This window comes from Canis lupus, chromosome 2 (assembly GCF_048164855.1).
Source record: "Canis lupus baileyi chromosome 2, mCanLup2.hap1, whole genome shotgun sequence".
NCBI classification, from domain to species: Eukaryota; Metazoa; Chordata; class Mammalia; order Carnivora; family Canidae; genus Canis; species Canis lupus.
Genome location: NC_132839.1, coordinates 88,579,707 through 88,838,593, shown reverse-complemented (window position 1 = coordinate 88,838,593; position 258,887 = coordinate 88,579,707). Strand labels below are relative to the sequence as shown.

Genomic DNA, 258,887 nt, shown 5'->3' with positions numbered 1-258,887 from the left:
TAGAATTTTCTCAATAGTAAACAGATGATCTCCATTTAACATACCCGCTTGTATTAATATTTAAATAGCACTTCCTTTGACCAACATTTTTTGAGATTCAACTACATAAACCCAACAGTAACCATTGCTAATGGTACCTTCTCTGATAGAAATATTCTAGGTCTGTGATGTCCAATATGGCAGCCACAGGTGGCTGTTTAACACTTGATAGGTAGCCAATGTGAGGTAAGATAATTTTTCAGTTTAATTTAATTTTTTAAAGACTTTATTTATTTATTCATGAAGAGACACACAGAGAGAGGCAGAGACACAGGCAGAGGGAGAAGCAGGCTTCCTGTGGGGAACTAGATGAGGGACTCGATCCCAGGACCCCGGGGTCCGCCCTGAGCCAAAGGCAGATGCTCAACCGCTGAGCCACACAGGCGTCCCTGGTTTATTTAATTTTAATTGATTTAGAGTTTAAAAAGCCCAAGGGGCCCAATGGCTACCTCATTGAACACCATAGACCTCCACACTAATGGGTAGAAAAAATGGGAGATCATCATTACCATTAAGTAGCTTTAAATCTATAAGTCGGGGGTGTCTGGCTGGTTCAGTCAGAAGAGCATGGGACTCTTGATCTCAGGGTTGTGGAGTTCAAGCACCATCTTAGGCGTGGAGCCTAACTAAAAATAAAAGATAAATACGTAAATCTATAAATCAGCTAGAAAGCAAAAATAAATGTTTGTGTTAAGTAGGCAAGATTGCTCAGATTTCTCTTGAATTCATGTAAAGAGTTATTATCCACTAACAAAACTATCATTGTCATCATCCATTTTCTTTATAAAAAAAAATAGAAGCAAAATGGAAGTTTTCAATAGCCATATTACCAGCATCATGGCTACAAATTGTCATGTGAACTTAGAATCTGTGCATATTTTCACATTTCTATCTCAGCCTATAGTTGAAACTGTGCGTGTCTGTTTTGATATTTGTGTGCCACGAGTACCAGCACCAATTAGGTACATATCCTCTTTTTACTTCACTACCATCACGAAAGTTATATAAAGCATAGAATTATAAGAAAAAGAATCTCAGGTGGTACCATGAATCCAAGAAGAAACATGGAAGAGATGAAATGTTTTATTATATAGGTGATCTCAGCCATTCTTGCACAGAATTCATGCTATCTTTGAAAAATAAAACTCCTTAGAGATCACGAGAGAGTGGTATCTGAAAGACAGAAAGAACTTTAGAGAGCATATCTCTCAACACTCTACCCTTTGAATCATACCACCCTCCTTTATCATCCTTTCTGTACCGGTACGGATTCATAAAAACGGCACGTCATCCTTTCCACGCTTAGAAAAACCTCAGAGGATGATTCTGGGTGACTGCTTACCCTCAGTGAAATCAGAAACTTCACTTTAATTAAGCTACCCCAGCCCTGACAGCCTCTTGCCAGACAGGTCCATCTACTGCTGATACCCCCTCAGGCATCGCGAACATCCTAGCATTTGAAGTTGTAGGACCTAATAGGTCCTTTCAGAGTTTTCACCGTGTTTGTGATTGTCCCACGTTAGAACATCCGATAGAAACACCTTGAGAAATCCCTCATTGACCGTATTTGTGTACACATCATCCAGGAAAGCTGCGTTGCACCAGCTGTTGCTTTAAGGATGGTAGATGGACCACATTCCAAAGCTTCTATGCTATGAATCTAGTCGTGCAGTATTATGTAAGGCTTGTAGGAGACACCAGAGAAGCGTTCCAAATGCATCGTCCCTCCTATTAGGGATAGGGTACAACTACGTATGTAGGAATATAATAAATAGGGGTGTGATACACGTATATGCCACCTTGTTTATTGTTAATAACTTATTTACGTGCTTGTCTTCTTCTTTCTCTACCACGAGCTCCTAGAGGCTTTTCCAACCGCCTTCTTAAATTACTCCCACCTCCGATCACTCCCCATTAAGTTACTCGAAAATCTAGACTGATCATCTGGACTGAGTCTAGATAACATGGCTTGTTCAAACCTGAAGATAGCTACCTTCTAAAATTTATTTGTTTACATTTTTATGTTGTTAGCCTCCCACACCACAACACCAGCTCTATGACACTCTTATCTACTTTTTATCGCAGACACTGTTGCATCTACCAAAGAGCCATTGCCAAACCTTTTCTCCCTTAAAGACTGAAAAAGCTAATCATTTTCCCAGCCTCCTTTGCAACCGTGGGTGGCCTTCTAGCCAAAAAGAACCAAAAGTTATACTGTGCAATATGATAGATGTTAGCTTTATATGAGTATTTAAGTCTAGATTAATTACAATTAAATAAAACTAAAAATTCAGTCCTTTCAACACAGTAAACAAGCCAAGTGCCCACTAACTATACGTGGCTGGTGGGTACCATTTTGGACCCACTATAGGATACTATGGCGCAAACTATAGGATACTTTCAATATCTCAGAAAGCTCTTCTCATCAACACCAGTCTGAGGGGGAGTCTGCAGAGAGGACTCAAGATAGAAAATTTTCTCTTATAAGAAGATGTCTCTCCCACCACCCCCATCCGCCCTGCTTTGGAGATGATAATGTGGGGACAGGAGATCTGGATCTGAAGCAGGTTATTTTGTGACCACCAGGTAAAAAGCCTAAAGGAAAATTCAAAAAATAACAAGAATGAATGGAAGGACAAAAAACACCATCTGGGTCACTGAGATCATTCTTGAGCTGGCAATCGAGCCTATGGACTCATTTTTACTGGTAATGCATATTCTCTGGTTTAACACCCCGTTGTTATGGTTTTCTAGTTCCTAGAACAGTGGACGTTGCAAGGAAGTCCAAAGTGTTGGTTGATTGACAGAGTTTAAATTTTGGTCATTTTAAGTTCCCAATATCCAACACAGTTCTTCACAGATATTAGCTGGTGAGAAAAAGCCTTGATGAATTAAATATTTTCGATAACTGGGCATGAACTTCCAGCTAAAGTCAACTAACTTGAGACGAATGATAGAAGTTCAGTCTTCTAGAATCAAAGGGCACCATGTAATGTCATGATTAAATTGGCAGCAGGAAAGAAGAGCAATTTTCGGCACTCGAAATGTCTCAGCGACACCTCTATAAACCCTGTTAGTAAACAAACATTCTGTGTGTGTTTTTGCACCATTTAGTGTTAATCTATTAAATGTAACAGCTGTAGTTTGTATTTTTAGTTGTTACGTAGCATGCGCTAGAATGCATGCTCACTCATTACCCAGGACCCAGATAGGAACAGCAGTGATATCTCAAACAACCCCCCAGCCTCTTTAGACAGCATTGGCTCCCGTTCAGACTGACTAGTTGCTAGAATTAGTGATCTTTGACAAGTCACTAAATCTTATCTTTCAAAATGAGTTTGAACTAGAACCATCTCTTAAGCACTATGATTTTATTCTGCCGAACCATGAATTCTCTTTTTGTTTGTCTGCTGCAGCCAGACTATTACTGGAATGTATCCCTGTGACAGTTAAATGCTCTCTTTGGATGACCAAATATCTTTCCGAAACAGTATATTCTTTGCCCACTCCCGTGTAATCACCATTAGTTCTAAATGTAAAGAGGAAAAATGAGGCAAGAATTGTCCTGCGGCGCCACATGGGGAATTACCTCAACGCAGTAGTAGCCTCCAAGTGCACGATCCGGCCGGTTACACAGAGGTTGTGGAGCAGAAGATGGGCTCACCGTTCAAATAAAGATACTCAAATCGGCCAGTTGATCGCATCCATGTAAAGCACTTGGTGAGAAGCAGAGGAAAGAGGTGAGGTTGGCTAAGGCACGTAGGATGGAATGTAGATGAAAGATCACGTCACCTGCACATTGGGCCACCTGGTGTTCCTTTGAACTATCTGAGTCCATCTATCTGTCTCTCTCCCTTCCAACTCAGACACGTCAATCTTCCCCACTGCTGATATGGTTGCAAGGACCAGAGCTGAGGTTTGAGCAAGGTGATCCAATAGACGGAAGGTATCTGGGGCCAACATCTCACTTGCTCTATTAGATGCAGGGGTCATCGTGCCTGACCATGATTATCACCTGCCTGAGAAGCGGCCATGGGTTTTATTTGTGCGTCTGGGACAGAGGACACATAGGGCCAGATTGGGTATCACGAATGGAGAGCCCATTTCCAACCCAATGCATATTGAGTGCCTCATATGCCTTATGCGTATTTAGTGAGCTGTCAATACTTGGTGCGTAGCGGTTCCTCCATCCTTTCCTACCTATGGGTCATTTTCTCACATGCCCCATCATTTTTATCTGTTTAGCACACACGTGTCCTACTTTCTTTCCCAATGTCTACCATGTGTCATAAGCTATTTGCTCCTCTACTTAGTGTCATCTAGTCCCCTTCCTTTTTTCTTATTTTTATAGCAGAATTAAATATTTTAAAATAACACAGAAAACACATTACATGACAGATGAAACAACAGACTTTACGGAAATTTAGAAATTTGATGCACACCAGAGATGTAGCTAGCTTCCCCAAATAGCAGTATTGCCTGAGTATGTCCCAAAGACAAGGTAAATAACCTGTCTTGTTATATCAGCTGTGTTCTTGTAAGTTTTAGTCCTATGTACCAACAATAGCAACCACAATCTATCGACCAACTAGTAACTATTAGCTATAGACATAGTACCAGACATGTCAATCAAAAATTTCCAGGGCACCTGGGTGGCTCAGTTAGTTAAGCTCAGGTCATGATCTCAGGGTTCTGGGATCGGTCAAACCCCTCATCGTGCTCCCTGCTCAGCAGGGTATCTGCTTCTCCCTCTCCCTCTGTGCTCTCTTGCTCTCTCTCAAATAAATAAATAAAATCTTAAAAAAAAAAACCTCTATCAATATGTTTTAAAAGCCCAGTAGCTTCCTTCTTCCTTAGTGTCAATTAACATACCAAAATCCATTTGTTGAGCTGTATGGAATGGGAAGGTATATTTGAAATTATACATTTCTCAACAAAGTAATCACTTCTTTGAATCAACCTCTGAATCAGTATATTGATAACATACTGAATCTTGGTATTTGAATTTTTGTGACATTTTTTAACACCCTCCTAATATTCGAGAACCTTGAATAATGCTAATTCATAAACTTAGGTTATGTAAACTTAGTTACATTTTTGACTTTTAATTTAGATAGGTTAAGTATTTCTCACACGATATTACAAGTATTTTGGGTCACGCGATTGTTTTAGTTTATATGCCGATAAATCAAAATGCATGTATATTTTTATATAACTTCATAGAATGCTGAAATAGGAAATGCAAAAATCTGGAGGAGAAAGCATTGATTTTTAAAGTCAGGAGATCTGGATTAATAAATTGACTCTACCTTTAGTTGGGTTCCCTTAGGCAAAGCTACTTAACCTCTTGGGGCCTGGATTTTCTCATTTGTTGTGAGGTTTAATTTAAGATTCATTTACTCTAGAGAGAGAGAGAGCATGACTGGACACCTAACTGCCTGCACCACCCAGGTGCTCCTGTTGTGGGGTTCAATTTAAATTAAATTTAAAATTTAATTTCATTTAATATGACAACACTGAAAGTTCCTGGCACACGACTTGCACACAACCAAGGTTATGACAATGAAACCTAGAGGTTATGTGAAGGTACCTAAGGTCATAACTCTGGTCATACTCTTAGTTCATGGGAAAGCCAGAACAGAAAAGCTGGGAAAACTGCAGGTAGAGCTGGTTTCTCTTATAAACCTGTAATCAGACTTTCTTATAATCTGGTCATGAGTTATAACTTAAATTATGTCACCTACTAAATATCTCTGTTTCCCTACCTGAAGAATCATGGGACTAATAATTACTCCCTATATTCTAGTGATATTGGAAAGGCAAAGAAGTAATGCATGGACGAAATCACTGAGGAAAACATTCTATGTAACCATAACATATCATTATAAACAGTAGAAATTGCAAAAGCATCTCATCTTTAATAACACTGCATTGCAATTGTAAGTACGGCTCCTTTCATCTCTAAATTCCAAGAAAATTAGTGCTGTGGACATCCTGGGGCAATGATTCTCCTAGGAAGGCAAGATGGGGAATTGAAGCAATCATACACACAATTCAGGAAAAAGCAAGCCCATATTCTCCACTCAGACAGACTTCTACAGTTCTCTTTGTCCAGGTAATTACCTCAACTGACCTCATCTTTTTGCACGTGAATACCCACCACCATACAGATATTTGTGCATTCTAAGTTCTGTTCAACATAACTGAAATTCTTCTGAATGTCTGTTCCATGATGGGAAAGCCTTTGTCTTATTTCTTACTATGTCCCTAGCACCTGGACAGTGCCTAACATGCCATAGGCTCTCCATAAATATTTGTTGAATGAATAAATGAATGAAAAAGTAAATAAAAGAATGGATAGCATTTCTCCATTCATTAATCTGTCTCTTCATGATGACCAAATAACCCCAAGGTAGTTGCTGTACAGTAACTTAAGGAAAATTTTATTTATGAACTCTACTCTTACCTCTGTTGAATATGTATTGAAATTTCTCATACTTGAACTTACCTCTTTAAACTATTTGAATATTAGGGATGTCTGGGTAGTTCAGTTAGTTGAGTGTCCAACTCTTGATTTTGGCACAGATCATGATCTCCGCATCATGAAATCAAGCCCCGTGTCAGGCTCCACTCTTAGCATGGAGTCTGCTTAGGATTCTCTGTCTCCCTTTCTCTCTGCCCCTCCCTACACTCATGCTCTCTCTCTCTCTTTCTCTCTCCCTAAAATAAATATTTTTTTAAAAAACCTATTTCAATATATGATGCTATCACTGCTAGATTATAAATGATAAAATTCCAGCAGCCTGACTGCATCTGTCCCTGTCAAGAAAACTTACCCATCTATTGGAAGCCTGTTTGGTTGTAAAAACTCTGTATATTAAATTCTAAATCCACTTAATTAGCTTCTCTAATCTTCATTATATAAAACCCAGTCCCTTCTGATGGCGATATATAATAAAAACAAACTTTCTGGCAGCTAATATTGCAATATATAGTCTTAAGGGAAAAGAGAGATTCCGTCTAGGGCACTGTCCAGTGCTGTGATTTACCTTTACTTGATCCCTTTGGGGGTTGTTACTCAATCAACTAAGAGTATTTTCTGATTTTTGTCTTCTTTTGTTTGTGTATTTGTACCCCTAACCTTCTCCCTGCAAAACTCCGAGAGGAGGAAGTCAAGAGTGAGGTGTTTGTAGGTCGTTGCCCATTACACCATGAAAGTTCTATTTTAGTCAAAATTATTTCAGGTAAAAGTGACAGAAACACAACTCCAACTAGTTGAAACACAAAAAGGAGCATATTGGGTCATACAAATAGGAAGTTGTTTCAGGCATAGGTGGATCTAGGTGCTGAAGGAGTGTTCCCAGATCTCTCTCCCTTTCCATCTCTTTGCACTTTGTTGGCTTTGTTATTTGGCAAAAAGTATTTATTCACTCTACAGTTGGAAAGCCACCAACAGCTCCACCTTTACGTCATTCTCACATTGTAAAATCCCAGTAAAAAATAAAAATAACAATCCCCTTTCCCGGCATTCCCAGTGAGGGATATGGTCGGCCTGTTGTGGGTCACAGGAGAAGAAAAAAGAGGGGGCAAGAAGTCCTCTGTAACTAACCTGGCCTGAGTTAGAAATACACTTCCCCAACTAACGCTAATGTAATGTGCGTCAATTACACTTCAATAAGGAAAGAAAGAAAGCACAGAGAGAAAGACAGGAGGGAAGGAAGGAAGGAAGGAAGGAAGGAAGGAAGGAAGGAAGGAAGGAAGGGAGGGAGGGAGGGAGGGAGGGAGGGAGGGAGGGAGGGAGGGAGGAAGGGAGGAAGGAAAGGGGAGGAAGGGGGAGGAAAGGAGGGAGGAAAGAAGAAAGAAAATCAAGCTTTAGAACAACTTATTTAAAAGAAAGAAAGAAAATACATGTACTGGAACAAGTGTAGGATAAAGTGAGCTTCCCAAATACATATTTGATGGCAGAAAAAGAAAACTTCCCACTGTGCTATCTTTACCACTAATAGTATATTACATAGAGAAAATGATAGGAAGGACGATTCACTAACTGTGAGTCATACGTATCTCTGGATGGGAGGCTTGCAAGCAACTTTTAACATCTTCTTTATAGTTCTTTTTATATTGTTTGTTATTTTCCATTTTTATAGTGTCCATGAGTTACTAATATGAATTTAAAATTAAATATTGTTTTAGGAATGTATTCATTTTATCAAATAAATGAATGAATGTAATTCCTGAATCTGCTGTGTGTAAAGCACTTTTCTGAATGCTAAGGACAAATTAAATGAATAAAATAGGCTTGGTCACTACCATCATGGTATTTGTTGTCAGATGAGGACAAACACGTACTCGTTTAATTACTGTTGTGGAGCTCATTAAATTCCTTTGGCAAAGGGATAATTACTATTTAAAAGGTACCAGTCATTGTTACTCACTGCTTATCACCAAATCCCTCTTTCATAACAGAGAGATCAAAGATTTAAATGTATAAATATAATCATAGAATATGTTTAAAAATAATATTTATATGCATGTATATCATCATCTAGATGATATGTGTGTCCACATATATGCCACTGCAAGACCCAAAGCTCAAAATGATACATTTTGTCCCATAAAAATTTAAATTCTGCCCAAATACCATAAAAAAATAAAAAGCCAAGTTTCTAAAAAAAGAAAACAACAACAAAAAACTTTGCAATATATATGGTACAGGAATAATTAAAATATTTTTTGAAACTTAGAAATCAGAGAAAATGTTCAACTATTCAAGAAAAACAGGTGAGCTATATGAACAGCTAGCTCCCAGAAAGAGAAAAATAAAAATGATATGAAAGTCTGACATGAGCACATGATTAGCCTCACTAAATCATTAAAGAAATGCAAGCCAATGAACCAACCTACCAACAAAAATCAAGATGATAACTTTTACCCTTCAGATTAAAAAAAAAAAATCAGAGTTAGTTATTATTTGGTGACTTCTAAGTGTTGAGAAGCCAACATTCACGTAAGTGATTATGTGCCATATAAATTGATACCACAGTTTTTGTTTTGCTTTCTTCCCCGGCTTTATTTATTGAGATGTACCTGACACACAACATTATATACATTAAGGTGTCAGCCTATTAATTGAATACATTCATGAATTGTGTAATGACTGTCATCATAGTGTTAACTACCACTTCCAGCCCATCACATAATTTCCTTTTTTGATGTGTGTGGTGAGAACATTTAAGATTCACTTTCTTAGCAACATTCAAGTGTAGGATACAGTATTATTAGCTATAATCACCGTGTGGTAAATTAGTGATACAACATTTTTATAAGACAATTTGGGATCATCTCTCAGAAAGGTTAACAGCAAATATCCTTTGACCTAGCAATTCCATTCCCTGGACTTCTTCCCTCAGATTCAGGACCCACATGTTGTGCACCTTTATAACACGACAGCACACATGGAGCATTGCTGCATTTTTTGGGGGGTAATGACAAAAGACTGGAAAGAACCTATATGTCTATTAAGTTGAAAAAAAAAGGGAGTCTGCTCAATAAGTTACGGTAAACTACAAATAGAGGTCATTCATTTCAAATTATTACTTGAGGAAAGAGAATGAGAGGAGCCCTATGTGGTGATCTGGGATGATCTCCTCGTTAAGGGAAAAGAGAGATATAGTAGATCCCCACCTCTATAAATAAATGTGTGTGTGCGTTTGTACTGTGCGTACTGAGTATTTCTGGAAGGATATAAAGAAACTGTAAATAATGAAATCTTACCTCTGGGAGAGGGATCAGCAGTGAAGAAACTTACATTTCACACTGTAGTGCTTTTTTATTATTTGATTTTTACAAGTTTTATACACGCATTTAGTTTTTATTAAAAAGACTGATTTTAAAAATAGACTGAGAGCAAGCATTGTAAATACATTTTTCAATTTTTTGGCAGCAGTAGACAACACATCATCATATTTGTTCCAAGAAGAATATCTTGAAGGAAGACTCTTTAATGATACATGTGTAAAAACTATAAAGCAAGAAGGTATCCATTTGCCAGGGAGTCCCCTCTCTCCCCCTTTTTAATGGGTTGAACAAAACTGTTCTTTTTAATATTCCCCCCAATGTAGATCAGGCCTTTGAGGACAAGGTGAGTACATTTGCATGAGAACAAAGGAGATTCCTGGGAACAAAGGAGATTCCTGGGAGTTTAGGGTTGGAGACCAAGGACTAGAACCCTTCTGAGGCCCAAGGCTTTTTGTCTCTGATGGACTTCGTGGTCTTCAGAGGGTTCTACTGCAAGAAGCATTTTAGCTAAACTCAGGGAGAGCTGCCTGTGGAAGTTTCCTGCAGCCTGCAAGAAAATAGAACATTTGGGAAAATGAAAAAAGACCAGTTTTGACAGGGACTCCAACAGAGGGAAGCCTGCCACCCAGAGAGACGAGTGAGGTAGGCGAAGGTCAGATCTTGCAGGGGTTGTGGCTTTGGTAGTTAAGGATGTTGTTCACCTTAAATAACATGTGGAAGCACTGAAGGGTTTACAGGAGAAGGAAGACACATAGAAGTTGCAGTTTCATATACTTCTTTTGGCTCCTCCATAGAGGTTGGAAAGGGAATGGAGAGCATGCAGGAAGATTCTGGGGAACAACTAGGTGTCTATAGCCAGAGATGAGATCATTCTGGCAGCTTGAACGAGGAGGATGGGGATGGAGATGAAGAGAAGTAGGTATATATGAATGGTACAATATATTAAAAACTACAAGACTCATTTTTTGTAGTCATTTAGATGGAAGGCATGAGGGAGAGGGCAATGGCAAGGATGACTCCCAGGGTTCTGGTTTGCCCAACTGCACAGGGATGACATTCATGGAGACAGGAAGCCCTAGAGGAAGACCCGTTTGCATGGGAGGATTGGGAGCATTCACTGGACATGCGGAGATTGAAGTCCATCTTATTTTATTTTTATTTGTTTAGGATGTATGCATTTGTCTGAGAGAGAGCACGCATGCAGTGGGAGGGCCAAGGGAGCAGGAGAGAGAAACTCCAAGCAGACTCTGCTCTGAGCATGGAGCCCACACGGGCTGGCTCTCAATACCTCGACATCATGGCCTGAGCTGAAACCAAGAGTCAGAGCTGAACTGACTGCCACCCAGGCCCTCCTGAAGTCCATTTTAAACATTCAGGTGGCAGTGTTGAGTAGGCATCAGTATAGCCCGGAGTTTTCAGCAAGGGCTGGAGATTAATTTTCTTAAAAGCCAGCACATAAACATTTTATTTGAAGCATAAGTGAGGTTAAGATTTCCTAAGTTGAAAAATTAAAGTGAGAAAGGAAAAGGGATTGGTGATCTTCTATCCTAAAGAAAATCAACTTCTAAATGGTGGGAGAAGGGGTGCCCGGGTGGCTCAGTCCATTAAGTGTCCGCCTTCTGCCTTCAGCTCGGGTCATGATCCCAAGGTCCTGGGTTTGAGCCCTGCATCGAGCTCCCTGCTTGGTGGGGAGTCTGCTTCTTCCTCTCCCTCCGTGTTCTCTCTTGCTCTCTCTCAAATAAATATATAAGCTTAAAAAAAATAAATGATGGGAGAAGAGAAGGAATAAGGGGAGGAATTGCCAGCAGAGAAAGAATGACAAATAGAATAAACCCATTCCCAAACAAATAATATAATAATAAATGATTGCTGATTAGCCCCTATAATCATTTAATGTCTCTTTGTTTTACAAAGTTAATGAGACCACTTAGCAACAAGTGGGATTTGTTATTTATCAAGAACCCTATCTACTTTAAATGAACCCTTCTTAGATTACCTTCTGGAACACAAAGGATGCTGAACACCAATTTAAACACCAAAGGAACTCAGAGCACTAACACTAAAAGCACAAAATCACCTGTCCCACATACCACACCTGCTGCACTCTGTCCTCCCCCACTCCCCACCAGCAGTGAGTTAACAGAGTCCTTTTCCCATTTATGGTACAGCTTTTTATGAGTGTGTCTCTGAGTTTTACTAATAAGTATGGAAATTCCAGCTGACTTCTCTGCAGCTATTGCAGGAATCAAGGAAAATTATTCTTTTCTTTTTCTTTGTGTCTCCGCTCAGTTTTTAGAAGACAGAGCTAAAAATTCCATGCCAGATGGCACCCAGGGAGGCTCATCTAAGGATACTGTTGTCACCAAGTCATAATGACGAAGACCTGATCGTTCAATCATTGAAGTGGGGCCTTTTGCCCACTTATGTCTTTTAAAGACAAGTACCTAGTCTAGTCCTCTATAGTCTCCAGCAAAATGTTTCCCTTTGGCAAAAATAGGTAAAAATATGGGACTGACTTCCAGAGGGAGTTTTTCTTTATCATCTGCGAGCTAGAGTAAGGGTCGGCCAACTTTTTCTGTAAAGAACCAAGTGGGAAATAGTTCAGCCTTTGCCAGCTATGGAGTCTCTTACAACTACCACGGTGAAAAGTAGTGATAGATGATACATAAATCAATGAGTGTCACTGTGTTCCAAGAAAACTTTACTTACAGACACAGAAATTGGAATTTCAGATAATTTTCATGTGTCACGAGGTGTTATTCTTCTTTTGATTTCTTTTTCCTATTTAAAAATGCAAAAATCATCTTGGCTTGTGGACTTCATAAGAATAGATGGTAGACCGACTTCTGCTCTAGACGGCCATCATAGCAGGTCTTGAAGTGTCACTCCCCTCCTTCCCTCTCCCCAATAATTAATCCATAAAATTCAATTCCAGTTGTTGAAAATGAAAATGTTAACCCTGGGGACAAAAAAAGTCTGGCAAATATTGGAGTCCAGTTCTTCCAACATTCTTATTTAAGGAAATCTCAGTAGTCTGCACCATCCAGGGATGGCCATTTGCTTGGGGTTGATAAGACATAATGGTGACAGCTCAGATAAGGTTCCCAGCTACAAATTCTCACCACTCATGCTGAGGTTGAATCAGAACTATTGTCAGTAAGGACGCTGTCTGTCAATCCATGTGTTGCAAAAACTAGCACAGAGCTGATTGTCGCAGCAGATGTTTGAAATGTAATTATAAGCACTTAGAGCCATTTTGAGACAGAGTCTAACCCAAGAAGTTCTTTTGGTATCAGCCTGCAGAATCAATATGAATTCTTGAAATGCATTTTGAATGCCTCTTGGGCCCTTAGCCTGAAGTGACCTTGGGCCAATAACATCAAGTAGGCCAGAACGTGGTACAACTCTTTTTACAGTCTATTATTAGCTGTTTTTGCCCCCAGGCCACCTGGCCTGAATTTAAGCAATGAGGTCATGCAAATTTCTTCTATGTGTTTTATACCCAAGATGATCTGATGACCCCCTGTCAAAAAAATCAATATTATTTCTCTACAGAATGCATCCTTTATATAAAACTAACTCATGGTGGTGACTTGGGATCAAGTCTTTATTTCACATTCCCCCTCTTTACCTAATATGAGACAGAGACCAAATGGGACCTTCTAGAAAGACAATTCTGTATTAGGATCAGCCGAAAGACATAAACATTCAGAGGCCCTCAGGCATTGATGGCAAGGGGAAGATAAAAATCTGTAATCGCCAAGCATTCCAAGGAGAATTCTCAAAATCAAACCTCAAATGAGTCGCCAGATTCCTGAAGCTAAAGAGAATTCCTTGGCTGACAAACACACTAACGCAGCTCCTTCCCAGGAACCTTCTTCCTTAGTCACCACTGACTCTCTCCCTTGCTCAGTCTCCTTTGGACACAGAAATTCCACTTAAGGAATTTTTTTCGGGGTTTTGTTTTTAAGTAATCTCTACACCCAACGTAGGCCTTGAACTCACATCGCAGAGATCAAGAGTCGCATACTCTATCCACTGAGGCAGCCAGGAGTTTAAGGCATAAGGACTGGTAGCACCTGAAGCTGATAAAGCTAATGGGAAATGGTGGATTTTTACCCACTCCAAAGAGCTTTGGAGACACCCAGGTTGGTCTGTGCTCTTCCCTTGCCTACAATTTAGTTTCCAGCCTCTGTGGAACTACACACCATGACTGAGGAAGTAAAGCTCTCCTGCACAAATATCAGCAGGAGTGCACCTGCCTTCATATGGAGTGAGTAACCTCCACTTGCTCAATCTACCAGAAACACAATCCTGGTAAGTATATAAAAGTGGGACAAGGATGAGAGCCAGCTCCTTCTGGCTCATTTCTTCACTGGTAAATGGTTTTCATTCAACTCAATGTTTCGCAGATAGGAATATGTTCCAAACCATAGTCTTCATATTTGCAAGATGGTTGAAAGCTTTTTCCCTGCAAACAGCGACCGCCACCATTGTAGCTAAGAGGACCCACTTGGACAACCCTTTTGTTCCTCTCTAGCAATAGAGCCACTCATTTCACCGGTAAGATATTCAGGATGTTCAACAGGTACTTCCACATTCTTCTTACCATTCTTAGTCCTCTGGAAAAAAGGAATGGGCCAAACCAGCCAAATTCCCTGAAGAACTCACATTTGCCTGGGATCAGAGTCATGCCTTTAGCTCTGATCCTTATTTGCTTCTCCCACTTTGGCCTTTATGAAATAATTACAGGCAGGCCAGTGAGGATCCACTACACCTCTTGGACCTTAGGAGATCTAATTTGATTCAATCCAATAAACTTAAATGCTACCAATGTCTGATTAAACACACTCCTACTTCTCGCCAGCAGGCCAACTCTGTTTTCCCCCAGACATCTCAGCACAGGGCTTACGTGGTTTTCCAATTGGATACCTCGTTTTCTGGAAAAGACAGAACTGAAAATCTGACCCTGAGTCCACGTAGAAGGGACTTGACTCTGTCCCCCTAACCACGGGACTGCTGCGGAGCAGCCTTGGGCTCATGTTGCACCATTAAGGAAAACATCAGCCTCACTCTGAATAGAGATCCGATCTACCGGAAGGCCTTAAATGGAGGCTCTTTCCAGAGCCCCAGGAAGCAGACAAGCGTGAAGTACGCTGCTTTCCCAAGACTCACCAAGCAGACACAGTATCACAGAGTGGTCGGCTTCTACCCAAGCTGCCCAAACAAGACCCTGCAGGGTTTCTCTGCTTACACCCTGGCATCTTTGTCTACGTTTGGTCAAATTGCTTCTTCTTGCCTGTCAATCTTTGAACCAATGTTCCTCTTATCACTTGATATCTGAAAATGATTTCGCTCCTCTTTGTTCTCAGTCCTTACCTGCCCTAGCCTACAAACAAAAAGAGAACAAAGCTCCTTCATTCAGTTTCTTCCATTTTTTCCAAATGTCCCTACGTGCTCAAGCCATCCCTCACCTGACCAGCAGGATTGACCTCAACACATCCGAGGGAGTCTTTCCCCTTCGTGGTTTATGTTGGCGACTGAACTACTCCACTACATCAACCTCAGCCTCTCAGCATGTTCTAACTGGAACTTAATTCCCAGCATAAATAATGCTTCTCTTAAAATCTCCAGGATTCACGACTCTACCTCCTCAGGAACAGGTGTAAGAAAAAAACCCAAACACATCAGCACTTTTATTTCTGATAACCATCTTCTCCTTCACTACTTTTCAACTAACCTTGCAGTCTTTGTTGAATTTTAAGCCATGACTATGGCCTCCTGCCAGATCTACCGCATGGTGGACTCCAACTATTATTATTAATCCCTGCACCCCCCAAAGTGCCTCTGCCCCCCTGCCAAGAATATTACTTTTTATGTGGCAGCAAGCCTGCACCTGCCTTGCCCACACTAATTTTTTTCCCTACATGTTTGGGAATCTTATCTGAGACTTCCAATTGTTTAAATTCACCAGGCTACCTGTTGGTCATGTGTCCATCTGGAGGTTTAAATGGTCACTTCAAAATGAGGCAGCTATAAGCTATTCAGAACTCCTGGGGAGGGGATCATCAATTGCTTCTTTATGTGTGCTATAAAGGCCATTATTTCCACCATGGGAATTACACAATTTGGAAAAAGAAAGCTCTCCTACCCTATGCAGAAGTAATAAATGATACCATTTCTGCCATAGAAACAACTAATAACCCTAAACTCGCTGGCTAGTGTTGTTCAGGAGATCACATAGCTCTCAACTTCTTCCCAGCTAGTTAGGGAGGTATCTGCTCCATAGCCAATACTTCTTATTGCACTTGGATAAAGATCACAGACAAGAATAGTCGACCACTAAACTCAAGGAAAAAACTACTTGGGTCTCTTAAAGTTGACCCAAATGGCCTATCAGGCATGTTTTTCTGGATGAGAAATAGAAAAACAGGACCTGGATTTGAGGTATATAGCAAGGATTCTAATCCTTCCGCTTGCAATCTTATGCCATACAGGTAAGTGATACATCCTGTCCACAGTCTTAAATGCTACTATGCAGTCATTGCCTCAAAATATGATTTAACAATGTGTATGATCCATCCGACCCCAAAACAACTGCACTTCCAACTAACTTCTCACACAGAGGCTGATTTTGAGCTGATAGCTGTAAACACCAAGATCAAATCTGGACTGACAAAGGGGTAGATCTAGACATTCCCTATTGCCTTGTTTCCCTTGTAGTTATTTAAGGACAACCTTGTGGTTGTCTTCAGTAAGAGGCAAGGGAGGTGTGACAAGATCAAACACACCTATTGCCTGAACCTCCTAAAAAGGCCAGACACAGACCCCTCCCCTTTTGCCGTTAGCCAGTTTCTAACTCTCAGTCTCATGAGTGATTAGCTAACATTAAAAATGTGTGTCCCCTGAAACTAGAGAGACACAGACATAACATCTCCTATTGAGCAGACTGAGACTTCTGATTGCAAAACCATTTCAACAGTAAATCACTCCATCTGTAACTTAGCTACTTCTCCCTTTAAAAGTGTATGGTGAAATCATCCGACTGAGGAACTCATCTTCAGATCTAGATGCCCTCTTTATTGCAATAGGATGAATAAAATCATTCTCTTTAGTTGTTCACTTTTTGTCTTTGACAGAGCTCAGGCAGGTGGGAAGGAGCATTTCATCTTTCTTTGGGAATAGTGTTACTGCATCTGATCTCCAAAGAGTCTGATCATGCATTAGTATATTTCCACATAGTCAGGAGAAAATGACTTTTGCTCCATTGAGTCAGATCTGGGGCTAGGTAATGACTAGAAACCCATCAAGGAGAACTTTCTGCAAGAAGCCCCCAGTAGAAGATAGATAAATTACATAGTGTAAAATTGATTATTTTGTAGCAGGTTACTTCTGCTATTTCTATCTCTGTTAGTGTCTTCTCACTCTTAATTACCCAGTAAATTCTTTTTTAATTTTTCAATCTGGGGCTAGCTGCACTATGGAGAGTCCATAGTGTTTCATCTTGGAAGAAAATTCCAAAGTGGAAGAAGCACCTTCTTCCTCTTCTTCTTTTTCTTCTTCTTTTTAAGTAATCTCTGCACCCAACATGAGGTTCAAACCCACAATCCTGAGATCAAGAGTCAGGCACTCTACTGACTGATCCAGCCAGGTGCCCCGGGAGTAACACTTTTTTTAAGTAGCAGAAGAATTTAATGAGAAATCTCCAAGGACAAGTCCAAAGTCTTTGAGATCTGCCTCTCTCCCCATCAGATATTCTATCTGAGTTGCCAATTTGTGATGAGTTGAGCTTGGATTTCATGACAAGCAGTTTCCTTACACAAGAAAAGAACAGAGTTGGTGATCCCTTATACAGAAGATGCATTAATATGAAAGCCAAGACTGAGGCATCCAATCAACAGGAGAATGGTGGTGGTTTGGAAGCATGCTCTGACTAACAGGGAGATGGAGGGGTTGTACAAGATAAACACAGAACAGATGGCCAGATAATTGAGACGCTATGGTCTATTAATGGGAGAAGATTGTTAAGGCTAAAAGCTGGATCAGTCAGGTAAGGCAGCTGCGAGGGCCTGCTGTGGAAGATGTTCACATTAACCAGGATCTAACTGCACTGGAGCCTTGAGGGTAAGGTTCAGGAAGAGTCTCACCTCCAGAGTTAGTTCTCCCATGATTTAAGAGACCAAATCCTCCAGGTGAATTGGACTAAGTAAAACACTACCAACCTGAAGAACACTTGGGTTTTTCTCTTTACATCGAGGGTAGGTGGGGAATATTTGCAGGATGCGTGAACACTAGCCACATTTCTACTATCGCTTAAGGAAGAGGCACTGGAAATGTAAGTTTTCACATTTTTCCCACTGTTACAACTGCAAAATGATTTAGGACCTCCCAGATGTCTCTGTAATTCATCATCTGCTGATCCTGTGCTGAGGTCATCAAGCACTATAGCCAAGAAAGAATTCTTAAGACATTTGCAGTGCAACTTTAGTAGGTTCATTCGAGTAGCATGGGGACAAGACCTGAGGGCAGAAAGAGCCACACTTCTAAGGTACGAAGCTGGTGGTTATTGGTTATATGCTTAGTGCTTGAGGGGGAGGGAACTTGCAGGGAGTAGGAGATCATAAATGTCTTCTTCAAATTTCCACTCAGAAAACAACTTTCTCAAGATTTCTCTGATGCTTGTCATTCAATTCGATATTAACTATCAGTGAGATATAGAGGCAGTCATAAGATCCTTTAAGGATGGAGCAACCAGCACGTATTTGATCCTTATCAGAACACTGCAGGCTATAGGTCAGCTTTCTGGGCTAAATGTGAACATTTTTCTGCTTCTATATCTCAAGAATACCAGAAATATGGTGTAAAACTATTGGATTAAAGCTAGGAAGGAGAAGCACTAAACTCTATGCCTTACACTGCTACTCTTGGGTAGGTTTAATAGTGTTAATGTCCATGACCGCCAAGAAATGCTGCATAACACAGAGGAATTATTTTTTTTAATATTATTTAAATTCAATTTGCCAGCATATAACACCCAGTGCTCATCACATCATGTGCCCTCCTCAGTGTCCATCACCCAGTTACCCATCTCCCCACCTATCTCCCCTTCTGCAACCCTTTGTTTGTTTCCCAGAGTCAGGCGTCTCTCATGGTTTGTCTTCCTCTCTAATTTTTCCCCACTCAGTTTCTCCCCTTCCCTTATGGTCTCCTTCACTGTTACTTGTATTCCACATATGAGTTAAACCATATGATGATTGTCCATATCTGCTGGCTTATCGCACTCAGCATAATACCCTCCAGTTCCATCCATATCAATGCAAATGGTAGGTATCCGTCCTTTCTGATGGCTGGGTAATATTCCATTGTGTATATAAACCACATCTGCTATATCCATTCACCTGTCAAAGGGCATCGAGGCTCCTTCCACAGTTTGGCTATTGTGAACATTGCTGTATGAACATTGGGGTGCAGGTGTCCTATGGTTTCACTGCATCTGTATCTTTGGGGTTAATAACCAGTAGTGCCATTGCTGGGTCATAGGACAGCTCTATGTTTAACTTCTAGAGGAACCTCCATACTCTTTTCCAGAGTGGCTGCACCAGCTTGCAGCCACCAACAGTGTAAGAGGGTTCCCACCAACAGTGTGAGAGGGTTCCCCTTTCTCCACATCCTTGACAACATTTGTTGTTTCCTGTCTTGTTAATTTTAGCCATTCTTACTGATGTGAAATGGTATCTCATTGTGGTTTTGATTTGTACTTCCCTGATGCCAAGTGATGTGGAGCATTTTTTCATGTGCTTGTTGGCCATGTGTAGGTCTAACACAGAGGAATTAAAAAAAAAAAAAATTGTGGGTCCTTAGTAACTAGGGGCCAGCATTAAGTGGCAAGAATTAAATGAAAGGCCAAACTTTTATTACAGTTGATGATGTGTCTGCATTAAGCATCTGAACTTTGAACAGTTGCATGTGTAGACATTGGAAGTTCTCTGGAATTGCTAAGAGACCTCTGACTAAGGATATTGAAAGTTAAGTAGGACCATGCCTCAGGAAACACAAGACAGATTAGTTGAACTCCAAAATTAAGAGAAAGAAAGGTATCTAATGAATCATTTTCAGTCTCTACTGAAAAGTGACCACAAACCTGGTAGAGCAATTAAACACTATATGGATTACATTATGTTAAAAACATACACGTATAGACAGATTATCTATTCATCCACCGTCTAGCTCATTCTCCTATCTATGGCTGATTTGAAGACAACTCTACTGGCTTGAAGATTAAGGTCGAGAATTCAAACTTCCAACCCTTACCCACAGTTTGGACACTGAGGGATTAAAATGCCTGTTCTCCTGCTCCACAGTTTAGCTAACCATTTCCTTTAACATGCCTAGTCCATTGTCTCCCATTGTCCTCCATTGTCTTCACTGATATGACTTCCAAAAGACCCATTGATTCTTCCATGGAAAATGTCGACATTCCTGTTTGCATCCTAAGAGTTTTTTGAATGTCTTGCCACAAAAATCCTTGCCTGCTGTTTTTGACAATCCTGGACTATGGTCTCTTAATCCTATGTCAAACCCCCTTGCACTGAAACACTGAATGAAATCTCTGATTCTCAATTAATTCTGAATCCGTTCCCCCATGGAGACATAACCAAAGGTATGTTCTTCGCTAATATATAAGCAACATATTTAGCTTTGTCTTACCCACTAGTTGTGTTTGGGGTTATTTGAGGATCTTTTCTAGTTGCTTTGCATAGAGCAAAACTACACTTCTAGCTCTCAAGCGCAACTATAAATGGTTAATTGTGCTGGCTTCCTTAAAAGATAGAATATAACTTCTCCCTGCACACTTATAAGACAGCTTCCAACAGTGACAGCTGTATCATCATTGAGGTCTTGGGAAATACATAATGGTCTCAGGAACTTAGGGATAGGATCTTTTGAGAATATATGGCAGATGCTATATTTTTTTATTTTGGTTGGCACATCAAGATCGGGATTGCTTTCTTTCTTCCCTCATGTTCATTTATTACATAGACTCTTATTTGCGACCCCCTGGAGCTGCACTGATGGAGTAATTGAGATCACCTGCTACCACACGATATGAACCACTAGAATGGTTTCTGAACTCTTCCTAATGGATTTTTGAACAGCATGTCCTCTTAAAGTGACCCTTTTTTGACAGAAAATGTAGTATACATTATCATGCTAGAAGCAGAGACTTAGTGTAAATATCTGAATTTGAGCAGAGTTACAGGTCTGCAGATATTAAGGAGTGTATGGTTTTTATGCCCTGATAACCTATTGGTCTGTGTTGAAAACCACTTTTAGTGTTTGTGGTTGAAATGATGTCTGCAATTTGTTTCAAATGGTTTGGGGGTGGGGACTCAGGGAAGTAGAGTTTATAGATGAAATAAAATTAGCCTCAAAGGTGATAATTTTGAAGCCAAGTGATGGATGTGTAGAATTTTAGTATGCTGTTCACTCTGTATACTTTGTCTATATTTGAATTTTTCCTAATATAAAATGGGAAAAAAAAAAAAACCCACATGCAGTTTGAAACAGTTGTAACAGTTAGGAACTGTCTTAGTTCTTCCAAAAGGTCAAATCCAGTATTGTCAAGTGATACCACTTAAGGAATTTATGGTGATTAGAGAACAATGCTTAAGCTCTAGGGAGGGGAGAAAAAAAGTAAAAAAGAACAGTATGGGGGCCACGGAGTCTTTTGTTCAATTTCAGTTTCTGAATAAAAGAGTACACCTGAATGACTCCTAGCTTTTTTCTCATCACCCCCTGTTAAGTGAGGGGCCAGATTTGAGTCATTGTTATGGCATGAGTTGGAAACCCTCAAGTTATTAAGTTGAAAGAATGGTTTATACTAGAGCAGAGGTTTGCAAATTTTTGCCATAATGACACAGATACTAAACATTCTTTGCTTTGCGGGCCATATGGTTTCTTTCACAGGGTTCCATTCTGCCCTTGTAGTGCAGAAGCAGCCAGAACCAATATGTACACAAACACACATGAGTGTTCCAATAAAGCTTTATTCACAAAAACAGGCAACAGGCTGAATTGGGCCTGAGGGAGTTAACTTGCCAAGCTCTGGGCTGGAATATGAGTTTTGGAATCATGCAGATTTGAGTTTGTGTCCTTATTTTCTATGTAACTGTGTGACTGGGGGCAAATCACTTAACCTCTTTGAGGTCTAATTTCCTCAGTTATAAAATGGAGAATTACGGTCTCTGCATCTGATGACTGTTGAGAAGAATAAGATGAAGCTCTTAGCTAAGTATTTAAGGTGCTTTAAGGGCTAAGGAAATATTAACTATTACTAATTAATGTTCTTTTGGTATATAGTTTTTTGCTTACCTATCTATGTACATTTAGCCATTTTCTTCATTGGAATGCAGTCAAAGGTTTTGTCATTTAAGGAACTAAGATCCAAGTGTACAATGTCTAAGAATTATCTGGATTTCCTAGTTTTCTCATCAGCATTGTCATATCTCGTTGAGGTTCTCATTGGCTGGTAACACTTTTTTCTTCACCCAGACCCCACATTTCCCCCCTAAAAACAGAGATGCAAAAGTCAGATAGAGATCAGAATATCAGCTTTCTTGTCGATAAAACTGAAGAATGTGGTTTAATCTGTGGCCACCGGGGCTTTCTGATATCCTCTTACATTAGATCCTTGCATCTACTTGGTCGTAGGCAGTGTTGGGCAATCATCCGGCTCCCCTTCGTGGGAACCGAAACTGCCTGGATAAGCTTTCTGCTCAGCATAGAAGGCAACCCGAATGCACATATCCTTCAAACAGGCTAGTTCCAAAAGAGAAAAGGAATATAGAACTAGAGAAATGGAGGATTTCCACTAACACATAATACTAAGTCAACTATGTGTCCCAAGTTGGGCAAGGTGCTTTATTTCAATTAGCCTGTAATGAGATCTTTGCAATAGCCCTTGTAGGCAGTCTTAGGAGTAAACAGGACAGACAGAATGAGGGAGAGAATTCCCTATGATTTCCCAGGAAGAAAAGGGTAGAGCCAGGATCCCAATCTATATCCAGGTCCCTGCCCTACGATGCTCAGGACTTCTTTCTAGCGAATCTGAACCTTCTAAAAAGAAGAAAGACAAGCAACAGACCCAAAGCAAAATAAGAACGCAAATGAGTTTAGGTTAAACTTTGTGCTTATAAGCCTTTATTGGTGTATAACCATCACTATGTGGTTTGCTAAGCATTTGAGATGAATACGCTTAATAAATCCACTCTTAGATTTGGCTGCAAACTATGTCTGCTCCTTAAAACAAAACAGAAACACTCCAATATTCCTATTGAAAAAACAGAGCACCATAGAGCTATCTTCAATTTCTGGCTTCTACTCCTTTCTTCATACCAAACAGTGGTGCTGAGATTCCATCTACAAATTCCTTCAGCTTCTGAAGATGTAATTTGCTTGGTCTTGCAGACTTAAATTCACTGAAAGTGGCCATGTGCCCTTTTTACTATCCTCTCAACTATCTTGGGCTATAATTCCTTTTTAAAAATTGGACCTTTTCAACCCGAAAGAGACCAAATAGAAATATTTTAGTATTCTATCACCTGTTAGCATTATAGAAATATTTTAGTGTTCTATCACCTGTTAGCATTATATTCTTTACAGGGTAGGCCTATCCTTTCATTTTTTTCTAGCTCCAAACAGTTGAAAAATCCTTTTCTATCATCTTTAATGTCTTTTGATACCCTAATTTACTTAGCTTTTTGCCTTTCCGACTATTTTTAAAGGTTCTTCTTACTCTTTTATATTCACCTGCTGGTCTTAAAACATTCTATCATAAGACTAATGCAATGGTAATTCCACACAGGGCCATATACTGTACCTTTGACTCATTTTCAATATGTGTTTTTTGTATCGAAGGGCGATTTGAGTCAAATTGTTAGATTCCATAAAAAAGGAGTGAGGTTTTCTGACATTTTGATAAAATACTGTTCCCTTAAATAGCCATACATTTAGACGTTCTATCAAAACAACCAACAAGATTGCTGTGCATGATTTGCTCTTATGCTTTTAATTCAGTCGCTTTTCCAATTGCTACAAATTCTTTCAATGTTAAATCTGTTATTTTGCTAGATAATGTTCATTTTAGCAGAAGGTAGTTATCAAAATTTTGGTGCATTTTAGGGAATTTGGTTTGGATTGCCCTTCAAATACAAAATTGATGCTACTGACCCGCCATTAGTAGGACACGAAATTTGAGTTATTTCCCCTGTGTTGGTGATGGATTGTGCTGCCTGAGCCACTGGCACTCCCTTTCACATTATCCATTGTGACTAATCGCATGCATTTGCAAGATGATTAGCCAAGGTTAGGGGTACAGTCTGTGATTATGGAACAGATTTTTTTCTTTATGTGAAAAATTACTAGCTTATAATAGCATTAAATTATAGTTTTGCTTCATATCCTAACCAATGGTAGGTTGTTAATAGCAATTCATATTCTTATGGCTATTTATGTGTTGTTTGCTATATAGCTCCTGAGTAGGGCCTGGTCCCATTCTTGTTTTCCTCCCATTGAACATTTTCAACTTTTAAATGTACCAGCTCCACCTCTAAAGAGCCAGGAGTTCATTCATTTGTTCGACAAACTGAGTGCTTACTCTGTATCTGTAGTAAGCTCTGCTCTTGTGCTGGGGATATAAGAATGAATAACTTAGTCCTTTTTCTTTTTTTTTAAAGATTTTATTTATTTAAAGACACAGAGAGAGAGAGAGACAGAGAGACAGAGACACAGAGACACAGGCAGAGGGAGAAGCAGGCCACATGCAGGGAGCCTGGCATGGGACTCCATCCTGGGTTTCCAGGATCACATCCTGGGCCAAAGGCAGCGCTAAACCACTGAGCCACCCTGACTGCCCAGTCCTTTTTCTTCCTGGAGCTTTTCTTTTAGTAAGGGGAGGAGGAAATACCTGAGTACACCAGTAAAGGTATAGGTCAGATGCCAGGAAAGAATAAGTAAGGAAGGAAGATAGGAAGTATTAGGGAGAGAAATCATTGATAATATATAGGGTAATCAGAGAAAGTATCACTGATGAGGAGACTTTTGAGCAGAGACTAAAAGGAGTGAAGGAGCAAACCCCATGGCTACTGGAGAAGAGTCTTCCAAGCAGGTGAATCAGTAAGTGCAAATATTTTGAAAAAGAAACAAAAGCCAGGGGGCCGATGTGAAGCTGTCATAGGATTTTTACTGATGCTCCAAGTGGGATTGCAAACTGTTGAATGATTTTAAGTAGAGGAGTGCCTTGACTTTTAAAAGAGTCATTTGACTGCTATATTAGAATTGATTTGAAGAGGTGTGTTAGTAAGCTATTGCTCTGTTAACAAATTGCCTCAAAATTTAGTGAGCTAAACACACACATTTGTTTTCAGATAGTTTCTATGGATCAAGAATTCAGGCATGATTGGGGCGTCTGCTTTAGGGCTTCACAATGTTGCTCTCAAGGTGTGGGCTGGGTTATCAGTAACCTCAAGTTCCACTGGGGCAGGATCTGCTTCCAAGCTCACTGAGTGGTTGTTAGTGGAGTTGATTTACTCATGGGCTATTGGAACGACAGCCTTGGATCCTTGTTGGCTGATGACCAGAGGCTGTCCTCTGTGCCACTCCAGGTAGTCTTCTTCATCAGAGCTACCAAGCATGAAGAACAGAGAGCAGGATCTCAGCAAGATGAGAGTCAGAGTCTTTTGTATCTTAATCACAGAAGTAATATCCCATCATTTTTACCATGTTTGGTTCATTAAGAGCAAGTCATTACATCCAGCCCACATTCAAGGGGAGGAGGGTTAGAGGAGGACACGGTTACCAGGAGGTGGGATCACTGAGAGCAATGTCAGAAGCAGCCTGTCACAGAAGGCAAGGACAGACACAGATCAGTTAGGATGTTTCTGGGATATTGTTAAGGGCTCTTGATACTTCTATGGCTATTTATGGTGTGGAGTGCTAAGCAGTTCCAAAAAGCCTTGTTTCTTATGCAGATTCCGGATGTATACATTTCGATGTTTATTTTAATTCCAGTATAGTTAACACAGAGTGTAGTTATACTAGTTTCAGCTATACAATATAGTCATTCAACACTTACGCACAAAACCCAGTGCTCATCACAAGTGCACTCCTTAATGGATGTATTTTGAAGTTCAAACTAATAATATTTACTGAGGATTAGATAGAGGGTGTGGGAGAAAGACTAGAGTCAAGGATGACTCTGAGGTTTTTGATCAGTGCCACGGGAGACATGGAACTGCCATTTCCTGAATTAGAAACAACTCTGGGAGGAAACGAATTTGTCAAGGGGAGAAAGAAATCAGGAGTAACGTCTTGGGCATGTTTACTTTGAGATGCCCTTTTGACATCCAAGTGGAGGTGTTGATTTGGCGGTGGGATATACGAGTCTGGGGCTCGGGGTAAAGGTTGGAGCGGTAAATAAAAATTTGAAAGTCATCATTATTTACGTTGTATTTAAAACCGTGATACTAGGTATGATTGCTAAGTGAGAGGGTACATCAGAAGTTCCAGAGACTGTGCTAAACTGGGAAAGAACACCTTGGTGAGAGATAGTCATGGATGAAGAAAGGTTCTATCTCTGTACTCATCTTTTTGCCCCTAAGAAAGCAACAACTTTTTTCATTATGCAATTCAGTCTATTTTTCTATGGGTCTAAACTTTCAGGACAGGACTTTGGCTCTATCTTTTCCTTTTTTTTTTTTTTTTTCCTAGTCAATTACACACCCTAAGCAAAAGTCTGGATTTCTCAAAGGGAAAAGCGAGCCTGAGTATACACTGAGTATACTTCGGATGAGCCCTGAGGAATGTACAGAGTTGTTGAATCACTATATTGTACACCTGAAACTAATATAACACTGCCTGTTAGTCATACTGGAAATAGAGAGACAGATAATTTTTCAAAAAGCAAGACTGCACTAACACAACATTGAAGTTTTGAAATGTAGACACTTTAAAAGAACTTCAGAGATAATTCTTTTTTTTTAAGACAGGACTCAAGGTCATTTAACATGAGTTCAGTTCTTGGAATACTTCTTTCTGGCTCTTTTATCTTCGACCAATTCCGTTCACTACTTTTACTTCAAAAGTCATTTACATACTAACAAGCTCTAAAATCTATATTTTTAAACCACAGACTCTCTTTCCCAAGTTCTTGGTCCATATGTTCAGCTGTCCCCTGGGTGTCTAGGCCTAGAGTCTTATGGAGACTGAAGATGAATTCATGCTAACTCCCAGGATCTATCCTGTCACTTGTTCAGTTCATGACATCAGCCCTCCAGTGCCTGATGTCAAAAATCCAGGAGGGGCTCCAGGATTTCCTTCTCTCTCACGCTCTAATAATCATGAAAACTAATGATATGGAGAAGACTTAAAAATATTATATCTAGGGGATCCCTGGGTGGCTTAGCGGTTTAACGTCTGCTTTTCGCCTAGGGCGTGATCCTGGAGACCTCGGATCGAGTCCCATGTCGGGCTCCTTGCATGGAGTCTGCTTCTTCCTCTGCCTGTGTCTGTGCCTCTCTCTCTGTGTGTGTCTCTCATGAATGAATAAATAAATAAAATCTTTAAAAAAATGATATCTAATTATCACAATAACCCATTGGGTAGGTGTGGTTATACGGATCTTTTTTTTTTTTTTAAGATTTTATTTATTTATTCATGAGAGATACAGAGAGAGAGAGAGAGAAGCAGAGACACAGGCAGAGGGAGAAGCAGGTCCATACAGGGAGCCTGATGTGGGACTTGATCCCGGGTCTCTAGGATCAGGTCCTGGGCTGGAGGCAGCACTAAACCGCTGAGCCACCCAGGGATCCCCTATACATATCTTTAAAAAAAAAAATTACTTATTTGATAGAGAGAAAGAGAGCGAGAGAACTTGAGCACGAGTAATGGGAAGAGCACAAGGAGAGGGACAAGCAGACTCCACGCTGTGCAGAGCCTGATGTGGGGCTTGATCCCATGACCCTGAGATCATGATCTGAGATGAAATCAAGAGTCAGAGGCTTAACTGACTGAGCCAGGCACCCCTGGTTATATGTATCCTATAAATAATATGGGTAAATTAACTTATGAGATCAGAAAGAAAATTAATGGCAGAACAGAGTCTACCCAGCTCTTCCAGGCTACAAATCTGGTGTTCTTTGTCCTTTTATTTATTTTTTATTATTTTTAAAAGATTTTATTTATTTATTCATGAGAGAGAGAGAGAGGCAGAGACACAAGCAGGCTCCATGCAGGGAGCCTGACCTGGGACTTGATCCCGGGTCTCCAGGATCATGACCTGGCCCAAAAGGGGGCACTAAACCACTAAGCCACCTGGGCTCCCCTCTTTGTCCTTTTAAATGTTGTTTCTTACCTAGTTTTTTATTTTATTTTATTTTATTTTATTTTATTTTATTTTATTTTATTTTATTTTATTATTTTATTATTTTTTAATTTTATTTTATGATAGAGAGAGAGAGAGAGAGAGAGGCAGAGACATAGGCAGAGGGAGAAGCAGGCTCCATGCACCAGGAGCCCGACGTGGGATTTGATCCCAGGTCTCCAGGATCGCGCCCTGGGCCTAAGGCAGGCGCCAAACCGCTGCACCACCCAGGGATCCCCTTACCTAGTTTTTTAAATTGTAAATTCAGAAGCAGCTCTACATTTGAATCTCTTTCTTTCTTTCTTTCTTTCTTCCTTTTTTTTTTTTTTTTTAAGGAGCATATGCTGCTGTTTTAATAATGAACTCCATTTTGTATACAAAAGTCAGTATTGCACGTACTGTAATTCTTTTTTATAATGTAAGTTTTTTTTTTTTTTTTTAATCTCTCCTTTCTGAACTTTCACCATGTACTTAATCCAGAACTTGATTATCTCTTGCCTGGACTTTAAAAACCTTGCCCTAGCTGGCCTCCATCCTCATAGCCACACTCTACCAGGGCCATCCTTCTGAAAAGCAAAACCAGTTGCATTACTGCCCTTCGTAAATACTTTATTGACTCTCACATCATGTAAAATCGAGTCTCAAGCCTTAGCATTTTCAGACTCAGTGTCCTTTGCAGACTCCAATACAATTCCAGGTTTAGGGAAGCCTGGGTGGCTCAGTGGTTGGGCATCTGCCTTCAGCTCAGGTTGAGACCCTGGGGTCCTGGGATCGAGTCCTAATTGGGGTCCCCGCAGGGAGCCTGTTTCTCCCTCCGTCTGTGTCTCCGCCTCTCTCTCTGGGTCTCTCATGAATAAATAAATAAAATCTTAAAAAAAATTCCAGGTTCAGAAATATCCAAGTACCCTCTGCTCTGGAAATTGCAAACTTCTTTTTCTTCACTTGTGTTTGACTTTCTTCTTAGAGTGCCAAGTCTTCTCTTTTCTAACTATACAACTGTTACCCATAATTTAAGATCTAGTTCAAGTGTTACCTCCTCTGTGTGCCTTTTATAAATTTAGGTAAAGCTAGTCTCTCCATCTCCTGGGCTCTCGGGGCTAATTTCTGCTTACATCCCTGCCTCTAACCATAGACATCGAGATTTCTAAATACAGAGACTGTCTTATTTATCTTTATATTCCCAGTGCTACCACATTGAGGCATTCTGCAAATATCTGTGTTTACAGATGATAACACCATCCATATATCTGATTCAGATTTTTAAAAATGTACAGATGAGCTGTTGCTGTATGAAAGGAGACTACGTCCTCACTGTATTCCATAGATTCCAGTAAGGATGGTATTAGTCATTCTTGCTTATATACACCTAAGGTATATTTTGAAACTTTTTGTAAGGTAGAAATCCCTTCTGTTCTTTCAGCGTGAAAGAATTGGATAGATAAGAATAACACTATTAAGTTACAAATACTATACCAGTGACAATTTAAAATTGGTTAAATGTCATGCCGTCAGCACTGACTAGAACAAGTAGCTGAGAAATTCATTTGTTAGATCCTAGATCTGTAGAAACTATTCAGTGTTTAGGGAAGGCTAATAAACTGGAGGTCTCGAGGCCATTCTTTTCTGTTGTTCTTTTTTTTCCCCTTGCCTTTGACATACTGCCAACATGTCACCTGTTACTTTTTTGCTCAAATCCGTCAATAGGCTAGCCCACATAAAACCGACACGATCGTCTACTGAGTGTTTCAAGTCATCTCCTGTCACCAGCTTATTTTTAGGAATGGGAACAACTGAGATACTTTTTGAAGGTGCTATAAGCTTGTTCAGGTTAATTTATCCAGTAGTGATTTAAAAATTGAGAGACTGGGGCGGCCCGGGTGGGTCAGCGGTTTAGTGCCGCCTTCAGCCCAGGGTGTGATCCTGGAGACCCAGGATCGAGTCCCACATCAGGTTCCCTGCATGGAGCCTGCTTCTCCCTCTGCCTGTGTCTCTGCCTCTCTCTCTCTCTCTTTGTCTCTCATGAATAAATAAATAAAATCTTTAAAAAAAAAATGAGAGACTTCCCCCTGTCCCGAAAGTGATTACACTGATGATGTGTTTTACAATTTGTTGATGGCAAAGAAATTGTCCTTAAAGAGTTTTGACGTAGACTACTTTAAATATGGCCCTGAAATAGTGATTGTGCAAATGTTGTACTAATTAAGCAAGCTGGGAGTAGTAAGAAAATGCATGGTTTGTATGTTAATTTTGGGACCAAATAAAAAGGGGCAGTCAATTCTGTATTGCACAGTTTATTTGACACCTTTTATTCCCTCCCCAGTATCCATTCACCTCTTCTCAATAGACTCTGACTTCTATTTGGGATATCATGTGGTTTTAGGGAAGATAATAACTATACCCATCGGCTTGAAAGATAGAACATATGACCTAGACCAAGCTATTGGAACAATGCACTCCTCCAACTACCGTGATTGGTTTAGGAGTTGGCATGTGAGCACAGCTGGCATAATCCAGGAGAGGGAACCCTGGGAAAAGCAAGACCTTTTTTTTTGCCTCACACAGGATGATCCATAGATGTGAAGTCTAGAACTCCTGAAGCCACTTTGTTTCATTAGCAAAACCTGCTAATGGATAAGAAGGGGACACAGAAAGGGGTGGAAAAATGACTGAGACATGGACTGATTACATTTTAGCCAAGCCTTGCCTAAAGCCTGCCCTATGTCTTGGTCTGTCATTTAGAGCAGCCAGTAAAGTTTCTTATTACTTTAGTCACTTTGTGTTAAGTTTTCTCTTACTCAAAATCAAGAACATTCTGATATATGCATTTTCACATGTGGCAGAATGGATAAAATTCTTTGATTACGAGGTATGTGTTTTGGTACTTATTTTTGAATACAGATATGTTTGATCCATAGTATTGCAAAATAATTAACAAAGCCACATTAGGAAGTCTTAACTCCATAGACTATCTCGTTGGATTTGCTCATCATACTCTTGCGCGGGGTCAATTCTGGCTTCTTTGTTAGGAAGAATCACCCTTGACAAATTCAAGAGTAGGGGATTTCAGAGTTGACCTAGTTAAATCACTTATGAAATATGAGAACGTGGTGGCCTTAACAGGAGTATCAGGAGGTCAACTGAGCTGGGAAAAAGAAAGCCAAGCGGTGAGGTATCAGCTTGATTCGAGCAACAAGCCAAAAATGAAAGAGTTAAGTTTTTAACCATTTACTGAGAGAGTCTAAGAGGCTAAAATCAGAGAAAGTGCCAACTCCCCTTGTTCCATCGTCCCCCATGGAACGTGGCACTGGTCCAGGGTCTGTTAGATCACTGTGGTGTGGGGTTGTCTCACTGTTGACAGAATCCTGAGCAAAAGACTGGTATTTTTGCAGACCCCAGGTGGCTGGAAAGGACTATTGAATACTGAGAAGGGGGAAAAATGTCTTCAAGGTTTGCTCTGTTACTGATAAGAAGGCCTTGGCAGAGGCGCCTGAAGAGGCCCTCAGCCCAAGGCCTCCGATAAAGAAACCTAGGAGCCTGAGCTAGGAATGCAGATAGACGTAAGAGCACGGCCAGCCAGGGGAGCCTGGGACCTGGACTACAAGTCCCTTTGGAGACTGCAATGCACTGACTGTGCAGCAGTCTGGTATGGGAGGGCGGCTTTCCCTTGTGAGACCTGCCAGATGGGGCCTTTGTAATTGGCTATGATCAGGCCTGAAAATCACACTTTGTTTTTAACCAGGAGCTGGACCCCTTGAAGAGAAAACCAGATTAAGATCCTGAGAGTTTTCATAAATACTACATGATGTTGTGTATGAGTATCTGGAATATCATGAACCAAAATTATGTTACCCACAGTTTGAATACTTTTGTACTTGTAGATTTTGCTTTTCCTTGTTGGAAACCTTTAGACTCAAAAACTTTTTTTTTTTTTTAGACTCAAAAACTTTTAAGTGGGTTATGATTTACATGGCAAAATAAAATTCATCAGGCACTGCTCAGGAGGAAATCAGCTGCTCTACATAATCAACAAAACTTGGCGTCACATATTCTAAAATTTAGAATTTTTTTATTTTTTTTTTTTTAAGGAGAAGGGACAGAGGGAAAGGGAGAGAAAAATTTAGCAGACTCCATGTCCAGCGTGGAGCCCAATGCAGGTCTCACTCTCATGACCCTGAGGTCATGACCTGAGTCAAAATCAAGAGTCAGATGCTTAACTGACTGAGCCACTCAGGGGCCCCTAAAATTTAGACATCTTAGAGAATAAAGATATCCCTAATTGTTTGCTTTCTGGAAAATCATGCAATTCCTAGATCATCAGTGTGTTTTGTTTTTTTAAAAAAGATTAATTTACTTATTTTAGAGAAAGAGAGAGCAGGAGTACAGAGAAGGACAGAGGGAAAGGAAGAGAAATCCCCAAACAGACTCTCCATTGAGTGTGGAGGTCAAAGTGGGGCTTGATCCAAGGACCCCCAGATCATGACCTGAGTCAAAATCAAGAGTCAGACCCTCAACTGACTGAGCCACTCGGGCACCCCTAGATCATCAATGTTTTATTTCAGTGGGTAAATACTGTAACCTCTTGTATGATTCTAAATTTTTTTTAAGATTTTATTTATTTATTCATGAGAGAAGCAGAGACACAGGCAGAGGGAGCCTGTGGGGAGCCTGATGCAGGACTCGATCCCAGGACCCCAGGCCCACGACCTGAGCCAAAAGCAGACACTCACCACTGAGCCCCAAGTGTCCCTGATTCTAAATGTTTTAACTTATAAGTATTATAAACTCTTCTAAATATATAACATCAATGCTCTTTTCAAATGTCCTTTTGCAGTTTACGAACTCAAGACAGTAAGTTCTACGTTCCCTATTCCTTGCCGAGCGCCATGTTATCTCAACTTTCTTGAGGGTCCTGAGGCCTCCTTCTGTACCGACTGTAAGGCAAAGCTTAAAGCGGGTGGGAGTTCTTGGGTATACTGCACATAAGACAAAAACAAAAGCAAAAAACCCAACCAAATAAACAAAAAAGCTTCTGGCTTTGACGTGTTAAAAAAAAAAACTGGGATATTCTCTGCAAGAAAAAGAAACTGGAATGTGAGGTAAGCAAAGAACACAGAAGAGTGTACACATGGTAAGATCCTGAGTGTCTCTGTATGACACTAAAAAAGCAAGGGAAATAAACTTTTTGAAACAACTGTCTGTTTTTCTCACAGAATTTTCTTTTTAAGATTTTATTTATTTGACAGAGAAAGAGCATGAGCAGAGGGAGCGGCAGGCAGGTGCAAAGGGAAGAGCAGACTCCTTGTGGAGCAGGGAGCTCCATGTGGGGCTGGATCCCAGGACCCAGGGATCCTGATCTGAACCGAAGGCAGATAGTTAACCGACTGAGCCACCCAGGTGCTTCTTCTTCCAGAATTTTAAACTAAAAATGATAAATATAACTTTTCATGGCTAACAGCAAACCATGGACCAATTGATTGATAAATGTGAGGGTCATAAAATGATTCCAGAAAAAAAAAATGATGCTTTAAAATCTCATCTAGGTTAAGGTGGTAAGTATTATGTGTACTTTATCACAATAAAAGAAAACAAAGAGAAGAAATCTTGTGTAACCACAAAAGCCCAGATTTTATTTTATTTTTTATTTATTTATTTTTTTAAGCCCAGATTTTAGAATGAAGAGAGTAAAAGATGAGTGAAATGGAGAGCTGGATCAAACAAACTTCCTTTTTGCTCAAGAGACTCATTTTGGAATCTGATATTTCCCCCAGCAGTTACTTCAAATTGAGAGATTTTAGAAATAAATATGTTTTGTATTTCAAACTCTGGTTTTAAAAACTCTGGTTAAAAAAATCGGTTCTACCGTGGCAAGTACAGTTATTACAAAACGTAATGTGTATTTTGGGTATTGTATATTTGGTTTCATGCAACATTTCAAAATGTTGCCCTAAAATTAATATTGTGTATTAATTCAAGCATGGCCCAGGTCATCTGGAAACGAATGTGTAAAGAAGTTTCCCTTGACCTTTCTCGGGTAGGTGTGTGATTGCTCCGGCTGCCATAACAAAATACCAGAGCTGGGGACTTAAGCAACAGACTTGATTTCCTCACAATCTGGAAGCTAGATGTGCAAGATCAAGATGTGAGCAGGATGGGTTTCTCCCAGAGTCTCTCTCCTTGGCTTTCAGATGATCATGTTCTCTTTACGTCCTCACGTGGCCTTCATTCTGTGCACAGAGTGTGTATGTCCAAATCTCCTCTTCATATGAGGACAGACTCAGAGTGGATTAGGGCCCACCCCATGACTGTATTTAACCTTAATTACATCTTCAAAGGCCCTCTCTCCAAATACAGTCAAAATCTGATGTACTGGGCGTTAGGGCTTCAACATATCAATTTTGGTGGGACACAGTTCAGCCCCATGGTATGTCAAAATTGTGTAATATCTCACATAATTTCCAGTTTTTCAAAGTTTAATTGTATTTTATGTATTTATTTATTTAAATGTATTTTATTTTAATAATACTCTGGTTAATATTTTATGACATTCTTTTTAATATTTAATTTTTTTATTATTTTTATTTATTTATGATAGTCACACAGAGAGTGAGAGAGAGAGAGAGAGAGAGAGGCAGAGACACAGGCAGAGGGAGAAGCAGGCTCCATGCACCGGGAGCCCGACGTGGGATTCGATCCCGGGTCTCCAGGATCCCACCCTGGGCCAAAGGCAGGCGCTAAACTGCTGCGCCACCCAGGGATCCCTATTTTATGACATTCATAATTGTCAAATATGATTTGGTATATAACATAATAAATATTTGTATATATCCAGCAGCCTCTGAGTCCTATATCTGCTTTATTTGTAATTAAAGTAAGAATATGTATGTATGTGTATCTATGTCTATAAATATGATATATATTTATTTCGTATTCACACATATATAATTATTACATTTTGATCCTGAGTCAAACACATTTACATGAATTGTGCACTGTTTAATCATGTGCAGTTTGAAAATGCAAGGTGTATCCTTACTCTTCCACCAGGAAAAGTTATATGAATTATTTAGAGTTGCTTAATGAATTACCCCATATCTTAAGGCTAGAGATGGCAAACATATGTTATCTCCCAGTTTCTGAGAGTTAGGAATCTGGGAGCAGCTTAGCCAGGTGGTTCTGGCTCACGGTCTCTTCCAAAATTGAGTCAAAGTGTCAGCCTGATTGGGAGGCATCTGTGTATTTGACAGAGGCTGGAGGATCCATTTCTTATTTTTTTTAAGGTTTATTTATTTATTTTAGAGAGAGAGAGAAAAAGCATGTACAGGGGTGGGGGAGGGGAAGAGGGTGCAGAGGGAATCTGAGAGGGAGAATCCCAAGTGGACTCCTCCCTGAGCTCGGGGTCTGACACAGGGCTTGACTCTACGAGGCTAAGATCATGACCTCAGCTGAAGTCAAGAGTTGGGATGCCCAGCCGACTGAGCCACCCAGGAGCCCCTGGGGGATCCACTTCTGAGACAGCTCCCTCCAGGAGCTCTTGGAGCTCTGGGCTGGACACCTCCTCTTCACTGGCTGGTGGCAGGGGGCCCGAGTTCCTGGCCATATCAGGCCCTCCGTAGTGCTGCTCGAGCATCACCTCAACAGGTCAGTTAACAGCCCCCAGAGTGAGTCATCCAAGACAGAGCAGGCAAAAAGCCACAAGCCTTGATGACTAATCTTTGGAGCAAGAGTGAGTCACGAAGTCCAGCCTCACTCAAGGGGAAGGAAATTGAGCTTCAGGTTTTAAAGGAAGGAGAATCAAAGACTTTGCAGATGTATTTTTAAAACCACCACATATGGGGCCCCTGTCTGGCTCAGTCCGTGGAATGAGTGACTCTTGATCTTGGGGCCCTGAGTGAGAGCCCCACGTTGGGTGCATAGAGATTACTTAAAGAAATAATACATATTAAAAAAAAAAAACCTACCACATATACAAATGTGGGTAAAGATAATACAAATGTGGAGGGTTACTTGGATTTATATTACTGCAGACCTTGTATAATAATCCAGAGCATGAGTAACATGTGAAGGGGAGCCGCCCAAAAGAGCACTGTTAAATCACTAATAGTGACAACATCAATTAACTAGGATGGTTACTCTCAACCTTTAGATTTAAAATTCTAAGACTGGAAAAGTTTAAAATTAGTATTAATACATGGAAGAGGATCAGAGCCATGTGTTAACAGTTTTTTATTAAGAAAATATCTGTGAATATTTGAAATTTCACGTGTTATAATGTGTAGTAGTGGCTTGTTATATTCATAGCCCTTTAACTTTAATTTGAAGTGTGCATTTAAGCAATAGATGCAGAGTTGTGATTTCAGGTAAAATCTTACGAGTCATTCTCGGCAATGAAATAGCTAAGGGAATTTAGGTTCATTGTATTAACTCTGAAAAAGTAGTATTAAAAAACTATGATAATAAAATGACTATGTACTGGGTTTGATTAAAAAAAAATAGTCCCTCTAAATATATCAGCTCCCCTAGAACCTATAAATGTGACTTTATATGGCATAGCTTTGTAGATATGATTATGTTAAGAATCTTGAAGCAGGGAGAGAATTCTGGGTTATCCAGTGGACCCTAAATACAGTCATGTGTATCTTGGAAGAGGGAGGCAGAGGGAGATTTTACAACACACAGAGATTAAGGCTGTGTGAAGACGGAGCAGACAGGGAATCAACTGGCCTTGCCAGAAGTGATATGGCCATAAACCAAAGCATCCAACAGCTGCCAGAAAATGGAAGGAACAAGAAATGGATTTTCCCTTACAGCCTCTGGAGAAAGCGTGGCCCTGCGGGCACTGGTTTTGGCTCAATGAAACTCATTTCTGACTTTTCGCCCCCAGAACTGTGAAAGAATAAATTTCTGTTGTAGGCCACTGGTTGTTGCTAATTTATTATAGCAGCCATAGGAAACTAACAGTGACTTTGCAACAAAATGGGTTGTAGAGTTTGAAGGACTTTCAACTAATGTGGTTAACATGGGACTTGTAATTCAAAGGACCATATAGGGCTCAGGCCATATGAAACCATTATAAGATGGGACTCACTGCGTCCAGGTTACATTCCTACTGTCTCCCTCTGGGGACAGTCCCTACCTGTCCACCTGGTGGGCAGGTTGCTGTTACTGTTAAAAATGCATCCTCCCCCCCCCCCCAAAAAGCTTTGCCATTCCAAGTTCACTTTCAGTGTGGGTGTGGGTTGGCCAATACTGGACTCCATATCAACACATCTCTGCTGCCATGGTCTATAGAGAGGAATTCCAGAGATAGACTCACCTGGCACTGGCTAGCTGGGCCCTCTGTACCCCCAGAACTCCCAGAACTGCATGGTGCAGCAGAGCATGTCTGTGGATACAGAAATCTCATTGAAAGTCTGTTCTGTATGAGAGAGCCATGGAAAATGAGGCAAATTGTGCTACAGCCGCCTCCAAAGCAAGGTGCAAATAAAAAATGATCTGTAAGATCTCCAAAGTTATAAGGGAATTGTCTTGCCCCTAATATTTATGTAGCCCTGAAGCAAAAGCACAAATTCAAGCCTATTTACCATAGGTCTAAATATTTAAAGGTTATAAATCAGGGTAACAAATTATTATGTAAAGCATGTTCTAATTGCCTACCTTCACAGATATAGCTGTACAATAAACTCAAAAATATGTGGAAAACTATGGAGTGGTAGCAAAATAGTGAAGACAACTCAATTTAATTATTAATTATATATGTCTGGGTCTTGTGTTGACAGAATACTGATGTTTGGATGACTGATAAAATAAAAATGCATAAATTGTTATGTATTTATTCCATTTTTTTGTTTTTCTTGCTTCCATTTCAGCAATATCAATAATTATGTTATTATAATCATTATTTTTCCCTTGGGTTATATTCTATTAATAGCGCTTATATAAATGATTAAACAATTCCATTGTATTCAAAACGAATACATTTCAATACATTTTCATACAAATAAACAAAAAATGTCAAAAAATTAAGATAATTTTCATAAGTTTTCAAAAAATTATTTTTATTCTAGATGATTCAAGGCTAAAACACAAATACAAATGACAATAAACAACATTTTAACTCAAAATTGTTAAGTTGAAGTGCATTCATTTTTGAAAATATAATGGTCATATTAAATACATGCAAAATATACAAAAAATAAAACCATTCCCATCCTTGTATTCATTGTCCACCAAATTGTTCATGCAAAGATTGTCAAGCTTCATACATGAGACTATGTCTCAAATTACACAATGCAGATGTGAGGGCAATCTTAATTACTATTACAAAATGTCCATCAATTGCCATGTGCAATGTTGCAAATATTATGTTAATTAATTCCTAAGTACCTCCTGAAGCACAGTTTGGAACACTGATAGGGAATAATACTTTCTTATGCAAGTATGTATGGCATTTATGATGACAGGAAGGAGCTGATAGATTAATTTGTTGGCTCTCTTACAGGATATCCTTCCTGCGCTCGGAAGCATTGTCTGGCTACGATATCATTAGCTTCACAATCACAAATTTTCAACGTTATCCCTACCATCAAGGACACAAAGGAAGAGACTTGGAAAAGCATCTCTCTGGGCCCTGAAGAGTGTTATTCACAAGAGATACTGTTTAGCGTCTGGTCCAAAAAGACCCAGGAGCCCAAGTGCTCTTTAATGCCATTGGAGGAGGTTGGAGTATTTTGTGATTTACTGTGACCTTCTAAACCATGGGTCCAGGGGCAAGGGCCATTACTGCCTAGGCCTAAGGGCAGCTCTGGAAGAGAATTCATTATGCTTTCTTTCACCTTTGTGTAGCACACAGCCTAGAAGAAAGAATGCCTTGTAGTTACCCCAAATTTCAAAGACCTGCATGTTGACATAGCACAAATAACCTCGGAACTACTACATAAACTAGAAAATCACTGTGGATTTCATAACCACCTTTACCTGGCTTGCATGTGTAGTCTGCTGCTTTCTACATACATGGTCTCTCCTACTGCCTTTCAGCAGGTCTGATTTCCTCAAGTTACATTGAAAATGATGGTGAGAAATGATCATCCTTGGAAAGACATATCTATAGTTAAAGAATCTACTGTGGGGAAAAAAAAAGATTATACAGTGAAATATGTGGATTTGTACATTTCTAGAGGAGAAACTGGCTGGGTTTTCAGTCTATTCATAAAGAGCAGAAATACTCTTTATTTTATTCATAAAATATTCATAAAGAGCAAAAAGATTTAAAAATTTCAAAATACAAGATTTTAGAAGGTAAATATCTCAAATAATGCAGAGATTCTTGATGGTTTAGTACCCTGGATAAATTCAAATGTATTTTAAAATAACTCTCTAGAGGTTTAATTATTTTGGATGAGAAGATTAACTTTCTCCCCTGATGATCATTATGGTCTCATCTCCCCTCCCTTAGCGACACAGGACTCCTTCTCTCTCCCAAACTACAAGACAAATCTTGAAGATATACTCAGGTATAAATAAACATTTACAATCTGATGTGGTAAAGGAACCAGGAAATGGGCCTGGGTGAGAAGAACAATCCTTTTCTGCAATACAGTTCTTGTAATGGGACAAGCCAATTGTAAATGTTTAAAAAATTTACTCTTAGCTTTATTGAAATGTAATTTGCATATCATGCAATTCATCCATTTAATGTGCAAGACTAAATGGGTTTTAGTACAATCAGAGTTATGCAACCATCATCACAATCAATTTTAGAACATTTTCATCCTCCCCAGAAGAAGTCCCTTACATAATTGCAACACTCCTCATTCCCTCTCAATCCACCTCAGCCCTAGGCAACCACTAATCTACATTTCATCTGTAGATTTCCTCTTCTGGATTTTTTGTATACGTGGAATCATATAATGTGTCCTGTCAGACTAGCTTCTTTACGTACAGATGGCTAATAAACATGTGAAAAGATGCTAAACATCATTCATTATCAGGGAAATACAAATCAAAACTGCAATGAGATATCCCCTCACATCTGTCAGAATGGCTAAAACTAACAACACAGGAAACTACAGGGATTGGGAAGGGTGTGGTGGGAATGCAAAATGGTGCAGCCCCCTTGGAAAACAGTATGGAGATTCCTCAAAAAGTTAAAAATAGAACTACCTATGATCCAGCAACTGCACTGCTGAGCATTTACCCAAGGGATCAAAAATACTGATTCGAAAGGATGCATGCACCCCGATGTTTATAGCAGCATTAGCAACAATAGCCAAATTATGGAAAGAGCCCAAATGTCCATCAACTAATGAATAGATAAAGAAGATGTGGCATATACACACACACACACACACACACACACACACACACACACAACGGAATATCACTTAGCCATAAAAAAAAAAAAACAGGAAAGAAAAGAGTGAAATCTTGAGACTAGCTTTTTTCACCTAACATGTGTTTTTAAGAATCCCACTATGTTGTAGCATATACTGGTGCTCTATTCCTTTTTGTTGCTGAATACTATTTCATGGTATAGATACAGTAATTTTATTTATCTATTCATCAGTTGGTATAAATGTGGGTTGTTTCCTTTTTTTTTTTTGTTCTTATGAATAATACTGCTATGAACATTCGTGTACAGTTTTTGTGTGGATGTACTTAGGAGTGGAATTGGTGGGTCACATGGTGTGACTTGGTTTAAATTTTGAAGAACACTAAGCTGCATCATTTTATATTCCCACCAGCAGCATATGAGTTCCAGTTTCTTCACATCTTCTTATTTATTTTTTAAATTAAAAAACATTTATTTAAATTTGCCAACATATAGTATAACACCCAGTGCTCATGCCATCAGTGTCTTCACATCCTCTCAAAATCCTTATTGTCTTTCTTTTTTATTATAGTCATCTCAGTGGGTATGAGATAGTCTCTCATTGTGGTTTTGATTTGCATTTCCTTAATGGCTAATGAGGTTGATCTTGGCACATGCTTATGATCACTTGGGTTTCTTATTTGGAAAAAAACCCTGTACAGATTCTTTTTATCATTTTATTTATTTTTTATTTTTTAAGATATTATTTATTTGAGATAGAGAGAGATCGAGCATGCACAAGCAGGGGGAATGGCAGGCAGAGGGAGAGGGAGAGGGAGAAACAAACTCCCAGCTGAGGAGGGAGCCTGATGCAGAATTCCATCCCAGGACCCTGGGATCATGACCCGAGTTGAAGGTAATTGCTTAACCAACTGAGCCACCCAGGTGTCCTCCTTTGCTTATTTTAAATTTAGGTTACTTATCTTTTTGTTATTGAGTTATATGAGTTCTCAACCGGATATAAGTCTTCTTTCAAGATATATGATTTGTAAATATTTTCTCTCATTTTGTGAGTTGACTTTCACTTTCCTGATGGTAATGTTCATATCACAAAATTTTAAAATTCTAATAATGTCTATCTGGTTAATGTTTAGACCATTAACCATTAATCTAATGTCTAGATGGTTAATTTTGTATCAACTTGACTGGGCCATGGAGAAAGTGCCCAGATATATGGTCACACGTTATCCTAGAGGTATCTGTGAGGGTGTTTTTGCATGATATTAACGTTTAAATCAGTAGAGTGAATAAAGCTGATTGCTCTCCCTAATGTAGGTAGCCCTCTTCCTGCATGACTACTAGAGTAAGATTGTAGTCTTTTCCTGCCTTTGACCTTGAACTGAAACATCAACTCTTCTTGGGTTTCAAGGCTGTGGAATTTTGGACTGGAACCTACACCATGGGCTCTCCTGGGTCTTCAGTTGCTGAAGGCAGATTTTGAGACTTCTTAGTTTTCATAACTACATGAGCCAATTCCTTTCTCTCTCTCTCTTTCTCTCTCTCAACTGACTTTGTTGGTACTGTCTCTCTAGACAAGATTGACTAATATAATCTAATTTTAAAAAATTTTTTTCATGCTTATGATTTGATGTCGTATGTAAGAAGGCTTTGCTTAACCCAAGATCATGAAGGTGTATGCCTACACTATCCTCTAAGGCTTTTATAGTTTTAACACTTACATATAGGATTATGATCCATTTTGTGTTAATTTTTGTATGTAGTGCGAGGAGTAGTTCCAACTTCATCCTTTTACATATGGGTATCCATTTGTCCTAGCACCATATGCTCATAAAATATTCACTACCCATTGAATTGTCCTATAATCCTTGTCAAAAATCAATTGACCATAGATTTGAGTGTTTATTTCTGGACTACCTAGTCTATTCCAAGAAACTATATATCTATTGTTACAGTATTGCATTGTCTTAACATTTTTTTAAAATTTTTATTTATTTATGATAGTCACAGAGAGAGAGAGAGAGAGAGAGAGAGAGGCAGAGACACAGGCAGAGGGAGAAGCAGGCTCCATGCACCGGGAGCCCGACGTGGGATTCGATCCCGGGTCTCCAGGATCATGCCCTGGGCCAAAGGCAGGCGCTAAACTGCTGCGCCATCCAGGGATCCCTATTGCATTGTCTTGATCACTATAGCTGTGTACTAAGTTTGAAACTGGGAAGTGTCAGTGTGAACATTCATTCTTTCGCTGTAAGTATGGTATTAGCTACAGGTTTGTTTGTTTATTTGTTTGTTTTTATCATCAGTACCTTTTATTGAGTTGAAGAAGTTCCCCTCTATTCCTACTTTGTTAATGGTTTCTACTATGAAAAATTATTGATTTTTATCACATTATTTTTCTATGCATGTGAAGATAATTTTATAGCATTTGTCATTTATTCTATTGGCATGATATATTACATTAATTGTTTTTAGATGCTATAACCAACTTTGCATTTTGCAGAAAATCTTGTTTTAAAGTTCTGAGTTTGTGCTCTTTTGATATAATTATAGTAAAATACATCAGTAAGGCCAGATAGCTTGTTCTAATGGGGTAGAACTGATTCTATGATGCCTAGATTGTTGAGATTCTCCAAACTGAAGTTATGATACATCATGATTACCCAGATGTGAATAGAGATTCTCTTTCCTGCTTTTGCTGTCATTCTCATTTTTTTCACCCTTGGTGTCCATGAGTCTTCAACCCAAATGAAAACATTAGAATTAGAAGCGTCGGGACGCCTGGCTGGCTCACTCAGTAGAACATACAGTCTTCTTCTTCTTCTTCTTCTTCTTCTTCTTCTTCTTCTTCTTCTTCTTCTTCTTCTTCTCTTTTTTTTAAAGATTTTATTTATTTATTCATGAGACACAGAGAGAAAGACAGAGGTATAGGCAGAGGGAGAAGCCAGGTCTCTGTGGGGAGCCTGATGTGGGACTTGATCACAGGACCCTGGGATCGTGACTTGAGCCAAAGGCAGATGTTCAATCACTAAGACACCCATTTGCCCCAGAGCATGCAACTCTTGATCTCAGGCTTGTGGGTTTGAGTCCCACATTGGGTGTAGACATAACTTAAAAATAAAACTTAAAAAAAAAAAAGAGAGAAACTTAAAAGTAAAAGATGGAAATAATGTGAAAGTTAGCTACTGTATTAGTTTGCTAGGGCTGCCATAACAATGTGCCACTAACTGAATGGCTTAAGCAACAGAAATTTATTTTCTCACAGATCTGGAGGCTGGAAGCTTGAGATCATGGTGGTGGTGTATTTTTCTGTGGTTGTTCTTCTCCAGGGCTTTGAGGGAGAATCTATTCCATGTCTATCCTCCAGCTTTTGGTGGTTTTTAGGTAATCTCTGCTGTTCTTAGCTTATAGATGCACCACGCTGATTTCTGCCTGATTTTCACATAGAGTTCTCCTTACGTGTGTGGTATTGGTCTCCAAATTTCTCCTTTTTTCAAAAGGACATCAGGTAGATTAGGAACCATCCTAAATGATTTCATTTAACTCATTGACCTCTTAAAGACCTTATCTTCAAATAAGATCACATTCTAAAGTAAGCACTTCAACATAGAAATTTTGGGGGACACAACTGAATCTATAAGAACTACCTTTTGAGAAGTGAGTATAATTGTTTTCTAAAGCCTTCTTGTAAAGCCTTCAAAAAGATCTTAAAATAATAAACTTGAAAATGACATCTCTAAATTTTCAGTATTTAATTCCTATTCATGGAATCAAGTTGAGTATGGCTAATTCTTACTTATTTGAATTTTCTTGTTTGGTGCAGGAAACAGCCTGGATTAGAACTAACTGCTATATAATGCAAAACCCATTATTTCCTGCCGTGGCTGGGAAAGATATTTCTATGAAGGAAAAGACTATAATTACAGAATTCTAGGATGTCAGATGTAGTAGCAGTGGTTTAATTAAGTAAGCTTTTTTTGGCATGAGGAGAAAAAAAAGAAAAAAGAAAGTGGAAAGGTAGAAGAGAAAGAGAAAGAATATGAGCAGCAGATAGAGGAGGGGAAAAAGAGGAAGAGACAGTAACTCTGATAGATTAATTCTTTCCTGGTGATATGACTGTCAGAGACAAATGATAGAGAATTACCATAGATTTTAAAGTCAGATTCGAGCAAAACTCTAATAAGTCTGTGTTCTGCATGGATAAGGCTTTTAAGATGATATGTGTTTTTTTCCCCATTTTTTCAGTTTTAGAATGCTGTCAGAAAAAGACTCAAATCCTTTGTTTCTATTTCCAAGATTTACATATTCAACTAAACTGACATTTGCTTAAAAGTGCTATCTTTTTTCCCCGATAAACAAATGATATTTGAACTTTCCAAGTAGAAATCCACATTTAGCAATAAAAACATAAGCTAAGTAAATGCCAAATAATTATTAGACACTTTGGAAATTTAAAAACTAGGGCAGTAACTTAACATTTTAATTATAAACAATTACATAACTGAGGGCATTTTATTGTTCTAATTGTGTGTATGTAAACTAATTATATGAACTAATCTGCTAAATAAGATTAATTGTGATTTATGGAACATTAATTTAAATGATTGTCCAAAGCATGACATTCTTCAGAGTCAATTTCTTTATATAACTCTTTTAAGAATGAAAATGATGTTAGACTGTGTAAATTTACTTAATTTTAGAATTTTAGTTACCAGCTGTTTGAGATGACTTTGGAATAATATATTCCCAAGCTTTGCTTTTAATAGATACATTTAGAGTTGTCTTTTTCCTTGTCATTTTTGGGCAATTGGCACTACCTGTTTAAAATAGAAATTATACATTTATTTAAAAGAAAATCTCTATTGAAAATGACATTTTCAGAGGCTCACAAAGATCAGAGTGCTAAACTCAGCCCTTAGGACTAGCACATTTTGGGAATCTATAAATGACTAATTTGCAAAACAATGGGTAAAGTGAAGATATGTACAATACATACATTTAAAAAAATTACACACAAAGTAAGGTTGTTTCTGACATATCCCTTATACCTCGCAGAGTTTTAGAAAAATAAAATTTGATGCTTCAAGGCAATAACTCAGGGTAATAATAGGGTTATGAACCTTATTATAATTTTTTAAGCTTACAATTTGACTCAAATTTTCAGTGCAATATATCTTGTAGACCATGAAATTAATTTATCTTTCTTTCTTTCTTTTTTTCTTCTTGTAGGCATGGAAGAGAAATTAGTGCTTCTTACTGGAGGGTGAAGGGTGGAGAAAGACACACAATGTTAAATACATATTAGCTAATTATTTTCATCTTTACAAAAACACAATGATATAAATAGAACAAGGATGCATTTCTGGTTATAGGTGCTGAAGGATGCCCAAACCTCTTGTAAGTTATTAGTGTGTATATAGCTTGCTTATGATGTTACCTTTTATAGAACTAAAATTAGCTACTCTAACATTGAGATCTGAAATTAAGATTTTTGGGGGAGGGGTGTTTTCCACAGTTTTCTGCATTTGTTTTATCTAAGAGATTTACTCTGGCATCAGGAACCCAGTTTCCCGAGGTTAAATTTTCATCTGAAGATTTAGGGACTGGCATGAACTGACTTACCTTCCCTCAAAGTTCATTACCACCCTACGTGACAATATTTGGAGATAGAATCTTTAAAGAGATAATGAAGATTAAATGAGGTCATAAAAGTGGGGCCCTAATCCAAAATGACTGCTTACCCTATAGGACAATAAAGTGACACTGGGTATATGTGTGCACATAGCTATGAGAGGACATGGTGAGAAGATGGTCATCTGTAAGCCAAGGACAGGTCTCAGAAGAAACCAAATCTGCTGACACTTTGCTCTTGGACCTCCAGCCTCCTCCAGATTTGTGAGAAATAAATTTCTGTTGTTAAGCCACCTGATCTGTGGTATTTGTTGTGGCAGCCAGAGCAAAGGAATACGAGGACACTTGTAGAAAGTGACTTCAATGTTGTGATTAGAAACATAGACTCTAGATAATTTATGGCTTGGGTTAAAATTCTTACTTCATTCATTCCTCACTCATTGTGTAAACGTGGGCAGGTTAATTAACCTGTCTGTACTTCTCCTTCACGTTTTGGAAGGTGAACGTAATGGTAGTATTTATCTCCTGTTAAGTTGCTTAGGGATATGAATAGATTATTATATGTAAAGGAGTTAGAATAGTACTTGGCACATAATATGCTCTGTACAAGTGTTAGCTATTTAATTTCTCCTTCTTTTCCTTCTCTTCTCTTTCTTCTTCCTTTTTTTTTTTTAAGAAAAAGAAACGTAGGCAAAATGCTCAATTAAAAATGGGAATTATTGTAAAAACACAGATCTCATAAATTTTAATAAATTTTGATCAGTGCAGTACAGAGAGACTAAGGAAAATTGCCATTTACCAAAGGCCTTGCTCAATCTATAAATTAACCCAGCATTCCATCAGAATTTAAAAATGGGCATTTAAAAGCCCAAACCAAGCCTAAATCTTGTTAAGAAGACAACAGAATTCAGACACTCAAAAAGTAACATTCAAAAGATCCACTATACAATTAATTCTTAGACATTCCAATAAATAAGAAATTGGGATTCATAGAGTAGAAAATCAGTCAATAACAACAAAAATACATATGACCAAATGATGGAACTAGTGGAGGAGAACATGAAAAGAATAATATGATTATGTTCAAGCATTTGAAGGAAAATGTGGGGGATGCCCAGGTGGCTCAGCGGTTGAGCGTCTGCCTTTGACTCAGGGCATGACCCCAGGGTCCTGAGATTGAGTCCCACATTGGGCTTCCTACAGGGAGCCTGCTTCTCCCTCTCCCTGTGTCTCTGCCTCTCTCCTTCTGTGTCTCTCGTGAATAAGTAAATAAAATCTTTTTTTTTTTTAAAGGAAAATGTGTTTTTGAACTCGGCCACAGTAACTTCTTGCAAGATACATCCACGAAGGCAAAAGAAACAAAAGCAAAAATGAACTATTGGGACTTTATCAAGATAAGAAGCTTTTGCACAGCAAAGGATACAGTCAACAAAACTCAAAGACAACCTACAGAATGGGAGAAGATATTTGCAAATGACATATCAGATAAAGGGCTAGTTTCCAAGATCTATAAAGAACTTATTAAACTCAACACCAAAGAAACAAACGATACAATCATGAAATGGGCAAAAGACATGAACAGAAATCTCACAGAGGAAGACATAGACATGGCCAACATGCACATGAGAAAATGCTCTGCATCACTTGCCATCAGGGAAATACAAATTAAAACCACAATGAGATACCACCTCACACCAGTGAGAATGGGGAAAATTAACAAGGCAGGAAACCACAAATGTTGGAGAGGATGCGGAGAAAAGGGAACCCTCTTACACTGCTGGTGGGAATGTGAACTGGTGCAGCCACTCTGGAAACTGTGTGGAGGTTCCTCAAAGAGTTAAAAATAGACCTGCCCTACGACCCAGCAATTGCCCTACTGGGGATTTACCCCAAAGATACAGATGCAATGAAACGCCGGGACACCTGCACCCCGATGTTTCTAGCAGCAATGGCCACAATATCCAAACTGTGGAAGGAGCCTTGGTGTCCATCGAAAGATGAATGGATAAAGAAGATGTGGTTTATGTATACAATGGAATATTACTCAGCTATTAGAAATGACAAATACCCACCATTTGCTTCAACGTGGATGGAACCGGAGGGTATTATGCTGAGTGAAGTAAGTCAATCGGAGAAGGACAAACAGTGTATGTTCTCATTCATTTGGGGAATGTAAATAATAGTGAAAGGGAATAGAAGGGAAGGGAGAAGAAATGTGTGGGAAATATCAGAAAGGGAGACAGAACATGAAGACTCCTAACCCTGGGAAACGAACTAGGGGTGGTGGAAGGGGAGAAGGGTGGGGGGTGGGGGTGACTGGGTGACGGGCACTGAGGGGGGCACTTGATGGGATGAGCACTGGGTGCTATTCTGTATGTTGGTAAATTGAACACCAATAAAAAATAAATTTATTAAAAAAATAAAAATAAAAAATAAAGCACTGCTCAAACTATTCTCAATATTTTAGAAAGAAATTAAACAAAAAAGAAATTAAACATTTAATTCTCATAAAAAAAGAAAAATGTGAACAGAAATTAAAGATTTAAAAATGGAAATTTTAGAGATGAAAAGTCAGATCTCTGAAATAAAAATTTCACTGTATGAGATTAACGGGAATAAATTCAGAAAGACCAGAGAACTTATGATTTAGTGATGGAATGTATAATAAAATGATACACAGAGAGAAAAAGGAAACTGAAAAAGGAAACCAACAGGGTCTCCGTGACCAGTGGGAAAATACCAAGCAATCTAACCTACTAATTGATATCTTCAGTGGGACGGAGGCTGCGTGTGATAGAAAATATGCTTGGAAAAACAATAAAGGAAAGCTCCAAAGATGATAAATAGTATTAGCATGAAAAACTCAGTGAACCCCCCCAAAAGATAAAAGCACTCCATCACCTCACTTATCCCAAGGCACTTCATAATCAAAATGCCAAAAACAAATGAGAAATAGAAAATCTGGGGCTCCTGGGGTGACTCAGTTGGTTAGGCATTTGTCTTCAACTCAGGTCATGATCTCAAGCCCAAGGTCAGGCTCCCTGCTCAGTGAGGAGTCTGTTTCTCCCTCTCCGCCTTTCTCTGTCTCTCCTGCTGCCATCCCCACTTGTCTTCTCTCTTTCTCAAATAAACAAAATATTAAACAAAAAAAAAAGAAATGGAAAATCTTAGAAGCAATCTGAGTAAAAGAGATAGTGTCCACACAGTGGATCAAATAGAAGACTGATCAGACTTTTCATTAGAAGCCACCCTAGGCAGAGACTAATGGATTGCTATCTTTAAAGTGTAGACAAGAGATTTTCAACCTAGAAATCTGTATCCAGTGAATGTATCCTTCAAAAATGAGAGGAAAATAAAAACTTCTTTTTGATAAAAACTGAAACACTCATTATAGATAGATGCGTACTGCAAGAAATATTAAATGACATTATTTGGTGGAACATAAATGGTATCTGATGGAAATTCGAATTGGCACAAAAAAACAGAAAACACTGAAAGTGGTAAATATGTGGGGAAAGAATACTTATCTCTCATTTTTAAATTTCTTGAAAATATAATTAACTTTTTAAAGCAAAACCATAGCAATATACTGTGGAGTATATCTAGAGTTATGTATGACTTGTATGGCAACAATAGCAGAAAATAAAGTAGTGAAATACTTTTTGTTGTACATGAAATAATAAAATACTATTTGAAGTTCAGTTGTAATAAAGATGCTTATTTTAAACCTCACCGAACCACAAAAAATCAAAGAGCTCTCACTAATAAGCCTACAGTGAAGATAGGTGAAATACTAAAATACTCTTAACCCCAAATAAAGGCAAGATAAAAGGACAAAATGAGTAAAGAAGAGAAGAATAATAGTAAAAATAGCAAAGAAGTAAATATGTCTAGTTATATCAACACCTACATTAAATATAATTATACAGTTAGAAGGCAGGGATTGTCAGACTGGGTGCAAAAGCATTACCCAATACACGATGATGGCTGTAAGAAATCCAACATATATAAGGATGTAGATACATTTGAAGGAAAAGGACGAAAAAAGAATTGGCACATAGCGCGATGAGAAAGCAGGAATAGCTATGTTAATATCACATAGAATAAGCTTCGGAACTAGGATGTCAACCAGGGATAAAGAGTGACACTTTATCATGATAAGAAAGGGATCCCTCCAACAAAAAGACATAAAAATCATCAATAAGTATATAACACCAACAGAGTTTTAAAGTACATGCAGCAAAAACTGTCAGAACTGAAAAGAAAAACAGAAAAATCCACGATCCCCGCTGGAGGTTTCAGCTGTCTTCTCCCACTAGCTGAGACAGCAAGTAGACAAAATCGGTAAGGCTACAGGAGACCCACGACTATTAATCACTGTTACCCAAATTTACCCGATGGACATTTGTGGAAGACTTCAGCCAACAGAATCCAAAGACAAATCACTTGAAATGCTCACAGAGCATTCACTAAAAGGGGTCTCAGCTGTCTGGAGGCACAACTGACACAGAACACTGGTAAGTTCTGGGTGCACAGTGTGAGGATTTGACATGGGTACCTATTGTGAAGTGACCACCACAGTAAGGTTAGTTACCACATCTATCACCGCACAATTACCTTGTGTGTGTGTGTGTGTGTGTGTGTGTGTGTGGTGAGAAATTTGACATTTACTCTCTTAGCAACTTTCAAGTATACAACACAATATTGTTACAGTCAGCACACTATACATTTGACCCCGGAATGTTTTCCTCTTATAACCGAAAGTTATTTGACCACCTTCACCCATTTCCTTCACCCCACCCACGGCCCCTGGCCATCACCAGCCTACTCTGTTTCTAGGAGTCCAGCTTTTTTAAGATTCCACATATGAGCGAGATCACATCGAGAAGGTGATTTCATTTCACTTGGGTATGTATCCAGATGTGGGATTGCTGGATCATAGGGTAGTTTTATTTGTAACTTTTTAGGAAGCTCTACCTTGTTTTCCAGAGTGTAATACCAATTTACATTCCCAAAATAGTGCGCACGTGTTCCCTTCTCTTCGCATCCTTGCCAGCACTTGTTATCTCTCATCGTTCTCGTAATAGCCATTCTAGTAGGTGTGAGGTGACATCTTACTGTGGTTTTAATTTGCATTTCCCCGATGATCAGTGAGGTTAAACATCTTTTCATATACCTGTTGGCCTTTTGTATATCTTCTTTGGAAAAATGTCTATTTAGATCCTTTGCCCTTTTTTAATCAAATTATTATTATATTTTGCCATTGAGTTGTGGGAGTTCAGATACACGATTTGCAAATATTTTCTCCCATTCCATAGGTTGCCTTCCCATTTGTTGATCACTTCTTTTGCTGTACAGAAGCTTTTTAGTTTAATGTAGTGCTACTGGTTTGTTTTTGCTTTTGTTGCCTATGCTGTCAATACATTTTAATGAATTAGCATCATATATTGTAATAAATTGCAAATATATATTTAGCTTTTGTTCCTGGTTCCTGGCACATAACTTCTAAAACCCTTGGAATCTCAGGAGTGATGGGTGTCTGTCATATGTTAACAGGATGACTGGTGGATGGGGGCTCCTAGATAGCTTCAGGATGGGGGCTGGGCACCAAAAGGACCAAAAGGGCACCTGGCTGGCTCACTTTCTAGAGCATGCGACTCTTGATCTCAGGGTTGCGAGTTCAAGCCCCACGTTGGGTGTAGAAACTATTTTAGAAAAATAAAAAATAAAATAAATAGGGCAAAAGGACCAAGACATGATTAGAAGGTGTAGAACGTTCAGTTCCACACTCCCACTTTTGAAGAGAGCAAAGGGGCTAGAGATTGAGTTAATCACCAATAGCTAATGATTAAATTAATCACATCTGCATAATGAAACCTCCACAAAATTCTCTAAATATTGGAGTTTGGAAAGTTTCTGGTTGGGGAACACATTGAAGAGCTGGAAGTGGTGTGCAGCTGGAGAGGGCATGGAAGCTCCATGTCTCTTCCCTCATATCTTGGCTTGCTCTCTTCATCTCTTCTGTTTGGCTGTTCTAGAATTGTATCCATTGCAATAAACTATTAATAATAAATAAAATATTTCTCTGAGTTCTCTGAGCCATAATAGGAAATTATTGAACCTGAGGAAAGGTCATGGGAACCTCTGATTTATAGTTGATCTGTAATAAGCATAGGAAGCTGAAAATTTAGGATAGGTAAGTGAAGTAGAGTGGTCTTGTGGGATTAGCCCTTTACTTGGGTCTGTGCTAATTCTGAGTAGTTAGTGTCAGAATTGAATTGAATTGTAGGATATCCTGTTGGTGTCAGGAGAGTTAGAGAATTAGTAAGTATGGGAAAAAAATCACACACGTTTGGTGTGAGAAATGTGAGTAAAAATAGTTCATACATAATATCTTCTCTGACTACAACAAAATTCAATTAAAGGCCAATAATAGAAGAGATCTAGAAAATCCTCAAGTATATGGAAGTTCAACTCATAGGCCAAAGAATAAATCACACACAAAAAAAATTAGAAAGGAATGGAAAAGAAAAAAGCATATCAAAATTTGTGGGATGTAATTAACATAGTACAATGACATGCGTAGTTACTAGGAAAAGTAGAAAACTTAAAAATCAATAATTTAAGCCTCCACTCTAATAACCTAGAAAAAGAACAAATTAAGCCAAAACTAAGTAAACTCATACATAAAATAGGTAAAAAAAAAATAATTAAAAAAAATAAAAACTGAATAAAACCAAGCTTAGTTCTTTAGGGAAAAAAAACTGGTAAAATTGATAAATCTCTGGATAAATCAAGGAAGACCTTTGGATAAATCAAGAAAAGAAAAGAGATATCACAAAGACAGCAATATAAAAATATAGACATTGAAACAAAAATAAAGGAAGGAATATTATAAATAATCTTGGGCCAATAAATTGAACAAGCAATGAAAATGGATAAATTCCTTAAATACGTGCTACCAAGACTGATTTAATAAGAAACAGCAGGATGGCATCATATCTATTAAATAAACTAAATTTGTTTCCACAAATAATATCTTTCCACAAAATAATCTCCAGAGACAGATTGCTTCACACAATGCCATCCAATGTTTAAGAGATTCCAATCTTATAGAAAACCTTTTAGGAAGGAAGAGGATTTTTATGAAATCAGCATTACCATATACCAAAACCACATGAAGTGATTAAAAGAGAGTGAGTATTGGCCACTACATGCCAATATTCATCATGAGCAAAGACCAGAAAATTCTCAATAAGATATTACCAAATTAAATCTAGCAATATATAAGGGTATAATAGAGTGTGAGCCAGGAATGTATGGTTGATTTAATATCAACATTTGAAAATCACTTTCATCATATTAACAAAATAAGGGAGAAAAATTGTGCAATGTTACTAGATGTAGAAAAAATTGACAAAATTCATCTTAAAGGAAAAATATCTCAGCAGATTTGGAATAGAAATGAAGTTCTTTAACCTGATGGAAGAGATTGACGAAAAATCCTACTGACATTGTTGATGGTGAAAGGACACACATTCACATACTCTTAAGATTTGAGATATAATAAGAATCCTCACTCTTAATATTTCAATTCAACATTGTACTATAAGAATTAGTCGTGAAATAAGACAAGAAAAATAAGTAAAATGTATATAAATCAGAAAAGAACTATATTATTCATGTCATGATCATAAAGCAAGAAGGTTGTATGTACAAAGTCCTAAGGATCTACCAAAACCTTCTAAAATTAATAAGTGAATTTAGCAAATTCTCAAGATACAAATTTATTTATAAATGTCAGTTGTACCTTTATATCAATATAGAACAACTGGAAATTGAGATACAAAAATCATTTGTAAAGGCATCTAAAATCAAATGACTTGGGGATAGATTTAATAAAGGGGTTTAGTAAATTGAGAGGATATAAGGTCAAGAGACAAAAAATGAATTATATTTTCAGATACTAGCAATGAACAATTGGAATATAAATTTTAAAAGTACTAGTTTCAATAGGATTCCAAAACATGAAATTTAGTCATAAATTTGTTGAACTATCTGCCAGACTTGTGCAGTAGTTCCCATTGTTGAGGAAAAATAATGAAGACCTAAGTAAATTGAGAGAGATACTATATTCATAAGTTGGAAGAATGAATTCTGTTAAGACAACAATTTTCCCTAATTTGACCTCATTTCAGTGCAATTCCAGATTTCTTTGCAGAAATGGGCAAGTTGTTAGTAAAATATATATGGAAAAGAAAAGGAGTTGAAATAGCCAAAACAAAAAACCTTGAAAAAAGAACAGTGTTGCAAGACTAATATTATCTACTGTGAAGATTTACTATAATGCTACGGTAATCAAGATGGGCTGTTGATATTAAGATGCAAAACTAGATTAATGGAATAGAGAGTTCAGAAATATGTCCACACACTTATATGATCAAATAATTTTCAATTAGGTGCCAGGGAATCAAGGGGAAAGAACAGTCTTCTCAATAAATGGTGCTAGAATAACTGATAGGTATAATTGAAGAAATAAAACCCAACTTTCATCATACACCATACACAAAAATTTATTTGAAATGAAATGTAGAATAGAAAGCTATAAAGCTAAAATCATAGTAAAAAACCTCCCGACTCTTGGGATAGACAGAATATTTAGTTAAATCATAAAAATCATGAAATACAGAAGAGAAAAATGGGATAAATTTGACTTCATTAACATTTAAGCCTTTTGCTTTTTGAGAGACACTATTAAGAAAATAAAAAGGTAGACCATGAACTAGGAGAAAATATTTCCAATGCATATGTTTGATATACATAGGATGTATATCCAGAATATATAAATATATAAATTTATAAAGAACTCTAATTCAGTAATAAGAAGATGAACAATAAAAGATGTCCAACAAAGAGTGGGCAAAGATTTGAATGAAAGCTTCGCAAAAGAAGATAGGCCAAGGTCAGCAAGTCCATGAAAAAAATCTTCAACATCATTAGTCCTCAGGGAAATGCTAATTAAAACCACAATGAGAGACAGGTCACTTTGCATCCACCAAAATGGCTAAAATTTAATATGCCAACAATAGCAAGTATAAGCAGGGTTGTGTAACAGTTGTGACCCTCACATGCATGCTAGAGAGGATACGCTCTAAAATGATGCTCTCTGGGAGACTGTCAGGCTCTTCAGAGTTGGGTATATATTTACTGTAGGGCCAGCAATCGTACTCCTGACACATGTAGCTGAGCGTTCTAAGCTTTGAATGGGGGCTTGTTCTTTCTGGCACCTAGCCCTCCACCCCAACGCTATCTAGAGGCCCGCAGGAGTTGTCTTGTTAGCACAAATCACTTCTATCCTTCCTTTTGCTCATGAAGGGTTTCAGGAGCGGGGGATAAAGACCAAGTGCATAGTTCTGCAATATTTTAAAGATGATATATTTCATTAAAAATACAGAAATACTAAAAAAAAAAAAAAAAGGTTTAGCAAGATTTATTTTAATCCATCAAACATGGCTACTATAATGCCATGTGACCGGTCAGTAAAAAACGGTCACAGAAGACGCCTATTTTCTAGAACGGGGTAAGGGGCCAATGGCAGCATTGTAGCCGGTGGAAGTGCTATAGAATTATTGTTCCAAAATCTTAAGTTCTTTTTCAGACGAGATCGGGCGCGTTCAGGGTGGTATGGCCGTAGACTTAAGTTCTTTTTCAAACCTATGAATCCCTTTCGATGGTCTCTTATTCTTTGCCCATGTTTGTGATTCTGCAAGCATATGAAAGATTCGTACTTTGTTTACTGTCTTAAAATTCAATCATATGAATCCTTTAGGAATCTAACTGCGATGTTTTCTCCTGGTTCTTGTTTGTGGCTTGTTGTGGAGTTTTCAAAAGTTTATGGATATGGGCCTTTATCTAGTATCATGCTGATTAGTGGCTCCCTTAACCCAAATAAGACCTAACTTGGGGGGTTTGCCAATTTCCGTGACATAGGTACATCCATCACAGCCGATTTCAAACTACCAGTGTGGTGTTGCTGAACATGGAGCTGGGAAGAGATGTGGCTCTTGCAAGTTGGCACAACTACTTCCTTTATCTGTAAGAATTTGAACTAGATCATGAAGAAGAGTCTGTTCCTTAGAGCAGATCTGCCTTGATTTTTGTTAGGTACCCGGAATTGTTCCCAATTTCAGACCACTTTAAATTAACTTCTTAGCTTTTTTGAAGCATGCAGGTAGTTTTGAATTGGAGCCCCAAATCCATTTGAGGACTGATTCTATTAACAGATTCTCAGAAGCAATCTCCTCTTCGTCTTTTCCTTCACTGAAGGCCAAAAATAGTTTCCCAGTTATATCCCTTTCCAGAGCTGATATTTTTCTATTCAGCCTCTCATTTAGGGCACAACCCTGTGGGCTATTGGCTTACTCAGCATTTCCTTTCCAATTCTCTATTTTGTGAAGGCCCAAGACTCTCCCGCAGCCACTAAAACCCAAGGCCCTCACTCTTTGGAGCCCATGTCCTTGGACAGCTGCCAGCATTAACCGTACTTACTAGTCCAGATTCATCCGGGGCTCCTTCACTTCTGAATACTTTTTTATCCTCTTGTGAGCTTAGCTATGCATTTAAAATGATCTTTCAAAAAATGTCTTATCTAGTATTTTAAAGTGTTTTGCAATGGGAGGTTTTTCAGGATATGTAGCTTGCAAAGTTCCTGGAAGTTGAGTTCCCATTTTAAATACCCGAAACTCTTTTTCTGGTTATCTATTTCTGTATAACAGACATTCCGAATTTAGTTGTTTGTAAAAACGATCAGTTTATTACGCTCCTGACCTCGGGGGTCAGGAGTTTGGACAGGGCTCAGCTGAGTGAGTCTTCTACTCTGCATGGTGCCAACTGGGTTCACCTAGTGGTTTTCAGCAGGAGGCTAGTCTGGTCTGGAGGGTTCAAGGCCACATATCTGGTGCTCTCTTGGGGATAGCTGGATGTCTTCGTTCAGTTGACTTATTTTCTCTTTCCATGTAGTTTCAGGATCTATTTTCAGGATCTTTCCAGCAAAGTCATCAGATTTTTGACATGGTAACTTAGGGCTCTGAGAACCACTGCTCCAAGAGGCCAGGAAGTAGAAACTGTCAATCTCTTGATCTGAGAATTAGCCCATTGTCACTTGTGTCATATTCTATTGGTTGAACAGCCCTTTAGCCCATCCAGGTTCAAGAGGAGAACCTGGATGTCTATGGTAGGGATGTCAAAGAATCAGGGGCCTGATTTAATCAATCACATTTCTGGATTAAATCTTTAGGCCTTTTTGATTTATTTTACCATTTCTACTTATTTATGTTGCTGCAGAAACAGAAATTTGATTAAACTGGCATGTTTAGGGCTCTCAGGGAATTGATGTACTCAATCACCAATTTCCATTGTCATATCACAGCATTCTTGCTTCCTTTACTTGGATAATATATTCAGTTTGTTAAATGGTTCACCTAATTTACATGGAAATGATAGGCCATAAAGGTTTTTCTAAACAATTGACATTATACTACCCACATAAAGCCAATTAAAATAAATTATTGTTTTTAGCACATAAAGTTTGAAAATATTTTTCAATTTTGTTGGTTTCGATAGGTATGAAAGGAGAACTTTTTGTGACAAATGTCTGCAATTGATATTTAATTTTCACTAAGTTGAAAAATTTTGAACATTAGTTAAGGAACATACTAATAAATATTTTAGAAAGATATGTTATGCTGTAATAAAAGATATATTAAGTTAAGATATGTCAGGAATTTTAACTTATCTTTATTTTCATATTATTAGAACAATATTTGGATATGGTGTTCTTCACCTAAAGAACAATTTATATTAAAATTCAAGAAAAGTAACCTAGCAACTTTGATTTCACTCATAATCATTCAGATGCAATAGACTAACACAGGGACTATTAGTTGTCTACAAAAGTCTGTCCTTCTCTTCATCCATGGTGGAATGGCATGAATTTAGATTAATCTTTACAATGACATAAAGTTCCTATTTTGACTATTTATTCTTTTTTCATTCATCCAGCAGTAGACATTCAGATTGTTTCCATACTTCGGCTATTGTGAATAATGTGACGATGAACACAGGAGTACAGGTATCTACATCTATATCATCTTTGTATACAATGGAATATTATCAGTCTTTAAGAACAAGGAAATTCTTTCATTTGCATCAACATGGGTGAACCTGGAGGACTTTATACTAAGAGAATAAACCAAACATAGAGATGTAAATACTGCACGATCCCACTTATATGTGGCATCTAAAATGAGAGTTGAATGGTGGTGACCAGGGGTCAGGTGGAGGGGGAGATGAGGAGCTGTTGGCCAAAGACTGTAAGATCAAAGGTTATTGTATACTTGAAATTTGCTAAAAGGTAGATCTTATTCATACTCACTAGAAAAAGAAAGAAAGAAGGAAGGAAGGAAGGAAGAAAGAAAAGAAGGAAGGAAGGAAGGAAAGAAGGAAGGAAGAAGGAAAGAGGGAGGGAGGAAGGAAGGAAGAAAAAAGATAGGAAAGAAGGAAAAAGGAAAATAGTAACAGTGAAGTGATGGATTTATTAATCATATTGATTGTGGTGTTTGTTTTACAATGTATGTGTATATCAACACATTAAGCTGTATACCTTAATTATATACAATTTCTATTTATCAATTTTACCTTAACAAAGCTGATTAAAAAAAAATTCCATACTAGTCCATGGGGGGGAATACATGATTTTTAGCCCTGTTCAGTGATATGGCCCAGGAGCAAGGTCATTCTGTGATGCACACTCAGTGCTCAGGAGCACAGGACCTCTTGGAGAAATGGTTGATTTTACATCTGCGCTGGAAGATTCAATGTGCGACTGAGCATTTAGTTGTGCCAGAAAGCTCGGGAGCTTCCGAAGATTAATGGTGTTGTGTCAAAAGACCACAGGAACCCATTTAAACTGTACTTGAGACAATCTGAACACCACAAAGAGGATAATGACTCTGGTCAACTGACACACTTTAAGGCTGAAAAACTGTTAGTCCATAATTTTGTACAAAAGAGAAAAACTAACTTGAGGTGTTGACTCTTACTCTTCGGTCATGTTGGTGTAGGTGACTAATTTATCGTATTGTTAAAGAGTATAGAAACAAAAAAAATGTAGATACTTGAGGCAAATGTGTTTTCTGATTCAAGGGAAAGTGAGCAGAATGATATCATACGTTGTGACCTTAGATCACAGAGAGGGAGACGGAGAGAGAGAATCTTAAGTGGGATCCATGCCTAGTGTGCAGCCCAGCTGACCTGGGGCTCCATCTCACAACCCTGAGATCATGACCTGGGCTGAAATCAAGAGTCAGTTGCTTAACCTGGTGCCCAGAACCCTGATTCTTAAAAGGCTACTTACACACAATAGGTGACTTAGTGCACGCTACTCACAGGCTCTGGTTGTATGCAGATTAGCTTCCCATGACCTCATCCCTTGCTCCTTGTCCTACTCCAGGCCTTCCACCAAGGGACACACTTGGGGGATAATAGAATAATGATGTGAAAGTCGCCCCCTCCACAACCAACAGAAATTCTTGCCACGGGTTCTAAAGGTTAAAAACAAAATCTTGATTATCAAACAAATCCTTGATGTTATACATCTCAGCACAAAACTGAGAGAGCCTAAATGTTTTACCAGAGAGATACCGTGTATGTTATTAATGCCACATTCAAGGAGCTTTTCTAAGACCTTGCAAAGTCCATCTTTCCTTCCCCTGCTGAACATCCAAGTGTTTCATCTTCTCTGATTGATGAGAGGTCCTATGCCTCCCTACTGGCCACAAGGCGGTCTTGCAGGGGGAGTGGCTTACGTGTATCAGTGAAAGCCATTTATTTTTACACATTGACCTACTGGCATGTGATGGTCTCCAGCCACAGGGTGGTGAGACCTTTTCTTCTCCCTTGAAACAATGGGATTCTTATAAACAGCCATATCTTGGTTTTTTTTTTTTTTAAATTTTTTATTTATTTATGATAGTCACAGAGAGAGAGAGAGAGAGAGGCAGAGACATAGGCAGAAGGAGAAGCAGGCTCCATGCACTGGGAGCCCGATGTGGGATTCGATCCCGGGTCTCCAGGATCGCGCCCTGGGCCAAAGGCAGGCGCCAAACCGCTGCGCCACCCAGGGATCCCTAAACAGCCATATCTTGTATTAAAATTCTGAGTCTGTGGGTTTTTTATATAGTTCTTGTCCCCAACAATAATTGATATCCTCTTTTTTCCACCTCCATCTATTTCTATCATGTCCCCCCTGCTTGTAGGTTTTGCCTCTCAAATTCTCCCCTCTGTAACCCCTTTATCTGTGGCTCAAGTGACTTCTCCTTCTTTCCAGACTCCATCCTACCCTTGGGTAATATAAATCACCATCAAGTCCTTTCCATCTTCTAACATCATTTTAGCCCTTTGCCCATTCCTAGGTTAATTTGAAACAAAATTCTCTGCTCAAGTGCTTTTTGGACCACCCAGTTTCAACCTATGAAAGCTGCAGGCTAATGTAAGAACTGGTTACAGTGAAAATTTCTTAAGAATGTTTTTCCCCCTTGCTAAGGAAATAGACTTCGTATAGGCATTGGTCTTTGTAGACCTGAGGATATAAAATAGAAGCTCTATTTCTAGTTCACCCTTATTTTGAAGATGAGGCTCTTTGGAGTCTCAGTTTTGGGAGAGAGTATTTCCTATTGTTTTTCTTACTTTGGCAGACACTTAACTGGCTGAGCTACCCAGGAGCCCCTCCTCTATCTACCCATTTTAGATTCACTGGGGCTCTATAAGTTAGACTAGCAAAGGCAGATTAAGAAGAGAAAAATGAACAAAAGTTTATTAGTATGTGCATTGCACATATACACGGAAGCATTTAGAGTTGAGTAACTTATTTATTTATTTTTTTATGTTTTATTTTTTTATTTTTTTTTAATTTTTTTTTAGAGTTGAGTAATTTAAAGAGTGGTTAGAATTTGAGGTCTATGTACCTTACTAATAGCAGCAAGGGAGGAGGAGAAAGAGCACTTGTGGAAAAGCAAATGACTTTTTGGAAAGAGAAATGGGCCTTTGGGAGAATAGGTGGGAGATGGGATCATTTGTGCCATGTCTGTCTGGGTGTAGGTACCAACTTCTCTCTCCAAGAAAGGAAGGTTAGAGTTACTTTGGGGAGGGGTTTATCCAGTTGAGGTCCTTCGGGAAGCTCTGCTCTTAAACATGCAAGGGATTTAAGGAACTCAAATGCTATTAACACAAAATAATTCCTATGTCAAAATGTCACATTTTGGGGTGGCAAATCCTGATCCCTTTCACTATCAGTTGTTGAGAGAGGTGTCTTCAAGTTTCTTTTTTTTTTTTTTTTGTCTTCAAGTTTCTTACTGTGATGATGTACTTGTCAAGTTGTAAGGCAGTTGTAAATCTTTTACAAAAATATTTTATAAATCCTTATTTCTTCCATCTACAATAGTAATACACAATAGTTTAAAAAAAACCTTCAAATGATACAGAAAAAAAGTTGAGAGGGAATATCCTCTGTATTTCCACATAATCATTAACAGTCTGGTGTATACTTTTTCTATAATGTTTTTTAGGTGTGTGCATGTTTGTGTGTGTGTGTGTGTGTGTGTGTGTGTCTTTTCTTGGAAAGTATTATCATTTTTTTTTAGTCAGGAGACTGCACTAGGAAGATGTTTTAATAGGGATGACTGTCATACCCATTTCATGGAGAAAGGTAATTTTTATCTATCTATCTATCTATCTATCTATCTATCTATCTATCTATCATCTATCATCTATTTATTTATTTATTATGTGCAAGTGTTTTATTGGTAGGAACAAAGAATGTGGAACATGGATGAGAGAGAAGTGAAAAATGGAAGAAATACATCTGTCAACTTTATATTCAGTCAGCTACCACAGAGAATGAGCAGAATGAGAAAGGCAATTTTAAAACAAACAAAAAAAGCAGAATTCAGATGTTAGCTGGATTTTCCCAGTTCCTCGAGGATTAGATGAATCCAACTTAAACTTACCCTCAAATCCATGTACAAAATTCCAATATCTTATTCTAGATTTCTTTGAATTTCCAGATGACCTATATTCCCAAAGCCCCTTCTTTCTCCAAATTGGTACTCTCTTTGTTTTGTTCATAATCCAAGGTAAAACCCAGCTTCTTCCATTACAACAGCAACCACCAGCACCACAACAATAATCTACTCACCCCTGGATGCTAAACCAAACTGAGCCACCCAGGTGCCCCATCATCTTAAACATTTTTAAGTGCACCTTTCAGTATGGTAAGTATATTTACATTATTGCACAACAGAGCTCTGGAACTTTTTCAACTTGCAAAATTGAAACTATGCCTATTAAACATTAATCCTTCCTCTCACCTCCCTAGGTCCTCAGGAGCTACTTTTCTACTTTCTATTTCAACTTAATTACTTTAGATACTTCATATGAGTGGAATCATATAGTATTTACCCTTTTGTGGCTGGTCTATTTCACTTAATATAATGTTCTTGAGGTTCATCCATGTTGTAGCATGTGCAGGAAACTCCTTCCTTGAGGTTGAATAATATTTCATTGTACAGATGGACCACATTTGGTTTCTCCACTCATCATGGGTGGATACTTGCATTTCTTCCGTCTCTTGGCTATTATGAGCAGTGCTGCAATGAGCATGGATATGCGAATATCTCTTTGATTTCCTGCTTTTGATTCTTTTGGATACATACCCAAAAGGGGATTGCTGGATCATATGGTAGATCTATTTTTGTATCTTGAGGAATACCTGTACTGTTTCCATAGCAGCTGCACCATTTTACATTCACACCCACATTGCACAAGGCTTCCAATTTCTCTGTACCTCAAACAACACTTGTTTTCTGTTCTTTTGATTAATGGGTTTGTGGCAATCTCTCATTGTGGTTTTGATTTGCCCACAAGAGACTTTTGTACGAATTGGAAAGTAAAAGTAAAGTAACATGCACAATGTTTTTAGATTCTGAAGGCCAGAGCAGGTAGGGTTGTCAAGAAGATACAGATGCCCAATTACTTTTGAATTTCAGATAAGCAAAAATATATGTTTTTGAAGATTTATTTATTAGGGGGGTGGGCAGAAGGAGACAGAGAGGGAGAGAATCTCCAGCAGTCTCCGTGCTGAGCACAGAGCCTGATGCCAGGTTTGATCTCAGGATCCTGAGATCATGACGTGAGTTGAAACCAAGAGCCAGGCACTTAACCAACTGAGCCACCCAGGTTCCCCTAAAAAAAAATAATTTTTAGTATAAAAAGTCCCAGTATTGCATGAAACATATTTACATTAAGAAGTATTTATATTCAAAAAAAAGAATTAAAAAAATAAAAAATAAAGAAGTATTTATATGCAAAAAAGAAGTATGTATATGCAGTATTAGGCACACATTTATACCTAAAAATTATTTGTTACTGAAATTTAAATTTAATGAGGCACTCCGTATTTTTATTTGCTAAATCTGAGAGCAGTAAGTGCAGGGCACCCAGTGCTGTTGTGGCTCGTGCACATCTCTGAAGGTATATGGGTTCACCCTTTGGTATACAAAAGCAGCCAGATCTGGGGCACCTGGGTGGCACAGTCCCTCCCCTTCTGCTCTTCCCGCCTCCCAAGCTCTCTCTTTCTCTCTCAAATAAATAAATCTTTAAAAGAAAGTGGCCAGATGTGCAGGAAATCCAGCAACTCTTGCTGTATCTCCTCCTTCCCTTACACCGGTTCTTTGGTCGGGTGTGTGTTTAGCTAACGGGTCCATCAATGGATGAATGGGTAAAGACAATGTGCCATACACACACAGTGGACTAGTGTGAGGACTCTAAGGAAGGGATGTAAGGAGCAGCTTCTTCTGCAGGATACCCCCATCATTGATGTTGGAGGCTTGGAGATAGAGAGAGACCAATGTGGGATCCAGAACATTCTTGGGGATTCTCCTGAGCCTCCAAGTTTCCTATTTGTCCTTATTCCCTACTTCATGTTCATCTCTTCTAGAGTCCTGGCCCTCTGATTTTGGGCTACAGCAGCAGACACAGAAGCAGCAGCCTCACCTCAATGGTCAATCGACCCACAATTGTCTAAGATCCAGAGACTATAGTTAAGATCCAGAATCTCTATAGTTAAGATAGAGGTCTATAGTTAAGATCTCTGAATCTCATACACTATATTTCTATATCTACTATACTAAAAATCATGTCTATATCTAGTTATTTCTCCCTTCCTTCAGTAATTCTGCTTCTTTGAACAAACCTTGAATGATTCAGGCTGGAATGTGTTCTTACACATTTTTACATCAGGATGCTGGCTCTCACAGATGTTAAAAACCCTATCCAGGGTTATATAAATAGCAAGTGGCAGAAAGAAGCAATATTTGGACTTGGTCTATCTACCTCCAAAAGCCCTCCTCAGACTAATCTGTCTTGGGAAATACAATGAGGGAACCACACATATGTGGAATATTAATTGATTGATGAGTGTCACATTCCAAACAAGCAAGGTAATTAATCTAATTCAGCACTAGTGATTAGGTCTCGTTAATACTATATTTAGTAAGTGAGCATCTAATTTCTTTTAAGAGACATAGATAAATTGGAGGAATTTTGAGGAGATCAACCAACCAGAGAGAGATTTAGAAAGAGGAAATGTTAATGAAATAATGCAAGCAATGAAGTATACAGCAAAGAAGAAGAGTCCTGGTTAGAGCATGGGGATAGAGGACAATTCACAGAACTGGCCAGAGAAAAAGTTAATCCCAGAGCACTAACGAAGGATTTTTAAGAGGAGCAGGTCCCTTACACGTGGTCTGCTCTTCCAGAGAGCTGTAAAAGTGGATACAGTTCACAAACTACCGGTTACGCACTCCAGTGCCTTAAGTTATTTCAAATAAGTGAAAATGCCCAACCCAAAGGCCTGGCCTCCACCACTTACTCCTTATTTCATCAATTCTAAGACACATTTCTTCTTTTTTTCTTTTAAAATGATTTATTTATTCATTTCACACACACACACACACACACACACACACACACACAGAAAGAGTGGGAGGGGAGGAGCAGGTGGAGACGGAGAAGCAGGTTCCCTGCCCAGCAGGGATGGATGACGCAGGGCTGGATATCAGGACCCTGAGGTTATGACCTGAGCTGAAGGCAGCCCCCCTAACTGACTCAGACACCCAGACACCCTAAGATGCATTTTTTATGTTTCCTTTAAAAAAATAGAATGTAGGGGTACCTGGCTGGCTCAGTTGGTAGAGCACATCACTTTTGATAGTGAAGTCCAGAGTTCAAGCCCCAAGCTGGGTATACAGCTTACTCAAAAACAAAACAAAACAAAACAAAAAAACAAAACAGAGACAACTCATTTTTTTATAGCAGTTTTAAGTTCACAGAAAAATTGAGGGGAGGGTACAGATTTCCCAAATACTCCCTGCCCCCAACATGCATAGTTTTCCCCATAATCAGCATCCCGCCCAGCCTGCTACATTTGTTACAATTGATGGACCCATGATGACACATTCTTATCACCGATAGTCCATAATTTATATTTTAGGGTCTAATCCTGGTGTTATATATTTTTTTAAAAAAGATTTTATTTATTTATTCATGAGAGACACACAGAGAGAGAGGCAGAGACACAGGCAGAGGGAGAAGCAGGCTCCATGCAGGGAGCCCGATGTGGGACTCGATCCCGGGACTCCAGGATCACACCCTGGGCTGAAGGCAGGTGCTAAACTGCTGAGCCACCCGGGCTGCCCTGGTGTTATACATTTTATAGAATAATTTCACTGCCCTAAAAATCCTCTGTGCTTCACCTATTTATCTCTGTCTCCCCTGAACCGTGGGAACCACTGAAACACAAAAGATGAATTTAATTTTCAGCTTTTTCTTTTCTATTTTTTTTTTCTAAGTAGGCTTCATGTCTAACATGGGGCCTAAACCCATGACCCCGAGACCAAGAGTCACATGCTCTACCAATTGAACTAGCCGGGCGCCCCTGTTTTTCGTGTTTTGATATCTCTGAAACTAAGATGGATCTTTTTCTATAAAATAATGGTGCATCTTATAACTGACGGTGTTTTATAATAGGTAAAATATAGCAGTTTTATGACTGTGAGCAAATTAATTTATCTCTCTGTGCCTCAGTTTCCTAATCTCTCGAGTAGGGTAATTATTATGGTGATTTCAACAAGATTTTACTTATTTATTTGGGAGCAAGGGAGAGAGCAAGAGGGAGAGATGAGTGGGGTGAGGGCCGGAGGGAGAAGCAGGCTCCCCACGGAGCAGGGAGCCCACGTAGGGCTGGATGCAGGGACCCTGGGATCATGACCCGAGCCGAAGGCAGATGCTGAACCGACTGAGCCACCCAGGGTCCCCTACAGTAGGGTAATTATAGCACCTTTCATATAAGGCTGTTGTAAGGAGTAAATGAGAAAACCACATGACCTGAGAGCAGAGTTACAGTTCTCTGTCGCCACAAAAATGCTGCGTAACAGCCCACACCGAAATTTCGTGGCTTGTGATAACCCCTTATTATTCCTGCTTGGTGGTCCTGCCGTCCTGAGCTGGATTCCAGGGGCCTCTCCCGTGTGTCTGTGGCTCGCTGTGGGTCACCTAGGAAGCCCTGCTCCTCTTGGCTGGGCTTTCTCACGCCTCTGGAGTCCTGACCAGGAGAACCCTGTCTGGCATGTTCTCTTCTTCCTTGGCAGGCTAACCTGAGCTTGCTTGCCGGTGGTGGGAGAGCTCCAGGAGCAAGCAGTGGAGGACTGGGCTCCCAGCCGGCCCATTGTTTTGCCTGTCAGATTCCAGTGGCCAAAGTATGTCACAGGGCCAGCCCAGGGTCAGAGGAGGGAGACTCCACGTCGTGATGGGAAGAGCTGTAAGGGCACATTACGAAGAGCAGAGATGTGGGATTGGGTTGGAAAATTGGGCTTTTTTAAAATGATCAATCTAGCATAGTCAGTGCCTGGCACATAGCGAGTGCTCAATAAATCCTACCCGTCATTCTCATCATCCTCACCGAAGGCCCTCAGCAATCATAGGTTAAGATGAGCTGGTTTAGTCTAACTCGGTCGAAAGAACTGAGCGGTTTACCGTGTAAGTGTTGGATGCAGTCCCTGCTGCTATGGGCCCGCCCAACAGTCTCAGAAGCATGAGGTCTTGGAACATGAAACATGGAAAAACATTTAAGTCCAACTACTCTCACTGTCTTACTTTACTGGGGAGAAAAATGAGCTCAAGGGAAGTAAAGTTACTTGCTCAAGATTGCACAGCAGAAGGGCTTGGATACCTCTATTCCCAGGCTCATGCTCTTCCACCGTAAAATGCTGCTTCCCTTCCAAGTATGACTTTGAGAGAAAAGAAAAAGAGTCTTATTTCTTTTCAAATCTATGGCACAATAAAATTTGAGATGAATACAAAACATTATAAAATAAGCACTTAAGCATATAGTCATAAATATAGGTTTGTCCTTTGTACCACTTTAAACGCGAGCTTTTAGCCAGTTGGAACTTGTGAGTTCTTTTTAATGACATCTAAATGTTGTAAAACATAAAAATAGTCTCTAATTTTAATGACAGCCACCTATTTCCAATTTTAAGTATATATACAATAAATAGATGTTTTTATTGGGCTTCAATAAAAATAAGAAGCGTATGAAATTCAGATACATTTTTAAAGGAGCAGGCAAAGAGAAGTTCTTGTTGGTTTAGAGTTAAAGACAATGAAAATGAGCCATTTAGTATTTAGATACTTAGTAACCCTGATTTACTATTCCAAAGAAGAAAGTCTGTAAGCCAACGTAGAATTAATTGGGCATCAAAGGCACTCTGAAAATGCGTTTTATTTAAAAATAAATGGGTTTAAAATTCACAAATCAAAGGTAATATTACAATGCTCAGCAAAATGCATTGATTGTTTGGTTTCCTAATGAGAATAACATACACTAGACTTGTATTTGTATCACTGTGCAAATGCTGTTTGCTCACGTATATTCAAGTGTAAGTATATTAGAGTTAAGGGAGACAGGAGTGGATTTGGATTCAGGAGGCTTTGATGTGAATTTGGCACTTATATTGCATTGGGAAGCCTCATAAATACCTTCAATAGAGCAGAGCTATGTTTTAAAGATTTCTGTGAAGGAGCTGTGTGGAGACGGGCAAACAGAAGTTCCTTGTCTTGCCCCAAAATGTTTGGGTTTTTTTTCCTTGAGTTTTAAAAAAAGTTTCTTTAAGAAATTGTAAAATGCACATAACACAAATTTACCATTGGAACTTTTTTTAAAGTTTTATTTATTTAAGGAATCTCTACACCCCACATGGGGATCGAACGCATGACCCCAAGATCAGGAATCACCCATTCCTCCGACTGAGCCAACCAGGTACCCCACCCTTTGGAGCTACTTTTAAGTGCACCGTTCAATGACATTAAGTACCTTCACATTGTTGTGCAACCATCACCACCAACCATCTGTGGAACACTTTTCTTCTTGCAGAATGGAAACTCGGTATCCACTAAACAATAACTCCCCTTTCCCTCTCCCAGCCCTAGCAACCACCATCCTACTTCCTTTCTCTAGAAATCTGACCACTCCAGGCATCTCATATAAATGGAACCATACAGTATTTGACTGGCTTATTTCACTTAGTAGAGTGTCCCCAGGGTTTATCCATGCTGTAGCATGTGTCAGAATTTCCTTCCTTCTCAATGTTAATTCCATTGTGTACACACCACATTTTGTATTTATTTATTTATTTATTTATTCATTCATTCATTCATTCATTCATTCATGCATTCTGAGTGATCTTGCATATCGTCTTTATCTATTCATCAGTTGATGGACTCTTGAGCTGTTTCCATAGTTTGGCTACTGTAGATAGTGCTGCTATAGACATCAGGGTGCATGTATCCCTTTGAATAAGTATTTTTGTATTCTTCAGGTAAATACCTAGCAGTGTAATTGCTGGATTATAGGCATGCTTTGTTTATTCGTTCATGGACACTTGGGTTGTTTCTACCTTTTTTTGGCCATTGAACATGAGTACACTACACAAATTTTTTTATCTGTGGCATACAAATGGTTTAAATATTTATTTATTTGAAGGAGAGAGAGAGGAGAGAGAGAGAGAGAGAGAGAGAGATCAAGTGGAGGGAGAGGCAGAGGGAGAGGGAGAGAAAGAATCCACAAGCAGACTCCCTGCTGAGTGTGGAGCCCTCCAGGAGGCTCAATCCCAGGATGCTGAGATCATGACCCTAGCCAAAACCAAGAGTTGGCTGCTTAACCAACTGAGCTACTCAGGCATCCTCTGTGGCATACTAAAGCTTTGTAGGCTGACACTACTCTTATTTAACACACCCGTTTTTCAATTCTTTGTGACAAAACTTCTAATTCATTTTAGTGAGTCTAAAATGGGGTTTAGACATCTCTTAAAATAGACTCCTTGTATTGAGGGGCAGCATCATAGTTTATAGGCTATAAACCTGGGTATAAAAATATACACTTTTAAAGGAGGTAAAAGCTATGTGTGAATTCTGTCCTGAACTATCATCCTTGATGAAGAAAACTTTATGTAGTTTCTCATCATTGTTGGTAGTAACAGATTAACACATTCATTCAATATCTGCCCTTTCCTGATAAAAGGTTCCTTTTGGCTTGGTGTGCCCACTCGGGCATGTCTCTGATCCTCTCAGGATATTGAGTCACTTCTGAGATCAGACGAGATCGGGCGCGTTCAGGGTGGTATGGCCGTAGACTTGAGTCACTTCTATATTCTTTTTTATACTCTCTAGGGCTGAAGAAATCTCAGTGGGTGCACCAGGTTCTCTCTGCCTGGACATACCCTGCCCCTGTTTCGGAGGCTGCCTCCCCACACTGGTGCCACGGCTGGTTGTCAGGGTGAAGTCTTTGGAGGACTGGCCACCAACTGGGCTTCACTGGCTGAGGTCCCTCTGTCCTGGGATCCCCTCTGAACCTACCTGTGCTTTCTGTCATTCCTTCCCTGTCTACCTCCCTACTATTGCATGCCCCACCTTCTTATACCTTAGTCCTAGAAACACTATTCTCTTCTCTTAGAAGAAAACCCTCATCTAGCTACTCAGCTTGTATTTTGATTCCTCAACTACCTATTTCCCAATCCAGAGTTAGATGCACAATTTGTGACTTAAGTCCTTTGAGGTTTGACTTTCCATACATAAAACCACATTTTTGTGGATTTTTTTTTTTGAGAAAGAGAGAGATATAGAGCAGAAAGAGAAAAAAAAACCCAATATTATAAATTAAAAACTTATTTTCAGATTGTATAGACTATGAAGTTCAGGAACAAATTTTGGAACTCCAAAGCCAGGATAACTCTTTGTTCTCTCGATTTCACATAATCGTTCCCCTCAAATGATGCAGATGGCAGAGAGGCAATGTTAAAGGGAACAAGGAACGGACCCTTGATACTCACTCAGGAAAGGAAAACCCTCAAAGAGCCACAGAGGGAGAGGGAGGGAGATGGTGAACAAGTGTGTAGCTTGGAAGATTTGATCTGGGTGAGTAATTCAATACTCAGGTACAGCATTTTTTTCCTAAAATAAAGAAATAAAGAAGAAGAATGCCTAGGATTAGAATCTTAAAAATCCTACTGAAGGATCCTTATGTTTTATTCATGGAAGACAGTTCCAGTCCAAGGTTATTAAGGAATAACCCAAGAAGAAAGGTAGATGCTTCTGATTTTTTAAAATATGCTTATTGCTTCACTCTATTTCCATCTGTATTCACCCAGAGGATAAACCAAGAGAGAGGAGGGGCTGGAGAAGAAGACTTGAGACCTTTCTTTGGGACTAACTGGTGATCATTTCGTGTTAACCTAGTAAAGCTGCTGCTCCTCGTGGGTGACTTAAAATCAGATACCAAAGCCTGGATCCTGGGTCCCAGCTCCTGACCCTGTATTTGGGGTGTAACTCATCTTCCTCCTTCTTCTAGCTTCTTGGTCCTCTGAATCCCTGATTGGCAGATGGTTCTTAAGGTTGAAATTATTTTCTGGCCATTAGCTCAGCAACTAACATATTCATGATATTTTTAGCTAGTATTACTTTTTTTGTCCATTCTATAAGGCAATTTCCAGTAATGAACTTAGAAGATTTACACACATAAACCTATGTATTCATACTCATGCAAATGTCTATTTTATAATTTTTACGTGCAATTTGTTCTTGTTAAAAGGATTTCACAGCACCTCTGAAAAAGGAGTAGAGTCAGATGGTTGTATTAAAATTGTGGTAGGAAAGAGGAGAAAAAGAGGCAGTAAGGAGTTTGGATAAAATTCCTTCAATCTAAGGTTGGGGCACCTGGGCGCTCTGTTGGTTAAGTGCTCAGCTCTTGCTTTTGGCTCACGTCATGATCTCATGGTCATGACATCAAGTTCCGTGTTGGGCTCTGCACTCACTGCAGAGTCTGCTTGGATTCTTTCTCCTTCTCCCTCTGCCCTTCTCCTCTGCTCGAGTGCTCTCTCTCTCTCTCTGTCTCTCGATCTCTCAAATCAATAAATAAAATATTTTAAAAAGAATCTAAAGTCATCAGCTACTTAGTGGTAGAAGCTTGGCCTGTCTGTCCACACTTGTGCCCAAGGCTCATGTCTTCTGATATTTTTTTTTTTTAAATTTTTATTTATTTATGATAGTCTCACAGAGAGAGAGAGAGAGAGGCAGAGACACAGGCAGAGGGAGAAGCAGGCTCCATGCACTGGGAGCCCGATGTGGGATTCGATCCCGGGTCTCCAGGATCGCGCCCTGGGCCAAAGGCAGGCGCCAAACCGCTGCGCCACCCAGGGATCCCCCATGTCTTCTGATATTAATTCTGTAATTTCCCAAGACTTGAGCAAATTACTTGATCAAAATTTCTTAGTTGGTGAAATACAGATAGAACAGTAACTAATACATAGTGTGATTGTGAGAAAGAGCAAGAAAACCTACTTCAAGTGCTAAAACGGTGCATGGTTTCATGATGAGTAGGAAGGTAAGGGTTTGGACCTTACTGTCAGATGTTCTCAAATTCTGGAAATACCACTTACTTTCTGGGAAGACAACCTCTCATAGGAATTTGTGAGGATTAAATGCGTTACTTTGTGTAAAATATTTAGAAAAATGGCTGACCCATAGCAGATGTTCAATAAAATGTCAGCTACTCATATTCAAACTGCTAGCATCGCAATCTATCCTCAAGATGCTTTTGGATTATTTTTTAACACCAGTAATCTCTATTACACCATCTACGCACCATGCATCAGGTTCCATTATCAAAACCTGCCCTGTGCAGTGAAAAGATAGAATTAGAGAATAAAAAAAATAATTAGAGGAAGTCTCAGTATCCTTATATGTTCATTTTTCTTTATTGAGTTCATTACCAGCAATTAAAAGCATTTTAATCACAAGTCTCTCAGTCTCAAACTTGTCCTTTTGCATTTGGTAAATGTCTGTTATTTCTGATAGATATTTGCATCATTTCATTATTTTTCCCGATTTAATGTATTAATATTCTTCATGAAATTGGTTCATTTCACAGAGTGTTCCCCAGAGTTTTATTAGTTGATGATTTCTTTGTTTTTGATAGTTGCTTTTTCATCCTTGGTGAAAGTTTCCTACACTCTTAATAGGAGTCTAAATTGATCTTCTAACCTTCCTAGATGCCTAGAAATGAGCTTTTTGTAGAAGGACAGCGATTATAGAATCTTTCTCAATTTTGCCAGTCAGACACCTTGAAGAAATCAATGAGTAGGCAAATTATTAACTAATTGAGCATTTAGAGTGTTCTTACTTTTGAAAAATCAATTAGGCCTTTGCCCTTAGTTTTGCAGCATTACTTCATTATTAATTGTTTTAAGCAGCAGTTCATCAGCAATGGACCCAGATCAGCTGACAGTTGTTTTTTGTTTATATTCTGTGCTTAATTGATTAATACAATGAGCTGAAAACCTTTAACATCATTGATCATGTCACGGAATGCTGAGTAATTGGCTGGCAAAATGCGATTTTTTAAAATTAATGATTCAATGGTTCAAAGGTTCAATTCAGCAGCAGATTGCAGTCAGCAAAAAGAGAGGATTTTCAGTATTTCTTCAACGTGGGTGATCTGAATGATAGTCTCATCTCATTTTTGGAGCCTTTTTCTGTCTTCATTAGAGATAATTTCTTGTTCTATATAAAGCACAGGAGGGTCACATTTACTATCTTAATGACACAATTTTATTACAACTGGGTAAACATGGCTTTCAATTCAAATTTTGAAGAGATTGCCAATCTTGTCAGAGGTACAAAAAAAAAAAAAAAAGATAAACTCACAGGATACAATTTCATGCTTTATAAGATCCTCAAGCAGGGACAGTGGTGGGAAGTGTCTGGAATGGTGGGTCAGGGGCTCAGCTCAGTAATATATTCTTCTACAAAGACTTTCCTGAAGCTCTGCAAGCCCTGGGTCTTTTTTCTTTCTACCATGGCTGTCTAGACATAGCTTTGTTATCAAAGCTACAGTTATCACAGTATTGGGCTGTACATGCATGGTTCCCTCACCAACGAGACTACAAACTCTCAGAGGTCATGGATATACCTAAATGCTTTTGTATCTTTGGTGTTATGCCTGTTTTTGGAACAAAACTGCCAATAGATTGATTAGCCAAAAGAAAGGAGAAACACACACACACACACGCACACACACCCCAATCTCTATTCAGCAGGGGAAATCTATTTGGTTATATATATTTCCTTATCATTTTTATGAAAATAAAATCTATCTTTCCTTGACATAGAAACAAAGTCCCTGGATTTCTAAGCCATCCATCATTGGGCAAATTTCTCCATATTGTTTTCTGTTGGCAAGACCTCAGGGCTTAGGCAGGGTCTTAAGTCAACTCCTGAAAACCATTTTAATCCCTGCCCTTTTTTGTGTATTCACACACTTCTTTAGCTGAAATTCTCCAAAGTGTATTTGGTAAGAAAAAGTACAGCAAGATATTACCAACAAAAAGTTGACCTATGGGCAAATAAATTACGCGAAACCTGACAGTGTCATCCCTCATGGGGATGCACAAAGTATGTCAGGATATTAAAGGTTCTGAGAAGCCCAGTCACAACTTTGGGGATCCCAAGTTTTTTGACTTGGAAACTCTATTTTTTTTTTGTGGAGCATTCACTAACATGTCTGGGAACTAATGATGTGTAGCACATGCTTTGAGAAATGCGACTCCAAACAATAAACCAGGTCAGAGAATGTGACTTTGATTGTGCTGTGTATATGGAGAAAACGCAGTGAGGGGGGGTCAGGATCTCCCAGACTGCTCACAGGTGTTGTACCGGTGACTATGGCAACTTCCCTTGTTTCATTTCCATACATTTATGGCTTTCTGTGCTAGTAAGTGTTGTTCACTGCAGAAAACTTAGAAAGCAGAAGAAAAAAGGGAAAAAAGTCTTCATGGCTGTTTTGTTTAAAGGGTTCCAACCTCAAATAAATTTAGAAAGCTTCGGATCAAACAAAGTTAAATAGAATTCAGATGGATCAGAGCTAAAAATAATAAAAATAAAATTAATATGCATTTGGGAAACAATTGCTCCGGCAAAGCAACACACATAGATAATGGCTTCTGTCTGAAGCTTCATTTCCCAAACTGAAGAACAATAATATGCATATTAACCCAGGTGAATGTCTAAACAGATTGTTGGCAGCCCGTGATTAGATAACGGAACTCATGCATCCTGAGTGCAATTTGTGTAGTTAAAAGGAAGCACCGTCACAAAGGGACACATTTAAGTTCAACCGTAACAAATTTTTACTGTCTTGGTATATTTTTCTCCAGCATTTTCTTTTTAATCTGTACATGTTTTTATATTTAAAAATGGGTTCCTTGTAGAAAACACGTAGTTGAGATAATGTACAAATTATTCCTCATTTCTTTTCTCACTTTCTTAATTCTAAGTAACTTTGAAGTTTAAACATCATTTCATTTTCTTTCCAAAATGTTCAAGTCTGAGTTTTCACTTAATTGTCCAGTATGTAGGAGGCTAGAAGAGTGGGTGTCGCTTATTTCTTGGAAACAAAACTGAAGAATTTATAAAGAAAATAAAACTATGTAATCTTATGTTCTCGGTTCAAGGTTAAGGAAAAAACGGTGATTTACATGCTATTCCATTTGTAGGTACTGCAGCTGCTGATGAAATACAAGGTAATTCCTTAGAAAAACCAATTATGCAAATTATGAAAATATTTCATATTTAAAGGAGAGAAACTTGATTTCAAAAAACATTTAGAACTAAATCTGAATATAAAATTTTGGAATGGAAATAAAAGTGCATTTGATCATTTAAATTCAAAAGCAAGTAAATAGTAAAATTAAGAGGATTCATGGAAAAGTGATGGTAAATATTTTATGAAGATAACACTGTTGTTTATTATAAGCATATAGGAGTAGGGTATGAGTTTTTAAAAAAAAGACATCAATAGTTAGTGAAGGTCAGAAAAAGTAAGTTTTTTTGTTTTTTGTTATTTAAAGATTTTATTTATTTATTTGAGAGAGGGAGAGAAAGCACAAGCCAGGGGAAGGGGCAGAGGGAGGGGCACCAGCTGACTCCACGCTGAGCAAGGAGCCCGCATGGGGCTCAATCCCTGAGGTCAGATCTCCTCCGAAATCAGGAGTCCGATGCTCAACTGACTGAGATACTCAGGTGCCTCCCCAAAAAGTAAGTTTTTGAAATCTGATCCTGAAATAGGAACTATCATTTTTCTAAGCACCCATTATACACTAGACATTAACTAGTTTATATGAATTATTTCACTGAAGTCGGCCATCAACACAAAAAGTAGTATATATATTTTTTCATTTTGCTTCAAACTTGAAACACAAGTTAAAAAATGCACAGCACAGTAAAGAATTGGGATACAACACAGCTAGTGATTGGCTCTTGGCCATTTTGCCATAAAATGATCATTTCATTAGCACAGCACATCGTATTTATTCCTCTGCCATCAAAGAGCAGATCAGGAGGCTACATTTAATTCTCTTCATGGAGGAATTTTCCTTGCCACTACTGTCATTCAAGAGCTTAATTTTTCATTTCTTAAGTAAGATATACTTCATCACTTAGAGTTCTTTTCTTTTTGTCATCAGTAAAGAGCTGCATAAATTAAGGCTTTTTAATCATGTGAAATTATAATAATTAAAATTGTAATAATTCTTTCCACCTTTTACTTACTGCAGTCTGGGTAAATGAGGTCGAAAAGCATTTTGTGTATAAAATTGCCATCAATGATGCTACTTTCCTGGGACATAAATCCACATTGGAGGATGGAATGAACCAGGAGCAATAACTTCCTGCTGCAACGGTAGTGGGCAGATGGGGAAGAGTAAGTATATTTTATTTTTTTTCTTTCTGATCCCTAATAAAGAAATAAAAAGTATGAAAACAAACGAACCCAAGTATACAGAGGAAGAACTCCTTCTGCAATCATGTTTAATGTATTATGCCCTAATATTACTGTCATTTGGGGCAATTGTTTTTTCATAGAACAGGAACCAAAAACTATGTATATAAACAAACCCATGAAACTAATTACACAAAAGAACTAGAATATAATTATAGATGCCCTTCTCTTTAATACTCACCTTTTATTTGCATGTTTCTGCAGGTGATGTTTAAAAACACAAAAGGCATTCAATTTAGAATTATGGTTTTCACAGAAATTGCAGCATAATTCTATCTCACATTTATTCAAATTTTTATAAAACATATGACCGTTTTCAAAACCTCTGGGTATCATAACGTATTTAAAAATACCAGCAAAATTACTAGACTGAAAAAGAGCACTAACTAGGCATTTTCCCCATAGAAAACCATTTCACACACCTCCTCAGAATTGTATATTAAAGCCAAGAATTTAATATTGCAAATACATAAAAGAATGACTTATCATTTCTTTGGGAGTCATAACTTTGGATTTTAGACTTCTGTCCATTTAATATTTCAAACATGGCACCAATTTGTGTAATTTTGGGGTGAGTATTGAATATATTAGCTTTGATGATAAACTGGCTCACCTTCATTTCTTTGAAACCAACACAGACGTGTGCCTACTTTAATATGTGTTGGGCTTTCTGCATACAAATGAAGCATTACCAAACAATTCCAACTGTGTTTTTAAAAAAATCAGCACAGTTCAATGTTTCCCTAATTTTCTGAGTATGGGGAACATAAATAATCATTTTAATTCTCTGGTAGACACTGAATTACATAGTAAATTATATCAAGCCTGGGAAAGTTCTATTTTTTTTTAAATTCACATATTCTCTTTACATGAAGAATCTGAGATATGAATTAACTCAAAATGGCATTTAAGGTTTTGAGTAAAATTAACTGTAGCACTTAAAATAATTCTTACTATTTTAAGCAAAAAGCTCCTGGGGCCATTTGAACAACAACAACAACAAAAGGATTATATTGAAGAAGAGGAAGGCAGAGAGAAAAAGAAAGATAATTAATGGGATATACTGACGTTGAATAACTGAATGAAAATATACACATCTGCCAGAGCCCAAAGCAGTTAGAATAATATTAATCAAATCTTACTGACTCTTAATTGGAATAATGAGAAAACATTCTTAGCCTGCTTGATCATGTTGGCATTTTAATTAAACTTTCTTGGATCCCAGAGAAAACAGTAGTTTTTTTTTTTTTTTTCCTGGAACTCTTTTTGTTTAACTGTTACCAAAAATACCCTTGAAGGCAGTAACCAAGTAGTATAATTGGGCTCTTTATGTTTAATAACAAGGTAGGACATGTTGACGTAGGTCCAAAACTTTGGCTTCTTAAAAAGTTGTCTATACATCTGCAGATACAAGAAACCCTTAACGATGAAGTGTGGATTTAATTAGAATAAACTTCTCACATTATCAGAGATAATGTTATGGTTATCCTTCTATAGCATGTACCTAATAGAACAGTTCTGGTCTAGTGGAATAAAGATTTTCAATAAATAAATAGCTGGCAATTTAATATCTACTTATATAGCATGCCTGGTGCCACAGGCACCACTCCAAGTACGGTAGAAATATTAACTCACTTCATCTTCATAACCCCCTTATAATAGAGGAATCATTTTTGCTCCCATTTTAAGGATGAGGATATGGAAACACAGAAACTGTTTGTCTGGACTACATGGGTAACTAGCAGTAGAGCCACGATTTCAACTAGGTCATCTGATTTCCCAGCCTGAGTGCTTGACCCTGACACCGCGCTTCCAACACTTGTCTAAACCCTTCACATGCTCAGCATCCTGATCTGGTGCTATTCCCATATCATCTCGTTTCCCCTTGAATGATTCCGCACAGTAGGAGTCATCATCCGCCTTTTACAGATGAGGAAAATGAGGCACAGGGAAATGAAATAACTTGACCAAGTTTAAACTGCTGGAAGGAAGGATATAAATTCATTTCTGACTCTAAAGTGTATGCTTTTTCTAACCTTTTCCTGATATAGTGAAGTGGTATTTAAAGATTCAGGCTTTTAATTTACTATCTTAAATTTTTAATTTTTTAATAAAATTAAGGTGCTGTATCAGATGAATTGAAATTTATCTGATCATGGAAGGTCATTCACTCCTGCACCAAACATTGACTGAACATCCATTACAGATATATCTGAGTCTTATGGGGCCAGAACTTAGATAATTTTGGAGATCTTCTTTAGGATAGGGCATACACATTCATACATGTAAAATTAGAAATGTAATTAACTACTCATTATGAATGAGGAAAAAAAACAATTATGACACCATCATGCCACGATAGTCTTCAGGCTGACCTTCAGATTATCATGCTGGGTGAATTCACAAGGGGAGCAAAAGGAGGGTTTGTTCACTGGAAAGATAGCAAGGGCTTAATTGTAGATGAAGGTGATTGCAAACCACATAACCGTATCCCACTAAACGTAAACTAAAAGGGTCCAAAGTCAGCTCTCCCTTAACTGGATTTTTTTTTTTTAAATGCCCATCGCCATTTTGACATCACCTTAACACAAGTGCACATGCAAATGGAGAAGTCAAATTGGACAAAGGTGCTGGCCTCTTTTTTTGCAAGTTTCACAAAAATACATGACCATGAGACTATATGGCTAGGGCCTTTTCTAGGGCACTGAAAAGATGGGTGCAAGTGAGGAGTCCTAAAGTAAGCTTCTTTAGTTTCCCAGTAGCTCCAGCACCTTCCTGCATCCACTCTATGGTAGGCAATGTTCTGCCTCTGAAGAAATGATGAATTTGCCAACATAAAACAGTAATAGGCCAGAAGCACGAATATTGGGCACAGTAGGTGTAGGGATATAAATAGCAAGAGAGAGAAAACTGTTCCTGATTCTTGATCAGGTGATACGATTTTGGAAAATTGGAGAAAATTCATAATGACAGGAGAAAAAAAAAACAAATTTTCAACCTTCTTTTGACACTTTCTAGAATTAAGGATGCTGGACAGGGGAGAATGGAAGTCATTGTCATGGCTCCGATTTCTTGGTCCTAGAAAAAAAGCCCCATGTTAAGTTAGAGATAGAAGAGGAAGAAATGGGAACTGGAATTCTGTACATAATGATGGAAACATTCTCTCCATTGTGGCTGGGAAGCCTTTGGAGGTTCACTTGTTCTGTGAGTAATTTTCTTCGTATGTAATGATTTGTTTGCTTACCTTGTGGAGTATAGAAAGCCATAAAGTGGGAAAAAAAAAAAAAAAAAAAAAGCTTCCTTCTCTGCAGCCCCATGTCCTTCCTCCTCAGCATGTATTTGCTTTGGCCAATAGTTACCCACAGGAAACCAGAAGACCATGAAGAGTGAAGAGCTATCTTACCCCATAGTAGTCTAGAGACATCACAGAGAGAAAGACCTATCCTGGCAAAGCAAACACCAGATTGTTCCACAAAGTCCCAACCAAGTGATTCTTGGCAGGAGGGAGGCAGGTCTCAGGGTTACAGGCATATGGGAGTGCTTATCTCTTCTCTCCTTACACGTACTGAGCCCCGGGCATAAGTAAAAGCTGAGACCCAAATACCATTGTCTAGTTATTTGAAAGGTATAAATCAAATAACAAATCATTAAATAACATATGTAGTGTTTTCTACCTTGGAGAAATGCGACTTCATGAAGACAAAATGGAAAAATATGTGTAAAGCTATGAATTTCAGATGACTGCAAGTTGGCAAAATGTATACGGATGACTGATTTTATTACTTTTGCACATGGCTGGAGGTTCTGTTGATGAAGCAGAGATTTATGAACAAATAATATAGACATATTTATTTTATAAAATTTATTTTTCTTGTCTGCATTTCGGCAAAATCACTAATTATACTTTTGTAATCAGAATTATACATAATTTGTGTTCTCTTGACAGCAGTGATCTAAAGTAACCCTCTTACTGAGTCAGCGAGGTGTAAGACCCCAACTTCAACCATTTAAGAAGTCCGCTACTTTTCTGTTGGGGTCTGTATGTACACAAATAAACCTTTATCTCCTATTAACCTCTCATTAGTTTAATTTGCTGGTCTCACTCTCAAAACCTAAGAGGGTAGAGGGAAAGATTTTCCTCCCTTACGGAGGTAATGCATTGCATCTTATCAGCCCTGAGCACCAGTTTCTGGATGACACAGGCACTCATTGTTTCAGGAGAGAAATGCAGTGGAATGTGGATTTGGATATTTTTTTCTTATATATAATATATTTTTAAAAAAATCCTGAACTCATTTTTTTTCAAAAAAGGTGGCATGACTTACTTTAATAAAATATACATATTTGAGGTGTAAAATTAATTTTTGACAAATGTATACACTTGTATAAACACCTCCACGTTCAAGATAATGAACGTCCCATTCTAGCAGAATGTCTTCTTTGTCCCTTTCCAGTCAATCCTTAACACAAACCAGAGGACATCACTATCCAATTTCTCTTGTCGTGGATTCATTTTGCCTGTTGTAGGGCTTCACATAAATGAAATTGTGTGGTGCATACTATTTTGTGCCTGACTTTTTTAGCTCAATGTAACGTTTTTGAGATTAGTCCAGTTTATTTTGTGTAGTTTACAGTTGTTTTTATTGCTAATTCACATATTTATGTTTCAAAATATTTATTGTAATATATATACTTAGTTAACCTTTCTCTCGTTGATGAACATTTGGTTGTTTCTAGTCGTGGGCTATTGTGAACAAGGCTACTTACAAGCATCCTTACACGATTCTTTGTATGGACATATGTTTTCATTTCCCTTTGGTAATCCTATCAAGGAGAAGAATTATTGGGTGTATTTAATTTTACAGAAACTTCCAGTTTCCCAAAGGGATTGCATTGTTTGGTATGAGAGTTCCAATTGCTCCTCATCTTCATCCACACAATTTCAATCTTTCAAAAATGTGGTCACTCTCCTGGATACTAAAAGGCATATTATTTTGGTTTTAATGTTCATTTCCTTAATGATAAATGGCATCAAGCACCTTGCATGTGCTTATTGGCTGTTTGTATATCTTCTTTTGTGAAGTATTTGTTCACATCTTTTGCCCATATAAAAACTATTGAGTAATCTGTCTTTTGTTATTCATCTGTAGGAATTCTTTATATATTCTGGATACAAGTCCTTTATCTGAGGTGTGTCATGTGCATATTCTATCCCACTCTGACTTCTTTCATTTTTTAAAGACACCTTATAATAGAATTGTTTTATTTTGATGACACCTGTTTTCTTTTAGACGTTGTTGTGAGGGTGAATTCATGTGAGAGGACCCCCTTGAAAGCACTGGACCCAGAGTAGAGATCCCCTTTGCTCCCGTCTAAGCTTGCACTGGCTCCTTTATTTATTGACAATTCTCAAAGGAGACTCATGCTGTTGGAACTTCTCTTCATTTTCACTGAGATCTCCTTTTCACACTAAAAAAGGGCCATATATTATTCAACTGGCACAGAATATACTGTGATGTTTCCTCATGGATATCCTGTATATGGGGGAGCCCTTGTACCTGGAGTATTGTTCCTTTACAAAGCCCTGCAGTATGTTTTGGGCACTCAGACCTGGGACCTTGCAATAAATAGTTTCTTAGCATCCTCTGGAGTTATCTCCATAAATCTTAGTGTTTTTTTGTTGTTGTTGTTGTTTTTGTTTTTTTTTGTTTTTTATTGGTGTTGAATTTACCAACATACAGAATAACCCCCAGTGCCCGTCACCCAATCACTCCCACCCCCCGCCCTCCTCCCCTTCTACCACCCCTAGTTCATTTCCCAGAGTTAGCAGTCTTTACGTTCTGTCTCCCTTTCTGATATTTCCCACACATTTCTTCTCCCTTCCCTTATATTCCCTTTCACATTATTTATATTCCCCACATTCTCCGACTGACTTACTTCACTCAGCATAATACCCTCCAGTTCCATCCACATTGAAGCAAATGGTGGGTATTTGTCATTTCTAATAGCTGAGTAATATTCCATTGTATACATAAACCACATCTTCTTTATCCATTCATCTTTCAATGGACACCGAGGCTCCTTCCATAGTTTGGCTATTGTGGCCATTGCTGCTATAAACATCGGAGTGCAGGTGTCCCGGCATTTCATTGCATCTGTATCTTTGGGGTAAATCCCCAGCAGTGCAATTGCTGGGTCATAGGGCAGGTCTATTTTTAATTCTTTGAGGAACCTCCACACAGTTTTCCAGAGTGGCTGCACCAGTTCACATTCCCACCAACAGTGTAAGAGGGTTCCCTTTTCTCTGCATCCTCTCCAACATTTGTTGTTTCCTGCCTTGTTAATTTGCCCCATTCTCACTGGTGTGAGGTGGGATCTCATTGTGGTTTTGATTTGTATTTCCCTGATGGCAAGTGATGCGGAGCATTTTCTCATATGCATGTTGGCCATGTCCATGTCTTCCTCTGTGAGATTTCTGTTCATGTCTTTTGCCCATTTCATGATTGGATTGTTTGTTTCTTTGGTGTTGAGTTTAATAAGTTCTTTATAGATCTTGGAAACTAGCCCTTTATCTGATATGTCATTTGCAAATATATTCTCCCATTCTGTAGGTTGTCTTTGAGTTTTGTTGACTGTATCCTTTGCTGTGCAAAAGCTTCTTATCTTGATGAAGTCCCAATAGTTCATTTTTGCTTTTGTTTCTTTTGCCTTCGTGGATGTATCTTGCAAGAAGTTACTGTGGCCGATTTCAAAAAGGGTGTTGCCTGTGTTCTTCTCTAGGATTTTGATGGAATCTTGTCTCACATTTAGATCTTTCATCCATTTTGAGTTTATCTTTGTGTCTGGTGAAAGAGAGTGGTCTAGTTTCATTCTTCTGCATCTTAAGCATAAGTCGAAGAGACAAGCCACAAAGTAATTGGAGGGAAATTCTGCACTGTCCCTTTTAGCACCTTTAAATCTGAGCACATGAGCCAAATCCTCTAGTTAAAAATGTTTCATGCAAACTGTCTCCTGGAGATACTGGCATAAACTTCTTTAGTCCAGGCCAATATATGTGAGATCCAAAGCTGGGGTTGCTTTTATATCCAAGGTCAGTACGTATGAGTTGTGGATATAAAAAGATAAGGATTAAAACAATGAAAACAACAAAATCCATAAGCCGTCCTTCCATTTGCATCCATATGCTAATCTTATTAGCTTTTTTCCTTATTTCTGGACGTGCCATCCTTATCCCACCTCAAGCCATTGAATGTTTTTTCCTCTTGTTTGAAAAACTCCATCTTCTCTTTACTTGGCTATTCCTAACAATTGCTCTTGATATTTATTTTAATTCATCTAGAATTGACATCAGTGCTGAAATAGTAAAGTTACAGGAACACCTCAGAGATATTTTGGGCTCTGTTCAAGACCACTGCAATGAGGAGCACCTGGGTGGCTCAGCAGTTGAGTCTGTCTTTGGCTCAGGGCATGGTCCTGGGGTCCTTGAATCGAGTCCTGCATCAGGCTCCCTGTGAGGAGCCTGCTTCTCCCTCTGCCTGTGTCTCTTGTCTTTCATGAGTAAATAAAAAATAAACAAAAAAATCTTAAAAAAAAACCCCACTGCAATGAGGTGAATATCACAATAATGTGAGTCATATGAATTTTTTGGTTCCCAATACATATAAAAGTTGTATTTACACCAAACCGTAGTCTATTGAGTGTGTAATAAATAGCATTATGTCTAAAAAACAATGTATATACTTTAATTAAAAAATACTCTATAGCTAAAAAATGCTTATAATCATCTGAGCTTTCAGCAGGTCACAATCTTTTTGCTGGTGGAGGGTCTTGCCTCGACGGTGATGGATGCTAACCAATCAGGAAGGTAGTTGCTGAAGGCTGGGGAGGCTATGGCAATTTCTTAAAATAAGTCAACAATAAACTTTGTGGCATCAATCGACTCTTCCTTTCTCTCGAACACTTAGAGGCCATTGTTGGGTCTTAACTAGCCTGATTTTGACCTTGTTGCATCTTGGGGATAGAAAGGCCACGGGGAAGGGAGGGAGAGAGAGGAGTGGCCAGTCAGTGCAGCGGCCACAACACACACAGTCATCCCCAAGCTCCCCGTGTTGCGTGGCACCAAAAATAATAAGGATAAAATCGTTGGAAATGTTGGGAGAATGACCAAAATGGGACAGAACGACACGAGGTGAGCAAAGACTGTTGGAAAAACGATGCTGGTAGACTTGCTGGACACAGCTCAATCGCAAGCCTTCACCTTGTAAAAAGATGCAATTTCTGCGAAGCGCAATAAAACGAGGCCTGCCTGCCGGTAGCCACGGTCGGAGGGAGCCCATCCTCCTGAAGCACCTGCCAAAGCACCTGCCTGGCGATAGTGGGCCAGCGCCTTGCACTCCCTCCACCTCCTCACGAGGGCATTTCATCATCTCCCATCTTCCCAAGAAGGGTGAATGCTGTACTCTAAGGTGTTTTCAGAGAGAGAGAGAGAGAGAGAGAGAGAGAGATCACATTCACATGCCTTTTATTACAGTATATGGTTGTAAGCGTTCTCTGTTATCAGTAGTTATTGCTCATCTCTTGCTGTGACTAATTCATAAATCAACCCTTATCACAGGTCTGTATGTTCAGGAAGAAGCAGCGTATACAGATCCAGGACTCTGGGTGGTTTCCAGGGTCCCTGGGTGTCTTGGAACGTCCGCCCTGCAGACCAGGGGGGATGACTGTAATGTAGTTTATGAAAACTGGCATTTCCTTGGACTTCATCACACGGCCCCATAATTGCATTTTTACCTGTCTTGCAGTCCTGAGAAATCACTTGAGCCCAGATACCATGTTAATTAATAAACGTATCTAGCACCCTGTCGTGATTGAATAGAGGCCCAGAATTAAGCTTCCATCGTGACGTTGGCAGTCCTGCCTAGAGGGCAGCAGGAAAGTGTTGCTCCACAGCATTTGGTTTCGCACTTCTGACTGTAGTGCTCCCCCCCCCCCCCCAGAGAAAACTATAACCAGGACTAGACTGAGGCCCTAAAAGCTTTCTTTTCCTCCCATTTCCAGGAAACCTGAGCGTCTTTGTACTTCTCCCATTCCTTAAACATTTAGGGCAATGTTATTTGTGGGAAGTGGGGGGTAGTTTGCAGTTGAACAAGATGTCTGAGCTGGTTCATACTGTAATTTGCTATTGAGAAAAGGGGAAGGGACAATCGATATTAATAGTGTCGCTGGCACGGCTGGCCACTGTCTAGGATCTCTATGTGACTTTAGTTTCAATCGTGACAATGCCAATAGGACACTGGTTTTGACCAGCAGGAAAGGGGTAGCCATAGTGATAATATGAGTAGTGATTAATAGCTTGCACTCTGTGGTCAGAAGATCCAGTGTCACATCTTTGCCCCGCACGTGAGATGTAGCAGCACAGACAACTGCTTACTCTCAGGCAACCCTCAACCTGAATTTTCTCATCTATAAAATGGGGCTTCTAATAGTATGTACATCACAGGGTTGTGGTTGTGGTGTACGTGTGTGATTTGAAAGGGTAAAGAACACTAAGGATAGTGCCTGACACATAGTAAACGGTCAATAAACATTAGCTACCATTATTATCATGGGTATTGAGGCTAAGACCTTGGGGCAAGACCTTGGGGCACGAAAGCTCCAGAATTTGGGAGAGAGGAATGCCAGCAAGTGGAAAGACGGGTTGGCAAGGTGAAACTCTCAAGTGATTTTGTGTCCCCCAAACTCTATCAGCATGTGTTTGTGTTCTGGATGAAGTTGAAGAGAGCAGGAGGGAAATAGGTGGTCTGAAGTTTGGGGAAGGGCGGAGGATGGCAAAGGATGTCATTTATTACACTCCGTCCTATTATATATCTCATTCTTTGATCTCTAACCCCTTCCTTAGGTTTAGGCTTTATTAGGAAAAGATTCTGAGACTAACAAGCAGGAAGGGCTGCTGACACCCGTCTTCCTGTGGCACCTTCCCTACAACTTCTAATAGGTGTTGCCTCCGCATGCGCTTCCCCCCAACCACTACCCCTTACTCGGAGGCTATTATGCTGAGAATCACAATGGGTTAGAGTGGGGCCAGGTAAGCCCTGCTGACACACCTGCAGGTTTTGCCAGAGTGTAGGTGATCTTCTTGCATTTCAGCCCAGATCCCAAGTGGGGATGTACTTGCCCTAGGTCCCCAGCTTGCAGCTGTCAGAGCAGGAGCACAGCAGCGTGGACACTGCAACACCGAGAAGAATTCTAAGACTTTGTCAGGAGGCTAAGGGGAAAAAAGTCTCACATCGCAAACCAGAAGAGGCGAGGGTAAAACTCGCCTGGCAAAACGAATGACATGTTGTTGCTCATCTAAACATCTTAGATATTTGGGAGAAATGAGCATGTGCTTGCAGGCTCCCACATGCATAAAAGGAATTCCATTCTTCATTAGTGATGTTTTCTAGCTTTTATCTCCCATTTCACCCCAGATTCTTTAATTCTCATAGCTCTGCTTTCCAGCAACCAATTAATATTTTCTCTGATAAATGTTCCTTTTTGAGAGTAATCTATCTTTGATGTTAAGCTCAACATTCTCCTTTTAACTTCTAAGAGAATAGAAGACTAGAAGAGTAAAGAGCTGAAAGAAAAATACAATGTGTTACCTCCCTGGATTCTGAAAGATCAGCTCCAGCTAGTTGGATTTAAAAGCTTCTAATTTTTTCTATTTTATTCATGATGGTACCTCATAAAGTTAGAATTTTAATGTCTGTCCATATAGGGTAAAACAGAAGGGACAAAATATGGAATCCGATTCATGCATGGTTTTGCCTAGAAATGATGAATGTTTAGCTATGCTCAGGGTCCTCCAAGAAAATTTAAATAGCAAATACAGAAAGAGACGTGAGAGGACACTGCATAAAGTTTTGTGTTATGCTGATTAAAATTAGAGCAGGTTGCAGGGGAAACAGTGGGATATAGTAAATCTAGAATTTAGAATAACTTACGATTTTTGTGAGTTTTTAGAGATAGAGCCCCGTATTACCGTATTTCAGCTTCTAATTCAGAAACGAATTATTAAGATAATTTCTAAATTACATGTGATATTTTCTGTTCTTTCTATTTTGCAAATGCATGCGTTATTTCGTTTGGTTTTCTGTACAAAGCATATACTGGTAGCTATCATACGAGGCTGTATATTGATGCTAGTAAGATGCATAACTTAGTTCTGTTCTCATTATGAGAATTTTAGTGGGTTTCATCATTACAGATAATAATGACTATACCTAATCTTCTATATTATAGATTACAGAAGAGGGTGGCATTCATTATTTCATTTAATGATATGCTACAAGGGTTATATCATAACTACTTTGTAAAAACCTATTCTCTTACTTGCTTTTCATTAATATGCTTCTGGAGCTAATTTGTCAGCTTATACACACAGTCTGAACTCCAAAAACTGTGGAAATAGACATGTTTGCCCGGCTGCACGATAATCGAGCTATATCCTGATGATCCTGGTATACATGTGTTTAGTTTTCCCAGGACACTTTTTTTTTTTTTTTTTTCCCAGGACACTTTTGATCATTTGCATCAGAGACTTCTGACACTTCCTTACAGGTGTCCCCCAAAGATTCCAGGATAAAGTTCCTACAATGTTGACTTGAATTCAAGGTGAGTTTCCTATATGATCTGGGAGCTGTGAGGCTATTCACACACTTTCAAAATTTGTGCAGGAGCAGGCGTTTATATACTTCAGAGCTAAACAGGAAAAAAAAAATAAGCCTTTGTAGTCTTCTCTTTCAGTCCTTTGACTTTTCATTCTGTGGGCCCAAATTAAATTCTGTTTTTACATCTTTAATGATACAAGCATTCAGGGCCCAATGAAAAATAAAGGCCTTATTACTTCATAATATGTTTAGAATAGCGCATGATTATGTTTAGTTGATTAGTTGGCTATAGTAATCGCAGAACCATAGAGTGACTGAAATTAGAAATGAAAATGACCCATTGGGTATCATTATCCTTCCTGCTGTCAATGCAAGATTGTTTCCCAACATGCTGTGTGTGTGTGTGTGTGTGTGTGTGTCTTGGTGGAAGGGGCGTGAGGCTGAATTCTCTCTGCTACACAAGTGCACAATGTGATACCCTTCTGTAGCAACATTTTGAAGGAACTAAACATTAAAGCAAATCAGAGAGCCCTCTTAGGAAGTCCAGTGAAAGAATGCACAATGACCACAACAGTAGCGGCAGCCATACATATTTGTAGGTCACCAACTACATGCCAGTCGCTATAGCAGAGCCATCTCCGACATAAACACCAGCCATTCCAATCAGATACTATCACCCCCATTTATACATGAGGAAATGGCATCAATAAGGGTAAATGATTTAATCAAGGACAGATGATTCATAAAAGATCCTACAACTATCAGTAGTGGAGTCCAGATTCAAACTCCAGTCTCCCTGCCTCCAAGGCCCGGGCTTTCCCTGCACAGTACAAGTGAGGGGAAGGGTGACGCCTTTGGCAGCAGTAGCTTCTGGGTAGGCCCACAACCTCATGCAGAAAGAGAGTCATGTCTGGTGACTCCAGCTCGCCACAAAGAATAACAATTATATAGCCATCCATGAATGAGAATGGCTCTGGGGGAGCTCAGGAATATACATAAAAAGCTTCAGAGCACAATTGGAAAAAAAAAAAAAAAAGCCCTGGGAATAACACACAAAAGGGGTGGAAGAGCAGTTTCACTCTGCCTGCATCATCTCATCCCCCAGAGTGGCAAGAGACATTCCCTGGGGAGAGAGATTTCCCCTCGGAAGCCTCGGTGGCTCTGTCGGTTAAGCATTTGCCTGTGGCTCAGGTCATGATCCCAGAGTCCTGGGATTGAGCCCACATTGGGCTTCTTGCTCGGAGTGGGGGGGGGGAGGTCCTGCTTCTCCCTCTCCCTCTGCTGTTGCTCCCCCTGCTTGTTCTCTCTCTCTCTTTCTCTCTGTCCAATAAAATAAAAACTTTTAAAGAGAGAGAGAAAAAGATTTCTCCTTACTGGAGTGAACTCCCAGTTTCCCTAGCCTTTGGGGCAGGATAGAAGACTCGCTCGGTGTCATCCTCCTCAGAGAATGTGTAGCTGAGCCATCTAGAGACAGGAAGAAGGAAGAAGGTCGGAGGTATCAGTAGTACCTGTCCCAGGGTGGGCGTGATCGCAGTTCCCAGTAGCCTGCTCTGCACAGGACCTCAGCAGCCTTTGATGCTGAACACTCAATAGCCTGCGTGGACGCTGTGACCCCTCTGCAGATGTCATCCCTGAGGACTCCATCACAGACCCCAAGGGACTGCCCCACAGAAGACTCCAGCAGCTTTTGCCACTGAAGAAACCCGTGGCCATCAAAGCCACCATGGGCCCCCTGCAGATTTCACTCCTGAGACCTCCACAAGCTTTTGCATTTGCAGACTCCAGGTACCTGAGTCCCTCTCCATCCCCAAGCCTGCCGGAATGCCCAGAGACACTCTGAGTTCTGAGCTCTGTCATTCCCTCTGCTGCAGGCTGCCAGCCTCCGTGTCTGTGGCTACGTGCATTCAGGATGCCAGTCCAGGCTCCCACATCTAACCCCCGATGCCAAATGTCTGCCTGTGGCTAATCCTTGCAGCCACACAAATACACACCAACAGCTCTAGCCCCCAAAGCTTGCTTGTGCACCAGAAGATGGGCCCAGCTTCTCATATGGGCTTGCACTGCCTCACACTTAGAGGTAGCCACTACGGCCAGATACTTGGTGCTGCTGGCCCTGACTCCTGTCACTGGTCCTCACTATGTGCTTGCACTTGAAGCAGCTGCTGAGTGCATGCTGACAGTCCAGGACCCACCAGCTGCTCACGAGCCCAGATTTGGCCCCGATTTCTGTCAATGGCCTGCACTGCCAATACAACCATTTCTGTTTGCAGATGACAATTGTATATATATATAGACAATCCTGAAGACTCTATCAATACACTCTTAAAACTAATAGATGAATTGAGCAAAGCTGCAAGATATAAAGTAGACATGCAAAAATCAGTTGTGTTTCTACACACTGACAGAGTATGTGAAAAGACAGTAGGAAAACAATCTCAGGGGCACCTGGATGGCTCAGCAGTTGACCTATGCTTTTGGCTCAGGGAGTGATCCTGGAGTGCCTGGGTCAAGTCCCACATCAGGTTCCCTGCATGGAGCCTGCTTCTCCCTCTGCCTGTCTCTGCCTCTCTCTCTCTGTCTCTCATGAATAAATAAATACAATCTTAAAAAAAAAAAAAAGAGAAAATCCCATTTGCAATAAAAAAAGGATAAACTACTTGGAAATAAATTGAACCAATGCAATAAGAAAAAAAGAGTAAGATACCTAGAAATAAATTGAACCAATGAAAGATCTGTACAGTGAAAATGATAAAACATTGATGAAAGTAATTGAAGAAGATGTAACTGAATGGGGCGATATCTTGTGTTCATGGACTGGAAGAATTAATATTGTTAAAATGTCCATTTTATCCAAAGTGATCCATAGATTCAGTGCAATCTCTATGAAAATTTCCTTAACATTTTTCACAGAAAAAAAAAAAATCCTGACATTTGTATGGAGCCACAAAAGATCCTGAATAGCTAAAGCAATTCTGAGAAAGAGGAATAAAGCTGGAGATATCATACTTTTTGATTTCAAGTTATATTATTAAGCTATCGTAACCTAAAACAATATGGTATTCACATAAAAGCAGACAAGGGAACGGAAGAGAGAACCCAGAAATAAACCCATGCATATTCAATGAACTAATTTTTGGCAAAGCCACCAATATATGTTGAGGGAAGTGTAGTCTTTTCAATTTATGGTGTTGGGAGAACCAAATATCCACATGCAAAAGAATGAAATTGGACCCTTATGCCACATGAAAAAGTCATCTCAAAATGGATTAAAGACTTAAATGCAAGGCCTGGAGCTGTACGACTACTGGAAGAAAGCATAAAGGAAAAGCTCCTACACACTGGTCTTGGCGATGACTTTTTGCAATTGATACCAAAAGCATAGGCAACCAAAGCAAAAAATAAGTGGGACTACATGAAGCTGAAAAATTTCTGCACAGCAAGGGAAATAATAACGTGAAAAGGCTATCTGTGGAATGGGGAAAAATGTTTGTAAACAATATGATAAAAAGATAAATATCCAGTATATGTAAGGAACTCCTACATACAACTCAATAGTAAAAATCCCACTTGATGTAAAAATGAGCAAGTGACCCAAATAGACACCTTTCCGGAGAAGACATACAAATGGCCAACTGGTATATGAAAAGATGATCAACATCACTAATCACCAGGGAATGCAAATCAGAAGCACACTGAGATATCCTCTCGTACTTATTAGGATGGCTGCTATTCAAAAAGCCAGACGAGAACGAGTGTTAGTGAGGATGTGGAGAAAAGGGAACCCTTGTGTACTGTTAGTGGAAATATAAATTGGCGCAGCCTCTACGGAAAATAGTATAGAGGTTCCTTAAAAAATTAAAAATAGAACCACCATATGATCTCATTTTTGGGTATATGGCCAAAGGAAACAAAATCATGGAGAGAGATCTGCACCCTCATGTTCATTTCAGAATTATTCACAGTAGACAAGACATGGAAATAAGCTAAGTATCTATCAACAGATGAATGGGTAAAGGGGATGCGGTGTACAATATAAATGGAATATATATTCATATATGTATGGATATATAATGATTTTTACTTATATATATCATATATGTTATATATACTAATATTTACATATATATATATGTATTTCAGTCTTAAAAAGAAAGAAACTTTACCATCAACATAGATAAACTCGAAGATATTATGGTAAGGGAAATAAGCCATAAAGACAAATATTGATTTGACTTACATATGGAATAAAAAAAAAAAATTCAAACTCATAGTAACAGAAAGTAGAATGGTGGTTACCAGAGGCTGGGGTTGAGAAAATGGGGAATTGTTGGTCAAAGGGTACAAACTTCTAGTCATAAGATAAATATAAAAAAAAAAAAAAAAAAAGAAAAAAGAAAAAAAGAAAGATAAATATATTCCGGAGACCCAACGTACAACATGAGGACTGAAAACTTAATAATAATGCATTGTATACTTACAATTTGCTGAGAGTAGATCTCAAGTATTCACACCATGCGCACACGCAGAATGGTAATTGTGGGTGGTGAGGAGTATGTCAATTTGTGGTCATTATTTTATGATGTGTACACAAACCAAAACATCACATTTTATACTTTAAATATTTATACATTTTGTCAGAAATAAATAAATAAATAAATAAATAAATAAATAAATAAATAATGAAGTTCACCTGGGAAAGATTCATTCCCCTGAGCACCCTTGAGTTGGGCTCCTCTGAGTCCTCTTTTTCGTTTAGGCCCTGACCTTGGGAATCTGTCCTTGGCCTCCTTAGTCCATTTTTAGCGAGAATTCTCCTGGATCAGTTTAGTAAAAATCTTTCACAGCTCATCAGCTTGACAGCTCATCAAATTCCTTATCCCCACCGTGAATATCTTATCATCCTGGCTTGCCTTCAGCAAGAATCCTACCTAGTTGGTCTAGCAAGAGTCCTCGCCTTGGTGTTTTGTCTTGGTAATTATCCATCCACTGACTTCCATTCTGCTCCTTGGCTATAAATCTCCGCTCGTCCTCATTGTATTTGGATTTGAGTCCAGTTTCTCTCCCCTCCTGCAGAGCCCCAATGACAGTACTTTCTCTTCAACAGTCCACCTTGCTGTCTTCAACAAGTGTCTGAATAATTTTTTCTTTTTTGTTTTTCCAAAGATGTTTTATTAACTTATTCACAAGACACTGAGAGAGAGGGAGAGAGTACGCACAGAGGGAGAGGGAGAAACAGATTCCCTGTTGAGCAGCGAGCCCAGTGGGGGCTCGATCCCAGGACCCCAAAATTATGACCTGAGCCAAAGGCAGACACTTAACCGACTGAGCCACCCAGGTGCCCTAAATAATCTTTTTTTCTTTAAAATTAAAAATAGAACCACCAGAGTGCATTGGGGACTGGAAACCAAATTGCACCAAAATGGGCTAACGCTGTGGTTTTATGAGGAAATCCTTGGCATAGTCAGTGTTGAGGAGAGGGTCTAAATAAACATGAGAGATGGGTGGAGTGGAGATATGAAGCCATCAAGGAAGTGGGAAACTGAGATAGAGAGCCCCATATATGCAGATTGGTAGCCCCTTGTACATGGTGGCAAGCAGTGCAACTCTGGTTCTGCTCCTAGATTTACCTGGATACAGCTCACACAAGGATGGGGAGCACCGTCTGCAGGGAGCATTGCCCAGGCTCGGGAGCAGCCACTGCTCTTGTCTTCCCGAGTTCACAGGGGAGTAGAATTCTGAGACTGTCACAAAAACTCAGATGGATTCTAAAGCACAGTTGGATGCCTAGGTAAAAGACAATTTATTTTCTTTAAGGCAATCTGATTTTGACTTCAAGCACCTACCCCTCTGACCTCATAAAAAAAAAAAATCTCCCCCAAACCTGCTTCAGAGCAGTAGAGAAAGAGAACTTCATATAGACCTAGGGGGAGCACTCCTGCCCTTGACCCCGTGCTTAGGAGAGACTGGCTATGGCTCTTCACTGCTGCGTCTGTGCTCAGAAGACAAGGAGTGGCAGGCTAAGGAGATTCCCCCAATCTGAACCCCATCTTCTGCTTTCCTAGAAGCATTCCAGACACAGCATTGTTGGCTCTTGTTTCCAGGGCTTGGTAGGCCTCTCATCCAGGTCAATCCTGGCTGGACTGGGTGGCGATTGTGTGTTATAGAAATAAATGGAGACCAACCAAATGAGAAAAGCAGAGACTACTTATTCCAAACTTGCATCAGCAAGAGAGTCAGCCACTATCGCTTGTGTCCGGCAGAGACTCAAAGACACAGAAGAGTGGGAAAGCTTTATAGAGGAGAAAATGGTAGGCTCCAGGTGTTCCCTGATTGGAGGCTGTTGGCCTGGGAAAGCTGAAAACATCCTATGTGATTGGTTAGGGGTGCATTACTGGGCTTTTTCTGGTTGGACCTAAGTTGGAAGTGGGGACAAAAATTAGGGAAATTGTCAGTTGTTAATTATGTCCTGGTCACTTGGGTTCAATTGTTACGAAGGATTTTGTTTAGCTTCCTGGATAACCACCGAAGGTAGCAACCTGATTTTCTCTTAAGTCTGACTCAGAGCAGGCTGGCTGGGTGGATTGTTTATTGTTGATAAGGGGATTGGTCTTCTGGGCAGGCTGTGGGTCAAAGTTCTATTTTTATATCTGGCCTGGCCAGTGTCTGTATGACTCAGTCTCTGAGTGGTTAGGTTGCAGAGGAAGGCAGGAGGTGGCTGTTTCTGGGGAAGTGGATGGAGCTTAAATGTGTGAGCTGTGGTGTCTACACACATTTAGCTTGAGGCCCTTCGGGTATGAGATTAAGCTGGAGGTGGAAAGAAAATGGAATCAAGGCACAGCCGGGAACTGGTGGCGAGGATCACCAATCCGTACAGCTTTACATCCTGGGACGGAATTCTAGGAAGTCTTAGACATCTAAATTTGCATCTTGCTTTCTGGTTGTTATGAAGGAATACTTCTTTTTCAAGGTGAAAGAGCAGAAACTACCTATTTTATTTAAGAGTTTGTTACCCTTTCTTACAACTTCTAATATTTGGCCATATTGTGTAGGGCCCTCTATTGTTTTTAGATCTATTTATTTATTTGAGAAAGAGAGAGAGAGAGAGGGAGAGAGAGAGGCAAAGGAAGAGGGAGAGAGAGAATCTCAAGCATACTCCCCATTGAGGGCGGAGCCTGAAATGGGTTTGATATCATGACCCTGAGGTCACAACCTGAGCTGAAATCAAGAGTTGGACACTTAATCGACTCAACCTAGACATCCATGGGACTTCCATTTTTTTCTCTTGTCCTGTAACCTGCCAATGTAGTGATCAGAACTATGAATGAGTCACATGGTCTCAGGGGAAAAAAATCAAGATCATGGGGTAGCCTTTCCACTTATTCCTATCTGATCTCTCTCATCATGCCTTAGCACCGTTGTCTGAATCAAAATGGTGCCTTCAAATCAGGGCAAGCTCCATAGTTTATGGGATTCACTGCAAAATGAAAATGTAGTCTCTTACATTTGAAAAAGTTGAAAAGGTTGAAAAAAAGGTGTTAAATGTGCTAAAATCTGATTCTTTTCTCCCATAGTCTTTCTCTTGAAACTTCATAGTGTTTATTTTCCAATTCATATCATTCTAAGGAAAGAAAGAGTAAACATTTAAATTATTAGCATAGATTTTGCTGTTCATCTTTATATTGTGCAGTATCAGTTTTATTTTTTATTATTTTTTTGAAGTGATACCTACACCCAGTATGGGGCTTGACCTCATAATCCTGAGATCAAGAGTCACGTGTTCTACTGTCTGAGCCAGCCAGGTGCCTTAAATATTATACAATATCGGTCTTAAAGGCAATTGTAAGAGCATTTATCTCATGGGTAGAATCACCAAAATTACACAATCTGTTTTATAGCTTGTGCATGTAGGTTAGTGAAGGGAGTTGGACAACGAGAGGAAGAACATAGTTGATCCCATGAGGTAATTTGAGCTGAGACTTCAGTTTAATAAGAGTCCAATGAGACATTTGCTTACATTTCTTGAATTAACTATGGAAGATTTTGCAGAAGGCAGTAAATCCTTTAGGAATAGGTAGTTCTAAAATTAGGAAATTTGGGCCATCTGCTAGTACCCAGGTGATAGTAGGATACTAAGAGAATTCAGAAGAAACATAAAGTGAAAAAGGAGGATAAGCATCTCTTCCTTATATTTCTTTCCAGATTATTGCCACAGCATTTGTGCTAGACACCACAGTTCATCCTTGTTCACTTTTTAAATCTTCCTTTGATGGGCACCTGGGTGGCTCAGTAGGTTAGGTGCCTGCCTTTGGCTCAGGTCATGATCCCGGGGTCGTAGGATCGAATCCCATGTCAAGCTCCTGGCTCAGTGGGGAGCCTGCTTCTCCCTCCCACCTTGCTCATTCTCTCTTTCTCACAATCTCTCTCTGTTTCAAATAAATAAATCTTTTAGAAAAGGTGCCCTTGAGTCACTCTATTTTTTATTATTGAGGTATAATTTATATATCATAAAATTACTCAATACGAGTGTACAATTCAGTGATTTTTAATAAATTCACAGAGTTGTGCAACCATCACCATAATCTGGCTTTTGAACATTTCCATCAACCCCAATAATTCCCTTGTGTCTTCTTGCAGCCACTCACTGTCCCAACCCTAGTCCCAGGCAACCATTAATGTGTTTTCTGTCTCTGAATTTGCTTTTCAGGTAATTCCATTTACCTCCTACAATATATGCGGTCATTTGTGTCTACTTCCTTCAAGAAGCATAATGTCTTTGAGGCTCATCCATGTTGTAGTCTGTAAAAATAACCCATTTCTTTTTATGACTGACTAGCCTTCCATTGTATGGATGTACCACCTTTTGTTCATCTGTTTATCAGTTGATGGATACTTGCATTGTTTCCAGCTTTGGACAATTATGAATATTGCCACGGTGGTCATTCTCATCTTAGGGTGGACATAAGTTTTTATTTCTCTCAAGTAAATACCTACGAATGCTGGGTAGTATGGCAGGTTTATATTTAGCTTTTTAAGAAACTACCATATTGATTTCCAAAGTTTTCAAACTGTTCTCTCACCAGCAAAATGTAAGAGATCCAGTTTTTTCCATATCCTGGCTAATGTTTGGTATAGTGCTTTGGTCTACAGCCATTTCTAGCTGCAGCATAGTAGTATCTCATTTTGTTTCAATTTGCCTTTTCCCTAATGATTACTGATGTTGAACATCTTTTTATGTCCTTATCACACACGTGTATATTTATCTTTGTATTCACTCAAATTTTTTGTCCTTATTTATTACTTATTTATTTACTTATGTATTTATTTATTTTAAAGACTTTATTGGGGCACCTGGGTGGCTCAGTCATTTGGGCCTTCAGCTCAGGTCATGATCTGGGGGTCCTGGGGTTGAGCCTGCCTCAGGGTCTCTGTTCAGTGGGGAGTCTACTTCTCCCTCTCTTAAATCCTTAAAAATAGATATTATTTATGCATTTCAGGGAGAGAGAAAAAGTCTGTGAGGGACGCCTGGGTGTCTGCCTTTGGCTCAGGGTGTGATCTCGGGTCCGGGGATCAAGTCCCACATTGGGCTCCTTGTGAGGAGCATGATTCTCCCTCTGCCTGTGTCTCTGCCAATCTCTCTCTCTCTGTTTCTCTCATGAATAAATAAATAAAATCTTAAAAAAAAAAAAGTGTGTAAGCAGGGTGGGGCAAAGGAAGAGGGAGAAAGAGTCTCCAGCAGACTCCACACTGGGTGTAGAGCCTGATATGAACAAGATCACAACCTAAACCAAAACCAAGATTTTGGTGGCTCAATGCACTGAGCCACCCAGGCACCCCTCCTTTGTTCATTTTTAAAATTGGGTTTGACTTCTTACTGAATTTAAAAATTCTTTTTATATCCTGGATACAAGCTCATTTTTTTTCTTTTTTAAAGATTTTTTTTAAAATCCATTTATGAGACACACAGAAAGAGAGAGAGAGAGAGGCAGAGACACAGGCAGAGAGAGAAGCAGGGTCCATGCAGGGAGCCCAATGTAGGACTCAATCCCAGGACTCGATCCCAGGTCTCCAGGATCACACTCTGGGCCGAAGGCAGGCGCTGAGCCGCTGAGCCACCCAGAGATCCCCCTGGATACAAGCTCTTTATCAGACTTTAGTTACAAATATTTTATCCCAGTTTGTGTTACCTTTTCAATATTGAACTGTATGTTGTGAAGAGTGAAAGATTTTAATTTTGATGAAATTTAAAAAAATATCCACTTTGTCAAATTTTTATTTTATAGATTTTGCTTTTGGTGCAATATCTAAGAAATATTCGTCTAATCCAAGGTCACAAAGATCACCTTCTCTGTTTCCTTCTACAAGTTTTGTCATCTCACATCTGACATTTTGGTTGTGTTCTATCTTGAGTTACCTTTTATACACGGTGCGAAGTGTGAATCAAAGCCTATATTCTTGGCATATGAATATCCAATTGTCTTCACAATTTCCTTTCTCTATTGTTTTGCCTTGGAGTCTTTGCCAAAACCAATTGACCATAATTGTGAGGGTTTAACTCTTTATTTGTTACATTTAATCTTCTTTCTGTTACATCAAAAACTCTGTGTGTTTTCCTGCATTATACACAGTTTCAGGATAGCAATACGAATATGACCAATACCAACATGATTTTCTGTCCATTTTTGAAAGTGATGTTCTGAAAAGCTGACTGGAAGCTCTGGACAAGAGTGGAGCATCTCAGGTGTGCTCTTCTCTTTGGTGTGACGTTGCTGGACTGTCACTGAGGAACCTCTCTAATGCCATATCTACGGGTCCTCCTTCTTGGGTTTCTGTTTCTCTGTGAAGGGATTCTCCAGTAGTCAGCCAGTGAGAAGTTCTGGAAACCAAAAAGAGAAAAGGACTGTACCTTGACTGCATTTCCCTGTGGTCTCCCTTTTCTGTATTGCACATCCTCTTTAATTGAGTCTTGGGTCCCTGGGTCTTATGTCCCTCTCAGGATCTCTCCATAGACTAAGTAGCCATTCCTTAGCTGCAGAAGGAGAAGGATAATTTCCCTGCGGTTTAATAGGTCAAATTGGAGATGTGCTGGAGCCAGCTTGAACCAGTTTTCAGTAGATGACTGTGCTTTCTTACCCTAAGTCTGTGTCCAGCATTGTTCTATTCGTTAGTCATGGTATTTATGTGGAGGTATTTACACCATGGAAATTGGCAAAACAGCTTTTTGTGGGGTGGTTAGGGAGGTGGGGACCATCATACTATTGGCTCCTGCCATATTAGACAGATCTTCAATAAACTCTCCAGTTTTTAACCCCCTTGACAACCTCACTTTTAGATTTTGGGATTCCGGGGACCACATCAACTTGCTTCTGGGCTGCCTCTCCTGTGTTTCTCTGTTATGCTAAGTCTGTTACTACTTGATCATCTGACTTCTATCTTTTCAAAATGTGTTGCTCTTTTCCCATTTTCTTTAGTTTTGTGAGTTTATCCCTAAATTGTTATTTTAATAGAATATTTAAAAGAAGCATGGATTGAGTGCAAAGTAAACACATACTCATGGCACCATATTTAATTGTAAGTCTCCTTTTGGTTTAAAATGTTCTCTTTGATTCACTGAACACATGCAAATATATATAGATGACTTGCCTCATCTCTTTGCTCCCTTGGATCTACCCTGTAGACATTAAAAATGGGCTTAAAAGCAGTCATTTTGTGTTTTAGTGAAGGACACTGAAGAAAGATGTAATGAAATGGGCTTCTTATGTTTAAAAGAACAAAATATAACATACTGACAGGATATACTCCAAGATGAGAAATCCTAACTACCTCTGTGAGTGGGATTTTTCTTATTTTTCTTTTTGCTTCTCTATTCTTTCTAATATATCTACAATTCTTCTCCTTCTTCTTCTTCTTCTTCTTCTTCTTCTTCTTCTTCTTCTTCTTCTTTTTAGAAATAGAGAAAAGGAGGGGCGCCTACCTGGCTCGGTTGGTGGAGTGTGTGACTCTTGATCTCAGAGTTGTGCGGTCAAGCTCCACATTGGGTGCAGAGATTACTTAAAAATAAAATCTCAAAAAAAAAAAAAAAAAGAAAGAAAGAAGAGAAAAGTAAAGCTATTTAAAGTTGACTAAAACACATACACACACCTGATTCGGCACCATAGCACAAATACACAGGCGAAAGAAACCTAAAACTGTTAACTTAGAATTATTTGGGGATTTACTGAGTTCAGAAAAGCAGATGTGACATTAGAACCTAACTTGATTCTACTATCTAATTCTAAGTCATATTATGTATTTCTATCCTGTCCCTTCATTTCTCAAACATATGTACTCTGGGGTTTCTAAAAGCGGAAGGTTGTTAGATGAATGGGGGCAGCAGGTTGTAAACTGTTGTCCCTTTCAGGTTCGCATATCTCTGAGTAAATTGAGGTAAACATTGTTGTTCTGCTTCAGCAAGTGAGCTACTCCAAAAAAGGTTAAGCACATGTGCACAGGAACACAAAAGCTTTCAACTTACCATTGTAAACACCTAGGGTGGCAATACCATTTCCCCTTTTGCTGTAAAAGTGTGGGAGTTTGGAACTCAGGACCTTGTTTCTTATCCTGAAGTAAAATTAGGAAGAAAAACAAAATGAAAAGGACTTTGTAGTTCCTGGTAATTCCAGTTTCTTAGCTCTTGTCCCTCCCATGGACGCCCAGTGTTTTCACTAAAGTAGTTTTCTAGGCATTCCCTGCTGCTCTGGTTCTGTGAATAGCCAGCCTGACAGCTTTCTCCTGACTTGCTAGTATTAACAGCATTTAGTTAGAGTACATTTGAATTGACCAGAGAACGGATGGCCAGAGTCCATTTGAGTAACAGCTTCCAAAATGCTGCCGAAGATATAAAACCCAGGCAGAGGAACAGGTAGGATTTGTGGACATCAAAGAATATGGATCTATGTGTCAGCTGTCCCTAGAGGATCCCTAGAGGATCTCCTCCTGAGATCTCCCCAGGAGACTAGTTGTTGACGTCCTTTCTTGACTTCACTCCTGAGGCCAAATGCCACCACTGGCTAGAAGGGAAGGGTGTTTGGAGGGGTCAGACAGTCTGCCGAGGACTCCACAAGCTAAGAGCTTGACTTAAGGTCAGATGGTTGGTTAAAAGTAGTATATCTCTTGTTTAAATGAGAGGTGGTTGGGGCTGGTTACTTTTGTCTCAGTAGATCTCTAAGGAGAGAAAAATTAATTCGCAGAACCTAAGCAAGGGAACTAAGCTCCATGTGCTATGATTAGGGTCTAAGGCGTGGGTGGTCCAGCAAGAGAAAAGGTAAGCGGAGAGGCTACATGATTGAATGGAGGACCTCCCGGCTCCGAGTGGACACTCCAAACTTACTAGAATCACAGCTCACATGGGGTGAGTGGAACGACAACGCACACTTGTGTTGTGATTACTAACATAAAAGGCATCAATATGGGGCACCTGGCTCAGGGCCTGACTCAGGTCCTCATCTCAGGGTTGTGAGATTGAGCTCCAAGTTGGGCTCTTCACTCAGCACCGAGTCAGCAGCACCCAGGCAGCTTAAGACTTTCACTCTTCCTCTGCCCCTCTTCCCTTAAATAAATAAATAAATAAATAAATAAATAAATAAATAAATAAATCTTAAAAAAAAAAAAGCAGCATCAATATAAAGACTGTGTTATAGCAATGAGCAGCTGTCCTCTGCGGTTTGATATCTAAGGGCTCCCTTTAAAGGCTCCCAATCTTAATCTTTTCTTTTTTCCTCTGAGCTTTTAATATTTTCTCAAAAGTCAATCTTAATCGAACCTCTTAATCAGGCTAGCTTCTCTTCTTTGAAATTACTTCCCTTTGACAATATCTTAATAGTAACTAAGGCATCCATGCAGAAAATTAGAAATGCATTGCCCGCCCACCTCTCATCATCTTCATCCCCCACACAGCAAGTGGGCCCTGTTGGCTGGAGCCCAGGGCTTTTCAGAGAAGCGGGGAGATGCCTTTGGAAAGAAGAACTCTCCGAGCAGTCACTACACCTTACATCTTACAATCTACCTCTTCTTCCTCCTCCTCCTCTTCCTTCCTTTTCTTCTTCATCACAAATATGTATGAAGAAGCTACTAGATAAGAGATCCTATATTAGGTTTTAGGAAGAGATACAGAAATCAGAGCAAGATACTGTTTCTGTTCCAAAGAAATACTCAGTCTGGTTCAGGAGCTGCTAAGACAGAGTAATTACAGATTCAGGATTTGGAGTCGGAAAAACTGAGTTCCAATCCTGCTTCTTAATGTTTTGGCTATAGGTCCTTGGGCAAATCTTACTGTATCTTCAGAGTTGTGAGATGTGGTTAACAATACCTTTCTCATACAGTTGTCCTGTGAAGACTAAATGACACAAAACAGTGTATGATACATATTAAGCACTTCAAAATATTGACTGTTTTTAGGGGAGCGAAGGTAAAGATACAAACCATTTAAATAGTTGAGCATAAAATGAACATGATATTAATGAAATATGATGAAAATAAAAGCCCACAAGAATCACTTAAGAAAAACGTAAAGACACACAATAGCATAAATCCTATGACATTGGTAACTTTTTTTGGAATTTAGTAACGCTTAGAGTTCAAAAAATTCAAAACTAAATTTAGTATCCTAAAAGCTTTTCCAATGAAAGTCAATAATAATAATAATGATGATGATGCTTCATTTCTCTATTGTTAACACCAAAACTCACCATCATCTTTAATGTTGCCCTATTTGAGGTGAATGGACAGATTAAATGTCCAAGATAATGTGGATGCTGGAAAAGACATTAGAATCTGGCAAAAAGTGTAACAGGTCAGACTGACACCCATGAAGTGAGCAAGAAGCAGTCAGGAGATGTCTTTCTTGTAAAACTTGGTGTTGAAATTATATATGTGATATGCAATGCACAGAATACAGGGGAATCAGAATATCCTGTTCATAATGGAAAACAGTGGCCTAGAATAAGAATATGTCATGTTTTCAGCCTTAAGCCAAGAGCCAATGAGTTCTGATTCTAATCAGCAGTTTCTCTTTATTCCTCACTTAACTTAAAAACATTAGCTCTGAATACCAGGTACTCTTGGAAGGAAGGGAACATGCCACATATTTCGTCATCTTTCCATGGAATCCAACAAGGTGTTGAGCAACTTAGAATCCTAGAAGCAATCTTAGAGAACACTTAGTCCAAGAAAATCCAGGTTAGTCCAAAAAAAAAATAGGAAAAAAAATCCCAGAAGAATGTAAGATGCAACATTCTTTGGTTTGACCCATAGAGAGTCTGCTAATAGATAATTTGATAGATTATCGCAGTGCATAAAAATAAATTTTGACAATTGGCCCAGGCATATTTTCCAGCATATTTAAAAGTAAAAATGGAATCTCTTTTATCTGTATCCTGCAGCTCAATTCACAGGGACTCAGGGAAATGATGAAATTAAGTTTTTTGTTCAGCCCACCTGGGAATGGGATCTCAGATCTGAAATAATCTCATCAAGTCAATAGTCATAATATTTGCTAATATCTATATAGTACCTTATAGTTTGCTCATTTCTTAAAAAAATCCATTTATTTTGTGTCTGTTGTGTTCTGCATTTAGCTACTAGTGTTAAAATAAATAATAAATGTCATATGTTGAGAAGTTCCTCTGTCATACTTTTTTTCTGAATTTACTCTTTATATGCATTGTATCCTTAAAACAACCTGCCCATATCCTTAAAACAACCAACCAGCTAATATTACCTGCATATTACAGGAGTGAAATTGAGACATAGAGATGAAAGATCTCATTCAATGACCCACCACTCTTAAGTAACAGCTGATAGAACCAGGTGTGTGTTTGTCAGGCTTTAAGACTCCCATGCTCCATGGTATCTGACTTCCAGGGGCTCCTGGTACAAAGGGAACATCAATACAAAAGCAGTTGTGGTATATTATAATAGAACCTAGCATACAGTAATGTGAAAATATTTCTGATATTTATTCTCCAAATGTGCCATGTGCTTTGTTTACCATACTGCAAATTCTCAAGACTTTGTAATCTGCTCTGGTAGTTTCTCCCCAACACTAATATTCTCTCTCTCAGTCTGTTTTTATTTTTAAGAGTTTATATTTTTAAGTAATCTCTTTACCCAATGTGGGTCTCAAACCCACAATCCTGAGGTCAAGAGTTGCATGCTCTATCAACTGAGCCAGCCAGGCACCCCTCTTTTTCTATTTTTGGTGAAGGAACTGGAGTTTAGAGTAGGTTTAACAGACTTAATAAAAATAATCAGAATGATAAGTGATTAAGCTAGGATTCAAACACAGGGTTGTCAGGTGTCAAAAACTATATACCTTCCACTGGCCCATGAAGTGCTCAGAGTCTGTTGGGTGCTATGAGATATTAGGAAGCGTTTAACTACCTCTGCCTGGGAGAGCTATTACTGATAAGGTAACACTTGGACTGTGGTTTGCATGATTAGAAGTCCACTAAGTGAACAAGATGCTGGAGGGCATCTCAGATTGTAGAGCCAGTATGGGCAAAACACGCCTGGGAGAGAAGAGCAGAATGGTGTGGGGGAGAGAAAGTCATTCGCCATGGTTGTTGAGATGCAGTGGCATGTCAGATGAGCTCTGATTTCCCACAATGTTATTAATAAAGCACCAGCATTGTTCAGAGAAGGAAGAAAATAATGTTGACCCCAGGGAAATTAGGTAAGATCTCACAGGAATGACATTTAAATCTTGAAGGATGAATGAGGAGAGGATTGGGCAGATGAAGACAGAGAAGGAAAAGCATTCTAAATGGCAGGAATAGCATTAGAGAAGGAATAAATAAATACCCAGTCTGTGGATAGGAATCGTGAGTAATCATTCACTTTGAGGAGACTCAGGGAAATAAGATTGGAAAAGAAATGCTTTACTAAATCTGGGAAAACCTTGACTTCCAGGAGAAGGAATTTTATTTTACTTGTAGGAAACTTTGATGAAAAGATATAATCAAAACTGTGCTTTAAGGGGGTCCTGGGGGGCTCAATTGGTTGAGCTTCTGGACTCTTGGTTTTGGCTCAGGTCATGATCTCAAGGTCCTGGGATCAAGCCCCACATGGCTCTCCACACTCAGTGGGGAGTCTGCTTGGAGGTTCTCTCCCTCTGTCCCACCTACCTCTCTCTACCTCCCCACCCTCAAATAAATAAAATCTTAAAAAAAAAACAAAAAAACAAAAAAGGGGCTTTAAGACATTGCCAGTTAATACAGAATTAGTTTCTAAGATTTTATTTATTTATTTATTTATTAAATTTTTTAAAGAAGATTTTATTTATCCATTTGAGAGATTAGAGAGAGAGAGAGAAAGAGAGAGAGAGCATGAGCTGGGAGGTGGGGAGAGGGAGATGCGGGGCTCTATCCCAGGACCTTGAGATCATGTCCTGAGCCAAAATCGAGTCCAGAAGTTCAACCAACTGAGCCATCCAGGAGCCCCAATTTATAAGACTTTAATAAAAACTATAGTCAGATTAATTTTGGTAAGAACCCTAAGATAAATAACCAAACTGACATTTATATCATGTTTTTCATTTTACAACAGGTTTCAGCTAAGAATTCATTAGATTGTTCAACATTCAAGGCAAGCAGATGAGGTATCTTGAAGAAAGAGATTTTCAAAGATGTTCCCAAGTGCACCCTGTTCTTACAGGATGCCTTCAGATCTTTGGATTGCAGGCTCAATATTTCCTGAGTATCCTCACAGTAGGGCCTGGAATTTTACATTTCTTTGTTTTCTTCTTTAGACCATCTTGTTCTTCTTCCCACAATGAAACAGATGTCTGTTTCAGCATGAGTGATAATAGCTAACATTAATGATTATTATATATCAGGCACAGTCCTAAATGTTCCCAATGAATAACATATATTAATGGTAACGATTATCCAAAGTGGGTACCATTACATTTCACAGATAAAGGAATTGAGGCATAGTTTGCTTCGAGTTCTTGCAGCTGTAAGTGACAGAGCTTGGATCTGAACTCATGACGTAGGGCATGAACATGTGACCTTGTAACTGCCACACTCCACCATTTTCTTGAGACCAAAAGCTGTTTTGGAGTTTGGTTTAATATAAATGCAAAATAAGCAGCCTTTTCAAGACAACAGAATTATTTTTTGGCCTGACCAGATATCTGTAATAACACTTTGTAAAAGCAACCACAGTATAAATCTATATGTGATCCATTTGAAAGCAGCAATTCAAATTTACAGGTGTTAAAATGACCTTTGTAGCATTCCGATCCCCTTATGAACATCTCTAGTTGACCTAGAGTTGAGCCAGTGGAGAAAGCAGGTTGAAGTCAATGAGATCAACTTGCATTGGTTTTACAGGCTGTAAGCCAGTGTCTTAAATTCCTCATTTATAAAATAAGACAAACAGAAATACTCTCTCGGAACCAATATTCCCTTTTTCTTGGTTCTTTGCTTTCTCTTTACATGGTTGTATCAATAGGTACACCCACCCACTGATGTGATATTTGCCAGAGGCATCAGATCTAGCCTGTTGAAACATTTTCCTATGTACTTATTATGCACATCATCAACAGGTCACAAATCAGGAGGTCTTAGGGTCTGATGTCGTCCACCAACAGAAAATTAAATTTTGCTGATGGAATACATTTGAGCCACGCCTGAGTGATGATCTATCTAATATGATTTTAAAAAGATAAAGGGAGACGAATGACCAAGATGATATATGCAAGTGGATTTGAAAAAAAAAAAAATGTGTCAGATCTCGGAAATCTGGGAAAAGCAGCAGTCTGGGTTTTTGTGTGTGTTCGTGTGTTTTCCTGTTTGTTTTGTATTAGAAAAACTTTATCCCTTTCCATCCAATCCTTTTTCCCTTACTTGCCTACTTTACTCAAGAAAACAACCAGAGTGCAAGTTCAGGTCCATTGAAGATATCAAAATAGTTAAGACAGGTCAGTTTGTACTCAAGAAGCTTAAAATCCACCCTTGGAGAGAGACTCCAAGCCCCCGCTATACAAAGGAAGAAGTCTCTGGGAGGTAGAGCTTTTTAAATGAAGGTGTTACCCGTCCAGGAAGTCAGAAGTCAGAGCTCCAAACAAAGATGATTTCTGCAACAGCTGGTGTCCCATAAAAAAAAAGGGAGGATGGCCTTCTGGGGCTTTTGTCTCCAGTGACTACCAAACTGTAAATCAGAACAGTTCCCACACTCCACAGGGCTTTTCTTTCATCTATCAACATGAATACACAATCCTACCCCAGGGGCTAAACCTCCTCCTTTTTAGGCATCATTTGTCTAGAACAGCCTAAATTTTGCCTAAATGGAAAATGATGATATTTGAGGAATTCAGTTTCATGGAATAAGTGGTCGGGGCTTCTAGGCTTGTCTTTTTGCCCAAGGGTGAAGAGCTAAAATCACACATTGGAGATTAGCTTCGAGTGTCATGATTTGGGTTAAGGCCAATAGGTCTTATTGTCAGATAAATCCCCATGCCGCTCTTCCCCAGCTTTGAATTGAGCAAATTGCTAAACCTTGATAACCGTCCATTTCTAAGACTTTAAGAAGAGTAAGACTTCTTGGCCTTGAAGATTGTAGAGAGGAACTACGTTGACTTGGCAATGTGGTTAAGATAATGCCTGGTCTACACCTGTTGATTCTCTTCACCAGTCTCCCCAAATACCTACTTTCACCATGAAAAATGGGAAACATTTTAAGACATAGTGAAGCAGTTATTGTGATCTGAGCATGGGGAACACAGTCCCATATGTGTGGCCAATAGTCATGGAAAGAATAACATGTCTATGTGTCTGCTTTTTGGACATTTCTTTTTCTCAGACATCTGAAGTTTATCTGTGAACTATTTACATTTATGGTAGGGGTTTGTGAAGAGAGAAAGGAGAGGAGAGGTAAAGAGTCGATCCTCCGCTTGGAAAACCCACCGCATTCTCCTACCCAGACTGGACCTTGTAGTACAGGTTTCTAGAATCAGGCTGTGTTCTGGAATGTGAAACCCAGGCTGAAGTAGAAAGCTCAAATGTTAGAGCTGATTGTTCTGACTTAGGGAAGCATGTCGTTTTTCCTCCCTGTTAAAGGCAAGTTACCTCGCTATCTTCAAAAAGTATTATTCTCATCTACATAAATTAACCCAACTAAGTTCTTTGACCTTTTTTTTTTTTTTTTTGAATGATTTAAATTGCAGGAAGATTTTTTAAAAAAGCATTTTGTGGACTTTTTTTTTTTTTTTTTTTTTTAAGTGTAGTGTTGATCCAACAAAATGGAGCCAACTGCCAGAATTCTGGTTGTATGTTCACCCTGGAAAGAAACATTTGTCCAAAATACACCAAGCTCTTGAAATAACCCTCCTGGTTCAACGCTTTCTAGTCAGGGTGCTACCAGTTCATTTCGAGTGTGCTCCATGGTCATGAGTTTCTTTTATTCTCGTGTGTAAAACCCAGTGCCAAGCACTTGTCGACACGTATTTCTAGGTGTGTCCCTCCAATTGCAATTTTTTACTTTTATACATAGGAGAGCGGGGGAAAGAGTAGAGAGGGTTATTAACAAAACAAAACATAGATCGAAGAGATGTTGGCTGGGAGTGGAATTTTCATGATCATTTTGGTTATTGTTAGATACATGCCTGTTGAAAAGTGGAACTACCAAGTAAAGATAAGTGCTTGTAAAAAGCTAAAAAAAAAAAAAATCAAAGCAATTTTGGGAAAAGCTCTTCTAGGACATGGGCTCTGTAGTAGAAATGTGTTCTGCCTTTTATAAGAATAATCACTGGACCTTCAAATGGAATGAAAATGCTGGAAAGACACAGCACTTGGAATGGAAAAGCCTGGACTTGAGTTCTGGCTTTGCTGACTTATCACAGTGCTTTTCCAGGCAATGCTCTGGCTCTCTTCTTCATTTATAAATGATTGCTCCTTACCAAATGACCTTTAATATTATTTCTAGCTCCAAAGACTCTATGACCTTACCCAAGGATTCCTCTCCAAATTCCATGAATAGAGCCTTTTCAGTTTTATGTTTTATGATGCTGAATGAAGGTCTTGCTTCCACTTGACCGCTGTGGAAAAAGAGGAGAGAGATTTGGAAGGGGACTGTGTGCAGTTAACTGCTCTACCATGTGGCACAAAGAACAGCTGTACTCCAAGCATGCCTGTTTCCTAAAAAAATAAGATGTCTGAAGTGGACAAAAAAAGACCAAAGAGTAGAAGGGCAAGAGCCTCTGGAATGTTAGCTTTATTTAGCCCCAAATGATTGGCAGCCAGTTGTGACATTATTACTCAATGCGTCTATGTTGTCATTCAAAACAGTTGTTGCAAGTGCTCAGGAGAGAACAGTAGGCCTGTGTAGCTCTGTTTTTTCCCGTTTTCTGGTGGGGGCGGAGTGGAATGCACACACAGCTTGCTTTGAAGAGTGCTGGTGGTTAGAATCAGGGTCTGTCCTTGGTCAGTAGAATTCATCTACTCCTCATGTGGTCTCGTTTTAAGGAAAATGCTTTCCCCCTTCTGATATATAATGTATACTTACTGGGAACATACCATAACCTCGACGGCAAGACATAACCCCATTTTTGGCAATGTAGGAAATGTATCTTGTAAGAAATACATCAATAAGAAGCCAAAGGGGGACGGGAGGTAAGAAACACAGATGTAGGCATATGGAAATAGGCACTGGAGAAGTCAAGGAACCTTGCAACGTCTACAGATTCTTTCTACTTACCACACTTCCTCAGGGGCTCCGCTCACCATTTCAGAGGAATGAAAGCACTGTTGACATCCAAAAGCTAAAGTAAGGTCCTGAGAGAAGGCAATCTTTTTCTATTTCTTAGGGAAGAAAAGAATCACAGTGCACACCAGGATAATGATTTTGGAAGCTCAGTTAATTGTGAAGGTGAGGCTGATCCAGCTTGTGGTTAGATACAAAGGAAATATTGTTCACTTCCCATAAGTGATTTCCCATATGTAAAGTGGGGCTGATCCTAGCAGGTGACTTCAGAGATGTGGAAACATTTAACCACATATGAATAAATCTTGCAAACACTTGAAAAAAAAATGCAAAGTATAACCTTTAAAGCAAAATCGTGGCTGTCACATTTTGAGACTGAAAGCTCTAAAAACGGAGCTTTTTATACCAAACCACAAAGGCCAGGGACCTGTGGTTTTATTGGATTTCTCATCCCAAGAAAATATTTACACTTGGAGGAAATGATGCGTTTTTAACTATAAAAGCCAAACATAGCATATTTATGAAGAATATTGCAAATAAAAATGTTTTTTTTTCCTTAGGCTGGCAAGGTTGACAGCTCTGTTTAAGGAACAGAAAAGTTAGTAAAATACAGATTCTAGTTGTCTTTTTTTAAAAGATTTTATTCATTTATTTGAGAGAGAGAGAGAGAGTGAGCAAGCATAAGGCAGGGGGTGGTGGGTGGGGGAAGAGGGAAAGGGAGAGAGAAGAGTCTCTTCACTGAGCAGGGACCCCCATGGCCTTGGGGCTCGATCCCTGGGCCCCAGGATCACGACCTGACCCGAAGGCAGATGCTTAACGGATTGAGCCCCAGATTCTAGTTCTTTTAAACGGGTGGAGCTTTTATTCTTAGTAGGATGTATATGAGTGATGGCCATGAAGGAGAAAGACCTTTGGTGAGTGTCCTGCTTTCACTGCCAAAAAATCCCAGGCACTAGAGTTTTTGGAAACTTAGATAAATGTGTTGAGAAGAAGAGAAAAGAAGAGCATAAGAGAGAATGAGGGAAAAAAAAATTAACATAGATATAGTTCAATAGACCAGAGGCAAAAGGAAATAAATTAACATTGTAGGGAAATAAAGGCATTAGGGGGAAATTTAACAATGTTTGCTATTCAGTCATTGAGAATCCTTTTTTTTTTTTTTTTTAAGTTACTTATTTAGGGGTCGATCGGTTTGGGAAAAACCCAACCCAAACTAAATATTTGGCTCATGTATTAGCCATTATACCATAAAATAAAAGTCCTTATTTTTAACTGAAGCCTCCAGGCTCCTAAATAACAGAAATAAAACAAAATCTGGGTAAAGTGATCTAGAAATGGATGGAACAAGACACGCTGGTATTTTGTCCTAACAAAAGTAATATCCACATGCACTAAAGTGAAAGGGGCCAAGTCTCATCCATCCTTAATACTCTGTATTTCTTTGCTCATTTTTATAGTTTCTGATTGCCTCTTTAAAAAAATATGAGGCCAACCTCATGACAAAATTACATAAAGAACTTCTTACACTGTCAGGATTTTTATCAGCTTATGCTGACAAGACATATCTATGTTGGTCTCTGGCCCCTGTTCCTGACACAGAGCTCCTAAAGTCCTTGTAACTTCCAAGGTTACAGGAGCATCTTTTCTTTTAGCCAGGGGACCTTTGGTAGGTCCCCGAGTGGGGCTGGTCACAAGAAAGACCAAGCCATAGCGGGGTGGGGGGTGGGGGGGTGGGGTTGGAACTTTCAGCTTCATCCCCCCATTCTCCAGAGAGGGTGAAGGGGCTAGAACTGTAGTTAATAACTGATCATACCTCCATGAGGAAGCCTCCATAAAAATCCTAATTGTGGGAGGTTCAAAGAGCTTCCGGGTTGGTGAACACATCCAAGCTGGGAGATGGAGCATCTCAACTCCATGGGGACAGAAGGTCCCGCGCTCGGGACTCTACTAGACTTTTTGGCCTGGGTATCTCTGCATGTGGCCGTGCATCTGTGTCCTTTATCACATCCTTTATTATACAGCAAACTGATAAACACACGTGAGCGTCTCCCTGAGTTCTGGGAGCTGTTCTTACAAATTATCTAACAAGGAGTGGGGGGTGGGAACCCTGACTTCTAGCTGGTTGGTCAGAAGTACAGGTGACAACGTGGGACTTTTAACTGTCCTCTGAACTACTATTGAGCATGTAACTTGTGGTATCTGATGCAAAGTCTAAGTGGATAGTGTCAAAACTGAGCTGAGTTGTAGGACCGCCTGCTGGTGTTGAACTGGTCAGTGTGGGGGGAAAAAAAAAAACCCACACGTCTGGCATCAGAAGTATTGTGAGTGCAAGGGGCACCTGGCTGGCTCAATCAGAAGAGCATGTGATTCTTGATCTCAGAGCCATGAGTTAAAGCTCCAGGCTGTAGGTAGAGCTTACTTAAAAAAAAAAAAAAAAAAAAAGTATGGTGAGTATAAGAATATGGATAACTATATTTTTCCTGGACAGTTAAGATTTATAATCATAGTTTGTTGGATGACACTGGGTCTCAGTTGAAATAACAAATGGCAAAAAGCCACAAGTCCAGCAAAAGAGGGGGCACCTCACACTGCACACTGGAAAGAATTAGCAGGATGCATTTTTCCACCCACATGTGACTTCTGTTCTGACTCCATTCCTTTGTTGGATTTTCCTAAATAAGAGCAGGTACTTGTAAAAGTGGGAGAACCCGTGTCAGAGGAGCGGTGTCTCCTGAGAGCAGCCATTCACAAGTGTGAGCCTGGGCAAAGCACTGCTCCCTTACCCCCCATAACTGTCTGCTTTAACACTTTCTCTGTCTCCCACCTGTGCCCCTTCCACTGCCGAGTCACACTGACTTAGGGAATTGACTGCTTTTAGACGTTCTAGTCGGCGGCCAAGAATCCCGGCCCAAACTTACAACAGGACTGTTTTTGAAGGAGCGGATCCGGTCTGGGCCTGGTCCTCTTCCCAGGGCTTCCCCTGTAACGTCTCATTTGATCTGCAACAGCAAGCCCGTGAACTAAGAAGGACGATCCCTCCCTTGCAGGAGAGCTGTTGTTCAGAGAGGTCAAGAAATGCATTCAGAGGGGTGCCTGGCTGGCTCACTCAGTGGAGTGTGCAAGTCTTCATCCCAAGGTTGTGGATAAGAGTCCCACATTGGGTGTAGAGACTGCTTAAAAAGAAAAAAAGAGAAATAATAAAACAAGGAAATGCCCCCAAGCTTACATCTAAGGAACAGCCATGCTGTGCGTCTCATGGGGCCCGTTGGTTGACCCCCAAGCCAGAGGCCTCTTACAGTTGCTAGTCTAGAAAACAGATATCACCTGTAGTTTAAAAATACTCCATATTCTAATTTCCTTTCTAATAAAAATGGTGAAGGCTAAGCCCATCGATGTCTTCCTTTCTGTTAGAGTACCTGTAAGACGGAGGGGGAGTGATCACTTGTGCGTGGGTTGAAAATGGGGGAAAATGATGAGCTAAGAGAGCACTTCCCCAGTTTTCAAACTTTGGGTACTGCCTTTAAAATTTTTTCTGTAGCCTTGTAATACCTGTATTACTACTTACTTTATCTTGACTTATTTATTTTTTTAAACCAGAAAAGGATTTATAAATGTATTTATATCATGGTGGCATATGGAAAACTACTGTCATGTGTTATAAATAAGAGGTACCAAGAAATATGCATAATGACAATATAGCAATTTTACTGTTTTAGCTTCCTCTGTTCTTGGATTTCCCCCTCAGTTTCTAACCACCCCCCCCCCTCCCTTCTTCAGTCTTCTTCCCTTGTCTCCCTTGAGGCCAGAGGACAGGGGTGTCCTGCTTGAGTTCTGTGAAGAGTGTCCTCAGGACAAAAACCTTTAAAAATAGATCACACTCTGGTTCACTTCCCTTCTTTCACGGTTTAAATCTTCCCCAGTATCTTCCCCACTTTTGTATTATCTTCAGGTGTCTTTGGTGTTATATTTAGAGTTTACAATTGAAATTGGTAACAGGATAATTCAGATACGAGCTACTCTGCCGTTATCAGAAGCTGGAACTTCTGTTTTCTATCGCAGTTGTAATTAGATTTTTGTGGGTTTTTGTTGTGTGTGTGTGTATAATGTCTGTCTTTTCAAAGAAACTCTAAGCACATGAACTGAATGTGATAAAAAGAGGTTTTTCAGGAAAAATTCTCATCTGTCACAAGCTTCTTCATGCTGACTTTAGCTGCCTTGGCATATTTTAATGACCTCCCTTTGACTTCAGGAATAATATCAACGTGTTGCTCATGTTTTATACATTTTGATTGTTATATAGGGAGATTGCAACGCAAGAGATCATTAGGATACAACCACATAAAATGCACCCATGAAATGGGAATAATCTTTTCTAATTGTTGAAAATGAACGGAGTATATTTTAGCTCTAAATGTTATGAAACAAAACAGACGTTGAGGGCTGATGTGGTGCCGTGCGGTATTGTTCGATGCAGGGATTCCCAAACAAAGGGAAGGTGTACAATACATTCTTGGACAGTACAGTACAGTCTTGCCTGGGTGGGACGGGGAGGAGGAGCTCCTGGCTTGGGCAGAGGCTGAGAGATGCCCCATACCATGAGTAGCCCAGATTGGGCTGGTGGACTTTTTATGCCAGCTGCCTTAAGATAGAGAAGCTTCATAGAGAGCTTTTCTGGTGGAGGGCTCTGAGGAGCATCCTTATTGTCTGCTACATGAGCCTAAATCCTAAGAAATATTGTCTGTTGTTGGGATGGGAGTGGCAATAATACACTTAGGGAAACTATTGGTAACTCCCTACTTAGTCTTTGAGTCTTCCCTTAGTACCTTGGGGTAAAGATGGGATGCCATTAAAACAAAGTTGTGGAGCTTTAATTAGTAGATTGGAAGGTGATTCAAACCCTGACACTGTGTTGATTGGATTGGTTTGCCACTTTCTTCCTAGGGTTTAGTACACTGCCTTACTCATGGCAAATACTCGTCATTCATTTGGCAAATAGCTTGATGAATTTAGGGAAAAAATATACCAAATGAGCCTCTCATTCCTAACTTGCCTGAGTAAGGTAACCTCTACTCCTGAAAAGTTATAAACTGTTCAAAAAGTCAGACAACTAAATACACTTTATTTTTTTTTTAAATACACTTTAAAATAAAATGCCATGAGTGTACGATAAGGGGTGGACCAGGTCCACTGGGAGCATGGTGCAGGCAACTAGCTTGTTCTGGGGAGTATGTCCTTCGAAAAGTAACCTTAAGTTGGTCGATGGAAGAGAAGTGAGAGGAGCCCAGATAAAGGGAGAAAGATGTTCTAGGTAGAGGAAGCAGCGTTTGTTAAGAATTAGTGTTGAGAAAGAGATGGAACATGGTAGATTGGTTTGCTTTTTTTTCTTTTTTTTAATATGTATATTTTTTATTGGAGTTCGATTGGCCAACATATAGCATAACACCCAGTGCTCATCCCGTCTAGTGCCCCCCTCAGTGCCCGTCACCCAGTCACCCCCACCCCCCACCCACCTCCCTTTCTACCACCCCTTGTTTGTTTCCCAGAGTCAGGAGTCTCTCATGTTCTGTCTCCCTCTCTAATTTTTCCCACTCGTTTTGTTCTCCTTTCTCCTATGATCCCTCTCACTATTTTTATATTCCCCAAATGAATGAGACCATATGTTTGTCCTTCTCCAATTGACTTATTTCACTCAGCATAATCCCCTCCAGTTCCATCCACATCGAAGCAAATGGTGAGTATTCGTCGTTTCTAATGGCTGAGGAATATCCCACTGTATACATAGACCACATCTTCTTTATCCATCATCTGTCGATGGACACCGAGGCTCCTTCCACAGTTTGACTATTGTGGACATCGCTGCCATAAACATCGGGGTGCAGGTGTCCCGGCGTTTCATTGCATCTGTATCTTTCATTTGCATCTGTATCCAGTGCAATTGCTGGGTCGTAGGGCGGATCTATTTTTAACTCTTTGAGGAACCTCCACACAGTTTTCCAGAGTGGCTGCACCAGTTCACATTCCCACCAACAGTGCAAGAGGGTTCCCTTTTCTCCGCAATTGAGGGCCCATTTCTGGGTTCTGTATTCTGTTCCATTGATCTATGTGTCTGTTTTTGTGCCAGTAAAAGGCAGAAAAAACTTAGAAAAGCTTATGAGAAGAGCACTGGTGTGGATGCAAATGGAAGGGAGGCAGGAACCAGATCATTGCAGGCTTCATACAGGTCAAGAAGTTTGAACTTCAGGGGCAGGCAACAATCTGAACAATTTGCATTTTAGAAAGATGGCTCAGAAAAAAAAATAAAGAATGATGGCTCAGACTGTAGTAAAATCTGTCAAGTGAGTACAGAATTGGACATTGGGAGTTAGTATATTTGAAACTTCATAGGCTTGAGGGGATTTCTATGGATGCTGTATAGAGAAGAGGCCACAAGGACGAAAGGTGAATAGACATGTGTAAGACACGTCAAGGAGTGGAATCAATGATATTTGGAGGTGGGCTGCACATGGCAGGAAGTAGGAGGAGGACAAGAGAAGGGTTCAGAATGGTGTCCAGGCTATGCAGCGGTCTTTGAGGAAGGACCCAAGAGACAAAAGTCTGGGTAGGAGCTCCTAGATCATCACATGGTATACAGAAGGCAGTGCTTGCTCTTCCAATACAAGTCATGGAAAACAATTTTTTGATGCCTGAAATTGTTCCTTTCACTCTGGTTTTACATTTTATTTGGCTTGATTCCACCCTTTTACGCTTCCTTTTCAGATTGTGGGCATCCAATGCTGTATTCACTGTGGGAAGAAAATGCTTTTGAAGTTCTAAACTCAATCCCTGAAGCAAGATTAACAATCAAAGATACTTTCAAATGTGCAAATGCTCACGGGACTTAGGTGAATTAGCTATAGTCTAGTCTGGAGTCAGAGGGCACACCTGTGCATGTCCACAAACCGTTCAGAAGGAAAACCGGTTCGTGGTCTGTAGCAAGACATTTGAACCTGAATGGTCTGTTTCTGACATTGAACACAAGGGTCAGGACTGAGAAGTACCTTCCCTCAGTTCTGCTCCTAGGCCATGAGAGACAACAAATACCCACCATTTGCTTCAACGTGGATGGAACTGGAGGGTGTTATGCTGAGTGAAGTAAGTTAATCGAAGGACAAACATTACATGGTCTCATTCATTTGGGGAATATCAGAAAAGGAGACAGAACATGAGCGACACCTAACTCTGGGAAACAAAAAGGGGTGGTGGAAGGAGAGGTGGGCGGGGTGACGGGGTGACTGGGTGACGGGCCCTGAGGCAGGCACTAGACAGGATGAGCACGGGGTGTTATGCTATGTGTTGGCCAATCGAACTCCAGTAAAAAAATATACAAAAAAAATTTTGCTCCTAGGCACCTCACTTGCTGTACCCCAATTCCAAGCTCAGTTTATCACTTCTCCAAATGATCCATAGGTTTATAAATGGAGTTTAGATGGCATTGGTGGAGGAGTCTTTTAGGAGGATGATCCGAGTGGCTAAATCCAAATTTGTGTAACAATAATTCTGGTGAGTCTGAAACGTCCGTGAGGGAGACAGAATCATGGGCAGCTGCACCGTGAATAATGTTCTGAAGTGTGCGGCTCCTGGAATCTGGTGTTGTAGCTGTGGGTATTTGCTGGAAGCCTTTTTATTATTATTATTATTATTATTTTTTTTTTACAGTTCAAAAGCAGCATTTATTTTGGTTTTCACTTCTCTGAGGCCCCAGGACCTTTTAAAAGTCCTCGCTGTTGGTCCTGTGCTCCGTGTCCATTGATCCTGCTCCAGCCCCTGCAGTAGCTGAGGCGCAGGTGGTGATGTGCGGGCACCTGCGGCGGGAGGCGGTCAGGGCCTGCAGGCAGCAGCCCTGGGACCAAGCACCCCGGCCCAGGCTCCGGGAACGTGGGGCGCGGCCAGGGGGGCTCCGGGTGCTTGTCCTTGACCCCCCGCTCGATGTCCAGGTAGGGCATTCCCGGCTGCACCACGACTGCCTTCACCAACTGCTTTATCGAGCTTTTCTAAGGAGTGAAAAGCATCTGACGGTGGGACTTAGGTGGAAAAGAAATCAAGGTAGCAAGACCCTGGCCCACTGGTCGTGTGGCTTGGGCGACCCAGGAGACCCCAACTCCTGACTGTCATCTCTCCTCCACCTGTCGACGCCTCTCCACCAGGAGCAGGTGCGGCCCAGTCTTGGGTGGCTTTAAACAGCATCGCTACCACCTGTGTAAAAGCCACCCTGACGTGCTTTTTGAGAAACAGTAATGGGAAGTGACGTGCGACCGAGCTGAGGTAGGCGCTTGTCCCCACTAAGTTAAGGACTTTTTTTTCAGCCTAAAGCAGGCCTGAACCCATTGCTTTTAGATAAAAATGTACGTGATGCTGTATTATATAGAAAAAGTTTAAAATCCTGTAATTTAGCACAGCAAAAAGTGTCAAAAAGTATCTTTTTGAGCTCTGACTTTTTACAGTAGCGTAGGAGAAAAGGTGACCCATTGTTTACAGACGGCGTCCTGTGGTTGGGCCATTTTTAGGGGAAAAGTTCATTAAGTCCTGCTTAATGTCCACGCGCCTTCCAAGAAAAATGTGGTGAATTCTGTTTCGGGTTGACTCTCCTCCTCCTCCTAAAATTGGCAAAGCTGTTTTTTGTGTTTTCTCTTCTGATGCAGTGTTTTGTGTGTGTGTGTGTGTGTGTGTGTGTGTGTGTTTAACACCGATTGAAACATTTCATCTGTGGTTCCTGCCTCGTTTCTTTCTGGGGGTTTGTCAATCAGAGTTCGCTAACACTGGCTCCTGAGAACTAAAGGTCTTTCGATTTCTATTATCTTTTTAATCCCAGGGCATTTATTTCCTTTGTCATATACACTTGGTGTCCTTTACCAAGTGGTGAATTCAACTTAAAAAAAAGAAAAAAAAAACCCACAAATAAATAAAAATAAAATAAAAAATAAAAAAACCTCAAGGGTTCTCTCTGCTTCTTCTGCCTTTTATTATTAGAGCTTCTAAGCTCAAAGGTTGAACTTTGAGTGGTATTGGGTGTTTTTTTGTGATTACCTGTATGACATCATTAGTACCAGCCTGTCAACACTACAGTGGGACAGAGCATCTTTCTGTTTGTTTTGGAAATGACTCAACAGTAATCCTTAATTATAAAACAGTATGACTTTTTGAAATATTGATTGATGCACTGCTGTTGTTTTATATTGCATTCATGCTAAATCTTACAGAGTGTATGGCCTTCAATAAATAAATGCAAATAATGTAATTGAATCCCACTTCAGCGTGCCATTAATTATCTCACATATATCTTCATTTCCAGGCTGGTGATGTGAGCCAACATTCATGACACCTAGAAAAAATATCCAGTAAAGTTCCTTTATTTGAAGGGGATTTATGATGTGTACTCACACATATGAATCATGTGTGTGTACACACATCTACTCTCCATATATCTATGTCTGTGCTCACTCATAGACGTCTACATCAAACCACATGCGTGGATAAATATAAACACATGCACATATATATTACACATATATACACATGTGCATATATATGCACGTATATGCAGAGATAGACATAGGCTCACACACACACTGCAAATAGATATGTGTACTGTGCATGAATCTTTTGGTTGCAAGTCATAGGAAACCCAACCCAAACAGGCCTAAACCATAAAGGCAATTTATTGGTTCTCAAAGGTACGATTCCTTCCATCTTTCTTCCATATCCCAAAGGTAGTCCTCTTTATGTTTTTGAAATGGCTGCCCAAGACTGCCATATTTAAATGTAGCAGGAAGGTAGTGTCTATGGAAGAGTGAAAAAGCTTCTTTCTCAGAACCCCTAAAAAGTACATTTTCTCATGTCTTACTTGTTTGATTGGATTTCAAGCCCACCTTTAATCCAATCCTTTAGCCAGCGAGAGTTGTGAAGATGCCTAAAATCAATCCCTAGAGCTGGTGGATTAGTGCGTGGGGTGCAGTGTCTGCTCTTCCAGAAACCTGTGGGCTACATAGGGGAAAGCAGATAGTCAAAGGAAAATCAGATTCTGTTACCAACAGGAGCCTGAGAGTTGATTGAGTCCTGGGTGGTCCAGATTAACAAATGCCCCTACGCCCGGTCTCCCACACTCGTGTGTTCACACATCACGGTGGTCAGGAATCTCACAATCCAAGATTCCTTTTATAGTGGATTTACTTTCTGGACTTCATGTTTTGACAGATTCTATCTACTAAGGAAACTGAGAGCATTGTTATAACAGATTCATTTTTGCATTTTCATGCATGAGAAACTGGTATTATCACAATGAGTTCATATAATTCCAGGCTAAAGTAATAAAATTGAGCTTTTAGAAAGACTGGGAGACCTGATAGGAAGTAAATGTACAATTGCAATTAGAATAATTGAAATATTAAAAACAGCTTGATGACTCTCAGGAATCAAGGGCTCTGTTTGGGAAGCACTTTTGTAAAATGTGCCTCTTCAGGTCAAGTTTTGACTAGATCTTTCTTGACAAATGCAGAAAATCAAGATGAATAATCCATTGCACAAACAACCTGGGGTGGATTTGCCCTTTGGTACCTCACAACAGCTCCACCCCCTTCACTTTCCCTGTCACTGCCTTTTCCCTCCAGTGATGTGATGATACTACCAAAGACTCTCCCTGCTAGAAGAAAAAAATACCTTCACATAATTAGACTTTTTCCTTGGACCTTTTTAAAAATTTTTTTTAACATAGTCACTATTCAGAAAGTGTGATTATCAGCAACTCTCTAATATCAGTGGTTTAGCAAAATAAATATTTATTTTTCATTCATATGAACAGTCCAGAGAAGTTTGCTCATGGAGTCTGTATGGGCTCTGCTCCATGCTGTGATATGGGGAACCAGGCTCCTTCCATCTCAGGAGCCCCTACAGCTTCAGAGTTTTCTAGTGGAGCCTGTGTATCTGATCAGAGAACGAAGAGAAAATGATGACATCTGGATGAAACCCAGATGATTGTGTGGGCAGGTCTCAGCAACCTGGCCTAGAAGTGGTGCTCATTATTTCTGCCCACATTCCATGGGTCAAAGACATAGTCCTCTGGCCTCATCTAACTGTAAGGGATCTGACATGGCCTGATTGTGGTCTGAGTGTGTTCCCAGATGGAAAAAGATTTGGCTAATGCAGAGGAGTCTTTGTTGTAGACAGAAAGATGCTGATTTAGAACCTTACTTTTCTCCTGACACAGGTACACAGGAACATTTTGAAAGCCAGGGTTTTTGGATTTCAGCATTTTAAAGCAAGAGGATCATAACAAATGAGCTGAATCTTTATTGAAGAACAGCTTGTTTCGCAATTAACAAAAAAAGAAGAGTTTCTACAAGATGTATTTTTACCCCAGAGATCACTGCATACAGCCTCTTGGTACTCCTAGGACTTCTGGTGACAGCATACATTATGGTAGCCATTACGTGAGTAACCATAATGCAAGTAACCAATTTCCATCCAGTTGGAAGGTAGACAGAGGTCGGTGGCTCTCATGAACAGCAGGTTCGGAGTTCTATCCTGAAGCTCTTCCCTGGGAAGTTAGCAGGATCTCAAAGGAATTACTGTGTGGTTTTGAGGAGGGAATTGGACCAAGGTCTCAGATTTATGCCCATAGAGAGGGATTTCTGTGTCTCAAGAGCAAAGAGTAAGTGGATTTGAAGGACCCACGGCAGCTTTGGATAGTGGACATCTTGGCACTAACGAAGATGGGCCAAAACTGAGAGATGGAAGAAAGGAGACCCTAAACATCTTTAAAATAAAATTTGATCTTTACATGATCTAAGTTTTCTTGAATGGCCCTAGAATGGAGTGGAGGGGACCCACATTATATGACAAATTAAATTATTAGCCAGTTTGCTAGACAGGGCTATAAAATCAGAATTCTTTTTGTATAAAGAAAATAAATAATTCTTACTCAAGGTTGTGTGTGGCTGCATATTTACAGGTCTTGCATCCATTAGGACTTCAGTGCAGAGAATGTTAGTAGGGTGAGCTCTCTGTAAGGGCAGAAGAATACAGAGGGATTGTGGGTAGCAAAGCAAGGTACTAGAAGAGAGAAAGGAAGAGAGTTCTAAGAAAATCATGGTTCTTAAAGTGTGGTCCATGGACCCCTGGGATCCTTGAGACTCTTTTGGAAGTGCAGAAGGTCAAAACTACTTTCATAAATAGAAAGACATGATTTTCCCATTTTATTATTGTCTCTATGAATGTACAGTGAAGTTCTATGGAGACAACGAAGAATAAGAAGCAGATATGAACATCCAGCTGTTTTCTCTTAAACCAGGCATAAAGGGATTTGCAAAAATGTAAAACAGTCTTCCCACTAAACATTTTTTATTTTGGATTATACGATTTTTTTTTCATAAAATATGTTATTTATGTTCCCTGCTTTCTATTGCTATGTTAAATCAAGTCATCAGTAATTTTTTTTAAAGTCTCAGTTTTAATTTCCAAAACTGTAAATATTGACAAACATAATCCAGATTTTAAAAAGTTCCTCAGGGGCCTCAATTATTTTTAAGAATGTAAAGAGGTCCTGACATCAAGTTGCTTCAGAATGCTATCGTAGAGAATCATATCAGGGGTGAGAAAAATTAAATTCTTCCATTTGTGGTCAAGTAAACTCAGAGGCTGTGGAGTGCTGAGAAAGTAGATTGTTCCTTCTGGAGAAAAATCCTTAGAAGATCAGTAGCAATTAGCCAGAGGTTGCAGGGGTGGAGGGTCATTGTTGGGATAACTAAATGTTCAGAACACTTCATACGTCAACGTGTAAACCTAAAATAATTGCAATACTGCCATCTAGTGTTTCATAATGAAAATATTTTAATATTTATTTATTTTTCATTCAATTTATGATGATGGCTTCAGAACCGAATGACTATAGAGACTCATCTGAATAGTATGCCCTGTAATTTTTTGTGTGGGTTTATTTCACCAAACATGTACCTTTAAATATTTGAAGTGTCTTCTCTCATTTCTTTCTATATTTGACCTCTTCTTCTTTCTTCTTAGGGTTAGGATAATGGACAGGGTAGGATTCCCATCTAGTTATACCCCTTTCCAATCTTGTGTTCCTGTCATTACACAGGGTAGGAGGATTTAAACACTATCGTAGGGGGGACTGAATTAGTAACTTTCCCCCTTGTGATTTTGCCTAACTCCTCTCTCCACTGGCATTAAAAAAAAATCTTAATTTTGCCTTATTTTTTAAGGTTTTTACTTTCATTTTAGTTAGTATTCAGTGTTATATTAGTTTCAGGATCCATTTTAGTTGCATAGAAAAGCTGCAAAGGTAGTACAGAGCATTCCCACGTACCCCCCACCCAGTTTCCCCTATGGCCAACATTCTGCATTACTGTGGTACCTATACTGAGTGCCTGACGCAACGGAGGAAGAGTCCCACATCAAGGCTCACGGCTGTGAGGTTTCAGAAATAGAAGCTTGGAAAGCAGGGAAAGTGGGCTGGGGCACAAAACAGGTTATATATAAAAGGTTAGGACTTGGATTGTCATCAGACTTCTCAGTAGCCACATCAGAAGCCAGAAGGTCATGAACCAAAGCCTTCAGAATTCGGAGTGAAATTACTTCCATCAGAGAATCCCATAGTAGTCAAGCTACATATCAAGTGTGACATTAGAATAAAGACAATTCCAGAAACACAGAGATTCCACAGAGTTACTTCTCACGTCCCCTTTATCAGAAAGTCATTCAAGGATCTGCTTCTCTAAAAGGAAGAGACAAAGAGGAAGAAAGCACAAAGGAGAGGTGACGGAGGTCGCAGATTATGTAACTCTGTGCTGGCCTGAAAAACAGTGCAGGATGAGCAAGGGAAACAGAAGCGTGTGCACATCGGAGATGTAGAGCTCTATCAGAGTGTTTGGGGATGAATTAGGGATAGGTATATAGAAAATTCAATGTAAAAACCAGACAGTTGATTAATCCCAGAGAAAATAGAAGGTTGCATGTAAGCATGGTCTATTCTTAAACGGCTCAACTTTGAGCCATACATAGTGGTAGTAATGTAAATACCGAGTATTTATTTAAACAAAAAAAGGGAACCTCATCATGTTGAGGGAGGAGGAGAGACAACAGGAGGGAAGGGAAGAGAGGGAGCAAGAGAAAGGAGACGAGAGAGTGAGTTATATCTTCTACCTCTATATCCAGAATTTGATAGCTATCATCTAAAATTAAAAAAAAATTAAGAAGCAGTAACCTGAGGTTATTATTTAAATAACATGGGAGAAAACTTTAGAAGAAATAGTTGCAAATGGTTACCTCTGAGGAGTGGGGATTAGGAATTGGGAGGAACCGGTTAAGGGAAAATTCTAGAAGGATTATGTGACTTTTAAAAAACAAGGTCCATGTATTTTATTAAAATGGATAATATTAGATGAATGGGTGCCCGGCCCAAGCACCCAGGCCGGTCCAGCTCTGTTAAGAATCAGGGAGTGCCCGGAGAAGAAAGTGGAAATGCTTGCCTTTACAAAAGTGTCTTGGATTTATATTAAGGCCATGGCCAGTCAAGTGTGATCATTTAATCTGGCTCCCTTCTTGTTTGCGTACGTATTTGTATTCCAGACTTTGGTCAGGATGAGTCCAATGACTGTTTACTGGGCTCCTCTGAATAAAGGACACACAAGTCCCCATTTGGCAGAGTGTTCCAGCTGGCCACCTTCTGACAGCATGGCTTTCCCGGCAGGATTTGGATGGGGGGCATCCACTGCAGCTTATCAAGTGGAAGGTAGGAGAAGCTCCTTCCCTTTCTCGAGGGCTGGGAGGAAAATGACTTCTGGTGGGCTCTGTATGCCTAGGGGAGAGGGTGAGGGCCAGGAGGCAAAAGGAAAAGAAGGAAGGGGATCAACGAGTCCATAAACTGTACAAGTGAAACTGTCACTTTACACAGAAGAGGCTCAGCTTCCCTCGTCCCTTTCTTATCCAAGGGTGGTGGTGGTGAGGGCTTGGCGACCAAACCGCCCCTCTAGTTTCCGTCAGTTCAAGTTTATCTGAGACATCGGCTTACATCAGACTAGCTGCTTTTGTCCTTGGTTTCTTGAACACATTTGCCTCAATTCCCCCAACAACAAAAAAATATAATTTCCCTATTGAATGGAAATATATTGGGTAAATCTCTTCAAGGAATCCAAGAGACTTGATTGGAGGATGTTCATCCACTGAGAGAGGTGTCCTGTTCTATTTCTGGTGGCCACAAATCAGAGCCCCATCTCATGTGCCACCCTATCTCCTGGGCCGCTGAGAGGTACGGGGAAGAACCGCAAGATGACGGAGAGCGCCCTGGAGTCAGAAGTCTGGGTTTGGTCTCGATCCTACTATACGTGAGCATGAGCGTGAGAATCCATCATCCTCCCCACGTCTCAGCTTCTTCATCTGTAAAATAGGAAAATTTGGCTTTCCCAAAACATATATGTTTCCCACCTAATGAATTAAGGGTTGTTAATGCCTATAATGGGAACAATATTTGGTTAAATTTTTGATTAACCTTATTTGGTTAAATAAACGTGGGAAGCCCTGGCTGTAAACAAAACTAAGAGAGCTTCTTGCAGTAGTTTCCTAGAGCTGCTGTAGCAACTCACATATAGTGAGAGGTTTATTTTCTCATTGTTCCTGGGGCCAGAACAAGCCACTTGACTCCCTAGACTTGGTGCGCATCTCAACTTTTTACTAGTTCGGTGCGACTTTGGGCAAGTTACTCAACTACTCAACCTCTCTGTGCTTTCTTATCTGTAAGATGGGGATAATCATGGGACCTACATTATAGTGGCTGTGGGGTTTAAATAAGATGATGTGTATCAAATGCTTGGTGCTTAGTAAGTGCTCAATGCATGGCATTTGTACTGAGGGGGCCATAAAAGGATTTCTGAGGATGACTCTATGGAATTCAGCTGTTAACTTGGCATAAATCTACAATTAGTTATAGAAGACAATATTGTGGGTTTCAGGTACCAGTTCCCAGTCCCATTCACTCAGCACCCTGGGATACCCTTACTGGTCCAATCTGACCTCCTTTCTTCATGGGTTGCCCTTCCTCCTCCTCCTTCTCCTCCTCCTCCTCCTCCTCCTTCCCTTCTTCTCCTTTTCTTCTTCTTCTTCTTCTTCTTCTTCTTCTTCTTCTTCTTCTTCTTCTTCGATTTTATTTATTTATTCATGAGAGGCACAGAGACACAGGCAGAGGGAGAAGCAGGCTCCATGCAGGGAGCCCGATGCAGGGCCCTGGGACCATGCCCTGAGCCAAAGTGTCTGCCTCACTCAACCACTGAGACACCCAGGTGCCCGGCCACACTTGTTCTATCAGATTGTTTCACGCTCTTCTGCACCAGGCTTGCTGCAGCCTTATTTTAAGATTTTTATTTGTGACCTCTAACCTGCTCTTGCGCTGTTAACTCTCTCTCAGCAGCTTGGAAGTGAGGAGACTTGATCTGACATGTCTCCTCTCTTTGTCAAGTCACAGAAATTTTTTATGTCCACTGTTCTCCACCCAGGAGCTCTTACCTACTCTTTTGTGCTGGGTTTGAATGCTAGGTCAAGCACTTACTAACTAAATGACCTTGGACAAATAGCTTAAGCCTCAGTTTCCTTATTTGTAAAATCAGGAAAATGATGGTGCCCACTCTGTAGGTTTGTTCTGGAGATTACAGAGGTTAGTATGCGTAACCAGAGCAGCAGAGTGCCCGGCACAGTAACAGCAACAATAATACTAGTGTGGCTGGCTATATATCCAGGCTATAGTCTCTCCTACTGTGTTACTGACGGGAGAGTGACATTGTCTTCTCCACATAGTGGGAATGATCATCTCTTCTTTGTTCTGCATGTTCGAATATATTCCCTCTTTGCTCGTCTGGACTGGTTCTACCAGCAGCTGGTGGGAGACTTACCATTTAGCTACCCCTCCACTGTTGTGCAGATCACATACGCAGGCTGTCAGTGGCTTTGTCAAATCAGTGTGGCCAGGGATTTAAAAGCTGAGGTCACCCTGTCACTTTTTGATTTTGAAAATCTCTGAACTTTTAGTTTGCCCTGGCTCTGAAAGTCTACAGAACCATCAGAAGTCACATACACTCAGCAGCACTGAGGACTGAACATGGATTGTATTTGCGAACACACTCCCCTCACCCCCCAAAAAAATGAACCCAAAACCCAAATCTAACAGTTTGGTGATTTATTATAAAGCATCTTCATGTATATCTTTCCACTGGTTTCCAAAACACAGTTGTCTGTGTAGGTTTCTTTGTTTTCATGTATCCTCTAGAGAACCTTGATAGATAACTAGCAAAATCTCCACCTCCCCACTGCCCTGCATACCCAAGCTTTACTCCTACACAGAAATGGAGATATTTTGGCTCTGTGACTTGGAGTAGAAGGCACTGTCAATTCCCTGCAGGTGAATGATGGCAAGGGCTGATGGAAAGGGGCAGGACAGGATTTTTATGATCATTGGGCCTCCTAATATATTGATTGCTTGGTTGCATATTTCACCAGACCCATGGTTCTTCCTTTTTCCTGTCCTGGTTCATATCCCTTCTACTTCCATTCTGGCTACTTCCCTGTTCATGGTTTTTAAGAAGAGTTTAATGAAATGTTTATTATGTAAGAGTTGGCTGTGCGGTGCTTTGAGCCTTTTGGAGGAAAGCTCAGTATAAATCTAATAAATAATAAACAAGTGATATAAGCAGGAGGAAAATTATGTGTTTTAGGTGAGTTGTAAAGAACGTTGTAAAACCTGTAAAATGTATTTGTTAGATGAAGAGGCAGGGGAAAAAATGTAGATAACCATCGTCTTACAGAGGTGAGTCTTACACAATATTTTAAATGACAAATGCGGTTCTCACGAGTTTTAACCCTTTGTGAAGCCACGTTTGCCTGTTTTTGGCTGGAGGGGATGTGAAACCGAAAACAGCAGGTAGCTCAGTAGCATTTTGTTTACTTCCTTGGTAGGCCACGGAGGAGCTATGAAAATGACATTTAGGACCCAATTCTACAGCTCTTATGAGCTTATAACTCCCAGTGATTTCAGGGAAGGCTCTTAAGGGGTGAACATGCTCTGTAAAATCCCACAAATCCTAAGAAAAGTCTAAACTACTCCATTAACACTTCCTGGTGGGATCTGAGTTTGTGGTTCTTAGGGAGGCAAAGACCTCAGTTTTATGAGTGCCATTATCAAACTTTGATGCCACACTAGATACCAATATAATGTTTGGATTTTTTTTTTTTTTTTAATGTTTGGATTTTGACTTTGGCTTTGTGTTGGCAGAAATTGAGGCTGGGCTCCAACTCTGGCCTTCTGTTTGCCTCTGTATGCCAAAGATGGAATCCTATAGTTAAGGAACTTGGAGTTATTTTTGCATTTAAAAAGTCGGACAGTAAACAAGGCTGCAGATTAGTTGGTTTTAGATCCCATTCGTGGTGATTTCTAGTCAGATTATTTCTTCTCTAGTCCCTTTTAAAAACTCATAATCTACACAAACCTGAGCTGGAGGCACATTTCATCTGCCTGCTTTAGATGTCAGCACAGGCCATATATTTCTTTAGGTCACTTCCTGTTTGTGTTCTCCATTCCAGCAACTTGGCCTGTGTATCTTGGTTCCTGTTTTCTGCTAAATCCCTTAGATTCAACATTCCATTTTGGGATGACTACCTATGGAAGTCTTCTTGAACAGGACTCAGCAGATAGATCTACTCATAGTCTGGACCACCTGGGGAAGAAGAAGAGGAAAATAGACTAAAGCATCAATCATTGTTCATTTTGTGGTGTGCAAGGAGAAAGGAAGAAGAGAAGGAAGCATGTATCCATGGAATTTTTGTAGCTTAAAGGTTGATATGACAAAAAACACCTTTATTTCTTTCCCCCAGGTTCAAATTTGTGGTCCAGAAAAATCTCAGTGATTGCCCCCTTTAAGTTTTTATTTAAATTTCAGTTAGCTAACATACAAGGCAATAGTAGTCTCAGGTGTACAAGATAGTGATTCAATCCATCCACACAGCAGGTACACTCCTTAATCCCAACACCTATTTAATCCATCTCCCTTTTTTGACTCTGTCATGGAATTATATAGGCATCATTTAGAGTATGGGCTTAGGCAGGCATGATACTCAAATATTCATCAACTCATTTTCACTACCCAAGCAGATACCAACAGTAAACAATGGATGTAGGCTAGACTGGCACTTGCATTGACTAGTGAGACAGAGTGTCAGCCATAAACAACTGGTATGGGACCATTAAGACCATGAAGAGCGGATCTCAGCTCTAAACAACTGATATTGACCAGGCTGGGACCCATGGGAACCAATCGGAGTGGGTGCCAGCTGCAAACAAGCATTGGGACCACATTGACATGTACTGATTGGATATAGCCTTGGGCTTATGAGTGGGACACATCTGGAATATATCCGACTCCAGACTACTGGAGAACTAAATCAGTTAACTTCCCTAAGACTCAGATTTCTCCTCCTTCTCCTCCTCCTCCTCCAACTCCTCCTCCTCCTCCTTCTTCTTCTTCCTTAAGATTTATTTATTTATTTAAGAGAGAGAGAGAGAGAGAGGGAGCACGTGAGCAAGTGTGCACATGCATGCACAAGTAGGGAAAGGGGCAGAGGGAGAGGCTCTTTAAGTAGACTCCCTGCTGAGCACTGAGCCTGATGGAGGGCTCTATCTCATGAAATCATGAGATCGCGACCTGAGCTGAATCAAAGCTGAAACCTGAGCTGAAATCATGAAATCATGACCTGAGCTGAAACCAAGAGTTGGACACTTAACTGACTGAGCCACTCAGGCACCACACCCCTGTAGAATTTCTAATGCTTATCTCTTTTTATTGGAATTTCTTTGGGTGAATACGGGAGAAATTTTTCTTATATGTTATGCTTCTTTGGATCTGGTTGATGCCTCAACTTTTTCTTCCACATTACTAATTTGGACTTTAGCTTCATTCATTCTGTTTTTCAACTCCAATATTGAATATTTAATTGTGGCAATCATATTTTTAGGTTTTCAAATTTATTCTTTGATTGCTTCATTTTCAGGAAGCCGTGTTTTGTTTTCTGGATGTAATCATGCCTCAAATCTTTTTAAGAATGCTAGCTTAAAAAATTAAGTTCTCTTTCTTTCTCTTTCTATCTTTCTTTATTATTTTGAGATATTGGGGTTATTTGCTTATTTGGGACCTTATCTTTCATGCTGTTTGTTTTTGTCCAAAGTCTGGTGATCCTTGAGAGCCTGTTCATATTTATGAATGAAAGAGTATGTCGATATCAGTATCTGAGTTAAGTTGTTTTTTAAAATTAAAGAGTTCTATTTAACTGAAACAGGGTCACCTTTATAAGAAGCAGGGTTCTATATAAGTTAGTGGGACCTATTGGCAATCTTTTCATAAAAGACTATATCTGAGGGGAAAGAGCCAAGATTTGGAGCTCAAGAGCTGCCAGATTTCAAGGATTTTAAGGAAGAATATTTTTGTTTGGTTTTTTATTAAGTCTAATTTTTCAATTTTATTGAAATCTAATTGACATACAGTATAAGTTTAAGGTGTACAGCGTAATGATTTGACTTACACATACTGAGAAAGGATCACTACAATAAGGCCGGTTAGCACCCATTATCTCATATAGATACCCACCATTCCCCTAAAAAAAAAGGTCTTTTTCTTATGATGAGAAATTTTAGGATCTATTCTCCTAGTAACTTGCAAATGCACCATACAGCAGAGTTAGCTATAGTCGTCACGTCATCCACTGTGTCTCAGTACTTAATTATCTCATACCTGGTAGCTTGTGCCTGTTGAACACCTTCCTCCAACCCCCAATGCCCCATCCTTTGCTTCTGATAGGCACAAATCTAAACTCCTTTCCTGTGGGTTTTGTTTGTTTAAGATTCCACATAAGTGAGATCATCTAGTGTTTGTCTTTCTCTAATTGTTTCTTGTTATTTTTATGTCTCCTGTCCCTATTCCTCTTCAAGTTCATATTAGGTTGAGTTTGTTCAACTTCTCTTGGCCATTTCAGTACCATTGATAAGGAGGTTTCCTACCACATCTCTCACTTTTATTAGACATTTCTTAGGATTTCAACATGGGCTAAGGGGGTACCAACTGTTCTGTTTATGGGGGAAAGGAACCAATGAAGCCAGCAGTATGACAGATAATACTTTAATTAATTGTCTGAGGCCTGGTCTTCTCTCTGCATTGGTTAAACCAGAGATTCCCCAGAGGATGACCTCTTAATCCTTACCAGTCATCAAACTTTAAGTTTGTCTTGTAATTCTTTGCTTTAGTTTCTCAGACAATTCTATTTTCTTTCTATTATCTGGAAATACTTTAATAAATGTGGTACTCTATTGGGACAGGTTTTTTTTTTTTTTCTTTTGTTTTCAGTTCAGCTGTGGATTTTCTTTTTATTTACTCTCATTTCAATGGGGTTGTAAGGGATAGAAATTAAATAGGTATACCCCATCCCCCATCTTGAACTTGAAATCTATTAACATGAGTTAATATACAGTAGCACCTCATAAACCATGAAGCATTGTTCCAAGTTAACAAGTGAATTTCCCTCTTCTTCTCCTTACCATTATCATTTTCCTCATTATCACTAACACAACCAACCTTTGAACCAATGTCTAGTCTTGTGCTTTTTAGATAGAAGATGAAATAACATGGAATTGATGGAATTTTAGACAATGTAACAGGAGAAAGTGAAATATTCAAGTAATGTGAGAAAAGTGGTTGACGAGGAATGCTATGACCTACACGTGCCCCATGTCCAGGTATCTGTTTCTGAGGTCAGCTGCTCTAAGCCATTTGCACTTTTCATCATTTATTATCTCCCTTTATTCTCAACACACAGACTCTTCATGTACCAAATTTTCTAGTATTTCCATTGGCTTCATGGACAGTGCTGAAAGTTACCCACCACCATCACTACTGGCCTGTGTGGATTATTTATGGATAAGTGTCTGCCTACTTGTGTATTATTTTGTATCAGCAGGATTCTGGATATAGATGCCTATCATATATGCTTAGAAAAAAATTTGATCGTATTATGAAAGTAATACAGATAATTGTAGAACACTTAAAATGTATAAATAAGCAAGAAATTTAAAAAATCATTCAGAGAGCTATTTTCAAATTTTGAGTATACATTTCCAGTCTTTTGCATATATCCACAGACTTTCGTGCACATACACCCTTTTATATTTTTCGCCTTAATAAGAATGTTCTATAAATGGTTTTGGCTTTTTTATGACACTTAACAACTCTCTTAGTAAGCTATAACATGTCTGCATCTTCTATCTTAATCCTGTGCTTTTTCTCTCTTATCTGTCTTTCTCATGGATGTTGCATGGAAAGCTAAATGTGAGTCAATATATTTAACCTGGAAAAATAAGAAAAAAATTGCTGTGCCTCAATCATTTTTTTGGAGTATGGGTTCTATATATTAGCCTACATATTTGTACATGAGTTTTGTTTTGTTACCACCAAATTCATCAGTTAAGATGGGACATTTGTTTCTTTGGATGAGTATGTGCCAGCATTGTACTGGAAAATAAAAATCATTACTTGTGCTCTTCCTTCCTAGGCCTGCCCATCTGGTAGGGTTGCTTTCCAGGTAAGTTCACTGGTACACAAGGTCAAGTGGTTCTTTAAAAATTATTAGGCCATCACACAGTGCCCAAGTCAGCACTCTGGGACTCATGCTAGACTCTTCCTCTTCCTCTCTCTTTCATTTAACCAATTATTATTATTTTTTTTTTTATATCTCCTCTTAGCCCCTTGGTTACACTTTTTTCTCCATTACTATCTTTCCTTTAGTTCTGAGACTCACTGGCTCTTGTCTTCTTGAAATATTCTTCCCTCCTTTATACTCCTCCAATCTCTCCAGGATGTTGCTTATAGTGTGGTCTGTTAAAATTCTGACCACATCGTTCCATTTCTTGAGAGATAGCAAGAACTCTGAAATCAAACAGGCCAGGTTTGAATCCTGACTCTACCACTTATCAGTTCTATGATCTTGGGAGATCCCTGAGCTTTGCCATCTCGGTTTCCTCATTTGTAAAATGGGAACAACAGTAATAGTTGTTGCAAACATTAAATGTGTTTATTAACATCAAATGCTTAGAGCAGTCCTGGGCAAACTGTGTTCAGTAAATTTTAACATTGATTAGAAACATTTTTATTGTCTTCCTACCTTCTCTAGAATAATTTCTGAACTCTTGGCATGGCATGAAAAAGCTCTTTGTAATTTCACCTCTGACTACATCCCGAGCTTCACCTCTTGCTTCTTCATTTGTATCTTGTTCTTTGACCAAGATAAAGCACATGTCATTCTTTAAATGTGCCATGACCTTCATGTCCTGCTGCACACACTGTTCCCTCTGCTTGGGTGCACACCTAACTGCTGGCATGAGCAGAGGCCAACAGGGGACAAAGATCCAGGCCTCCCAACTTCCAAGCTGGAGCTTTTGCTACTCCAACATACTGCTTTGTTCATCTTCATCCTTTATACCCCTCTTCTGAGTATGTTACCACGAACTTGGTAGAGGAGTAGAGGCGGGGGAGTGAAGTGAGGCAAAGGGAACACCTAAAAGAGGTTTTTAGTGTACGTGAAAAATCGATTCTTATAGTAACTGTTTGAAACAACCTGCCTTTGTACCTGGGAGGCATTTGGGCATAACTCCATGCTTCTAAAGATGACTACAATCCTGAGAGGTGTTGATAGGGATACTGTAGCTGTGTGTTGGTGTTTTGGATGGCATAGGTAGTCAACATTGGTAGTAGCTGGGGCCCTATTGTTTTCCTTCTGTTCTGCTACCTGGGCCTCTGCCTTGAAGTGCCCTAAACCAGCTGAGCACATCTATATTGGCTTTGGATCTTTCTCAAGGTGCCTGTTCTTCCTTTCATTAGTGTGGATAATCAGAGTTTGATTGTAAAGTATGCCCGGGCCAAATACAAGGGCTTTTAAAATTGTCTGCTGTTTTAGATTATCCAGGCCACTGATCCCCCTTCCTTAGCATGGATAATTGAGAGTGGACTGGGCTGAAGAATGTTAAGCAGAACCAATTGACAAAATAAATGAGATTTTAAAAATCCTTTACATTTTAATAATAGAAAAAAAAAAACAAGCTAGGTTTTCTTTTCTTTTTTTTTTCTTTCTTAACCTAAAAGGGCCTATTTTATATTTTGAAACTGTAAATTTATTTACTTTTACATTGATTCAAAATAGGAAAAATATTTTCTGTGATGTACCCATATAAAACCTATTTAAAATGTATACTAATTATAATAGGCACTTAATGGAGCTAGAGGAAAATTGAAAATATAGACAAGAGGTTGGACAGTTTCAGAGTCAATGTCAAATCTTCTTATAACTGTGTTTATGTTTCAACTAGGTAGCAAGTAGAGGGTGGTAGTCACTTCAAATATTGAAAATCTCTCTCTTGATAGTGGAGGCTATAATTCTTTGCCCCTAATGAGCAATAATCATGTAGAGAAGGGCATTTTTTGGATGTATGTATAAGATTAACAGGGTTCTGATCCCTGTCTGAATGTCTGTGCTCATTCACTTCTCATTTTCATCTTTTCCCATGTGCCTCTGAATGCAGAGAGAAAGGTATTTACGTGTCACTTGACTGGGAATTTAGAGGACATTTTCTCCAAGGAACAATGCTGTAAATAGGGGTAGGTGTCACTGAATACCCTTCAGGTGTGTAATGAGATAAATAGATTTTGGGGGTTGCTTGGGAATTTGGAATGTAATATAAGAGGCAATGGTGAGTTTCTGGGCAAGTGACTCATAAACAAGGTTTTTGAAACATTACCCATTCTTATGTTGGGAATTGCCAAGCTAAGGTTTAAAGTCTCCCGCAACACCCATGAATAATCATTTAAATACAGGCTTTGAGACTTGGGGGGAAAAGTGCATTATTTACTCTAAAGACAATAATCTTCCTTTGGAGTCATTGTAGTCTATCATACAGATGCATACTTGGGGATCTTTGAAAGAGCAACATTTTCTCTTGATGATCCATTACTTCATATGTCCTAGAAATTATTATTCGGGTCTAGATTGCAGGCACAGGTTAGAGATGCACATCAACCACTCTGTAACAGAGTGTGGGATACTAAGGCTCTTTCACACAGTGAAACATGACAAGGGGCTTTGGCCATTGCCTACTTTGCGTGAAGAACAAGATACGGAAATGAGGGTGATGGAGAATCTAATGTATCCTTTGGTTCCTCGCAATGCTGAGAACTTGGCAAATATTGGTACACAATAAATTCTCATTGTTCGATTGATTTGCTGAAGGGAGAACCAAGGGCTTCTCAGTAGAGATATTGCACAGCTGAGGCCAAACATTTGCCAGGGTCACCCCAGTATACTCCCTGCGACTCAAATAAAGACAAGGTGCAGCCATACTAAAACTGTGATGAAGTTGGCTTGATTTTGGATAATGTCTTTGGAGAGAAATTGTGCCAGAAGAGTCAGAAAAGATCTGTTTCCATGATGTGCTGGAAGACCTGGCTCCTTCACATGAGTTAATAATTAAATTAAATTTAATGAATATTTATTTGAATTGCTGCTATGTAGTCCATCCCAGTTAGACATTTATTCACTGTGGCATTGGAGCCTGGAAATGTAAAAAGCAAATAAAATGATCATTCAAATCCAACATTCTAGTGAGAGAGAGAAGCATATGCAGAACTGTGACATCATGTGACAACCTAATAGTAGATCAAACAAGATGCTAGTGGAACATTGGTGGGAAGGGTGGGGACACAAGAATAAAATGGGATGGACTTGATGGGTATCTAAGTTTTAATGAGAAATTTGTTTCATTTTGCTTTGCTTTGTTTTGTTTTCAGGGATAGACACTAGGAAGGGCATATCAGCAGGGGAAACATTTTGAGCCAAGGCTCGGAAGTATGAATATTTATGTAGTTTTTGTGGAACAGTATAGTCACACCTAGTAAAGTAGGTAAATGGTTTAGGATTCTCATATTTTAAATCTATTAGAATTACCTAGCATTCTTGTTAAAATGTAGATTTGGGGGCTTCACGTGAGGCTATATAATACCACTATTTATAGATAGGGCCCAGGAAGTTACTTTTTTTTTTAATAAGCGTTCTCTATGATGGCTCATGCTTTGAGGAAGCCTGCCACAGTCTGTTTTCTGATGATAGGGTGAATGGCAGGACCTGAAGTTAGAAAGGTAGGACAGGTCCATGTCATGATATATATAAGGTACCAGGCTAAGGAGTTGGTGTTAGGATCATATGCAATAGGTTCTTGGTAGCCATAAAATATTCTTAAGCAGTAGGAATAATGTGATTAGGTTTGTATGTTAGAAGGGGTTTTGACTGCAGTGTGGAGGATGAACTGGGGGGCGGGAAGGAGACATGGGAGCTAGGGAGCAGTTTTTAGGCTCTTACGGGAGATGAGGCAGGTGATGATGAAGGCCTACATTCGGGTGGAGGGGTCAATGCAGGAGAAAGCATAAAGAGACATCACTGAGGGAGAATTGAAAGGATGTGTTCATGAATATAATGCAGGGAAGGAGGGAAATAGAAGGATGACTAAGGTGACCCTTGTCATTATAGTTTAAGTGACCAGCTGGCTGATGGCACTATGAATAGGAACACAGTACACTGGAGAAAGAGCAGATTTGGAGTTGGTGGTGGTAAAAGTGGGATAGGTTCAACGTGGGCTTGAGATTCTCCTAGGTTATTTACTTATTTATTTGACGGGGAGAGAATGAGAGAGAGAGAGAGAGTGCACAAGCTGGGGAAGGGAGGCAGAGGGAGAGGGAGAAGCAGATTCCCTGCTAAGCAAGGAGCCCAACTCAGGACTCAAACCCAAGACCCTGAGCCCTAGGCAGACGCTTAACTGACTGAGCCACCCAGGTGCCCCCTGCCCTCCTTAGGGTATTTAAATGGGTGACTGGAAATTCCTATCTCCTTTTCAGGTTAGATTTGCTGGTAGTTACCAGCATCTAGTCGATAGTTGAAGTCACGATGGGTGAGAGTGCTTGAAATAAGGTCATAGAGGGAGGTGAAAAGAGGAACAAGGGGTTGCAAAGTCTAGACTGAGCACTGTGGAAGAACTCAGGAGACTCAGAGGGACCGCCACATGAAACTGACATCCTTTCAGGACGTCACACTGACTAGAGAGAATTCTAGAAACCTTCTAATCCAATGGTTTCAAAATATAATTTTTTTTAAAGCAGCAGAACTAGGAAAATCTAACTCAGAATTCTGACAAGAGAGATACCGATGGAGCGTCTCTGGTTGAAGGAAAGGTCGGCAGACTTTGCCTGTCCATCCAGCATTTCTTTCTTTAGTGCTTCTTCCCCAAGTAGCAACTCTGGATTCCATGCTGGGGAACATGGTTTTTCAAACATCTTATAGAAGAGAAGATGTTTTTCAAACATCTTATAGAGAGATGGCTTGATATGATCAATGTTGCACAACTCATTAGTGACAGAGGGCAAGCATGATGGGATAAGGTCCATGAGAAACAGGGCAGCAAAAGACAATGTGGGATTCATGGCCAAAATGAGTGGTGCAGACGATATGGGTGTCCAGGCAGGGGGTTGACATTCTGCCTTGTGATATTCAGGGAAGGAGTTGCAGAGGTAGTAGATTTTTTGGAGGCTCAGAAAACATTTAGGGGTTTAGTTTCTTGCCCATTTAAAAGTCAGAGCTTAAAGTTTGTGCTGGGCTGGAGAAAGAAAGTGAGTCTTTCCAACTTCTAGAAAATTGAGGCAATTGTTATGTATGTGACATCATCATTATTGCTCAGACCCTATTCCAATTCCATAGAAGTGGAAATTTAACGAGGGGACAAGCTGAAGAGTCAGAGTGAAGGACAACAGTAGCTTTCCTTTCCATGCAGAAGGGACTTTGGGAGAGGCAGCTTATTTGGGGGGGCAATGTCTCGGTAACTTGTCTTGAGGGTGTATTTGCAAGGCAAACATGCTCTCCTTACTAGAAGGCATATTTCTTTCAGAAGGCTATTTTGGGGCGTTCACCAGTGGGATACCCCTTTACACTGACAGTTGACATACTGTGGAAACGTAGCTGCCACAGTCTTTAACATGAAAGGTCCAGAAAACTCTGTACTCAAGGGAGTTGTTTTGAGACATCAGCAGAAATCTGCCGAGACTGAAGACTGACCCAGGGATTCCTGGGGGACCTTGAGGAAAGTCAATTAGTTTATGAGTCAAAGAAACCTCAAATTATTCTAAAAGGCGTTTGTGCCATCAGAAAATTCCATTCTTGAATTAGCAAGCTGCTACGAGTTCCAAGTGGTGTTCTTTCTTAAAAAGAAGCTTATGAGGTATAAATCTTTTGAAGTACATTTTTTGTACCAATTGTTTCATTTAGAAAAAAGCCCATTAGTTTGTTATTAAATGGTCTATTTAATAGTGTCAATAAATTCTAAAATTGGAGACTGGGTATTGTTATTTTGGATGTTTTAATGGTCCCAATTGTTTAAGTTATTTGGCTTAGAGTCATTTGCTTGACCTTTGCTTGTTTTAAGGGCTTGGAAAAACTCCCTCAACTCCTCAGGGTTGATGTAGTGGTTCTTCATATATGTGCTACAAATATGAAAAATATTTATAAGTTAACTAACAGTGTTTGAATGATTGAGTCAGGTCTACACAACCAAAGTAAAATAGGTAACCATGCAAATGCTAAAGTAATCAAAAAGTTTAAATAAAAATTCAATTTCTTACCAAAAACGGCTTAACTTAATACATTATTATTTTGAGTTTAATTGTAATACTTATCTAGAAAAAGGGCTGGAAGGTTATACTAAAAATTATACTAAAATATTAATATATAGAAGTAGCATGATATAGTTGTTACTGGCACCAATACCTCTTCACTTTACTGGCTGAGGAAGAGTACCCGTTCATATTTGACTTTCACAAGCAATGTGGGCTTGTTTTTGCTATTGAACCTCTTTAAGAGTCACTTCCCTTGGGGCGCCTGGGTGGCTCAGTGGTTGAGCATCAGGTCATGATCCTGGGGTCCTGGGATTGAGTCCCACATCGGGCTCCCTGCATGGAGCCTGCTTCTCCCTCTGCCCGTGTCTCTGCCTCTCTCTGTGTGTCTCTCATGAATAAATATATAAAATCTTTTTTTTTTTTAAAGATTTACTTCCCTTAAGTGGGTAATATCTATCTTTTGGAGGTTATTGGGAATAGTGCATGAAATAATTTAGGCCACTCCTTAGCACATGGTCTGGCTTTTTTTTTTCAAGATTTATTTATTTTTGAGGGGAAAGGGGCAGAGCGCGAGGGAGAGAGAAACCCAAGCAGACTCTGGGTTGAGTGTAGAGTCTGATGGAGGCTTGATTTCACAACCCTGAGATCATGATCTGATCTGAAACCAAGAGTATAGTACTTAACCGACTGAGCTACCCAGACCCCTCAAAGGCCTGGCATTTTTAAAAGAATGCAAAAGATGTTAATCCTTATCATTATGTCAACTACCATCAACACCACCATCATCACTGACACCACCATCATGGCCATCAGATGGCATGTTAGACTGGGTCGTCCAGGAAGCAGTAGCCAGGATGGCGTTGAGTGCGCAAGAAGTTTATTCTTCATGACAGAAACAAGTGAGAGCAAGAGAGGCTGGGATGCAGGTCTGATGAGTGAAGGAGAGAGGGAAGGAAGAAGGAAGCTTGAGTGAAGCATTTAGACTGCAGGTCAGCTCAAGGGAAAGCTCAGCCAAGTCTTCAGGGAAGTCAAAAGTTGACTGTTGGGAAGTCCCACGTCTTCCAGGTACAGACTTGTCACAGTAGGGTCACCACATTCAGCATTGCCTGGGGTCAGTCGGGGAAGTGTGGCCGCAGCGTGTACTCCAGCACCTGTGGTGGATTTCAGGGCTCAGAGCTGGGGCCCTGCAGTCATCTATGCTCCCCGAGGTTGGGGGTTTGCAAATGTGTTGGCAATGACCGTCGTAGTTGTGAGTCATTTAAAAAATCTTTTTTTTTTTTTTCTGGTATTTTTTTCATCTTTGAAAGCATTTATTGCTCACTTCTGAACACACATATTGCAAGGAGGGGGCAGGTCCAGCCTGGGAGCCTGCTCCCTGGTGCAGCATTTCTGAGCTCCCAGTGGAGGCGAGGGGAAGACCAGCCCATCCTTCTATGTTGAGTAGCAGGAGGATCCCTGAGTAAAGGCCTTTCTTTAAGTGGGATGTGTCGAGGTCTCAGCAGCAGTCCTAAGGCCTAGTTGGGTGGGGTGTGGGGCTCCAGCTGCCCTTCAGGTCAGAGCATTGGCCGTGACCTCGGGAAAGCTGCCCCGGCTCCCCAGATCTTGCAGGCTGAGGCTCTGCAGCTGGGACTGGGCCCCCTTTCAGGCCAGAGGCAGCTCCAATTTGGTTTTAAAAAGCAATCCGTGACCTGGGCAGTTTGCAGCATCTCTGAAAGCTCGCTTCTCGCAGCGGCCCCGACTTGGGTTGGACACACATGTGTCACTCTTTCGGTTTCCACACTGATCACACTTTGTGCATTTGGGCTTCAGCCAGGGATCTTGTGGGAGTGCCTCAGCTGCTGCTGCTTTTTCTTGGCTAGAACGTCTGTGTCACCCTCCTCCTCCATGGCCGGCTTGCTGCAGGCACCCGCCCCCCCTTCTCCTTGCTCCCTCCCCTGGGCCCTGGCTTCTCTCCCTCCTTCTGCTTGGATATGTCCTCCTGACACCGCAGCTCTAGCTCCTGGTTCGTGGCCACAATATCCTCCAGGGGCTTCACTCTGGCGGCTCTTCTGGAAGCTGCTAATTCACCTGCAGCTGGAAGAGGTGGGCCTGGACATGGGACCAGGGGCAGGGTGCTGCCCCGCACGGCCAGGCGCTCCTTGGCCAGCTCCCGGGGCAGGGCTGCGGCCCTCAGACAGGGTGAGGCTGTGCAGGTTGCCCTCGGCCCTCCTGACCTGTACCGACGGGGGATGTTCCAAACACGGCACCTGACGTGCTCCCGGGATGCCGAGCCGGGGAAGGGCCCCTCTGCACCTTGGTGCACCCGTGCACCGTCAGCGGGCAGCCAGCCCCCGGCGTCCGGGCGTGCTGCACGGTCTGGCCAGACTCTGGAATGACCCAGACGGGCCCGCAGCATCGTCCTCCGTCCTCCGCAGCAGGTGCCCCCGCCCCCGCAGGAAGGCACCCTACTGACCTGGGCCGCCGGTCATCCGGGGCAGCCCGCCCTGGGGTCGCGGGCGTCACCGCAGTCCTGACCCCTCCCCGTGAGGTTCCCCCCGCACGGTGGGCATCGCGGACGAAGCCCTGGGCTTGCAGCAGGCGGTGGAGCAGAGCTGGGCCCCTGCAGCCTCCGCGCCAGCTCGGGGGGGGGGGGGGGGAACACCCCATGGGCTGCACCCAGTGGCGAGCACCCCCGCCGCCACCCCAAGGTGCGGCTCCAGAACCCGAAGCCCTGCAGCTTGGGCATCGCCTGCACACGGAGCCCTTGGCGAACCTGCCCCAGCGGAACCCCAGAGGGGCATCCCGGCCCCAGGGGCTACGGGGCTTGGGAGGGTGCAGCTCGTGCACCGAGCTCGGCGATCACCCGGAGCACAGCTCCGCCCTCCCCCCCCCGAGGGAGCACCTGGGGGTCGGGCACGTAGACCCTGAGGTCCCCCGGGATAGTGCCCGAGACCGAGGGCGCACCTGCGGGTCGGCACGTCAGTGACCCTGAGGTCCCCCCGGGATAGTCCCTGAAGCCCCCGGAGCACCCGCGCCCGCCCCGCCCCCACCGAGGGCGCACCTGGGGGTCGGGCACGTACCCTGAGGTCCCCGGGATAGTGGGATAGTCCCCAAAGCGGCCGGAGCACCTGCGCCCTGCCTCCCCCCGACCCCCGAGGATGCACCTGGGGGTCAGCAGGTCAGGGATCCTGAGGTCCCCGGGATAGTCCCCGAAGCGGCCGGAGCACCTGCGCCCGAGTCTCCCCCACCCTAAGGGCGCACTTGGGTGTCGGCACGTCAGGGACCCCGAGGTCCCCCAGGATAGTCCCCGAAGCCGCCGGAGCACCTGCACCCGCCCCGCCCTCCATCCCGAGGGTGCACCTGGGAGTCGGGCAGGTCAGGGACCCCGAGGTCCCCCGGAGATGGTCCCCAAACCAGCCGAAGCACCTGCGCCCAGGTCGCTCCTCCCGGACCAGCGCGCGCCCCGGGGGCTCCGTGCGGGGGATGCAGGCAGGTGCCTCCACCCCACGGTTCACCAGTGGCAGGTGACACGCCTGCCTGCTTCTAACTCAAGAAGGTGTGAAATAAGGACTTCAGAGCTTGGGTAACCGAGCAGTTTAGAGACCTGCCCCAGCCTCCCGGTGGCTCCCGGCCTCTTCCCTTCGCTGCTGCGGTATTTTGTCTGGGGCCTTGCCGTGAAAAGTTCTGCTGTGGAGCTCCAACTTCAGTTTCTATTTAGAGACCTGATTTGATTAAAGACTGAGAGTTTTTAAGTGTTCGTAACAGGATTCAATTAAAATAGGTCATTCTAGGGGCTCTGAAAATGGGAACTGGCCTTGGGCAAATTAGAACAAAAGTTATAAAATTCAATGGGATGCATCACAACATTTAACATCTTTAAGGAGGACGTTTTGCCTAATAGATTCAATTTAGAAATATTTAGTGTAGGTCATCAGCTTAAGCACCTAAAAAATGTGTTTATTTTTTCTTTTTTAATTTTTTCCCCCCTCTCCCTTTAGTTATAGCTAGGATCAGGACACCTGGACTCTAATCTACAAAATAAACAATTTGTGGTGGGACCTTGAAGAAAGTCAATTAGTTTCTGTGACTTTACCAGTAGGTTAAAAAGGAGATTGTAATATTGGTGAATAATGTGCTTAGAGATGTTTGCATAAAAGATGCTTTGTCATTGTAAAGTATTATTGAATATTTATGGTCTACCAGACTGAGCCAAATGGCCCAGAGGAAAAAACAGTCAGATTTATGTAAACCTTGTTCAGTGTCCCAGATACTTCAGGGTGGGTGCTCTATATATGAATGAATAAATAAATGGAATAAACATTATTCTACATTTTGAAGGTACATCAATATTATCTGGGGTGTTAGCCAATGTGCCTGACCTATGACATTGAAAGGAAGTGTCTGCCTCCAGGTAACTATGTTGATCTCATAAATATTTTTAAAGCCAGAGGCATCGCTGGCAAGTCATGTTTTCTTAGAGTTTTGTACCTGCAAATAAAGGTAAATTATATCTTTACCTAAAACCTACAAGAAATGATTGTCTCTCACCCACAGGGTCGCTCTGAGAATTCTCAGACGGAAATTGCGCATCTTATACATACTTCTTTGTTCCCCTTTTCTTTTAAAGAGTGTTTTACTCACGGTCCGTATAGTAGTTTTCTTCCACTTTATGTGAGAAATCTGAGCCTCAAAAAAATCATAATAAAAACAGTAGCCACGGCCCAAGGACTTAATGGATCTTACCAAGCCACACGATGCAGATGTATTGGGACATAAATAGGTGATAAGAGAGAAGCAGCACAGAAGCATTGTGTTTGGAGCGGGTCACTGCTTAATCCGGATGGGTTCAGCACGAAGATTCATGAAACGTGACAGTGGGCCAGGAGGAGCTTGCTGTGACATTTCAGATGCCCTTCCTCTTCCAATTAACCATTTCAAGTGTATAACAAAACCTAGATCCCATACAGATTGCGTGAGACCCGGCGATACCAAGTGCAGCCCTGTCTGGGAGGGGATGGATGACTCTGCTCTCCTCAGGCAATGGACTATGACTCAGTAATACCTCCAGTTGGGCTTTTAATTTCTGTGATACATTGGTCCTGAAGAGCATCTGTCTAAAAGAGAAAAACTGTAGCAGAGCTGCTTTATGACATATCCTGTCATCAGATGTATTTGGGTATATTGAATGGGTCTAAATATACCTTAGCAAGTCTAATGAGATGTTTGAAACCATGAAAACCACATGTAAAAAAAGCTTGGTATCACAGGAACAATAGGAATAATAAAAATCACAATAATAGCTGCCTTTTAAAATATTTTATTTATTATTTTAAAGAGAGAGAGAGTGTGTGCAAAAGGTGACGGGTGTGTGTGTGTGGGGTGGGGGGGGGGATGTGCGGAGGAGCAGAGGGAGAGAATCCCAAGCAGGCTCCATGCTGAGTGAAGAGTCAGACAGGGAGGGGGATGATGTGTGGGTTTGGGGCTTGATCTCATGACCCTGAGATCATGACCTGAGTGGAAACCAAGAGTTGGATGCTTAACCAACTGAGCCCCCCAGGTGCCCCAATAGCTGCCTTTTTAAACAACCACTATTTACCACCATGCCAGACATTTTACAGACTTCCCATATAATTATCCCCTCTTTACAGATGAGGACACAGACTCTAAGAAGTAAAGCTATCCAGAGTGAATTAGTGTGTGGGAGTTCTGAATTTTTTTTTTAATTATAGAAATTAATTTTAAACTCTAAAAAAAAAATCTTTTAATCTAAAAAAGAAACCCACAACCCAAATTCCTGCCGAGGCAAGTTGTCAGGAATTCTGACCCTATTAGTTGGTGGGCTCAGGAATGTTTAGGGTACTAATATCTGGACACGACCCACCACTCTTCAGCTTAGCCTCTCCAAGTCTGCTCACCCCTAGCCCTTCTCACTTGTCTGGGAAATGGGAACCAGGATTGAAACCCAGAGTCATGCCTCAGTATCTGTAGCATTATGTGACCCATAAATATTTGTTGGTATGATAAAAGCCTCAGCTGACTCTGAAGCCAGTGATTTTCATTAGTCAAGGAAAAGATGCCATTAGCCCATTTTCACGAATACCAGATTTATAGAGGTGTTCTAGAAAACATACATTAAAATGGAATTATTTAAAATAAGACATTTGTATTTAACTGGCAATCGGAATCAATTTACCTGGTGCAATTCATAGAGTAGATTTAGGAAGCACCCCCTCCTTTTCTGTTTAGTTCTGTTGGACAATGAAAATCTGATTGGTGATTGATAGGAAAATAATGAAAAGCAAATTGGTGTTCATAAAATTTCTGAGTGGATCTGCTACTGGAAGCAGGCCAGACCAACCCATAGGGGTTGAGGTTTTTAGGGGTATTTTTATGTCTGCCATGATGTCACTAGGGAGTTATAGATTAATAGCATAATAGCATGGCGCTCTTTATGATTTTCACGTAGCAGAGGGAGGAAAGAGTTAAAGGATTTAAGTGTTGCAAAGGGTATTTCTTCTAGGCAGGAGAGGTTTGAATGTAGGGCACCTTTTGCATTTTAAGCGCGGATGTCTGATCCCTTGTCCCACAGTTATGTAATAAAATAACTTTATTATTATTTTTAAAGGGAAACAGAAAAAAAAGGCCACTGGGAAAAATACCTGCCCCTGGGAGACAGCTTTTACAGTGCATGTTGTTCAGGAGCCACTTCTTCCTGCCCCAAAGTTCTGGAACAGAATGCCCTTCTCAAGGTGCTGAGAGTCCAGAGCGACGACTGAGTCCAGGCATCAGAGGAACCGTGCGGACAGGATGCACTGCACAGCCAGCAGGCTTGGGGGGCGTCCCTGGCCCCAAAAAGCCAATGCAGCCAGGCAGTCAGCCAGTCCAGAGTAGGGAATCTGGAGGAGCCCAGCAAGACAAGGTGGGCCCCTAAGAAGACTGGATACTCCGAGGTCTCTTCTGAGGAGAGACAGTGTAGGCTGGAGCACTGGGTTCAAAAACCATTTATTAACAACAAGTATACGCTGCCTCCCAGAGCATCATTCCCAAGTGCATCAACTCCCCTAATACATCCTATAAGTTTTCTCAACAACACCATCTAGTAGGAAGACCCAGGGGGTATTATGACTTCTGCAGACGAGGCAGCGGAGACACAGAGAGTTTGGGTGAATTGCCTGAGGTCACAGAGGTAGCGAGGCGTAGACATAAATTGATATGCTTATAGGAAATGTGAACAAGAGCGCAGTCTGTTCAGTGATGCTGGGCTTACAGTCTCACTTTTATCTGTTACCTATGCTCTCCTCCAAATCCTCAAACTCAAGGAAACCGCAGGCTCCTCCAGTTTAAGAGGGGAGGGTGATATCGGTGGTGTAGAGTATGGCATGAGGTTCAAGACATGGTCCAATACTTTGGAATCTGAAGGAGTTGGAGAAAACAGCCCAAGTGGGAAGGTCACCCTGACCTCCTCCTTCCCCCGCCCCCGGAAAGAGGTCCTAAAGCACCCATGTGAGAGGTGCCTTCACTATACCTGGACTAAAGGAGCATCCTTATCTCTGAAGACAGAAGGACACCGAGCAGAATCGGAGAAAAACAGGCCTTGCCAAGTGTCCCCCAATATCTTCCCCTTACCTTATGCGGCCTATCATATTCCTCCACAACAGTCCACTCTTCACCAAACTGGCATAAAAACACTCAGGCTTAACCATTTCTTCAGGTCTTTCATTTCCTCACGAAGGCCCCCAGGGCATATAAGGCTGAAATAAATCTGCATGCTTTTGGCAATATTTATCTGTCTTGGTCAGTTTAATTTTTAGCCCCAGCCGGGGACCCTACGAGAGTCCAGGAAAACTTTTTTCCTTCTCTACACATGTAGAGGGCTCGGCAAAGTGCCTGTCCCATCGCAAGGCCAAATAAATGATAGCTATTCTTATTATCATGATGCTTTTTTTTCAGTATACTCTTCCATCCTTCCAAATGGGGCTCAGATTAGCATAGTGGCAATCAGAAGCTGAAGCCAGTTTAGATTAGTGCGATGCTCTGATGGATGAAGAGAAGAGTAGAGATTTTTCTCCAAAGACAGAGAAAAGTGGCTTTCACTAGATAGTGTGTTTCGACGCACGGATGGCTGAATGCAAAGAGACCTAATTGAAAGATATGAGAATAATCACAGCAGAATAGCAGAGGCAGAAGCAGTTAAGACAAAAAGCCGCACATGTTAAACAGGACGAAAGTCCATGAAAAAGGGAGTCTGGGAAGCCTGTGTGGCGAAACGCCTTAGGATCGTCAGAAAACGACGACACGACAGGTGCAGAGTTGAAGCCCAAGGGTCGAGGCCCCCAACCGGGACTGAACTACTTCCTCTCGCTATTTATTTCTGGGAAAATTTATCACATCCCTGGATTCCTAAATGAGTGGAGAAGCTATATCCACATTCTCGCTATTCATTTCACGGTGCCGCCCACAAATAGGACACTCAGGCCACGCTCTGAAAGGTTGCCTGTTTTCCTTCCCGCCGCTGTGCCTTCACAGGTGGTGGGGGTGGCTCTTCTCTCGCTCTTGGAAGGCAGCACAGTGGGCTCGGGGGGCTCAGGGCCCCTTGTGTGCGGGGTATTTTCCTTTGCCTGTGCAGAGCTACCCTCCACCGCCTCGCCTCTGGGCCCCGGGGAGTCACCCCGCATTGCTGCCGTTGTCCTTTGACTCGCTTTGGATTTGATCAAGGGCAGGTGTTGGCAGGAGATGGGAGGGTCCGGTGGGAGGAGAGAGAAGCCGGGCTATTCAGTCTCCTGGTGCCTGCCCTGCTGGGTGGCCCTGAGCCACAGGCCTCGTCGGCCAGGCCACCCTTGGCAGGTGGCTTCTCTTGACAGGCCCCGGGAACTGATCCTGTACCTGCCCCTCCGGGGGTGCTGATGCCTTCCTGCTGTTGCAAGCCCAGGGGTGCCGCAGCATCCCTCATTGGGTCTCTCCAAACCCGGCTCACCCCACTGCAAAGAGCCCTTTATGAAGCCCGCCTCAACTTCCCAGTTTGAGTGCAATCTGTTTCCTGCCGGGACCCCGGCTCATACCCACGGCCACTCCCCGTCACAGAGCACAGTCCCACTTGGGTGTTTAGAATAATGAGACCAAGAAATAGCTAAACCCCAAATATGATTGAGGGCTCAGTGCTGTTGTCTCTGGATGTCTCAGTGCTGTTGGAGGAGACGGTTGGCCAATCGTCTTTCTTTCCTTGCTTCTCTTATTTCTGCGTATTTACTGAGGCCTCTGACCTGGCCGAGCCTGGTTGACCCCGTTTGAGGCGAGATAATAAAAAAGAACATTCTTAAGGTGGTTTCAGGACACCTGACTCTGGCAGGTATATAGGACGGAGACTTCTTCTGCTGCACATGCCTCCGAGTACCCCGGATGCCCCCGAAGCTGTGTGCTCCTGCTCACCCCTTGCTCTCTCCAGCGCTTCACCTCCCTCCATCTGTCCAGGGGAAGTCGCTTGTAAAGCATTTAGCTGCATCAAAGAGGTTCGTTTTCAGGTTTCTGCCTTTTCTTAACATAGTTTTAATAACACATTTTTCCCCCTTAAAAATCATTCTGCTTTCATCTTCTGTTTATTAGATTTACTTAGAATTTCAAAAAAAAAATTTAAAAAAATCCAAGTGGGTAGATGGACATTCTTTTCTTCTTAATCTTCCTCTCCCCTCTCCCTTTATTTTCTCTTCCATTCTTTTCTTCTTTTTTTGCGTTCAATTGTCAGAGAATGTAGCCTGCGTGAGTTCTTTCTTTTTAATAAATTTATTTTTTATTGGTGTTCAATTTGCCAACATAAAGAATAATACCCAGTGCTCATCCCATCAAGTGCCCCCCTCATCCCATCAAGTGCCCGTCACCCAGTCACCCCCACCCCCCTGCCCACCTCCCTTCCACCACCCCTTGCTCGTTTCCCAGAGTCAGGAGTCTCTCATGTTCTGTCTCCCTTTCTGACATTTCCCACTCATGTTTTCTCCTTTCCCCTTTATTCCCTTTCACTATTTTTTTATATTCCCCAAACGAATGAGACCATATAATGTTTGTTCTATAAAGAACTTATTAAACTCAACAGCAAAGAAACAAACAATCCAATCATGAAATGGGCCTGCGTGAGTTCTAATATCCGTGAATACTTCAAGGTGGTTGAAAATAATTTTCTGTAGTTGAGTAACAATCTCTGTCTCTCGTGTGCCTGTGTGTATCATACCTCCATGTGTACCTATATGTAGAAAGTCATACAGGGACATCCGTCCATAGGAGCATAAGCTTATAAACTATGTTCATCAAATTCTCTCTTTCTCTGCCATTTTCCAAGAGAGTCTCTCCTGCGTTAGTGGAGTTTTCAGTATACCCCTGCATTTATCTCTAATATCTCTAATATTATATTTCAAGACTCTATTGTCAGATGCACAGAAGTTCATAATTGCTATAGGGTTTTGGTGGGCTGTCACTTTTATTAATGTGAGAATATTGCCCTGTCCCATGTAATGCTTTTTCCTTATATTCATTTTATATATTATTTCCTAAAGTTTCATTTACTTAACTCATCTCTACACCCCATGCGGGGCTCAAACCCAAGACCCTGAGATCAAGAGTTGCATGATTTTCCGAGGAACCAACCAGATAACCTTCATCTTTATATAATATCAATATTGCTGAGTCCATGTTATTTTTACCAGGATTTACATGGCAGATATATTTTCCTCTTCACCTTTACTGTATTCAAACAGGACTATTTAGTGGGTTTCTGATTACCAAGATTTCAGCTTTTATTTTTTTTGCCATATTATTGTTTTATATTTTCTAACCTGATAATTTCCTTTTGCTTTCCCCCTCCTCTTTTCCAACCCCCCCCCCCACTGCCATTTTATTTTTCTTTACTCTTTTTCCCACTGAGCGTGGTGTTCATTTCTTGGTTTTGTGTGTGGCTGCCCTGCGCGTGGCAGGTCCTCATTGTTGGCCCTGCCACTAAATATCAGAGCAGCCTCGTTTCTGGGATGATGGAAAGCACTTGCACCTTCTCACATACCACTCCTAACCTCGAAACAGTGTCGACTTTGGTCTGTAATTTCCTTTCTCTTGTGGTCATCTTTATTTTTCTGACTTAATTTTTAATTTTATCTTAGTAACATGTACATGGTTTAAAAACTCAAATAGTACTGCAAGGATTATAACACCCAACAACAGAGAAAGACCTTTTATGTCACTTCTCTCAACTTATTATAGTTCCCTTAAACCAACATATGTGTCTTTTCACCATCTTTTTCTAGTATCTACTTCTATATTTCTAAGCAGCATGCATATATGGTCATTATTTGGTACCTAGTTGAAAATACAGCATATTGATTTCCCATTTTGTAAGATGAGATTTTTTTTTTTTTTTTTTTTTTTTTTTTTTTTTTTTTTTAGCCTGCTCTAGCACCATACTCATGAAGCAAACTCTTTCGTCACCATTTTTTCCACTTGGTTATTTAACAAATTTTGTTTAAAATCTTTGCTGTTTTTACAACACTGTTTTATGTAAAAATTGTGCACGATTGAGCCATCTAATGTCCTATGATTGAGTTTTTCTTGTACAGTTTTTGTTTTGCTTGGGAGTTAATAATTGTCTCTTGGTGGTGGCTTCCATTCTAGGATCCTTTCACTAATTCATCCCCGTGCTGTCGGCAGAAATGTAAATTGTTTCTTGATATGTTTAAACACATAGGATGCTTTGTCAGTTTCTCTCTTTCTTTTTTTTTTTTATTCTCGGAGATATCTTTTCTGGAACCTTCTATCCTCCTGTGACACGATATTGAAATGCGTTTCCAACAGTATAGTGGCTTTCCCTGTTATTTTGGAGGCTCTGTCCTCTCTGAATTAGCTTTGGACACAGAAGCTGTTAGTAGATCAGGGAATCTTGGCTTACCATAACCTCAAAGTTCCACGTAGAATAGTTATGTCTAATACATTTGAATGTTAATTGCAAAAATAAACATTTTTGTCTGAAAGTACGCCAGGTCGTAACTTATAAATGGCAATTGCTTGAATTTCTAGCCACATTTAATTTCTTAAATCATTTACAAGCATTAAAATAACTTCTGCATATTTCTGTGAAGCGACGAGATAGCAAACATCAATATTTATATTTTATACTAAACACACCTCACAGAAACTATTTTACTCAGCACATACTACAGGCAACCCCCCACTTCCCTAAAGTTCATGTTATGCCGCTTATCTGCAGTAGTATGCTAATGGCTTTATTCATAAAAGCCAAGTGGCATAATGCAAACCTTAGGAAAGCAGGGGGTACCTTCGCTTTATGCCATTTCAGGTAATGAAAGGTTTCCTAGGAACGCTCTCCTCTGAGAGAGCCGAAAAATCTTATTTCCAAACAGTCTTCGTGGTACTGGAGAGACACAGACAAGAGTGAAACCTGGTCCCTGCCTGGACGGAGCTCCAAGTGTGAAGGAGGCAAAGATATTTTTAAAGATGACTCAACACTATATGTTAATTGTACTGAGTGTGCATCCAGAAGGGCGCGCTTCTGATGGGGAGTCGGGGAATATTTCCAAAAAGAGGTGTTGTGGTAGTGCTTTTTTGGGGGGTTGTTGAAGGAAGAGTACACACACACATACACACACGCTCACATACTTATTTACTTCTTATTTGACGTGATTTCCTTTATGCAGAGGACTGAGGTCTACATAGATCTATGTCCTCTCCAACGGCATTGTCACAGCAAAAATGACAGTGACACGGCTCCAAGTGTATTGATGACTCCCAATTCCAGCAGCTGAGGGCCCCACAGACCAAGTCATGCAAGCCTGGACACCAGATCTTCATCACAGGCAAGTTTGCAAACATCTTTGGTTAGAGTCATTCCTATGTATGCTCTACCGTATCAAGAGCAGGCCACAGAGGGAAGGGAAAAGAGCAAATGGTCACTTTTTGTGTGATTGTTGTTAGTGTTTGTTGTGTTGAGTCTAGAAGAGAAGAAAAGGACACTTGTTGAGCGCACACCTTCTACCATGTACCTTGCTCGCACCTTTGCTTTGGCTCAGTCGATTTTTACTAGAACCCCACAGAGCAGGTCTCATCCTCCCACTTCATATGTACAGAGAAGTGAAGTGAGGGGCAGAGACGGGATTTGAACTTACCTGTTCCTGGATCGAGAGCTTGTGCTATTTCCATAATACTTTTCAGTCTTGGAATCTTTGATTTTAGGCTGGTACGTAATATCGATATTTTACATTTTTTTAAAAGATTTTATTTATTTATTCTTGACAGACAGAAAGAGAGGCAGAGACACAGGCAAGGGAGAAGCAGGCTCCATGCAGGGAGCTCGATGTGGGACTCGATCCCCGGAACTTGGGGACCACGCCCTGGGCTGAAGGCAGGTGCCAAACTGCTGAACCACCCAGGCGTCCCTGTATTTTACATTTTTGTGGGAATCCCTCCCCAGGTCCTAACATGGTAAGGACTTCAGAGACTATTTTATTTTCTTTCAAATTATTAAAAAATAAAATCTAGAAACCTATCATTTCCTACCAAAAATATTGCAATCACCTGCCAGCGGGGTCCTTGGGTCCCTAGTACCTTCCTCCTGCAAATCAGCCTGAGCATTGCCACTGAAATATGCATTTGCTTTTCCCCTTATCAGGTCCACTGTGACAACTCTTACTCATTTTTCGACGCCTGCCTTAAAATGTTTCTCTTGGGCAAGTCTATCTAACTCCCAATGACAAAAGTAACTCAATGCTTTCTTCTTGATTCCCCCATAGTGTTTTCAAATGATCTTAATTCAGCTCTTCTCTGGTGCAGCCTAAGAATTTATTTGTCTGACAGCAACTGGGTTGTGAGTTTTACATGTTTTGGATATTTTATAAATGGAAATATATCATGTATTTTTTTTCCTGCAATTTGCTTTCTGCGTCTCAATATTATATTTGGGAGAGTATGCATGTTGATCTGAATAGACGTAGTTCATTTATTCTTACTCCTGTATAGTCTTCACTATATGACTCTTCTCTAGGTTATTTATTCATTTATTGATTAATTGTTCTGCCAAAGGAAATTTGGCCTGTTTCCTATGGGGTTTTTGTTGTTGTTTGTTGTAGTCATGGATATATATGCCTCCTGGTTTGCATTTGTAGAAACAGGATATATGGTGCTATGTGAATTATTGGGTTTTGGTTTATGCGCTTCTTCAACTTTACAAAATATTTCCGTATTGCTCTCTTACTAGCAGTGGATAAACATTGCTGCCATGCGACAATCTCTCTAATGCTGGATATCGCCCAATTTTTAAATTTGTACCAACTGTGTGGGTGTAGAATGGTATCTCATTGTGGTTTTCATTTGCATTTTCCAGATTTTTAATGATCTCTTACATTTTTTTGAATGTTTACTAGCCATGTGTTTCTCCTTCTGTGAAGGAACTGTTTACATCTTTCGTCCATTTTTCTATAGTCTTGTTGGTCTTTTTAATTGAAATACTCTAATAAAAGTGGATTTTTCTAGGTTTTGCAGTTCTATTAGGTTTTGCTTCTTGTATTTTGGATCTCTATCATTAGGTGCATAAACATTTAGGATTGTTAAGTCTTCTTGATAAATTGACCCCTTTAATTTTATGAAATGACTTTTCATATCCCCAGTAATATTCTTGCTCTGAAATCTACATGGGTATTCATATAGCCACTCTAGGTTTTTTTTTTTGTTGTTTGTTTGTTTTGTTTTGTTTTGTTTTTTGTTTTTTTTTTTTTTTTTTTTTTTTTTGCCACTCTAGTTTTGTTGGATTAAAATTAGCATGGTTTATGTCTGTTTTTTCTTCCTGACACTTTTAACCTTCTTTTGTCTTTACATGTAAAGTGGATTTCTTATAGGCAGTATATAGTTGAGTCTGATGTTTTTATTTAATCTGATAATCTCTGTCTTTCAGTTGTTTAGACTCATTCACATTTAATGGTATTGATATGGTTGGGTTTAAATCTAGCATCTTGCTATTTATTTTCTATTTTTTCTGTCTTTTATTTTCATTTCCCTCTTTTTCTTTCTCAGATAACTTATTTTTAATGACTACTATATATTCTTTGCTGACTTACTAATTGTAATTCTTTGTTTTATTATTTTAGTGTTTCCTGTAGGTTTTATAGTATATATTTTTAACTTGCTACAGTCTCCCTTCAAGTGGTATTATAATGCTTATCATGCATAGCTAAAGACTCTTACAATATACTTCTATTTCTCCTTTCCTTGCCTTTGTGTGCTGTTGCCATACATTTTATGCCTACATATGTTATAAACTTTATGCTACATACTGTATTTCTTTAGCCAATAAATTATCTATGGAGATTTGAATAATGAAAACAAATTCTTATGTATTTACCCATGTAATGACCATTTCTGGTGTTCTTTCCATTGTGTAGATCCATACTTCCATCTGGTATCCATTGCTGTCTACCTGAATGACTTTCTTTAATGTATTGAGGATTTGCGGGTGATGAATTCTTTGAGCTTTTGTATGTCTGGACAAGTATTTAGCCTTCATTTTTGCAATATATTTTTACTAGTATAAAATTTTAGTTACACAGATTTTTGTCCCTTTCATTTTTTTTCAAAGATGTTACTCCATTGTCTTCTTGCTTGCATTGTTTTTGACAACAAATCCACAGTATTCTTATCTTTGTTCCTGTAGACATTATATATCTTTTTCCTCTGGCAGCTTTTAAGATATTTCTTATGACTGGTTTTGAGCAATTTAATTATGCTTTGGCATAGTTTTTTTCATTTGTCTTGTGCTTGAGGCTCATTGATCTGGGATTCCTACGTTTATTGTTTTCATTAAATTAAAAAATAATTTCAGTCATCATTTCTTCAGAAAATGTGTTTGTCCCCTCCTTTGTTCACTCCTTTGGAGATTCTGATTATACGTATATTAAGCTAATTGAAGTCGTCTAAGAGGTCACTGATCCTTTGTTTACATTTTGAGTCTTTTTTTTCCCCTCATGTTGCATTTTAGGAGTTTCTATTGCTATGTCTTCAAGTACACCAATTGTTTCTTCTACAATGTTTCATCTGCTGTTAATCCCATCTGGTGTATTTTTGGTCTCAGGCATTGTAGTTTTTATCTCTTGAAGTTCAATTTAGATTTAAAAAAAAATTTTTTCCATGTCTCTATATACACTTGCAACTGTGTTTATGAGTGAGATTAGCTTCTAATTTTTTCTTTCATGTAGTGTTATTTTCTGGTTTTGGAACTAGGATATTTTAGCTACATAAATTGAGAAATTCTAAAAAAATTTTTTTTTGGAATAATCTACACAACAGTGGACTTTTTTTGTGTGTATTTGTTTGCTTTTAAATGTTTGTTAGAACTCAGTATTATAACCAACTGGCATGGCATTTTCTTTGTGGAACATTTTAACTACTGATTTAATTTTGAAATTGTTAAAAGATCTTTCAGATTTTTGAGTTTTCCTTGAACCAATTTTGTTAAGGCTAATTTCCTAAAATGTGTCATTTTTAAATAATTTTTCAAACATATTTTAATAAGGTTTTAAGAATAATATACCATTTCATCACTATAATCTCTGCAGTTTCTATAGCTCTATTCCCCTTTGCATTACTAATACTTATTTTTATCTTCTCTCATTTAAAAAATTATTTTGCAGGAGTTTTTCTATTTAATTAGACTTTTCTAAAAGCCACTTTTTTTGCCTCTGTTAATCCTCTCTATCCTGCTTTGTTTTCTGTTTTATTGTTTCTGATATTACCTTATTTTTTCTATTTATTTGTCTCCGTTCTCCTGATTTGCTCCTTCTCCTCCTTCTTTTCTTCCTCCTCTTTCTCTCTCTGCTTTACACTTTTAAATGAGATACTTAGCACATTAACTCTGAGGCTTGGTTCTTTTCTCATACATGAATTGAGGCTTTCTCTCTAAATACCACTTAAACCCCATACCATAATGTTTTCATATTTATCTTTCTGTTACAAAGTTTTTAATATTTTCTGATGACCATCATTATGCCTTCTTTGAATCTTAAGTTATTCAGATGTACCTACCTTTTTAGATTTCTAAACATTTGGAAGTTTCTTTTTTTTTTTAGATTTTATTTATTTGATAGAGAGAGAGCACAAGTGGAGGTGGAGCAGAGGGAGAGAGAGAAGCAGACTCCTTGCTGATTTCTCACTTTTGTGCCTATATGTTGTTTTGGTCCAGTATTTTAGTTATTCTTTTTAATCCTCATAAAATATACATTTTGTTATCCTTTTATATGTTAAGACCTTGTTTAGGTTATCCATATATTTATTAATGTATTTATCATCCTCTTTCTTCTAATGTTTCATTTAATATTATTTCTTAAATTAATGTTCATGCTAATTAAAGCTTATATAATAAAATAATTTAAAGAATCAAAATGAAACTGTTTTAGAGACCATTAATCTCTGGTACCCTTCCATGTTCCTCTCTCTAGAGGAAACTCCTTTAACTCTTTAGTTAATCCTTTTGGCACTGACTACTATATTTTAAACAAGTTTATGCTACTAGTTCTTGGTTTTAGTCCTGTTGTAGGCATAATCCATTGACTTCTCACTGTGAAAAGTGAGGATTTACCATTTTGTCCACTTTCTTTCCTTCTACCTTCCCACTTTCACTGACCCCATGGACAATTCCAATACCATAAAAATTGGGGAGTTACTGCTAACTTGGTATAGAGTTGCAGTTTTGCAAGATGAAAAGAGTTCTGGAGATGATATGGTGATGGTCCCACAACAGCATGAGTGTACTTAATGTCACTGAACTGTACACTTGGAAGTAGTTAAGATGGTTAGTCTTATGTGTGTTTTACCACAATTAAAAAAATACTATTGTCAGAGCACATACTGCAATGTTTATAGATTGAATGAAGGAGCATGGGTAGTTACAGATGAAACAAGATTTGCACCATGTTGAAAACTGGTAAAGCAGAGCCAAGGGTACACAGGGCTTTGCTGTATTATTCTGTCTACTTTTGTGCATGTTGACAATTCCATAATAAATTTTTAAAAATTTGAGAGAGAGAGAATGGAGGGAGGGCAAAGATGGGGGGAGAGAGAGAATCTCCCACAGACTCCACACAGTGTAGAGCCCAGGATGAGTGGGGCTTCATCTCATGACCCTGAGATTCATGGCCTGAGCCAAAATCAAGAGTTGCCTGCTTAACCAACTGAGCCACCCAAGTGCCCCCCATGACAATTTTCACAATTAAAAATATCATACTAGAAACTCTATCAGTTTAATCTTCTTGAAGAACTATTTCCTATAGCCTGTGATGTACTTACATTGGCTGGTTAGTCCCTAGGTTTGCTGCACAGCTGTATCCTTGGAGGTCTCCTTTTGCCATTGCCTGGAGATTCCCTTTCTTGATTTTTTTTTTTCCTGCTGAATTCCTGTTTTCCTGGATCCTAGATTTTATCTTTCATGGTTTACATGATTGTTGTAGTGAAACTTATCCTCCTATAATATCCAATGAAAAGAAATTTTTTTCTCAGTATCCAATGAGATCTCATATGTCTGATAATATCTTTTTTTTTTTTAATTCTCACAATTAATGGTTGGAAGGCTGGATTGTTGTTGCAAATATTGAGGAGTCATTTCCCCCTTCCACCCAACTTTGTGTCAAGTTGGTTGCTTTGTTGTCTCTTTCTCAGGTAGAGTTTGTTGCTTGTTTATTCTTGCACAGAGTGTGGAGTCCTTGCATTGCAACCCTGATATAAGCATGTTCAGGTAGGCTTCCCATCTTTGGTAAGCTTTAGACTTTATCTCCCTTCTGCTTTGTCCCACAGGCCATTAAAATGGCAGCTCACATCATCTGGGTTTGGCAGATGGTCTCAGGAAAAAACCCTGCATCACTACTCATTTGTGCCTCTGAATTACCTCTCTCACTTTGTTTTTGAGTTACCTATCATCCTACTAGATCAATGACACATTTAAAAATGTAGTTCCTATATCTCATCCAGCAGTTGTAGTTGTTTGAAGGATAGCTTAGGGGTATGTAGTCCATGTGGGAATAGTAGTCTAGCTCCTCATAAAGGTCGATCATGGGGCACCTGGGTGGCTCAGTGGTTGAGCATTTGCCTTTTGCTCAGGGTGTGATTCAGGGGTCCTAGAATCAAGTCCCACATCAGGCTTCCCGCAGGGAGCCTGCTTCTCTCTCTGTCTATGTCTTTGCCTCTGTGTGTCTCTCATGAATAAATAAATAAAATCTTTAAAAAATAAAAAAAAATAAAGGACAATCATACTTTTAGAATATGGACCTAATAGCATCTAGAGAAAATCTCTAATGAACAAGTAACTTATTGATAGCACTAATTCACCAAATTTACACTAAAGTACACTAAAGTACTAAAAGTACTAATGTGTCACTGTATTTTATATCAAAATATCAATTATGATGGCTAATTTTAATTCAAATTTTACTTTCTTGGGGAAACAATGTTGAATAGATAAGTTCTGTTGAGCTAGTATACATGTAGAATGAGTTGTTCTACAGAAGTATGTTTTCCTGCTAGCTGACATTTACCTTTTAAACTTGTCATAACTTGTTTTAGGCACTTTTAATGGAATGTTTTCCAAAAGGTATAATAAATGATGTTATGCACATCATAGGCTTCATAAACTGAGTAGCATGGGCATCAGTTGACTCTTCCTTCATCACTCTAAAAGTAACGTAGTTCATTGGAAGGACTTGGACTTCAACATCACACAGATCTGGAAACACATCTTGGCTTTGCTGCTAACGGACAGTGTGCTCTTACACAAGTCACCTATCAGTGGTTGGGGAAGCCAGCTTATACAGGTTCACCAGTACATATTGTTAAGCTTTCAGTAATTTTGTGACCTGATTCTTTTTTTTTTTTTTAAGATTTTTATTTATTTATTTAGAGAGAGCATGTGTGAGTGGGGTGAGGAGCTGAGGGAGAGTAAAAGACCATCTCAAGCAAACTCTGCTCTGAGCAAGGAGCCAATGCGGGTCTCGATCTCACAACCCTAAGATTGTGAATGGAATCAAAATCAAGGGTAAGACACTTAACGGACTGAGCCACCCAGGTGCCCCTTGTGAGCTGATTCTTCAACATATCCATTATTAAAAATTAAATTATAGAAACTTAGTATATCATTTATATTAAAATCAAAGGTAATAAATGCTCAAAATAATTACTTCCTTATAATTTTATTAAACTTTATTATTCCCTATCTCCTTATAAATAATCCAAGGTCACTGAGGTTATTCTTCTATCTGTATACTATGTAATGGTGTGCTACTGTTCATCTTTTCCCCACTCAGCCTTTAGTGCTATTCTATAGGTTGCTTGAAATTGTAGAAAATGGCAAGTGATACAAGTCAGTATTTTATTGTTATTTTGTTGATTGTCAAGACCTAAGAAAGTGATAGAGAAAATGTTAATAATGCAGAATAAAATTAAAAGTGTAGGGGATCCCTGGGTGGCTCAGTGGTTCAGCGCCTGCCTTTGGCCCAGGGCATGATCCTGGAGTCCCGGGATCGAGTCCCACATCGGGCTCCCTGCATAGAGCCTGCTTCTCCCTCCTCCTGTGTCTCTGCCTCTCTCTCTCTCTATGTCTATCATGAATAAATAAATAAAATCTTTTTAAAAAAAGTGTGTCATGTCTATAGGATTACATTGTGAGTAGAACAAACATTTGAGGAAATATTCTTCTAGTTCAGTGAAGATGTAGTTCATGTCATTGGTGAACAAGTGAAATTCTAGTACACTATTATTGTTTTCCTTTTATATTGCCTGTTATTTTAAGCAAAAATATTGGCTAACATTCACATGAGTACTACGCTCATTTGTCAGGTTGCAACCATAGGTTGGCTACCAATATAAAGATTTGGTAAAAATGTAAAAGAGTTCTGAGAATGAGTTGGCCATATGGAATTTATAGTAAAGAGTATTGCATATTATTTTGAAATTGTGTGTTACACATCTTTTATGTCAATAAAATTTCTAATAAACATATGTATACATATTTTTATTTTTTTAAATTTTTTTTTAGTAACCCCTATTCTATGCCCGAAGTGGGGATTTAACTCATGACCCCAAGATCATGACTTGCATGTTCTACCAACCGAGCCAGCCTGGTGCCCCTACATTTTTAAACGTATAGCCAGTTAATATTTTCTAGAACACCATTGCTTAACCCTTCTGATATTAAGCTTCTTCATATATTTAATCGATTATCTGATACTATAAGCACCATACTTGACTAAAATTGTATTTTAATATTTATGCCTCTTTCTTTCTAAGATTGAATGTCAGTATTCTTTTTTCCCCAAACTTCCAAATCCTATATATAGACATAAACTGAGAGCCATTGGAATGTATATAATCTTTTGCCTCTAAATTATGACTCCAGAGTATGATAATTTTTAATAGGTCTGATTTCTTTGTATACATACTTAGTATCCAACTTGATTTCAACTGCCATTTTTGCTTTTGTCAGAGCTCTTCCTTTTACCAGTCTCTCCTGTCTCCCCACGGTCCCCTCCCATAATTTACAGCCTATACTGACCTTTTTTTTTGGTCTGAAAACGAATACCTAATTCTGCTTGAATTGTCCACAAAATATGAGTAACTAGTTGCTAAATGAGGACCTAAAAGACTTTACTGTAATTGTTTTAGTTTACTCTATCTGTGGCTTTCTTTCTTACATAAAAATCATTATGAAATATTTTAGGCATATCAAAAGGGTTGTGAATAATATAATAAACATCTCTCCATATGCCCTTAACCCAGTTTAAAGAATGAGATATAAAAGGTACAAACTCCTCTCTGGTTCCATTAGCCCTTTTTCTCCCTAAATGTAACCACTAGCCTGAACTGATCATTTCCAGGCATGCTGTATGCTTATCTCATATGTATATATTCAGAATACATATGGATTGTTTTACATATTCAAAAATATACAAAACATGATGAACATATTGTGTATATTCTTTAAAAAATAAGTAGATTTTATATTTTAGAGTAATTTTAAGCTTGCAGAAAAATTGAACAGAAAGTACTGAGAGTTTCCATATACCTTATTCCCCCAGTTTCCTCTACTGGTAATGTCTTGCTTTACTGCGAGACAATTATTACAACTGATGAATGGATATCAATATATTATTAAATAAAGTTCATACTTTATAGGCTTTGATAAATGTACCTACCATTACAGTATCATGTAGAATAATTTTATTGCCTTAAAAACCTAAATTCCACCCATTTATCTCTCTATGCATTCTTTTGAATCCCAATTTTTTTGGTTGTATAGCTTTTTTGTTTTGAGGCTGAGTCCATTTGGAGCCCTATAACAAAACATCATAAACTGGATGCCTTATAAATGACAAATATTTATTTCTCACAATTCTGGAGGCTCTAAGTCTGAGGTGAGAGTGCTGGCATGGCTCGGTGAGGGCTCTCTTCTGCATCACAGACGTTTGTGTGTTCACATGGCACGAAGGAGTGGGGAATTCTGTGGGGTCTCTTTTATAAGGGGCTACCTGATTCTTGAGGCCTCCACCCTCCTGACTTCAGCACCTCCCAAAGACCCCACCTTCTCAAACCAGGCCATTGGCATTAGGATTTCAACATAACTTTTGGGGGGGATACAAACATTCAGACTGTAGCAGAGGGTTATTGATGCTCCAGTTCTTTTCCTTTAACTGCTCATTAGTGTTTCTTCTGTACAATTATACCTCAAATTAATTATCTGTTCTACTGTTGGTAGAACATAGGTTGTTTCCAGGAGTCTGTTATTACAGACATCTCTGCCTCAATGATCTCATATAATCTCTTTGTGAAAATGCATGAGCATTTCTCCAGGATATGTACCTAGAAGTGAAATGAGGGAGTCATGAGATTTTTAAAATTACTCCGTTATACCATAAGATGGATTCTAACTACGTTTTAAACGAGATTTCTGTGTGTACAAATATTCCACATGTAATGTAATTTCTACTTTCTGTTCTTCTAACGTGCAACAGTCTCTTTCCTGTGGGCTTATTTGGATCCTAGCTTCTCTTTTTTCTATTTTATTCCCACTCCCACCTCCCAGCAATTCACCTTGAAGACCCAATTTTTCCTTTAGGTGTCCGTCTGAAAGCCATTTCTCAAAGAGATCTGAGACTCTAGCCCACATCTGGATAAATGCCCCTCCTTGGTTTTCTGGCAAGGCTTGTACTTCGGCTGTTTTGCAATTGCCTATAGCTAAGTTCTCCAAGGACAGGAAGCGCAGCAGAGCACACTGCTATCTTCTGTGCTCAGCGTAGAGCCTGACACGTAACAGTTGTGGAATTAATGGAGGCATGAATGAATGAAGGTAGGACACTAATATCATGTCAACAATGGCAGAAACTCGTGCCTTCCCCACAATAATTGACTGGACCATTGCAGGCTCCACTGTTGGCTAACAGGAGACTAGAGTTCAAGTGTAGAGGGCCAGGGACAAGGTCCTGAGACTCTGACAGGCACCCCAAGGGCAAGGCTTGTCAGTCATGGCCAGGAGGAGATATTTTCAACTCAGACATTCATAAGCTGGGGCCTGCCTCTGTTTACCAGCTGGGAAATCTTCAGAAAATGAACCATGAAAGCCTGCTATGCGGCAGCACTATGCAATAATTTTTCATTTGCCACCAGTCAGCTTCAGGGATCAAGGACAGCTAAACACATAACTCGCTCATGCATGTTATTTTAAAGGCATATTTTAAAGTTATAAATATGGTACATTGAGTTAATGAGGTATGTTCTTTTGGCGACAAATATTTACATTCCACATATGCCTCTTGATGTCAAGAGTGTAACTGTTTCATTTTCTTCTTTTTCTCAGGAGGCTGGGATGCAGATGGAAAAGGCCCTAGTGTCTGGGACACATTCACCCATCAGGGAGGAGAGAGAGTTTTCAAGAACCAGACTGGCGATGTAGCTTGTGGCAGCTACACTCTGTGGGAGGAAGATTTGAAATGTATCAAACAGCTTGGATTGACTCATTACCGCTTCTCTCTTTCCTGGTCACGTCTGTTACCTGATGGGACGACAGGTTTCATCAACCAGAAAGGCAAGTGTTTCTTAAAAATAGAAGGTTGCAGCTTTAATTCAAGGTTATTGCTGCAGTCTGGCATAATTAATCCAGTATGCTATTCTGCAGTGGAGCTTTGAAATGCACGTTTTTAGGGTGATTATAGGATGAATTTTTTGAAATGGGTTTGCATGATCTCTCTTAGTAATATTCTGTTTTCCCTTAACTGGAGATATTTGTTGGGAAGGGACAAATAGGTGGGTAGGAAAGGGGGTGGGAATAATAAGTGTTTCATTTGTGGAAGATATTCTTGAGTATTAACCTAAAGGTAAATCTCCAAAACTTATGTATTGAGCTATTTTCAGTTGCAGTATGCTGCAAAGAGTTATGAAAGGCCCTGGAGAACTGGAGAAGATTTCGAGTGTTTCAACTGGAGCTGAGTTAGTGGAGCAAATTAAGTAGCACACAGAGATGAGCACCAAAGCATCTGGAGTCCGCTTAATTTGGGATTAAGGGCCAGCTACATCACTTACTATCTGTGGAAGCATCCCTTATGCATTTTTTCTGCCTCAGTTTCCCCACAAGTAGAAAGGAATACTCTAATAGTTCCTAGTTCAGAGAGTTGCTGGAAAATTAAATGAAATAATCTTTGTAAACCGCTTTATACAGTAGCTGGTATATCATAAAAGCTTTCAAAAAGTGTTAGCTATTATTCTTATTAAGCTTTGCCATTAAAAGGACTACTGCCCTCTTTGTGTTATTTATGAGGCATTTTATATACATTTTCTCTAATCCCCATAATCAGTGAGAAAGGTATAATCAATCACATTTTACAGTGGTGCATATCCAAATCCAGATATTTTGTAAATAGTATATTTGGAATTTAAGCCTAACACCTGGCTAGTTCCTTCCACACAACAGGGTTGGCAAACTATGACCTGAGAGCCAAATTTGGCCTGCTTCCTAATTTTGTAAATAAAGCTCTATTGCAGCAGAGCTGTGCCCATTCATTACATATAGTCTGTGGTTGCTTTCCCACCACAATGGTAGAACTGAGTAGTTGGGGCAGAGATCATAGGGCTTGCAGAGCCTACAATATTTACTACCTGGTACTTTACAAGAAGTTTTGTGACCCCCATACTACAACTTAAGGGCTTCTTAATAAAGAACCTTTATTGCTTCTTTGTTCTGGAAAATATTTCACACTACTCCTACGGTTGGGACTAGGTGAGGCAAGTGATACGTCTAAGGTGCAAAATTTAAAGAAATGTTGGCTCTCAGGGTCTCAGAAGTGCAAGATGGGCACTTGCAGCCTCCTGAGTGAAGGCGCCTGCTTGCCCCACCCTACTTTCAGCTGTGGTGCCTTCAATGATCCTCGGGGGTTCTATTTGAATAAGTTGTCGGATTTCCTTCATAGTAAGAACAATCTGTGATAACAACTACTAGGTGGGCTTGTGTACTTGCTAGGCTCATTTTATGTAAGTTGAGGTGACCTGAACATTGGGAACTGCAGCTGCAACCTATGTCTCTCCCAAGATAGGGACAACACAAGGGTAGCAGGTCCATTGCTCGATTCCAAAGACAGTAGCTCCCTTGACTAACTGCTCTTGGCTGAATGTCTACTTTCTTGACATCACTGGCCAGGGTTTTTTGTATTGTTTTGTTTTGTTTTTTATTTTGTTTTGTTTTCTTTTGTTTTGTTTTTTCCTGACTTTGAACAGAATTTAATTTGTTGTAAAGTTTAAAAGTGAACTAATAATTTTCTGCTTTGCTCATTCGTCATCTGTAACCTTCTCTTTTCTCAGGCACCATCACATCCCCAAGGACTAAAACCTAAGAGTAATCTTAGTTGCTGGGTCTACTTATTTTCACTCATTTTCTGTCCTTTAATCCCTTGGACAAAATGCTGCCCCAGCAACTTGCCTAAAGCTTTGTCTCAGTTGTGTTGGCTTGCATCATCTCCTGCTAAAAACAAAGCAAGATTAAAAAATAATAATAGTATTTATTTATTTGAGGAGGGGAGGGGATGAAGGAGAGGAAGAGGGAAAATAATCCCAAGCTGACTTCCTGCCGAGCACAGATCCCAAAGCAGTACTTGATCTCATGACCTCGAGATCATGACTTGAGCCAAAATCAACAGCCTGTCACTCAACTGACTGAGCCACCCAAGCACTCCTATAACATTTTTTTAGTCATCTTAAGCCTCAACTGCTGAACCACCCAGGTTTCCTAACTTATTTATTTTATAATTGGAAGATTTACCTCCTTATTCTCTTTATCTATTTTGCTCATCCTCACTCCTCCATCCTCTCTAGCAACTATCAGCTATAGATATCTATATCTTTGTATCTCTATATCTATATCTATATCTATATCTATATCTATATCTATGGAACTGTTTCCATTTTGTCTTGTTTGCTCATTTGTTTCCTAGATTCTGCATGTAAGTGAAGTCATACAGAAATTGCCTCTGACTTATTTCACTTAGCATATTACCCTCTAGGTCCATCTATGTTATTGCAAATAGCTAGATTCCATTCTTTCTTATGGCTGATCAATATTCCATTATGTATACACAGACACGTGTACACACACATACATACACACATAAACCACATCTTTATCCATTCGTCCATCAATGGACATTTAGGTTGCTTTCATATCTTGGCTATTACAAATAATGCTGCAATGAACACAGAGGTTCATATGTCTTTTCAAATTAGTGTTTTTGTTTTCTTCAGGTAAATATCTAGAAGCAGAATTTTTGGATCATATGACAGTTCTATTTTAATTTTTTTGAAGAACCTGCATACTGTTTTCTATAGTGGCTACACCAATTTACATTACTACTAACACTGCATGAGGGTTCCCGTTTCTCCACATCCTCACTAACACTTGTTATTTCTTGATAATAGCCATTCTGACAGGTGTGAGGTGATACCTCATTGTGGTTTTGATTTGCATCTCCCTGATGGTTAGTGACATTGAGCATTTTTTCATGTGCCTGTTGGCCATCTGTATGTCTTTTTTGGAAAAATGTCTATACAGGTTCCCTGCCTATTTTTAAATCAGATTGCGTTTTGATATTGAGTTTTATGGGTTCTTTAAATATTTTGGATGTTAAACCCTTCTGAAACTTTTTTTTTTTTAATCTCAAGTGATTTCATTTGGTAAGAATATTTACATACTTTACTGCAGGAATATTAAGGGACAGTGACCCAGACCCACTGGGAGTGTTAATATATGTTATTTGCTCTGTATTTCCTTTCTAAAAATCCAGAAATTCTGACCACATTTGTCCCCAAGATTTTCAGATAGGGGATTACCATACCACTATGTCAATATATGAAACTATTTAAAATGAACTTGAGATATACAGAAGTTCATGGAGCACTCTGTAGATCAGTAATCCAGGAGCAGGGCAGCGGAAAAGATGAGGGTGGTGGTGGTGAGACTGGAGATAATGGGACCACTTGAATGATGTAGGGAGATCACTTATCTACATCTCATGTGGGGATCATGTGCCCCAGCGCTGAGCTCTTCATGTTTGGCCCCAGCTTTTGTAAAGTCATAACTCATTAATATTACAGACTTTTCCATGAACAAGAGGGCATGGGAGGTGCTTCCAGTAGGCAAGATTTCAATATGGGGTTGTTCACTCTTGTGCAGTGATCTGTTGAAGCAACTGGAACTGTTTTAACTTAGAAAGGCCATCATTTGTTTTTTCTGTTTAAGCATTTTCTCAAAGAGCATGTAAAGAATTGGGAAACCCATGTCACTATCCTTTACAAGGCACCTCCATTTTTTTGTATTCAACTCCCTATTTTAAAGTGTGATTAGAGGACATTTGGAAACTTGTAAAATCTTATGTTCCCAAACTGGAAGAATATTTTATGAAGTGGAATTGTTCCACAGCCTTTCTCTTTCAAATGTCAAGTTTTCAAGATTTAACAAGAAGAGATTGAGCTGGCAACTGAAATCACATATTTCTGCAATTCTCAACTGTTCAAGTGAATTTTCATATCTGCCACAAATGCAAGTTTCAGATGATTAGTAGGGACCCAAGTATTGGAAATAAAAAAAAAGAATGTTTATGCAGAATTTCTTATTCACTTTAGTATTTAAAATATGAGCACAGTTAGCAGGAATGGTAAAGTAAATAACCAAAGAAACATTTACTAATCTCCTACTCCATATTGAACAGTGTTGTTAGGCTGAATAATGGCTCCCCAAAGATGTTCATCCTAATTCTTAGAAACTGTAAATATGTTTTCTGACATGGTAAAAGGGACGTTAGAGCTGTCATTATATTAAAAATCTTGAGATGGGGAGATTATCCTGGATTATCTGGGTGGTCCCAGAGTAATAACATGAACCCTTACAAGAGGGAGGCAAGGGGATCGGAACCAGAGAGAAGATATAGGAACTGAAGGAGGTCAGAGAGAAGAGGTACACTGTTGGCTTTGAAGGTAAAGAAAGGGGCCATGAGCCAAGGAATGCACGCAGCCTCTGGAAGCTGGAAGAGGCAAAGAAATGGGTTCTCCGGGGCAGCCCCGGTGGCGCAGCAGTTTAGTGCCGCCTGCAGCCCAGGGTGTGATCCTGGAGACCCTGGATCGAGTCCCACGTCAGGCTCTCTGCATAGAGCCTGCTTCTACCTCTGCCTGTGTCTCTGACTCTCATTCTCTCTCTGTGTCTCTATGAATAAATAAATAAATAATTTAAAAAAAAAAAAGAAATGGGTTCTCCTTGAGAGCCTCCAGAAGGAATTTAGCCCTCCTGACATGTTGATTTTGGTTCATCGAGAATCATTTTGGATATCCAATGCCTAGAACTATAAGATGATGAATTTGTGTTGGTTTAAGCCACTAAGTTTGTGGTACTTTGTTATAGCAGCAATTGGAGACTAATGCAGGCAGTGTGCTAAGAGAATGTAGGGCAATTAAAGAAATTAACTGGTGGAATGAGTCTAGAGGAGAGTGACCTCGTTATCATGTGTGATAGATGGTAGGCACTTGACCAAAATTAATTCTACATTAAGACATTTTTAGTTTGACTAGCAAGATTCCTGTTTAGTAATTTTCTGTACTGAGACATCATCTGTGCAAGTCCTAGCCATGCCCTCTTCTAAGGGAATTTCCCTATTTCTTTGTTCTACATAAACCTGCTTCACTCCCGGCCATAGCTGACTGAACAAGGGAAAGACCTCTTTCCTTGTAGACGTATTATTGGGTAACCTAATGGAAAAGGAGAATCTTGCTCAATTGTCTTCACCTCTCAGGGATGTTTGGAATCAAGGAGTTGAGAATCTGAGTTGGTTGGTGTTGGAACCAGGACTATAAGGTAGCTTTGCAAATGGGATGCCATTTTGAGATCATAGCGAATTGGATGCTAAGGAAATGGGTTCTGGGAGAAGGAAAGGAATCAAGTAGATGTGTTGAATGAAATTGAATGAGTGAGACAAGCTTTCTGGAGAGGCAAACACTTTCTCGGCCTCCAGTTTCAATTCCCTTGAGTTTCAGTTGTAATTTTCCATCATTGGGTATCTGATAGCTCTCTATCATTTTGAATAATGCCCATGTATCCCACACTGACTAGCCACCTGCCCCTCATGCTACCTTTATAGTTGAGTTAATCAAAGTGGGTTACTTGTCTCTATATCTAAAAGACCTTTAACTCAAATTTGCTTTATAAGTCTAAAGATGAAACAAGATGGAATAGGCTTGATTAAATCAGAAAAAAAAAAAAAAAAGGTAGTATGTATGAAAGAAGGCTGTGGGAGTCTTAATGGTTAATCAGTTATGCCCTAAATATCCAGAAGCAAAACAGGGTCCAAATATCCTGTCAAAGTTTCAAGATCCCTAGATTGGTAACAAATGATCATTTAAAAATATATATTTGTTCAGAGAATTAGTTACTACTGAATTGTGCTGATAAAGCTAGAGAAGTCTTTCATGGTTTGTTCTCATTTTTTACTCAAAATGGTCATGAGGTGTCACTACTAATATGCCCTTTTTGCTGAGAAGGAAACTTAGGTGTAGACAGACCAAGTGATTTATCCACAAGTCCACGATTCTTTGGTGGAACTGTTTGACTCTGGAGCTCTGCTCTTAAAAATCTTACTTCACCGCTTCATGGGAAACTTGCGTTACAGCACCAAACCAGAAGTGCTCTGTACAAACCAGAAGCACTCAGTTCTGGGATGTTAAATATTAATTATGCAATGCTCTGTTGCTCTGCCAGGCTGATGAGTGAGAAAAAAATCTTATTTAAAAAATTTTAAATCTTCAATTCAACTAAAGATTATCATGTGTTTGAATTACATTGATTGCTATCATTAATGATTGTGCCATATCTAATGATGCTTACAAGAGACAAATCATTGATTCCTCCAAAAATGAAAAAAAAGGGGGGGGAGGGGATCCGATATTATGAATCAGCTCCAAAATAGGTGATTGTGAAGACCTGTAAAATAGAGTCACCATGTTTCTGGTTCTGAAACATTCATGGGACGTGGAATGTCATGGTAGGACAGGGTCAGTCTTTGTAGTGAGATGGGCTGAGTTAAGGGGCTTAAATGCTGGTAGTGCCATATGACAACCATATGACAACGTTATCACTTAAGTCTGGTATTCACTCTCTTTGAATATTGGTTTTCTTAGATGCTTAGTGAGGATTAGAATGCCGACTTTTAGGGTTTAGGGCTAAGATTAAACAAAATGTGTGACATTTGGTATGTATAGTATGAATACAATAAATAAAAGCTGATATTATTTTTATATTCAGAGCCAATGGAAGGAATTGGTTATGAAAATCTTAACACAGGGCAGCCCAGGTGGCTCAGTGGTTTAGCACCTCCTGCAGCCCAGGGCCTGATCCTGGAGACCCGGGATCGGGTCCCGCGCTGGGCACCCTGTGTGGAGCCTGCTTCTGCCTCTGCCTGTGTCTCTGCCTCTCTCTCTCTCTCTCTCTCTCTCTCTCTCTCTGTGTCTCATGAATAAATAAATAAAATCTTAAAAAAAAAAAAAAAGAAAATCTTAACACATACCAATTCCCAACTGATTCCATCATACCATCTTTGGGTATTGCATTTTACAGGTGAGGATATATGGGCTTACAGAGGCCCAGGGATGGGATTGTGGGATGTTCTTTTATTGCAAGAGATAAGAAAAACTATACATTTTGGTGAATATATTAGTATTCTATTGCTGCTGCAACAAATTTACCACAAGCTTAGCTGCTTAAAAATAGCATAAATTTTATAACTGAAAATAATATAACATTGTATATTAATTATATTTTAATAAAACCCCACAAATGTATTACCTTAGAGTCATCAAGGCCAGAAGTCTGACATGGGTTTCTGTAGGCTAAAATTAAGGTGCCTCCATGGTCGCATTTTTATCCACAGGATCTAGAAGACAGTCTTTCTTGGCTCATTCAGATTGCTGGAAGAACTCAGTTTCTTGTGCTTGTAGGACTGAAGTCCTATTTCCTTGATCGGTATGAACTGAGGGCAATTTTAAGTTTCTAGAAGCCACCTGCATTCCTTGGCAAGTGGCTTCCTTCTTCTGTCTTTAAAGTTGGCAATAGTGGGTTGAGTCCTTCTTATGCTACTACCCTCTCCTACTCCTTCTTCTATTATTGTATCTTTCTGATCCTCTCTGCTCTAATCATTCATTTCTAGGGTGTAGTAGTTTGGGCCCATCTGAATCATCTAGAAATCTTCCCATCTTAAGATCCTTAACCCTAATCACATATGCAAATCCTTTTTGCTATGTAAAGTAACATATTCACATGTTTCATGGATTAGGGCATGACATCTTTTTGGAGCTAGGGTATTCCATCAAGTGAGTAATGGCATACAAATGGGTCTTCCAAGTATGGAGTTATTATGCATGATTCACATTATGTTCTGGTTTGCAAAACAAGTGAACTGTTGTTAAAAATATCCACCCTTACAGACAGATAGGTAGACAACACATGGCCTTGCATAATTTGGTGTCTGTTTACCCCTCACCACTCTTATTCTTTCTCTGCTCAGCTATACATTCTCATTATACTGAACTTACAGTTCCCAGACAGAACTACACTTGGCTAAATTACAATATAAATGCAAACAATAGCCAGTCCATATATGATAATAAAACTCTGAGCCACAAAAAAAATCTGGGAAACCCAACCACAACCTCTGCAGAGATTGGTCCAGAATAGTCAGAACTTGGTCAATGTCTGCAAACTTTTCTGTTTCTATTGTTATTGTTGTTGTTGTTGTTGTTGGTGGTGGTGGTGGTGGTGGTGGTGGTGGTTCATTCTCTTGCTCCCTGCTTCCAACTTAGGACCAACCAAAGAAAACCAAATAAGTGGCCCAAAGCAATTGCTTAGGATGCCCCATTTCTAGTTAGCCTACCTCCCACCTCCCTGTGCCAACAACTTTCGATCAGAAGGTAACTGAACCTTCTCCTTCCCCTCCTTTTTGTCACTCTAAAGCTTTCCCTCTTCCTTGACAGTCTTTGAGTATCTGTCAAATGCAAGCGGTGATGGCTGACTCCCTTGCTACAGCAAACTGAATAAATAGGCTGCTCACAATCGGGTGGTATTTATTTCCACACCCTCTTTATTCTTTCACATATTTGTTTCTCTTTGTTCTCTTTTTGGATCACTTGTTCTTCCTTGCCGTATGCGAGTAATTTATATTCATCATTTGAGTGTCAGCTTAGATGTCACTAATGACAACAATAACAATAATTATTAAAATGATAGCTAACCTGTACTGAGCCCTTACCTTATGCCAAGAGCTATTCTAACCATTTTCAATTTATCAACTCTTTAAACCCTTGCAATACATTATTGAAGTAGGTTTCTATTATTGTCAAAAATTTTACAGACAGAGAAAGATAACTCAGAGAGATAGAGTAACTTGCCTAAGGTCACTGAAATAGGTGAAGGAATTGGGATAGAATTGTGGTAGCCTGTTGCCCTATTTTACTTTTGAAATCATGATGGTGTATTGCTTTCAAAATAAGTTTTCAAATGTCTTCAGTTTGGAATGGGTACTCCTTATCATATGCTTGAAAGGTATTTAATTTGTCTTTACCAATAACACTGTATTATAATTGTTTACAAATTTATCTATAATCCCTACTAAAATTGAAGCTACCTTAGACCCAGAACAGTATTATCTTACATACGTTTGTATGTCCAGCATATAGTAGCCTATCTATACATGTGTATTTAAGGGATGAACAAATTAATGATTGAATGAATAAATTTAAAAATCTGAATTATTTTTTTAATTGGAGGATACTAAGTTAAAAACAGAAAAAGGGACCCTGCTTCTAGACAAACTTTGAAAGCAACACAATTCTACATATGAATGTACAGTTATTATCCAGGAAACAATCTCAAAACAGGACAACTTCCTCTCCTGAGCTTAAGTTTCTTCCATAATCTTAAACATAAAATCACAGGAAGCACTAATACTGGTTTCTCCCCAGAAGGTGTCTTCCAATTAGGAGCCATTATTAGGTTGGACTCTACATCTTCTTGGCATTGGGTTCTGAGGCAGAGTATTTCTAACTTAATAACATTCTTCTGAACTCTACCACAATCCTAAAAATCTCCCCGCCCCACCACCATACTTACAGTGCTAGAAAATTAGCTGAGAGCCAGGGGTGGCTAGGTATTCTCTTTGACTATGTCAGCATTTTAGAGCAAAGTCCCCAACCATGTTCCATAACATGCCAAGCCTCTGGCCAACTGCCCTTTTAATCCACATTCTGGGAGCTCTTATTCACGCTCAGTGGGTCTGCTTTTTAGACTTGAAAGACTGATATATCTGGAGAAGCACTGAAGCAGTCATCTGGTTCAATTCCTTTACTTTATATTTAATACCACTGAGAACCATTCATTCATTCAACAAATATTTATTGAGTATCTACTGAATTTCTGGTTTTGATCCTGGATTTGGGGGATCCAGAAGTGAATTAGATAAGGCCCCAGCTATTATGAGGCTTATATTCTTAATGAGGTTAAGACACAAATCAAGCTAAGAAACAATTTCATTCAGTGTGGCCATAACACAGAGTTGTGTGGTAGCAATTTGCCCAAATGTATCCCTTTTAGAACATATGTCTTCTACATCTTCCATCACACCCCTGACTTTCTGATCAGCCATTCTTCCTTGGCAGCCTTAATGTTTCCTCTCAAACTTTAACTGATTATATGTAGGAAGTAACAAACCTTATTTTGGATTAAAATTGTTAAGGAAATTATTCCTGATCCTCTCTGCTCTTTACTTATTGTTGATGTTCTAAAAATAAGTTTTCTTCTCATGCTTCATTTTTGTTTTTCTCGTAGGAATTGACTATTACAACAAGATCATTGATGATTTGTTAGCTAATGGAGTCATGCCCATAGTGACCCTCTACCACTTTGACTTGCCTCAGGCCTTAGAAAACAAAGGAGGTTGGTTGTCAGAGGCAATCGTTGAATCCTTTGACAAATATGCCCGGTTTTGCTTCAGTACTTTTGGAGATCGAGTCAAGCAGTGGATCACCATAAATGAGCCTAATATTTTTGCCCTGCTGGCATATGATCTTGGTATATTTCCTCCTGGCATACCTCACATCGGAACCGGAGGTTATCAGGCAGCTCATAATTTGATTAAAGCTCACGCCAGATCCTGGCACAGCTATAATTCCTTATTCCGAAGAGAGCAGAAGGGCATGGTGTCCCTAGCAATTTTTGCTCCCTGGGTGGAACCAGCAGATCCCAACTCAGTGTCTGACCAGGAAGCTGCTAAAAGAGCCATAGCTTTCTCCTTGGATTTCTTTGCTAAACCCATATTTACTGATGGTGATTATCCGGAAGTTGTCAAGTCCCAGATTGCCTTCATGAGTAAAAAGCAAGGCTATCCATCATCAAGGCTTCCAGAATTTACAGAAGAAGAGAAGAGAATGATTAAAGGCACTGCTGATTTCTTTGCTCTGAATTATTATACAACTCGCTTAGTCAAGTACCAGGAGAATAAGAAAGGAGAACTGGGTTTTCTCCAGGATGTGGAGATTGAAATTTTTCCAGATCCATCTTGGATAAGTTTGGGTTGGATCTACGTGGTACCATGGGGAATACGTAAACTACTGAAATACATTAAGGTAAAACACAGTGTTTCTGTTCATGTATGCCGAAGTATGGGAAGACAGACATATGTGTGAACTTGGAAAAAGAACGGTTTTAGGCAGTAGGTTATACTTTTGTTGGCTTGGGAAGAGAGATTAGGATTTAAGTTGGTGAGGAGTTAACTAGCTGATAAGAGGCTTCAATACCATGGTTAAAGTTGAGATTCTCTGTTAAAGTCAGTTGTGGTCATAGGAATAGCTTGGGCATATTTTTCAGGCTGATGTCACAATTATAATTATTAAAAAAAGCATATTAAGGGTTGAAATTGTTGGATCCTTTTTGGGCCTCTGTTATGCTGGATGGAGTCCAGGTGGCTAAAATTAAAATTTTAAGTTAATGATTTTTAGGACCCTTGCTGTGGGGGGATAGAGAGTGTAGCTGTTGGTGGGACCAAAGGGTTAAAGAGTAGTGACAATCAGCAGATGCTGATGGAAGAAAGATATTTCTATCTTCTCATTATGATAAGAGTCATTTGACTGTCTTCATGGACATTTGCACAGTTTTGATTTTCCATTGTTAGTCATAAAAGGTCAGTGCGTGGAAAATTAAGTTAATAGGGTCAGTGCAATTTGATGAAAACTAGTTTTGAGTTGTAGCTTAGAGAAGATAGAGGGTAATGCACCTGATTTTATGAGTCTTTTTTTTTTTTTCTTTTTACATCTGTTTGGAATAAAACTTCTGCTCTCTTGTTTCAGGACACATATAATAACCCTGTAATTTACATCACTGAGAATGGGTTTTCCCAGGGTGACCCTGCATCTCTTGATGACACTCAGCGCTGGGAGTATTTCAGACAGACATTTCAGGAACTATTCAAAGGTACCATTTGAAATGATGAAAGATCAATTGTGCAAACTTAATATAATTTTCCCATGTGCCTATTTGCATTCAGCAAAGACCAATGATTTTGAAAGCTGAAATTCATGTAAATCAGTGTAAAGCCATGTAATTAAGAGAGAAGAGAAAAAGTATTTAGGAAAGAGGAAGGTGAGGATTTGGGCCTAGCTTCAACCTCCCCAAATTTAATCAAGTAAAAGCGACCGTCTTCAGTATTTTGTGACTCCTGGGTGAAGGTGACATGAACAGAAGGGGTAGTGGCTGCTGAAAGAGAACATTAGTTATTATAAAAAGATTAGCACTGACCAACTACATCATGCCTATTTGCATATTTTTTTATATCCTAACTACCAAGAAATGAATTGACAGAATTTTTAAAGGACCAAACATTAAAATGGCTTTGGTTGAGTTTCGGCCTCAAATGAGTCTTCCATCACTATGTGTTTCCTTTAAGCTGTAACCAAACAGCCCCATTTAAGAACAGGTTTTTGTCACATAGAATCTGTGAATTTTATTTCAAGACAATATTATTATTCTAGCAACTGTTCTTTCTCCATGGAATTCTCTTCATATTTGAAAACAAATGTGAAGGAATAATCTCCAACTGGTAACACACATTTCTACACCAGTTAATTTCCCCATTTCAGCATCTACTTGGAACACTCTTGCGTCGTAAATTTAATTTCTCCTCCCTATAAAGGAATCATATCAGAGACACAAAATCCAATGTAAAATGAGTCTTTCAATTTCCTTTTTTACTATGATAGGCACACTTCTCTCTATCATTCTATTTGAAAGGTCCTAGAATTATTCTCTCCAAAATTAGTAATATACTGAAATCAGCTAGAAAGAATTCTAGAAAGTGACACAAAATGGTCTCTTTCCAAAACCTAAAATATATTGTCCTCAGCCCCTCACTCAGGCGTGGAGTTTATTGGCAGAGGGCAATTGGATTCCTACGATTTGATCCAAGTGAAATAATTCTTTTGTATTACATGCAAAACAAATTATTTCTCTAGGTAAGAATTCACTTTCTGATTAAAACAACAACAACAACAACAGGAAATGTCTAGTTTTCTGAGATTCCACTCCTCTTTCTCCCTGTAAATGTAAACCCTATTTAGAGTTAATCCATTCCTCCCAGAGGAAAGTAAGCTGGTTACCAACAGGCAGATTTATGGATGGTATGAGGACCACAAATGACTTGTCCGAAATTGTTCTGTGTATTTTTGGGAAAAGGGAGAAAAATAGAAATTGGCTTTCTTCATTTCCAGCTTGGTGCTCCGTTTACTGCTAACATATAGGGGCATTTCATTGCTCTTTGAAATAGTTTCAAGTACTTTAATATAGTCCCTTAGATCTTTAACGCTAAAAACGTGGTAGTAGACCCACAAACTAAGACAACTTAAAGATAGAAAAGTAATTGAAAGTGAGAGTGGAAAATGTGAGAAGATTTGGGTTTCTGAAGGGCAGAGAAGGAGAATAGGATTAGAAACAAAATTCTGTTTTTCTACTTATTGAATTTCAATTGTGTCTTTAAACAGATGGAAAAAATACCGTGCACTTAAGACATTAATTGTTCACAGTATGCATGTTCTCTTCTGACTTTTAACATTAGGTGATCTATATTTATTGTAATTAATACATAGTATTATATTTACTTTGCTTTTTAAAAAGATGTAGCCTTTCAAATGTGCAGAAATCTACTTCTTGACAAGAGAAAAATACGTGTTCTCTCTTCTAGAGTGGGTATAGTGATAGCTATTTCTTACATATTGTTGTAGACACCGATTATTTAATCTGTTGTGAAACTCTTTTCTGGTAATTACTCCCTTTTCTCTATGAAATATCCACCTCAGGCTTACCACAGCGACAGTCGCGTCAGTAGAATAACATCCCCCTCCTCCTAACACAGAATTGATTGATTTAAATGTAGGCACATGATATGACCTAGGCCAATCCCTGTTCTTCCCTGAGATTTAGAATTTGGGCCAGTTGCTTTGTCTCTTAGTCTAGGTTGGGCAGGGGAATGTAGCTTTGTGAGCTGTTGGTAGCTATGTCCTGCCATGGAAGCTAAGGAGTAGTATGAAGGGTTGCTGCATCGAGGAAGTGGAGGCAAGAAATAGGAAGAGCTTCAGGTGACACTTGAGCCTATAATTCCAGTTTTTTCCTCAGACCCAGATGCATGCATGCTCTTGAGAGACATTACTTTTGCTCATAATTGAGTGCTCTTTCTGCTTCACCTGAATCTGATTGGTTTTCTTTCACTTGGAGTGTGAACACTCCAAAGAGTGTTAACTGATGGTGACATAACACTTCATTTTCTAAACAGTGAGGTGAGGCCATTGCTCTTATTATACAGATGAGAAAACTGAGTTTCAAAGAGGCTAGCTAAGTCATTTGTCCAAGATCACAAAGTTAATAAGAAATACTTCCTGGAACCAAGCAGAATATATGCGTCTTTACTGCTACTACCACTATTTTGGTGTTTGATGAGGTCTGTGAGTTCAGGGCTTTTGGACTCAGAGTGGTTGCTTGTTGTACCACACAGAACCTTTTGCTCACCTTTGGTACTCTGAACTTGCATAGATTCTTGAAATCTGCAGGAGCCAACAAGTCCTATGACCTTTTGGACAAAGCTCAGACTGCCCTCTCCTCCCCCAATCCTGCCTCTCGTCAGGGGAGTGGAGCTTAATTTACTAATCAATGTCCTGAGACTCCTTTGAGGTAGTGCTGAAGATGTAGATCGGCAAGAACTTTACTAGTAAGAAGCACCCTGTGAGTGATTAAAAATAATAACAGGCCAAGGAAGACATTCATGGGAAGTGCTGCAGGTGAGAGCCCGCCTGAACCCAGGGAGTCAGATAGATGATGGCTTTGTGATCCCCACAAACAAAACCCTCTCTCCAACATCACACGTATGGACAGGCACATAATGACACTATAGTTGGATCAATGACATCTGCCTGGAGGTCTTACTGATCTCTACAGAGAAAAACCCACGGCAATTAATTGAGCAGTAAAAAGTAAGCTAATGTTTTTATTTCCTTTTGGGAAAGGGGGAAAAAAAAGAAAAATGTCATTTCAAGAAAAAAAAAAGAAAGAAATCAACTAATGCCTTTTTAATCATTGTGTTATTTAAATAGATTGTGTTTTAATTAATATAGATACAGATTAAAGAAAAGCAACACAGTAGAGATACAGAAAACTTGCAAGAACATATAACCAGGCTTATATTTCAGCTCTGCAAGTGATTCGATGAGGGACCTTTGGCAAATCGTTCAACCTCCCAAACTCTCAGTTTGTTCATCTATAAAGATGGATTAACGCTTTTCCTGACAAGGTTGTTGGAAAGATTCCATTTAATGAGCTCATGTGTAATCACCCCCAACCAGCAACTGCCTGGCACACAGTAGGCTCTCAACCAATGCTATTAATTATTATCATTACAAAATGTGTACTCTTAAGAATACATTGATCACCCCAAGTTATTTAACTTTTTATTTTAAAAATGTTATGCTAAGACTTTTTTTTTTTAATTTTCCACCAAGTATTTAAGTTATAGCACAATATTCCCTTATACCTGCAGGCTTCTCCATCATTCTTTTTGGGGAACCCCTTAATGAATGTTGCACCGTAGGCCATCTGGCTCTCTACAGTTGACTTCTGTGGAGTAGAAAGCAGCAACGGCCTCCGTCCATTCATTATTTCCATCAGGAGTGTTGCCAGATTAGGTGAAAAATTAAATCATTGGCAGCAGAAATAACCACCCAGCACCTGGGGGGCTGCAATAGCCCTGCCACATGAATTTTTGCATAGGTTCAGAAAGCAGTGATCTTCAGAGTTAAGCTTTTCTCACATCGTAGGAATCTCTATTATATTCATAGAATTTGACCAGTCCTTCGTCAGGAAAGTTGAAGTTCACACGTACACACACACACAAGTGGATGCCTCAGGAATTAGAATGTTGCTGAGGAAGGGTGTGGAGCAGGGGCGGTTACTCCCGAGGGGTAGCACTCCAGCCGTGACCCCAATTCTCCTTAAAGGCGATTTGAGCCTATGTTCCACCCGTTCCTCACCTGCCTGAGGATGTGCCCAGCACAGGCCTGCGTTTTACTTTCCTCAGCCTGGAATGCCATGGTCTCTGCCTCCTTCCTGGCCCACATCCCGTTGTTTGGAGTACAGGAGCTTGCGGGAAGCCAGACAAGACCTGGGTTTGAGACCTGGTTCTGGCTGCTCACAAGCTCAATAATTTTGGGATGATTCTTAAACAAACAACACTTCCGCCATCTAATCTTTAAAATAGGGATAATGAGAACATCTGTCTTCTAAAGAGTGGTGAAAAATGAACAAGGCGATGCCAATAAAGCCTAAACACAAAGTCTAGAACATTACAAAGGATTCTGTAAATGGTGGCTAAGTTTGGAGCAGGGCCATGGACCCTCTGAGTGCTGGAGCTATGCCTGATTCATGATTATATCTTCAGCCCTGACTCCCATTAATGCTGTGTAGTAGGTGTTCTACACATTTGTTGAATTTGGACGCGTCTATCGGAGAAGAGTTGGCCAATGGGTAATGAGATATAAATGATTAAATAATTGGGAACTGTATTTTCTTTCCCTAAAGAAATATACCCCATAGAGAGGGGGAAAAAAAAAAAAAAAAGCAGACTTCTGGAAAGTTTCTGAGCCAGCCCAACTTTCCCATCAGATCCATGCCTGAGTTAGCACAGCAGTAGATGATTGCAGAGAAGGTTTGTTAATGACCAGCTTTAGGCTTTTAATGACAAAACCCCTCAGCAAGATGTCATCGAAGTTATTGAAGACTTCACTGAGAGTGGTGAAGCTGATGCATTGTAACAAGAAGGTTATAAATCTTGCAGCTCGGGTATACCAGCAAGACAAGATGCTGAGCACAGAATCGTCCTGCTGTTGTCTGTCAGCATCCGCCCTCCTTTCCCTCTTCTCCTTCCCACGGAGAGCCAGTAAAGGAGAAATACATCCATTTCCCGAAGTAGCAGAGGCCTGGCAGCCACCTGCCTGGGCCAATTTCAGATCACAGAGGCCCATTTAACTGGACAAAATGTGTTAAAGCACCTGTGTTTTTCTCAATGGGCATTTAAAAAATCCTAAGAATTAAGGAAAGATCTCAAAGGTTAATCCATTGACCTTTTAGAAAAACTAACCGATTAAAAATCCATTGCAAGCGCTGAATAGAGACCCAGGTACCTGCATCTAGAGTTCCACTCCCTACCTATCGAGTTATTGCTTCTCAAGGCCAATCTCTGTCTGCTTAGCCCCAATGAAGCAGCTCATCTCATAGCTCTTGGTCTTGGATGCATGTGGGGTAGGACCTCAGATCCACGTGGCACTCTTGCTCTTGGCTGGACTGCATGAGGGCGACTCGAGGTCAGAATAGAGAGGAAAGAACAAGGTTTGAAGGCCGTGCATAAGAATTGTTCGCGTGCGATAGTGTACAGGCCTGTGGAATTTGAAAAGTCGCAAAGAAAACACTTTTCAATACGTTTGTGTTCCACCAACCTCCACACGCAGACCACACACAAACTCAGACAGCCAGAGGTTACCGGGATTACAGGGTTCACCTTAGACAGACGCCAGATGACCTTCTCCTATTTTGTTTCTTCCCTACTTACCTTTACCTTCTATTCTCCATATAAAGCCTGACGGGGTCAAATGTCTTGGGCTTGAAGAGTGAAGACAGACACCAAGGCCCATTCTAGTGACATGCCTTCAGGTGAGCGCCCATGGGGACCCTGAATGTCATCCTGTTCACCAGTTAAGTGGGACCAATGCTAATCACTGGTCTGCCTAACCCAAAGTCAGTGGTGAAATAAAATGAGATGATTTATGTCCCTATGTGCCCTGAATACGTTAAAATATTAGACGTTATATTTCTATTGATGTATTAACTTTACACTTGTAAGGACATCTGTCACTCTGGCCCAAATCCATCATCTGGACCTCAGCATTCTCCATTGCAAAGAGAAGGGACTGATATTCATTATCCAGTTGCTTTCAACATCTGCCAATCCCAGATTCTGCGGTTTGACTTTCCTGCACATTTCTAAACTGCTGTGATGGTGTGATTGGTTTAGGGGTTTTAGAGAACAGGTACTATGACCAAATGACTGGTGTAGAGCCTGGTGACGCTCAGAATCCCACACACCGTACATGCACACACACACACAGGCTGTGGTTGTTAAGCTGCTTGGCCAGGCTTACCCGGGTGAGGCACATGTTGATATAATTAGGGACGTACACCGTTTAGCAGACACACCGTCCTGGAAACAGAGAACCTGGGGCATCCGCTTCATGGGAATAGCCTTCCTGGAGCAGCTCAATCACCCACCCGAGAATCTGCCTGTGTGCCCTGTGACCAAAATCCACTCTTTACCTTCTCCCTCAGTAGCGTTCCAACACTTCTGCTGTCCCCTGCAGAGGGACATTTCTCTGTGCTTCTTTTTAATTCAGTTTCACCTGCTCTGAGGGGATAATTTCTTAAGGTTCCCCACTACCTGAGGCCCTCAGTGAATTTTAAGACTACTATAAAGTTTTTTAAGAAAGTATTCAGACTTTTTTTTTAGATATTTTATTTATTTATTCACGAGAGACACAGAGAGAGAGGCAGAGACACAGGCAGAGGGAGAATCAGGCTCCTTGCAGGGAGCCCCATGTGGGACTCGATCCCAGGACCCCGGGATCACGACCTGAGCCGAAGGCAGACGCTCAACCACTGAGCCACCCAGATACCCCCCAAAATATTCAGATTATCTCAAACTTAACCTCTCCATTTTTTTATGACAATCTGTCCAGTAATTTTTTGTGTGATGTTACAGCAAATAGAAACTCAGTTTTATTCATATAACTATAAAAGCGACCTGTAAAATAATTGAAGCATAATTTATCTGGAGAAAATCTACTTTTCCAAAATGAAGAGTAGACTCAGTGGAATCTTGAAAAAGGTGAAAAAAGAGGAAGGATTTGACAATGAGTTTTATTTTTTAAATTATTTTTTAAAGATATTATTTATTTATTCATGAGAGAGAGACAGAGACAGAGACAGAGACACAGAGACACAGGCAGAGGGAGAAGCAGGCTCCATGCAGGGAGCCTGATGTGGGACTCTATCCCAGGACTCCAGGATCAGGCCCTGGGCCTAAGGTGGCGCTAAACCTCTGAGCCACCCAGGGATTCCCCGACAATGACTTTTAAAGGAGATATATTTGACATACAATGTTTTGTAAGTTTGAAGTGTACAACATGTTAATTTGATATATTTATATATTGCAATAGGATTACCACCCTAATGTTAGCTATTACGTTGCATAATTATTTCTTTTTTTGTGGTGGGAACAACTGAGATTTAGTTTCTTAGCAACTTCAAAGTTTATAATACAGCATTGTTGGCTATAATCACTATGATGTGCATTAGCTCTCCAGAACTTATTTATTTTTACTTCCCATTTTGTGCCTTTAAAGAACATAGCCCCATTTCCCTCAGCCCCCAGCCACCAGTGACCACCATTCTATTTTGTCTTTATGAGTTTGGCCTTTTTTGATTCCACATATAAGTGATATTATACAGTAGTTATCTTTCCCTGTCTGATTTATATCATGTAGCATAATGCCCTTAGGTTCCATCTTTGTTGTTGAAGATGAGTATTTGCCTTTTTCTTGCAGAATAGTATTTCATATATATATATATATGTGTGTGTGTATATATATATATACACACACACACACATATACATGCACACACATACACCTACCCCACATACCATTTATCCATTCATCTGGTGGTAAACCCTTAGACTGTGTCCATATCTGAGGTCATTGTGAATAATGCTGCAATAAACATAGGAGTGCATATCTCTTGGCTATCATCAAGAAGGTAAGAGATAAGAGTTGGCGAGGATGTAGAGATAAAGGAAAGCACTGCTGGAAGGAATGTAAATTGGCTCAGCCATTATGGAAAACAGTAGGGAGGTTCCCCCAAAAATCACAAATAGAACTAACATACGATCAAGCAGTTCCTCTTCTGGGTAAATATCCAAAGGAAATAACAACATGGGTTTGAAGAGATAATGATTCTTTTTTTTTTAACCTGTTTCAGGAGAGAGGGATGGTGAAATATTCAGGTGATGAGAGAGCTGTTGGAATTGAGAGAAGATGAATGTCTCAGGTTTTTCCTTGGGCCAAGGTGGAGTGGTCCTCAAGCGTCTGCTTACATCAGCCCTTATTCCCTGATCTCCAAAGTAACCTGATTACTACTCGGCCTCCTAGTTAGCCTGAGAATTACAAGCCACTGCTTTGGAACAAGGCTAGTAAGGTTTATCTCAGTGTGATTGGCAGGGGTGTCAATGAAGTTATTAATGGTGTAAATAAAGATCCTACCGGACACCCGAGGGGGGCTCATGGAAAGGATAGGGAGAAGTCGATGGCCAGGTGTCAGCCATTGCTACCCAGGAAACTTAACATGAGTTTCCCAGTGCTTGGAAAGGAATATTCCCCATTATAAATTAATACATTGACATTTATGTTTTGCAAATCAAGGTCTTGTGAGTTCATCAGTGGGGATTAGCTCTGGGTGCACTAAAGATATGAGTGTTTGGATTTGCAGTGTTGGTAATTAGGCTGTAAGTGCTAATCTCACAGTTTTATAGCTTTCCTCTCTGTGGTCTTATCTTCTATTTATAACTCTGACATTACTTATGCTGGTCAGTCGCTCTGTAGTGACATAAATATCGCGTCTGTCAGCTCTCCCAGATTCGTAATTGGGTGAGTAACTGGTTAACCACATCCTACAGTATTTTTTCAATAGCAAGCCTGCCACCGTGTAGAAAAAAAATCAGCAATATTATGAATACGGACATTAAAAATTGGCGCCAAAACTGATTTATGGGCTCCTTGTGCAATTGCGGGGCCTTGTTGCAAGTAAGCACATGTTGAATAAGACAATTGAATAGATGGGAGTTGACAGATACTTTGAGTCTTGAAGGCCCATTATATAATCCTTGGAAGTAAGGGAGAAAACCATCTTCAGAAGAGATGGAGATTATTAAAACATACAAGAGCTCATAGGCAGGATCACTGTGTATAAAGATTTTATTTACTGTTTTTTAATGACATAATTCTGACCAGAATTAAATTTTGGAGTTTTAAGCTATATACTTAAAATTTAGTAGCTGGTCAGTAAATGGGTAATGGTTGATTAGGAAACTGAGTGTAAATAATAGAAGGAAAACTGAATCACTCCTGGGGATTTTAATAAAATAATTAGATTTATACACTATTTTGCTTTAAAAAAAAAGAAATGGTGGATTGTTTTTGCTATTATGAGATAATTTTCATGCTTTGGTATTTATGCATAGGTACTAATTATACCCTTTGGATACTAAATTTGGTTTTGCTCTGACAACAATTGAAATACATGCCAAAGGTTTTTAAACTCTTTGTATAAATACACTTAACTCCTCCGTGCCTCAATTTCTTCATTAGAAAAAGGAAAAGGTTGAACTAGCTATTCTTTGAGATCCTTCCAGTTTAAGAATTTTGTGACCCTCTAAATATCCTTTCGACTCAGATATGTTAAGGATCATATTTTATTAGAACTCTTGATAATTTGTTAGGCTATAAAACTAAATCTAAGGAATTATAATTAATATCCTTTTTTTTTTTTTTTACTTTCTTCACTCTTCTTATTTAGCTACTTAATGTGAAATGTGAACACCTTTCTTAGCTGAACATAAAATAAGATAAAATAAGACCTTGCTCTTCAATGAAGTGTTTCTATTGATATTGATTCAGTTTCCAGGTAACAGTTTCTTGACCTTCAATCTGGGTGTTTCCTCTTCTATTCACTCATACCGAAAATGAACCTTACTTTTCCTCCCCCGAGAAAGTTATCCCTTGGAGATCAGAGTCAGAAGGGTCACCTCAGATTCAAGTTCAACAAAGTTATTGCAGAAGAACATAACATATCAGGGAGGAAACAGATGAACAAATCAGTCCAGAGTGTTAGTATAAAATCCCCAGCTGAACAAGTCCAGGGCAGTTACAATCACGAGCAGTGGAATCACCTTTCACGACATGATCATAGCCAACCCTACCTAATCTATCAAGTTTTAAGACAGTTAAGTATGATTTCCAAGCTTCACCATACATGCATAATTTAATTCAGTTAGGCAGTGCAGTGATTTTCACTTTCCTTAAATTTGAGTTGAGCGTGAATTTTTTTTTTTTTTTTTTTTTGGAGTGTGAAACTTTTGTGTTTGGGTGAGCTCCTGAATTAGAACGAAGACTCGGGTTGCAACCATTTTCAAAATTACCTTCCCACCATAATTCTGCAGACAGACTTTGTAGCTGGGAAGTCTCCTCTTCTATTTGGAACTTTTGAGCACAGAGTTTACTTCAATCAGGGTCTTTTTTTTTTTTTTTTTTTTCTTTCCCCCAAGTTACTGTTTAGGTAGGATTTTTCTTCAACACAATGAAAATATCAGCCTGGTGCTGGAGATGAAAGTAGTTTCTTTCAGAATAGAAAGAAATTCTTAAGGCTTATCTGGAAATGCTCTGTGCAGAGGAGGGGGAGGGAGACCTGTCTCCCTGAATAGGGTCATCTCAGCAACAGCAAAGTCTCCTGTGTGTGAATGAGATTAGCTAATGAAACAGTATCATGGCCTGAGATTATTTTGTACCATTCTAAAGTTCAGCCACATTTCCCCCCTTGTTTGTGAAATTCCATTATAGGAATCACTGCCTGCTTTAGAGATAAGTGAAACCATTATGGGTGGAGGAAGAAAAGGCATTTGAACCTTGAAGAATTTTAATTGGCGCTGGTGAGTGAAGGTGAACAAGAAACCATAAATGTTTCAAGTGAAAACATTAATGAGCTTGGGACTAAACGTAGATGATGAGAGGCAGGATGCATCACATCTGTGATGAAATAACTTTTTTCTCCCCTAACAAGTGGAATTCACTTCTTTAGTAGATTTAAACTGCCTAAATTCTTCAATAATCTTAAATGGCCACATTGTTTCATGAGTAATAATCTAGTCAAATACGTTTTATAGTTAAAAATAAGCCAAATATCACAAAAAATTATTTTACTGGATAAAATGGGGGTACATGAGTGTACATTAAGTGTATATACCTTTATTGGTGCATCATTTTGTTCTGTGGCTGAGACCACGCTGGCTTAGCCTCTTAAAATATTTTTCTTCCAAAGATGTTCAGCCTATGTTGTTGATCCCTTGAATGAACAGTTGGCCTTTCATTTAGAAAGAAACTTCAAAAATATTTCATGGCCAAAGCTTGCTGCCCTCGTGAATATATGATAATAATCTCAAGAGTGACTCGGAAATATTCTTCAGCACTCCTAAAAGAACAAACAGCATGACCCATTGTAAGGTTTGTACAGACAGGCAGCATATTTTATGAATACTTCTACACAACAAGGATTTGCTTATTTGACACAGTGAAAGAGCATATTCTTTAAAGACAGATAGTTCTGCATTCAAAACCTGGTTCTGACACCCTTTCATGCTGTGTGACCTTGGACGAGTTATTCTGACGCTATGAATATCAGTTTGTCATTTGTGAAATTTTATTTTTGGTGAGGATTAATGACATACTTCATATCCCAGAAAAATGCCTAGCACATAAATCCCCCAAATGATAACTATTGCAGTGAATTCTTTGTTAACCAGGATTTTAGAAAAACTGTGACTTCCTGCACAGTCATCAAGTGCTGATAATTTATGCTTCTCTTGATGACCCTGAAATGCATTCTGAATAATTAGAGAAAGATTAAATTATAATCAGTTTAGTTTCAGTGTTAAGTGTATTTTAATTTATTCTCATTCTTTAAAAATTTGTAATCCTTCTGCATGTGGTAACAATTAACAAAAAATATTTGATTAGCTGGAGCACTCCACTTCCTGACTGTCAGACTAATAAAGAGTTTATTGTATATTGTTGGAGTTCAAACTCTGCCCTGCAGATAAACTGGGCATTTGCCGGATGGATTCGCTTCACACTGGTCTGATCTCCATTCTTAGACCTACTGTGTTGACCTCTTGCCTGTTGGAAATTCTAGAATTAATCCGTAAATATCCTTAAACAATATACAAGGGACTGTTTGCATTTCTTTTTTCCTTTTTCTTTTTTTTTTTTTTTATCACAAGGTCATGATGCTGGTCATCCCATCTGATTTTGTGCAGATGAGTAACTAAATCTCACCCTGAGCGTTGTCTGTTCTTTTCTGACAGATATCTAGAGATGGACATCACAACTGACATTAGTAATCAATCTATCTTGGTGTTTCATCAACCTTTACTCTTCTCCAATCATGTTTTAGACTTATTTTCATTGGGCTTTTTAGGCCGTATAACCTTCCTGATGAAAACTTCACTATGCATTTTATCATTTCTGTGGTCCTTTGAACTTCCCACATTTTCTCCCAATAATCCCCTCCTCCACCTTGCCCCACAGAAGGTCATATGCTGCTTTAAAGGATGGCCTAGCAACTGACTTGAGTTAAACATAGTGTCTCCAAAAAATTATCACTTTTACTGTCGTTTTTTGATATCTTAAAAAAGTTCATTTTCAGGCAAGTAGATTGATTTTAGATTGATCAACCATAGGACATGGTATTCATTGGTTTGCCTCTGTCTGGGCCCATTCTGCCTGCCTTTAAATTCCTGCCTTGCCCCCAAATCCCTCCTCTAACAGGATAGTCTCTTTGATAATGTCCTTCATATCCCGGACAACTTCCTCAGTACTCACTCCATAATAATAGCAACAGTGTCGGTAGAAGGGGACTAACTGGTTTCTTTAAAAGGAGAGGCAGCCCAAGGGAAAAACAGCCGGCGAAGGTTTCATTTTGCTTTCCAAGACCAGGCAAGTCTTGGCCCTGGTGTGAAGGCAGGATTGGCTAGGATGCTCCTGTCAAAATGGTGGGAGTCCTTGGTAACACCAGGGAGGGGTCTATATAAGGACAGGAAGCCTGGGTGTGTAGCCAGAAAGCAACCATTAGCATTCTACTGCAGTCCTGTGATTTATCCGAGACTCAGCTCACTAGGTGGCTGTCGCTCAGTTGATAAGGTAGTTTCATGTTATTGCTACCATGTGTAATTTCCCCACAAAGTGGCTTTTTCTCATTAGATAGACATATTAAAAGCCAGCGACTCAATGGCATCACCGTCACTGCTTCTTCAGCTACACAAACTTATATCTATTTAGCTACCACAAACGTGTGTCATGATTGACAAGCCATATTTGCATTAGAGGGCTATTTTGGGTCTTTTGGGAACCATGACTTTGAACTTTGGTATATCAGAATGGTCAGTTGCAATGTTTTATTTCATAGGCTTCTTGAACAAAAGTGTGACATTTCCCTAAGTATGGTATAAGACCATTTGGCAGAACAAGTGAATACAATATATGTTAATACAAATCTCATGCTAAAACTTAAGAACATTCATAAAACTGAAGTTTAAATGTCTTTACTAGCTTTCCATACTGATACATCATTAGTCACAGAAATGTCATATTAAATATTTGTGTTGGTCAGTAGTTGAAGGGTGTTTATATGATGTATCTTATGTTTCTGACTTTCGAAATTCCTAATGCCGTATTCTCTTATAAATATGCGTAACTGCATTTACCTGAAGTCCTTTATTACTTTCCTTTGATTTAAGGGAGATTTGTTTCTTGAAAAAACGATCTTCTTTTCGTGTTTCTATTTTTTAAAATATTTTTCGGTTGACACAAACAGTGTTAACTCTGGTAGTGAGAATAATGGTAAGAAGGACTGTTAAGAAATGCCAGTTGAAACTTGTTGAGAAGTATTAATTTTTGTCAATTATTGAAGATTGGCCATTTTATTATATTCAGGCTCTAGATAAAAAAGAAATACCAGCCAGTAAAGCTGAAGAAGGAGAGGAAAGGGGGGAATGCAAACATTCTGACCATAGATTGTTGACCTAAAGCTTGGAAACTAGCTCGTAGTGTCCTGGCATCCAGGTCAAAGGGGACGCACCATTAGTCACATCTGTCATTTCAAGTTTTGTGCTCTGCGGAGCCTTAGGTTCCATGGAGATATCTTTGGGGACTGTTAGTTTGCATATAGGGAGGGTGAGAAAGTGGGGCTCCAGGGCACCTCAGCTTTTATTGGTTGTATGTATTAGGAATCCATCAAAATTTTCATTTGAAAGGAAGGCTCTCATGCTAAAAAAAGAAAAATTGGAAAGCCGGTGAATAACAGGGATCTCATTATCAGAGGGGAAGCAACATAGTAGCTCCTTTGGGGAAATGAAGCTTAACTGCCTTTCTCTTTCACTTAAAAAAAAGTTATTTCAAACATACAGGAAAATACAGGTACCCATATAACTGTGACCCAGATTTAACAAATGTTCATATTTTTCCACATGCATTTTACATTCAAAGGATAAATATAATAAATAAAATTGACCCTGGTGAAACTCCTTTGTGCCCTTCCTCTCCAAATCTCCTTTGTTCCGTCACTGAGCTTAGATAAACTCGATCCTGAAGTTGATGTGTGTCCGCTTGTGCGCTAGATCCACATCTTACTACAAATGTGTGTATCCATACCCCATTTGTGTATTGTTTTGTGCATTATCCATTTGCATAATGATGTTACACTATACAAATCCATTTTCAACTATATATTTAAGGTTTGCCCACATTGATACTTGTAGCTTTAATTCATTCTTTTTAGTGGATCTATGCTATACTGATACGTGAACAAACCACATTTATTTATTCATTCTCCTGTTGACAGACATTTGGAGTCCAGACGATGAACATTTTTTTCACTTTTACACATAGTGTAGTACCGAATATCCTTGAGTAGCTCATTTCGAAAGGCGCTTCTTACATGGCTGTTTATGAAGCAGGCCATCAGCTAGCCCACTTGGTGTCTTTAATCCATTTAGAATGAGGCTCTCTTTCCTTCCAACACTTTCCATTTTCTGGGAAATGATCGTAAAGACTAAGCAAATCCCTTTATTTCAAGGGTGTCTTCCATACTTGTGCAAAGTAAAACTTGCATGATCATAGCAGTCACCTGCACGTAGGCGATGCAAAGTAAGACAACACACAGGATATAAAGAGTTTGGGTGAATGAGTGTGCTTGACAGGTTAGCAGCTGAATCTAAATAAGATTGGTGCTTAGTGTTTACACGAGATCTTTCCAGCTAAAGGCATGGTCTGGGAAAAACTGTATCTTCTTGAGAGAGAATTTGCTGCAAATGAAGAACACAGGGAAGCTATTTAAGGCTTCTTTTCTTTTCCAGGTCACAGAGGACGAGTGGCAGGGTCAAGTGATATTGTATAGAGGTGTCACTTCTCCGTTTTCCCCTTTCCAGAACCCTGCCCTCAAACCCCTCCCAGGTAGACACACAGACAGCACAGGCTCCTACCAGGCTTCACCTGGTACCTCCACAATATGCTACTAGAGAAGGCAAGCTGTCCAGGGAAGGCATGCATGTTTTTCCTCTGGGAAAGGAAGTTTGACTTGTCTTGGGCTGAGGTGCATGCTGTGAGCTCCCACTGAGGCTGGCTCTACACGCCAATACGTTGAAATGCATTTGTGGGATGTTTCTTTGGTACTCACCAGGTGGCTTTGCTAGATAGGAAAAGAACCCTGCAAGAAACAGTGCAATGTCCCCTCTGTGGTTCATGGGAGTTTTGTAGGGGACAAACTCTGCCCTGCTTTTGAAATATTAAAAACATATTATTTGCTTTGCAAAGTCCTTGCAGGTAGATGTTGCATGAGACAGTCTAGCAGGAGACTCTCTGAGGTGCCTAACGTTCTCATCTTCTTGACCCTGTCCCAGGCAACAGTTTAATCAATGATTTGGGTAAAGAGTTGAGGGAATGCGTTTCCAATTTGCAGATGACAAAAAGCTCATTAGGAGAAAGAGCAAAAAAAACAAGCTTGCTGCTACTTTTATGGTGGTTTGTTCATTTTCATCAAACAGGTCTTAGCTTAAATTTCACCTCCTCATAGAGGATCTCCCTGAGGATCTGCCTAATGTATGACCTTCATTTCCAATCAGTTTTTACCTGTTTTCTTTATCCAAAATTGTATTTCTTAGTTGTTTAATGGTTTCCTGACACATCTCCATAGACTCTAAGCTTGATGAGAGAAGGGACCATGCTTCCCTGATCATTTCTGGCACCCCAGGACATAGCATAGCTCCCGGTACATAATAGGAACTTAATAAATTTTTGTTGATTAAGTGAAAGTCATGGGAATCATTGAAGAATATTAGGCATGGAAGTGACATGATAGGATTCTTAGTTCAGAAATGGAATTTGGAAGAAGTCAAGACCAGAAACTTGGTATACATTATTGAATATGCTTTATAGAAGGAAACATATATGTTGTAGTTGTTCGAAAACTTGCCTTGCATGCATTCACGGTGTCAAATTTCCTGATTATAAGATATAAGAGCGTCACTCTTAACTTTGCCTTGAATATTATCTTCCATCCTTGACACCATTGAGTATTAACATTAATATTAACAATCTAAATCCTACCCAGAAGATAATGTCTAGGATGATCTCACAACAAGGTGAGAGAGAGGGCTTTTAGTTTTTGTTAAAATTGTTAAATAACTATCAGGTATAAGACTAAAAAGATTCATTCTGTGTTGTTAGGGAGGGCAAAACTCAGGCCAGTGGGGGCCCATTACATGAAAGCAAGTTTCAGTTTAGCATGAGACAGAGCTTTCTAACAATTAGTGGGGCTGAATAAGGGAATGGATGTCCTCAGGAGATCATTAGATACTTGTCAATAGATGGCATGGAAGCAGATGCCAGATGCCCATCTGTCAAAGACGCTGTTGAGAGGATGTCTGCCCCATGTGGGAGGGTCATTCCACAAGTGTGTGCAATCGCCTAATATTTATTGAGAACCCACAGTGCACTTGTTCCGTGGAGGATACAGAAATATATAAGGCACAGCTGCTGTCTGGACATGATCACCTTCCAATCCTAAATTCTATGAATTCCAGGAAGTTTTAACCAAGGCCCTAATGTAATTCTCACGTCCTCCACATTCAAGCAGACTGAAATTATGAAGTCCCCAAACATGGCCAACCTACTATTAACATGTAGTCTTAGGCCCAGCAGTATGGACATGGTGCAGAATACAACTTCATAGCCACGTCCGACTTTTGTCCCCCAAGTCAAACTCTGGCTTTGTTTTTATGACATAAAAGATTCTAGAATATGAAAGTGAGTTTCTTTTCTTTGGTTCACTTCTGGGTTTGAAAGTTAATATGAGTTCTGACCTCAGGATGTCATGCACTGGCTTTATTTAATCAAACTTTGTTGAGATTAATATTTTTGCATTAGAATTGGATCTCTGTGGGGCACCTGGGGGGCTCAGCGGTTGAGCATCTGCCTTTGGCTCAGGTGGTGATCCCAAGGTCCTGGGATCGAGTCCCATATCGGGCTCCCTGCAGGGAACACGCTTCTCCCTCTGCCTGTGTCTCTGCACCCCCCCCCCGTGTGTCTCTCATTAATAAATAAATAAAATCTTTAAATAAAATTGTGTCTCTGTGACTCCAACTGATGACAAAAACATGAATTATAAAGTAGAGACTTTATGGAAATATAAGTAAGCACACTTAATACTTTAAAGTCAAATCTGCCCCAATCGATCACAAAGTGTTTGACTTGGAAACCTCCTTCCACACATAGAGAACATTAATAAATAAATGTCTGGATGGAGCCATTTTGGGGTTAGATTTAGATATCATATTAATGACCTAACATTTTGGTCTGAATTCTTATGGCTTCTGTCAATGACATGAAATTGGCTGTCACATGGATATGCCCTCTCTCTTTTTCACACACTTCAGTAACAGGAGCGTTGGAACCTCATTAATGTAGGTAATATCTGCTGTAGTCACTGATCCACATGCTATCACAGTGATCTGAGGGATTAGTATGCTTCCTTAGGCTACTTAACAGAACATTGGGAACCTGAGCATATTTACAGGCCCAGATATTTAATATTAGATTGCATACTATATTAGTAAATATACAGGACCCTTGAATAGTCCTTTAAAAATATTCCTTTGATGTATAGTCTGGGGACTTAGTTATTTCCTCCGTTGGCTGAAGTCTCTTTGTATGTGCTTACTTTTCATTTGTTGGCCTTAAAATTAATCCAGATTACAGTTATGTTCTCCAAAAGTTGCTCAGATTACTGTATTCTGAGTAAAGGGTATAGTACAGAAGGTGCTCTTGAGGGAGACAAGCCATTCCTCCCTAAGCCTAAGCCTAAGCCGTTGCTTTGAAGTTACCAAGAATCATATGCCAGCAGGGCCTAGAGTGTCCATTTGGTTTTGTATGCAAGCATTTTTAAAAGATCTTAGCTGGAAAAGCAAAAAAATAAATAAATAAATAAAATTAGGGAAATGAAAATATTAAAATGGAAGTTTGCATATTCTCACCAGGTAGAAAACATTGCTCCTGCATCACTCTTTTTTTCTTTTTCTTTTAAGATTTTATTTATTATTTGAGAGACAGAGAGAGAGAGAGCAAGAGAAAGAGACAGAACAGGAGTGATGGGAGGGGCAAAGGTAGAGGAAGAAACAGACTCCCCACTGAGTGGCGAGCCAGCTGGGGCTCCATCCCAGGACCCTGAGATCAGGACCCAAGCTGAAGATAAATGCTTCACCAACTGAGCCACCCAAGCACCCTTATATCACTCCTTTTTAATACTCTATTTTTTGCTCTCCTTTGAGCAAAGATTTGGAGCACTGTGTCTTAATCTTGCCTGCAACACTGGGAAGACTTAACAAATACTGACACCTGGATTCCACCTCCAGTGAAAAAAAAATTTTTTTCATTAATATCCCTCGTTTCATATAGTGATTCTAATTTATTTTTTCCTACTTTATTGAGATGTAATTGACAAATAACATTGTATAATTATATAATTGTATAATTGTAAAGTGTATGATTGTATAATTGTAAATTGTAAAGTGTATAATTGTAAAGGTGATGATTAGATGTATGTATATATTATGAAATGATCACCACAACAGGGTTAATTAAGACCTCCATCAACTCATGTAATTACTTTTTTTTTTTCAGTGAGAACATTTAAGTTCTACTCCTAGGAACTTTCAAGTATGTGATACAGTATGGTTTACTGTGATCGCCAAGCTATACATTAGATGCCTAGAACTTATTCATCTTGTAACTACAAGCTTGTGCCCTCTGACCAACATCTTCCCATTCCCCTCACTCTGCATGGCCTAACAATCACCATTCTATTGTTTCAATGAATTTGACTTTCTTTTAGATTCTACATATAAGTGAGATCATACAGTACTTGTTTTCCCCTGTCTGACTTATCTCACTTAGCATAATGCCCTCAAATCCATCCATGCTGGTGCAGTTGGCAGGGTTTCATTTCTTCTCAGAGCTGAATGATACTTCGTTGTCTACGCACACCACACCTTCTTTATCCATTCATCTATAGATAGACACTTAGTTCGTTTCCATGCGTCTGCTGTTGTGAATAATGCTGCAATGGACAAGAAAATACAGAACAGAGATTCTAATTTAAGTGTCTGGGCTGTGCCCTGGGCATTAGGGATTTTACAATTTCCCCAAGATTCTAATGTACAGATAATGCTGAGAACCACTGATATGTATATCTTGAAATATTCTATAGGAATATAAGAATTGGGAAAATTAGATATATGTGCTTACACTGGCAGCTTATCTAAAATCATGATAAATCTTTGTAGAATGCTTATCTTAATTTTAATTTAATTTAGTTTATTTATTTTATTAAAGAATATCTTTTAGGCCCAGCTTCTGTTTATGTTCTTAGGATACAGTTCTAGATGGAATATTACTAGGTGAGCATTATGTTCTTAACGTGTTTAGTTTTATATTTTAAATTTGATTTCTAGAAATTAACTATTTTTTCCTTAATTCTTGTTAGGATATACATTTAGTCACATCTTCACTAAGACTGAGTGTTATCGTTAAAACACACACATACATGCAACACACACTTTGCTAATTTGACATGAGATCTATCTATCATCTATCTATTCACATGTGCGCTTTTCTTTTCATTTATATTAAATTAATTTCAGAGAAGACCAAATATTTTATTACCAGTTATTTGAATTTCTTCAGTGAGGTGTCTCTTCATGTTATTTGAACATTCTGTAGTAGATTTCATGTTTAGCGTGTGTTTTAAGAAAATAATGGCCATTATAATAAATGAATGTCATTTTCCCTAGCAATCCCCCCAGAACCAATACTGAAAAGTCTTCAATTTTCTTTATATCTTTAATATCTAACCCATTCATTATAATCTTAGATGTAGTTTTACAGATTTTTAAAAGCTAAAATGAAATTTTGAGGTGTCATTAGGTAAATGACATCATATGGAGCCGTCTAAAGGATGATGAAGTGAGGAGAGACAGGGGCTAGGATGCTCTGATTCCATGAAGCATGGTTTAAAAGCTAGAGTTTAGAGCTTTTTCCTTTCCTCTTCATGCTAATAGAACACTTTGTTATCCTTTCACCATAACTTTATTTGCCTTCAATGTCGGTGAATCAAGTGGCATATCCATAGCTGCCTACTGCTGCAGGGATACATACGTTATGGAAAACCATTATAAATTTAGTCATGATGATGAAGAAAAATATGGTGCTTGTTACATTCTAATTAAACCCAAAGTTGTTTTTGTGAGTCCTTAAATCTAAGGCCAAATTTTGCTTTAATCTCACAGACATATCCCAAATCAGAGGCAGATAGAACTATATTGCATTATCTTTCTCTGGCTATACATGATTTATGTCCTGTCTGGGTGAAAATATTTCAGATGTTTTTGCTATTCACATGATTTTGCTATGTGATAAATTGAAGGTGTGATATTACAAACCAGGATTTGGAACAAGAAAGACCATGAAACTTACAGTTTCTATTCACACGCAGGATACTTTTTAGTTGTCACTGATTTTTTTCATCAATAATCAAGATGTCTTTGTATAAAAGATGTAAAAATGCTTCAGTTTTCTGGAATATGACAATTTTCCAAACCTCCTTTTTATTTCCCTTGCTTATTTTATGAATATGGCCTTTAGATGTGTCTTTTCCATTTCCTCATTTACCCTTCTAAGTTCACTGCTATTTTTTTTTTCTACCCTTAATGCCCTTTCTATTTCAAAATGGGAAAGTATAAGGCTTGAGGCTCAATTCAGCCTGGCTTGGAATAGCTTTGTGTAAATAAGAGAATTGTGTTTTATGCTATTCAATCTTAAGGAGTAAAAATGACTTTCACTTTAGTGAAAAGGAGCATCACCATGTTTTAAAATTATAGGCTTTTAGGGCTGAGAGGAACCCTGGAAATCATTGAGTCCATCCTTCTTGTTTTATGGATTAGAAGTGATCCTGCAATCATTCTGTCATAGGCAAACTGCTCCTTGTCCTCATGGGCAGACTTCATATATTCCGCCCACCTTACGTCCTCAGAGGAAGTTGAACCAGAGGTAGACTAAAATATAGCAGTTAGGAGTAGAAGTTTGAGGTTAGACTGATATGAGTTCAAACCAATTCTCTTTCAGCTACTAGATCCTGAGCAAGTCATTTTACTTGGTTGAGCTTTAGTTTTCCTCCAGTAAATTGGGCTAATTGTATCAACCACAAGTCATTATGAGGACTGAGTCGTGTCATGTTTGTTGAATATTTAGTTCAGTGCCTGGTACAAAGTGAGTATAAGAAATGGAACTTGCTTTTATTAATATCTTTCTTCTCATCCATCTCCTTGTCTAGATTGTGAGTTCAGTGAGCCTGAACTCCTGTTCATCCTCTGTATGCCCTACGCCTTGGCATGGTATCTCATTCCATGACAACTCCATACTTACAATGCCTAGAGCCCAAAATCTTGGAGTTATTTTGTCTTTTCTCTTTCTTTTGTCACCCCTCTCTCTTTTATCTACAAATACCTAAGTGCAAAGTGCCATGATACTTTCCTGGACTAATGATGGAGGCTCTTAACTGGTTCCCCATTTCTCTTAGAGCAGCCAAAGTTATCCTCTTAAAACACAAGTCAGATTGTATAAATATCCTGCTTAGAGCTCTTTGATGGCTTTCCATTTCATACAGCATAATAGTGAAAACCTTTCTTTTACAAACTCTTGGATCTTTTCTGCTATTATTCTCTCTGCCTCATTCCACCCCAGCCATACTTGCCTTCTTGCTGTTCATCAACACTCCAGGAACATGATTGTCTAGAGTGAAGATTTTTAAAGAAAGGTCATTGATAGCCCATCACATATTTTAGACTGTTTACTTGTTTTCATATAGGAATAGAAGTGACTAAAAACAAAATAACATATTCAATTAGATAGATATGTAACAAAGGTGTTAAACTGGAGGAAAATGACTCTTTAGGAATCTCGGCTGGAAAACCAATCAAGACACTCATGAGGTAGATACAAGGGTGCTTGTACTGAATTCACAGGACTTTGGTCCTAGTTAGCCCTCTTCTTCTTTAAATTTTATTATTTTTAGCTAACATGCATTTCACTTCTATTTTATTATCTGTGGTTTCTCTCTAGTCTGATGCACAGTTTGTCCTAATTTTCTGGGTGTTTATCTTGCTATGATTTTACTTAGCTGATCCCAGATGAACCATAGATTACCTATTACCAGAATCTCCACTCTCCATCATCCTTACATAGTTTCCTCTTGGGCAGCTCTGCCTGAATGTGGCTTGAGCTCAGTACAACTGGCCCAGAGTAAAGCGTGCAAATATATCAAAACATGTCTAAAATAATTCTTGTGATTGAACATTACATTTACTGTTGGGTCACCCATCAGCCAGGACAAAAAAGTAAAGTATAACTTTCCTTACCCAATAAAAGGATACATGCCAGTTCTTCAAGAAGCAAAGCAGTATAATCTTCTGAGACCAAAATTAACACAAGACTGTCTGTGACATTATCAGAAACTTACTCTGTGTCATGTAAAACTGAGAACTCATGTTGAGGTGACAACTTATTAAAATTAGTGTTTCACTTTATCTATATTGAAATTTGATATGAAGTCTTAGGATCATTTTAATAAGGAAATGGAAAACTCATCAGGGCAATTATAATTTGTTTACAAATTAGAGCATTTTATCTTCAAAATGCAATAAAAAAAATTCTACACTTTTTGGTGGAGAGGGACATAGACTGGAATTGGCTATATTTTCAAATTTAATTTGCTTAATAACAATCGTGAGTGCAAAAGAAGGCTTTTTGTGGATATGGTGATAACTTTGATGCTCTTTAGGGACCATTGTGGTGCAGTGGAAAGAAACTAAGATTTGAACCAAGAATCCTGAGTCCTATTTTTGTCAAAAACATGTGACCATAAAGGAGTCGCTTGACTTCTTTGAGACTTTGTCATCACATAAAATGAGGACTCACTACAGCTCTTAAATTCTGTATGGGTTTTGACTTTTGACTACTTTGGATGAAGTAGCCCTTAAATTGCAACATAGAAAAGTCTCTCCCAAGCTTCTAATTAAAGGGGAGGCTAATCTTCTGCAACGAAGTTGACTTTGCTGACCACCCTGCATTGTGGTTGCAGTTTGAAGGCATAAGCAAAAGGGATGATGCCTAGAGAGTCCATCAGGACAGCTGGGCAAGTTCCCTCAGAGGACGTTACCCTGGACAGTGATGGCTCTGCTCTTCAGCTGTGCTTGTTCAGGAAATGAAGTGTTGTCACCATTCCCAGAGTAGATCAGTTTCTCATGTAATAGACACATATCTAGCAACAAAAGACACTGATATGTAAACCCAAATGCCAATTTATTAATTTATGACTTGAAATACAATTGTCAATGACATAAGATATTTGTAGCAATTAATCAACACATTCTCTTTCTGGAAGAAAGCTGTTAAGTGAAACAAAAAAAAGCTTAAAAGCTGGGTATGGGATCAAGGCACCTCAAGGACTAAGAGCATCTTGCAGCCTGATGCACCCAGCTCTAATAATGGCATTCCTCCAAGGGAGGCCACAAAAACTCCTAGTTGTCTAGGGCATCTAGTTCCGGGATGTGGTGAGCACACATTCTGTCCAGAATTCTGTCCAATTCTTATGTTTTCATGGCTGAACTTCTTTATCTTGTCCTTAGGTGTAACTACACCTTCATTTGGGCTCTGGTCAGCTTTGTTCTGTACTGGGGGAGATGGTGTTGCTTAAGAGTGTCTCTGCAGTTGTCTGCTATCACCCATTTTTATATGGGAAGGCTCTTCTAACTCACTGAGCACTGGGCCTGCCTTTTCTTCCCTTGTGTTCCACCCACATCATACAGCTTGATTCTCCCTCCTGTGTGTTTTGGCAGTAACAAAAGGAATTCTCTCCGGGATCTGCATTCCCAGGGTGTGAGCTATCTCCAGGCCTAAATGCTAGGGGAGGGAAGAGGAGGATTAGAAGGATGGAGGTGGAGCAAAGTGTGAGAGGAGTGGCTACTCTCAAAGCCAAATCCTTTGTCTTTGCTTTGTCCTTGCTGGGCTCCAGCCACAGGGAATAAATGTTTGGTATTTAGCAACGCTCACATTAGTCTGGGACTCTTTTTGTGCAGACCATGAATATTTCCCCCCCTCAGGGAAAACAGGATTCTCAAGAGTAAAATGAATTATCTACTTGGCTAATTAGCTAGGATATAACAAAATTCTCGGGAGGATCATCCCATCTGAGAATTTCTATAATGTATGCTTATTTTTGCAGAATCTATCTCTTTTCATTCTGTAGCCTGCCTGTCCTACAGCTCATTCCTCCCAAAGAAGGCAAAGTTGTCAAGTAGGCAAAAACCTCTTTAAAAAACCTCCTTCTCTTTCTTGTACCTCTCTGCTTTTCTCCTCTTTTCTCTGCCTCGTAACTTCTGATACTCCAGGGTGACCTAAGGCATTCAGTCCCCTCAGGTTGTCCCAGTTCTTGCATATGCCTCCTCTACTAACTCTCACTTCAGGGGGTTTTCATCTCACCCTGGTTGGGTGCCACCGCCCAGCACCCTCCCATGTTAACATCCTCTGCATATTCTTCTTCTCTTTGTCTTGTAGACAAAGAGATGCCACACTTGACCTTCAGTAGATAAACCAGTATCCCGATAAAGTATTCAAAACCTAAAATGGTTTTATAACTTACTCTTTGCTAGTGGGCATGTGGTAGCATTTCTAACATTGTCCCATCTTTCCTTCCCGAAATTCATTTGGTTCCCATTTCAGCCACCTAATTTCAGCAAGAATGGGTCCATGCTTAGCTTCAGAGAGGAGGTCTAATTAGTTCAAGTCAATCGGAGACACTCTGAAGCACAGAAAAGGGTATAACCTAATTAGAGATAAAGAGATGCAAGAAGACATTTGTTGGTATTGCCACAAAGATTGTTTTCCTCCCTCCCATTGGTGCTATGAAAGAAGACACTTGGGTCTTCCTCCCATTGTATAGGAAAGGGAAGTCTGAGACTCTGGCCCTGTGTTACATTCACGGGGGGTGGGGGGGTTGGGGGGGCGGGGAGAGCCTTGAGCTTCAGGGTCTCTGAGGGAATCCTGAGACTGATGCAGATATCAGAAGACAGAACAGACGGAGGGAACCTGGATCCTTGGATGAGATCATTTGAGCTGCCGGGTCAAACCTTACCTTAAGCCAATTGTCTCTCAACTTTTCATTACCTAGGTCTATAAATTCCCTTTATTGTTTAGGTCTGGATCTTCATTAGTCACAAAAGAAAGAATCTTAGAAAATGCTTTGTTGTAATTTTAAAAGGTTTAGTGGAATATAGTAATCCCATAACACAAAGATTCATTTTTATTGATGGAATTGCATGCATTGTAACAGACTTTATAGGATCCCTCTGCTCATAATATGTAGGTTATATAAAGGTTAGCTCTGACCACAAGGAAAAAATACCATAAAGCATATGTTCATCAGCCCCTATATACAAGTATACACCAAAATTACTAATTTTTGTCTTTGAGAAGACCCTACCTCATATGAGAGTCTTACCTCTTGATCCATATTTATGTAATACCCATATTATCCACAGCTGTAACTGAACCCAAGTCCATCTGTCTGAAACACAGCAAAGCCCTCACTGAGACATCAGATGCATAGCAAGGAAACTGTTTATTTGAGAGGCAGCCAAATGAGAAGATAGGAGGGCAAGCCTTAAATCTGCATCCCCCCCTGAAGTGGGGGAGAAAAAGGTTTTTATAACTATAGGAATTGAGATTACATTCATCTTGAAAAAGGCTAGGGAAATTTAAGATTATTCTTCATGGAAGTTGGAGAGCATGTGCATTGGGCAGGTATGTATGTAACATTCATCCCATGTTCACTTTAGGGTGGAGACAACATCACAAGGAGGCAAAATTCAGCCCCTGAAGTCAGGAGGTTATTTTAGGACAAGCAGAAGGGGCTATGGGCATGTTCCTAGACCTGGTACAAACTGAATGGGGTCTTCAGAGTGCAGAGCCTTGCTTGTTTCTAGGCTGGAACCACATCAGTTGAACTTGAGTCCAGGTTTTGTTAGTGGGGCCTGCAAAGGCGCTATAGCTGATGAGGGGGAAACGGTTCTCTGAAGAAGCAACTTTAAAGTTTCTGCAAAAAAATAAAAAAAAAATAAAAAAATAAAGTTTCTGCAAGTTTCAACCTCATGAACCCTATGGGGCACAGTTTCACAACAGATGATTAGCAATAGTGTGGAGTAGTGGATACCTAGATTTTAGAAGAATAAAATTCTCTCATTTGATGTGTTACCTAATCCCTTCTAAAAAGCTGTCCCCACATTTGTGTAAAAGGAACCATACCAACTTTCACAAAATTGTTTGGCAATTAATTAAATGAAACCATGTGCAAAAAGTGTGCCCTGGCATGGGAGTGTGGCCTGTGCCTGATGCTCCGAGCTCACTCTCAAAGCAATGTTTCCCAATATATACGTACATCAAATCATTACATTGTATATCTCAAAGTTACACAACATTATATTGTCAATTATAGGTCAGTAAAGCTGGGGAAAAGTGGCATTTCCTTCTACCCAAAACAGCACCAGAATCTAGTTGAGTGATGAAGGTTGTGGAATTAGAGTTGGATTGCCTAGCTTCAAACCCTGGTCACTCTGCTTCTGGGATTTTTTTTTTTTTTAAGATTTTATTTATTTATTCATGAGAGACACACAGAGGCAGAGACACAGGCAGAGGGAGAAGCAGGCTTCATGCAGGGATCCTGTTGTGGGATTTGATCCCAGGACCCCAGGATCATGACCTGAGCCAAAGGCAGATGCTCAACCACTGAGCCACCCAGGTATCCTCCTGCTTCTGGGATTAATGGACAAGGACAAGATAATTACACCATTTCTTCCTCAGTTTCTTCATCTATAAAATGAGGATAATAATAGCACTTTCTGGGGATCCCTGGGTGGCACTCTGGGGGGGTACAGTATGGCTGGAAAGGCATAGATGAGGGAAAAGGAGTCCTTGAGAAAGAGAAGAAACCTGTGTGGACAGATCGCATAGGGCAGGGCAGGCCTTCAATGATATTGGCTTCTACCTGGACTACGGTGGAAGGATTTGTGCAGATGTGCGTTCTCAGCGAACCGCTGGATACTCCAGTTGGAAGAGATTTAGGTTGTGTCTTAGTCCATCAGGACTGTCACACCACAGACTGGGTGACTTCAACAGCAGAATTTTTTTTTTTTCTTACATTTCTGGAGGCCAACATCCAAGATCAAAGTGCTTAGCAGGGTTAATATCTTGTGAGGCATTTTGCCTTGGTGTCCGGATAGCTGCCTTCTTGCTGTGTGCTCACATAGCCTTTCCCCTGGGTGCATGGGGGAGAGAAAATGAGAGAGAGGTCTCTGGTGTCTCTTCCTCCTCTTAGAGGAGGGGAACCAGTCTTCTTGGATTAGGGCCTCACCCTTACCAGCTCATGTGACCTTAATTACCTCCGTGAAGACTCTATTTCTGAATATAGTCACAGGTGACAGCTTCGACGTAAGAATTTGGTGGCGAGGGGGGTGGGGGGCAAAATCTAGTCCATAACTACCATTGGACGGTTAATTTTATGCATTAACTTGGTAGGCTGTGGTGGCCAGAAATTTGATCAAATACCAATCTAGATGTCACCGTGAAGATATCTTTTACTTGTGATTAACGTAAGCAGACTTTGAGTAAAGCAGATTACCTTCTATAACGTGCGTGGCGTTAATCCAATAAATTGGAAGCATTAAAAGAAAAAGATTGAGGTCCTTCAAAAGGGAATAAATCTGCCTCCAGACGGACTTTGGACTTGAGCTGCAATGTTAACTCTTTCTTGGGCTCCTGGCCCTCTAGGCCTTGTATTTCCTAGTTCCCACAGTTATGCAAGGTGATTTATTGATTCTGTCTCTCTCCAGCCTCCTGCATTGGTTCTGTATCTCTGCTTCAGGTGTACCCTGACGAATATAGGTAGCAGGGTGGGATTAGGGGCATAAATCAGACAGCTGTTGTAGTGGTTCATCTAGAGGTCAAGTGAGATGTTTAGAACATTATGCTTTTAAGAGTTAAATTGCAGTGTGCATATGATATTATAATTTGGGTTATTTGCATCTTCTCTATAAGATATTACATAATATTCATACTATAATCTACAAAAGAACTTGGATCCCAACATGAAAGAAACAAAACTGCCCTTTTTTACCAAATGCGGCATATATGGGCTTATAGATATTTTGTTTTGAACTTTGTCCTTTTTTGGGAAGTTTTAAAGGTATAAAAAATTTAGTAGACTGTGCTTACAGCTGAGAATTACACACTGAGCTCATAGTAGGTATTTGATTCATATTACATAATACATAAATGGTGGGAGAAAACACTGGCTAGAAGGAGACTTTGGGGGACTCTCGGCATAATAAGGACTGGTATGTTGTTTCTCCCAGGTAGTGGGGGATCTAGTTTATTTTGACGTTGTGAGTTCCCCCAACATATGTCATTCAATCTCTTTCTAGTTCCTGTATTCATGGTAAATTTATTCTTCGAGTAATTGTGCTGCAAAAACTTTAGAGCTGGGACGCCTGGGTGGCTCAGTGGTTGAGTCAAGGTGTGATCCTGGAGTCCCGGGATCGAGTCCCACATCAGGCTCCCTGCCTGGAGCCTGCTTCTCCCTCTGTCTGTGTCTCTGCCTCTGTCTCTCTCTCTCTCTCTCTCTCTCTGTGTATCTTTCATTAATAAATAAAATATTAAAAAAAAACCCTTAGAGCTTAATTTTTTTTTAGGAAGGAGCTCCATTATTCCTTGTAGTAAGAATTTGCACTAGCAGCCTCTCCTAAGACTGGATTTCTCACTTTAAAAAATGTGGGTGAAATAGAGACAGGATGCAGACTGGCGGTTGCCAGGGACTGAGAGGAGGGAAGAGTGAAGAACCACTGAATCACAGATAGGCGGTTTCCAATGATGAAAATGTTTTGAAACTAGATAGAGGTACTGGTTACACAACATTGTAAATGAACTAAATGTGTGTTCGCTTCAAAGTGGTTAAGTCTACGTGATGTCAGGTTCACCTCAACAGAAAGAAGTGGGGATGAAAAGAGCATCCACCTCATCGGGTTATATGGAGACTTCTGGCCGTTAAGTGCTTAGCACCATGGCTGATACTTAGCACAGGGCAACCAGTCAAAGCCATTCTCGTCTTCTTCCTCTTCCTCTTCCCCTTCCCCTTCTTCTTCCTCTTCCTCTTCTTCTTCTCTTTGCTCTTCATCATCATTGTTGTTAGCACTGTCATAGCCATTCTAGAACCAATTCCTCCTCAGATAAAAATGCTAACCTGTATTGCTGTCACCCAAAGGGGAATACTGGGAGGTGAGGCTAGGAGATTAGGTTGGGATTAGTTTACGCCAACTGAAGAGATCCAGAATGCATTTAGCAGGCAGCAGAGAAGCCCTGGAGATGCTTGAGCTGGACAGTGAAGTGAGTCATCCTGTGCTTTGAATCAATTAGCCTTGGAACCGTGTGGAGGGGATGAGGCTGAAAGAGGGGGACATAGTTAGCAAGTTTCTCTCAACAGGGTCCTTAGATTGCACTTTCTTATTTCCTCCTCAATCACCTTGGATTTGGCTGGCTACATAGCAAACACTTAATAAATACTTGTAGATTAGTTATTTTACACTTGTTTAATGCCTTCCTTTGAAGTACTTCCAGTTGAGATTACTTCTACAAATCACATAATGCAAGATAAAATGCCCTATATATCTGTCAGTTTTCTCTAAGACTGTTTTCTAAGTATTATATGTGCTCGGTTCATGGACTGGGTGTTCAGTTGCTGGAAAAATAGAAATCACCCCATTAGTCATACCTCTGCAAATTTCACATTTTATATTCCAAGTTTTGTGGCGGGTGATATTTAAAGCCTATTTTTTGCTGGCTATTGTATCACTACAACTGTATATTGCTCGTGGACATTTTGTGATCTCAGATCTAAGGAAAATGATGATGTTCCATTTGTTATCACTTTGAGGGAAGCACAGAAAGACCTTACAGTGAGAAACACAGCTTAATTAGCACGTTGGTGATTTATATTACCCAGTGTGAAATCTCCACTGGCACCAAAGGAAGGATCAAAACAAAAGGCATCTTTTGGATTTAATTTTTTTTTTCTGTCTTACTCAGAATTCGCAACCTTATTTCCATGTCTCTAATCTGCAAAACCCACAATGTAATTTCATTGTCTGTCTCAAAGTTATCACATTTCACAATATCAGGGAAAGATACACAGCTGCTTATTGATTAATCTCTGTGGACAAATGTCTCCTGCACTGTCTTGTGTACAGGTGTATACCTTGATTGATGTAATTCAAAGGCTCTTCAGCATCACAGGGTTTTGGAACCTGAAGGGACTGTGGAAATTTTTAAGTTATACCTTTGTTATATATCGATTGAGAGAATCCTAATACAAATCAGAAAACTTTAAAAAAAAGTCAGAAAACGTTTACACTGATTTATATTTGATTTGGCATATTACTTGCATATGTTATAATAACAATATTGGTATATCTATGAATTTACTTAAGTAAATTCTTCAATTTGTAGACCATAAGTATCAGACATATATCTTTCAGATATATAAAAAAAATGTGACAGAAACTGGTTTTGGTTACAAAAACAAAAAAAAAAAAACAAAACAACAACAGAAATAAGGAAATTTATTTGCTTAAGTGATGAATTCAAGGATAGTTCTTTAAATTAATTGGACTTAGTGGTTTAAAGAGATCTATTTCTTCTCCATATCTTGCTTCTACTTTCCTGTGGATTTTCTTCAACTCTCAGACTCTCTTTGTGATGGTTGCTGGAACATTTGGGCTTCCATCTTCTAGGATCAAGATCAGAGGGAAGAGACTAACTTCTTATTACTTCTCCAGGCAATGCTTAACTTAGCTCTGATTAGACAACTTGAATCAGGAGTTGATTCCTTGAACCCATCACTGTGACTTTAGGAAAATGCTGATTGACAGAAATAGTATTTGTGTCAACACCTGGATTCTTGGAATCTGGAAAGTCCCAACCAAACTATGTATTCTGGGTGTGGGCAATATGATTTCTCCATAAAAGTTGGAGTGTTCTTACCAGTGTTTGGTGGGATGTTAATAGGTGGGCAAAACTGACAGATGACCATGAAATTTCACAAGTGGGCTCCAGGGTACATTGCAGCAATAAAAGGAGGGGAGGTAGGTGTAATATTATGAGGAACCCCTCTCCAGAGGACTGTAAATCCACATATTAGGAACACTTTCGACATCCCCGCTCCTCCAGGAGGGTATAATCTCTAAAAATGACTTATTCATTGAATCATGGTTAAAAAGGCAGAGGCAGCCTAGAACCATTCTAATGTTTTTACCATAGATGATAATTCTCAGGTTAATCATATCTATGATTTAAAAAATAGTCTATTTTCGAAAGTATTATTTTTGCCTTTTCAAAAACCTGGAAAACCCCCAAGTGCAAGTGAATATGACTTTATGAGAGACCTATTAAAATTTTCCATTGAATTGTTTTGAATTTAATTCTGTAAAAGGTGAATATATATAAGCTCTATTTAATCATTCTCTCTTGATAACATTTTTAAATTTTAAATGTAGAATATTTTCACTGAGGTGTTTTCACAACTTAAACTATATGTAGAAAAGCGTATTGTAAGTTCCTCAGTGAGATATCCCTAAATGATAATATTATCACATAAAAAGCAACAGTTTTAGGGTAAGGGGCTTTTCAAGATTTCTCAAAGTCCTTTAGTCTGCCTTTGTTTAGCAATTGGTTGTCACTCTTTCTTCTGTGTAGCAGGTCACCAAAGAGTTACCTCTAATGGGTGCTCATGGGAGGGCGGTCTTCATCCTTGCCCTGCATAGTATACTGGTCCAGGAGACCTGACTCAGTCCTGACCTCTTCCTGCCAGCTTCAGCCCACACCATGGGTGGATCACTCACTCTGTGGCCTCTTCCTGCAGGGTCCCCTCATTCACTAAGTGACTTTTTTGGAAGTGCTTACGTCCATCTCTCTTCTGGCACTGGTCCACCCAGAGGAGCTTTCTCTATCTTTGCTTTGGTAAACCGTGTGAGTGCAGGCTGCCCCAAACCACTGCCTATCATACTCCTGCCATTCTTCTCTTGCCCTTGATCCCACGTTTGCAACACTGGGCACTCTGAGGATCCTACTGCTCAGCACTTCTGGCAAGAAATGATCATGTCCCTGACTTAGCAGAGGTAGGGAGGACATTTGGGTCCCCTTCATATTACAGAAAGAGGTGATGGAGAGGTTTCAGAAGAGAGGATGCTTGCTGCTCTACACACTCATAAAGTGACCTCTCCCCTCCTGGTTCTGCTTTTATCTACTGGGTTGGGTGGAGGTGTTGGTAGTGGCTGCCGTGGTGGGTGATCAACTGAGGTCTCAAATGAAACAAGCTCTGTGGGGCAGTGGCTGCTACCAGCTAGTGGCAATTTTCTAAAGTACCCTTTGCTTTCTCCCTAGTGCTTCACCCTTTCCACATCAGAAAGGTCAGACTATGCCACTTTTTTGCTCAGAACACTCTAACGGCTTTCCGTCTTTCTCTGAATGTGCTCCAAAGTCCCTACTGTGGCCCACAAGACCCTGCCTGATGTGGTCCCCACATCCCACTCACTCCTGCTCCTCTACTCTTCTTCTACTCATTCAAATCCAGCCTGGCCTTCATGTTGTTTCCGGTTTTCCGGTTCAAGTTGTTTCACTACTTGCTGCTTCCCCTGCCTGAAATGCTTAGATTATAGATTCTCAAGACTTGCTCCCTTTCTCTTGTAAATCTTGTCTCAAATGTCACTTCAACAGTGAGGCCTGCCTTGACCATTCTACATAAAATAGCATCTTCTGACAATCTTGACTCTCACCCTGATTCCTGATTTCCTTTTCTTTATATCATCCACCAATACCTGATATATACATGTCTGTACTTGTTTATTGACACACCCCCCCCCCCCCCGAGACTTTCTCTGCTTGGTTCATTGTTATACTCCAGCAGCCAAGGCCATGCCTGATACTTGGTAGCTTTCCGTAAATATTTGTTGACTTAATAAGTGCATGTGTGATGAATTAATTAGGATGCATATGGTAAAATCAAGGCAAAACAAAGAAACTCACTTTGATGTTTCAGATGACTGATTTCAACTAAGTGCAAATTTCAAATCTCCAGCTGAAAAGCCAACCCTTCTCTTAATTTTGACACAATACTTTTGACTGTTTTCATTTTCATGGAGAACAACCAGGTACCTGCACAAACCCTGAGAAGCCCCACAGGCATTTGGCACCGTGTTAGTTCATTTCTTCTTTGCCAGAGGGAAACCTTTTTGCATTCCACATTTCCATTCCCACACCCTCATGTGATGGAAGCTGTAAGACCAGACTAGGTTACTGGTAAGGCCTCTTTTTGCTCTAAAATGTGCACCTTATGCATTTCTTTTTCTTCCATCCCACTTTGTATGCACGTTAGAGCAGACGCTGTTCCTTTTTGCCTCATCTGTATTGTTCATCTGCTCATAACTTGTAGATGAGGCTATTGTGGTACATGATTTGGAAGACTGGTCTTGACTATGTCTTTCAAATATGAGCTAATGGTGACTGCAGAGGCTGCTAATTCAGGAATATGATTCAGGTAGTATGGATGATGCAGTTATTGTTCAGGTTAAGGCTCTACTTGAGGCTATCAGTTTTCATCTGTAGAGCTCTGTGGAGTTTAGAGCTCTGAAAGCCATTAAAGATGGTTTCTCTCCCATTAGCCAAATACATTTCCTAAGGTGATTTCACAATTAGTCTCCAAAGCACTGTTGACAGGGAACAACAGGACAGGGCTTTTTCTATAAACATTTCTCACCAGAATTTTTCAGACTCTCATTCTTGGCATAGGATTTTAGTCCCATTTTTGCCTAAAATCAATACAGTTAAATTTGTCTGGTAAGATTATTTGTGTGTGTATTTTTTTTCTCCATTTAATTCATGTAGGGTGGAAGAAAAAGGATTTTGTGGTTAGATTGACAGAATGTTTGTGTTAAGTACATTTCCAGTGAAGAATAGAACAAAAACAAAAGCCCCTACTTGGAAGAAAGTTTGTTTAGAACTGGAATTAACCTGTCTTGAACATGATAAATGCCATACTTTTCAAAGGTTTGTTATAGAATTGATTTCTTTGCATATGATTCTGGTGGTTTAATATGATTGGCATAGCAAAAAAATTGCTATTTGATGTGGGAAAAGTTATTTTTAATGCACAGGACTGTAGGTGTAAATTTTATTTGTGTTAATAATACTGAATAAACTGCATTTATGTGTTGAGTTTATTTCTGGCTACTGTACTTCTACGTAATTTGATTGTCCAGTGTTCAGACACAGATTTAAATCTTTATGCAGCTGGGAATTAGCAAGTCACATTGTATTTGCTTCTGCTTGTGAAATCAGGAAAATGACCATGCTAAGGAAAGGAAGCTATTTCATGATTTTCTTTTAAGTACAAAGTTATTTCCATTGAAGCCTGATAATGAAGAATAACTTTTCACCTAAGTCTGTCTGAATGACAGGTCTGCAGGTTCTGACTTTTCTACTCATCTGTTACCTATGCTTAACAAAAAATATGACACATTTTTTTCTTATTTTTCCTTTAAACAAATTTGTATATTGTTTTTATGGTTTTAAAATCAACTGTAAAAAGATTAAATAGAATTATTGGCTTTTACCACATTATGAGGTAATTTTTTCCAATATTTACCTTGAAAACTATAATTTTTAATAAAGGTACTCAAACTCTTAAAATGGCTGCTGGGTTAATGTTGTTTCAATAATGCCACACACATTATCTTCATGTATACTAAGACGAACTTAACATTTAGCAGACAATAAGATTATTTGATGAAGTTTGTTTAGCTTCAATGACAATTACAGTTAATTTAGGCAGAGATTTAATTTAGTTTTTAGAGTCTGTTCTAGTTCTTAGGCTAACTGTTGGCCAGCTCCAGGGGAGTTACGACCATGAAAACTTTAGTATTCATCTGCTTTAGCTTTGTGTTGAAGTCCTCATAACATAAACAACTATGATTCATGAATAGAGTAAGTTTTTGCCTTACTTTATTTTATTACTATTTTGCCCTATGGGCTTGACTGTATATATGTTTAATTTGACACCAAATCATGAGTAGAGATTAAATTCATTGGAAATTTTTAATCTTGAAGAATTAAGTATTCATAGGTAGTAACACACCAGTATTCATTCCAGCGGGTTGTTATCAGAAATGGCAATTTACTCAAGGACATTGATAATAAACAAATATCTATTTAATGTTTCGATGGTACCAGGAGGCATGTAGGTGCATGGAACCTGTCTTCAAGGAGCATGAAATAAAATTGTTGAGATAATTAGTGCTTAGGTATATGAAAAGTCACTTAGTGACACCGGAATGCAAACTGATAATAAATTATATCTTAATTGTCAAATAAGGAGTATAGCAGACATCACAGATACCCTGAATAAATATATTTACTCAAACTTGAGTAATCAAAGTTGAGTAAATTTATACTGGTTTCTCTCACCTTTTTATATTACATTCTTTGGAATAAGGTGGTCGTTCCACATAAATAAGCAAGGTCAGTAAGCAATACCAGATAATGTTTATGGACTAATTCCTATGTGCTGGGCACAGGTGTATGACTTCAGCTTAGCCCCCCAAATCCCATGAAGTAGGCCCTGTAATCCTCCTTTCGCATATGAGAAAACTGAGGCCGGAACAACTTGCTGATGTCCACATAGCTGGTAGGTACCAGAGCTTAGATGCTGTGGCTGTACCATTATGCCATTGTGCCCTCTAGGACCCCTGGTTCTGAGGTGCACCAGAGAGAGGAATCTGGCCACAGAGAGCTAGCTTCTCACTGCAAATTTACTTTTACAGGACTCCAATTAGTACACAGAAAGAGCTCATTTACTAAACGGGCTCTGAGTAATTGGCTAATGGGCTTTTGGTGAGTAGTGTCCTCTGGAGGGCTGTTTCCACAGCCTGATGCATTGGGCAGTCAAGCCTGAGGTTGTTTATCCCGCTCCAGGACAGCTCAGCCCAGCACACTAACGCTGTTAGAAAATGGTTCCCTATTGAAAACTCAAACTGGATCAACAGCAGAGCCTGGCTTTAGTTTTCCAAAGGCAACACTAGCTGCCCAGCAAGGAGGTCCTGGATATCCTCGCCTGTAAACTCAGGGAATTGGGGTTGAGGGGAAAATGGTTCTCATCTTTCATATATGGGTTAAAACAGTGAGGACCTGGATCCGGATTTTTTTCCCTAGAACCCAGGCTCTGAAAGAAACCTGATGTGTGGTGAAGAATGCAAAGGGGTAGAGTCATTGACCTACGGCTATGTGGCTCTGCTTGCCAAGGCATTGGATCCACCCCATAGGGGAAATGGTGACAGGTATATCCCAACTGATGCAGCTTACTGCTGGCACCTCTTTGTGTCCCATTTGTTTCAGAAGTAAAATGGAAACAACAATACCCACTGGGCGTGGTTGTGGTGAGGAGTCACTAGATTGATAAATATAAAGTTCTTGGAAGAAAACCTTGGTGTTCAACACACATTAGCTATCATGATTATTATTATGCTAATATTATTACACATGTCAGATTACATAGTGGAAAGAAAATGGGATTTAGAAAGGGTTAAAGTTCTAGTTCTTCCCTCTACTACTTGTGTGAACTTGAACAAGTCACTTGTCCTCTCTGCTCAGGGCTCCCAACTGAGATGATTATTGCCCTCATAGGGTTGTTTAAAGGAATAATAAAAATCATATCTGTCCATTTAGTTTGTAAACTGTAAAGTCCCTTGTTCATTGTCATTATTAATGCCCCCAACCCGATCCTTCTGTTGAAGCCTCTCTCTTATTAACGCAATGGACACAACTATAAATGTGGGAGTCATATTACTCTTCTTCCCAATTAGTTGGCTGTAAGATTTTATTCTTAATATCTCTAGCATCTGGTTCCTCCTTATCCCATGGCAACTGTCCTAACTACAAGGCTGTAGCAGCCTCCTAACTGGCCTCTCTGACTCCAGTCTCTGGTCTGTTGGAAGAATGATTGTTCTAAAATGCAAACTCAGTCTTCTTATTCCCCTTCTGAAAACCCCCCAGTGGTTTCTCATTGCCTTCAGCATCAAATTCCAATTTATTAGCCTATGGGAAGGAAGGTCTCCCATGACATGGCTTTTCACACACTTCCTCAGGGTTACTCTTGCCCTTTTGCCTTTATCAATGCTTGTGTCATATTAAATTAGATATAGTTCTCAGAACATGTCCTTTTCTTTTTTCTTGTGCTTTCTGGCCCTTTCTTCCTCATTATCGTCTACCTGCCCTTTAAGATTATTCTAGCATTATCTACACTAAATAAGGTCTGATGTCTCTTTTCGCCAATACCCTTGCTGAGTCAGGAGTTTTTCTTGTGTGCCCCATGACACGTTGTGTTTGTTCTGATTGCATTGTTTCATAACTACTCCTTTATGTATCTTTTTTCTTTGTAAGGCAGAGGAACCCTTCGGGACTTTGTTCTCATCCTGCTTGTTTCTGTACTTTTGGTGGCTTGAAAAAATTGTTGGTTGAATGAAAGAATAAATATGACATTCAACACAAAATTGTAAAAATATCCAATAAAAATAAGATGATGTAGTTGTCCTTCCAGAATCATTTCCAAGTTGCTAATCCACTCCACTCTACCAGAGGTTTATAAAGGAGACCATATTTGAGATGTATTATCATATGCATGACCTTGGACAAACAGCCTCCATGAGTCTCATTTTTTTTCGGCTTTAAGATGAGAATAAGAGTAACTACCTTGTTTTTGCAAAGGGCAAAAGAAATATGCATATAAAACTCTTATATGCATGTAAATATTGCTTGGTATCCAGTAAACACCCAGTAAATGTGAATTACTACTGTCTTGTTAGCTTCAAAATAGGAGTAAATTCACCCTATCTTTCATTCAAGAAAGCTGTTCTTCTTGAGTTGTGTGGGAGAGGTGGTCTGTAGCTTTTCTAGACCACAGTGAGGTAGCTTATAAAAGAAAGGATTCATTACAATTCAAATAAAGTCAATATTTATCAAGAAAAATAATGGAGTTCAAAGAATATAGAGTTCTACCATAAGCTGAAGGAAAAACAAGAATCAGTTGATTCCATTTTCTCTTTGAATGATGGTTTCCTCCGCCTGTAGTTCATAGTAAAACAAAAACTTTTCAATTCTCTACTCTCCCTTTCTGCTGACACCTCTTAGGAATATTTTTGTCTTTTTAATACTCAAGCCAGAAAAGATTAACTGATATATGACAGACAGTGAGGTCAAATAAAAAGAGACACTGGTTGGACCTGCACCTGTCAGTGACATGCTCAGTGTCAGGATACCCATCCGGAATTCCTTTGACCCTTCAGGTGCTGTGCCACCTACATGGCTGTGATCAACAGTCTTTCAAAGCACAGGTAAAACAGAGGAAGAAAAAAATGACTGTTCTCTACCACCTGAGCAGGGGTGTCAGGAAGATGATTTAGGAAGAGGGAAAAATAGGATGTTGGAAAGAGCATGGACTTTGGTGGCAGGCTGCTGGGTCTTCCTCCTTTCTCTGTCCCCTGTCCTCTCGTTCACCTTGAACACACTTCACTTTCTGTGAACTTTATTTTATTTATCCATATAATGGACATAACAGCATCAGTCTTGAAGGGTTGTTGTGAACAACATGTTTTTTAGCAATATATCATAGCTGTCTCTTTTTCTGTGTGCCTGGGCAGTATCAGGTACCATCTTTGGTAATCCTCTGCTGTTCTCCTTGAATCTAAAAAAGGCTTGAAAGATAATGCCCTGGCTACACACTGTGATTCATTGTCGAGAGCCTGGAGATAAAAACAGTTTAGGGACACTGTTGATTATAGTAAGTAAATGTTTCTCTGCCTTCCTCCCTCCCTTCCTCTCTCCCTCTCTTTTTCTGCTCCTCCCTTCTTCCCATTTCCTCTCTCTCTCTCTCTTTTTGCCTCCTTGCTCCTCTATTCCCCCGTTCCTCCCTCTCTTCCTTCTGTGCTTCTCTTTTGTTCCTTCAGTGTACTTGTGAAATAATCTGTGGTCAAAAAAATGCTCATCTTCTTGCATATTACCGATGGCATCATCAGTACCTCTAGGAAGCAGCAGTGACTTTTTTTCAGATATTTCTAGGTCTACATGTAATTTCAGAGTCAAAGTCTTTATTTCATCTACCATTATTGGTCCTACATTCTTGAAAGCTGAGTATGATATAATCCTTCTATGATACAATCCAAAATCTCTTTTGATGCAAGACTATGGGTGCAAGGGGAATAAAAGAGGATCTTAGCAGTAAGACTCAGCCACTCCATCACACTGCATAATGATTAGGCTAAGCTATCTTATGTAAAATCCACTTCTAAATCCTAAAATATACCATTGTGTACGGTTTGGGGGTAGAGTAATGTAAGAAGTCCAAATTTCTTCTTATTCTTCTTCTTTTTTTTTTTTTTTTTAGAAGTCCAAATTTCAAGTAGACTCTTAGTTTGGAGAGAAGCTTAGAAGGATTCTAGTACCAAGAGACCTGTAAAGGTCATCGATCCTAAACCCATCACTGGATGATGTGAATGATCTCAGGAACAATGTCTTGTTAATGCACAAGCTGATTAGAGGTAAGGATAGAAACAGCACTCGTGGCCCCAAACTGTATCACGCTGCTTGTAGCCTTGGGACAGGCTATTAGAATTGACATATGGGCAGAGTTCCCACACTCCGGCTTATGCCTTCTCTTACTTAACTAGCTAGTGAATTATTACCTTTCAAGTTTTGATTCAAATGCCCATTTCCCTGGAAAGCTGTACCTGAACTTCCCATGAGAGTTAAGTCACCCCATTTCGGTTCCTCTAGTGTCTTTTTGTATTTCCAAGCCAGTTCTTTTTGAGTCCGTCTTCCCAATGAGACCATAAACTCCTGAGGGCAGAAACTATGTGCTATTTTTCTCTGAATCACCACATCTAGCTTAGAGTCTGGCACATCATTGCTGCTCAGCGAACATTTGTTGAGTGAATAATGAAAAGACTGCACTTCTCAAATGTTTGGACCGGATGTACAGTCATGGAGCTCACTGGTAAAGGGAAACTGTTCATGCCCCTCCCACCCCTGCCATTGCTGATGGATGAAGCCCAGCCTAAACTCATGTCAAATGCTCTCCTGTCTTTGCAGGGCTGCATGATTGAGCTGCTGCTTTTTCCTTTCAGGCAGACTGGAAGGTTCTATATGCAATAATGTTGGAGTACCTAAAATTTAGGAGGAGAGATATTTCATGGCCCTCATGCTGAGGTCTATAAGGAGTTTTATTTTCTGAATAAGTATTGATCGCAGCTTACAAAATACTGCAAACCTATATAATTAAAAAGAATGAGACCAGTCATTGGTGGGCAGTGCATAGCTAAAGTGCAAGAGAAGACAAATTCTTCAGGTGCCTGTGATTTTATAATTGTACTTGCTTGGGAAGCTTATTAAAGCTTTGCAGGTGCAATGTTTCATCACAGAGTAGTGAACCTTTGAAAGATATGCATAATAAACAGAGTTTGAAATATGTTTTTATTCCAGGCCATATGGTCCTGTCTGGAGCTTTCCTGGATCTTTGGGTCAGTTCATTGTTGAAAGATGGGCTTGCAAGGATCCACCTCTCAGAGCAGCTGTCAGAGCCCTATCAGAACGAATCTGCTTTTGCATGATTATTTATTTTATGTGGCTCTCTGAAATGAGCCCAGCCTTGCTCAGTAGCTGAAATGTGCTGAGCAAAGTCTCTTCCCTGAACAGCTTGTGGCCACATCACCAAGCAGTGTCCTTCCTTGTCCTTAAGAAGCAGACTAGCGAGACTTGTACAATAGGCCAGGACAGGCAGTCTGGGTGAGGTGTACCCACCTGGGCTTGAACTTGGTGCCAGAAAAATGAAAACTTACACAGTAGCATTTTAAAGAGATGCCGTTGTTTTTTCTTTTCAACTTTCTATTACTCACTCCCCTGTATCTCTTGACTCTCAGCCATTATAGTGGCCACTATTGCAAGCACTTGAAGTGTTTTTGTGGTGTTATTGTGGTGAGGATAATGCTAACACTTGCTTCCTCTCCTTTTGTCATTAGCAAAAGGTGGCATTGACTCCTTTGAAAATGGCTTTTTAAGGGGCATTTAATATAATTTATTCAATGTTTATTATATATGTATAGGAATTCCAGTAACTGGCAAGAGACCCGGTCCTTGTGATCACAGGAAAATATTTTAGATGCAAACTGATCAGTGAGTTAATCAGTTTGGAAGAAGATATTTCTTTGTCTATATTTGGACAAGATGAATTTGGAGTTGAATTTTATTACTGTGGTCAAGAAAATAATCTTGCCTTCTTGAGAACTCTATTCTTATTCTTCTATTGATAACATTATATTCAGTATTCTATATCCATTTGTGTAGCATTTGTTCATTTAAGCAATATTCATTAAACACCTACCCTTCACCAGGATAAGATCCATGTGTTTAATGCCCTCATGGAGTTTAGAGTCTGGAGTAGAAGCCAGAACATGAACAAATAGTTAGTTCCATGTCTTATTGATGTTGCAAAAGGGAAGTTAAGGATATTGACTGAATGCACAAATCAGAGAAACTATGTGGGGGCATTTCTCTTCTATTTTACTACTTGACCTTGAGGTAAGGTCTACATCAGATTTTCCTCTCCTATATGAGAATCACTCTACCTAATAACTTGCATATAGTAAATACTTAATAAAGTGTTTTGTGGATATAAGGGAGGAATGAAAGAAAGATGCTAAGAAGAAAGTATTAATATTAGTCTATATGTTCAGAATTCAGTTTGACAAAATATAGTTCTAAAGCCCTAAATCAGTTTTAGAGCAAAACTACACATTTTTTTTTTTTTTTTTTTTGGTCCTCACATGCAGTTATACTACTTTTATTCAGCCATAGTGCTTCTTTCTCCACTTCTAGAGCCAGAGAACCAGAACCTAGTCTTTATTTGATATTTCTATCTGGGGCACCAGCTACTTTCTTTGAGGGCTATTCTTCGTTGACTATAGTTTTTAGAGATGAGCTATTTCTATAGACAAATAGATCCATATTCTTATGGACTAAAAAAAAGTGATAGTTATTCCAAAGTGTGTACTTCAGGCCTATACATAAGGGCCTAAGATGGGAGATGTTTTCTCCTGGGGCTCTACTCTTGTGCCCTATGGGATTTCTGGGATCAAAGAGCCACCATTATAGGCTTATAACCATATCCAAGAGAGTGGAGTGACATTACTCAAGAGTGTTGAGAGCTCCTAGAGTTCTCAAGAAGGGAAAACACTCCAGAGGACTAGCCCAGACATGTGACCAAGAGCCAAATAAAGAATTCTTTAAGAAATATTGGGCATCAGAGGTGAAGTGTAGTAGCAGCAGCTGAGACAATGGAGAAGCTTTGGGGAAATGTCAGAGAGTAAGTGGCCAGTGGAAAGTGATGAGGAATCTCAGGTCTGAATGGATGGAAACTTGGACTCACCAGGTTGGGACTGGAAGCAGAGACTGGTTTCCCATGGAATAGGGACAGGCAGCAGTATAGTAACAGGGATTCAGGTGTTGGGTGTGGATCTGAAATCAATACTCATCGAAGTTTTGGTTGAAGATGCTATGATTCTAATACCAGATGGTAATAGCGAGATCAGAGTCTTATCAAGATCATATTAAGATGACTTCTTTTTCGTTTGTTCATTCCTTCCTTCTTTCCTCTTTCTTCCATATATCGTTCCCTCCTTCTCTTTTTCATTCCTACAACAAGTGTTTATTTAGCTTCTACTATGTGCTAAGTACTGTTCTCAGGATTGGGCATACTGAAAACAATAGAGGTCCCTTTTTCTCATGGGATTTTCAGTCTTCTGGGGAAGATAGACAATAAAAAAATAAATAAATACATGAATAAGACCTTTTCACTTAGTGATAAGGGCCACAGAGAAAATAGTAGAGGATTATATGAGAGAATGGTGTAGTTGGGAACAAATCTTTAAATTGGGGCGTCAGAAAAGATAGCTTATGGAGATGAATTTAAATTAAGCCTGTTAACAATAAAGAGTCATACAGTGAGGACCTAGAGGAGTGATCCAGGCAGAATGAAAGTCAGGGTAAAAGGCATAAAATGGAAAATTGCTCAGCACATTTCAAGAAGAGAAAGAAGCCCAATGTGTCTTGGGCAGCGGAGGTGGAAGACAGCAAGGAGAAGGCAGAGAGGAGTCAGCCAGGTCCCAGATCATATAGAGCCTTAAAGGTCATATAAGGACGTCAAATTTTGCACTAGGTCACATAGGAAACCATTGAGTGGAGGAGTTAAATCAGGAAAGACATAAGCTAAATTGATTTTTCAAAGATTTACAATTTCTGGCTAAATTGTGTGCAAGAGTTGTGGCAGGTAACCAGTAAGGAAGCTACTGTGGGTAGCGCAGAGGGATAGAGGTGGGTGGAGGCAGAGCCAGTTACAGATTGGCAGTGGGAGAGAATAAGGCAAAAGAGAATCAAGCACGACTTCTAGGTGCTTGACGGGAAGATTTAGATAGACGGTGCCCTTTGCTAGGACTAGAGAAGCTGGTGGGGGGGAGTTTTGAGGAACGGGTTAAAAATCAAGAGTTCTATTTTATACATGTTAAATGGTATTTATTTAAAATTTTAAAATTAGTTTTTAAATTTCAAATTTAAAACTCATAAATTTAAAATGTACCATTTTAACCATTTTCAGGCATACAGGTAAGTGGGATTGAGTACATTCATGTTGCGCAACCATCACTTGCATCGTCTCTACAACTTCTTCATCTCCCCAAAACCAAAACTGTGCCCCAAACTCCCCATTGCCTCCGCTCCTCCATCTCTGGTAACTATGATCCTACTTTGGTTCTGTGAATTTGACATTCTAGGTACCTCTTCTAAGTCGAATCATACAATACGCGTCTTCTATGTTTAGCTTATTTCACTTAGCATAGTGCCTTCAAGGTTCATCCATATCGTAGAACGTATCAAGACTTTATTCCATTTTAAAACCAAATAGTATTCCGTTGTAGGCATCCGGCACATTTTGTTTAGCCATTCATCTAGTGATGGACATTTGGGTTATTTCCATCTTTTGACTATTGTGACTAATCCTGCTTTGAACAATATTGTACAAATATATATGTTAAAATTTAAAATGTCATTTTGACTGAAAGGGGAGCAGTTAATTAGTCAACTATATAGAGATTTTGCAGCTAAGGGAGATGCCAGAGCTGGACATATAAATTTTGGAGTCATTGTATGATATTTGACCGGGGGCCTCATGACCTAAATTGGGTGATGGCCCTCAATTCTCTCCAGAATTTTAGTGAACTAGGCTGAATCATATGGCATAGTCTTTTGCCTAGGATGAGATAGGTTAGAGGTAGTCTAAAGCCCAGGGTTAAAACAAGCCGAAAAGGCCAAAATTTTTCCTAAACCCACTTTAGGATCTCTGAACTTATCCTTCTAATAAGATAAAAACCAGCACAACTATATCAAACCCTAGGAGATAGGGCCAAAACAACAGATAGTAGGAGAAGGTACTTTCCCCCTGCCGTCCCTCCCCGCCCTCACCTGAACCTGCCTCTGTCTTGGGCCTATGCAAACCAAGAAGCTCTGGGCCTATTGACAAGTAGGAAGAAGAGAGACTCAATAAAGTATGTGCCTTGGCAAAGTGTGTTCCAAGGGGAAAGAACCCCTGCCATCTTAACCACTCTGACGTCAAGAGTGCATGAAAGAGAGATGCCTACCGATGCAGGTCACAACTTCATAATCTGATCCCCTTTAAAACTATCATCCCAGCAAGACCTGGACCAATTACTATGCTCTAAATTAAGTGCTACTCTTTCTCGCTAGGGGCAAGTTTTTTGGTTTTGATCCTGAATTTTTCCTGTAGTGACAGAAGGGGATTCGGAAAAGGGGGAGAAGCCTTGAGAATTTTCCCAACATCAGAAGCACTAGATTTTTGCTCTTAGGGTATTGATGTTATAGGTGCTTCCCTACATCCACTCACTTTATGCTTTTCACATGGTCTGCCTATGTGCTTCTCCTAGTGGCTTTGACCCTTGCATATCACCGACAGTCTTAGATTTACAATCTTTCCATGCTATTCTGATAGAAGGACTGTGGGCTTTGAAGTCAGACAGGCTTCGTGTCCATTTCCAAATTCTCTCCCTTTAGCTGTGTGACTGGTCAAATTACACCCACAGAAAGTGTCATCTATGGTTGCATCGGGTCAAGGATATGGAATATTTCTGGCCCTCCTCCTCCTCAATTTCCCTTTCCAGCTTATTTTTAAATGTTGGAATACCATAAGCCTTGCATAAATATCTTTTCTTCCTCTTTTGAATTGAGTTCGACAACCATGATTTCAGTGACCTCCTCTACATGATGACTCTGAAATTTACATTTCCATTCCAGACTCTACTTTGAGCTTTTTCAAAATTTTTTTTTAAACTTTTATTTATTTATGATAGGCACACAGTGAGAGAGAGAGAGAGGCAGAGACAAAGGCAGAGGGAGAAGCAGGCTCCATGCACTGGGAGCCCGACGTGGGATTCGATCCCGGGTCTCCAGGACCGCGCCCTGGGCCAAAGGCAGGCGCCAAACCGCTGTGCCACCCAGGGATCCCTACTTTGAGCTTTTTCAACTCTTCATTTGGAGATCAAAAAAAAAAAAAAAAAGAAGCCTAAAGTTATCATAACCAAAGCTTGATTCATTATCTTCTATGCCTTTCTCCCAAAACTTCTCTATGCCTAGTATTCCCTAACTCAGAGACTGATAATGATATCCATTAAATTGTGTTATCTTTGCTTCCTTATCTCCTTCACTACTGATCTCCAGTGAATTGTTCTATCCAGTTGATTTTATCCAAATATCTATTTAATCCATCTGATCCTCTCTTGTCTTCACTTATACCACCCCAGACCAAGCTCCCATCATCTCCCTCATGATTTACTGCAATCACTCCTAAATACTGTCCTGGATTCCCTTCTTGGTACACTTAAATTTATTCTCTACAGAGGTCACAGTAATCTTCTAAAAATGCAAATTAGCTAAAGTCACTCCCTTGCTTAAACTCCCTCAATGACTTTTAATGTGGTTGGGATAAAGATCAAAATCCTTAAAATCTTTAGAAGGACCCGCATGTCCCCTGCCTTATGTCTCTCTCCACAAGTCTTTTTTTCCCCCCTTACGCTTTTTTGAGATATAATAAAAACATAGCCTTGTGTAAGTTTAAGGTGCGTAGTGTATTTATTTGATACATTTATACATGTGAAATGATTCCCACTGTAGCATTATCTAACACCCTCCATCACCTTCTATATCTATCCTTTTTTTGTGATGGTACCATGTAAAATCTACTCTCATAGCAACCGTCAAGTCTGTTATATAGTATGATCATCAAACTGTTAACTATAGACACCAAACAGTACATTAGATCCCCAGAACTTATTCATCTTATAACTGAGAGTTTGTACCCTTTGAACAACCTCTCCCCATTTCCCTCAGCCCCAGCCCTTGGTAACCACCATTCTACTCTCCATTTCTATGAGTTCTTGGTAAGTCTTTATTATCCACTGAACCGCCTTGTTGGAGTTCCTTAAATATGCCGTGAACTTTCCCATGTCTGATTTTTCACATACATGGTTCATTTTTCCTGGGTTGCTCTTGCCTGTGTTCATCTAGCTAAGTGGACATCTGTCATGTTTTCTGGCTGCCTAGTGCTTGTAGAACACCCTTGCTACATTTGAAGAGTGTCCAGGTTTAGGAGTTTTGCCTAGCCGAAGTAGAGAATGACATTCCTCAGGTTTTGTCAGAGCAAAGGCACACACATGTGATCTAGGCTCTGCCAATCAGACTTATCCATGTGAGAATACAACCTGAAGGTGAACAACTTGAGAAAGGTAGAACCTGTTGTGCTGGTGAGGACAGCGGCATAGGCAATCAGCTTTTATAAGGTCCAGCTTCTGCTTCAGAAGTGGCGGCTGCTGTGCTTGCAGGAAAGTTGGGCCTGGGCAGCCATGAGCTGCAGGACTTAGTGCCTGTTGGGTCGTTGACAGTTAAGGAAAAAAAAAAAAAAAAAAAAAAAACAGTTAAGGAAGCTTCTTCCATCCACCAGTTCTGTGTCGTGCTTTTGGGCTCTGGTCCTGAAAGCTTTGTTTGAGCCTACTTCTCCAACTTGACCCTTCTATGCTTCATCAATCAAGGTCAGCTTCTGTTACAATTAAGAGAGAACCTGGCTGATGGCAATAGGTAACCCCAATGAATGCTGAGCTTTCAGCTCTAGTTTGCTCCAGGGAACTGCCCACCTTTTGTTCTCCCACCCTTCCTGACTGGACCAGATCTTCCACTGCAGCGTGAGTCAGGACACGGTATAGCGCTGTGGCTCTGCACGCAGCCTCTGTTGTTATCTTGCTTGGGTTCCAACTCCAGTTCTCTCACTTACTGCATGAATTTCGTAAATGTTACCTCACTTCTCTGTGCATCAATTCCCTTCCCTGTAAAATGGGAACAATGATAATATCTAACTCCCAGGTTTACAGGTAAAGAGGAAACGAGTGAAAGCATACACAAAATGCTTGGATCAGTACCTAAATGCTCAATAAATGTGAGCTGCTATGCCGTTCTTTCTCACAGCTCCCATGTCTTTCCTTCCATAATACTCTTCACAGATTGCAATTAAAGGCTCACAGGGTGGTAATTGGATTAAGATATGTCTTCCAGTCTTCCACATGCGCTGTTAAGCTCTACAAAAAGAGGGGTTGTTTATTTTGCTCTCCATTATATTCCCAATTGCTAGCGCAATATGTATTTATTTAATAAGTGTAGGGTGGATGTTGTCTCAGGATCTGGGAAAGGCTGAGTGATGCAGTCCCCCTCCCAGCACACCGAGCGAGGCAGGGAGCCTTCAGTAGCACCTGGAGCTCCCAGCAGCCTCACCCTAAGGTCCTTGTCCTTAGTGATTTATTCTTCGTGACCGACAGCTGACCCTTTCCTACAGAGCACAAGCCCTGGCCCAGATGCTGCTCTTTCCCTTGACGCCCTGATTTCTCTGGTTCTCAGCACTGAGCATTTTTTGCTGACTCTACCCTCTGAAAGCTGTTTGAATCCAGATGGGAGGCAGAGAGAAAACAGGTTTCATTCATCGCCCTTACAGACACTGAGAGGAGTAACAACAACCATACCGGCGAGTAGAATATGTTGTGTTTAGTATAAACTTGGTATCATTCATAGAGCTTTATATGTATTAATTTATTTAATACTGCAGCCATAGGGAAAAGATACTATTGCCCCCATTTTACAGAAGGGGAAAGTAAACCCCAGAAGGAAAGTAAGAAAGGGAGAAAGGAAGAGGGGAAAGAGAAGGAAACGGGGAAGGAAGGAAGGTTTTCTGGTAGAAGAGAGTTTCACGTGCTCAGAACTTTGGTTTTCATAGGAGCTTCTCTATTTTTTAAAAATTTTTTTTTTATTGGAGCTCAATTTGCCAACATTTAGCATAACACCCAGTGCTCATCCTGCCAAGTGCCCCCCTCAGTGCCCATCACCCAGTCAGCTTCTCTATTTCACAGAGGTAACTGTGAAAGTAATATCGATGAAGACATTATAGAAGGGGACACTGAATGGGCACCTCCTCTCAGATCAGCTTTATAATTAAGTAAAAATACATATTTTTATACCTTTCAACTGCTTGCTATTTGCAAGGTCCCCTCCCCCCCAATCTAATGTATGTAATAGGAACAATACAGATAATTAAGAAATCTTTACAGCTTATTTCTGGTTAATTGGCATTTTCCTATAAAATATTTAAAACTTAGCCTTTGGTTTTCAGACTGTTTTCAGAGAGTCATAGATTTTGCTACTAGAAGTTCCCATGTACAGGGGGGCCTCCTGTGTTGGGATTATTTGGACATTTTCACAGATGCTGTCCAGCCACTGATACTCACCTGGAATGGGGTGGGGGGAATTATTGTGCATTTTCTATGTTTAGATCTTCCTGATGTCGTTCTATTTTATTTTATTTTATTTTATTTTCCAAAGATACGGAAAGGCAGTTGGTGTGCCAGTTCCCTTGCAGGCACTGCTACCCAGCTAAAGCTGTCCTCCAATTGTAATGCTCTGTGCAATTCAACCAAGCTCAGAGAAACACATTTGCAAGGTTGGTGTGTGGGGCAATTGCCAGAAAATCTGCTTCAAACTGTGTCCTGGGAAGGATTTCTTTCTCTTTGACAGGCCTTGAGGAAAGATTCTCACAAGCCCTCAGCAAAATCAGGTGGGTGGTTTGGGACTTGGAGCCCAGTTGGCAACTACTCTACAGGAGTATGGTGCATGATCTGTGGCTGCTGTAACAAATTACTACAAACTTGGTGGCTCAAAACAACAGAAATTTATTGTCTCACAGTTCTGGAGGCCAAAAATCTGAAATTAAAGTGCCAGCAGGATTGGTTCCTTCTGGAGGCTCTGAGAGAGAAGCTATGCCATGCCTGTCTACGAGCTTCTGGTGGCTGTCTTGGCATGCCTTGGCTTACAGACATATCACTCCAATCTCTGCCTCTCTTCACGTTGCCTTCTTCCCTGCGTGTCTTCTCCCCTTTTCTTCTCTTCTAAGGACATTGGTCATTGCATTTAGGACTCACATTATCTGGGATGATCTCATCTTGAGATTTTTTTTTTTTTAAGTTTTATTTAACTAATCTCCATAGTCATTGTGGGGCTCCAACTCATGACCTGGATATCAAGAGTCAGATGCTCTTTGGACTGAGGTAGCCAGGCGCCCCTCTTATCTTGAGATCCTTAACTGTATTTGCAAAGTCCCTTTTTCCAAATAAGGGCACAGTCACAAGTTTTGGATGGACAGATCTTTACAGGGAGCCACCAATCAAGCAATTACACTCGGTGAATTGAAAAGATTTCTCATGATCCATTGGGGTAATATGAGGCTTTGATTAAACAGTGGATGACAGGCATGTGGCATTCCTGAGCTTGCAGGCTTCCCACCTTCATCTGTCCATGGTCCCCTATTTCTGAAAGGTGGTGAAGCCTGGCCTGCTGTGTCTCTTGGCCTAGGGCTTCTCTGGCTATGAGTGTTAACAGGCTAAGGAAGTTGTCTACATTTATAACCTCAAGAGAGATGCCTTTGTGTTCAAAACGTTGCAGTAGACTCTTGGAGCTTATCCTAGGCTTAGTAGTCTCAAACTTGAGTATAAAAATCACTCAGGTCGTTTATTAAAAAAAAAGAAATTCTCCGATCTCAATCTAGTTTACTAAGAGCTGCCATAACAAAATGCCACAGATCGGGTGGCTTAAACAACGGTGATTTATTTTCTTGAAGTTCTGGAAGCTAGAAGTGTAAGATTGAGGGGTCAGCAAGTTTGGTTTCTCCTGAGGTTTCTCTCTTTGCCTTTCAGATAACCAATTTCTCACTATGTCCTCACTGGTCTTTCTTCTGGGTGCACACACAGCTCTGGTGACTTCCGTCTTCTTAGAAGGACACCCTTCCATTGGATTAGGGTCTGCCCTAACAACTTACTACCTCTTAAAAGACTTGATGTCCAAATAAAGTCATATGCTGAGGTGCTAGGGAATGGGTCTTCAACATATGTATTGGGTGGGCCGTAATTTAGCTCATAACACAACCCAAGAGATTCTGGTCTTAGTAGATTTGGGGTGAGGCTAATACACTTTTTTTTTTTTTTTTCAGATATACCCTGGGTAATTCCCAGTGGTTCGGTGGTCAGAGTCAACACTTTGAGAAACAGTGCCCTGCTGGATTAGTAATCATATTGATGTTTTTTTGGCTCCATGTCTTTATATCAGCCTGATTCTTCTATATACAACATATTCAACAATAAGTTAATGCAAATAGAAAATACTCCATGACCCTCAGAGACACCCCTAAGACTGCTCTACAACTCCTGTGTTTGTCTTTGATCCATTCCCCTTCCATTTCAGTGACTGAATCTGAGCTTGTTTTGCATCCTGCCTTTTGTACTTGTTATATTACATTGACTTAGCCACATGCTACTTAAGGATTTTGACTCAAACCCACTCTTTTAGGTTTTCTTTTTTTTTTTTTTTTCCATATCTGGGATTGGATTTGCTGCTCAAAAAGTAAATCCCATGATGCACTGGCTCAACTAACATCTCACAAGCTCAAGAGCTTAGACACCTGAAACTCAGTGCCGTAGGGTTCTCAGGGCTGCTTCTCAGGACTCAGAGAGGCAGGAAGCCAGGCAAGGCCTTCAAGCAAGATGTCACCCTAGAGAAAAGAAAGGAATTTTCTAACTGATGTAAAGAGCTCTGTCCTCAGATTTATATAGTCTGTGCCTCTCCCTTCGTCCTTATACTTTCTTAGACTAAAAGGTTTGTCCTCATGACTCCTCTTCCTCTTTTACATTGTCGCAGATGCTCACTTAAACCCAGTTTCAACTTCATCGAAATATCTGGGTTGTTGGGGAGAGGGCACATCAAAGTATAGTTTAACTTTGGATTCCGTATTCTGCTAATAGAGGGGCCAGAGAGGAAGATGATAGAAACCCACATGGGTGAGATACTGTGCTGGGGCCACGCTTATCCCACTTAATCTTTACAGCAGCCCTATGAGGAGCTATGACTGTCCCCATTGCACTCAGGAGAAACTCCAAGCTCCATCAACTACTAACTGCTGCATCTGGGATTCTAAGTGTTAGTTTCCTTTCCCAAATATGCCACATCACTTTTTTTTAAAGATTTTATTTATTTATTCATGAGAGAGAGAGAGAGAGAGAGAGGCAGAGACACAGGCAGAGAGTGCAAAAGGCAGTAGCAGGCTCCATTCAGGGAGCCTGACATGGGACTTGATCCTGGGTCTCCAGGGTCACGCCCTGGGCTGAAGGCGGCGCTAAACCACTGAGCCACCCGGGCTGCCCAACCACATCATTTTTAATAGATTCCTGAACCTTGAAGATATTTCAGTTTATCTCTATGATATAAACATAATGACATGGATATTTTAGAGTCTGTCTGACACTTCTAATAACTGAGCTCTTGTGGGTTTGTGTACGGTGTCTATTGATTTTGCTGATTTTCTAATTGTCATCGTTTTTCCCATGACTTTCTGGTTATATTTGTTTTAAGATTTTATTCATTTGAGAGAGAAAGAGAGAGAGAGCAGATGTCTGTGTGTAGGTTGTGGGGGGAAGGAGGGGCAGAGGGAGAGGGAGAAGCAAACTCCCCACTGAATGTGGAGCCTGCCATGGGGCTCGATCCCAGGACCTTGAGATCATGACCTGAACCAAAGTCAGATGCTTAACTGACTGAGCCACCAGATGCCCCTGTTTCTGTTTGTTGATTCTGCCAATTTTCTAATTATCACTGTTTTCCCATGCCTTTCTGGTTATAATTAATTATGTGCTGATTATACCTAAAAATATTTGTGGTAATAATTGAAGGGTTGGAATAGAGGTATCTCCTCCCAAAATATATTTGAATGTTGTACCTTTCAGGGGTACTATCAATCTGAGATCACCTCTATCCAAGATCCAGACTTGACATTTTCTTTTTTTTTTTTTTTTTAACATTTTATTTATTTATTTGACAGAGCACACGTAGGGAAAGGACAGAGGGAGAGAGAGAAGCAGGCTCCCCACTGAGCAGGGAGCCTGGTGTGGGACTTGATCCTAGGACCCTGGGATCATGACCTGAGCCAAATGCAGATGCCCAACTGAGCCACCCAGGTGCCCCTAGATTTGACATTTTCTGAGCCAAAAATGACCTGAGACTTTCTAATGACTGGTTTGTTTCTGGCTCACCCTTCCCCTGAGGGATTAGTCTTTTGGGGTCTTAGTTTCCTCTGTGTGGGGTCTCAGATTTCCTTCTCTGTATCTCTGGGCTTTGACACTTGACCCCACCCTAGAAAATTAGAAAAGATTCTGATTTCCTAAGATTGGAGAACTCCATGAGGTGAAAGCAGCTGCCGTGCCTATCAATTTTAATTTCTTCATCCTGCTCTGGCCTGGTAATTCTCTATGAAATTGTCAGCTTTTCATTGTTTTGAAGATTTGCTTTTAAAATTCTATCCAGCATGCTTACTTGTTTTCATTAGGAGGGCTTGCTCAAATAACGTAGCCTGCCATTACTGGAACACGGAAATCGAGATGCTAATATTTTTCCTTCTCACTCTTTCCCGGGGCTTTATCTCTGTCATTTTTCTTCTGTGGGGGGCTGCCTTTTGCACTGTCTGGAACCTTTCTACTGGTTCTCACCACGGTGGCCTGGGTCTGTGGATTAGCTGATTGACAGCTGAACAGTTGTGCCACATTCAGGGATGTCTTATAAAGTCTTAGGTAATCTTGAAAACAAAGACTATCTCTGTTTATAAACTGTTGGGAAATCCCACTGAAGCTGAGGGCCCAATTTTTAGCCGTGATGAACACGGGCATAATCACGGCGCTTCATAAACCAGTAATTTAAGAAGATTGTGCCCAGTAGCATGAGATAATGAGCTTCTAAGATAGGTGTGTGTGTGTGTGTGTGTGTGTGTAGTTAAGAATTTGGTTTTGCCCAAATAATGGCTTGGCCTTTGCCCTCAGCTTTTGGGAGGAAACCTGTGCCATGCGTGACCGAATGTCCTTGTTTAGGGTGGGGGGCTAGTAACATCAGAAAGACCAACCGTGTGATTGAAGTTGCGGGCGTTGGGTAACACAGTGTCACTTGACCTGGAGTCTGAGTTCATCTACAGGGACAGCCAATGAATCAAGCGTGACGATATAATGAAGTCCCAATAAAAACTCTGGACACTGAAGCTCAGGTGAGCAACTGATTGCCACTGCTCCGTGCACGTTGTCACATGTCCATCCCAGGCCTCCTAGGGGAGGGGAGGAGGGGGGCTTCCTGTTGGAGCCCTTGAGTCTCTGAATGATCCATCTCTTCTTCTGGCTGATGTTGACTTGTATCCTCTGCCATAATGAACCACAACTGTGAGTATACAGGGTTCAGTGAATTCTATTGAGTTCTAGCAAATTATTGAAACTGAGGGTGGTTTGGGGAATCCCTTGAACTTGTAGTTCTGTCACAAATGAGGGCGGTCTGATGAAAGACCATTCCCTCAACCTTCTCAGTTTGGGTAAAACAGGGCAGTGTGTGCATGTATGTGTATGTGTGTGTGCACGTGTGTTTAGTCCAATACTGGTACGGGGATCTCCTCGTTAGAACAGACTAAGACTTTAATGCATTAGCAAGTCTTAGGTATCTTTCTCTTTGCATCTTTTTATTCAGCTGCTGACTGTGAGGCCTTTTCCACCGGCTTTTTAAGTCCAAAACCAAACTTTGGCTCTGTGTGTTTGTCGTTTTATCCCGTGTGTGCTTTGTACCCATCCATAGTCCCTGTCAGTCTGTGTTTACTTTGCCAGCAATTCTGGTTTAAGAAAGAAAGTGAACTCACAGAAGTGATTTTTCCCTACTAAGATTTGGGACCTCATAAATCACACTGACAAGAAATGCGATGAGGGTCTCTTTCTGTTCTGGAGGAGATTGGAAGAGGAAAGGTATGCAGGGTCTAGCACGGTTTTGTAATTTTTCCCAGTGGTAGCACAATGAGGAGGATTCCAGCAGGCCAGCTCCTCAGCCCTAACCAGGTAATTCTCTATTTGAATGTTCCTACAATGAAAATGCAGAGACACCCACCAGTGTCACTCGGCAGTTTAGTACCTGCTGCTGAACTCCTGGCAGTTAACAATGAAATTGTCAGCGTTTCTCTTTTGTTCCCTTGCAAGCAGGCGAGGCACCGTTTTTATCCCCTGGTTGAGCACATGAATCAATCCTTTGTACATGTTCTGTGGGACTGTGCGTGTTTTCAGAAACTGTCTGGCTTTCTACCCGGCAGGCTTTCTTGTTGGGCAGTAGTTCTGCAGATGAGAAAAAAACTATGCAGATTCTCGCATGTCCCCAGACTGAATTCTAAGGCAGTCGAAGGAGATGGTTATTTTCTGGCCTGGTATTTGGTTTAGGCTGTTTTAATTCTTAGGTGTAGGCCATGCAGAACTTAAATTAGTTATAAAATTATTTTGTGATATTGATATTTTACAGTTGTGGTTGACAGAGATGGGAAGAGACACAAATGGCAATGTGGGTGAGGAGAAGAAGGAATACCTATAAATGTTTTTAATTCCTACAAAACTTGATGTGCTTGAATGTTATATATTTCATTTTTCAACCATACTTTATTTAAAAAAGAGCCAATCTAGCTTGGTGTATCTTGTCTCAACGCCATTCATAAGGTGCTCTCTTAGGTACAGCACTCTGCATGCCACTATGCACAAAGGTAGAGGGGTTAGGGGCCAATTAACTTCTCAGGAACCTTTTGTCTATGGAGTATCCATAGTCAAAAAAAAAAATTCCAAGATGATTCAGAGTGTATATATGTGTCATAGTTTATGGGTATAGTTCCTTTAAGAGACTCCCAAAATACAGATTTACAAAGAAAAAGGTAAAGTAGATCTTGCTTTGCCAATGCTAGAGCGATTGAGAGGGTTGAGAGCGATCCTTAATATCATTAAAATTTGTTATGTCATACGAATGTTCATTTTCACCCAACTTTAGGAATATGTCTATCATGTAAAGGAAACTTGCCTTTTTATTTAATTTCTGCAGTAGGAAATAGATATTAGTCCATCCCATAAATAGAAGTTAATTATTCTCATTTTGAAAGAAATATTCAGTGCAACAATTCATGCAACCTTGGAGGGCTTTTTTTTTTCCGAACTTGAAATATTAAATTAAAATACTAATTAATAAATACTAATGCTAAAATAATATTTGTTAAAGTATTTAAAATACTAAAAAGTGAGTTGAATTCCCTGACTAACATGATGGAAATAAGTGTAAAACTACTCAGAAAATTCTCCACATTTTGACATCTTACGGTGGGCTTTGTGGTATCCACAAATGAAATTATATAGAATATTGTATATGTGCATATGTGTATTTAGAGAAGAAATGGCCCATCGTTTTGGCTCTTGGAGGGTTTAAACACCACTCTGAGTTTAGATGTTGAGCAGAGGGGATGCCATAACATTTTTATGCCTACTTAGTCTAAGATACATGTACAACCAGAGTTGTGTGTTGATCCATTCCATTTTAAGGTTTTATTTCCAGAATTATAAGACATGTCTCCATTTGGTCATAGGAACACAAGGTAATAGCTGGGACTGCCTTAGCCCAGTTATTATCACCTCTTCCAACTTACTAGTGGACTTTCTGGATTGTTTAGAGGTTGCACTTAGAAGCTGAGCAGTGTCTTTTTTTTTTTTTTTTTAAGGAATATTTTATTTTGTATTTATTTTTAAATTTTTGTTTTATTTAAATTCAGTTACTTAACATATAGTGTATTATCAGTTTCAGAGAGAGAGTTCACTGATTCATCAGTTGCATATAATGCCCAGTGCTCATTATATCATGTGCCCTCCTTCATACCCATCACCTAGTTACTCCATGCTGTCACCCACCTCTCCTCCAGCTACCCTGTTTGTTTCCTATACTTAAGAATCTCTTCTGGTTTGTCTCCCTCTCTACTCTTGTCTTATTTTATCTTTCCCTCCCTTTCCCTATAATCCTCTGTTTTCTTTCTTAAATTCCAAATGAGTGAAATATGATATTTGTCTTGCTCTGATTGACTTATTTTGCTTAGCATAATACCCTAGTTCCATCCATGTAATTGCAAATGGTAAGGTTCCATTTTTTTCATGGCTGAGTAATATTCTCGTGTGTGTGTGTGTGTGAATGTGTACACCATATCTTCTGTATCCTTTGGGGAGCAGGTCTCCCTTTAGATCACTGTATTTGTAGGCTTTGGGTGAATACCTAACAGTGCAATTACTGGGTCATGGGGTAGCTCTATTTTTCACTTTTCGAGGAACCTCCACACTGCTTTCCAGAGTCATTGTACCAGCTTGCATTCCCAACAATAGTGTAAGAGGGTTCTCCTTTCTCTGGATCCTCACCAACATTTATTGTTTCCTGACTTGGTAATTTTAGCCATTCTGACTGGTGTGAGGTGATATCTCATTGTGGCTTTCATTTGTATTTCCCTGATGCCAAGTGACGTTGAACATTTTTCTATTGTCTGTTGACCATTTGTATGTCTTCTTTGGAGAAATAAATGTCTATTCATGTCTTCTGCCCATTTCTTAAACTAGATTATTTGCTTTTGAATGTTGAGTTTCTTTTTTTTTTTTTTTTGAATGTTGAGTTTCATAAGTTTTTTTATAGAGCTTGGATACTAGCCCTTTATCTGATAAGATGTTTACCAATATATTCTCCATTCCTATAGGTTGTCTTTTGGTTATGTTGACCATTTCTTTTGCTTTGCAAAAGTTTTTTATCTCGATGAAATCCCAACGGTTCATTTTTGCTTTTGTTTCCCTTGCACTTGGAGACGTGTCTAGGAAGAAGTTGCTGTGGCCAAAGTCGAATAGGTTGCTACCTGTGTTCTCCTCTAGGATTTTGATGGATTCCTGTCTCATATTTGGGTCTTTCATCCATTTAGAGTTTATTTTTGTGTATGGTATGAGAAAATCATCCAGTTTAATTCTTCTACATGTGGTTGTCCAATTTCCCAAATACCATTTTTGAAGAGACTGTCTTTTTTCCATTGGATATTCTTTCCTGTTTTGTTGAGGATTAGTTGACCATAGAGTTGAGGGTCCATTTCTAGCTTTTCTATTATGTTCCACTGTGTGTTTGTTTTTGTGCCAGTACCATACTGGCTTGATTATTACAGCTTTTTAATATAGCTTGAAGTCCAGAATTGTGATGCCACCAGCTTTGGTTTTCTTTTTCAACATTTCTCTAGCTATGCAGGGTGTTTTCTGGTTCCATACAAATTTTAGGGTTATTTATTCCAGCTCTGTGAAAAATGACAATGGCATTTTGATAGGGATTGTGTTGAATGTGTAGATTGCTCTAGATAGCATGGAAATTTTAACAATATTTGTTCTTCCAATCCATGGCATAGAGTGTTTTCCACAATTTCTTTCATAAGTGTTCTACAGTGTTCAGAGTACAGATCCTTTACTTTGGTGAGGTTTATTCCTGGGTATTTTATGGGTTTTGGAACAACTGTAAATGGGATAGATTCCTTAATTTCTTTCTTCTGTCTCATTGTTAGTGTATAGAAATGCAACTGATTCCTGTGCATTGATTTTATATCCTGCTACTTTGCTGAATTCCTGTATGAGTTCTAGCAATTTTGGGGTGGAGTCATTTAGATTTTCCACATAAAGTATCATGACATCTGCAAAGAGTGAGAGCTGAGCAGTGTCCTTAATGAATAATTTTAGGTACCAGGGACAAACTGTGTGTGTGTGTATCTGTATTTCTTTGTATATGAAAAGTAATAGCTATACGCCAATAAATTAGGCAATCTAGAAGAAATGGACGCATTCCTGGAAAGCCACAAACTACCAAAACTGGAACAGGAAGAAATAGAAAACCTGAACAGGCCAATAACCAGGGAGGAAATTGAAGCAGTCATCAAAAACCTCCCAAGACACAAGAGTCCAGGGCCAGATGGATTCCCAGGGGAATTTTATCAAACGTTTAAAGAAGAAATCATACCTATTCTCCTAAAGCTGTTTGGAAAGATAGAAAGAGATGGAGTACTTCCAAATTCGTTCTATGAAGCCAGCATCACCTTAATTCCAAAGCCAGACAAAGACCCCACCAAAAAGGAGAATTACAGACCAATATCCCTGATGAACATGGATGCAAAAATTCTCAACAAGATACTGGCCAATAGGATCCAACAGTACATTAAGAAAATTATTCACCATGACCAAGTAGGATTTATCCCTGGGACACAAGGCTGGTTCAACACTCGTAAAACAATCAATGTGATTCATCATATCAGCAAGAGAAAAACCAAGAACCATATGATCCTCTCATTGGATGCAGAGAAAGCATTTGACAAAATACAGCATCCATTCCTGATCAAAACTCTTCAGAGTGTAGGGATAGAGGGAACATTCCTCGACATCTCAAAAGCCATCTATGAAAAGCCCACAGCAAATATCATTCTCAATGGGGAAGCACTAGGAGCCTTTCCCCTAAGATCAGGAACAAGACAGGGATGTCCACTCTCACCACTGCTGTTCAACATAGTACTGGAAGTCCTAGCCTCAGCAATCAGACAACAAAAAGACATTAAAGGCATTCAAATTGGCAAAGAAGAAGTCAAACTCTCCCTCTTCGCCGATGACATGATACTCTACATAGAAAACCCAAAAGTCTCCACCCCAAGATTGCTAGAACTCATACAGCAATTCGGTAGCGTGGCAGGATACAAAATCAATGCCCAGAAGTCAGTGGCATTTCTATACACTAACAATGAGACTGAAGAAAGAGAAATTAAGGAGTCAATCCCATTTACAATTGCACCCAAAAGCATAAGATACCTAGGAATAAACCTAACCAAAGATGTAAAGGATCTATACCCTCAAAACTATAGAACACTTCTGAAAGAAATTGAGGAAGACACAAAGAGATGGAAAAATATTCCATGCTCATGGATTGGCAGAATTAATATTGTGAAAATGTCAATGTTACCCAGGGCAATATACACGTTTAATGCAATCCCTATCAAAATACCATGGACTTTCTTCAGAGAGTTAGAACAAATTATTTTAAGATTTGTGTGGAATCAGAAAAGACCCCGAATAGCCAGGGGAATTTTAAAAAAGAAAACCATATCTGGGGGCATCACAATGCCAGATTTCAGGTTGTACTACAAAGCTGTGGTCATCAAGACAGTGTGGTACTGGCACAAAAACAGACACATAGATCAGTGGAACAGAATAGAGAATCCAGAAGCAGACCCTGAACTTTATGGGCAACTAATATTCGATAAAGGAGGAAAGACTATCCATTGGAAGAAAGATAGTCTCTTCAATAAATGGTGCTGGGAAAATTGGACATCCTCATGCAGAAGAATGAAACTAGACCACTCTCTTTCACCATACACAAAGATAAACTCAAAATGGATGAAAGATCTAAATGTGAGACAAGATTCCATCAAAATCCTAGAGGAGAACACAGGCAACACCCTTTTTGAACTCGGCCATAGTAACTTCTTGCAAGATACATCCACGAAGGCAAAAGAAACAAAAGCAAAAATGAACTATTGGGACTTCATCAAGATAAGAAGCTTTTGCACAGCAAAGGATACAGTCAACAAAACTCAAAGACAACCTACAGAATGGGAGAAGATATTTGCAAATGACATATCAGATAAAGGGCTAGTTTCCAAGATCTATAAAGAACTTATTAAACTCAACACCAAAGAAACAAACAATCCAATCATGAAATGGGCAAAAGACATGAACAGAAATCTCACAGAGGAAGACATAGACATGGCCAACATGCATATGAGAAAATGTTCTGCATCACTTGCCATCAGGGAAATACAAATCAAAACTACAATGAGATACCACCTCACACCAGTGAGAATGGGGAAAATTAACAAGGCAGGAAACAACAAATGTTGGAGAGGATGCGGAGAAAAGGGAACCCTCTTACACTGTTGGTGGGAATGTGAACTGGTGCAGCCACTCTGGAAAACTGTGTGGAGGTTCCTCAAACAGTTAAAAATATACCTGCCCTACGACCCAGCAATTGCACTGTTGGGGATTTACCCCAAAGATACAAATGCAATGAAACGCTGGGACACCTGCACCCCGATGTTTCTAGCAGCAATGGCCACGATAGCCAAACTGTGGAAGGAGCCTCGGTGTCCAACGAAAGATGAATGGATAAAGAAGATGTGGTTTATGTATACAATGGAATATTACTCAGCTATTAGAAATGACAAATACCCACCATTTGCTTCAACGTGGATGGAACTGGAGGGTATTATGCTGAGTGAAGTAAGTCAGTCGGAGAAGGACAAACATTATATGTTCTCATTCATTTGGGGAATATAAATAATAGTGAAAGGGAATATAAGGGAAGGGAGAAGAAATGTGTGGGGAATATCAGAAAGGGAGACAGAACGTAAAGACTGCTAACTCTGGGAAACGAACTAGGGGTGGTGGAAGGGGAGGAGGGCGGGGGGTGGGAGTGAATGGGTGACGGGCACTGGGTGTTATTCTGTATGTTAGTAAATTGAACACCAATAAAAAATAAATTAAAAAAAAATAAATACTTTCTTGGAATTATAAAAAAAAAAAAAAAAGAAAAAGAAAAATATATTTATTGAGTAAATAATAGATGAATAAAACATATATCAAATGAAGGAATGACCAAATAATTAGAATGGAATGTAATTTAACTTCATGAATGGAACCTCTCCTTGGTTAAAAGAGAAAATTGGAAAAGAGCACTGAGAGGTTTTTTTCTATGATCCCTGCAAGAGAAAGATACTTGCAATAGTTGCCAGTGATTTTGTATGTTCACAAAAAGCCTTCCCAGAGATGATAACTTTCCTCCTTTTTTTTCCTCATTTCTTTTCTCTCATTAAAAAAAAAATCAGCTATCCAACTTGATAAAGTCAATCTTAAAATATATTGTGCATGGACTCTTCTGGATAACTTTGAGTGGAACTATGGTTACAGTAAACGGTTTGGTCTCTTCCATGTTGATTTTGAGGATCCTGCTAGACCTCGAGTGCCTTACACATCAGCCAAGGAATATGCCAAGATCATCCAAAACAATGGACTAGAGGAGCATCTATAAAGGATGGCTGGCCCATGTCTCCTGGAGAAGAAGCCTCTGGTTTTGGAAAGGAAGTCTGCTTTGGTGATCCTTTAGACAATCTCAAATTGCCTTTGTAATCATCTCCTGCCAGCTGATCCGTGATTATGAAGTCTGAATATGGAATGCCTGGGGATGTATTTAATGATGGCCTTTACTCTATTTGCATTTGGATCAATGAGGCTTTAAAAAAAAACAGAGTAGAAAACCACTGAAATTGATTTTTATATTAAGAAATCAAAAGGATTTGGCAACTTCAATTTAAATCCTTAGAATTTTTCTAGAAAAAAATAATGAAAAATTTATAAAGATGGTTTGCTCATGATTTGCAGCTCTAACAGCAGGACCACTTATTATAAGAACACTTGTTTATGAGCCTAGTTTTTCTGGTTATGTCAGCTATTATTTGCTTTGTAGATCTATTTTCATGTGGTCCAAAAATTTTCTACTGTTTAGTATAAAAAAATCAGAATTAAAAGTTAGTAACAAAAAAAAAAAAAAAAAAAAAAAAAAAAAAAAAAAAAAATAAAAGTTAGTAACATTATATAGTCATGCATTCTATTCAACAAAGGGATTAATTTATAACACATTTAACAACTGATTTGTTGATCTTTTGACATATATTTTCTTTATGCATGAACAAGTACCTCTTTCTCTTGCCTGATGGATTATTTTTGAAAAATAATAAATTAATAAAACAAATTAGACTATGAATGGAAAAAAAAAGTATTTGAGTTGATGTTTAGCAGAAACTGAACTCCTACTCCAGAATGACACCAAATGAAAGACAAAATAATAAACAGGGCATGTTTTCTACTTTTGGGTTTTTTTTTTTAAGTTTAGTATCTATAAGACCATTGATGACACCCATGAGATATATACATGGATTGAATGACCTATGTGAGTATAAGATGTCTATACATGTCTGAGATGAATATGGGGATGGATTGGTGTTGGACATTTTACCTAGCTTCCTCAGTTGGGGTTAGTAGTAGTAGATATAGGGGTTCCTCTGGATGTAAGGTGTCCACACTGGCAAACCTTTCACATATATCAAATTTGGACTCTCATCTCCATATTTGAGTAGTATTTATGCAACATTCATTTGTGTATTGTGGTTGAAGCTAAGAGGTATTATCACCTCCATTTTGCAGACTGAGAAACTGAGGATGCACTGATGATGTGAACTGTCCTCAATTCACATCTGTATTTGTTGCCAGGACAAAGAATTTCTTTGGCATCAGTTCTGGGCTCTGTCCAGCACACTGTAGGTCCAGGTGCCACAGAGGACTTTTCTCCTTCTCTTGAAGAAAGGAAAACAAAGAAACAAAGGTGTAGGGTTGCCTATGCAGGAGGAAGTGGGGATGTGTTTTTCTGTGTTCTCTTTCTGTTTCCCTGAGGAAACTACCCATACTATGCCATTCTCATAAGGCTTTTGGCCCCACGCAGACACGATGTCATTTTTAAAAAACACTGTGGTCAATTTCTAGATCGTTTTCATGTTCATAATCAGGGAATTATTTACAGCACGGAGCACTGTGTTAGTAACTTTGGACAGAGTGGAAAAGAAATGGTCATAGTAGTTCAATAAACGTGGATGCACTGGGGAAAATTATATTAAGATTAAAATGGTATACATAGGAAATTCTATTACATCTTTGCCACTGTTTTGTTATTTTTATTGTTCAATGAGACATTATCTCACAATTTGTGTTCATTTAAAAAGCACATTTCCAAATCTTATTTCATTCCTTTCCTATCCAGCCTGTCTTTTTCATTTTTACCATGTATCTTATTTACAATTTATGTGCCCTCTTTATATTATCTTGCAAGACAACTGAGTTTTCCTTTTAATTAGGATTTTGTTTTGAATATTACTTATCCTACAGGGCATATTTACAAGTTTTACAACAATACAAATGAGCACTGTATTTTCGTTACCAAAACCAGAAAATTAATATTCGTGCTGTAAATAAAATGATCTGTCACATTTGGTCTACCAGGTGAAATAAGCATTGGAGCTGCAGCGTGCCGGGGCTTCCTCACAGTGCAGTGGCTCTCTGCAGCTCTCAGCTGGATTTCAAGGGCCAGCTCCTCATCCCAGAAACGGATCAAACCAAGGGTATTTCCTCAATTAGTCCTGTAAATTAGAATTGTCATAAATTTAGGGGAAGAAAAAAGTCTCTACCACCCCAAATCTAACAGCTCCTGTAGTATTTTAATTAATGTTATTTTTAATTGCTCGTATTAGCATTTGAAAACAAGATTGATTGGCTTTTGCCTGTCAAGGAAACAGAACTCAGATTCTTTAAATGGAAAAACAGAGGAGTTGTTAATTATACTTAAAAATCCATAGATACTGTACTTAGATGTCCTGAAGGTCATCTGAGGCTTGTAAAGGACGTGTTTTATGTCTGTTTTATCTAAGGAGAAACTTGGATATCATCATGATGGATTGGGTCTACTTGTATTTCTTTTTCTTGACCTTCCTTCCTTGCTTTATTTTTTATTTTTTTTAATTTTAAGAGAATGTGAACACATGTTATTAACATTCTGGGCATCACTTTTAAAGAACTGTGGTATTTTTTGGGGGGAGAGGATAGTTTTTATTTTAGGGTAAGTTATTTCTGAATTGCTAAGGACGTACAGAAAATAACAGAAGCCCATTTTCATTTTGATGTGTAGGGCTTTAGTTTTATAACTCCTGTGAACACCAGCAGGAAATGTCCACCTAAGCCCTTTATTGAATGAGAAGGTACGAGTTCTCATTAAGAAACCCGTAAACTAAGAAGCTGGCAACCTTGGTATTTGGCAGTGGCATGCCAGTCAGGCTTTTGTGCTCTGGGAATTTGTGTTCGGCCGTAGCTTTTAATTATTTTTATGAACGAGGGAATAATGAATACATTTGTAATATATTGAAAAAATTCCCCAACACTGACTGACCAAAAAGTAGATTTATATGATAATCCTTAAACACCAATTCTATTGCTCAGTGCTAGGCAGAGAAAAAATAGAATACCGAGCTTCATTACTGAGAGAGCAGAATAAATCAAAGCTGATGGAATTAATACTGTTTAATTACTAGCAATACACCTTACCTGGAGAACACATATTCATCACGGATGACAATATTTTAGGCTCTAGTTGTCCTGGGAGGGATATAGTACTTAGCACAAAGCATGATGAGCCTTAAAGAATGAAATTAGAAGAAAATTTGACATAGAGACACTTTATGGTGGCCTTCATGAGGTGAGAATAAACCTTATTAATTGTGGCAGTGGTGAGATGGGGAGATGTTGTAGAAGTAGTGGGTTAGGGTCACGGGGAAGAGTGGTCCCTAATGGTGAGCGTTAATGAGTGTTTCTTGTAGAGGGTAAATGTGCTATTGTCCTAGGTTTTCCCAGCATCATCGGTGTCACCTGACACATGCCTGGCTTATGTGACCTTGCCTGAAAGGCCACTGGTACCTGGTATGAGGCAAATGTAATGTAATCATTGTCAATGCGGGTCCTGGAGCCAGTTCATCTGGATTTAAATCCTGGCTCTGACATTTACTAACCAAGCCACTTATTGACCGTCCCTGTGCCTCAGTTTTTCTATCTGTTATATGAGTTCCTTGTAAAACTCTTGCAAGACATAAGTAACCTGATAGATGTAACACATCGAGACAGTTCCCAGAACACAGTAAGGGCACAGTTAGTGTGAGCCATGGTTTTTAACTCTCCGACTTGTTCACACTGATCCTCCCACAATTTGTCAATTGCAGTTCAGGTTTTTCTTATTCTGGTTCTGCCTCCATGTCCTGTAGAGGTTTCTGCTCTGGTCAGTTGGGATTCACTGTCACTCCAATTTTCTCTTTCTCCAATTTTTGTGGCAGTGACCTCAATTTCCTTGTGACCTTGTGACCTTTTCCTTGTGACCTCAATTCCTTGTGACCTCAATTCTGTGATTGATCTAAGAAGAATAGCTAATTTTCAGCTCATTCGGCTTTTTTCTTATTAGGAGAAGAGCAATAATTTCCAAGCTCCTTACATTGGGCCAGAAACAGGAACTTGCCATTATTTTTATAATCGTTAGAACTGAAATTAAAAAAAAAAAAAAAAAAAAAGAACTGAAGTTTTTCAGCAGCCCAATCAGTGCATATTTATCAAACTAAATTGCACGATAGGTTGTGGGAGTGCACAACTGCACCCAAGACAGGTCTTCTCCAAAGAAATTCAGTCTGGTTAGGAGACTAGAATGGAGACCTGAAGTGATAACAGATAATGGGAGGTGAATTGTCTAGACAGTAGGAGTAAGGTCAGCTCTCTGCTAGATGGGGTTGGGCAAATATGGCTTCATGGACAAAGGAAATAATATAATATTGAAAACAGGGGTGCTTGGCTGGTATAGTCGGAAGAGCATGCGACTCTTGATCTCGGGGTCCTGAGGTCAAGCCTCATGTTGGGTGTCAAGATTACTTATTTTTTTTAATAATAAATTTATTTTTTATTGGTGTTCAATTTGCCATCATACAGAATAACACCCAGTGCTCATCCCGTCAAGTGCCCCCCTCAGTGCCCGTCACCCATTCACCCCCACCTCCCCACCCTCCTCCCCTTCCACCACCCCTAGTTCGTTTTCCAGAGTTAGCAGTCTTTATGTTCTGTCTCCCTTTCTGATATTTCTCACACATTTCTTCTCCCTGCCCTTATATTCCCTTTCACTACTATTTATATTCCCCAAGTGAATGAGAACATATAATGTTTGTCCTTCTCCGATTGACTCACTTCACTCAGCATAATACCCTCCAGGTCTATCCACGTTGAAGCAAATGGTGGGTATTTGTCATTTCTAATGGCTGAGGAATATTCCATTGTATACATAGACCACATCTTCTTTATCCATCATCTTTCGATGGACACCGAGGCTCCTCCCACAGTTTGGCTATCGTGGCCATTGCTGCTAGAAACATCGGGGTGCAGGTGTCCCGGCGTTTCATTGCATCTGTATCAGTGCAATTGCTGGGTCGTAGGGCAGGTCTATTTTTAACTCTTTGAGGAACCTCCACACAGGTTTCCAGAGTGGCTGCACCAGGTCACATTCCCACCAACAGTGTAAGAGGGTTCCCTTTTCTCCACATCCTCTCCAATATTTGTGGTTTCCTGCCTTGTTAATTTTCCCCATTCTCACTGATGTGAGGTGGGATCTCATTGTGGTTTTGATTTGTATTTCCCTGATGGCAAGTGATGCAGAGCATTTTCTCATGTGCATGTTGGCCATGTCTATGTCTTCGTCTGTGAGATTTCTGTTCATGTCTTTTGCCCATTTCATGATTGGATTGTTTGTTTCTTTGGTGTTGAGTTTAATAAGTTCTTTATAGATCTTGGAAACTAGCCCTTTATCTGATATATATTTGCAAATATCTTCTCCTATTCTGTAGGTTGTCTTTTAGTTTTGTTGACTGTATCCTTAAAATGTTAAAAAATATTCTAAAAAATATAATAATATAAATAATGTAAGTAGAAATACAGAAGTGGAAAACATGAAGCCTTAGGCATGGGAAGTAGTGCCCAGGCCCATTCACCTGAGGGAAGGGAGTGGGAAGATTGGACGTGGACAGTCTGATGTTCTTGGTCTTGGTTTTCTCTTAGAACAAGATGAAGATTTCTGAGCAGGGTGGGGAAGATTTAAAAGCAATCTGTTGAAAGATGGCAAAGAAAGTAGGATGTAGGAACCAGTTAGAAAGCTGCTTGTAGCAGAATATAGTTGCTGTGTGAAGGACTCTATTTAAGGTAGGAAGTGCATATATGAAAAGTTAATATATAATTATAATTAATGTATGAAAAGTACACAGGAACTTAAATGCAACATGGTCGCTTGGATCAGATCCTGGAACAGAAAAAGAGATTAGTGGAAAAACTGGGAAATTCACATAAAGTCTTCAGTTTAATTAATGGTGGTTTGCCAACGTTAACTCCTTGGGTTTGATGAATAAATAAAACATGGTCATCCAGGATGCTCACATTACAGGAAGCTGGGTGGAGATTGTGTGAAGTGCTCAGTACTCTTTTTGCAACTTTTCTGAGTCTGGAACTAATCCGAAATTGTTCCTCCTAAAAGTCTTTAAAAATGTGCATGTTAATAACACATTCAGAGAATATATTAATATAAGTATGTATTATAATATACATATACTGAGATAAAAGTCAACTGTCTTTTATAACCACTGTTAATGTCTTGATAATTCCTTTTGTCCTCTCTCTTGAAGTTGTGCTATTATGGCTAAATTTTCTTTTTTATGATTTATTCTTAAGTTTTCATTAATTAGCTTCTGTTTTCTTTTATTATTAGGAAATATTTTTAAAGACCAACTTCAGCAGTCAAGGTGATCCGTTGCATATTGGAGTCACAGAGGTAGATAAGCCAGTGATGACGCTGTAAGGGAACAATGGCATAGTTGATGAAAATTGGCAAACATACGCATTACTCCATCTAGGTGATAGTTTAAATGCATCATGACAACAAATATTTCTTAAGTACTTGTTACAGTTTTGAGATATTTAAAAATTAATTGCTACATCTTGTCTGTAATCACCAATATATTATACCTCGGCTGCACACAATGTTTTTAGTTGTTTGCTCTCCTAGATGGTGAACAACTTGAGGTCTTATTTATCTTAATATTTCCAGTACCTTGCATGGTATCTGGAAATTCTAAGCAATTTGTAGATGTGTATTAAGTCATTGATGCAATGGATGTTAGGTAGCCAAATTCTTATTTGCAATGGAAATCTAAGATCTAGATTGACTCATTTAATCCTAACAAGAACCATATGAGGTAAATTCTATAGTTATTATCTCTGTTTTGTAGATGAGTAAGCTGAGGCAGAGAGAATATAAGTAACTTGTCTAAGCCATAGAGCTAGTGAAGAGTAGAGTCAGCATTGCAAACCATATATCTGTTTTCAAACCTCAAAAAGCTGCTTCGTATTCCTTCCTGATTCAGTTGCAGCAGAATCAGACCTGCTTCCCTGGTTATTTGAAATAGGCCACCCTTACACATAATTTAAACAAACTGCAACATTTCAATATAAGATCCTCTGTGTCCCTAAAACTTCAGCTGACTTCCCGTACCTCACAGGTACTCACATTTCACAAAGTTGCGGATGTGCAGTTTCTTTCTTTCCTAAGACCACTGTCCATGCCAAACATTGTTTTTGCTTCTGCACTCATCCAGACCATGTTTTTTTTTTTAATCCGGTCTTTTAAAGAACTGGTTACTTTTCCCAGGAATGGCACTTACGAAAATAAAAGACTCGCATGATAAAGGTGCTGCATATACAATCAAAACCACAATGAGGGATCACCTTACATTTGTCAGAATGGCTAAAAGAAAAAAGAAAAAAAAAATAAGTGTAGGTGAGATATGGAGAAAAGGGAAGCCTCATGCCCTGTTGGTGGTGGGAATATAAACCAGTACAACTCCTGGGAAAAATAGTATGGAAGTTCCTCAAAAAATTGAAAATAGAAACATCATATGATACAGTAATTCCACTAGTGGATATTTACCCAAAGAAAACAAAAATCCTAATTTGCAATATGCTTATTGCAGCATCATTTATAATAGCCGAGATATGGAAGCAACCCAAGTGTCCGTTGACAGATGAATGGGCAAAGAAGATGTGGTGTTTACATATACAATGGAATAGTACTCACCCATAAAAAAGAATGACATCCTGCCATTTGTGACAACATGAATGAACCCAGAGGGTGCTATGTCAAGTGAAGTAAGTCAGAGAAAGCATCATATGATTTCGCTTATACGTGGAATCTAAAAAATGAAACAAATGAACAAACAAACAAAAACCAGAAACAGAATCATAAATACAGAGAACCAGGTTGGTGGTCATCAGAAGGGAGGGGATTGGGGGAGTGGACAATTAATCAAAGAGGATTAAGAGGTACACACTTAGATCTGTAAAATAAATAAGTCACAGGGATGAAAAGTACAACATTGGGAATATAGTCAGTGATATTGTAATAATGTGTGGTGACAGATGGTAACTACACTCATTATGTTGAACATGGCTTATTGTATAGAACTGTTGAATCACTATGTTGTACACCTAAAACTAACATAACCTGGTGTGTCAACTATACTTCAGCTTAAAAAAGGGGGGGGGGGCGGAGGAACAGCCTCGTTTTCAGTCGTCAGTTGAGCAGATGTGCTGGTTAAGCACAGAGATAAGAGTCAGATAAGCCAAGGCTTGATTGCAGCTCTAGCATTTATGGAGTGCATGACCTCAAGCAACTCACTCATATCTCTCTGATTTTTGTTTCTCTCATCTGTGAAGTGAGAATTAAATCAAAACTAGCTCCAGGGCACCTGGATGGCACAGTCGGTTAAGCATCTGACTCTCAGTTTCAGCTCCGATCAAGATCTCTGGGTGTGGGATCAAGGCCTATGGCAGGCTCCTTGCTCAGTGTGGAGTCTGGTTGGGACTCTCTCTCTCCCTCTCCCTCTGCTCCCCACTCCCCACCACCCCCTGCTCTCTCTTGTTCTCTCAAAAATACATAAATCTTTAAAAAGTAATAAAATAAAACTAGCTTCTTTACGGGGCTACTGTGAGAATTAGATGAGATGATACAGGCAAGATAACTCAGAGCCTCCTGCACCAAGTGGTAATTACACTGTCTTGTAAGGGGTAGCTATTATCTTCTGTTACTAGTAATGTGAAGGTTCTAAATCAGGGAAATAATTTCAGGCAATGCAGTCTTGCTACATGCCTATCTTCCTTCCTTATTTCTTCCATCTGTACTAAAGCAGTGATTCAGTGAAGGGCATCCACTGGCAGCTTCAAGAAAGAAGCTCATCCTTCTTGCTGTGGAGGATTATTCTTTCCTGGGCTAGATTTCATCCCAATGCTCAAGTTTCCCATTACTTTCCTAGACCCACTCTGCACAGGGGATAGAGGGTTGCCTTCTGGAAGAGTGACTGCCTACCCATCGCTGCTGCTTGCAGGGTGATGATTTGGCAACTGTCCTGCAGCAAATGTCCATCTGTGGTAGGCCTTATGTGCCCTTTGCCCTCTCCATGTCATACAAAACCGAAAACGTTTTACTTACCACTTACATAATAACAAAGAACTGGTGGAGAGCTCACACTATGTTTTCCATTTTCCCATAAATCTCTCTCTTTCTCTCTTTTTTTCCTCCCTATAAATGAGAGTACATGGTTCTTATTACCTTAATAGACTGTGAACTGATTTGCGTGAGAGATGGAACAAGCGAAAGGATTTGGCTGAGAATAATTTTTTTTCTCTTCTCCGTTTCATTTTTTTACAGTAGAATGCACCCTTGAAAACCTTCCAGATTTTCTACCTTCTGATCATACTGTCTATTATAATTCCGCCCGATGGCAAACTTCTCCTTATTGACTCTAAATTACATTTAATCCTGTTAGGATCACTTTTTATTGAAAGGCATGTGTTGTGATGGCGTTGACGGGAGTCCAGAAGCCGAGATGCCCAGCCAGAGGAAAATAAACTCGTGGAGCTTTTGAATGGTTGTCATTTTCATGCTGGGCCCAGCTGTGTAGCTTCTTGAAGGATGTTGAGGATTGGGGTGTTCGGCGCAGATAATGGTGGGCTCCTGGGTGGAGTGGAGAGCTCTCCACACAAGAAAATAATCTTTTGAGCCCAGTGGACTAAGAACCAAAGGCCATTTTGAGCTAAGACAGTATAATTCTATTAGTGAAAAGCCCTTGCAGGGGGAAATTGCCTGTGCTAAAATCTGTGCACAAATTAAAATAACAGGGCTAAGGGGGAAAATATCTCTATAAAAGGCTTTATGACTCTAGTGGATAATAATATCCTTGTCACATTAGGATCTGGGGACCTAAAGATATAGAAGCTTTTTTACACAGCATATGGGTCTTCTTTACTCAACTTTAGCCTGTGCAATAAATCCGTTCTTGGGTGCTTATTTGATGAATTTGAATGCTGTGCCAAAGCATACTTTTGTTCTCATCAGGAAAAAGTAGAAAGTAGGGTCTGCATATCATTGCTGTGTGTTGACACCTTATAAGATTGCTGTCATCTAAAAGCCCCATTTTGGCTAACGGTATTGCATGTGTAAGTTCTCTGTAATTTGCATGGGATTTTGTGGCGACAAGTACTGTTAATATTGCTGTTTTGATACAGCGTGTAAAATTTATTTAAATGCATCGCATGGTTTAGAATAGATTCATTAGAAAGGGGTGAATTGGAAAAAAAAAAAGCTGTCAGCGCAAATGCTGTTCACTTTCCAGGGTGACAGAAATCAAAAGTCCCACGGACTGCAACTGTTGAATAGCTAACTTCATGTATCACAGCACTATCGGTAGGACGGGGCCTCCTCAATGATTGGACAGCAGCTTCAAATTTAAAGCTTATGCTACATTTCCCTAATTCCATGACAAAGACATGAGCAATGGGCTGTCACGTATTTGAAAATTGTGCCGTGTAAGTAAATAAAGACACAGTTCATAATTCTATAAAAGGGTGATGGCAACATTTATTCTAGAATTAAGCAATTAATGAAACAGATGATTCTTTGAGCTCTGGCAACAGACTAGGGAGTTTAGTACCAGTCCCCTTCTCTCTTAAACTACCACAAAATTAGGATAGTAACCAACTTCATTTCTTGTCTTCTGCCTTTCTGCTTTTTTCCCCCATCTGCCTCATCTCTACCCTCACTTTCCTCTCTCTCTGCCTTTCCTCCCCGTCACTTTAACTTTTCTACCTCATTCTCTTCCTCTTGCTCCATCCATCCACTAGCCGACCTTCCTGTTCTTTCAACGGATCTTTCTTAAGAACTTATCTTGGCTCAGACGTCGTGCCAGTATTGGGACCACACTGGGACTCAGACAGATGTGGTTTCATCCTCACAACACCTTCAATTTATGTAGAAATGGTGCTGGCTTACCCAATATGAAGATCCCTGTGCTTCAGGCACCAGCAAAGGAGGAGTCACCCCCTCCCCATTTAAAACAAAATTATGCTCAGTCTATGATATTTGGAAGAAAGCATTGAAGCAGTCATCATGGGCAATATCAAAACCTGTTGGACACCTTCAACTTATTTGAAAGTTTTGATTTTTTTCCCCTAATTTCAAAATCCATATGGTGTTGGAGGAGACACCATTATCTTGTCAGAGCTTAGGGCCTCTAAAAGTCTTAATAGAGAACATGTGGGGAACAAGTAATTAGACAGTGACATTGAACAAGTAATTAGAAATGTGATGAGCACTGTAAAGGAGAAGTACAGAGTGCTGTGGAGCATATGACAGGGGAGCCTAACCTCCCTTCCTTTTTCTTGATGAAATCCAAGACATGCACATTTTAAACTATAGTGGAATAAAGCCCTTGAAACAGTAGGTGTTTACAGTGTGCCAGGAGTGGGTGAATGGTGGGGAGAAGTAGTCACTCCTTCTGGCTGCCCATTAATTGGCTAAAAACTATTCCAGCAGACTGAGAATGACCTGAAGACCCTACAGAAAGGACTTCCATAGAATAAAGATTTTTTTTATGTTTTTTAAAGATTTATTTATTTATTTATTTATTTATTTATTTATTTATGATAGAGAGAGAGAGAGAGAGAGAGAGAGAGAGAGAGAGAGGAGGAGGAGGAGGGAGAAGCAGGCTCCATGCCGGGAGCCCGACACGGGATTTGATCCTGGAACTCCAGGATCGCGCCCTGGGCCAAAGGCAGGCGCTAACCCGCTGAGCCACCCAGGGATCCCCAGAATAAAGATTTTTTTAAAAGATTTTTTTATTTATTCATCAGGGACACACACACACACACACACACACACACACACAGAGGCAGACACACAGACAGAGGGAGAAGCAGGCTCCATGCAGGGAGCCCAATGTGGGACTCGATCCCGGGACTCCAGGATCATGCCCTGGGTGGAAGGCAGGCACTAAACTGCTGAGCCACCCATGGATCCCTAAAGATTTGTTTTGTTGTTTTTTACTCTAACAAAATTGAATAGTTGGGCAATCTTGACTTTAAGGAATAAAAAACATTTCCTTTTTCTCCGGATGATAGGGATGGTGGGGAGAAAAGCTGCAGGTAAAGACCATAGCACCTGAGATGCTATGGATGAGCTTTAAATACCCTGCTCCCTCATGGCTTTGAAGTCTCCTGGAAGCTCTTAGAAGGACTACTGATAGAAGGTCCGTTTTGGGGAAGACTTTATGATACCATAAGTAGGAACTCTATGCCAGTGGTTCTCAGACATCAGTGGGCATCAGTATCACCTGGAGAGTTTGTAAAAATGTGGATTGCTGGGCCCAGACTGAGAGATTCTGACTCAGCAGGTCTGGGGGAGGCATCTGAGAATTTGCATGTCTCACAAGTTTCCAGATGCTGCGGGTGCTGCCTCACACTTCGAGAGCGCCTGGTGTATGCCAGGGAGTCAACTAACCTTAGTGGTAGGGAGGTGGAAACAGTATTGGCCTAACAATTAAAAGACTTAAGTAGGTTCCCAGCACCACTGCTTCAATGCCTTGACTGGGGATCCCTGGGTGGCTCAGCGGTTTAGCGCCTGCTTTCGGCCCAGGGCATGATCCTGGAGACCCGTGATCGAGCCCCATGTGGGGATCCCTGCATGGAGCCTGCTTCTCCCTCTGCCTGTGTCTCTGCCTCTCTCTCTCTCTCTCTCTCTCTGTGTCTCTCATGAATAAATAAATAAAATCTTTTAAAAAAAGAAAATAAATGCCTTGATCTTTTTGTTTTGTTTTGTTTTGAGAGAAAGTGAGGAAGTGCACAAGTGGGAATGAGGGAAGGGCTAAGGGAGAGGGAGAGAGAATCCCAAATAGGCTCTATGCCTCAACCTCAGGACCCTGAGATCTTGACCTGAGCTGAAATCAAGAGTCTGCTGCTTAACCGACTGTAATTTTCATGGGATTTTGTGGCGACAAGGACAAAGTAAGTAAGCTTGATCATCCCAGTGCCTTGATCATCTTAATCTTCTCATCGAATGTCTCCAAATTTCTTCCCTCACTGTAGAATGCATGTTCTCATACAAACTTGTTACCAGAACCAAACTGTACACTGAAAGCATTTTGTAAACTGAGAAAAGAATTCCTGAGATTTAAAACTTTTGCTTAACTCTCATGATCATATCCCTCTGTCTAGCATGTGGACAAACAGAGGTCCAGATATTGGTCAAGGCATCCTGGAGGGTGTGAAGAGCAAACCTCTAGCCTCCAACAACCATGGTTACACGAAGAATGCAGTGCAGACTATCACTATGCTACAAATCCAATATTATAGAAATGTGGATGTGATCAATTCTGTGATGTTTCCAGAAGGTCCTGTCTTTGTTACAGTTGGCAATCTGTCAATTTTTGGGGGGTCATAGTTGCCCATATTCTCAGTCAGTTTCGATTCTGGGTGTATGAATGAAGCCTGTTGGCCAAGAATGGTTTGCTCTTCTTCAAGAGCGATAGAGTGCTAAGAAGGAATGGTATAATGTGAGCAGTTAACATTGAGCAGTTAACATTGTAAAAACAAAACAAAAATAAAAAATCAAGCAAGAAGTTATTGTGATTGCATGAAGCCACTCATTCCCATGACTTGAGGGAATTTGAGTTTCTGGCATATTTACCCATTGTACAATTCTTTTTATTCAAATTTATTAAGACTTTAAAAAATATCAGACTTATATGAGAATTTTTTTTTTGTCCCCATCAGTGAGAAACAAGGCCTCATATTTTATTGACTGTCAACTTCCTAAGGTGCTTTATCCTTAGTCTCAGCTGAGCCCTGCCAGTGCTGAGCTGTTCCAAGAGAAATAGACAATTCCGAGCCTTGGTGGAAATTTGAACATCGATGTGTCCTCGAAGCATATCTGTGAGATGTACTGGGAGCACGGCAAAATTGAGAATCCCCTCTATGGGGTATCCAGAAATCCTTTATTTGGCCATTAAACTGCTCATAGAACTTATCACTTTCATGTGGTGACAGAAAATCATTGAAAAAGGTCCCTCCTGTCCAGCAATGACAAAGAAAACATCCCTGAGTATCAATTGTCCTGGTGGTAGTTGTTCTGAGCCCTGGGTACATGCCAAGTGGCTTTCCAGGTAGCCCCCAAGGTTTGACTTGAAATATGGTTTTCTCTCAAGCTTCAGAAGTACATGTTTACTTGTGTTTTAATAATTACGGCTGGAAGATTTCCCGCAGGAGACTGAATTGTTATTCTATAGTATTTCTATGGGAGAGTAATAGACAAGGGAAGAAAACATGAGAAAGAGTCCAGGACTGAAGGCCTAGCAGGAGATCACTGAGGGCAGTCCTTCTCTCTCAGAAGAGCAAACACCAGTAGTTGAAGATGTAAGTCCAAGTTAATACCTGGACTCCAGAGGCAGATGGACAGAGTTGAAGTCCCAGCTCCACCACTTCCTAGTTCTTTGACCTTGAGATTTCCAGTTTCAGGCTCTTTGTTTAAAAAATTAGCTTAAGGGACACCTGGATGGCTCAGTGTTGTTGAGCACCTGCCTTCAGCTCAGGTCGTAATCCTGGGGTCCTGGGATCGAGTCCTGCATCGGGCTCCCCGCAGGGAGCCTGCATCTCCCTCTGTCTGTGTCTCAGCCTCTCTCTCTCTTGTCTCTCATGAATAAATAAATAAATCTTTCATAAAATTAGCTTAAAAATATTTCCTTTCTCACAGACATATGGCAAAGATTACATGAAGGAATGTCTATTAATTCCAACTAGATGGTGTGTTCCTTTGGGAAAGGGAGTAAGGTCTTTATCCATTTATTCAAAAGTCTTGTATTGAGCAACTACTGTGTGCTGGACACACAAGGTATTTTCCTCCAGGACGTTATCCTATCCCACTGTGATTGGCTTCACATAACACTTCAGTATTCTTGCTATATTAACTACATGAAATTTTCCCATTTTGCTTTTAAATAAAATGATATGGGGTGGTTCAACTCCTTTATTCACCTCTCAGACTGTCCTTAAAATATTCACAACCTTTAATTTGGACACCCTATTATTAAAAAGATGGAATGGTACAATTTCTTCCCAGATCTTCCCTGTCATAGTATTTCCTGGGGACATTCTTGATTAAAACTTGACACAAGGAAAGTTTTATTTTATACAGGATGAAATATATGCAAAGGACCATGACTATGTTACTATCATAGTTTGTATTTTTGAAGTTTGGATCTAATTTTTGATTTAGGCATTTTGCCCCCAATGAAATATTATATGTTATAATGCAGCAGCTAATAAGATCTGATACAGTGACTTTAAATTGAATTTCATTAAAAAAATAAGAGCATAAAATGTCTTCCTAATAGTCTTAATTAGGGAAAATGGAAGATCATAGTATTTCTATATTAATGCACTAACTTAGATAATTGGGATAATATGAAATGCATAGTGAGAAAAAAATAGGAAGTTTGGAGGCCAAGGGAAAAATAACCCCCTACTTTCCAGTTTCTAGTATTTTTGTTTTCGGACCAAGGAAGCTCACCAAATATCAGGCCTAATGTCTTAAAGTAATTATTCTTTTTCCTGTGTACAAGTCAGTATTGTCCTAGTGCAGCCCTTGTTTTGTAGTGACTACTTCCTCGGGAAAGACATTGTTCTGAATCTCACAGCTTCATAACAACTGCCACTTGTCCTCTTGATTAGGGCATTGTATGAAAACAGTGCATTCATTGCAGGGTTCTCACTAATCTCTCTCCTTTCATCCAGTGCCTCCCAGTTTCTCAGAGAGCTCTGCCTCTGCATTTTTAATCGAACGCTCCTAAAAGTTGATATTCATGTATTCTGCTTGCCTGAAATCTCTGTCCATGCCTCACTATGAAGGTCTTATCTGTCTCTTTTATATTTCGGTCTGGTTGGGGAGTGAAATTAGGCTCAATTCTCTAATTGGAAGCCACATGGGGCACCCACATGATGATAACTATACCCGGAACTCAATAGCTACCCAGCACTCTGAAACAGAAGGTCGCCATTTTGTAAAACCATAGAAAATGCTACTGGGCATTTTACAGAATTGTCAATCAGGATAGAATGGACACTAATTGCTTCTCCCACAGCTGTTAACATTCCTCTTCAGTGGCCAAGCAACCCTTAAGACAGGAACAAACTCTCAGACATCTGAAAATTTTCTACAGACCGAAGTATAGGTTTCCAAGGTGACATCTGGGATGAGTTGTCCACTGATTAACATGAATGAAGAACTAACAGTTCTGAAAAAATAAGATATTTGAGACAGAAAAAATCTGATTCTATTGAAAGGATATAGTGATCACACAAATAAAATTTTATGTTTACAACTTTGGGGAATGTTGTGTTAGTATGATCTTGTATGTTTTTCTATCACAGTGTTCTTCAAAGTAGATGTGGGCCCATCAGAGGATGGACAAACCAATCCAGGAGGGTCCATGCCCATAGAAAGTTATTTAAATTTACCTCTATATTTATTTCTACCAATTTTTTTTTAAAAAGAATGTAAGCTTTACTAGTAATTAAAATAAAAGTTTATAGGAGTGCATGTTTATAACTCATAAGTAAATAATACACATATTGGGACTGGACTATACACCCTGAAAATTTTTACTAATGGGATTGTGTGTTAGTTATCTGTTGGCAGGTAACAATTATCCCTAAACACGAGATCTTAAAATAGCAAATTTTTATTATCTTACAGTGTTTATTGATTGGGAATCTGAGTGTAATTTAGTTGTTTGCCTCCAGGTGAAGGTCTCACATGAACTTGAAATAAAGCTATTGGCCACTGCTGTAGTCACATTTGAAGGATCAACTAGGGGAGGATCAGTTCCAAGTTCACTTGTCTGGCTGTAGGTAGGACCTAGTTCCCTGCAGACTATTGGGCTGAAACTAATAGTTCCTCGTTGGCTGTTGGCTGAAGGACTTTCTCCTTTCCTTGCCCTTTTATTGGGTAGGAAATATGGCAGTGCTTCACAATATGGCATCTGGGCTTCCTTAGAGTGGACCAGTGAGAGAGGGCAAGAGAGCATCCAGGTCAGAAGCGAGCCTTCTTATTACTTAATCTTAGAGGAGATATTCCATCACTTTTGTCGTATTTTGTTCAGCACAACAGAATAGAAGCAAGTCTGTTGAATAGAGTGGAATGGAATGGAATAATTAGAATAGAATAGAATAGAATAGAATAGAATAGAATAGAAAGAAAGAAGTGAGTTGCTAAATCTAGCCCATACTCAAGGGGAAGAGATTATACAAGGATATGAAAAAAAGGATGCAGAGATCTTTTGGGACTACCTTTGAGGTTGCTTACTGCAGAGTGCATGTTCAAAAAGTCTGGAGACTACTTTAGAGCACAGGTCTGAAAACTCTTTTGTAAAGGTCCAGATTGTGAATATTTTAAGCTGGTTGGGCCACATACAATCATTGTGCATATTCTTCTTGTTTTTTATTTTATAGTCTTTAAAAATTATAAAGACCATTCTTAGCTTGAGGGCCATGGAAAAGTAGGTGATGGGCCTGATTTTTCCTATAGACTGTTGTTTGCTGACACCTGTTCTTAGTGGACTGTGAGGTGATTTCAGCTCAAATTCCAAAAGATCTCTAATGGTTATCCAATGATAGAAACAGTTTGTTTAAAAAATAGGATGACTCTTTTGGATGGCTATCTAGTAGTGCAATTGCTGGGTCATAGGGTAGCTCTATTTAACTTTTTGAGGAATCTCCATACTGGTTTCCAGAGTGGCTGCACTGGTTTGCATTCATACAAATAGTGCAAGAGGGTTCTCCTTTCTCTGCATCTCTACTAGATATTTATCCAAAGGATACAAACATAGTGATTCAAAGGGACACACGCACCCCAATGTTTATAGTAGCAATGTCCACAATAGCCAAAATATGGAAAGAACCCAGATGTCCATCAAAAGATGAATGGATAAACAAGTGGTACATATATACATACAATGGGATATTACTCAGCCATCACAAAGAATGAAATCTTGCCATTTGCAACAATGTGGATGGAACTAAAAGGTATTGTTCTAAGCAAAATAAGTTATTCAGAGAAAGATAAATACCATATGATTTCACTCATATATGGAATCTAAGAAATAAAACAGATGAAAGAAGGGGAAGGGAAGGAAAAATAAAATAAGATAAAACTTGAGAGGGAGGCAAATCATAAAAGACTCAACCCTAGGAAACAAACAAGAGTTGCTGGAGGGGCGGTGGGAGGGATGGGGTGATTGGGTGATGGGCATTAAGGAGGGCACTTGAAGTAATGAGCAGTGGATGTTGTACGCAACTGATGAATCACTAAATTCTACCTCTAAAATTAATAATACAGTATATGTTAATTAAATAGAGTTTAAATTAAAAAATAGAATGAATCACTTCATAGAATTATTTAAGCAGAGTTACAAAGTTCTCTTTTGCTAGATAAAAGGTGTTTGTGATTGAGGGATAAAGTCTAGAAAATGAACCAGTTGAACCCTTCTCAGGTCAGAACAAGGTTAGTTTCCCAGGTTAGTTCACAAGTAATGGCTCAGTAAGAGTGCCTCCTGAAAACAGTGAAAATATTGAAAAATATTATAAATGTTGAAAATATTACGTGCTATATCTGATTTTGAGATAAATTCAAAATTGTAGCATGTTGAAGTCTTTGAGAAGTAAAGAAACTTGCTTGATTCTGTTTTTTCCCAACTTATTTGACCTGTGCTGTGCAGCATTGGTAGCATAGTGGTGAGCATAGCTGCCTTCTAAGCTCGCTTGTCTGAGGAACCTCCCACCCCCTTTTGTTTTAGTAACATCCATTGCCCTTATTCCATGAAACAAACTTAAGTAACATTAGATAAAATGACATATAAGAACTCTTCCAACTTGTTTAGCTCATGAATCTAGGCATATAAAATATTATTTGATTTTCTTAGTTCATAGTCTCATATATATCTGCTTCCCTAAAATGTTTGTTTTAATACTAATTAGTTAAGAAAAAAAAATAGGTCAGGCCTTCCTGCTAGGCGTGGAAATCTAAAGATGACATGGCTCTTGTCTTCATAAAGTATATCAATGTCGTTTAGTCTCTGAACTTTAGCACGGTGCTTTCTACACAGAAGGTACTTAGGAGAGGTTCATTGCATGAATGAAGGTTGAAAAAACAGGGCCCTTGGGGTCATTTGGGATTATGGAGAACTCAGAGGCGAACTCAGTAAATAGCCATAAAATGAATCAGTGAATCCTCGATGAAAAGTAACAATGGATTCAGTTACCTTGGTGTTGTCGTAAATCTGGAAATATGTTCCTGGGCAATCAAACTAAGTCAATCACCATTATAAATTAAGAAGCTTAAACTAAAATTGTACTCCTGAAACTCAGACTCCTATTAGAGTCTGCCACTTTAAAAATAACCCTTGCAGATTCGAGTTGGCGTCTTGCGACTAGATGGTTTGATATGACTGTGGCTTTCATCTCTGTATAATAGAGTATTATCTGGTTACAACACATAATTCAATTAACATTATCCTTTAAATTTCTCCCTCCTTTGTTGAAATGCTTAAATTTATTCCTCTTTTATCCTTGCCTCTCCTTTTTCAATCTTAGAAACTACTGTCATTAATCTATATCTTTTGAGGTTATCATCTTACTTTAGCTAGGCACTGTTTCATTCTTATCATCCACAGTGCATCTTCTGGGCTGCTCTTCTCTATATTGTGTATTGCCATCAATATTCCATCCTTATATATTTTTAATCTCAACCGAGAATGTTGTATCATCTTCAATTCTGGTCAGATAAAATAAACGTTCCATTGGATATGTAAATGATCCTGTAAGCCAGATGAATTAGGAGGTTTTGCTTTCAGTGTAGAAAAAAGATCTTTATCCTTAAATCAGACATTATGGAAACAAACGAAATGTTACATGCTGGCATATTTTTAAATGCTAATTTTTTTTTTTTACCTCCCCATGAAGAAAAAAAATGGCATTTGCGACTCAGGATTTGCTCTGGAAAATGAAGTCTTTTCATTTATTTACAGAAAAGGAGGATCAGGAGCACTTAGGGAAGCTTTTATTCTTTGTCTATCTCTCCAGCTGTCAGGTTATAATAGCATTGGCCTCTGCTTGCCAGGCTGGAAGCAAATGGATGCTCCCAAAAGCAGTCTGGGAAATTAAATTTCAGAATGTTTTAACTGGAGGAAATCTTAAATGAGAACTGGCCCAACCCTGTTTTTATAGGTGGGGAAAGCAGGGCTGAAGAAGATTATATGCATTATTCAAGGCCCCCCAGCTCTCAAGATTATACCAGCCTCCTGACTCCTAACTTAGTGCTCCTTCTACTTCATCACATCATGGTACCTTATCTTCTTCAGGTTCTATTGAATATTTAAGTGAGGATTTCATGAACAAATCAGAATACTTAATAACAGATGCCCACAGGACGCCCCTCCCATGGGGAAATATCAAAGCCAGAAGGTCTTAAAATAAGGAAATACGTGGAATTCTGATTTACAACTAGGTGATCTATGACAAGCCAGAAATATGAGCATGCGAATTATTGGTGGCTGGGACCCTCAAAATGTCAAAATAACTAGTTGCATCAAGACATCATAATGTCCACAGTAAGGGAGGACATAAAGGAAGGAGAATGTTTCAGAGTTTGGGATCCTTTGATGATGCTCTTCCCCAGAAGCTACTCTATACTCATTTTAGAAAGATGTTTAAGATGTTTTGGGATGTTGAAAGAAAGAAAACTAGTGATTTGGATGACTCTATACCTGAAGAGTACCTTTGTTATCTTTAAATGTACTTATTAAAGATCCAAGAGCAAATTCAGATAATTAATGGAATACCAAAAAAAAATTTAATCTATGAAGATCAGCAACAAAACAATAGAAAACATTCTGATATTGAGACACAAGTTATTTTAGTATATGTGCTGCTGAAGCGAGCACAAGTTATAACCAAAAATGTGGATTATAGCAAATGTAGTGACTTCCATTATGATTAGGTTTCCACCCAAACTACATCATCTGTATATGATTTTAGACCATAGACTAGCTTCTGGTAGTCTTACACTCCAAACCTTGTTTCCTCCACGCAAACCTCCATACTTCCAGTTATGGATGCTTTTGCTCATATTGCCATATGGCTCCTGGCCCCACACCTTCATGTCAGGGGATCAGAATAGTTGTTATTTGGGGTGGGAGGAATTCCTTAAAGCCAACCTTAGGTCCTGATGGCTATCAATAACTTAGCTATACACAGAAAGGACTGCGAAGGGAACCATATCCATCTATCCCCTTAAACCCAGACTAAATGTGTCCTCCAATGACTTCCCCATTTATAAAGAAAAGTGGAGCTCCAGAAAAGATAAATTATGTGGTTTTCTCCCCAGCTAGTCAGTAGAGGGCTGGCTCAGAAACCCACATCTCTGGCTTTTAATGTGGTGACCTTTTCTCCTACTTCATTCTTGGGTACCCAGGCTTCTCCTGAGCTTCCCACTACCCTTTCCTCTGGAAATCGGGACAAGGAAGACCTTAGGACTCTTCCCATTTTTCCAAGTGGAAGATTCACAACAT

The 258,887-nt window shown here is 39.6% G+C and overlaps 1 protein-coding gene and 1 pseudogene across 1 annotated transcript; one reads left to right on the top strand and one right to left on the bottom strand.

The window, feature by feature from the left end:
* Positions 1–124,727: 124,727 nt before the first annotated feature.
* LOC140623089 (cytosolic beta-glucosidase) lies at positions 124,728–237,798 on the top strand. The gene is made up of 5 exons (XM_072809090.1): positions 124,728–124,878; positions 162,723–162,950; positions 173,268–174,064; positions 174,785–174,908; positions 237,096–237,798. The coding sequence occupies exons 1-5, from the start codon at positions 124,728–124,730 to the stop codon at positions 237,296–237,298; spliced, it is 1,503 nt and encodes a 500-aa protein (XP_072665191.1). The 3' UTR covers positions 237,299–237,798.
* Positions 139,506–141,520, bottom strand: LOC140610904 (tRNA-dihydrouridine(16/17) synthase [NAD(P)(+)]-like pseudogene; annotated as a pseudogene).
* Positions 237,799–258,887: the final 21,089 nt, after the last annotated feature.

Bases quoted from the DNA above. Each gene is read 5' to 3' on its own strand.
- LOC140623089 (XM_072809090.1), top strand. From the start codon at position 124,728: ATGAGTCCAATGACTGTTTACTGGGCTCCTCTGAATAAAGGACACACA. The intron at 162,951-173,267 runs GCAAGTGTTTCT...TTTTTCTCGTAG, and splicing joins AGGTTTCATCAACCAGAAAG to GAATTGACTATTACAACAAG. The intron at 174,909-237,095 runs GTACCATTTGAA...AAAAAAAATCAG, and splicing joins ATTTCAGGAACTATTCAAAG to CTATCCAACTTGATAAAGTC.